Raw genomic sequence first — 254,574 nt, forward strand, 5'->3', positions numbered from 1 at the left:
TCCCTCCCCCCCGTCTCTCCTCTCTCCCTCCCCCGTCTCTCTCTCTCCCTCCCCCCGTCTCTCTCTCTCCTCCCCCGTCTCTCTCTCTCTCCCTCCCCCGTCTCTCTCTCTCTCTCCCTCCCCCCGTCTCTCTCTCTCTCCCTCCCCCCGTCTCTCTCTCTCTCCCTCCCCCGTCTCTCTCTCTCCCTCCCCCCGTCTCTCTCTCTCCCTCCCCCCGTCTCTCTCTCTCCCTCCCCCCGTCTCTCTCTCTCCCTCCCCCCGTCTCTCTCTCTCCCTCCCCCGTCTCTCTCTCTCCCTCCCCCCGTCTCTCTCTCTCCCTCCCCCCGTCTCTCTCTCTCCCTCCCCCCGTCTCTCTCTCTCCCTCCCCCGTCTCTCTCTCTCCCTCCCCCCGTCTCTCTCTCTCCCTCCCCCCGTCTCTCTCTCTCCTCCCCCCGTCTCTCTCTCTCCCTCCCCCCGTCTCTCTCTCTCCCTCCCCCCGTCTCTCTCTCTCTCCCTCCCCCCCGTCTCTCTCTCTCCTCCCCCGTCTCTCTCTCTCCCTCCCCCCGTCTCTCTCTCTCCCTCCCCCCGTCTCTCTCTCTCCCTCCCCCCGTCTCTCTCTCTCCCTCCCCCCGTCTCTCTCTCTCCTCCCCCCGTCTCTCTCTCTCCCTCCCCCCGTCTCTCTCTCTCCCTCCCCCCGTCTCTCTCTCTCCCTCCCCCCGTCTCTCTCTCTCCCTCCCCCCGTCTCTCTCTCTCCCTCCCCCCGTCTCTCTCTCTCCCTCCCCCCGTCTCTCTCTCTCCCTCCCCCCGTCTCTCTCTCTCCTCCCTCCCCCCGTCTCTCTCTCTCCCTCCCCCCGTCTCTCTCTCTCCCTCCCCCCGTCTCTCTCTCTCCCTCCCCCCGTCTCTCTCTCTCTCCCTCCCCCCGTCTCTCTCTCCCTCCCCCCGTCTCTCTCTCTCCCTCCCCCCGTCTCTCTCTCTCCCTCCCCCCGTCTCTCTCTCTCCCTCCCCCGTCTCTCTCTCTCCCTCCCCCCGTCTCTCTCTCTCCCTCCCCCCCGTCTCTCTCTCTCCCTCCCCCCGTCTCTCTCTCTCCCTCCCCCCGTCTCTCTCTCTCCTCCCCCCGTCTCTCTCTCTCCCTCCCCCCGTCTCTCTCTCTCCCTCCCCCCGTCTCTCTCTCTCCCTCCCCCGTCTCTCTCTCTCCCTCCCCCCGTCTCTCTCTCTCCCTCCCCCCGTCTCTCTCTCTCCCTCCCCCCGTCTCTCTCTCTTCCCTCCCCCGTCTCTCTCTCTCCCTCCCCCGTCTCTCTCTCTCCCTCCCCCCGTCTCTCTCTCTCTCCCTCCCCCCGTCTCTCTCTCTCCCTCCCCCCGTCTCTCTCTCTCCCTCCCCCCGTCTCTCTCTCTCCCTCCCCCCGTCTCTCTCTCTCCCTCCCCCCGTCTCTCTCTCTCCCTCCCCCCGTCTCTCTCTCTCTCCCTCCCCCCGTCTCTCTCTCTCCCTCCCCCGTCTCTCTCTCTCCCTCCCCCCGTCTCTCTCTCTCCCTCCCCCCGTCTCTCTCTCTCCCTCCCCCCGTCTCTCTCTCTCTCCCTCCCCCCGTCTCTCTCTCTCCCTCCCCCCGTCTCTCTCTCTCCCTCCCCCGTCTCTCTCTCTCCCTCCCCCCGTCTCTCTCTCTCCCTCCCCCCGTCTCTCTCTCTCCCTCCCCCCGTCTCTCTCTCTCCCTCCCCCGTCTCTCTCTCTCCCTCCCCCCGTCTCTCTCTCTCCCTCCCCCCGTCTCTCTCTCTCCCTCCCCCCGTCTCTCTCTCTCTCCCTCCCCCCGTCTCTCTCTCTCCCTCCCCCCGTCTCTCTCTCTCCCTCCCCCCGTCTCTCTCTCTCCCTCCCCCCGTCTCTCTCTCTCCCTCCCCCCGTCTCTCTCTCTCCCTCCCCCCGTCTCTCTCTCTCCCTCCCCCCGTCTCTCTCTCTCCCTCCCCCCGTCTCTCTCTCTCCCTCCCCCCCGTCTCTCTCTCTCCCTCCCCCCGTCTCTCTCTCTCCCTCCCCCCGTCTCTCTCTCTCCCTCCCCCCGTCTCTCTCTCTCCCTCCCCCCGTCTCTCTCTCTCCCTCCCCCCGTCTCTCTCTCTCTCCCTCCCCCCGTCTCTCTCTCTCCCTCCCCCCGTCTCTCTCTCTCCCTCCCCCGTCTCTCTCTCTCCCTCCCCCCGTCTCTCTCTCTCCCTCCCCCCGTCTCTCTCTCTCCCTCCCCCCGTCTCTCTCTCTCCCTCCCCCCGTCTCTCTCTCTCCCTCCCCCCGTCTCTCTCTCTCCCTCCCCCCGTCTCTCTCTCTCCCTCCCCCGTCTCTCTCTCTCCCTCCCCCCGTCTCTCTCTCTCCCTCCCCCCGTCTCTCTCTCTCCTCCCGTCTCTCTCTCCCTCCCCCCGTCTCTCTCTCTCCCTCCCCCCGTCTCTCTCTCTCCCTCCCCCCGTCTCTCTCTCTCCCTCCCCCCGTCTCTCTCTCTCCCTCCCCCCGTCTCTCTCTCTCCCTCCCCCCGTCTCTCTCTCTCCCTCCCCCCGTCTCTCTCTCTCCCTCCCCCCGTCTCTCTCTCTCCCTCCCCCCGTCTCTCTCTCTCCCTCCCCCCGTCTCTCTCTCTCCCTCCCCCCGTCTCTCTCTCTCCCTCCCCCCGTCTCTCTCTCTCCCTCCCCCCGTCTCTCTCTCTCCCTCCCCCGTCTCTCTCTCTCCCTCCCCCCGTCTCTCTCTCTCCCTCCCCCCGTCTCTCTCTCTCCCTCCCCCCGTCTCTCTCTCTCCCTCCCCCCGTCTCTCTCTCTCCCTCCCCCCGTCTCTCTCTCTCCCTCCCCCCGTCTCTCTCTCTCTCCCTCCCCCGTCTCTCTCTCTCTCCCTCCCCCCGTCTCTCTCTCTCCCTCCCCCCGTCTCTCTCTCTCCCTCCCCCCGTCTCTCTCTCTCCCTCCCCCGTCTCTCTCTCTCCCTCCCCCCGTCTCTCTCTCTCCCTCCCCCCGTCTCTCTCTCTCCCTCCCCCCGTCTCTCTCTCCCCTCTCTCCCTCCCCCCGTCTCTCTCTCTCCCTCCCCCCGTCTCTCTCTCTCCCTCCCCCCGTCTCTCTCTCTCCCTCCCCCCGTCTCTCTCTCTCCCTCCCCCCGTCTCTCTCTCTCCCTCCCCCCGTCTCTCTCTCTCCCTCCCCCCGTCTCTCTCTCTCCCTCCCCCCGTCTCTCTCTCTCCCTCCCCCCGTCTCTCTCTCTCCCTCCCCCCGTCTCTCTCTCTCCCTCCCCCCGTCTCTCTCTCTCCCTCCCCCCGTCTCTCTCTCTCCCTCCCCCCGTCTCTCTCTCTCCCTCCCCCCGTCTCTCTCTCTCCCTCCCCCCGTCTCTCTCTCTCCCTCCCCCCGTCTCTCTCTCTCCCTCCCCCCGTCTCTCTCTCTCCCTCCCCCCGTCTCTCTCTCTCCCTCCCCCCGTCTCTCTCTCTCCCTCCCTCCCTCCCCGTCTCTCTCTCTCTCTCCCTCCCCCCGTCTCTCTCTCTCTCCCTCCCCCCGTCTCTCTCTCTCTCCCTCCCCCCGTCTCTCTCTCTCTCCCTCCCCCCGTCTCTCTCTCTCTCCCTCCCCCCCTCTCTCTCTCTCTCCCTCCCCCCCTCTCTCTCTCTCTCCCTCCCCCCGACCCAAACCGAACCGAACCGACCCAGCGCCACCGCCACCTGCCTGTAAATCTGGTGCTGGGGACGGGCCCTGCCCGAAGTCTTGGGCCGGCCCGTTCAGCCTTCGGTCCCGAAGGCCTGCCTGAAGCACTTTCATACAGGTAGAAAGATGGTTTATTTAATCTTTTCTTTGCTTATTAATGTTTATTCAGGTTGGATTTATTTGTATAATATTTGTATAAGTATAAATAAGGATTTATTATAGAATTTAATGAGTTCCCTTCCCCCCCCCCCCCCCACTTCGTTCTGGACGCCTAATTTGTAACCTGCGCCTTATTTTTTAATGTGTAGAACAGGTTTTTTCAGTTCTACTAAAATCTTCACTTGCTCCATTCTAAGTTAGTTTGGAGTACGTTTTCACTGTGGAAACTTTGAAATCAGGCGTCATTGGCCGGTCATGCCCCCTTTTGAAGAAAAAATTCTGTTCCAAAGTAGAACTGTTCCACCTGACTAGAACTGCAGAAAAAAAAATGTGGAGAATTGCGATTTCTAAGATAGTCCGTTCTCCACCAGTTGCTCCTAAAAATCAGGCGCAAATCATGTGGGAACTTGGGCCCATGAGGAGAGACTGGATCGACTGGGCCTTTATTCACTGGAGTTTAGAAGAATGAGAGGGGATCTCAGAAACACATCAGATTCTGACAGGACTGGACAGGTTAGATGCAGGAAGAATGGTCCCGATGTTGCGGAAGTCCAGAACCAGGGGACACAGTCTAAGGATAAGGGGTAGGCCATTTAGGACTGAGATAAGGAGAAACCTCTTCACTCAGAAAGTTGTTAACCTGTGGAATTCCCTACCGCAGAGAGTTGTTGATGCCAGTTCATTGGATATATTCAAGAGGGAGTTAGATATGGCCCTTACAGCTAAAGGGATCAAGGGGTATGGAGAGAAAGCAGGAAAGGGGTACTGAGGTGAATGATCAGCCATTATCTTATTGAATGGTGTGCAGGCTCGAAGGGCCGAATGGCCTACTCCTGCACCTATTTTCTATGTTTCTATGTATAAGATTCTGAGAGGGCTGGGCAGGGTAGATGCTGAGAGGATGTTTCCCCTCGTGGGGGGAATCTAGAACTCGGGGGCATAGGTTCAAAATAAGGGGTCGCCCATTTATGACGGAAATGAGGAGGAATTTCTTCTCTCAGAGGGTCGTGAATCTTTGGAATTCTCTACCCCAGAGAGCTGTGGAGGCTGGGTCATTGAATATATTTAAGGCGGCGATAGACAGATTTTTGAACAATAAGGGAGATGAGGGGTATGGGGAGCGGGTAGGGAAGTGAAGTTGAGGCCAAGATCAGATCTGCCATAATCTTATTGAATGGCGGAGCAGGCTCGAGGGGCCGAATGGCCGACTCCTGCTCCTATTATGTTCTTGCCTTCAAGAATCTCCTAAAAGTCTGACACTTGCATGCTGTCGTTAATTTCTTCCCTCCCTCCATTTACCTCCTGCCTGGTGACCATCCTCCCCCCTCATAACCCGCCCTGTGTTGTGTGTGATTTTTTTGCTTCCCACAGCCAGCCCCCTGACATTGCCGTGTGTTGATTCTGTCTGTCTTCATCTGTTACAGCCCTTTGATTTGAAAGAGATGGATATTCAGATCTGCTTCCCAGATGATTATCCTTTGGAGGTAAGAGGTAATATTCCTAATAAGAAAGAAAGACTTGCATTTATATGGCGCCTTTCACGACCACCAGACATCTCAAAGCGTTTTACAACCAATTAAGTACTTTTGGAGTGTAGTCACTGTTGTAATGTGGGAAATGCGGCAGCCAATTTGTGCACAGCAAGCTCCCACAAACAGCAATGTGATAATGACCAGATAATCTGTTTTTGTTATGTTGATTGAAGGATAAATATTGGCCGAGACATCGGGGAGAACTCCCGTGCTCCTCTTCGAAATAGTGCCATGGGATCTTTTATGCCTAGCTGAGAGAGAGCAGACGGGACCTCGGTTTAACGTCTCATCCGAAAGACGGCACCTCCGACAGTGCAGCACTCCCTCAGCACTGCACTGGGAGTGTCAGCCTACATTTCATACGGGTGCAGTCGTTTGTGGGTCCCATGTCAGTGCTGAAACTCTTTTGCACTCGTGTTGTGCACACTTCAGTTTCCTCTTGCTGAGCCTGCTAGCTGATGATTTCTTTCTTACTGAGGGATTATAACACCAGGATTGGGAGAGTGACTTGCTTCCACATGAGTTCACAGATGTTTCAATGAAGGACTCGATGTTCCAGTCCTGAACTCCAGTTGAGGGGGTGGAAGATGCCTGTGCGTGGATTTTTTTAACGTGTGGTGACCGTTGCACATCAGCCACCACACGGGCTTGACAGAGCTGGGCCTTTATCCAGTGGCAAGAGTTAACCAGGACGACTGGAGACCAGCTCTGCTGCATGGATCTAGTGCGCACACATATCGCAGTGTGGGCTGGCCCGTGCTGCCCCTGGTTCCTCGCCTCCTCTGGGCCCCATACCCTCATTCGCCGCACCTTCGCCACGATCTCTCGCCGCTCCTCCGTCACGATCTCTTGCCGCTCCTCCACCATGATCTCCCTCCGCACCAAACATTCGCCGGACCTTCGCCAAGATCACCCACTGCATCTCAGTCACGATCCCTCATCGCTCTTCCGCCTCGATCACTCGCCACACCTCTGCCACGTCCTTCCCGCTCCTCTGGTTTACCAGGGCCCCGCCGATGCTCCTGCCCACGCTCCAAACAGCGACCTGGGTTCTGATGACTCACCCAATCGCCCACCTCGAAGCTGTCACATACTTGGAGCAGCTCGCGCTGGAAGTTGTAGTGGTATGCCGCTCTAGCTCATATACTTCCCGACCTGAGGAGGTGTTCTCTCGCAGGGCTCTCGCATGAAAGCCATAGCCCTCTGATGACCACCTGTATCTCATTTCCCTTCCTGTGCTGTCAGTGCGCTCCAGGTTGTTGGGGCATCATGATATCTGTGCAACTAATGAGTGAATAATAGAAATGTACGGCACAGAAGGAAGCCATTCGGCCCATCGTGTCCGCTCCGGCCGAAAAAGAGCTATCCAGCATAATCCCACTTTCCAGCTCTTGGTCCGTAGCCCTGAAGATTACTGCACCTCAAGTGCATATACAAGTACTTTTTAAATGTGATGAGGGTTTCTGCCTCTACCACCCTTTCAGGCAGTGAGTTCTAGACCCCTGTCGCCCTCTGAGTGAAAAAAGTTCTCAACTCCCCACTGAACACAATATTCCAGGTGAGGCCTCACCAAGGCCCTGTAAGACCTCTCTGCTCCTATACTCAAATAGCTTGGAGATTTGAGTATAGGAGCAGGGAGGTCTTACTGCAGTTGTACAAGGCCTTGGTGAGGCCTCACCTGGAATATTGTGTTCAGTTTTGGTCTCCTAACCTGAGGAATGACGTTCTTGCTATTGAGGGAGTACAGCGAAGGTTCACCAGACTGATTCCCGGGATGGCAGGACTGACATATGAGGAGAGACTGGATCGACTGGGCCTGTATTCACTGGAGTTTAGAAGGATGAGAGGGGATCTCATAGAAACATATAAAATTCTGACGGGACTGGACAGGTTAGATGCAGGAAGAATGTTCCCGATGTTGGGGAAGTCCAGAACCAGGGGACACAGTCTAAGGACAAGGGGTAGGCCATTTAGGACTGAGATGAGGAGAAACTTCTTCACTCAGAGAATTGTGAACCTGTGGAATTCCCTGCCGCAGAGAGTTGTTGTGCCAGTTCATTGGATATATTCAAGAGGGAGTTAGATATGGCCCTTACGGCTAAAAGGATCAATGGGTATAGAGAGAAAGCAGGAAAGGGGTACTGAGGTGAATGATCAGCCATGATCTTATTGAATGGTGGTGCAGGCTTGAAGGGCCGAATGGCCTACTCCTGCACCTATTTTCTATGTTTCTATGTAATCCTTCTACCAATTACTTTAAATCTATGTCCCCTGGTTATTGACCCCTCTGCTAAGGGAGATGGGTCCTTCCTATCCACTCTATCTCGGCCCTCAATTAAGTCTCCCCTCAGCCTCCTGTGTTCCAAAGAAAACAACCCAGCCTAGCCAATCTTTCCTCATAACTAAAATTGAGTGCTTGCACAAAAAAAAGTTTCAGGTCACCAAGGCCCTGTAAGACCTCTCTGCTCCTATACTCAAATAGCTTGGAGATTTGAGTATAGGAGCAGGGAGGTCTTACTGCAGTTGTACAAGGCCTTGGTGAGGCCTCACCTGGAATATTGTGTTCAGTTTTGGTCTCCTAACCTGAGGAATGACGTTCTTGCTATTGAGGGAGTACAGCGAAGGTTCACCAGACTGATTCCCGGGATGGCAGGACTGACATATGAGGAGAGACTGGATCGACTGGGCCTGTATTCACTGGAGTTTAGAAGGATGAGAGGGGATCTCATAGAAACATATAAAATTCTGACGGGACTGGACAGGTTAGATGCAGGAAGAATGTTCCCGATGTTGGGGAAGTCCAGAACCAGGGGACACAGTCTAAGGACAAGGGGTAGGCCATTTAGGACTGAGATGAGGAGAAACTTCTTCACTCAGAGAATTGTGAACCTGTGGAATTCCCTGCCGCAGAGAGTTGTTGTGCCAGTTCATTGGATATATTCAAGAGGGAGTTAGATATGGCCCTTACGGCTAAAAGGATCAATGGGTATAGAGAGAAAGCAGGAAAGGGGTACTGAGGTGAATGATCAGCCATGATCTTATTGAATGGTGGTGCAGGCTTGAAGGGCCGAATGGCCTACTCCTGCACCTATTTTCTATGTTTCTATGTAATCCTTCTACCAATTACTTTAAATCTATGTCCCCTGGTTATTGACCCCTCTGCTAAGGGAGATGGGTCCTTCCTATCCACTCTATCTCGGCCCTCAATTAAGTCTCCCCTCAGCCTCCTGTGTTCCAAAGAAAACAACCCAGCCTAGCCAATCTTTCCTCATAACTAAAATTGAGTGCTTGCACAAAAAAAAGTTTCAGGTCATAATTTACAATTGGCAACCGAGAAGCATTCACCCCTGTGCTCGCTGACCGACATTGGCTCTTGGCCCGGCAATGCCTCGATTTCAAAATTTTCATTGTTGACAAATCCCTTCATGGCCTCACCCCTCCCTATCTCTAATTTCCTCCAGCCCCACAACCCTCCGATAAATCTGAGCTCCTGCAGTTCTGGCCTCTTGAGCCTCCCTGATTTTAATCACTCCAAGTTGTTGGGAGCACCATGATGTCTGTGCAACTAATGAGTGAATTGTAGAAATGTACGGCACAGAAGCCATTGGGCCCATTGTGTCCGCTCCGGCCGAAAAAGAGCTATCCAGCGTAATCCCACTTTCCAGCTCTTGGGCCGTAGCCCTGTAGGTTACGGCACTTCAAGTGGCTGTGCCTTCTCTTGCCGAGGCCCGAAGCTCCGGAATTCCCTGCCTAAACCTCTCCGACACTACACCTCGTCCTCCTTTAAGACGCTCCTTGAAACCCATTGACCAAGATGTTGGTCACCTGTCCTTATGTGGCTCGGTGTCAAATTTTGTTCGCTAGCACTCCTGTGACTCGCCTTGGAATTTTATACCAGGTGAAAGGTGCTATATAAATGCAAGTTGTTGTTGTAAGGGGCGAACCACAGGACATGAGGACCCAAACGTATGTCAAATTGCTTTCCAGTGCGTCAAACCCTGTGTTGCTTTCCTCCCCCACAATAAATGCCCTAAGTACATGGGCAAACTGAACACTGAAAGACCAGCCCACTTTGTGAGCGGGAGCCATTTCCAATAGAAAGGGGCCGAAATTTCATTCCCTGTGACCACGGGTTTTGTTCCTATGTTGGCCACCGTGTTTTTGTTTTTTCCCCCTTCGCGGCAGAGGGTGCGGTTAAGGGGTGGACTGATGATGTACAAGATGGCACCGTGTCTGGCTGGGGCAGGTCTGATGGTCTTTTCCCATCCTAATTCCCACATTCGTATCACTCGACCCACCGTTAACTGGCACCGAATCGGCAGCCTCGCTCGGAGAGCCCTCCTGGTATAGGACATGGAGGGCAACCACTGGCAGATTAAGGGTCGCCTTTCTGAAGGGGTTTACGGTACGCTATGAGGGAATGCTTGGCGTCGACACTAATTCAGGTCTGAGTTCTGTCCTCCAAGTACAGTTGGGTAGCTCTGACACATCCCGAATATTGAGGAAAGCGTTCTACCATTCACCACTGACACCTCCCGCCTTGTTGAGAATGAATAGTAATCATTCTAATTTACGTTAATTCCCCCCTTTTCTTCCCCCACACCTCACATTATAGTTTGATTCTTGAACCTCTTCATCTTTCTCTCTAATTCTAAGGTGTTCACTGTGGATATCCCCGAGGATCAGGATCTGCCAGCGTCCATGGGAAGGTAAGGAAGGAAATCGAGGGAAAATGAACTTGTCGGCAATGTCTAGACTTCCTCGGCCTTGAGCCTGGATGGGAAACCTAATGCATGCCTGGTGGAAGCACTGAATGTCATTCAAGCCTGTGCTGCCATCCAAGGATGAAAAGCTCTACTTACGGAAATGAGATTCATTCAGATTTAACAAGATACTAACTGTATCTGTTCCATATAAATCTTCCATTCAAGTCTCTCTCTTTTCTCCTTGGGGCACAGAAGGCTGAGGAGACTTGATAGAGCTGTTTAACATCATAAAGGGTTTGGATAGAGTAAATGAAGAGAAACTGTTCCCAATGGCTGAAGGGTCGACAACCAGAGGGCACAGATTTAAGGTGATTGGCAAAAGAACCAGAGGCGACATGAGGGAAAACGTTTCCATGTAACGAGCGGTTCTATTTGGAATCCCCTGCCTGATAGGATGGTGGATACAGATTCAATAGTAGCCTTCAAAAGGGACTTGGATAAATGCTTGAAGGAGAAAAAAAATTGCTCCCTACTCCTCTCTCAATGGCATGTCCCAGATTGGGACCTTGCTTTCCTCCAACACTGGCCTCTTGCACATCTCCCACTTTCTCCGCCCCACCATTGACGGCCGTGCCTTCAGTCATCTTTTTAAAAAAAAAAATGAAAGACTTGCATTTATATAGCGCTTTTCACATCCACCGAACGTCTCAAAGCGCTTTACAGCCAATAAAGTACTTTTGGAGTGCGGTCACTGTTACAATGTAGGAAACACGGCAACCAATTTGCGCACAGCAAGCTCCCGCAAACAGCAATGTGATGATGACCAGATAATCTGCTTTTTGTTATGTTGATTGAGGGATAAATAATTGACCAGGACACCAGGGATAACTCCCCTGCTCTTCTTCGAAATAGCGCCATAGAATCTTTTACGTCCACTTGAAAGAGCAGATAGGGCCTTGGTTTAACGTCTCATCCCAAAGACGGCACCTGCGACAGTGCAGCGCTAAGCCTAGGCCCTAAGCTCCGGAATATCCTCCCCAAAGTTCTTCGCATCTTCACCTCTACCTCCTTTAAGGCGCAGCTTAAAACCTATCTCTCTGACCACCTAATGTCCCCTGCTTTGACGATGGCAATTTTTTTGTTTGATTACACTCCTGTGAAGGCACCTTGAGACGTTTTACTATGTTGAGGAGCTATATAAATGCAAGTTGTTGTAGTTTCAACTTTCCACTCATGCGCGGTTTTCCCGCTCGACCGTGCAAATTAGCGGGAACGTTGGTCAGGAGCACATTGCCAGAATCTAGGTGCGGGCACCTGCTTGCAGCCTCCTACAGATAAACCGATAGAAAATCACGTGAGCTGTCACTTGGGGTCACCAGCTTCTGTGCCCAGTTCCCGCTGGATGCTCCCGCTGCACAAAACTTGCGAAATCTTAAAATTTACCCCGGGGAGGACACCTGCTGAAGGCCTGTGTGATGTGAGTTATCTCGCCTGGGTCGCCCAACGTGATCGTTCAGGATAGGTAAGGGTTGAGCGTGAACATTTGCCAGTGGGACATGAACCATACTAATAGCTCTTCCTCAAGTGTGTTAACATAGAAACATAGAAAATAGGAGCAGTAGTAGGCCATTAGGCCCTTCGAGTCTGCACCACCATTCAATATGATCATGGCTGAGCCTCTATCTCAATACCATGTTCCCGCTTTTTCCCCATACCCTTTGATGCCTTTTGTGTCTAGAAATCTATCTATCTCCCTCTTAAATATATTCAGTGACTTGGCCTCCACAGCATTCTGTGGTAGAGAATTCCACAGGTTCACCACCCTCTGAGTGAAAAAAATTTATCCTCATCTCAGTCCTAAATTTCCTACCCCGTATCCTGAGACTGTGACCCCTTGTTCTAGACTTCCCAGCCAGGGGAAACATCCTCCCCGCATCCAGTCTATCCAACCCCGACAGAATTTTATACGTTTCAATGAGATCCCCTCTCATTCTTCTAAACTCTCGTGAATACAGGCCTAGACGACCCAATCTCTCCTCATACGACAGTCCTGCCATCCCAGGAATCAGTCTGGTGAACCTTCGCTGCACTCCCTCTATGGCAAGTATACCCTTTCTTAGGTAAGGAGACCAAAACTGCACACAATACTCCAGGTGCAGTCTCACCAAGGCCCTGTATAACTACAGTAAGATATCCTTGCTCCTGTACTCAAATCTTAATGTTATGTACTAATTAAGCCTTTAAAATGAGAGCAAACTCGTTTCAGGTATGATCTCTGCGCCATATGTGCTAGATCTGGCAACAACTTCAAAGTTCCTTCTGTCGTCAAATATGACATCTGCATTAAATAAGAAAGGAGATAAACCCACGTCGAAGAATAGTTAGTCAGTCATCGTTTGCAGCCAGGTTAATAGGGAAAGGAGCGGATAGTCTCTTCATGTAACCCGAGTGTCAAAGCACAGATTGGACTGTTGGGAATAAATAGGGAAGTTAACTTTTTTAAACACCCCCTCCCCCATTTTTAATAGTTTCTGTTTTTCATTTCCTCCTATTTGTGGGAGTCAACGGACATGGAAAATCCAGCTCTAAATCTTTCATTTCTCGTACCCACCCCCATCCTTGTTGTCTCGGCAGAAGAGTGAACTATACGGTGTTTATATTCTTTATGTATCCAGTGACAGTGGTTATCCATCTATCATTGTGTTAATTCCTCTTTCTGAGGTCTGTCCTGTGTTTTCACAAGCGTATCTTCCCCTTCCCCCCCCCCCCTCCCCCCCCCCCCCCCCCCCTTTAATTCAGGCGTGTGTGTAGCGCTTCGGAGGAATGGCTGCAGGCAAAACATGCCACCAACAGGCTGATGGGAAAATTAGAGCTGCTCTTTCGTCCATATCTGCGATGGCTGGACCGCAACATGGAGAAGCTGTTCACAGAGGGAGCTAGACAGGTAAGACCACATCTATCCCATCGGTAGTACCATCGTTCCTTTACACACTGCTCTACGCATTCAGTAACGCTCTTCTACTTCCTCTACTCTTCCTCTGAGTCAGTAGGTTATGGGTACAAGTCCCACCCCAGAGACTTGAGCACAAGAATCTAGGCTGACACCTCAGTACAGTGCTGAGGGAGCGCTGCACTGTCGGAGATGTCGTTTTCGCATGAGACGTTAAACCGAGGCCCCGTCTGCGCTCTCAGGTGGAGGTAAAAGATCCCATGCTGTTTGTGGGGGATTTGCGCAAATTGCCTGCTATGTATCCTACATTACAACATTAAAATAGTTCATTGGCTGTAAAGCACTTCGAGATGTAAACAAAGGCATTATATAGAATTAAAATTCAGACTAGATATGGTTACTACCTTTATAAAGTAGAACTCAAACTGGTTTGTTGTTGGGTCTCAATAAAATGGGACTGCACATGTTCTTCATAGGCAGCTTGTCGGTTCTCTGGAAAGGTCCTTTGGCACACTGGACACTCGTAAACAAAGTGCTTCAGTGCACACTGCTGTTCCTGTTCAAGTATGCTGTGCCTCACTCTGTCAGAATAGACTTCATGCCCCCTCTGATCAAAACACCCACAGACATTCAGAGGAAACTTCATAGAGTATCAAAAAGGAATTTCAAAAGGGCTTATTTCCCATTCATTGTCAGCTGTCATTCAGTGGGTAGCTCTCTTGCCTCTTGAGTCCAAAGGTTGTGGGTTCAACGCCCACTCCAGGGACTTGAGCACAAAAATATCTCAGCTGACACTCCACCCCAGTGCAGTGCTGAGGCAGTGCCGCACTGTCGGAGGTGCCGTTTTTGGATGAGATGTTAAACCGAGGCCCCGTTTGCTCTCTCGGATGTAGGTAAAAGTTCCCAAGGCATTCGTTTGAAGAAGAGCAGGAGAGTTATCCCCGGTGTCCTGACCAATATTTATCCCTCAATCAACAGAACAAAAACAGTTTATCTGGTCATTATCACATTGCGGTTTGTGGGAGCTTGCTGTGCGCAAATTGGCTGCCGCGTTTCCCACATTGCAACAGTGACCTCACTTCAAAAGTGCTTCATTGGCTGTAAAGCACTTCAGGATGTCATGAAAGGCGCTATATAAATGCAAGGTCTTTCTTACACACTCCTTGTTCAATCATGCTGTGCCTCATTCTGTCAAAATAGACTTCATGCCGCACAATTAGGTTGTAACTTAGTGGTTACGAGGAGTCTGCAGAAGTGGACAGTGAAAGTAATTCTGTGGAATAAATTGGACTAATAAAAGCCGCACCTTTGTGCTCACTTGGGCTGTGTGCTGCCATATAATGAATCAAATCAAATCTTCCACACTGCCCCTTGGGGACACCACTGCTGCACCAGCAGCGAGACCTGCGTTGCTGCTGAACTAACGGAGAGGATTGTCAGCTCGTGTGTTGCTCGCGGTCCTTCACAAGGCCTGACACGTGGCGCTCGAGGTTGCTTCGTAGATTGTACTGGCAGAAAGAACACTCGAAATGGCACAGCAGGGTCCACTGCCCCCTCTGATTATAACACCCACAGACATTCAGAGGAAACTTCATAGGGTATCAAAAAGGAATTTCGAAAGGGCCTATTTCCCATTCATTACCATTTCCGTTTTATCGATTCGGGGGGGTGGGGGGGACGATATCTTTAAGTGTCAGCCGTGGCTCAGTGGGTACCACTCTTGCCTCTTGAGTCAGAATCGTGGGTTCAAGTCCCACTCCAGAGACTTGAGCACCAAATCCAGGCTTGACATTCCAGTGCAGTTCTGAGGGAGCGCTGCACTGTTGGAGGTGCCGTCTTTCAGATGAGATGTCAAACCATTCCAGTGGACGGAAAAGATCCCACGGCAGTATTTCAAAGAAGAGCAGGGGAGTTCTCCTGGTTAATATTTATCCCTCAGTCAACAGAACAAAAACAGGTTATCTGGTCATTCTCACATTGCTGTTTGTGGGAGCTTGCTGTGCGCAAATTGGCTGCCGCATTTCCCACATTACAGTAAGTGACTACACTCCAAAAGTGCTTCATTGGCGGATAACACTTTAGGATGCCCTGAGGTTGTGAAAGGCGCTATAGAAATGCAAGTTCTTTTCATCATAGGCAGTCCCTCGAAATCGAGGAAGACTTGCTTCCATTCTAAAAATGAGTTCTCAGGTGACTGAACAGTCCAATACAAGAATTACAGTCCCTGTCACAGATAGTCGTTAAGGGTAAGGGTGAGTGGGACAGGTTTGCCGCACGCTCCTTCCGCTGCCTGTGCTTGGTTTCTGCATGCTCTCGGTGACGAGACTCGAGATGCTCAGCGCCCTCCCGGATGCACTTCCTCCACTTAGGACGGTCTAGGGCCAGGGACTCCCAGGTGTCGGTGGGGATGTTGCAATTTATCAAGGAGGCTTTGAGGGTGTCCTTTTTTTTTTGTTTTTTTTTTGTTTTGAAATTCGTAGCCAATCGTTCCAATTCTTTGTCAAATCACAAACGCCAGAGGTCACCTTGCACACGTCAAGGATCACTCTGCGCCAATGCTCTTAGCCAAAAGGCCTAGAGCCACTGCACCGTTCCTGGAAGTACTGCAATATCAGGTTCGTGCCATGGAGGTGGATGGGTCAGGCCCCCCACACACCTCCGTGGAGGTGGATGGGTCAAGCCACCCCACCCACCTCCTATTTCCAAAAAAGCAAGCATATACCTTCCTGATCCAGGGAGAACCACCTTGGGGTTATGGTGGTTACTCCCGTGTCAGGTCAGTTACGCATGATCTTAGCCAAAAGGCCGAGGGTGTCCTTGTAACGTATCCTCTGCCCACCTGGGGCTCGTTTGCCGTAGCAGAGTTCCGAGTAGAGCGCCTTGGGAGTCTTGTATCAGGCATGCGAACAATGTGGCCCACCCAACGGAGCTAGTCGAGTGTGGTCAGCGCTCTGATGCTGGGGATGTTGGCCTGGTCAAGGACGCTAACATTGGTGCATCTGTGCTCCCAGGGGATTTGCAGGATCTTGGGGAGACATCGTTGGTGGTATTTCTCCAGCGATTTGAGGCATCAAGTGCCTTAGGATATTTTAAAAGTGCTGTATACATGCAAGTTATTGTTGAAGGAAATGCTTAGAATTTAATGCATTTTGTAAACAAATGACCTCACATTTATTTTATTTTCCAGATAAAGAGGGAGTTGGACACAGAGAGAGCAGGGATCCGCTTTGTGCCCTACCAGCACCTTCAAGCCTGTCTGCCAGAGGCTCGAGCACCACAGACGACAGATGCATCTCCCTGCCCTCGGAAGGAGGACCCCCTCGAGGGATTGTCGCAGCACCTGCAGCAAGCCAAGGTCACTGAGTCGGAGAGCCCCGAGTTGAGCGGCACGGGGAGCGACATCAGCTCCAGCGAGGAGGACGACAGCTACGCACGGACTGACCCGCCGCCTGCTCACCGGCACGAACTGCTCTCAGCCGGCAACGCAAGCGAGCGGGTGGCGATCGATCCCGATGGCAAGGCCCCGAGCAAGGGCACCGCAGTGCGGCTTGTTGGCTTCCAGCTGGGAGAAGAGACGGCAACGCTGGCCGCACAGCAGATCACCGTGTCGCTGAAGTGCAGCAGGTATGATGAGCGATCGCTGGTGAGCGCACATTCGAACCAGTCAACCACGTCGTAGAGGCATCGAATCGTACAGAAGCCCAATCAGCCCATCGCGCCTGTGGTTGCCATCCAATTAGTCCCCATCTCTTGCCCCATTTAGCGTGTCGGCTGTGGCTCAGTGGCCACACTCGCCTCTGAGTCAGAAGGTTGTGGGTTCAAATCCCACTCCAGGAACTAAGCACAGAAATCTAGGCTGGCACTCCAGTGCAGTGCTGAGGGAGCGCTGCACTGTCGGAGGTGCCGTCTTTCGGATGAGATGTTAAACCGAGGCCCCATCTGCTCACTCAGGTGGACGTAAGAGATCCCATGACACTATTTCGAAGAAGAGCGGGGGAGTTATCCCCAGTGTCAAGGCCAATATTTATTCCTCAATCAACATAACAAAATCAGTTTATATGGCTATTATCACATTGCTGTTTGTGGGAGCTTGCTGTGTGCAAATTGGCTGCCGCGTTTCACACATTACAGCAGTGACTACACTCCAAAAGTACTTCATTGGCTGTATAGGTGGTCATGAAAGGTGCTATATAAATGTAAGTCTTTTTTGTTTCCTTATTGCCCTGCAAATGCTCCTTTTCAAGTATTTGTCCAATTTATTTGAGAAAGTTATTGTTGAATCTGCTCCTAATGCCCTTTCAGCCAGTGCATTCTCCTCATCGCCCCTCTGGTTCATTTGCCAATTATTGTAAATCTGCGTCCTCTGGTTCCTGACCCTCCTGCCAGTGGAGACAGTTTCTCTCCATCTACTCTATCAAAACCCCTCAGAATTTTAAACCCCTCTATTAAAATCTCCCCTTAACCATCTCTGCTCTAAGGAGAACAATCCCAGCTTCTCAAGTCTCCCCGCATAACCAAAGTCCCTCGTCCCTGATACCATTCTCGTAAATCTCCTCCTTACCCTCTCCAAGACCTTGACATCCTTCCTAAAGTGTGGTGCCCAGAATTGGGCACGATACTGAGGTTTAACCAGTGATTTATAAAGAGTTAGCATAATTTCCTTGCTTTTGTACTTTATTAATAAAGCCAAGGACACTGCGTGCTTTTTTTTAAAACTTGTGTCCTGCCACCTTCATAAATGAGGTGTTTTTATGTAAAACCATAACATGCACGAAACAGTTTTATAAAAGTAAGGTATATAAGGATGGAATCCACCTCTTTGTAAGATGTTCTTGGGATGTGAAAGCAATAGAAAGACTTGCATTTCTATAGTGCCTTTCACATCCACCGGATGTCCCAAAGCGCTTTACAGCCAATTAAGTGTTTTTGAAGTATAGTCCGTGTTGTAATGTGGGAAACGCAGCAGTCAATTTGCGCACAGCAAGCTCCCACAAACAACAATGAGATAATGACCCGATAATCTGCTTTAGTGATGTTGGTTGAGAGACAAATATTGGCCAGGGCACCGGGGAGAACTCCCCTGCTGCTCTTCAAAATAGTGCCATGGGATCTTTTACATCCACCGGTTTAATGTCTCATCCGAAAGACGTCACCTCCGACAGTGCGGTACTCCCTCAACACTGCACTGGAGTGTTGGCCTAGATTTTTGTGTTCAAGTTCCTGGAGTGAGACTTGAACCCACAACCTTCTGACTCAGGCAAGGGTGCTACCCACTGAGCCACAGCTGACAATGAGTCAACAAGGGCAGGAGTCATGTGCTGGCCAGACCAGGTAGGGATGGACGTGTCTCTGACCCAGTTGGGGTTTTTTATACCGACACAGCAGATTTTAGGATAATTTTCCATTTGCCAGATGCAATTAATTTAAATTCACAACTTGCCATGGTGAGATTTGAACTCACGACCTCTGGCTTGCTGGTCCAGGACCGTGACCACAAGGCTACCTGAGTAGTCTCCTGCCGTTCCTACAGGCTATGGGTGCAGAGGAAGCTGTGTACAGTGTAGGCATCAGCTTTACTCTGACCAGTCTCTGCTAACTATTGAGTGTCTAGACCAGTGCTATGCAGTATATTAGCCACTAGCCATGTGGCAAATTTCCTTTCTGATTTAATAAAGAAAAACTGAGTAATAGAGACTGTCGATGGGCGTGTGATCTCAGTACTCATGGCGTAAGCATTTGAACTTTAACCTTTGGTGGTGGTTGTTAGTAAAATAACATTGTGGTCGGAGGATTCCTGCGGGCGGATTTCTCCGACCGCAATCATTTCTAGGAAAGTACCTGGTGGTCCCGGAGGTTCAGTGACTTGCGGTCCTGGGGCTCTACGCGAAGGCCAGCGTAGGGACCCACGTATCCCAGGGATGTTTGGGCTTCGTACGGATCTCTGGGATCATGTGGGCCGGCCCAACCTATCAGAGCAAAGGAATCCCCATTCATACTTTTGCTAATTCTGTATGTACTGAGCTGCCGTAAGTATGAATGAGAATACTACCAAACACACACACACACTGAAAATAAATGTAAAAACCGCATTACATATTTAAAATGAATTAAAATGCAATTTAATTTATTAAAAAAAACAAATTTTATTGTGATTTTAAAAAAAATGTTTTAACGGGGCTAAAACTAAACTTACCTTAATGGACAGGGTTTTTAATGTATAAATGAGTGATAACATTTTATTTTTCTATTTTATAAAACTCTTACACTGGTAAAAGAATTTGTAGAATATTCGCTGGGCAAATAGCCCAACTCTCCGCCCGCGGAGACCCATTTCCTTCACATGCGTGCCATCTGTCAAATGGAATTTTTGACACATCCCAAGTGCCGGGTTTAGGCGCCTGCGCTTCGCATACCTTAACCCGGAACTTGCGGGGACCCCACGGGCGCCTGTGCACCTCGGACACGCCCGCGGGGAGCGGGATTTCAGGCCCCGAGTGTGTGTTTTTTGAATTGTTGCAAGTTCCTTACTTCCTTGGTTACGGAGTGGTGGTAGATATTCAGTAAATATACGCGTGTGTGAAGTACATTTACTTGCATTGTGTGAGTGCGTGTCAGGAGTTTTCGACTAAAGTTAGTGGCTAGTCAGCGATATCTACTGTACAGCACGGGTCTAGACAAGAGTGAATGAAACAGATGCTTGGTGTATAATTATCCAGCCCTCAGGATACTCTCGATGGTATTTTTGTTGCGGGATGTGGCGAACTTTTGACAGCGTTTGGTGGGATTTGGGAGATGGCAACATGGGGGTTTACAGCACAGAGGAAGGCCAGTCGGCTCACTGTATCTGTGCTAGCTCTTAGCTGGGGCATTCCGAAGCCAATCCCACTGTTCCACGCTCTCCCCAACAGCCCCCGTCTTCCTGTGTTTCAAACACTTATCCATTTTTCCTTTCAAAGCTGTAACGGTCTCTGTCTCAACCACGTCCTATAGCAAAACATTCTATGCTCCTGCAACAACCTTCTGTAAAGACATTTCTTCTCATTTACACACAGACTCAGCAACTCATAAGCCATCAGATTTGATGGTTTGCATCCTTCCTGACAGCATTTGAATGTTTTTTGTTGCATAGGCCAATTTGTTATTGCTGTTTTGTATATGATCATTTAAAAAAAAAAATAACCTGTAGTATAACTGCAAACATCTGAGGCACATGTCTGACCTATTCTGCTCGTGTTAGGGGCAGCGTATGGGTTCTGTATTCTGTCGATAGTAAAGAAAGAAAGACATGTATTATATAGCGCCTTTCACGACCACCAGTCGTCGCAAAGTGCTTTACAGCCAATGAAGTACTTTTGAAGTATAATTACTGTCGCAATGTGGGAAATGCGGCAGCCAACTTGCGCACAGAAAGCTCCCACAAACAGCAATGTGATAACCAGATAATCTGTTTTTTTTTGTTCTGTTGATTGAGAGATAAATATTGGCCGGGATACCGGGTATAACTCCCCTGCTCTTCTTCGAAATAGTGCCGTGGGATCTTTTACATCCACCTGAGAGAGCAGACAGGGCCTCAGTTTAACGTCTCATCTGAAAGACGGCATCTCCAACAGTGCAGTGCTCCCTCAGCACTGCACTGGAGTGTCAGCCTAGATTTTTGTGCTCAAGTCCCTGGAGTGGGACTTGAACCCACAACCTTCTGACTCAGAGGCGAGAGAGCTACCCACTGAGCCACAGCTGGCACTGTACCAGAGTAACATGGAGCCAAGCAGTGCGATTCAGGAAACGCAAGGCAATATGCTTTTAGGCTAAACTTTTTATTGCACATCCTTGCTAAACCGGAGTGTGTCGTCATGGCTACCGGGTGATTAGTCCATTCGCACTTCTGCCAGCTTCTTCCGAGTTGCTCTCCTTGTCTTCCCACTGACTCCCATCCTGCTCCGATGTCCTCTTATATTGTTCTTCTGGGTTGGGGTATTAGTTGTTGCAACTCTCACTTTTTAGCCAATCACGCATTGCTGTTGGGCCTTGTGAATCGGCTGATTATTGTCAGTCTTGTAATCGAGTCAAAACCAAACCGCCGGACCAGGCTAGGCATGTCCGTTATTACATAAGAATTAGGAGCAGGAGTAGGCCATTCGGCCCCTCGAGGCTGGTCCACCATTCAATAAGATCATGGCTGATCTTCGTCCTGAACTTCACTTTCCCGCCCGCTCCCCATATCCCTTGCTTCCCCTAGAGTCCAAAAATCTCTCTCAGCCTTGAATTTACTCAACGATTCCGCACCCTCAGCCCTATGGGGCAGAGAATTCCAAAGATTCACAACCCTCTGAGTGAATAAATTTCTCCTCATCTCGGTCTCATCCTCATCAGGGCCTACCCCTTATCCTGAGACTGTGCCCCCTAGTTCTAGACACTCCATCCAGGGGAAACCACCTCTCAGCATCAACCCTGTCAATCCTCTTCAGAATCTCCAGAGCGTATAGGTCCATTCTACACAGTCTCCATCGTAGGACAGCCCTCTCATCCCAGGAATCAACTCTCTGGAATTTAGAAGAATGAGAGGTGATCTTATTGAAACATACAAGATTCTGAAGGGGATTGACAGGGTAGATGCTGAGAGGTTGTTTCCCTCTGGCTGGAGAGTCGAGAACTAGGGGGCACAGTCTCAGGATAAGGGGTAGGCCATTTAAGGACACCCAAATCTCTCTCAACACCAATATTTAAAAGTTTCTCACCATTTAAAAAATATTAACGATCATCTCATTTGTGAATTATTGTAAACGGCGTACCACTAATGAATGGTGGTGCGGGTTCGAGGGGCCGAATGGTCGTCTACTCCTGTTCTTATGTTCAGTCCGCACGCAGGCCATTGTCTGTTGTGATCCCTAGTTGACCCGATCAGTCCATACTCAATAACAGTTTTGCAAAAGCTTTAATCCTTTGAATCCTTCGGTGAGATTTCCCTGCACGTGGATTGATTTCTCATATTGACTTGTGCGCTCGTGTCGCTTCCAAGTGCAAACAGCAGGGGTGTCGCACATAGCGTGCACTCATGGAACTGACCACCTGCTGTTCCCTTTTTCCCCCCCCCCCCCCCCTCAAAGGTGCAAAGTCACTGCCGATCTGACTGTGTCCCAGAAGCACCCTTGTGCTGTAAGCTGCGAGAAGTGTAACGTGGACCTCAGTGTGGCGTTCCAGCCCAGCGTGCTCCACGAGTACTCGGACGTGATGGGATACCTGGACCTGGGTGGGTGTGTCCCCGTCGACTTGGTGCTACAGGACAGTCAGTTTTCTGTGGGCTGCCTAAACTGCTCCAAGGAGGGAGCGCTGCAGGTCAGTAAGTAAAACGCGGGTCGTCTCAACAGAGCCTCTTAACTTGCGGGTGTTTCTCTGGCGTAGAAGGTCCATAGAGGTGCACCTTGAGTATAGTCACTGGAGGTTACGAGAGCAGTGTTGCAATCGGCACCTCAGTGACCAGGGAGGTTTCAGTAGCCCAGGCCACGTTGAAAATGCAGACTGCAACAGTTAGTAGAAAGGTTGCTTACTGCTTCAGATTATAGCCGTAATCAGGACCGGCTGGTTGGAATGAAAGGGTTATATATGCAGAGTTTGGTCTCCAGTCGTCTTGGTTAACCTTTGCCACTGGATCAAGACCGAGCTCTGTCGAGCCCATGCAGTGGCTGGTGTGCAACAGAATCAATGCACAGGCATCTTCCACCCTTTAGTATGTAGTTCGGGACCTAGATTGTCAGGTCCCTCATTGAAACACCTGTGAACTCATCCCTTTTTGGTGTGGAAGTAAGACATCCTCGATACGAGGGACTGCCTAATACTATATCCATAAGCCTATAGTTGACCTCCTGTACATCTCCAGCTTTTTCAATGCTGATTTCATATTTGCTGCTTTTGCTTTGTCCCCAAGATTGTGTTAGACCTGTAACCCCCTAATATTAGACAGCAACGAGAGAGGAAGCTAGTGTGCACCCAAGGCTCAAGAGTCTCGGTGCCGCTTACTGTCTTAACACAAGGAAAAGCTGAATACCAGACATTCTCCATCATCGCCAGTGCATCTCGGAGCTCTGTGATCCGTGAGAAAGTCGATTACAAATTTGTCAATGAAATTTCACACCGTGTCTAAACTGCTCCCTGCAGAGGGAAGCTTTGCAATGTGTCGCACAGACAGGATAGAATTTAAATCGTGTCCTGACTCGCACCAAGTCCCACTCACCCATCACCCCTGTGATTGCTGACCTACTCTGGCTCCACTCGAGGTCTGGCAACGCCTCGATTTCACAATTCTCCCCCTTGTGTTAAAATCCCTCCTTGGGCTCTCCCCTCCCGATCTCTGTCATCTCCTCCAGCCCTACAAGCCTCTGAGATCTCTGCGCTCCTCCAATTCTGGCCTCTTGAGCATCCCCGATTTCCATCGGTGGCCGTTCCTTCCGCTGCCTGAGCCCCAACCTCTTGAATTCCCTCTCCGCCTCTCTTATCATTTTCTCCCCCTTTAAGTCACTCCTTAAAACCTACCTCCTTGACCAAGCTTTTGATCACCTAATATCTCCTTGTGTGGCTCAGTGTCAAATTTTGTTCGTTAACGCTCGTGTGGAGCACCTTGGGACATTTTACTACGTGAAGGGTGCTGTATAAATACAAGTTGTTGTTGTAAATACAGACCCACACTAAGACTGCAATTAAAACTCAGGTCAACATTGAGTTTCACACACCCTGCAGTTGTTTCTTAGCTGACCACTGATTGCAAACGAAGCAGTGGAAATCGAAGGTAGTCACTTCCAGGCACAGTCCCGTCCTGATGGATTAGTGTTGAGCTTAAAGCCAGACTATCGGTGGTAGACTGTGAGCAGAAAGCCTGCCCGTCCAGTCATTGAACCCCAAGCCACCCAAGGATGTTGCGACCATTTATGGTGCCGTCAACAATAAGCAACTTTGACTGTATTTGAGCAGCCATTTTGTTTCTTGTAATTAATGTCCCCACCACCACCCCCCCGTTTGAAGCCCTGCTCACGCACCTAAAGCTGTGTGACTCTGCCTGTAATCTGTTTCTCACTCTGCGCTGCTCCTCACATTGTACGGAATGAGCAGCTCCAAAGCTTGACCATTAAAGAGCATCTTCCGAACTTTGCTGAACTTGAATTGATTTTTTTAATTGTTCCGCGTTTGACTGCCCTTTCATTTAAAAGCCAGCATTCCCACAATTGGCCCAGTTCCCTCCTCTTTAACTGTTCAAATTATGTTAAAGATCTTAAATTGCGCACTGTAAAAATAAGGGCCATTTTTAACCATCAAGTTGAAAGACCCTCATAAAGAAAGACTTGGATTTATTTAGCGCCTTTCATGACCACCGAACGTCTCAAAGCGCTTCACAGCCAATGAAGTACTTTTGGAGTGCAGTCACTGTTGTAATGTAGGAAACAATTTGCGTACAGAAGTGGCTTTGCCTGATTAACCTGCGGCGTGGGGCCTGTGTGGCTGCACTATTCATAACCTTTCTCTCTGGTTACCCAGAGCCTGTCGTACGGCCGGAACACGGAATTAAACTGCTTGCATTGTCACAGCAAACTCGAAGTTTTGGTGGAGGCAGCTCAGTTTTACCAGATCCACGCCCAGTTGCAGGATGAAACAGGTGAGGCCAACTAAATAAACCTGCCTTCATTCGCGACACGACCACGGAATTAGGGGGGGCAAGGAGACGCGATCTGAGGGATCATAGATTCAGTGTCCAGGTCTAGAGAGTTGCATCGGATATACAGCACAGAAACAGGCCATTCGACCCAACCAGTCCATTCCGGCGTTTATGCTCCACTCGAGCCTCCTCCCATCTTCCTCATCTAAATTTATCAGCATAGCCCTCTATTCCTTTCTCCCTCATATGCTTGTCTAGCCTCCCCTTAAATGTATCTACAGGCAACTCTCGATTATCCGTACACAGATCTAATGGAGAACAAGCTGTAACGGCGTTTTTAAAAACTGTCGCACACGTGAATATCTTGATCACCAAGTGTCAATCACACATAAATTGATTCAGGCGTGCACTCCTTTCTCATCGCAACTGACACAGGCATTAAATAACTCATATGTGAAAATCTCGATCACTTTGACTAGCAAACACACACAAATTGAAGCGGGTGAATCCATTGTCATGTATTTTATTACGTTCACGCTATGGTAACACAAAATAAGTCTTCGTGGTTGGTTCTATCACTATCAAATTTCAGCTCTGAGACGTACACTTGCCCGAGTGGCAAAATTGTTTTACCCGAAATAGCCCAATCCCCGAGGGACCCGGATAATCAAGAGTTGCCTGTATATTTTTCACCTCAACCACTCCCAGTGGCAGCGAGTTCCACATTCTCGCCACTCTCTGGGTAAAGAAGTTTCTTTTGAATTCCCTACTGGATTTCTTGGTGACTATCTTATATTGATGGCCTCTAGTTATGCTCTTCCCCACAAGTGGAAACATTCTCTCTATATCCACTCTATCAAAACCTTTTAGAATTTTAGCCTCAAGTGGAAAGAAACCCAACCTGTTCATCCTTTCCTGATGGGTATAACCTCGCAGTACTGGGTATAACCTCGCAGTACTGGGTATAACCTCGCAGTACTGGGTATAACCTCGCAGTACTGGGTATAACCTCGCAGTACTGGTTATAAACCCAGGAAATTTTAAGATATATTTAATTTCGAGAGTAGTTACTCCACACTAACGTTGAATTAAGGAATAGACTATTATCTGATATACTGACTACACACTTGGCTGAATCAATCAATTAAGAAATGGCCAGGATTTGCTGATTACTAGGGACAGGCTTGGCCCCCAGATAGGGAGAGAAATGTTCCCCATCGGTCTCCTTCCCGCTGCTCCTGTAGTTTGTATATCTGTCGGTAGCCGCCTCTTACTTCGACATGATCCAGTAATCAGTTCTTTGCTTTTTCTTGTTGCTGAAGACGACAAGAATTCAGTTCATCGACACCAGAAGAGACCGCCCCTCGGACCCGCGATTCAGCTTGGGAAATCCCTGCCTGACTTTGGTAGCTGCAGCCACTACAGGAGGAGTTGTCGCTGGCTCAGGTAAGAAAAGAAAGACTTGTATTTATATAGCGCCTTTCACAGCGACTGGATGTCTCAAAGCGCTTTACAGCCAATGAAGTACTTTTGGAGTGCAGTCACTATTGTAATGTGGGAAACGCGGCAGCCAATTTGCGCACAGCAAGCTCCCACAAACTGCAATGTGATAATGACCTGACCAACGTTAGTATCCACGACCAGGCCAACATCCTCAGCATTGAAGCACTGACCACACTTGATCAGCTCCGCTGGGCCACATTGTTCGCATGCCAGACATGAGTAGAGCACTTGCAAAGCAAGCGTTCTACTCGGAACTCCTTCACAGCAAACAAGCCAAAATGTATCAACAGGCAACTCTCGATTATCTGTACACAGATCTAACAGAGAACCGGCTGTAACGGCGTTTTTAAAAACTGTCGCACACATGAATATCTTGATCACCAAGTGTCAGAGGTGGGTAGAGGAAACGTTACAAAGATACCCTCGGTGTCTCCCTGATAAAGTGCAACATCCCCACTGACACCTGGGAGTCCCTGGCCAAAGACCGTCCTAAGTGGAGGAAGTGCATCCGGGAGGGCGCTGAGCACCTCGAGTCTCATCACCAAGAGCATGCAGAAATCAAGCGCAGGCAGCGGAAGGAGCATGCAGCAAATCTGTCCCACCCATCCCTTCCCTCAACGACTATCTGTCCCACCTGTGACAGGGACTGTAATTCTTGTATTTGGACTGCTCAGCCACCTAAGGACTCATTTTGAGAGTGGAAGCAAGTCTTCCTCGATTCGGAGGGACTGCCTACGATGATGATTTATATAAACATTTTTTTTTAGAAGCTGCTACTCCACTGACCTGAGCATTTCCCCGGATGTCACAGAAGCAGTGTTCCCTTCAATTTTATTTTCCGTGCTCGGTCCCTTTAAATTCGGCGCGCTGATGCTTTTCAAGCGGCAACAGCCTGCGTGGGGACCTGCTGATCGATGCGCGGGACCTCTCGATCGATGCGTGGCCCTGTGCCTGCACATGTTCGGGGGATGTTGCACAGAGCTGCAGGTGGACTGAGCAGTGCAGTGAGTTGGAGCAAGGTCCTTTCACCTCCAGAATGTGGGCTCAATCCAGCTCCAACTGACAGAATTAAGATCTACTCCAGTGAAGTGTGAGGCAATGCATTTTGGGGAGGGCTAATAAGGCAAAGGAATACACATTAAATGGTAGGTCACTGAGAAGTGTAGAGGAACAAAGGGTCCTTGGAGTGCATGTCCACAAATCCCTGAAGGTAGCATGACAAGTTTAAGGCGGCATACGGAATACTTGCCTTTATTAGCTGAGGCATAGAATACAAGAGTAGGGAGCTTATGCTTGAACTGTATAAAACACTTGTTCGGCTGTAGCTGGAGTACTGCATGCAGTTCTGGTCACCACATTACAGGAAGGGTTCAGAGGAGATTTACGAGGAGATTTACAAGGATGTTACCTGGACTGGAGAATTTTAGCTATGAGGAAAGATTTGGATAGGCTGGGGTTATTTTCTTTGGAACAGAGGAGGCTGAGGGAGACCTTATTGAGGTGTATAAAATTATGAGGGGCCTGGATAGAGTGGATAGGAAGGACCTGTTTCCCTTGGCAGATAGGTCAACAACTAGGGGGCATAGATTTAAATTAATTGGTAGAAGGTTCAGAGGGGATTTGGGGGGAAATATTTCACCCAGAGGGTGGTGGGTGTCTGGAACTCACTGCCTGAAAAGGTGGTAGAGGCAGAAACCCTCACCTCATTTAAAAAGTACTTGGATGTGCACTAGTGCCGTAACCTACAGGGCTACGGACCGAGAGCTGAAAAGTGGGATTAGGCTGGATAGCTCTTTGTCGGCCGGCGCGGACACGATGGGCCGAATGGCCTCCTGCTGTGCCGTAACTTTCTATGATTCCCCCTCTGCCAAAGGGGAACGGATTTGAGGAGCTGAATCTACTTCATGGGGAGGGGGCACAAATCCACTGCATAAAATGGAGGTTTGTCATTTTACACCAAGTTGCACTAAATTTGCCCCCTCGTCTCTGTTGATTACATTGCTCCTTTGTGCCAAATGGTTTCAGGTTTCCATGTTGCGGCAAAGCCTACCCCTGCGACGTGTGTCACGACAGCGATCAGGACCATGTGATGGAGCTGGCCAATCGAATGATCTGTGGTTACTGCGCGAAGGAGCAGGTGAGCCCGGCTGTCTTGACGGCAACCCAGATACCCGACGCAGTTCGTAGGTCAAATGGCTGGCATCCCGTCGTAGACGTGTCAGTCTCCGCAATCACAGGGATCTCCAAGGTTAGCACTGGGGTACCTTTTGGAGAAAATGTAAAGCAAGAGAACATGGAAACAGGAGGAGGCCATTCAGCTCCTCGCGCCTGTTCCGCCATTGGATGAGATCATGGCTGACCTGTGACCTAACTCCATATGATGGTTCACCAGACTGATTCCTGGAATGGAGGGATTGTCCCATGAGGAGAGATTGAGTAGACCAGGCCGATCTTGAGTTTAGAAGAATGAGAGGTGATCTCATTGAAACATACACAATTCTTACAGGGCTTGACAGGGTAGATGAGGGAGGATGTTTGCCCTGGCTGGGGAGTCTAGAACCAGGGGTCACAGTCTCAGAATAAGGGGCTGGCCATTTAGGACTGAGATGAGAAGAAACTTCTTCACTCAGAGGGTGGTGAATCTTTGGAATTCTCTACCCCAGAGGGCTGTGGAAGCTCAGTCTTTAAGTATATTCAAGACCGAGATCGATAGATTTTTGGATTTTTGGATATTAAGGGAATCAAGGGATATAGGGACAGTGCAGGAAAGTGGAGTTGAGGTAGAAGATCAGCCATGATCTTATTGAATGGAAGAGCAGGATCGAGGGGCCGAATGGCCTACTCCTGTTCTAATTCTTATGTTCTTCTATACCTGCCTTTGGCCCGTATCCCTTAATACCTTTGATTAACAAAAAGCTATCAATCTCCGCTTTAAAATGAACAATTGGGCTAACACCAGAGTAAAAAGGAAATGAACATCAAAGTAAAGTGTACTGGGTGACCAGGGAACAAGGACTTGGGGAAAGAGATATAATTGCCGAGAGAGCTTTTTAAAATAGATTGGTGGGTCTGATGTATGAGAACAGAAAGACTTGCATTTATATAGCACCTTTCACAACTACTGAACATCCCAAAGCATTTTACAGCCAATGAAGTACTTGTTTGACGTGTAGTCACTGTTGTAAGTTGTTGAGTCCAGTTCGTTGGATATATTCAAAAGGGAGTTAGATGTGGCCTTTACGGCTAAAGGGATCAGGGGGTATGGAGAGAAAGAAGGAGTGGGGTACTGAAGTTGCATGATCAGCCATGATCATATTGAATGGTGGTGCAGACTCGAAGGGCGGAATGGCCTACTCCTGCACCTATTTTCTATGTTTCTATGTAATGTGGGAAACAATGAGGGGGAGGATCCCGAGTGTGGGAATGACAGTAGCATGGCTCCCCATGCAGGTGAGTGACTTTAATATGCATATAGATTGGGCTAACCAAACTGGAAGCAATACAGGGGAGGAGGATTTCCTGGAGTGCATAAGGGATGGTTTTCTAGACCAATATGTCGAGGAATCAACTAGAGGGGAGGCCATCTTAGATTGGGTGTTGTGTAATGAGAGAGGATTAATTAGCAATCTCGTTATGCGAGGCCCCTTGGGGAAGAGTGACCATAATATGGTGGAATTCTACATTAGGATGGAGAATGAAACAGTTAATTCAGAGACCATGGTCCAGAACTTAAAGAAGAGTAACTTTGAAGGTATGAGGCGTGAATTGGCTAGGATAGATTGACGAATGATACTTCAGGGGTTGACAGTGGATGGGCAATGGCAGACATTTAGAGACTGCATGGATGAACTACAACAATTGTACATCCCTGTCTGGCGTAAAAATAAAAAAGAGAAGGTGGCTCAACCGTCGCTATCAAGGGAAATCAGGGATAGTATTAAAGCCAAGAAAGTGGCATACAAATTGGCCAGAAATAGCAGTGAACCTGGGTGACTGGGAGAAATTTAGAACTCAGCAGAGGAAGACAAAGGGTTTGATTAGGGCAGGGAAAATAGAGTACGAGAGGAAGCTTGCAGGGAACATTAAGACGGACTGCAAAAGTTTCTATAGATATGTAAAGAGAAAAAGGTTAGTAAAGACAAACGTAGGTCCCCTGCAGTCAGAATCAGGGGAAGTCATAATGGGGAACAAAGAAATGGCAGACCAATTGAACAAGTACTTTGGTTCGGTATTCACTAAGGAGGACACAAACAACCTTCCGGATATAAAAGGGGTCAGAGGGACTAGTAAGAAGGAGGAACTGAGGGAAATCCTTATTAGTCGGGAAATTGTGTTGGGGAAATTGATGGGATTGAAGGCCGATAAATCCCCAGGGCCTGATGGACTGCATCCCAGAGTACTTAAGGAGGTGGCCTTGGACATAACGGATGCATTGACAGTCATTTTCCAACATTCCATCGACTCTGGATCAGTTCCTATCGAGTGGAGGGTAGCCAATGTAACTCCACTTTTTAAAAAAAAAAAGGAGGGAGAGAGAAAACAGGGAATTATAGACCGGTCAGCCTGACATTGGTAGTGGGTAAAATGATGGAATCAATTATTAAGGATGTCATAGCAGCGCATTTGGAAAGAGGTGACATGATAGGTCCAAGTCAGCATGGATTTGTGAAAGGGAAATCATGCTTGACAAATCTTCTGGAATTTTTTGAGGATGTTTCCAGTAGAGTGGACAAGGGAGAACCAGTTGATGTGGTATATTTGGACTTTCAGAAGGCTTTCGACAAGGTCCCACACACGATTAATGTGCAAAGTTAAAGCACATGGGATTGGGGGTAGTGTACTGACATGGATTGAGAACTGGTTGTCAGACAGGAAGCAAAGAGTAGGAGTAAATGGGTACTTTTCAGAATGGCAGGCAGTGACTAGTGGGGTACCGCAAGGTTCTGTGCTGGGGCCCCAGCTGTTTACATTGTACATTAATGATTTGGACGAGGAGATTAAATGTAGTATCTCCAAATTTGCGGATGACACTAAGTTGGGTGGCAGTGTGAGCTGCGAGGAGGATGCTATGAGGCTGCAGAGTGACTTGGATAGGTTAGGTGAGTGGGCAAATGCATGGCAGATGAAGTATAATGTGGATAAATGTGAGGTTATCCACTTTGGTGGTAAAAACAGAGAGACAGACTATTACCTGAATGGTGACAGATTAGGAAAAGGGGATTGCAAAGAGACCTGGGTGTCATGGTACATCAGTCATTGAAGGTTGGCATGCAGGTACAGCAGGCGGTTAAGAAAGCAAATGTCATGTTAGCCTTCATACCGAGGGGATTTGAGTACAGGGGCAGGGAGGTGTTACTACAGTTGTACAGGGCATTGGTGAGGCCACACCTGGAGTATTGTGTACAGTTTTGGTCTCCTAACTTGAGGAAGGACATTCTTGCTATTGAGGGAGTGCAGCGAAGGTTCACCAGACTGATTCCCGGGATGGCAGGACTGACCTATCAAGAAAGACTGGATCAACTGGGCTTGTATTCACTGGAGTTCAGAAGAATGAGAGGGGATCTCATAGAAACGTTTAAAATTCTGACGGGTTTAGACAGGTTAGATGCAGGAAGAATGTTCCCGATGTTGGGGAAGTCCAGAACCAGGGGTCACAGTCTAAGGATAAGGGGTAAGCTATTTAGGACCGAGATGAGGAGAAACTTCTTCACCCAGAGAGTGGTGAAACTGTGGAATTCTCTACCACAGAAAGTTGTTGAGGCCAATTCACTAAATATATTCAAAAAGGGAGTTAGATGTAGTCCTTACTACTAGGGGGATCAAGGGGTATGGCTAGAAAGCAGGAATGGGGTACTGAGGTTGCATGTTCAGCCATGAACTCATTGAATGGTGGTGCAGGCTCGAAGGGCCGAATGGCCTGCACCTATTTTCTATGTTTCTATGTGAGTGAAAATGCCCCTCGGCACTCGGTAACAGGGAGTTCTGCTTTTTGGATGAAGCTGAAATGTTCACAACCGTGAATGAGGGTCGCTACAGTGGGCATGTGATCCCTATATATTACACCTTGTGCAGCCTGTCGCTTTCGTGGCACAACCTTTGACCCTGCCAACTGGCTTTGGAGAGCGCTGTTGACCAATGCAAAGAAAGAAAGACTTGCATTTATATAACGCGTTTCACGACCACCGGACGTCTCAAAAGCATTTTACGGCCAATAAAGTACTTTTTTTTTTTAAAGTGTATTCACTGTTGTGTTTTAGGAAACGCGGCAGCCAATTTGCGCACAGCTAGCTCCCACAAACAGCACTGTGATAAATGACCAGATAATCTGTTTTTGTGATGTTGATTGAGGGATAAATATTGGCCAGGACACCGGGAGGAACTCCCCTGCTCTTCTTCGAAATAGTGCCATGGGATCTTTTACGTCCGCTTGATGGAGCCCGGACTTCGGTTTGATGTCTCATCCGAAAGACGGCACCTCTGACAGTGCAGCACTCCCTCGGCACTGCACTGGAGTGTCAGCCTCGATTTTTCGTGCTCAAGTCCCTGGAGTGGGACTTGAACCCACAACCTTCTGACTCAGAGGCGAGTGTGCTACCCACTGAGCCACGGCTGACACTGCAGGATTTATTTTAAAGTTTTTGCTTGCTCTGTCAGTGCTATTCCTGTCTCTGTAATACTAAACTGTACAGTGCAGGGGCTGCGGTTGTGTTGCAGAGTGCATTCACTCATTAAGATGCTTGTTATAAAGTGGATTGATGTCCCAGCCCATGATTCACCCCGTGTACAAATTCATAGGAGGGAACTAAGTGGAGAGGGTGACCTTTCCTGGAGGCAGGGAGGGGATGGCTGTGCTGTGTCAGTACCTTGTGCAAACAGGTTGCTTTCCTCCTGCTCCCAGTGAGTGATGCAGGGCGGTGAAGTGGGATTCTGAAGGGCATTGACAGGGTAGATACCAAGAGGTTGTTTCCCCTGACTGAAGTGTCTAGAACTAGGGGCCACAGTCTCCAGATAAGGGGTCGGCCATTAAGACAGAGATGGGAGAGGAATTTCTTCACTCGGAGGGTTGTGAATCTTTGGAATTCTCTCGGAGGGCTGTGGAGGCTGAGTCTCTAAATATATTCAAGGCTGTGATCGATAGATTTTTGGAGTCTCGGGGATTCAAGGGATTGGATGGGAAAGTGGAGTTGAGGTCGAAGATCAGCCATGATCTTATTGAATGGCGCAGCAGGCTCGAGGGGCCGAATGGCCTACTCCTCCTATTTCTTATGTTCTTAAGTGTCAGCAGTGGCTCAGTGGGTAGCACTCTCGCCTCTGAGTCAGAAGGTTGTGGGTTCGAGTCCCACTCCAGGAATTTGAGCACATAAATCTAGGCTGACACTCCAGTGCAGTGCTGAGGGAGTGCTGCACTGTCGGAGGTGCCGTCTTTCGGATGAGATGATAAACCGGGGTCCCGTCTGCTCTCCCAGGTGGATGTAAAAGATCCAGTGGCTCTCTTTCGAAGAAGAACAGAGGGAGTTCTCCTGGCCAATATTTATCCCTCAACCAGCATCAATAAAACAGATTATCTGGTCACTTATCCCATTGCTGGTTATGGGACATTGCTGTGCACAAATTGGCTGCTGTGTTTCTGTGACACTTGGTCATTACAACAGTGACTACACTTCAAAATTAGCTGTAAAGTGCTTTGCGACACACTGAAGTTGTGAAAGGCACTATATAAATTCAAGTCTTTCTTTGGAATCAGAGAGGCCAGTAGAAATATATAACAACTGATATATTTTTTAGATCATGAAGTCAGTTTATCACTGAGTAGTTTGGCCAGTGGTAATATCCCACCACGGCTATGTGCCAATATGGCTAAGTGCCTACAGTGCCATTGTGCTCTTGGGTTCCATGTGTTTGTCTAGCTTGTGAAAGGTGGCAGTCCGGTCCTGCCTCAGACTCAATCAGTCTCTCTGTTTGCAGCCATACAACAACGGAAAGCCCTGTGTTGCCTGCGGAGCTATGATGACAAAAGGATCCCACTCCAGCCACTGGGAGGGAGGCCAAGGCTGTCGCAGCAGAGTGCAAATGAGTCAGTAAGTACCCTCCGCCACCTTCCCCTACGCGCTCCTAGCCGATTCCAGCACCTCTCCGGCTCCTCAGTCACAGTGGGAATGTCAGAAGCAACTTTCTCCAGGAATGATCCCCAACATGCACCACAATCCCTGATTACTTCATAGTGTGAACAGAATTATAGCACAGACTCGAATCTCCCGATCAATTATTTTCTCCTCAGCATCGAGTATTTCTATTGAAGTCTTAGAAAACAATCAGTAATGTTTTCGAAAATAACCCAAACTGCATCAGGCATATTTTCTACAAATCCCAGTGCTTCGTGGTTCTAAGGTTAACACCTGGAAATAAGCTCCCTCGTGTGCTCTCTCTCTCTCCCCCCCTCTCCCTCTCCCTCGTGCTCACACTCTCGCTCTCTCTTTCTCGCCCTCCCGCCCGCTCCCTCGCCCTCCCGCCCGCTCCCTCGCCCTCCCGCCCGCTCCCTCGCCCTCCCGCCCGCTCCCTCCGTGCTCCCTCCCTCGTGCCCCCTCTAACTCTCCTTCTCCCTCGCCCGCCCCCCGTACACTCTGTCTGTCTCTCCCTCCCACTGTCTGCTCAGCTTGACACACATGTAATTTGTACACAGCCAATAACCGCAATCCTCTCTTTCCCCAAAACAAGGAGCTCCCTCCACCTGTTGTGCATCAATTGATGTGTGAGCCCAACCCCTGTGATTTACCTGCTGTACGTTCCCTCTCTCCCTCGGGGGGAAAGTCTGCTTTCCTCGGTGCCATGTTCCAGTAGAACAGCCGTGATGCGGAACTGTCCAGGTGGAGCGTGGTGGCTTTCTCCTCCTTGACCCAGTGTCCAGGGCCAATACACTGGCACATCCGGCACTGGGAGCGTCACCGTGGCTGGATCGGAATCGGCTATGTTTGAGAAGGCAGGTACGGGCAGTGTCGGCCGTGTGCTTGAAGACCAGCCCTCAGAGTGTTGGGCTTGGCTTCAATTGGCCAAATGTTTAAAAGTGGATCACTTCCAACAGATTGTTGAACCTCCGAGCGGCAGGACCCGGTTTAAATTGAACCGAAGTTATACCCGATGACGAAGGTGACAGCGCATGGGCTGCTGGGATGTGAATGTGCTGCACTGCAGAGTGACGGGAGGAGGCTGTTGTTCACAGGACTACAAGCGCTCAGTCTTGGTCTGTGTGGTACATCTCTAGAGAGGGAAGCAGGGAGGGGGAGCCAAATACTCCTGCTCTTACACCCATCCTCACCGATCAGAAGAGGCAGTGATTATTATATTTGTTAATCATTCTCGGCGTGGGTAGGGCCGTATTTAACGGCCACCCCCAGTTGTCCTGTGATGGTGATAGTGCCGCCCCTTCTGCATGATAGTTTGCTCATCCACTGCAGAGGGTAGTTAAGAGTCGGCCACATTGGCCTAGGGCTGGAGTCACTTACAGGCCAGACCGGGTGAGGGCAGAAGGTTTGCTTCCCCATGTGAATCATTAGCGTCTTATTTCCTTGGTTAAGGAAGGAGATTTGCCACGGGGAGAAAGGCGGAAGGGAGCAGAGCAACAACTTGTATTTATATAGTGCCTTTAACGTAGTGAAACGTCCCGAGGCGCTTCACAGGAGTATTATGCGATAAAAATTTGACACCGAGCCGTATAAGTAGAAATTAGCGCAGGTGACCAAAAGCTTGGACAAAGAGATAGTTTTTAAGGAGTGTCTTGAATGAGGAAAGAGAGGTAGAGAGGTTTAGGCAGGGAGTTCGAGTTTGGGGTCCAGGCAACAGAAGGCACGGCCACCGATGGTTGAGTGATTATAATCAGGGTCGCTCAAGAGGGCAGAATTAGAGGAGCGCAGTCACCTTGTGGGGGTTCTGGGACTGGAGGAGATTACAGAGATAGGGAGGGGCAAGGCCATGGAAGGATTTGTAAACAAGGATGAGAATTTTGAAATCGAGGCATTGCTTAACCGGTCGCCAATGTAGGTCAATGAGCACAGGGGGTGATGGGTGAGCGGGACTTGGTGCGAGTTAGGACACGGGCAGTCGAGTTTTGGATCACCTCTAGTTTACGAACGTTTAGAAAGTGCTATTTGAACGCACCATCAGGGAACAGAAAATCTTGCGTTTATTTAGGGCCTTGAGCTTACCATGCCCCTCGGTTTCTGATTCACAGCCACAGGGTGAAAGATGCCCATACCCTCTTAAAGAACGACTGTGCGCGCGGCCCATCAAACACCGACATTGTGCTGAGCTGATCGTGATTGATTTGGCCTGTTTTCAATTCTACTTTTCATTCCGGGCATTCTTCCTTTGACAGCAAAGACAAACAGAAATATTCAAACTCTGCAAAGACCGTCTCTCGCCGATCCCAGCGTCAGCAGCAGAAGTGAGCGGCGTGGCCCTGATTGGGATCTCTGAGCTGGACAGTGGCCTTAGTAATGACTCTGTGAGTGGGTTTGGCGTGCGTGCGCGTGTGTGTTTATTTTCTGTTGTTCCTTTTTCCCTCCAACGAGGCGATGAAAGGATAAATGTTCTTCAAATTTTAAAGGAAGGGAAAGGATCTCGGGAGGGGAAGAGGTGGTTGGGGAAGGAGAGGAAGCAGCATGGGAGCGGGACATCTTTTAGTTTGATCGATGTAGGACACCGTAGAATGCCGTCCTTGCCCTGTGAACAGGCTGAAGAGAGAGTAACGATGGCTGCATCCCATCGCTAACCGTGACTGAGAGGCACACTCCAGCAGAAATCCCGGGCGCTAACCCGCTCCACCTCCTCCACGAGCCGGGGATCCAGCACCATTCAGCCCGTCAGAGATCGGAGGCGAGACCTGGAGGTGTTGATGATGCTCACGGATGTAGCACTTGTGCAGGCCTGACTCTGCACAACACACCAAAAGGGCAAGCTGCTTCACACGTCGCACAAGTAGACCTAACCCCAACGTTAGTGTCAGCCTGGGGCCTCCTCCCCCCTCCCCCCGTCCCCTTCCCATCTTTACTGGGACAGGCGTCACATAGCAGATCGTCGCTCCAATTCTATACAGACTCAAGTCGGGTGTAGCAGTTGAAATGCGATATTGAGGCAAAGCCCAGGACTGACTCCTGCACAGACTCTCCCAGAGCGAGCAAACGGTGCTCTTTAACTCCGCTCCAGCCTCGTCTTAACGCGAGAAGACACGCGCCTACACATGAGTGCAATTGGAAGTTGTGTTGTTATCTGGTTTTGAATGTTACAGGTTATCACTGGTGATTTACATTTCATTTGGCAATTTTATAAAATGCAGTCAAATCTTGTTCTATGCAACACATTGCTGTACCAACAGTAAGCAAGGGAAAACCTTGCAGCCCTGGAAAGGAGATGGGGGGTATGGGGGAAACCCTCTGTTGGCTAGTCACAGACAGCTAGGTCGGTAGTAGTAATTATAATGCTCCCTGTGTGGGACTGCGTGAACAATACTGATTCTGATATTGTCCTTCACTGTCCCCCACTGACTGCCGGAGTGCAAGAAGTGAGTAAATGTTATATGCTGAGCGAGTGTCGGTGGGTGGGATTCCCGGAGTCCTGGGACTCATTCTACAGTCCTGGTCCACGGGGGGGGGGGGGGGGGGGGGGGATGCCAAAAGCCCACCTGCGCAACATAGGAACAGGAGGGAGCCATTCAGCCCCTCGGGACTGCTCCTCCACGCACTTAGATCATGGCTGATCTGCACCTCACATCCCTTAGCTGACAAAAATCTGTCGATCTCGTCCTTGAAAGTTCCAAGAGCTTTCTCAATGAAAGAGCCCCAGCTCTGAGCTCAGACAGCGAAGGCACGCAGGGTAGGTATGTGACTTATCACGGCAGCCCAACCCTGCCTCCAGCCTCCATGTACACGTGCATGCCTCCCAGCAGGTGGCAGTGTTTCCTCCTCTCCAAGTCCAGGGACACCTATCCCCATCATGCTAATTCAGTACGTTCGGCATAAGCTCACACCTTCCCCTGGTCTGTTGGGCCGCAGTCACCCAGTGGGGGAAAAGCCAACTGCCGATTGTTTGTGAAGGGGAGAGTAGCCGCACCCAGTTTCACTTCGTGGCTGAATCACTTTACAGAGTTCGCAAAACAAAATGAGAAAATTAACCTTAATTCAGCAGCATAATAAAATGCGTTCACCGCTTTGACTGCAGGGGTTCGTAGTTGGACTGCAACAGACTACTTTTACCCACGGTCAGTTGCAAATCCATCCCTCATTAGACAATCGCTGCAGTCTGGGGTTCCATTGTAGTTCAACAAGGTGGTGATCAGCTTATACTTTGAAAGTCTTATAATCCCGATTTAAAAAAAAAAAAATAATAAAGTTGCCCTTAATGAGAGTTTCGGGTGGTTAAAATGCAAAAGTTACCATTCCTGTCTGGGGCTGTAGGCCGTTTATCGCCCTTCCCCACTGCTATCCTGTCTGTGCAGATAGTCACGCCCCCTTCCCTCTGGCCTTGCACCTCACTCCGGCATGAGCCCAGAGAAATAATCGGCTGGCTGCTCCACCATTGCCAGCAAATCCAACCTGGATCTCAACCCACGTCTGCGCACGAGTGGGTCACTGGGAGTGAGGAGCTTAACCACCTCTCTTCCTACAGCCTAGAGAGCCTGGGGCTGAGTTTGCAATGTTCTTGCAACCACCCAGAGTGAGCGCCCTTCTTGCATTGGTTCATACCGGTATAATTACTGGCACTAATGCATTATCACACATTAACTGCATCCTGTTTCCCAGTCTGTGTCCGTATCTCTGAGTTTATCTCCCTGTGCCCATGTTTATATGAAATAAAAACAGAATATGCTGAAAACAGCTTGTGTGGAAAGAGAAACAGTTAACGTTGCAGGAGATGGTTCTGACGAAAGGACATTGACCTGAAACGTTAACACTCGCCACAGAAGCTGCCTGGTCCGCTGAGTATTTCCAGCATTTTGTTTCTATTCAGTATTTTGCTTTTGTTCCCATGTTTGTGTGTCCCCTCTCCTGTCCCTCTACTATTTAAAAAAAAATACTCCGAGTTGCTCTGCACTTGCAATTTATTTCCCTCCGCCTCTCGCTCTGCTCAGCATTTCCCCTGTGCCCCCCACCCTCGATTCCCACCAGTCAGTAACCTTCGCGGAGGGAGGGGGCAGAATGATCAAAGAGGCAACTTTCTAAAAAAAATCAAACCTGGTATAAATGAAACGCCGCCGGGGTCCTAGTGCCAGTCTGGACATGAACCGTGCGGATCTAAACCTGTGACACCTCCGTGATGTGTTCACCGCCAGTTTTTCGACGTGTGCTGAGTAACTTGAACTAGTGCTCCATTTTGGGGTTTAACCCTGCGCGCGCACTCATTGTGATGAGATTCCCTCCCCCCCCCGTGTCATGAAATGACTTTGCGTCCAACGTTCCTTTTCCAACAGGAGTGCCTTTGTTTATTGATTCTCTTCCCATTACCTCCATCAGCTGTTCACTCCCCCCATCCCGTTGCTCCCTGAAGTGCGAGTGACCCTGGAGCCACCCAACCCACCGTGACCCGACTGCTCTAAGCGCTGAGCCATTCACGGTAACGCGCACTCCTCTAGTCAGGTCCCTCACACAGTCGCAGCAGCCCGTCATCGCTCGACGGCACTTTTACGCGCGAGAAAGTTTGTCCCCGCGCCAACGTACCCGGATGGTTTGGCCGGTCCAGCGGCGGGCAGAGTCTCGAACACCAGCAGCACCGGTCAGGAGTGCCGGCATTGCCGGGCCTTTCTGACCACCGTCTGGTGCCGTATCTGTGCCACCGGTTGTGCACTCCCAGTTGGCGAGACAGCCCCACCTTCGGCTGGGCCCGCCCCATTCAGTCTCCACGTGCAAACATATTTCCAGAGAGGCCGAGGGGGTGGGGTGCAGTGACCCATGTTGCTGTGGCGAACTCATTGTATCTTTTTGGGAAAGAATAATAAACTTTCGTCTGGTCTTATTTTGGTGCAAAATTGCGACTCTGAAAGAGTTAAAATGGTGAACACTGGCAAAATATTTTAAAAAAAGGAAAAAAAATTATACTCATTTGCATGTATGTAGAGTTGACGGTATTTTAAAATAAAGTTTAGTTTTGTCAGTTTCGAGGTGTTTGGTGTTTTGATGAAGCTGTCACTGGACAGAGTCTGTGTCTTTGGTTAGAATCCCAGTGCAAGTTACAGTTCTGTGAGCTTATTAAAAACACAATCCGTTCATGGTGCGACTGATATCAGCATGATGCTGTCGCTGTCCCACCAACCCTGCAGCTGTAGTGTGAAGGGCAGCAACGCCAGTGGTGCAGGAGAATTTGCTGATCAGTCGCTGGGTGACCACAGTGACACTGTTTTAGCCAAGTGCACTGATTGCAGTCGAGAACACCTTACACACACACACACTCAGAATGCAGGTAAATGTACTTCACACGTGTGTATTTACTTAACACCCACCCCCATTCAGTAACCAATCATCGTCATAGGCAGTCCCTCGAAATCGAGGAAGACTTGCTTCCACTCTAACAGTGAGTTCTCAGATGACTGAACAGTCCAATACGGGGATTACAGTCTCTGTCACAGGTGGGACAGACAGTTGTTGAAGGAAAGGGTGGGTGGGACTGGTTTGCCGCACGCTCCTTCCGCTGCCTGCACTTGGTTTCTGCATGCTCTCGGCGACGAGACTCGAGGTGCTCAGCACCCTCCCAGCTGCTCTTCCTCCACTGAGAGCGGTCTTTGGCCAGGATCTCCCAGGAGACTTTAAGAGTGTCCTTGAAACCTTTCCTCTGCCCACCTTGGGCTCGCTTGCCGTGTAGGAGTTCCAAGTAGAGCGCTTGCTTTGGGAGTCTTGTGTCGGCATGAGAACAATGTGGAGCTGATCAAGTGTGGTCAGTGCTTCGATGCTGGAGGTGTTGGCCTAGTCGGGGGCACTAACGTTGGTGCGTCTGTCCTCCCAGGGGATTTTCAGTATCTTGCGGAGACATCGTTGGTGGTATTACTCCAGCAATTTGAGGTGTCTACTGTATAAGGTCCACGTCTCTGGGTCATCCAGGAGGGCGGGTAACCAATATGCAGCACTTGCAACAATCCAAAAACGCACACACTCCTTTTCATCTTCCCATTTCACCAACAAACACACCAAAGGGTTAAAGTTCACAAGCATACAACATGTGTACTGAGATCACATGCCCACCGATTGTTACTCTTTTTAATTGATAATGCAATGAATTCCCAATTAGCCACATGTGGCTATTGGCAGAAGTATTGGCCTAAGGCTCATGGATCAATGTAAGTCGGTTATTGGAGAGTCTGGGCAGTGCTGGGATCTTGCTCTGTACCAACCTCTGTCTCCTTGGATTGCTCGGATAGCATTTCACACACCCGTGGTTCCCCGTTGCTGTGAGCTCACGATCGCCGTGGGGTTGGTCTCAGTCACAGAGCGGGGACAAGGCGGGTGAAACAGGAAGGCAAATCAACTCTTGCATCACCGGGCGCACGGACACTACTCCGAGCGCCTGCCTCCCTGGCTTTGGTGGGGTGGGGAGTTGGGCCACAAAGATAAATAATCTTCATTTAGCGGTTGAACGCAGAATCTGATGAATTTGAACTGGGACGGAAGATTTCCAGCTTTGCTGCCTGGGAGCACTGGGAAAGTCCACTCCCTCCCTGTGACTTTCTGCCCATTGAAAAGTCACAGCATACACCAAGCGTTACAAAGCAGAAAGAAAGGCTTGGATTTATATAGCGCCTTTCACGACCACCGGACGTCTCGGCGCTTTACAGCCAATGAAGTACTTTTGGAGTGTAATCATTGTTGTAATGTAGGTAATGCAGCAGCCAGTTTGCGCACAGCAAGCTCCCACAAACAGCAATGTGATAATGACCAGATAATCTGTTTTAGTGGCCTAGAGACCAGGACACTTCAGCTTTGAAATAGTGCCGTGGGATCTTTAACCTCCACCTGAGAGAGCAGTAAAGGTCTTGGTGTAAAGTCTCATCTAAAAGCTGGCCCCCCCACTGGAGTGTCAGCCTAGATTTATGTGCTCAAGTCTCTGGAGTGGGACTTAAACCCACAACCTTCTGACTCCAAGGCAAGAGTGCTGCCCACTGAGCCACGGCTGACACACAGGTTTTCGCTATGAGGAAAGACGAGAGAAAAGGGAGCTCTTTTCCTGAGTACAGGCAAGAGAAAATCTGATTAAGCTCAACATCAAAAGGACAGATTCGGGGATTTTTTTTAATGGCGAGTGATGTTCGGACACTGGAGCAGCATCCATAGCAGCTTTTAAAAAGGAAAATGGATAAATATTTTTCAAAAATATAAAAGGGCAGGAAATGGTGCTGGATGGCTAGTTCTAGAAAGCCAGCACAGGCACGATGATGGCTTGAATCGCCTTCTGTGGGGTAAAATTCTGTGATCGCAGTGTCTTTCACAATCTCAGGACCTCCCAAAGTGATTCACAGCCAATGAATAATTAAGTAAAATTTGGATGGCGCTGCCTGATAAGGTGCTGGTTATAGATTCAATAGTCGGCTTCAAAAAGGAATTGAATACATACTTGAAGGAGGAAACATTGCAGGGCTATAGGGAAAGAGTGGGGGAGTGAGACTAACTGGATTGCTTGTCAAAAGAGCCGGTGCAGACTCGATGGGCCGAATGGCCTCCTGTGTTCTATTCTATGAAGAACTTTTGAAGTGTAGTCAGTTACTGTTGTAATGTTGGAAATGCCAAGTTGTGCACAGCAAGGTCACATTAACAGCAATGAAATAAATCAACCAGGTCATGTGTTTTAATGATGTTGGTCAAGGGATAAATATTGGCACAGAACTCCCCTGCTCTTCTTTGAATAGTGCCATGAGATCTTTTATTTCCACCTGAGTGGGAAGATGGTACTTCAGTTTAACATCCCATCCGAGAGATAGCATCGAACAGTGCAGCACCCCCTCGCTGCTTCACTGGATGGTCAGCCTAGTTTTATGTGCTCAAGTCTCTGGAGTGGGACTTGAACTTGCAACCTTCTAATCTCAGGTGAGAGTGCTGCCCACTTTTTTAAAAATATAATTTATTCAACCTTAAAAGCATTTGCAGTATTCTGATCATTCCATTGTATCAAACAAATCCTTTCTGCCATTCCTCCAACACATTAACATCAAAACCTGAAGTTTAATTTGTCTCCCATAACATATTAATCTTTTGTACTTTAATAATTGGTCATAACCAAACCTTCCGAACTCTTTCTAGGATATCCTCATCCCCAAAGGTCAGTGCCTTTTGAACACTGCTGCAATTTCTACTCCCCGCTCAGTCCGTTAACATTAGTTGAGACCAATGTAATCATGGCTTCTATTAAAGAAGTGTGCCTGATAATCCCCCCATCATTTAATCTGCGGCTCTTCCCTCCTCTCATGCTCCTTCCTAACTTTTCAGGCAGCCGTTGCTTTCTTCTGCAGCCTCCGGCTCTTTTTCACCTCCTGCCGTTTCAGCCTCTTCCTTACATTAGGTTTAAGCCGAGGAGCTTCACCCTCCTGCCCATCTTTCCCTTTCCACATGATGTCACTCCACTTCCATGTCTCCATCCCCCTCTGACTCCTCATTCTCGAGCACTTCTGTAATCTCCCGTCCCTGTTCCCCGTCAGTTACATAATGTCCCTTAGAGTCTTCCTGCTGTCATGGTTCCTCCAACAGTGTCACTCCCTTCGGCCTCACCTCCACCGCTGACCCTTGCTCCCCGTTTCTTCTCTCTCTGGGACAATGGTGCATCTCCACCCAGCTTACTCCCTTTTGGCTTCTGTGTTTCCCTGCTCCCGTCCTGCTGTCCTTTAACACTCCTGCCTTTTGCACCCTCCTGCTCTCCAACTCCCCATCTTTCGTTGGAGTACTTCGACTTACCCCGCTCCCCACACGGACACCCGACTCTTTAGGGAGAGGTGAGCTGTATTATGGCTCGACTCTGCCCTTGACCCGTGCTGCCCTCCGTCTTGTCCTTTTCCACCGTACTTGGTGTGTTTTGCACCATTTCCAACCTGTTCTCTGCTCCACAGTTTTCTGCCTCTTGAGCTCTTTTCTCATTCCGTTCGCCGGCTGTGTCCTCCACCTGTTCCACTCTTCTGGCCACTCCACTCACACCTCCTGCTCCTTCTCCCATCTCATCACTCAAGGGACTTGTGCCTCATGCTCACAGCGGGTGGGGCCTTTGCGACAAACCGCACAGCTCTCATAACTGTGGAGGTCTGGACAGCTTCTTACTAAATGGTCGTGTCCAAGACAGTAATAGCAAACCTTCACCTGGTTATCATGCAGAACCCGGAAGTACTGCACTCCTTCCATTGTCTCGAATTTCATGCTGTAGGGTAATGACTTCACCCCCTCTGGGAACCACACCTTTACATAACAGATTCCATCGACTACCCACATTCCAGGATAGTATCTTCTCTTTATTATTAATGTCCCATGACTCCAACTTTATCAGCACATCATCCCCAACATAAACTGGCAGGTTTAAGAATGAGACCACCACCTCTTCAGAATACAGCAGAGATATATCCAAGTACTTCTCACCAACCTTCAAGCTCAGTAAAAGTCTTTCCACCTCCTCCCGGCCACTGACCGTCACTTCGAACCCAACATTCAGCTTTGGTTGGCAGGCAAAGCAACTTCCCTCACCGCAGTCCTCATGTACTGCCTGGATAATATCCCAAGCTTGTATCTCCTCAGCCTGGCAATGAACCATCATGTTTTCTTTTCCAAACCTCCCGGGATCCCGGCCAAAATCTTTGGGACTTTTATTCTCCCTTCTCGCGACATTTTCTCCGCTGATTGATTAAATTCATCCTGGGAGCATTGTCCTCTGAGGGGCCTGCTGCTCCAGACCCCTCAGCAGCCATCTAGCTGATGTTTATGGGCCAAAAAAGGCCCTAAAATTTGAAAAAAAAAAATCCCACCACCAACTTTTACAACTCACTCCAACTCTTGCAGTAATCGAAGAACCAACAGCATAGCTCAATCCCATGTAGAGACTGCTGTGCACTGAGCCACAGCTGACACCTGTATAGCGGCCATTGGAGGGAGCAGCGTGTGGCGGCATGCCACTGCAGGGAGCAGCGCGTGCTGGTGGAGGAGGGCGACGGCTGCGAAGCCAGGTCGCTGATCGCAGTGCGGGCAGGAGGGGCGAAGGAGCAGTAAGAGTTTGTAGATGGAAGTGACATTGCCCAGGAGAGGCGCGAGTTCAGGGCTCAGAAGAGGCGAGAGCCCTAGGGCAGCACGGGCCAGGCCACACTGCGATATGTGTGCGCACTAGGTCCGTGCATCAGAGCTGGTCTCCAGTTGTCTTGGGTAACCCTTGCCACTGGACCAAGACCTAGCTCTGTCAAGCCCGTGTGGTGGCTGGTGTGCAATGGCCACCACACGTTAAAAATTCCACGCACAGGCATCTTCCACCCTTCAAGATGTAGTTTAGAACCTGGAATATTAGGTCCTTCATTGAAACACCTGTGAACTCATCCCTTTTTATGGCTTGGAAGCAAATCATCCTCGTTTCGAGGGACTGCCTATGATGACGAGTGTCATCAAGACAACATGGACACTGAACAAAAGGATCTATCCGGAGTGGTTACTAAAAGCTTAGTCAAAATAAAGTGGGTTTTAAGGAGCATCTTGAGGGAGGGAGGAGGCAGAGAACTTTCAGGAAAGAATCCTAGAATGTGTGGCCGAGACAGCTGGAGGCACAGCTGCCAACAGTTGGTCAAAGGGATTGGGGAATGCATGAGTGTGCAGAGATGGAGGAATGCAACATTCTTAGAGGATGGCAGGGCTGAAGGAGGTTCGAGAGAGAGGGAGGGGCGAGGCCATGTCGGGATTTAAACAAGGATGAGAATTTTAAAATTGAGGTGTGTGGGTACTCAGAGTCAATGTATTGGCCAGCCCACACTGCGATATGTGAGCGCACTAGGTCCGTGCAGCAGAGCAGGTCTCCAGTCGTCCTGGTTAACCCTTGCCACTGGATAAAGACCTAGCTCTGTCAAGCCCGTGTGGTGGCTGATGTGCAACGGTCACCGCACGTTAAAAAAATCCACGCACAGGCATCTTCCACCCCCTCAATTGGAGTTCAGGACTGGAACATCGGGTCCTTCATTGAAACATCTATGCACTCACGTGGAAGCAAGTCACCCTCGTTTGAGGGACTGCCTATGATGAGGTCAGTGAGGAGGTGAACAGTACTTGGTATGGGATAATATACGGGCAGCAGAGTTTTGGATGAGCTAAAGCTGAGGATGGGGTTGGATGGGAGGCCAGTCAAGAGAGCATTGGAATAGTCAAATGTGGAAGTCACAAAGGCATGGATGAGGGTTTCAACGGCAGGTGGAAACAGGTAATGTTACTGAGCTGCCGGTCTTTGTGGTGGAGAGGATCATGGGGTCAGTATCTCAGCTCAGGATCAAATAGGACACCGAGGTTATGAACAATCTTGTTCAACCTGAGACACAGGCAGGACAGCTGCTGAAAATGATGGCATTGATATTCTCAATGCTTAACACAAGGAAATTCCAGCTCACCCAGGAGAGGATGCTGGAAAAGCAGTCCATCAATGAAGAGGCAGTGGAGAGTAGAGCTGGGTGTCGGTGCGGAAGCTGACCCATGTGTTTGGATAATGTCACCAAGGGACAGCATGTAGATGAGGAAGAGTAGAGGACCAAAGATAGATCCTTGGGGAACACCAGAGGTTAACTGTATGGGGACAGACAAAGAAGCCATTGCTGGAGGTGTTGTGGCTATGGTGGGACAGGTCAGAGTGGACCTGAGCAAGGATAGTTGCATAGAACTGGACAATGGCCGCGAGGCATTGAATGAGGATCATGTGATCGACCATATCAAAGGCTGGAGATAAGGAGGGATACATAGAACACAGATGCAGGAGTAGGCCCTTCGGCCCTTCGAGTCTGCACCGCCATTCAATAAGATCATGGCTGATCATTCCTTCAGTACCCCATAGAAAATACGTCACCGTGGTAGTGGATGTGATATGTAACTTTGATTAAACCCGTTTGGGTGCATTGGGAGGGATGGAAACCGGATTGGAGATATTCAAATATGGTCATAGATTTAGGAGGTGTCAACATGTTCAACGGCATTAGAGAGGAAAACAAAGTTGGAGATAGGGTGGGTAAGTTTGCAAGGACAAAGGAGTCAAGGGTATTTTTTTTTAGGATGTGGGTGGTTTTGAAAGGGAGGAGGACAGTAACAGAGAGAACCATTTAAATTTTTCACCAGAAGATGGTGTTGTGCATGGAGGGGATTTTTTCCCATTTAAAAAGATCGATTTTGTTAGCAGTTTAAAATGGAGCTGGAAGAACTCTTCAATAAAGTGCAACTTTGGACAGGCCCTCACCAATCAGCAATAGTAATACTTCTGTTTTTATTCCATGAATTCATTGTTCCAGGAGAAATAGGATCCTGAACAGAATCGCGATCTATACCCGCTGAATCTTGCATCACATGAGAAGCCCAAGACCTAAAGTTGCAAAGGTTTTATTATAAGTAGCTTTTCTTCCCCAGCTGTATTAAAGAAACTGACAATAATATCCACTGTATGAGCTAAACCAAGAGGAAAATCTCAGAATTATCCACTCTGCAAATGCATAAATCAACTTGCTGGCAAAGTTATTGAAAAGCTTACTTCACATTGTGTTAACAGTGTACTGGCACTTAACGCTGGCACTGGAACTCAAGGGGTCCCTGGGTCAGGTTACCAACTCTGGTTGGATGTACTCCTGGAGGTTTAACCAATGACCTCTCACCCCCCACGCCATTGGTCGCCCAACACGTCCATCCTTGCAGTGGACCAACTTCCCACACCAATTGGGAATCGAACACTCGAATTACCCAATTGGATGCTTCTTGACTACTAGCCTTTCCCCCCCACCACACCCACCACCAATCTCCAACAACAATTACGATTTGTAGTTAATGTAGTAAAACATCCCAAGGCACTTCACAGGAGGCGTTATCAAACAAAATTTGACACCGAGCCACATAAGGAGATATTAGTGCAGCTTGGTCAACGAGGCAGGTTTTATGGAGCATCTTATAGGTGGAGAGAGAAGCGGAGACGTTTAGGGAGTGAATTCCAGAGCTTAGAACCTTGGCAGCTGAAGGCACGGCCACCAATATTATGGAGGATTGTAGGGCTGGGAGGAGATTGCAGAGAAAGGGAGGGGCGAGGTCATGGGGGGATTTGAACACAAGGATGAGAATTTTAAAATCGATGTGTTGCTTAACCAGGAGCCAATGTAAGTCAGCGAGCACAGGGGTGATGGGTGAGCGGGACTCAGTGTGAGTTAGGTGATGGGTACAAATGGGGAAAAAAACTTTTTAATACCTCTGATTTTTATCCCGGGTGCTCACAGCTGTGTCCTAGAGATTAATCTTTAATTTGTGGAGACACCAGGTCAGTTCTATCCATGGGGTAACCCCTATCCATGGGGCATTGCACCTTCCTGGATATGGAGGGTATAAAATAACTCGGCCTTCAACTGGAGAAGTTGCTGCAAAGTTATCCATTTATAAAAGTTTCTTGTTCTTCACAGTGTTTCGGCCAGTGTGTGATTGTCAGTGAAATGTTTTAAATTGGCCTTTATAGGTCTACAATGGAGGCCAACTATTCCCAGGAATATCTTTCATGATCTGTATTTGCCAACCTCATATCAATGCTTCATTAAGAGTAAATAATCCTGTATATAATTCAAAAGTCTAATAACTGAGAGCAGAAGGCAGAGAGGAAATGAAGTTGGAATTATAAAATCAAAGGCTATTCAATTAAATCCTACATTATAACAGTGACTACACTTCAAAATTACTTCATTGATTGCAAAAGCTTTGGGGCGTCTTGAGGTCGTGGAAGATACTACATAAATGCAAGTCTTCTAAAGTCTTTGACTTGTTAATTACAAAGTTTATTACATTTGAATTAAGTTTTATTTTACTGAATTACACCACAATAAAGATTAGAAAGTTAAATGCTCAACATTAAATATGGGCTCAGTATCCAATTCACGGAGGCAACAATTGGGTGGAATTATTGCTCGTCATCACTGTCCAATCATGCCTACTGAAGGTTAGCTGTCAGGTCAGGTGACGATCGGCTTGATTCCACAGGAGTAGAGTGAAACTCCCTACTGTCACTGCCACACACAACTTGTCCACTGTGATGGAAATCCCCACCACTCCAGGCTGAAGGGAAAATTCAAACTCTGGGACTGAAGCAAAACTGAATGCCTAGAAGGGAAAGATGGGCGGGGGACAATGGGCTGCCGGCATCCAAGAACATAAGAAATAGGAGCAGGAGTAGATCATTCGGCCCCTCAAGTCTGCCCCGCCATTCAATAAGATCATGGCTGATCTGATCTTGGCCTCAACTCCACTTCCCTGCCCGCTCCCCATAACCCTTGACTCCCTTATCGTTCAAAAATCTGTCTATCTCCACCTTAAATATATTCAATGACCCAGCCTCCACAGCTCTCTGGAGCAGAAAATTCCACACATTTACGACCGTAAGAGAGAAGAAATTCCTCCTCATTTCCATTTTAAATGGGCGACCCCTTATTCTGAAACTATGCCCCCTAGTTCTAGATTCCCCCACGAGGTGAAACATCCTCTCTGCATCCTTTCAAGCCTCCTCAGAATCTTATATGTTTCAGTAAGATAACCTCTCATTCTTCTAAACTTCAATGACTTTAGAACCAATTTGCTCAACCTTTCTTCATAAGACAATCCCTTCATCTCAGGAATCAACCTCATAAAGTAGCCTGAACATTTAGTTATTCTTTTCATACCCAGCCACCACAAACCAATGACTGATTTGATGGGATAGCTTTCGCAATGCTTTGCCCTCCTGGCTCGTGAATGGAAATGAAAAACCCGCGATGTAAAGAATGGGTGGAGAAAGCACAGGAGATTCAGCAGTTGGCCGACAGCCATGATGTGCGAGGATTCTTCACCACAGTCAAGGCCACCTATGGCCCAAACACCCAAGGCCCCACCCCACTGCTGGCCAAGAACGGGGAAACACTCATCAAGGACACCGAGGCAGTCAGGGCCCGCTGGAAGGAGCACTTCGAAGATCTCCTCAATCGAGATTATGCCTTTGACTCGAGTGTTCTCGACTCCATCCCGCAGCATGCTACTCGCCACCATCTCAGCAAAACCCCAGCCCTGCATGATGGAGAAAAGGCCATCCGCCAGCTCAAGAACAACAAGGCAACGAGAGCGGATGGAATCCCCGCTGAGACACTAAAGTATGGCGGAGAGGCACTGTTGGCGCGAATACATGACCTCATCTCTCTGATCTGGAAGGAGGAGAGCATGCCGGGAGATATCAGAGATGCAGTAATCGTGACCATCTTTAAAAAAGGGGACAAGTCCAACTGCGGCAACTACAGAGGAATCTCCCTGCTGTCGGCCACTGGGAAAGTCATTGCTAGAGTCCTCCTCAACCGTCTTCTCCCTGTGGCTGAGGAGCTCCTCCCGGAGTCACAGTGCAGATTTTGTCCTCTACAGGGTACAATGGACATGATTTTTACAGCACGACAGCTGCAAGAAAAATGCAGGGAACAGCACCAACCCTTGTACATGGCCTTCTTTGACCTTACAAAGGCCTTTTACATTGTCAACTGTGAGGGACTATGGAGCGTACTCCGCCTGGTCTACGACGACATTCAAACTGTGATCCTTACAAACGGATCCATTACAGGCCCAATCCACGTCCGAACCGGGGTCAAGCAGGGCTGCGTCATCGCGCCAACCCTCTTCTCAATCTTCCATGTTGCAATGCTTAACCTCACACTCAACAAGCTCCTCGCTGGAGTGGAACTAAACTACAGAACCAGTGGGAATCTGTTCAACCTTTGTCGTCTCCAGGCCAGATCTAAGATCATCCCAACCTCTGTCGTCGAACTACAGACTTGCATCTGTGCACGTTCAAAGACTGAACTCCAAGTCATAGTCAACTTCATCACTGAGGCGTACGAAAGCATGGACCTTACACTAAACATCCGTAAGACAAAGGTCCTCCACCAACCTGCCCCCGCCACACAGCACTGCCCCCCAGTCATCAAGATCCACTGCATGGCCCTGGACAATGTGGACCATTTTCCATACCTCGGGAGCTTATTATCAGCACGGGCAGACATCGACGCCGAGATTCAACACCACCTCCAGTACGCCAGCGCAGCCTTCGGCTGCCTGAGGAAAAGAGTGTTCGAAGATCAGGCCCTCAAATCTGCCATCAAGCTCATGATCTACAGGGCTGTAGTGATACCCGCCCTCCTGTATGGCTCAGAGACGTGGACCATATACAGTAAACACTCAAATCGCTGGAGGAATACCACCAACGATGTCTCCGCAAGATCCTGCAAATTCCCTTGGAGGACAGACGCACCAACATTAGCGTCTTTGATCAGGCCAACATCCCCAGCATCGAAGCACTGACCACACTTGACCAGCTCCGCTGGGCGGGCCACGATGTTTGCGTGCCTGACACAAGACTCCCAAAACAAGCGCTCTACTCGGAATTCCTACTCGGCAAGTGACCACAAGGTCGGAAGAGGAAACATTTCAAGGATACCCTCAAAGCCTCGTTGATAAAATGCAACAACCCAATGACACATGGGACTTCCTGGCCAAAGATCACCCTAAGTAGAGAATGTGCATCCGGGAGGGCGCTGAGCACATCGAGTCTCATCACCGAGAGCATGCAGAAACCAAGCGCAGGCAGCGGAAGGAGTGTGCGGCAAACCTGTCCCACCCACCCTTTCTTTCAACGACTGTCTGTCCCACCTGTGACAGAGACTGTAATTCCTGTATTGGACTGTTCAGTCACCTAAGAACTCACTTTTCGAGTGGAAGCAAGTCTTCCTCGATGTCGAGGGACTGCCTATGATGATGAGTGAATGGAAGTGATTTCCGATTGGCTCAACTATTTCTGACTAACCTCTCAACCTGTTATTAACCATGTGTGTTTCTGCCATCACCAATTGTTGCTTTGGCCATTGCCAATGCACTCAGGGTAGTGGCAATGGACGAACTAGACTCAAGGTCAGCAAAGGGTGGTTCAACGTCCACATAGCCTGCCGCATTATTGAGGAGGCCTGAGAACCAAGACAAGCACTGCCCTTCATAAAGTGGTCAGGTGGCAGGGATAAAAGAGGACTTTAAGCATTAGACCCTGAGATCAGCTCTGTGCCACATTCCAAATAAAGAATGTCCTAGCTCTGCCTTGGGAGATTGTTGATCCATTGCTACCAAATCAAGGGGGCCTTGCATTTAGAACAAAGGCTCTGCGTGTGTGGATTAAAGTGTGCAAGGTCAATAATGGGTCACCTCAGATTATATAAACCATGGTGCGGAATATGCTTCAGGCAATGTAATGAAGGTGGAGGAGCTGGACTGAATGCCTGGAGAGCGCTGGGCGAGACAGTGCAAAGTACTTGGCTCCATCAACACTCTGGGGTCCCAGGAGAGGGAGATGATGAAGAATTTTACTGGCCATCACTCCAACGCCATCCTTCAGGTGCTCTGGGATTATGTTCGACTTCACCACGAATCCACGGTGACGGCTCCAGTCTTCCCCGTTCTTCTGGCTTTCTCCGGCTACCTTGCCTTCTGCATCCCCTTCACTCTCGTGGATCTCGTCGGCCACAGGCTGCCGCTCGTCAACCAATACAAGATCCGGAAGAGCCGGCCGAGTGTGCAGATGATGGGCCAGTGCCTCTGGCAGGCAGTCTTCAACCACCTGGTGTATGTCCTTCCCGCGGTCGGCATCAATTGGCTCTGGAGGCCGCCAGCCCCTCTCCCAGCCACGGCACCCACATCTGCCCAGTTCCTATCCGGCGTGGTCAGCTGCCTGCTGGTGTTTGATTTCCAGTATTACGTCTGGCACCGGCTCCACCACGGAAACCGCTGGTTGTACAAGGCCGTCCATTCCATCCACCATGACTACATGCTTCCTTTTTCTTGGGCAAGCCAGTATCTGGGGGGATGGGAACTCCTGACTCTGGGGTTTTGGAGCAACACCACACCACTCTTGTTGAAGTGCCACCCGTTGACCACCTGGGCCTTCATGCTGCTCAGTGTCTGGATGTCAGTGGAGGACCACATTGGATACAACCTGCCTTGCAGCCTCCACAACATCGTCCCTTGGGGTCTGTGCGGAGGGGCCCTGGCCCACGACCTCCACCACCAGCAGCCCAACACCAACTTTGCCCCTTTCTTTACTCACTTGGACAGAGTGTTTGGGACTGCCTGCACTGTTCCTGCCAACTGCAAATAGAGGCCAGTGTAGACTAGAGAGGGCAGCGATGTGGATAGAGGAGCTATTACAGCCTGTGAACACTGGGCTGGACCAGGTGCTCAAGTTTGTTCAATGCCATCTAGTCACATCTGCAGAGCTGTGGAGGCTGAGTCATTGAATATATTTAAGGTGGAGATAGACAGATTTTTGAGTGATAGGGGAGTCGAGGGTTATGGGGAGCAGGAAGGGAAGTGGAGCTGAGTCCAGGATCAGATCAGCCATGATCTTATTGAATGGTGGAGCAGGCTCAAGGGGCTGTATGGCCTACTCCTGCTCCTATTTCTTATGTTCCTATTACCGTCCTCAACTGTCATTGTACTTTGATCAGTCATGCATGGGGCTGTTGGGACAACTTGTTGGACTTTGCCATATGAGGAGATACTGGATCAACTGGGCCTTTATACATTGGAGTTTAGAAGCATACAAGATTCTGACAGGCCAGGACAGGTTAGATGTGGGTAGATTGTTCCCGATGTTGGGGGAAGTCCAGAACCAGGGGACATAGTCTTAGGATAAGGGGTAGGCCATTTAGGACTGAGATGAGGAGAAACTTCTTCACTCAGAGTTGTTAACATGTGGAATTCCCTACCACAGAGAGTTGTTGATGCCAGTTCATTGGATATATTCAAGAGGGAGTTAGATTTGGCCCTTACAGCTAAAGGGATCAAGGGGTATGGAGAGAAAGCAGGAAAGGGGTACTGAGGGAATGATCAGCCATGATCTTATTGAATGGTGGTGCAGGCTCGAAGGGCCGAATGGCCTACTCCTGCACCTATTTTCTATGTTTCTATGAAAGAGCAGAACACAATTACGCAAGTCTTTCCATCAGTGTCTCAATGTTACAGGGAACGAGCTGATGCAGGCAAGGGAAAGTAAGCCAGTGGGTGAAGGTGTGGGCATTAAATCAACATTTGTCCACATGTCTTCTGTGCACACAATACTCGACAGCCTATGCCCAGTACAGCAGTAGGAACAGACGAGGGAGGCACTTTACTTTGCTGTAATTGCTACTCTTCCAGTGTGAGAATGTTTTAAAAGTTGTTGCTAAATATAGAGCAACCTCCTCCCATTGCCCGAGGGGGATGGGGAAGGGGTGAGAGTCCGATCCATTTCCCCCCCTCCGCCCCTCCGGTCCAGAGAACCACTTTCCCCACCCCGAAGGGTAGAATCATAGAACAGTTACAGCATGGAAGGCCATTCGGCCCGTCGAGCCCGTGCCGACTCTTAGCCAGTCCCACTCACCCTGCCCTTTCCCCGCAGCCCTGCAATTCTTTTTCCTTCAGATACTTATCCAACTCCCTTTTGAAAGATAAGACTGAGTCTGCCTCCAGCATCCTTTCAGGCAGCGAGTTCCAGAACCCAACCACTCGCTGTGTAAAAAAGTTTTTTCTTTTGTCTCCTTTGGTTCTTTTGCCAATCACCTTAAATCTGGTTCTCGACCCTTCTGCCAAGGGGAACAGTTTCTCTCTATCTACTCTGTCCAGACCCCTCATGATTTTGAACACCTCGATCAAATCTCCTCTCAACCTTCTCTGCTCCAAGAACAACCCCAGCTTCTCCAGTCTATCCATGTAACTGAAGTCCCTCATTCCTGGAATCACTCGTAAATATTTTCTGCACCTTCTATAAGGCATTCACATCCTTCCTAAAATGTGGTGCCCAGAATTGGACACAATGGTCCAGTTAGGACATCCCAAAGTACTTTTCAGCCAATGAAGTGTTTAAATAGTCACTGTTGCAATGTAGGGAAACGCGGCGCACAATTTGCACACAGCAAGCTCCCATACACAGCAGTGTGATATATAGCAGATAATTTGTTTTAGTGGTGTTGGTTGAGGGATGACACCGGAGAGAACTCCCCTGCTCTTGTTCTAAATAGTGCCATGGGATCTTTTATGTCCAGCTGAGAGGACAGACAGGACAAGGTTTAACATCTCATCTGAAAGACTCCCTCAGCACTGTACTGGAGTGGGTCTTGAACCCATAACCTTTGAACTCAAGGTGAGGTCGCTACCCACTTGAGCCACGGGTGACAGCTCCAAGGCTGAAGATGGGAGAAGAACGTTTTTCTAATACATTGGATTGAAATGCTGACAAAAATGGCAATTACTTCAACTACCAATGTTTAGCTCTAAATCCAACGGCAAGGTTATTTCCATACTTACTGGATTGCAGGCACGGATGGGGATCTGAGAGTTCCTGAAGAGTCCTGACTTCAGTAAAGAGGGCATTCAGGCACCAGACTGAGGAAATCACTGCAAGGTCAGAAGGTTCACCAGACTGATTCCCGGGATGGCGGGACTGACCTATCAAGAAAGACTAGATCAACTGGGCTTGTATTCACTGGAGTTCAGAAGAATGAGAGGGGACCTCATAGAAACGTTTAAAATTCTGACGGGGTTAGACAGGTTAGATTCAGGAAGAATGTTCCCAATGTTGGGGAAGTCCAGAACCAGAGGTCACAGTCTAAGGATAAGGGGTAAGCCATTTAGGACCGAGATGCGGAGGAACTTCTTCACCCAGAGAGTGGTGAACCTGTGGAATTCTCTACCACAGAAAGTTGTTGAGGCCAATTCACTAAATATATTTAAAAAGGAGTTAGATGAGGTCCTTACTACTAGGGGGATCAAGGGGTATGGCGAGAAAGCAGGAATGGGGTACTGAAGTTGAATGTGCAGCCATGAACTCATTGAATGGCGGTGCAGGCTATGTTTCTAAGCCCTATACAGAAGTAGGTACAGATTGAAGGGCAGCAAGCAACATGCAAAGGGTACAAAGAACTGGAGGTCAATGTAAAGAAATCAATCAGGGCAAATACAAAATAAGGCAGGTAAGAAAAAAAAAAACTGGAAAATGCAGTGCAGACTGAAAAAGGTACAATTACAGAGAGAAGCACACATAAATAGAAAGTATAAAATGTGACCAGTGAAACAAAGACAGAACAGAGGGTTAAAGAAAGCCAGAGGAAGAAATCAGTCCTCAGGCAAAGAGGGGAAAAAGAAATAAATATCAAAAAACAGAAGTTTAAAAAGATAGTGCTAGAAATCCGATTGGTTGCTCCACCCTAACAAAGCGTTAAACACCTGCTGCCCAAGCACCGCGCTGTCAGCGCCTGCCGCGAACTTCAGTGAAGGTTTCGCGCTGCGCTCGCTAGCCCCGCCCACTTGGTGACATCACCAAGTGCGCAATGTCCCATAACGCCACTTTTGCAAACTTCACTCTTTTGCCTATGGTAGCGCCCGGCACGGAGACCGCCCAGGGAAAGCAGTTGGTCCAGCGCCACAGTGCAGGGCATGGGCTGAAATTTCACTTTTTCAACTTCTATTTATTTATCGCAGTAGTGGGGAAGTATAGGTGAAGCTTATTGACATTTTCAGTAGGATTTTAATTCATCTTTAGGCTGTGGCGCTGATTGCTAGAGGGAAAAGGAATGGGAAATTGAGTAGGCCTCCTGCACTATCGTTCTGTTAGCGCCCTAAGAATGTGGAATGCTTCCCTTCGTGCTCCACTCTCCTCTTGGGGCAATGCAACTGATATTTCGCACTTTGAGGCGGTAGACATTGCCCGGCGCTAAAGGTAGTGCCCCGGACCATCACCGCCTCAAAGCGGGTAATGCCAAATTTCTAGCCTAGTGAAGCCGGTTCTATTGGCTGCAGGAAACATCACTTGTATTTGACATCAGGCCCACAAAAATGATGCCCAGTTAAATTCATTGTGATGTATGAAGCTCACGAATTGGAAAGAAAGACGAGCAGATAATGAAGAAAACGGAAGGGGGAAACCAATTCTCCTTGTTCAGGAACAGTGAATCCAAAGAAAGGTTACACTGGACCCCAAATGTATGGCCAACATATATTCAAGAAATAAAATGCAAGCAAAAATATCTCAGCCTGAAATAATATAATGGGAGGATAAATCTGAAAATATATTTCAATATAGAACCAGGTCTGAGAGAGAGAGAGAAAAGCAGGTATCGGGGGACCATTAACTGTACCAGGACTTCCAATTCTACCTTATTGAAGTTATTCAATCTCAAAGCTGCTCGTTACAAAATTCAATTTTATAAAGTGTATACCCAACTTTCCTTGAAGTGGCTGATTATTTTAAGACAGTACTTTATCCAGAGCTGTTTTATTTGGTCATTCAAACTAGAGGGGAACATAATCCAGTTAAATCATTTCGATAATGTGCAGCGAGCGGGCACCAGTGATCGCATCCCTGTCTCAGGAGTGAGACGGTGCAGGTTTGAGTCCTGCTCCACGCAGTCCCGGGGAGACTGGCACTCCGGCTCTGAAGTCTGGGTTGATATCCAGTTGACTACTCGGGTCTGGTAGGTGCCATCACATTATACAAGTTGTAGGAGCCCAGAAAAGCCTCCCTCTGCTCTATAGGACTAATCACCCTATCGGCTGATGTCAAGATGGTTTCGGACGTCGAAGGGGAGTTCACACCTGTCAGACTGTTGATCAGTGAATCCTTCAACCGAGGGGGCAAACGGGGCCTCGGTTTAACATCTCATCCGAAAGACAGCACCTCCGACAGTGCGGCATTCCCTCAGCACTGCTCTGGGAGTGTCAGCCTAGATTTTTGTGCTCAAGTCCCTGGAGTGGGACTTGAACCCACAACCTTCTGACTCAGAGGCCACCGACTGAACCATGGCTGATATCACCATTTCCAGTAACTCTGATAAGCATGATCGGAGTGCTACAAACTATGGTGAAGCCATCACAAGAACAAGACTTCATTTATTTGACATGTCAGCCAGCAGACACACTGCTGACCAACATGTCAATCTGAACAATCTTCAGAGGAGCCCAATAAACACACAAAGGGTAGCTAAAGGAGTTTGGTTTAAGACTATGAAGGAGATTGGCAAATGCAAAATAGTGGAGATATCACAGTTTAAGGAACTATCATGATTATCCTGGCACAAAGTGAATCTCTTCCGCTTTATCATATGCTTGAAGAAATGCAAGATTGTCTGGGTGCCAAAAGAGTGTTCACCACTGAAAGGAAAACTCCCAGTCTGCTCTTCTCAAGGGTCCAACCCATCAGTGGGGGCTCTGCAAGAAATTGTCCCGAGTCTTAGCTTAGGAGAAAGGGCAAGAGGCTAATTGATGGTTAGCTGAGGGAGGCTCAAGAGCCAATCCTTCTTCCAGCATGGGGTTATCAATCGACAGTGATCTCTCACCAAAAGCTTCGGTTGGGTTCTTCAGATGTAGTTGACTGGAAGAAATGCATAAACATTTCTGTTATGTTCAAAATAAAGTGGTATAACTGAGTACTGTAGATGTGAGTGACCTTAGTTCCTTTATTCTACTCCAGAGTGCCGGTACAGCATGGGAGGCCCGCTTATATATAGTGCTCCCAAGGGATGCTGGGATCCCTTGGGACTCCAACAGGTACGCCCTCAGGTGGCAGTACAATACTGGTTACATAGGGTTGCATACATAATATTTTTTTTTTACACCTCTCCAAAAGAAATGTAGGACAATTGAGACTGCCCAGTCCAGATTCTCAAAGGGGTGTTCTCAAAAACACTGGATGCTATTTGGATCTTGAAACTATTGAGTAGTATCTAGAATGTGTTGAGATGTGACAGCTTGGCTCTCTTCTGGCTCCTCCACTTCAATTCATCAAAGGATTGAGAGATTCAGAGAAGAAGACCTGTAGCCCTCAGAATAGTTTGGCCAAAGCAGAGAATGTAGGCTCAACAAATGAACCCCAGCCAACCTAAAACACTACACTAGTCGGCTCTCACAGCCATAAAGATAAGATCAGGTCCATCAAGGTCAATACTTCCATAATGAAAGGTTTTTGTTTTGGGAGGTCCGAGTTATTTTCATCTGAGGAAGTTTCAGAGCAGACTGTAGTTTTTCATGATCCCCAACATTTGTGTTAAAATGTCCATGGAGTAAGGTGATTGGAGACCACATTGTTGGCCTCTCCTGACGAGATACATAAAAGGCAAAGATGAGAAAGGGCCATTTGGGCCACTGACACGCACCATGGTATACCACACTCTCCACCGTAGGGTCACTGCATGACCTGTGCAGGTGAATCCTGGCACTGTTCTGCTTCCATAACCGCACCCCCCCCTCCGACTCCAGCCCACAGAGAGGTTTCATGGTTGCTATGGATGATGGGATAGCAAGCTAGCCATTGGGTGAGGAAGGGAATGTGAAAGGATAAAGAATGAAGGCTGAAAGAGAAGAAAAGGAGACAAAACGAAAAACAAAAACGCAAGAAAGAGAAAAGCCATTCAGTCTGTTGAAGGGCCATCACTCCAACTCACCCAATACACAACTGCATTTTGAAAGCGCTGATTGTTTTACCTGGATGTTTACCATCCTGCAAGTAAATATATTAAACATTTGTTTTAAATGCATCTTTTGTCATTTAAATTGAGATAGTGTATTCCTATTGGTCTGACTTATTTTGAAGTAATATTCGGGTTCACATCACTGAATGGGTTACATACCTTAATTCACCATACAATTTAATACACAAATGCAGCGTGTATTTGCCAGTTGTCTGCCCAAAGGCATAATTGATCCAATCCCTTCTCCAATTGAACAGCATCCTTTGTCCCTACTGCTCTTGCTCTTTTAGTGATATTTCCAAATTTAAGATGCTTACAATCGTGTATCGCTCACAAGACTCATTGGCTCCTGAAGAACATCTGTGCTTCCAGGAAGCACACTGACGCCCTCAAGTCAGGCACGAGAGCCACTTCTAACCCAGGTGTGAGTTGAAGCAACCTCTGGAATGGCTGAGGTTTTGATACCATCAGTACCAGAGTGATCTTTAACGTCGCTGATATTATTGTCTCAAAGAGCTGGAAAAAGCCCGGCAGGCTCATAAAAACAAATCTTACTGATCTATACCTACCAATCAGACCTTCCTTCACTAGTATTCCTCCAATAATCACAGCATCTATTGGAACATGCTGTGCTAGTCAAATCCCTCTCTGAACGGTAACTCCTGTGTTTTTATATTTGCACTGCAGATCCAACGATATACTCTCGCCCGAGTCAGAAGGTCATGGGTTCATGTCCCAGAGATTTGAGCACAAAATCCAGGCTGACACTCCCAGTACAGTGCTGAGGGAGCGCCGCACTGTCGAAGGTGCCGTCTTTCAGATGAGACATTAAACCAAGGCCCCGTCTGCTCTCTCAGGTGGACGTAAAAGATCCCATGACCAATATTCCCTTTAAGCTGCTGTGCAGCGGCCTGGAGGTCCCGTGCAGGCTGTTCACCGGCTTATGAATGGACGGAAATTTGAATGAGCCACGTACCCCAAATAGTGTAAATATAAAAAAACACGAGTTACAGTTCAGAGAGGGGTTTGATTAGCACAGCACGTACCCCAATACAAGTTAGAGGGGACATTGCCCATGACACTATTCGAAGAGGCGCAAGGGGCGACCAGGCCAATATTTATCCTTCCACAAACATCACTAACAGATTATCTGGTCATTGTGTCATTGCTGTTTGTGGGAGCTTGCTGTGCACAAACCTCTGGGCCCTTGGAAGTTATGTTTCAATTGAAACAAAACCAAATCACTGGTGGAGATCAGTGCTAGAAACAGCCAATAACAGAAGGTGAAGAGTTTTAACCCCAGAATTGGCACTAACCCATTTGCCAAGGAATGCGTTAATGCAACCGATAAAACAAGAGAATACTTGAGTGTTGGAGAAATCGTCAGGTGAAAAACCACACAGAAACACAAGGGCAGCAAATAGAATGGAGAAAACCCACTCAATCATCATTTATAAAAATAACTTTCCCAACTAGATTAACTTCAAGTGTGTGCAACCGATGGGTGTAAAGTGAACCGGAGGCTGATTGCAGGTTTGACAGACGAAGGGGAGAGTGTAGAGATTTCTGGGGGCGACAGAAAGCAAAGTTCTTACAGGGACACCCTCTGAATTCCACCCAACCTATTGGGCGACAAACACACAAGAATCATGGTTTAGCAGCAGGAACATGAAATGCTCAATGTGAGGACTAAGATGATTTCTGTACAGACTCTGTACAGCCTGCAGGTTGAATTTAATAGGGATACAAACCTTAGATTTAGAAAGCTGCTGAGAGCTCACTAATGACTACATTATTTTCACTTGTGGCACTGATAGCTAGAGGGGAAAGAGTAGAAAATAACAGGGGAAAAGAAACGGACTTTACTCTGCAATTTCCTGAAAAGATTTCAGAGTATTGCTTCAGAGTAACGTAGGAACAGGAGACCATTCAGTCCCTCGATCCTGTTCCGCAGGTATCTTGGCAGATCCTGACAGCAGGTCACAGATGGCATTAGCAAAGTGTTGGGACCAGGCAGCTCCGAGTAAAAGGAGTGGTATCCAGCCAGTCTTCCAGAAATAAGGGACTACTTACAACTTGGATTTATATGACGCCTTGAACGTAGCAAAACGTCCCAAGGTGCTTCACAGGAATATTAACATTTGACACCGAGCTACTTAAGGCCAGGTGACCAAAAGCTTGGTCAAAGAGGTAGGTTTTAAGGAGCATCTTAAAAGGAGGAAAGGAGGCAGAGAGAAGGGAGGTTTAGGGAGGGAGTTCCAGAGTCTGGGGCTTAGGCCACAGTGGAACGATTAAAATTGAGGATGGGCAAGAGGCCAGAATTAGAGGAGTGCAGATATGTAATAAAAACATAAGAAATAGGAGCAGGAGTCAGCCATTTGGCCCCTCGAGCCTGTTCCACCATTCAATAAGATCACAGCTGATCTGATCATGGACTCAGCTCCACTTCCCTACCCGCCCCCCATAACGCTCAACTCACTTATCGCTCAATTTTTGAGACATTTAACCACCTTAAAGAGCTATATAAATGTAAATTCTTGTACAAAAAAAAGCATATTTAGGAGGGCTGTGGGGCTGGAGGAGGTTAGAGATAGGGAGGGGTGAAGCCATGGAGGGATTTGAAAACAAGGATGAGAATTTTGAAATATTTACTGGAACTGAGTACAACATGCCAACAGTGATTTGTTTGCTGATCAGCGTTAATTGCAAACCCTGTACATCACAAAATAAAAAGTGCTGTAGAAATAATGTCAGTTTTAATTGGAATTTTACAATGGAACATTTCTACAGTACAATGATAAGACTGTGCAACCCTGCAGTTTCTACTTCCGAACACGCAGAAGGTCCGATCCAAACTGAATGAAAGGGGGGGAATAAAAACAAAGGTAAGGACATTGGGCCGGAAAAGCTGGGCCTGGGAGAGTATGGCCTCCACTTTGCATCACAGTACCAAACAAAGACAGTGTCAATTGACTGTTACAACTTAAGATCAAAGAAAACGATTTTCTATCCATTGTGGAATAATACAAACTCCTGCACGTGAATCCCAGGAAAACGAACATCTCCATCCAAAGTACAAGTAGTCCCACTTCTTCACGGACATCCAGAACTGGATGCAAAGCAGATTGATCAATGAAGGCGTTCTTCTGAAAAGGTGCGTTCCGAGAGACACTCTTCAAAAACAGGACTGTAAATCCCCAGAGCTGGCAATACTAGTTACACACACAGGATGCAATGTAGTGTCAAAGGTATTTGGGTAGAATTATCACACAAGTAAAAGACTGCGGATGCTGGAAATCTGAAAGAGGAACAGAACATGCTGGAAATACTCAGGCCAGGTAGCATCGGTGAAGAGAGAAACCTCAGGTCTGCGACCTTCATCACCTAAAACATCAACTCGGTTTCTCTCTCCGGAGATGCTGCCTGACCTGTTGAGTATTTCCAGCATTTTCTGTTATTTCAGGTAGAATGATCATTTTGGAGTCACAAAGATGAGCTTTAAATTTTAACTGCAGAGCATTAATATCGATAAAACATTACAAAGTGCACCCCCCCAACTTTTAGCAATAAAACAGTCTCGGTAATCAAGTATTTCATGCAGTAACAATGTTGATCTAAATATATTTTTAGCTGCCACTTTACTCAGCACTCCAGATTTAGTTTTTGGAGGCAGACCATTTTTTTTGGGGGGGAGGGGTCTAAAAGGCTGCACTCTTCTCGATTTCCCCTTCACAAAAGGGCAAAACCTCAGGTTTGTAAACACTAATCCTCGGAGCTCCCTCTGCTGGCTTTAGACGGGACATGCCGTGACCACAACAGCCACAATCCCACGTCCAGGAGCAGGGGACCTGGGGAGCCATGCCGGAAACAGGTGGTGCTATCCGCAATGCTGCAGAGAAGTCACCAGCTCTTGCCCCAATCCTACAGCGGATAGGCCAAGACCAGGGCTCCAAGTAAAGCGAGCAAAGTGAGCTTCCCCTCAATCAGCTCAACAAATGTGTTTAATGCCAGTGACTTGACCTTGGATTGCTTACAGGAGCGCCTTAGAATTGAAGAGTGCAAGCATATCTTGAATGCATAGAGAAATAACTACACAGGGTCAGCTCGATTGCCACGATATAAAAGCTGGAGAATCTTAGGCAACCAGAGAACCTCTGGAGCTGCCCTGACATACCACTAGGAGACCTATGGGGTTGTTGGATTGGAATATTAGGGAGGGGCATCAGATGGAGCGCTCCTCAAAGTGTCTGCTCCAACAGGGACCATTATATTCACAAAGCAAAAGGTGACAAGAGGTGCAGACATGTAACAATTTGAATTATGCTGCAATTCATACCCCTTCAGTTACGTGCGATTCCTGAGGGTGGGCGAAAGGGATCACAAGATTCTTCAAAATCTCCAGCGTGAAGAGTGACTGAAAGGGCTCGCTACTCCCGTCTCCCTGTCCACCAACCAAATCTTGCACATTTCTAGTTGCTATGGTTACATATTGCAGGTTGGAGTAGGCCCACCATTGGCCAGTGACTATTGGCAGTTAATATTCCATTGAAACCTGGTGTTTGGGGAGGAGAGGATGCTTTCACTTTAAGCATTGTACATTATATTCTTAACCCATTCCGTGGAGCATGTGCCCCGATACCAGCAACCTGTATGTGCCAGAGATAGGCTCCTATCCTGCAGGGGTGAAAAGCCTGTTGCCTATTCCAGACCCCCTCCCCTAATGCCCACTTCCATACAAACAAAAAACACTCAAACCAATGCCGCATACCTTACAAACACAAAAAAAAACAAGAATAAATATATTTACACAGCAGTGCTCATTGACCTCACCATGAGACCTCAGATTAATAACCGTGTCTCTGGCTGCAGCATTGGGACAATAATTGGCTGTCTGGGAACACTGAACAGGCAACTCTTCCCTGCAAAGCATCACAGTCAGAGGCAAATCACAAAGCATCACATCCCCGCAGACTAGCCCGACTGCGGATTTTGCACCTCAGCAAACACTGGGTGACGCAGCAGAACCTCACAAGTCAATCAATCCTGCTTCAAGACATCAAGTCATAGCAATTTTGACCCGCCAAGCAGACCAGCCGCTATTCAAGAAGCGGGCAACTTATTTTGGTCCTGACCTGGGTTTTTAAAGCTCTCCAATTAACAGCCTGCCAGCTAAACATGTACAGTATTTCACATTGAACCTCAACAGAAATGTTAGACCAGCTGTAACCAGGCTATGGCTGCAACAGCCAATGAAGTACTTTGGGAGTGTAGTCACTGTTGTAATGTGGGAAACGCGGCAGCCAATGTGTGCTCAGCAAGCTCCCACAAACAGCAATGTGATAATGACAAGATTTTTTTTTTTGTTATGTTGATTGAGGGATAAATATTGGCCAGGACAACGGGGATAACTCCCCTGCTCCTCTTCAAAATAGTGTTATGGGATCTTTTACATCCACCTGAGGGAAGACGGGGCTTCGGTTTAACGTCTCATCCAAAAGACGGCACCCGACAGTGCTGCACTCCCTCAGCACTGCACTGGAGTGTCAGCCTAGATTTGTGCTCAAGTCCCTGGAGTGAGACTTGAACCCACAACCTTCTGACTGTGCTACCCACTGAGCCACAACTGACACAGCAACATCACAGCTCATCGCAAAGACTGAACCCTCAGTTGAGATCTTTCCAATTTCTGAAATAAATAAATCCCTCTTCTTCCAGTTGCACAACAAGGTCAGTTGTAGCACGGTGTGTGTGTGTGTATGAGTGTGTGTGTGTGGTGGGGGAGGGGGTGGGAGAGCTGTGGCAGGGCCCGGGAGGGCACAGGCAGTTCACAATTGTAGTTTATCAATCATGGGATCAACCGGATTGTGCCAAGGGCCAGATGTTGAGGGCATGATCCTGAGATTATTACACTGCAAATACTGTAGCAGCTAACCACATTCAGTATACTACTTTTAATCAGTACCTTAAGGTGGTCGACTTAGTGAGGTTTTACTGCAGTTTGGTGGATGGGTGGCATGGGCTGCAGGGACTGTATATAGACTTTTGGATGTAGAATTGCTAACATTTCAACCAACCATTTTGGCGATTTGAGGGAAAGAATTGTAGGTTAAGCACTGAAGGAATTGCAAGCCGGGCATGACCTTGAGTGCAGGGGGACCCATGGAAGTCCAGCTGTGGGGTTTTGCCAAATGCCCTCTCCTCGGGCAGAAACTCCTGCATGGGGCACTCTGGCTGGCTCACTGGAGACGGGACTATGAGGGTTTGAGAGTTCAGCCCAGACCGATGGCTTGAGACACCTTGGTCAAGCTTGAACCGTCACTTCAGCTGCTGGTGGGCACCCACTCTAAGCTAAACTCGAGCTTCGCACAAACTGGCATCCCCATTCAGAATGGTCACTGGGGGGGGGGGGGGGCGAAAGAGAATAGCTGCTGTCGGAAATCAAAATGTCACACCTGAACAGTGGGCGAGGATTTTGAGGTTTGGGGTTAAGGCACATGGCTGTTTTTTTTTGGGGGGGGGGAAGCTTTATTCAACTGGCCCATGCTGTACCCAACTGAGGAGGATACTAGGTACAGGAAGTGTGGGGGAACAGAGAGGGTGGGGGGGGGGAAAAAAAGAGTCCCATTCCCCAGCGCTGACATCCTGCAACTTAATGAGCACAAAGATCTATTTAAAGAAACAGTCCCCTCGAAGAGATGAGGGTAAAGTATACTCCTGTTAAAATGTTAAAGCAACGCAATTCTGCACTCGTTCCCTGAAACACATTAGGAGTATTATTAGATCTTAATTGGCTCACTAAATAGGACACCCTGCGGAACCAGATTCCTCAGGGATAGGGGGAGTGGGACATATTGAGCACACGGCTTTGCGCCGTGTGCTGGGAGTGGGTGTATTGCTGATCTAAGAACCCTCCAGGAGGAAAGGGTGTTCCGGCACAGACTATTGCCAATTGGTTCATGTTGCCAGACACTGGACAAACCCATGTGTCTGACTCCCTGGCAAGAGAGAATATTCTGATCAAGCACAGCGAGGCCGGTTTCAGCTCGGAGGTAAACCCTGCTTGTATTCTGCACATTTCTAAGTAAACTTATCTGCATTTCACCAGAGACACATTTAGACCAGTGATTCACACAGCAGTGGAGTGGAGAATATACCGTTAAGAGATGGGAGGAAGTAATGGTAGAATTCAAAACATCAAATCGCCTTCATGAGGCCTTTCAAAAACGGAATGCAAGAATGATAGAAGTTGCCACGAGTTTGAACACAATTTCTCAGAGTGCGGTAGATGGGACTGACGACAGCAAAGGTTCAATCAGACGCTTTCACACACAATTCAGGAAAAAGAAACCGTTCTAGCTTTCACAGCAGGGTTTTCAGGCTAGCGCCAGGACTGCACATATAAACTATTTTTAATTTTCAAATTTAGAAAAAAAATTAAATCCTGAGAAAAATCAGAAAAAGGTCATTTCAGCAAGAGAAGGAGACACACGTTCAAGCATTCATTTAAAAAAAAGAGAGATTTCCACAGCTGCATTTTATACAGTTTACAAAATCAAAACTGTGGCCGAACTCCTGACATTCCCTCTCCACGGATACACAACAAGCAGCACGAGGGGCAACTGTTATAAAATGATCACGAACCAAAAATAGATAGGGGTTTTTTGTGTTATTATAGGCTGGAATTTTGCGAATTTTATTTAGAAACTCATGCTCAAGTAGCGTTGGAGTGCTATATTTACAACAGCACAGAGTAAAAACACAGCTTTTACTCACACACACTCTATCGGACGTCACAAGATAAAAAGGAAGTCCCATTGATAGTGAAACCGGATCCTTCAGTCACTTGGATTAAATAAAAGCTTCCTGGTCTAAGCAGACCCCCTGGTTTGGGTTGCTTTAGGAAAAGTTCAGATAATACTTAAATGGAACCTAGTCCTGACTAATCAGCCATTGGGGGGGGGAGAGAGAGAGAGAGAGAGAAACATATAATGCTGTCTAGTCTACATATTCACTTCAAAGTGTAAGCAGATTCAGGGCATGGTTTTGGGGTTGGTGACCAGGTATTATAGGTTCCACTCTATCGATAAACGTTTAAGGTTGCACGATCATGTTCAAGCATGAGTTCTTACAGCACTGATCAAAGCCCCAAAGAACTACAATTTAAGAAATTTCCAGTGGCTCTGTACTGGACAGTTACCAAACCCCTAAAATTAAAACTATTACCTCAGATAGTTCTAAGCCTCTCCAACAGTGCAACTCAGGAACGATTAGTATAAATGGAGAGACAAAAAACACTTAACAAGGCGGAGAGAATCATGAGACAGGCCAATAGAAAGTTGATCTGGCCTGCCTCTTTAAGAGGTAACTGCCAGTGCTTTTTTTGGGCCTCCCATTTTCCACTACTGGAATGTCACAAAGTGTTCAAAAGAAATCTGTACTTTGTAAAAGATCGTTTACAACTTGCTCTACCTGGCGGAAATCTTCAGCACTATTCACCTTCAGCAATGCGGGGGTCGTCCCATCGGGAAACATTAAACTCTGGCGAGTGGACAGACCCTCCCAAATGGGGGCAAAGCTATTTTCAAATCTTGGTAGACACTGTGTACCTTTTCAAACAGGACCCCACAGAGGAGCTTCTAGGAAAAGCTGGAGTGTCTTAAAGGGACATGTGAAGGTGTTTTGAGTTTTTGTTTTATAAAAAAGAAAAAATAAACATTTTTGACGAAACTTGAAAAATAAAATTTGCACGGAATTCATACAAATTAAATTACAAATAAAACCACGTTGTAAGATTACCTTGCAGCTAATGTCCTGTGCAATCATTTTGTTCTTTTGCATTCTTAACAGCTGCCTCCTGGAATGCAGAACCAGTTCCGTCTGCCCGGGTTGCAGGGGAGGTGACTAGGCCGTTGGCGCTTTAACTGCGCTACCAGTGCTGCAGTAAGAAGCCAGCGGTATCACAGCACTCTCATCTCTGGGGGGGGGGGGGGGGTGGGGGGGCGGAGGAGACAAGAACACGGAGCTCCCTCCCCCTCAGGGCATCGTGGGCCAGAGACGCACAAGAGACAAACATCTCCAGTCCGGGCAGTCGGGAGCGCTATCTCCCTCCAACGCCGAGAGCGTTCTGTGAATGCATTATTGTACTTGTCCAACACTGAGTGCTTTTGGGTTTTTTTTTTGCTGAGGGCGGTGTCTTTTTCAGTTTCCTGATTTAGTTTTCTGTCTCCCTGCTGTTACTTTCACACACAAAATAAACTTTAGTCCTTTCGAAGTTACAGCACGGAATGGTTACATACAAGTAGAATCGATACAGGTGTGAGGTGCCAGATCTCACAAATTAAAGTACGGTCTACTCCTGTATTCAAGTTATGAAGAGTGGATTGTATTATCGAATAAATAGATAGGGCAGAGTTGTCCACACTATCAAGTTAACCTGGCAGGATAGCTGGATCAAGGGGCGGAGAATTTGGGTTGGAGTTGGGATTCTGAATCACCCTGCTCATACACAGTGCAAACTACTACCTGCAGCCAGTCATAGTTTCACAACTCCCTGGCTCTTGGGAGCTTTCTAGTTTTGCGTGGGAACGAACGTCTGTAAGTGTGGAAGTTGCTGGCCAGAGAAGTTAACCGCTTTACGGAATAGTTCAGAAAATCGGGACCCCCGGCCTTTTTAAAAAGCTGTATTTCGTTTTCCGCAGAAAAATGTGTCAATTAAAATAATTGGTTCTTTTCTGACAATCCATTAAAACAGTGTCGCTGCACAAGCTGGTAATTAAAACTAGCACTTTGTTTTCCCAGTGTTAAAAAGAGCAGAATATTAAACAGATAACAGTGTTAACATTTTTTTTTTGCATGATGAGACCGCAAAAGGACATTCAAATCATTTGCGCATCTCTTAAGGAGAAGGTGACTTCAGACTGTTTCCTCCAAGCCCTGAGCATGGCCCTGTGCTTCCATCTACCGAATCTAAACTCCGGGACAGAGTAAGGAGTGCGTGTGGCCTTTTCTTCCTATACACACGGAATGTGGGCTTCCTGCCGTGTTCTACTTATGCCAGGACAACAGGCAGGTAAAGTGATGAGCAGCCTTAGAACTGGCAGCCAGAGTCTTTTGGATAGAGAGGGGCGTTCTTGGTCACTCCAGCTACTGACTGCCCTCGCTAAAGATTCTTTTCACTTCCTACTTCAACTCTGGGTTAACGCAGGTATTTATCCTGACAATGATGCATAGAGTTGTAACAAAGGGCTGACGGGTCTCCCAGCTACAGATACCTCTTTAGGGTCATTACATGTCTTGTTACACGCATTTGCATTTCAGAAGTGAGCTGGCCCTTGTGATGTCCAAGGTGACATCGCCATCGCTTCAGTCCAAGGGCTGAATGATATTACAGCCAATAATCACATGGTCCAATCCAATGAGTCACATACTAATGGCCACAACTACCCAAACTCTCTTTCGATGAGCTCACTGCCATTTTGGAAGTACTCTGGTTGCGTTCACGTTGCTGTGGAAGCATAAATGAATTGTACCCAGGTTGGGACATTAGTTAATATCTCTGAAACCGTGTCAAGGACTGGTGATGTCACGCCTAGACATTATAAGTTCAGGCAGTTGTCAAGTGTTCTGCATCAACCGTGCTTTCTAAACCCTTGTAAAACGAGGGGACCGTTTCTGGCGAATGGTCAGTTGCGGTAGACTTTGATGCTCAATGCTTGGCCAACCTTGCAGGAGGGTGGTGAGTGAAGCCACAGGCACTTTGCGGCGTCCTGAGGATACAGCAGCCTTAAGCAAGAGTCTCCGCGATCACTGGCCAGCAGGCACGGAGTATGCTTAAGGGTCAAATTTCTGAATACATCAGAGGGGGTAAATCCCTCTGCTCTCTCAACCCCCTGCCCCACTCACCCACACTTCCCGTCAAAAGACCGGAATAGTCTGATCCTATAATGCCAGTGAACTCAATCCTTTCAAGTTGGTGTTTGCATGTTATGAAAAGAACGCTACTCTTTGGGACCCTAGAAAGATTTAAGAACATTCGTACATTAACCACAATGAGAGAGATGGATACGGAAAAGCTTTGAATCTACCTGGTCGGAGTCAGAAGAGTGCGTCCCATAAGAATAAACCACCCCTGCAGTGCTAATACCTACTTTTTTTTGTCCAGTGAAACTACCTAAAACATAAAAAGCTGTTCATTCATTTTGGCAACCGATTCGCAGTAGTTCTTAAATCAGATGCTCTTGTCAAAGGCTCGTGACATTTGTAGGCATCCCACTTAAGAATGAAAAAAAAATCAAATATCGGGGGAATTAATGCTGTTTTCTGTTCTTTGGAAATAACCGTCAAGATTTCAACTAAAAACACATTTAAAAGTGGCAGTACTGGCTTGAAAATTACTGCAGCAGCCAGTGTGTGTTCACAATCCACATTGCGTTTGCTCTTTGATCGATTCTGGATACCAGCGGCAAAACACGCACACACACACACACGCATACACCCCTACATTAAGTGCACCTTAAAGCGGAAGAGGCCACCTCTTTTTCTTTAAAAAATTACTCCAGACGGCATACACAAAACACATCAGCCGAAAGTTAGCAAACGAGGTCAAGAAAAGGCTGACTAGTGGGGGAAAGGAAGGGAATAAAACAATAGATTGTAAATTTCTCACAGCTTGTATGCTACATCACAAAATAGAACAACCATTTTTTTTTGTGACAAAAATGCACCTAATTCCACCCTATGCCGCCATTGTCAGTTTGGCCGACTTCCCGGTAGTCTGGGTGGGTCTCTGTACACAGAGTCTGTTTGTACCCACGGGCAGTCTCTCGCCCCGACCGTCCGTCCGTCCGTCGCGATTTGCGGTGGTGCGGGGAGCAGAGGGAGTTGAAATGGCCTGGGTTCTCCCCTGGGGGTTCCCCCCCACCTTCCCCTCCGTAGCCAGGAAAATCCGGAAAGCCCCAGGACGAGCGTCCGTCTCTTGTGTGTGTGTGTGTGTGTGTGTGTGTGTGTGTGTCGTGGGAACCGGTTGTTTACGAAGTGCAATTGAGCCTGAGTGTTGAAGGAAAAAAAAAAAGACCCTTTTCCCCAGCGGAGTACACACAGGCACAGGCAAAACAAAAAAAAAATAGAAGAACAAAACAGAGATCATCAGTCTGAAGCTTCTCAACCAGTCAGGTGGCATTTTCATCCAAAATGAAGGGAGTTGAACATGCAAGCAAAGCCTCGCAGTCCCTGGAGAGCTGCAGTCATTTGTGTCTATTTGTGGCCTTCTTCCTTTTCCTCTTGAAGAAACAGCAACACCTGAAGGAGGCGGGAGAGAAAAAAAAAGAGCCGTTATTAAAACTCCCCAAAGTTTCGCTGGTGAATGAGTCATTGGTCAAAGGCCAATTGATCATCATCTTCTGACAAGGGCTCGGGGGAGCATGCACCTTAACGCTGCGTGCCCTCTCTTCCCTATTCACCCCCAGAACAAAAATGTCCAATTAGTACAGCTGATCTACTCATTCGTTGGCAAATAAACCTGCTCAAAAAACAGAAATTGATATTTTATACCCAAATCAAGGGGAAGCTACATAAGTGCATGAGGGGGAGAAAGGAATAGAAGGATATGCTGACAGGGTTAGATGAAGTAAGATGGAGCATAAATACCAGCTTAGACCAGTTGGGCCAAATGGCCTGTTTTTGTGTGGTAAATCCTAAGTACTGCAGCTCCACAGGTAATTGAACACTGATCTACAAACCCATGCGAGACCCATAAAGGTCAGCACTGGATTACAGGCCAAAGAGGTTTGGACTGGGCTAAAATCCATGCATTGGCACCCGTTCCACCCTCCCAGGATACCAACAGTCACCATGGAAAATAGTTAACCTCTGGTAGACTTTTTGACTGCACTTAACAAATAAATGGCCCTTGAGAAATCTGGTGGCAAAATACACAGCCAGGGTGCTGTAATGGTTATGTTACTGAACTACTAATCCAGAGGCCTGGACTAAATCAAAAGACAATGAGTTAAAATCCCACCACGGCAGACTTGAGGATATACATTAAGTTTAGAAGAGCTGAACATAAAAAGGTCGAGTCAGTAAAAGTGACCATGAAGCCATTGGGTTGTTGAAAAAAAACACCAACTGGTTCACTAATGCACTTTAGGGAAGGAAATCTGCCGTCCTTACCCAGTCTGGCCGATATGCGACTCCAGACCCACACTAAATGTGGCTGACTCTTAACTGGCAGTAGTATTAGGGCAATTAGTGATGGCCAATAAATGCCGGCCTTGCCAGCGACACCCACATTCCGAGAACGAACGTTAAAAAAAATTCAGACAGCTAACGAGGCAGTTGAGGCGATAATGAATGGTCATAGTCCCTGGCGGGGTGGGGTGAAGAGCGGTCAGTCAGGCTACATGCCCTCGATCGCCATTCATTGACTTCTGATGGAAGGTGGCAGACGAGGTCAGGAAAAAGCTCGTCCAGGATTTCTCTCAGTTGAACAGTTCACTTGCACTCACTATTTGAGCCACTCATGAAGAATGGGCGACTGGGCGAAGTGCTGGAGGCTGGTTGGTATTGGTGGAACCACCTCCAGGACAACTCGGGGTGTTCGAGAGAGGTGAAGAAGAATTTGGAAGGACACACACTTTTCTTTTATGAGAGGACGACAATAATTCACCGCATTGGAAATTCAGAGAGCCAACAAAAAGGACTAAAAATATCAGACACAACATACTTTGTATAAATTCAATGGTCAAGACATGTTAAAAATGTAAATTTTCTGGGTGGGGGAAGGGGGAAATAATAGCATCTCTATAGAAGAAAGATGATGCACAGGGTAACTGGTTTCACGTGAGAAATTAAAGCTTGCTTATCTTGACAGTTGGGGAAATAAAATCTTCTGCCAATTGCTTACTACTGGCATAAGTTGAGCATAAAGCATAGGCGCAAACCAAACAGCGATTGAAAGAGTGTCAATGCACAAAATAGTTAGAAAGACGCAAGCTGTAATTTCTATTCAAGTTAAGAACTCTGTTGGCCAGCAGATGAAGTTATTTAGGAAGCAGCAGGATTGATCACAATGGCCTCTACAAGAGGGGGGCAGCTGATCAGTTAGCCAACCGCCTCTCAGTCATGTGCTTTGGGATGGGGCGAGGATACGACAATTGGGCTACATCGCTTCGCTGCACGTCCTCGCTACATTCTAAAACCAGAGGGCGTACCAATCTCAGCTGACTTCACGCGGGGCTTCTCCACATATTATCCCAAGTTGTTGGACTCCGTTCTGTCAGCCAGACAAGTACTTGATCAACCAGAATGGGTGCCTAATCTACAGGGAGTTTAGAGCGGGGGTGGAAGAGTGGCCGGGAGGTGAGGGGAAGCGGATAGGGTGGGGAGGAGGATCTCAACATCTCCCACCACCCCATCAGCCGACAACACAGCATCAGCAGGCCATTATATCTGCAGCCACCCATCAGCGTTTTCAACTGGAGCCCGGGGAACGTAGCTTAGGAAGTAGTAGGAAAAAAAAATTATGCTTGCACAGTTGTTCCGAGCTATTCCACAGGCGGATTACCTTGAACATCTCGGGGAAAATCTATTCATTCCTGGATTGGTATGGATGCAAGAAACATCTGACCTCACTGTGTTTCCAAATAGTAATTTGAATACTGGTACATTAACACAATACTCAGACTACGATGAGTCTATTACTGCACTCCTAGTTCACAATACATAGACAATAATTGCTTTCATCGTTTGTCAAGTAGTTCAATGTTTGAAGGGCGTGTAGCCAGTAAAGTGTCACGGTTGTGATCAGAATCCTGGGCAGTCTTGGCATCATTATTGGCCCGGTCAAGTCAGCATGAAAATTACCATCATTTCCGAGCAAGCTTCCCCATTCTGTCTCTATTTGCTGCAGTGATTTTGTTTTATTCATTACCAGTTCTTCCTCTCCGCTGTGGCCTCATTCCCCCATACACTGTGCCTATTGCAGCAGTGCAGTTGCTGCCTTTGTGAAGTTGTAGCACCCAAGGGCACTTTTTGTCTATGGCCCAAACTACTGCACACAAAGGGATTCTAGCATTTAGCTAAATTGAACATGACAAAATGCCACTACACTGAGGCACTGAAATAAAACGATAGCAGTCCTTTACACTGCGTGCAACTAAATATTCTTGTAATACAACTAGGACTTCTGTGGCATGCCATATAGTGACAGCTAAAGTGTGCCATTTACCAGTGTACATTATGGATTGTAAATTTCTTTCACATTATAGGTTGTTTGTTCCAGTGACCAGTTACAATGCAGCTATCTGCTTTGTCAGTACCTGTGAAGCCCAGTGGCTAAAGTTTCCGAAAGGTGCCAGCTGTGGCTCATTGGGTAGCACTCTCACCTTGGAGTCAGAAGGTTGTGGGGGTTCCAGGGTCTTGAGCACATAAATCCAGGCTGACACTCCCAGTGCAGTGCTGAGGGAGCGCTGCACTGTCAGAGGTGCCGCCTTTTGGATGAATCATTAAACCGAGGCCCCTCTGCTCTCTCAGGTGCACGTAAAAGATCCCATGGCACTATTTTGAAGAAGTGCAGGGGAGTTATCCCCGGTGCCCTGGCCAATATTTATCCCTCAATCAACATAACAAAAAAAAGATTGTGTGGTCATTATCACATTGCTGTTTGTGGGAGCTTGCTGTGCGCAAATTGGCTGCCACGTTTCCCACATTGCAACAGTGACTACACTCCAAAAGTATTCATTGGCTGTAAAGCACTTTGAGACGTCCGGTGGTTTTGAAAGGCGCTATATAAATGCAAGTCTTTGCTCTGTGTACAGTACCGCACAGTGCTGCATATTCTGAATCCTGAGCATCGTCGCCTTCCCTTCCGTGCCTAAGTCCACGTGAGACAGCCCATTTCTTCCACTGCTTTACACCAAGCAGATCACGATCTGTGTTTCCATAACAACGTCTCTATTTACGTGTAAGGTTGTTAGCCTGACTCATCCCCCCACCAGCAGAACTGGCTCGATATGATGGTTGTGGGTGAGGGTGTGTGTGGGGGGGGGGGGAGGGGGAAATCACCATCCTATTCCCAGTGGATGTGGGTACCCATCCAGATATCAGCCCAGTATTCTCGGCAGGACTCTGGACATAGTACCCAACTATCATTTTTTTTAAATATCAGCAAACAACAAGATAGATTTTCTTCAAATTTTAAACAAAAAGCGAACAACTGCAGATGCTGTAAATCTGAAACAAGACACGAAGTGCTGGAAATACTCAGTGGGCCAGGCAGTACCTGCAGAAAGAACAAGTGTCGAGGTTTCGGTTATGAACCCCTTCCTCTGAACTGGGAAAGGGTCTACACCAGAATCATTGACTTTTGCGCTCTCTCTACATATGCTACTTGGCCTGCTGAGTGTTTCCTGCATTTTCCGTTTTTAGCTTCTCGCAAATTCAACCCCTGTGGGAAACAAAGACTTGGCACTTGGATTGTCAACGGGCCAGGGGCAGGGTCAGAGACTGGTAATGCACGCTCCAACAACCCTGACCGGCAAGTGACAGGTGATGACACTCTTGAATTTCTGCCACACAGAATGTTTGCGGAGCTGCAGCAGTGGTACTTGGTGCAGGCTTTCTGCTGAATGCTGAAGTATATATGCAGTAGGTTCTCAGTTTCCCGCATCAACCCAACTAACAATTTTTGGTGGTGCAGTCATAACCCTACAGAGGGCAGACAACACAGCCACAGCTTCCCAACTCTGTGGCAGGACCACATGATGGGTCATTTCACTACATGATCCCGAGCCTAGGGATTACTCTGCACTTGGTAAATAGGGTGATAATACCCCGAGCACATTGGCACTTGGGGCAAAGACTCTTGCTCAGAACACCAAGGCTGACATTGTGGCCTTTGTGGGCCTGCTATTTTATTTCTCTTCAGCCTGTTAGGCCCCACCTTGTGTTAGCTTCTCCTATTTCACTTTCAGATCTATTTACTGCCCACAGCCTCAGCTACTCACATGGTCCCTTGCTTCTCTTATTTCAGCCATGCTTCTTCCCATCCATCGGATGCAAAGATTGTCTCCACCATCGCCGCTTATTCTCTGAAGCAGTTCACCAATAATCATTTTCCTTTTTCTCCCCAGTACTTTGTTCCGATTATTTAAATGCTTGTTCATTTTTCCGGTTCTGATGAAGCATTACACTTGAAACGGCACCTTATTTGTTCTTTCCACAGATGAGGAGGAATTTCTTCTCTCAGAGGGTCGTGAATCTTTGGAATTCTCTGCCCCCGAGAGCTGTGGAGGTTGGGTCATTGAATATATTTATGGCGGAGATAAACAGATTTTTGAACGAAAAGGGAGTGAAGGGTTATGGGGAGTGGGCAGGGAAGTGGAGTTGAGTCCAGGATCAGATCAGCCATGATCTTATTGAATGGCGGAGCAGGCTCGAGGGGCCAAATAGCCTATTCCCGCTCCTATTTCTTATGTTCTTATACTAACCTCGTTTCTCTCGCATTTTCTGGTTTGGTTTCTTTTTTTGGGGGGGGAGCGGGGGGAGGAATGGGTTCTGCACTATTCTATCGCTGGGCAGATTTCAGCTTTGCACAGCACCCTTCTTTTCTTCCATATGTAGTAGCAAAGCAAATCAAACGTCAATATCCAAGTTGGATATCCAGGCCAAAGCTTCCGGTGTAACAGCGTGGATAGGCTGCCTTAATTCCCTCTGAGGGCAATACTCGATGATGTGCTCCAGGGTCTGATTAGGAGCTCCACATTCACATGAGGGGGAGGCTTTAATCTTCCGCCTATGGTGAAGGTGGCAGTATCGACCGTGACCAGTTCTGAGGTGGTTGATGGTTGTCCACTGTTTGCGAGGAAGGTTTGATCCTACAGGTTGTAGTGCGGGGCCCTCTGTAAGGAATCCATTCTGTATGTCGCAGTTTTTCCAAGCATTTGCACAACACTGAAGTGACTTACTGGATAGAGGCCCTTAAGCTTCCTCGAGGATTCACAAATCTACCAGGTTTCCAGTTTCCTTTGCTACTCCTTCCCTCCCACATAGATTGGATGTGATTACCAAGTCTGAACACAAGTTCACATCCAATATAGTGGGGAGGGTGCTGGCCAATCTTTCTTGACATCAATAACATGGTCCTCTCAGCACTAAACACAACACATGATCTATCTATAAATTATACAAATGTTATACCCGTTGTGATTTTGTTTTATTCAGTACCTAGTGACCCTGTTATTCTGTATATTCTCTCATTCACTATTTCTCACCCTTATTTTCAAATCCCTCCATGGCCTCGCCCCTCCCTATCTATGTAATCTACTCCAGCCATCTCCTCCTCCCCCACCGCCCCCCCCTCCAGAGATAGCTGCGCTCCTCTAATTCTGCCCTCCTGTGCATCCCTGATTATAATCGCTCAACCATTGGTGGCAGTGCCTTCTGTTGCCTAGGCCCCAAGCTCTGGAACTCCCTGCCTAAACCTCTCCGCCTCTCTTTCCTCCTTCAAGACGCTCCTTAAAACCTCTCTCTTTGACCAAGCTTTTGGTCACCTGCGCTAATTTCTACTTACGCGGCTCGGTGTCAAATTTTTATTGCATAATACTCCTGTGAAGTGCCTTGGGATGATTCATTACATTAAAGGTGCTATATAAATACAAGTTGTTGTTGTATCTAACAGGGTGGTGCACTTTCTGCTGTTTCAGTATTTGTAAAGTTAAGAGATATAGACTACTTGTTTGTCTCTGACCCAATTAGCTGCATATAAACGGAGTGCAGCCGACAGCGAAATCCATTTTAAAATTTGGGAGATGCTGCACTGTGTCAGTTGGGAGTATTCCCGAGACTTCAAAAGTCAATATTTCCCAGACCCGCTGTTTTCTGATGCTATTCTTTCACAAAGCATTGAAAGCTCCATAATTACGATGCACGTTAAAGGTGGTGACCTTTCTCCCAAGTGCCGGGGTGGGGAAGAGGGGGAAACATCTGGAAAGTATTTCATTACCAACGGAACAAACATCTGGAAGCTATCTCATTACCTGCAGAATCGGCTTTACTGAGCGCTTGTGTCCTTTAGGGACTCTCAGATGTCTTAGTTTTCTTGGGTTATGAGCATCAGGCAAGCATTCTGTGCCCATTCACAATTAGATGCCTGGTTTTAGCTTTCATTTAAGAGATTTGCTTGTCAGCCATTCACTAGAAAAACTGATGTTAACTCAAAGTAAGCCTTGATGCATAACTAATGTATCGGGAAAGGCATTATTAACGCCACATTCTAAATGGCACCAGAATAGCAACGGTAATTTCCTGGAAATTCAATATTCTCTTTCTACTCTTGGTGTTCTACAAGAGACGGCACTGTACACATTTCATTTACAGTGGTGACAAGTTAAAAATAAATCAGTGATTAGTTTATACAGGCTTTGGTAATAATCAACAAGCAAAGTTGTTAGTGATTACGTGAAGTGATGAGTTGATCCTGGAGACTCAAAGGACAAGTCCCATTTAGGGTTTTTTTTTTTTAAAAAGATTAAAAATTGTCAATGTACCAGAGTGATAATACTGTAGGTTTCAAATGTTCTGTGTACAATAGAAATATAGATCTGGCTGGTTTGATGCTTTGTATTGGATTTCTACACTCTACTGAAATTCCACATTTGAGTTTTGCATCTGCTGCTGTTCAAACCCGGCGATTCACTGCGTTACACAATCCACTGAACTCTTACAATTCTTTGAGCCACATAAGGAGATATTAGGGCAGATGGCCTAAAGCTTGGCAGGTTTTAAAGAGGGTCTTTACTCCAGGGACTTGAGGACGTAAATCTAGACTGACACTCCAGTGCAGTGCTGAGGGAGGGCTGCACTGTCGGAGGTGCCGTCTTTCGAATGAGACTTTTATTCTCTCTGAGGTGGGCGTAAAAGATCCCATGGCACTATTTCAAAGAAGAGCAAGGGAGTTATCCCCGGTGTCCTGACCAATATTTATCCCTCAATCAACATAACAAAAACAGATTATCTGGGCATTATCACATTGCTGTTTGTGGGAGCTTACTGTGTGCAAATTGGCTGCCGCGTTTCCCACATTACAACACTGACTACACTCCAAAAGGACTTAATTGACTGTAAAGCGCTTTGAGATGTCCAGTGGTTGTGAAAGGCACGATATAAATGTACGTTTTTCTTAAGTCTTTCTTAAAGGAACAAAAAGGGGTAGAGAGACGGAGAGGTTTAGGGAGGGAGTTCCAGAACTTGTGGCCCAGGCAGCTGAAGGCCCAGTCACCAATGGTGGACTGATTAAAATCAGGGATGTGTTGCTTAATCGAGAACCATTGTAGGTCAGTGATCACAGGGGTGATGGGTAAACGGGATTTGGTGTGAGTTAGGACACAGGCGGCCGAGCTTTGGATGAGCTTAAGTTTATGGAGGTTGGAAGATGGGAGGCCAGCCAGGAGTGCGTTGAAATAGTCAAATCAAGGAGATAACAATGGCATGGATGAGGGTTTCAGCAGCAGATGAGCTGAGACAGGGTGGCGTCCTTTTGCCAGGGCCCTCGAGTGTCACACGATCAACACGAAAACATCTGATTCCCTTTAATCCAAACTAATTTTTAAACAGCGGCAGTGAGCAGAACATAGCATGGGTTACCTTAGACCAGCTAATGCCTGATTAAATGGCGAGGATCAGAAACATTAGCACAGCATAAAGTGCTTAATTTCAAGCTAAAAATCATTTGATCAGGACTAGCTACGTGTGCAAATATCGCAAAAAGAATCAGTTCCATACTGTCTTACTGAATTGGGAACCATCCTAGTGATAGAATGGCACCAGATGAAATGGTTGGGGGCAGTAATTAGTGAAACTCCACAGGAAATTGTTCAGGATCTATACTGTTTTAACTATTAATGCACAACATGGAGAAGGAACCTTCTATGAAATCTGATGACAAGTTATATGGCCTGGCTATAAAGGGGAGTAATAGAATTCTCGTGTATCAATGACTAATTAAATGCATGGGGATAGGACACAGTCACATTTTAATCTGGATAAATGCAACAATCTGTATAATGGAAAGCAAATGCAAAATATGGGTATATACATCAATAAAGAATATCCATTAGCAAAGATCACAAAGTACAATGAGGGAAGCCATTTGACTCGTCTAGCTAATCTTTCCATAGAAAGATATGATCCTCCAGAGATTAAGGAAAAGGATATTCTGCATGCGAGAGCTATTCCCTCAGGTAATGTAACGTGAATGATATAGAACAAGGTTGATATCAAAGTTAGGATAAGTCAAAATAAATAATTCTAAACGTGTGCAGTAGTTATGGTCCTGGAATAGCAACCCAGATGTTGAATTCAAAATCCCATGGCATAAGCGAAAGCGAATCCAATTAAATCTGGCACCAGAACAAATTAACATAAAAAGCTACTGGATTGTCCTAAAAACCCAACTGGTTCTCTCATGTCCTTCAGGGAAGGGAACCTTCCACCTCGACTCAGGCTAGCCTACATGTGACTCCAGTCCTATATGACACGGTTGACCACCGAAGTAACCAGTCAGTCGTTAAAAACTAGAAGGGCCGCCACCATCTTCTCAGGGTAACTAAGGCTGGGAAACGAGCACAGCTTTGTCAGTGCCATGCACATTCTAGGAACGGGTGAGGCCACATCTGGACTGTTGAGAGAAACTTTGGGTGCACAGTGATAGACTGGTGTTGGGGGTGTTCAGGGAGGAACAAGAATGGTTCTGGGATTTGGAGCTGTATGTTAGCAATCAAGACTCCCAGAACTAGATGTGCTTTCAGTTGTGAAAAAAGTCAAGAGGAGAAATGACACAAATGTTTTAAATGCCAAGAGGAGCGGAGAATATAGAATACATTGGGCGAGTGACCTACAAGTGTAGGTCAGCAAGGATGGGAGTAGTGGCCAAGCAGAACTGGACGTCAGGATATGTGTGGGGCACAGTTTGTGCAAGTTGAAGTTCATAGAGGGTGGAGGATGAGAGGTCAGCAAGGAGAATAGTGGATTCGTTATGTATGCCGTTGTTAGTTCCAGACTTAAGAGTTTCATTAGGGGAGGGGCTGAGGTCAGGGCAGAGACAGGCTGCACCGGTGGACAGAAGCGGTTATGTGGTGGTTAGAAGGTAAGGTTTCAAGCTTATATTTGACATCACATCAAATCCCATATTCACGGCCACCCCCTTGACCTTACAATCTCTCGTGGCCTCGTTATTCTAACCATATCAATTAAAGATAAAGCCATCTCTGACCAATTCCTTGTATCGCTCTCGTCCCAAATCCCCTTCCACAATCCAAAGCCACTTCCTTCTGCGTCCTCCACTGGAAAAAACACTCTCCAAACTCTCACTACTGCACTAATCAACTCAAAACTGTCCAACCGTTGGTCCTCATTTAATAATGACATTTCTGCTCAACCACACCCTCGCTCTAAGTCCTATTAAAAAGATTACTCTCTCCCACGCTGGCCGATGCCCCTGGTACAACCCTCATCTTCGCTCCCTCAAGTCAAAAGGGCGCAGACTTGAATGGATGTGGCGGACAACTGGTTTAGCCATTCATCTCCAGATCTGGCTCGAACACATAAAACATTACAAAGACTGCTCACTATTCCAGGATCATTCTAGATTGCAAATAAATACCCCCCGGCTACTATTCTCTACTGCTAACCGTCACCTTAAACCCCTCTCCCCGGTCTCCACCACACCAACAAGTGTGAGGAGTTCATGGACTGCTTTGTCTCAAAGATTGAGACCATCTGATCAGCTGCCTCTGCGAGTTCCCTTCCTTCATCTAGCCCACAGAGCCAAACCTTATCTGACGCTCCCACCTGCCCTAGCCCTAAACTCACATCTTTCTCTAGTTCCTCTCTGATCTCCCCTCTTGATCTCTCCAAGCTCATCTTGTCCATGAGCCCCACTTCCTACTCCCTTGACCCTATTCCCACTAAACTGCCGACCACCCAACTTCTGGCTCCCATGCTGGCCGACATTGTTAATGGTTCTCTCCTCAGGTACTGTTCCCCTCTCCTCGAAAAAAACACAACCCTTGACCCCGCTTTGTTTGCTAGCTATCACCCCATTTCCCTTTCCTGTCCAAAGTACTTGAACGTGTTGTCACCTCCAAATCAGTGACCATCTTTCCATGAATTCAATGTTTGAATCCCTTCAATCTGGTTTTCGCCCCTGCCACAGTACCAAAACAGCTCTCAAAGTCACAAATTACATCCTTTGAGAGTGTGACCAAGGTAAACTATCCTTGCTTGTCTTTCTGGACCCGTCTTCAGCCTTTGACACAGTTGATCACTCCATCCTCCTCCAACGCCAACATCCAGATAGGTAGGACTGCACTCGCCTGGTTCCATTCTTATCTATCTAATCATAGCCAGAAAATCTCCTGCAATGGCTTCTCTTCTCACTCCTGCATCGTTACCTCTGGTGTCCCCCAAGGATCTCTCCTTGGCCTCCTCTTATTTCTCATATATGCTGCCCCTTGGCGACATCATCCGAAAACACGGAGTCAGTTTCCTGATGTACGCTGACGGCACCCAGCTCTACCTCTCCACCACTTTCTCGACCGCTGCTTGATATCTAAATTGTCAGATTGCTTGTCCGACATCCAGTACTGGATGAGCAGAAATTTTCTCCAATATTGGGAAGACCAAAGCCATTATCTTTGGTCCCTGCCACAAACTGCGTTCTCTAACCACTGACTCCATCCCTCTCCCTAGCATCAATCTGAGGGTGAACAAGACTGTTCGCAACCTAGGTGTCATATTTGACCGCAAATTGAGTTTCCGGCCACATATCCACGGCATAACTAAAACTGCCTTATTCCACCTCTATCATTTCCTGCCTCCCCCGCTGCCTCAGCTCTTCTGCTGCTGAAACCCTCATCCATGCCTTTGTTACCTCTAGACATGACTACTCCAACTCACTCCTGACTGGCCTTCCACATTCTACACTACATAAACTTAAGGTCATCCCAAACTCAGTGTACTAACTCGCACCAAGTCACGATCACACATCACTCCTGTGCTCGCTGATCTACACTGGCTCCCCGGTTAAACAACGCCTTGATGTCAAAATTCTCATCCTTGTTTACAAATCCCTCCGTGGCCTCGCTCCTCCCCATCTCTAATCTTTTTCAGCCTCACCACCCCACAAGATGTCTGCACTCCTCAAATTCTGGCCTCCTGAACATCCCTCATTATAACTGCTTAACCATTGATGGCCACGCCTTCAACAACTGTTTGGGCCCTAAGCTCTGGAACCCCCTCTCTAGACCTCTCCGTCACTCTTTCCTTCTTTAAGACGCTCTTTAAAAAAGGAGGCAGACAAAAAGTAGGAAACTATAGACCAGTTAGCCTAACATCTGTGGTTGGAAAAATGTTGGAGTCCATTATTAAAGAAGCAGTAGCAGGACATTTGGAAAAGCATAATTCGGTCAGGCAGAGCCAGCATGGATTTATGATGGGGAAGTCATGTTTGACAAATTTGCTGGAATTCTTTGAGGATGTAAGGAACAGGGTGGATAAAGGGGAACCAGTGGATGTGGTGTATTTAGACTTCCAGAAGGCATTTGACAAGGTGCCACATAAAAGGTTACTGCACAAGATAAAAGTTCATGGGATTGGGGATAATATATTAGCATGGATAGAGGATTGGCTAACGAACAGAACACAGAGACTCGGGATAAATGGCTCATTCTTGGGTTGGCATCAGTAATTAGTGGGGTGCCGCAGGGATCAGTGCTGGGACCCCAACTATTTACAATCTATATTAACGACTTGGACAGAGTGTAACATAGCCAAGTTTTATGACGATACAAAGTTGGGAGGAAAAGCAATGTGTGAGGAGGACACAAAAAATCTGCAAAAGGACATAAGACAGCCTAAGTGAGTGGGCAAAAATTTGGCAGATGTAGTATAATGTTGGAAAGTGTGACGTCATGCACTTTGGCAGAAAAAAAAATCAAAGAGCAAGTTATTATTTAAATGGAGAAAGATTGCAAAATGCTGCAGTACAGTGGGACCTGGGGGTATTTGTGCATGAAACACAAAAGGTTAGTATGCAGGTACAGCAAGTGATCAGGAAGGCCAATGATATCTTGGCCTTTATTGCAAAGGGGATGGAGTATAAAAGTAGGGGAGTCTTGCTACAGTTATACAGGATATTGGTGAGGCCACACCTGGAATACTGTATGCAGTTTTGGTTTCCATATTTACGAAAGGATATACTTGCTTTGGAGGCAGTTCAGAGAAGGTTCACAAGGTTGATTCCAGAGATGAGGGGGTTGACCTATGAGGAAAGGTTGAATAGGTTGGGCCTCTACTCATTGGAATTCAGAAGATTGAGAGGTAATCTTATCAAAATGTATAAGATTATGAAGGGGCTTGACAAGATGGATGCAGAGAGAATGTTTTCATTGATGGGAGAGACTAGAACTAGAGGGCCCATTTAAAACTGAGATGAGGAGAAATTTATTTTCTCAGAGGGTTGTAAATGTGTGGAATTCGCTGCCTCAGAGAGCTGTCGAAGCTGGGACATTGAATAAATTTAAGACATAGACAGACAGTTTCTTAACCGATAAGGGGAGCTGACAGGGAAGTGGACCCGAGTCCATGATTGGATCAGCCAAGATCATATAAAATGGCGCAGCAGGCTCAAGGGGCCGTATAGCCTACTCCTGCTCCTATTGCTTATGTTCTTATTTAAAACCTACCTCTTTAAACAAGTTTTTGGTCACCTGCTGCAATTTCTTCTTTTGTGGCTCGATGTCAAATTTATCTGTTTTGTCTTGTAACACTTATGAAGCGCTTTGGGATGTTTCACTACGTTAAAGGCACTATATAAATAAAAGTTATTATTATTAATACTAAGATTGCTAAATGTCTGCTTCAGCCTTAGTTTGTGATGGAGACGGTAGACAATAGTTTCGGTCTTCCCGTGTTAAGCTGGAGGAAGTTTTGACTCATCCACGACTTGCTGTCAGATAAGGAGAGTCAAGGGATCCAGACATATAGAATCATAAAGATTTACAGCACGGAAGGAGGCCATTTCGGCCCATCGGGTCCGCGCCGGCCGACAAAGCCATCCAGCCAACTTTCAGCTCTTGGTCCGTTGCCCTGGAGCTTACGGCACTTCAGTGCACATCCAAGTACTTTTTAAATGTGATGAGGGTTTCTGCCTCTATCACTCTTTCAGGCAATGAGTTCCAGACCCCCACCACCTTCTGGGTGAAGAAATTTCCCCTTAAATTCCCTCTAAACCTCCTACCAATTACTCTAAATCTATGCCCCCTGGTTGTTGACCCCTCTGCAATGGAAATAGGTCCTTCCTATCCACTATCTAGGCCCCTCATAATTTTATACACCTTAATAAGGTCTCCCCTCAGTCTCCTCTGTTCCAAAGAAACCAAACCCAGCCTATCCAATTTTTCCTCACAGCTAAAATTCTCCAGTCCAGGCAACATCTTCGTAAATCTCTTCTGTACCCTCTCCAGTGCAGTCACATCTTTCCTGTAATGTGGTGGCGATAGACAGCTGGGTATCATCAGTTCACATGTGAAAGTTGACCCATGTCGGTGAATGATGTCACTGTTGCCCAGCAGAAGATAGACAGATAGATGCAGAACCTTGAAGGTAATGGTGTGAGGAAGAGATAAGAAACCATTGCTGGGGATGTGTTGGCTGCTTTTGCATTGGTTGGACCAGAACCATTGAGAATAGTCCCTTGGAGCTGGTACAGGTCCAGAGGATCAACTATTCAAGGTTCTTGAGCTGAGCAGCCGCGAAAATGTTATACCAAGGAAAGCAACCAGAGAAGTTAATTTGGGCAGAAATTCAAGAATTTCACTCTGTTCCCTTTGCAAAATATTTCCCAGGCGATTAAACATATTCCGTGATAACCCAGAAGGCACATGGCTTTTGGAAGGAATGAAGTGGCTGGGCTCAAAGCCCTTTTCGATTTGAATAATTTATGTTTCATATTCTAAATCAGTAGTATCAGCACTTTGATTTGTTTTTGTTCCTGTCTATGTATGCAATTTTTCTTTCCTTTCCAAATTATATCTCATCTTCAATCCCACGGACATACTCGGTCTGCTGCTGAGGAGTAAGATGGCATGCTCCCAGATCATTGCTAATGATCTCTCTGGCCAGCAACCAGGAGGCACTATGGATTAGTCAAGACTCATTCTATCCGCTTGGATTTCCTTCCATCCAGCAGACTGTATCTTGGCATGGCTCGGGTCAGGACCATCGTGAACAGGATTGACATTACGGCTCCATGACACTGAGCACATCAGTACTTGAAACACTTGGTGCCACCCGATTTGCAGCTTTTAAAGAACATGACACTTGTCTTGTATTATATGCTGCTCTTTATCACAAGTTTAGAAATGGATGAGACAGCCCATAAGTGCACGTATATTGCTTGCGCACATACACAAAGCATAGCTGCACACACAGGTCCTGTGCGCAGAAGTGGAGGGAATATTTGTTTCGAGGAAGGTGTTTCACAAATTTCGCACATTAACCCATTTCACAGTTGTAGGGCTAGGAACATATGACCTAAAAATTGCCACAGTGTCAAGGAACAAAAACATAAAATCTATATCCTGACAAGATAGCAGATGAAAACTTTCTATTCCAACACAATGAATTATCAAATTGATATATTATTAAACTTTTATGCTCCATGTGTCAAAGTCAAGCATGATTTCTTTATAAAATATAGAGTCATAGTTCAAAAGCTTCTCTGCTTAGTGATTTGAAACGTCATCCTTATTTTGGCCTCGCCCCTCCCTATCTCTAATCTCCTCCAGCCTCACAACCTCCCCAGAGATGTCTGCGCTCCTCTAATTCTGCCTTCCTGAGCATCCCTGATTATAATCGCTTAACCATTGGTGGCCGTGCCTTCTGTTGACTGGGCCCCAAGCTCTGGAATTCCGTCTAAACCTCTCCGCCTTTCTACCTCCCTCAAGACGCTCCTTAAAGCATATCTCTTTGACTAAGCTTTTGGTCAACTACGCTAATTTCTACTTATGTGGCCCGGTGTCACATTTTTATCATCTAACACTCCTGCGAAGTGCTTTGGGAGGTTTCACTACATTAAAGGCGCTACATAAATACAAGTTGTTGTTCATGCCCAAGTTCGTAGGAACAGCTGGAAAAAGAATTGTTTGTGGCTACAACATACAAAGCAATATGATGTTAATATTGGAAAGGGGAGATGTGGGGCAGAATCCCCATATTTAGTAAAAGCAGACTAACTGAAGGCTATGGACCATTGCTACAATCTCTCCTGATTCTTAGCCCTGAATTATCATGACTGCTACATTGACTAAAAAACACTAAAGGGCAGCTTTGTGGCCACGAGATTCAACAGGACAAATGTGTGCCTTTTGCAGGAGAAATGGGCCGTCAAGGCTATGTCCTCGCTTAAGAGACAATTTACTAACAAGAAGCTGGGCAGGAAGCAAAATCAATACTCGACCATCTTGAATGACCATTTGTAGTTTGTTAAACTCCATTTACTTCAAATATCATATTAATCTGGTAGGTAAATGCAGGGGTTTTGCTATTTGTTGGAGAACCCATTATTTTTTGCAGACTGGCCCAGCATTAGGACTGCTGGGGCAACTGTGGAGAACACGAGTCAGGAGATTCTCGGCATCGTCTCCGATCAAGAGACAAGTTTGAAGTGGTGGCCACAGGAACGTCAATGGTATTGGGCACTGAATGGATCAACCTTCACCAGTGCCTGTATTGTATTGGGAGCTGAGCTGGGGGCAGTTTCTGGGGGACGTGAGATACAAGCTCCATACAAGTGCCTGCACTCAGAGCATAATTTGGAGCAGTCTCCAACTGCAAGATCAGAAGCTGAATCGGGGCCATGGGCAAAGGTTTTAATGGCAGACGCACATCTGGCTGGAAGAAAACTGCTTTGTCTCAAAAGGTCAAGTCTCGAAGCTACTTAAATTTTAAAATATTTTATTAAAAGCCCAAAAAGGATAGACTTGCCTTCTGTTGCTAATGCAATCTGTACCGCAAATTTAAAGATAGGTTAATGAACCGGTTCACATTTTCATGGTAGTTTGGCCTAAAAACTGCTTCGCACAACAGCTATCCAAGTGGATAGATGTGTCATTTTTTTTTTTTGGTTTCAATTATTCTAGCCTGGTCCGCTCCCTCTTTCCCTGACCAAAGAGAGAGACTCACCACATGTTGAGCACTTTGACGCAGCTACAAAGAGTTTAAAGAGAAAAGACAACAGATTAATCCAAGGAGAAAGCCCCATTAGGCTCATCATGCACACGACTCAAATGGTTGGGGTGGGGAGGGAGGGAGATATAGCTGTAGTGCAAGAGGGCTGCCGAGGAGAGCGAGGATTGAGTTGCCGGGATGGAATGAGGGAAGCAAAGAGCGAGTCAAGGAAAGGACGCACAGGAGAAGCAAAAACAGATTTAACTGAACAAAATCCCTGGACATGGAAAGTCAGCCAATTAAAATACAGAAGCTGGACAAGTGACAAGCCGTTTGTAAACTAGCAGATGTAAAATGTCCTGCAAACTCAGAAAATGAATGGAACCAGTCACGTGACCAGATCACATGGACATTCATGGCAGAGGCCATTTTGATTAAACAGTTGCACTCTGAATTGGCCTGTCCCACCCTTCAGGTGTTTGTCTCAAATGCTTTAACCACTGCAGCTAACTTAATGAGAATCTAAGCTAAACATTCTTCATTGTCCTACATTGATTATTCCCCACAGGATGATGAAACGTTCCCTATTAACTGGTAGTTATATTTTTTTGCACAGACTAACAAGGGGGGGGGATTCAAAAAAAGCTTTTAGCATCAAATTTTATACAGCCTTCAAAGATGCTTTATTCCATCAAATCATTTGATGTTCAAGACGGCCCTGTATCTGAATTGTGCTCATCGACTTCCTCTTCCCTCAGCATTGCCACGGCTGCTGTTCCAAAGGAGTACGTCAAGCAACTTGGCTATGCATTTAGTTCGGCACACAGCAACCTGCATCAAAGTCATACTCACAAAAATGGTCCTCCCCACTGGACACTGTTGCCGGGAAACACCCAGCTACATCGATATTTATAAGAATCATTTTAATGGCTTCGAGTTCCTTTTACCAGAGATCACCAAGCACTGGTCGGACATCCCTTCTACACCCACAGAGCTTGGACTGAGTTCACTCTTTCAGTTGGATGTTTTACAACCGTAACTCCTTGCTCCAAAGCATGAAGTGGCATTGCCATGGTAACCCTCTCCTGCACTTTGCTATTGTCTCTCTCCCTTTTTACCTAACTGCAGCATTTGATTGGTGCCATTAAGTACACACTGCTCGTAAGAACATAAATAGGAGCAGGAATAGGCCATTCGGCCCCTCGAGCCTGCTCCGCCATTTAATATCATGGCTGATCTTCAACCTCAACTCCACTTTCCCGCACTATCCCCATATCCCTCGATTCCCTTAGTGTCCAAAATTCTATCGATCTGTGTCTTGAATATACTCAGAGACTGAGCCACCACAGCCCTCTGGGGCAGAGAACTCTAAAGATTCATCACCCTCTGAGTGAAGAAGTTTCTCTTCATCTCAGTCCTAAATGGCCGACCCCTTATTCTGAGACTGTGACCCCTGGTTCTGGACTCCACGGCCAGGGGGAAACCTCCTCCCTGCATCTACTCTGTCAAGCCCTGTAAGAATTTTGAATGTTTCAATGAGATCACCTCTCATTCTTCTAAACTCGAGAGAATATAGGCCTAGTCTACTCAATCTCTCCTCATAGGACAATCCCCCCATCCCAGCAATCAGTCTGGTGCTCATGGACCAATGCAATCTTCATTGATCAAATTTCTAACCTATGTTCTGAGAGCAGGGTGGGGGAGGGAAATGGGAAAGAGGGTATTGGGAAGGTCTAGAACAAACCAGTTTAAAATGCAGATAGTAAAGGGCAAACATGATCTGACCGGGTTAGCGGTTAAGAGTCAACTACAGCAAAAAGGTCAACTGCAGTGTAGACAATGTAATCTCCTTCAAGGCAGAGGCACGTCGAGATTGTTACGCCTTCATGCCAGTGTAAGCGGATCAGGAGAAAATGATGGAAATGCAGGAATCATTAACCCTTTCACTGGCACATACTAATACGTACATGTTGTTAACAGGTTGCCTCCTCCGTGCCTATACACAATGATTGGCAATAACAGGTGAAAATGACACTTTTTAACCATGTACATGGGACACCAACAAACTTAATCTGAGTTAACTTAACACTTCAGAGATCAACTTGATTTAATCACTTTTTTTTTGTTTGAACGCACATTGTTTATGTTGGTAAAATGCATGGTTTTCAAAAGCTCATTTCCCATCTGCCCCCACCCCCCAACCACCACAATAGCTGAATTCAGTCAACTCTAGAATAAGGGCCCCAAATTAGCATGGAGCCATTTTGCCATCCAGAACCCCATTTTGTCAGACGTTCTTCGATGCTAATCATTCAGCTGCCTTGATTCCTTGAATTACTAGAGTTAGCATTTACAAGAAATTCTTGATGAAAATTAGCCATTAGAAACAAAAGCCTAAGATGACAGCCTCTTTTCTGATTCCTGATGAACAATACTGCAGCTTCCGTGTTGAAGGTGGCAGCATCTTTAGTCATCGTAATCTCTGCTCAGTCTGAGTTATTCAGAATCTTTTCCACCAATGATGCTCCAATCAGAACAAGCACCCAATACTAGATTAAAATCATTAAAAGAAGAACCAATAGGGTAGAGCTCCATTAACCAATTGAGACAGTGAAAGGGTTAAAAGGATCAAGGGAAACTGCTGTTCCATCCACGTAAATTATAGTCTGCATGCAGTAATCAGCCAGATACATTTCAATGAAGGTTAATGCTCCACACTTTCAGAATCCATCCCAAAAAGATAGATCACCCGCAAATGACTATGGTTGCCAGCTAGCTTATAGAAGTGGCCAGTGTTGGCAATGCTGAGATTCAGGGTGTTTTCCCCATTCCTTTGCTGAATTGTGAAGAGGAAATTTTCAGCAATGGTTCGCCGATCAAGAAGTCCTATTGATGCACTTCTTCTACCAGGAAGCAAGTTCAAATTTGGCCTTTTAGTCAACTGAAGTGGGGCTTCATTAGTCTCTTTCGTAACCAAGTGTTGCTGGGGGCAGGTGGGAAATAGGTGGGGCTGGGGGGGGGGGGGGGAAGGGGAGAAGAGTGGGGGGGAAAAAGAGAAATGGAAAATTAGCGTTTAGAAAAATGACCAATTAAAATTTTCTCTCAATTTTCAAATATGATAACATGAACTGAAGAGAAAACTTCAAGCTGCTTAAAACTCCACTCACAGTTGAGTCTCTGAATTCTGGGACCTTTTGTAGAATATTCTAAAGTTGAGTGCGCGCACACTCAGACTGCAACAACCAACGAAAGGTAATGGATGGTGCAAGGTGGAGCACTCACCAAGCATGAGGTTGCACAATGCGTCATAAGGGCACATACTTGGTATCCTCGGTAACGTCCACCTCTGGCAGGGCTGCGATTGGTGCACTGGAGTGTGCCGCTGTTGGGTCGTCGGCGTTGAGCTCGCCATTGGTTGAGCTGACCACCTGTCAAGATGGATGGGGATAAAAACTTTACACGGGTACAGATCACACTGCCCACAGCAAGAGTGCCAACACTACTGCGATTTATTCTACGGACATTGTTAAGTCAGCTCTTCTCTCCCTCTTCACCCCCCCCGTGGCCCCAACCCAATCATTCCCTCCTTCCCAAGATAATGCACACAATCAGAGTTTCATATGTCCCGGACAATATTTATCCCTCAACTAACATCACTAAAAAAAAAAAAGAGTAACTGGTCATTATCACATTGCTGTTTGTGGGAGCTTGCTGTGTGCAACATTACAACAGTGACTATGGCCCCAAGTTTCGTGCCGCGGCGAAAACGGCGCACCTCCGAGCTGGGCGCCTGTTTTTCATGCCGAAAACTGCGCCTAAAAAAAAATCCGATATTCTCGAGCTCCTTGGAGCTCGATGTCGGCGTGCTCTTCGCAGCAGGGGGCGGAGCCCAACACTCGCGTCGATTTTCTAAGCATCAGGGGGTGGGTACAATTTAAATTAGCCTTCGTGGTGCCGGCAACCCTGCGCGTGCGCGTTGGAGCGTGCGCGCAGTCTCACACAAACATTGGCACTCGGCCATTTTTTAAAATACTGCAGAAAAAGTGACGATTTGTTTCTTGGACCCCTGCAAAGGCTTGTAATTTAATTTTTTTTGATATTTCTGTGTGTGAGGGAGTGCTTTTAGCAGCACTGCTGAATAAATCACCTGCTGAAATCAGTGAGTTCAGCTTTTCACTGCTAAACTTGCAGAACCGGTGCTGCATTGGTGCATGCAAATTAAGGACTGTGTGTTTGGAGAAATAAGAGTGCCAATTCAACTTTGCAATAATACGTGGTGTGGACAATGCAGCACCCATTCTGCAAATTTAAATATAAAACTGTCGATGTGGCTGCCTCTCCCTGTCCAAATGGCCTCAGTCCCCCTCACAGCTCGAAGGCTGCTGCTGTATCTTCAGCTGCCGGCCAGCCACTGACACCGTCCCTAAAGCGTGGCCGAATGGCCTCAAGCACCATAAAGAGCTGCGTGTGTCAGGTGTTGATTCTTCAGCTGCCAGCCAGCCACCGACACCGCTGATATCCTATGGCCGAATGGCCTCACGTCCGTCCGCTGCTGATTCTTTGGCTGCCGGCCAGCCACTGACGCCGCCCCTAAAGCGGGGCCGAAAGGCCTCAAGAACCTTAATGAGCTGCGTGTGTCCTGCGTTGATTCTTCGGCTGCCGGCCAGCCACTGACACCGCTGCTATCTCATGGCCGAATGGCCTCACATCGGTCCGCTGATTCTTCGGCTGCCGGCCAGCCACTGACGCCGCTATCTCATGGCTGAATGGCCTCGGGTCCGTCCGGTGCTGCTTCTTCGCGGCCAGCCACGAAGAGAATGAAGGCCTACCTCAAGCACTGCAGCTCAGCTCGAAGCTTGCTGCCGCTGCCGTCGAGACACTGACGCTACACCGCTGCCTGTCTCCAACATGAAAGGCCTGCCCTGAAGCACTTTCACACAGGTAGGAACATGGTTTTTTAAATCTTTTCTTTGCTTATAAATTTTTATTCAGGTTAGATTTATTTGTATAATATTTATAAGTATAACTAAGGATTGATTGTAGAATTTAATGACTTCCCTTCCCCCCCCACCTCGTTCCCTACGCCTAATTTGTAACCTACGCCTGATTTTCTAAAGTGTAGACAAGGTTTTTTCGAGCATACAAAAATCTTCACTTACTCCATTCTAAGTTAGTTTGGAGTAAGTTTTCACTCACGAAACTTTGAAATCAGGCATAAGTGGCCAGACACGCCCCCTTTTGAAAAAAAAAATTCTGTTCCAAAGTGAAACTGTTCTATCTGACTAGAACTGGAGCAAACTAAATGTGGAGAATTCCGATTTCTAAGATACTCCGTTCTACACCAGTTGCTCCTAAAAATCAGGAGCAAATCATGTGGAAACTTGGGGCCTAGATCTCAAAAGTATTTAATTGGCAATGACGCACTTTGGGATGTTCTGAGCACATGAAAGTCACTGTATAAATACAAGTTATTTCTTTCTTATAAATACATACGATACTGAAAGGACTTGCTGAGGGAATTCTTCTCAACTTTCTTATTGTTACATTAAGTTAATGCGGGTCCCCAGTCACAGTGGGATTGCCAATATTCAGACCTAGGAACGGCAGAAAATTAATGTCAGCTTGAAGAGACCGTGTCTAAAACTGAGCCGAATGCTTGCAGGACTCCAGTTGCGGGATGGAGCTGCTTCTGAAAGCAGATCTCACATCTGGAGTCTTGTCACGGTGGCAACGATGTCCTCCTTCGCACTGTGGGCGTTTCACCAGTGGAAGGAAGGACGAAATCGGGAGCGAAAACAAATGGGCTGCCGGTTTCGTCAACCCAAGTGTCTCAATCTCTTGCACCCCTCTCCCATCTGGATAGAAAACTGGGGAAATTATTTAAAAAACAATCTTATAGAAACTGCATATATGCTGGCTACTGTGTACACACAGTTGTTGAAAAGAATATTTGAATCCTAATTTAGTGGAGTCATGCTGCCGATACATACTCCAAAAGCTGCTTCAATTTCTTTGTGGGCACAAAGGGTAGGGTTTGAGGCATTCTTTATTTCCGGTCATCACTGAGTTCGCTTTCATCACAACAGTCTTAGTGGCAGGAAAGCAATGGCAGCATTGGGTCTACTATTGACTTTTGGAAAGCCTTGACCTGCTTGACTTATAGCGGCAAATAGAACGCCAATATCCTGCCGATTTGGTGCTTGACTGCCAGTACTTGCTCATTTAGGCACAGGGACAATCTTCATTGTGCCAAGCTGGCGTTATATCCTAATATGATGCTATATACATCCTTCAGGTGCCAGCCGTGGCTCAATGATCACATTCCCGCCAAGGATCTAAGCAGATAATGCACGCTGACGCTCCAAGGTAGCACTGAGGGAGCGTTGTACTGTCGGAGGTGCCGTCTGCTCTCTCAGGTGTGCTTAAGATCGCACGCCACTATTTCGAAGAGTATCTCTCTGTGTCCTGGACAATATTTATCCCTCAACTAACATCACAAAAAAAACAGATTAACTGGTCATTATCACATTGCTGTTTGTGGGAGTTTGCAGAGCACAATATTACAACAGTGACTATACCTCAAAAGTATTTAATTGGCAATGACGTACTTTGGGACGTTCTGAGCACATGAAAGGCACTGTATGAATACAAGTTCTTTCTTTCTTATAAATACATACGATACTGAAAGGGCTTCCTGAGGGAATTCTACTCAACTTTCCTATTGTTACATTAAGACGGAGCTAATCAAAAAAAAAATTCTCCTAAAGCTGATGAAGTAAGTCTCAAAAGGATATCTGCTGTCGGAAAAAAGTATGAAACATTTGGCATTATGGAGAATGCTTAACTGTTGAACTTGGCTTAATTCCCAATCCCATTTTCAGATAGCCACCAGTATATGCAGGGCATCCTTCTCAGTTTTATAGGGAATGTTGACCCATTTACAGACATCTTTATGGACTTTCAATGCTGCTCCATGGGCGGTAGTTTTGCTAATTGTTTATTAGGTCCTCCATCCTCTCAAAAGATAAAGAAGTTGACCCAGTGAACTCGCACTGGCACACACTTGTGGTCGACATGCCGTTCAGGGACAGCCAGCATGAAATTCCACGGTTACTGCCAATCCTGCTCTGTTCAGTCAACAATAGGGACACCTGTAAAGTGCTGGAAGGGAAAACCCACGACCTCTAGCACCTAGAAGGACAAGGGCAGCAGGCGCATGGGAGCACCATCACCTCCAAGTTACAGACCACCCTGACTTAGAAATATATCGACCGTTCCTTCATCGTCGCTGGGTCACAATCCTGGAACTCCTTCCCCTAACAGCATTGTGGGAGCACCTTCACCACACGGACTGCAGCGGTTCAAGGCGGCAGCTCACCACCACCTTCTCAAGGGCAATTAGGGATGGGCAATAAATGCTGGCTTTGCCAGCGATGCCCACATCCCAGGAATTAATTTTTAATAAAGAGTGCAGCCTGAAAAATAGAATGCAGCAAGATCAGAAACGCCCATTTCCCCATCGGACCATGGTAGAAATGATTTGCAAATACATCAAACATTCTTCCTTATGGGATCTAAATGCTCACCACATGTATTTATTGGGCACACCTCTGAAGAAAGGCAGGCACTATTGCCCAAATACACAAAGGGATTCCCAAAGCACACAGCACACTTGCCCCGTGCACTACATTGGCAACTCCTCTGTTTCACACAATTGTTGGCTGTTGCTGATTCTTCCAATAACGGCGTCTTGAAAAACAATAGGCTCACGGATCTGTACCTTATTCTTAAACTGAATGCCTTGTCCGAGGTGATTTAAAGGTACCTGTGCTTTATTTAGCATTCACTTTATTAAGAGGGCAGAGTAGTGGTTTGGAGCACCAACAGAAAGCAATAGATTGGCACGAGGAGGATTTGTGCCAAGTGATCAGTAAAGCGTTAGGTTCTTGTTAGTACGTTAGAAAATCTAATGGAAGGTGCGCTCCAGGATAATCGTACCTTCATGCAGTTACACAAATAGTGCTTTCTCATACTATTCATTCTTTTTAGGACACATGCCCTTATTAGCATGTCTTACCAGCTCCCTGTCCTCTTTTTCTCGCCTGTAGTTACCTCTGCATCCGAGAGAGGACTGCTGACAGTCATACTGTTTGGCTATTGACGCAGAGTCAGAAGGTTGTGGGTTCAAGTCCCATTTCATAGACTCGAGCACATAAATCTAGGCTGACACTCCAGTGCAGTGCTGAGGGAGAGCTGCACTGTCTGAGATGCCGTCTTTCAGATGGGACATTAAACCGAGGCCCCTTCTGCTCTCTCAGGTGGATATAAAAGATCCCACGGCACTATTTGGAAGAGCAGCAGGAGAGTTCTCCCCGGTGTCCTGGCCAATATTTATCCCTCAATCAACAACACCAAAAGCAAATTATCTGGTCATCATCACACTACTGTGGGATCTTGCTGTGCTCAAACTGGCTGCCGTGTTTCCTCAATTACAACAGTGACTGCACTCCAAAAGTATATCACTGGCCACAGAGCCCTTTGGGATGTCCTGTGGTCATGAAAGACCACAGGACATTCAAAAATGCATCTGTCTCACTTTCCTTTTTTCCCTTGGTACTCCCATAAGACACGGAGAATAATTCAAGGTTTAGTGGAATCAACTTGCCTGCCCTGGAACTGCAATTTACAATTTTCTGGAAGGTTAGTCTCCACCCCCCAGTATAGACAACCCTTAGAAACCTGACGCAAATCTGCCCCACAAATGCAGCAGCGTGGGACAACCCCGTTCTGGGCTATTGAGAGACACACAGCTACGTGGACGGGTTTTGACTCTGAACGGCAAATCTCCCTCCGGCAACCAATCAGACAAGAAGATTTTATACCTGGACTGAGCCCCCGTGTCTGTCAGACGCCAGCTGGGAGGTCAGGTAGGAAGGATTTTGCTGCCGGTTTGGCTGAATTTCCCATGCTCCTCTGCGATCAGCTCCTCCTGTCTACTCATTGGTTACAACACAGGGTGGGGGGGAAGGGTGGCAAAAGGTGGGCTCCATGCAGCACAGCAGGCCCAAACAAAGCAGTGAAACAAAAAGTTAGTTATTAGGGATTAATAAACTGGTTAGCAAAGCACAAATGGTGTCGTTCTTAGGTATGCCATGAGACATAGGTTTGCCGCTATATATTTTGAAGAAAATGAAAAGGAATATATATATATATATATATTTTTTAATATAAAGTGTGGCACATTAAGGATAGCACAGCACAATCCCGCAGTGGATTGCAAGAGGGTTTTGTCACCGCAGCAGGGACCCAGGGGTGAACTCCCTTGGGGCTCCAGTGGCATAAACCCAGGCTGCACACATTGATGGGGATTCCGAAGTTATGGCGGAGAGAATTTACCCACCACCACCTCATAACACGAGGCAGACAAGAGGACATAAGTCACACGTCTTCCATCAATAGGTGTGCAGATAGTGTCACTAATGTCAGAAGCATGTGGAGGAATCTTTTCACTTCCCAGAACAAACTGCACCGCAGGGAAAAGACGAGACAGCGAAAGGGGATGAAGAAAGCAAAGTGCGGCACAAGTGTGGGCTGATGGATCCCAAACTAATGGGCGTTTATGGAAAGGTCAGTTTTGGACGTGTGTTCTTGAAATTTTGAGCCAAATAGATAAAATTGTAATACATGTCAACTTGGGACCAAAATCCTTTTTGAAAACAGCCGTGATTACCAACATACCTAATAGCGCACCAGAGTAACAAGTGATTAATCAGTTCATACATCGCAGCGTTCAACCGTGAAACGGTGCGGCAGGTTCAAAGTTCCATTCAGGAGAAGACGGCAAAATAAAAAAGCATTTTTGCTTATTGTGGATTTCACCTGTGCCAGAATGACACGGAGATCTGCCATTCCGACTCTCTGGAGGAGCTTCTCTGCTCACGACAAGTTACGGGGGGTGGGGGTGGGTCAATAAATGGCTCGATAAGGAAAGCGGTGAGTTAGTGTAGGGTCTGGCTCTAAATGGTGAGGGTGGGAATCAGTGCCAGTCGTGAAGTGAACCATGACCGACTTCAACTGTTCAGTGCTACCCGACTGACGTCGAGGGCCTGAAGTTATGCTGACCCATCGCATTTCCCCATCTCTGTAACTGTCATTGGCTGAGAGACACACCATAGGAAGGGAAGATCAGAAATGGCAGATCCCCATTAAATTGGGGGGGGGGGGGGGGGTGGGGGGGGGGAGGAAACGGCGATATGTCCCAAGAGGTGGAAGGGTTGTGTGGGGAATACTTAATAAAAGCACATTTCCCCCTCCCTTTAATAAAAGTGGGTTCCAGCACTATTTTATTCATAAAGACAGGTTAATGTTTTAAACCTTTTACACCATTTTGAGTAAATTCAGTAAATCTAGCTTCTGAATGGTCACTGTGCCCCGACAGGCAGGGGCCAAAGAGCCAAAAGACAGAAACAAACCGGACTGGACTGCCGGCAATCCTTGCACCCACCTGGTTTCGGAGTGGCTGTTGCTGTGTGGCTTTTTCTCGGAGCACCTGGCTCTCTCTGTTGACTCCCTGATCCGTGTGACTGGAACCAACCGGCGTGGGCTGTGGAACAGAAAGCAAAGGCCCATTAGGGCCAGACCAAAATAATCCACACCACACACACAATCCTTCTTTAAGCCGCGAATGTGAGCCGACAGACACCTCGTTCAATCGAATGTATATTTTGAAACTGCGTGGGCTCATATCTGCCATCTCCTGCTCGATCTCCCCTCCCTGTGGCTTGCTACATCACTGCTCAAGGACCCGGCAGCAGTGAGCTCTAGAACTCCCTGCCTAAACTTCTCCGCCTCTTTCCTCCTTCAAGACGCTCCTTAAAACCTACCTCTGTGACCTACACCTGCGCTAACTTCTACTTATGTGGCTCGGTGTCAAATTTTATATCTCATAATACTCCTGTGAAGCGCCTTGGGACGTTTCACTACGTTAAAGGCGCTATATAAATACAAGTTGTTATTCTCAAGAGCTTCCTAGTTTAGCGTCGCTGTGTGTTCTAGAGACAGGAGATGCATCAACCGCAAAGTAAATCTCTTCAACCCCCTCGCCCCACTCAGTTTCTGAGAGAACATAGGTTCCTGCGAGATGTTCCACCTAATGGTTCAATGCAAAATAGATTCAACTGGTTAAAAAGTCTGGGGCATCGACACATTCAAATCTGCAGCATCAAATTCTCCAAATCCTCATTAAACTCAACGAAGAATATATTTAGGTCACTGTCAGCCAATCCAATTGCAAGAGTAGGACTGGTTCATTTTTGGGTCTTCTGTACTCTCTTCACTCTGGATTGCTAACACTGTTGTATCTTCGATCCCTAGTCCCTCGTGTACTGTGTTACTACTTGGGTAAATGTAACCCGAGGATAATGAACAGAAAACCTTGGTCTCTCTCAATTTATTTTCCTCCACAAGATCTATCTCCGATCTTCAAGACGGCATGTCCGACCTCATTCCAGTTTGAAACGGTTATGCAAATTTATTAAGTTAGCAATGAACAAGCGAATACATAACATTTATTTATGGTAAATAAAGATTTGCAGTAGAAATTCTATCTGCTGCCCCAAAGGGAAAAACAAAAGGTCACAAATCTGAATACTAATCTGTATCTCTGTATACTGCTTCCTCCTCCATGTCTCCTTGCGAGTTGGGGAGCCAGCTAAAAGCTTCCCATCACGGTTAGTGCTTGTTCAATTCACATACACCCGGGAGGACTGTGCTCTATTTCAAAACTTGTCCTGGTGCCAAGGCTCGTTACAAATTCCTAACAGCCAGGCTCAATTTAAAATACAACAGGTTGGCATATTCAGAACATCCATATGTATTTGAAAACATTGGGGTTAGACTCTCTCCCAAGCTTGTCATGATAGAAAAAAACCCCCACTAATGTACGTACCTGTGAGCATGCTCAGGTTTATAGAGCTGTTGCAATGTGAGTGGCTTTGATGTTCACAAAACTCAATAAAACCCCAGCCAGTTGGGTTGAGGTCATCCACGATGAGGTATGCAGTTGTGAGCCTAGTGGATGAACTGGCAATGTGTAGTGTGATTGTTAAACCTTTGTTAATAAACCAACTAGTTCTTAATAGCAATGTGTTGCTATGAATTCTTGAGCAAGAACCCATAAAGCAAGTACATTGCAGCCATAAACTATGCAACAGCATAGTTGGAGACTGCACAGGCGATCTTTTGCAATCTCCAGTACTGCGTCTGATTTAAGGGGATAGTCACCAGACCCACACAAGTGAGAACTGCTTCATACTTGTCACAAGGACTTCTTGCCAAAGCCCCATTTAAAACTGGTGGCATTGAGTCAAAAGTTATTGCCCTAGCCAACATTTATCCTTCAACCAACACTAAGCACATGGCAAATTATCTTGGCAACCAGGGAGCAAAGCACACAAGCAAAACAATTTATCTTGTTCGCAGTGCTGCAAGAATTAAGGCACTTAAAATAATTAAAAATGTGTGGCATCTTAGAAAAAGGTTACATAACATTAAACATTTGGGCTAGTGCTGCAGTACAACTTGAGTGCTTCCAAAATAAATGTTACACATTTTGGGGCCATAAATATAAAGATAGTCACCAATAAATCCAATAAAGAAATCACTTGATCCAGTGTGATCAGAAGTGGAAGTTGCTATCACATGGGAGTGGTTGAGGCGAATAGCATAAATGTTGCTACGGGGAAGCTAAATAAGTACATGAGGGAGAATGGAATAGAAGGATATGCAGGTAGCTTGAGGTGAGCATAGATTTAAAGTAATTGGTAGAAGGATTAGAGGGGAAGATGAGGAAAAATGTCTTCACCCAGAGGGTGGTGGGGGTCTGGAACTCACTGCCTGAAAGGGTGGTCGAGGCAGAAACCCTCACCCCATTTAAAAAGTACTTGGATGTGCACTTAAAGACCCGTAATCGACCTAGTGCTGGAAGGTGGGATTAGGCTGGGTAGCTCTTTGTCGGCTGGCCGAATGGCCTCCTTCTGTGTTGTAATTTTTCTATGATAAACACCGGCATAGACCAGTTGGGCCAAATGGCCTATTTCTGTGCTGTAAATGCTATGTGAATGTGTGTGAATAAAAACGCTATTTTCTCCCTTCACGCTACGGACCACCTGATCCAAGGCTCCTATTAACCACCCACCTAAGGCAGCTGCTACGAGATGGGAAAGTACAGCACAATGACTCGACCTCCAGTATTCACCCACCAATCCCTCTCTATTTTAAAGAGTCCTTGACGCCTCTCTGCCCAATTAGTGTATTAAGATTGGGAACTTACTGCATTCAGAATCACGGAGGCCTAAAATGCATTTGCGACCATTCTGCAGCATATGAATTGCAGCATCAATCCACTTCATCGCATGCCCGACTGTTTTTACTTAAGTATCTATTTACAGATCCGACACAGGTTGCAGGATCCGAATTAATCAAATACAAAAAGGATTGCGGCTTCAGCAACTGGGCACTTATGAATTGAATCCATGAATTAAACCGGGACCCCTGGAACATGTTTACAAAATGTAAGGTCCCAACATCCCCCAAAACAATCACCTTCTCACCCTTTCTGAAGCAGCAAATAGGTTAAATACCCTGAGCCGCTTATTTTTCTGATGTTTGCAAAAGATTAATATCAAAGGCACAACATCAAACACTGCCAATTTCAAACATCCGGTTACACAGTCAGGTTTCACTCATTAAACAACATTTATGCCGTTTGCAACCCGACCTTAATGTGTCATCTGTTGCTGCTGATTCTAAACCCTTTCAGATTTTGTTTAATTAAATTAAAATACAAGTTGTTTATGCTACTGATTTCAGCATCGATACAAACTTTACTGGAAAGGCTTTTGTACCCAATACTAAATTTAAACAATGCTCCGGAGCCTGAATCTGGATTAACAGCAAACCCAAAATGTCAGCTCGAGCAGCGAGTCTGAACAGGGAAGCACTGTGGGAGTAGTCTTTTAGCACACCTCAAGAGCTGCACGAGGGAGGGAGAGGGGGAGAGCGAGCAAGAGATTTTCAACACAAGGATGCAGCACCCAACTCCGTGCCTTCAACAGACACTTACAATTGCTTTGGTAGAATGAAGCCATTATGGCAACAGAGCTGATGACATGTGATACTGCACTCGCTCTAAATGAAGTGGTCCTAGCATGGAATGCACACACAGTCAGTGTGTACCATTACCAGCCCAAAGTTGGAATGCAGAAGACAGCAGCAGTTTGGACGCTGGATTTGGCCAGACATCGAAGCAATACAGCGACCTTCTCACAACTCATTGATCTCAGCTCTGACAGGGTGCAAGATTCTTTCTAACCAGCTTCAAATGTAGCAAGTGTGCCACATTGACATCAAATACCAGTTAGATAAGAAGGAAAATTACAAACCAATGCCACGACACACCTTGGTCTCTCTCCCACTACTCTGGCACCTACTTTTCCTTTCAAATCATCATTCTTCACCAACACCGCCCCTCGCAACCTCACCCAGAGTTTCTCCCTCAGCCTCTGCTTTTCACTATTTTTATTAATGATCTGGATTTTGGGTTTGGAGGCACAATTTGCAGATGATGCCAAGACCTGTGCGAGTGTTAGAACTGTAGAAAATGCTCGCCTGCTTCAGGCAGATCTTAATGTGTTGGGAGATTGGGCTCCAGACTGGAAAATGATGTATAACTTCGATAAGTGCAGAGTTATGCATGTGGGCAGGGTAAATGCTCAACATTCATACACCCTCCGGGTTAAGGCATTAAAGATGGCGGAGAGAGATTTGGACATTCCAGTGCATACATCCTTTAAAAGGTACACGAGCAATGCCGTGCAGCGATAGCTAGAGCAACTAAGGGTGTATCCATTGGACAATTGAGTATAAGACGAGGCGTACTGTTTTGTCCTTGTACAAGATCTTAGTCAGGCAGCACTTGGGATACTGTGGCCAGTTTTGGTCTCCTCACAGAGCAGGCGATCGAGGGTCTGGAATGGGTGCAGAATAGGACCACTGGACTAATTCTGTCTAAAGCATCAAGCTAGGCTAAATGGTTGGGACTCTATACCTTAGAGCAGTGTAGACTTAGGGGAGATATGATTGAGATTTACAAGATAATGAAGGGAATAGACGGTGTTCCAGCTGACAGTTTATTTCAATTAAATAGGTTAGGCAGGACCAGGGGGCACAAATTTAAGTTGTATCGGGCTAGATCTAGGTTAGATGTCAGGAGGTGGGTCTTTTCCCCAGAGAATAGTAGACCCTTGGAACAAGCCGTCGCTTCATGTGGTGGATGCAGGCTCCCTGAACTCCTTCAAGCAAAAATTGGATTTGTTTCTGCCTGCGGTGATCTCCTCTTACAGAAGGTCGGTACTGTGGGGAATTCAAGCCCAGTGATCTCCTGGACTTGTTTTGATCGTCTAGATGGGTTGGAGAGGAATTTACCAGATTATTTCCCCCCCCCCCCAAATTGGCCTGGGCTTATGTGGTTTCTTGCCTCTCCCAGGAGATCACATGGTTTTGGGAGGGGTGGAGTGTGTATGTTGTGATACACAAGGTATCGCAGTTGTGTGGGGACAGACTCGATGGACCAGATGGTCCTTACCTATCCAGTCATTGTTCCCATCCTTATTGCACAGGGCAACATAGAAACATAGAAAATAAGTGCAGGAGCAGGTCATTCAGCCCTTCTAGCCTGCACCGCCATTCAATGAGTTCATGGCTGAACATGAAACTTCAGTACCCCCTTCCTGCTTTCTCGCCATAACAACTCCTTAGCCTTTGATGCCTTGCTCCCAGAAAAACCTTCACTCTCATCTGTTGCTTCCCCCGGTATGCCCCCACCCCTCCCATCCTCACTCCCTCAAGTACAAGAGGTACAGACATGTGCATCTCTGGTGCACAACTAGCTTGGCCATCCATCATCAAATCCTATCCACGATAGGGTCCTTTGTTCAAGGTTTACAGAATGGTGATAGCTATGGCGTTACTTACTATTTGCCTGCCAACCCAGTCGTATGCATAATCAAAAGCGTAGCCCTTGCTTTCAAACAGATCAGTGAACAGTGTGCGTAAATACTGGTAGTCTGGTTTCTCAAAGAAGTCTAACCTCCTCACGTAGCGGAGGTATGTCGCCATCTCCTCTGCAAAGAAAAAGACAGGGCAGTCAAAAATGAAACCACAACATGCTGGAAAACACTCAGCCGGTCAGGCAGCATCTGTGGCGAGAGAAACTGAGTTAACATGTCAGGTGGATGCCCTTTTGTCAGAACTGGAAAAAGTTAGAGATTTAGCAGTTTATAAGCAAGTGCAGAGCCACCGGAAAATTGGGAGGGGTCAGAGGAGGAAAGACAGACAGAAAGAGACAGAGACAGAAAGACTTGCATTTATATAGCACCTTTCACGACCACCGGATGCTTTACAGCCAATGAAGTAGTGTAGTCAATGTTGTAATGTGGGAAACCCAGCAGCCAACTTGCGTACAGCAAAGTGATAATGACCAGATAATCCGTTTTTTGTTATGTTGATTGAGGGATAAATATTGGCCAGGACACCGGGGATAACTCCCCTGCTCTTCTTCAAAAGAGTGCCATTGGATCTTTTACGTCCACCTGAGATGGGGCCTTGGTTTAACGTCTCATCCGAAAGACAGCACCTCCGACAGTGCAGTCCTCCCTCAGCACTGCACTTCAGTTTTCTGATGAGCAAAACTAGAGACCTTCAATATAAGATAGTCATTAAGAAATCAAATAGGGAATTGAGAAGAAACATCTTTACCCATAGATTAGGGAGTGCTAGCATAATCGTAATGTTACTGGACCAGTAATCCAGAGGCCTGGGCTAATAGTGCGGAGACAAGAGTTCAAATCCCACCACGGGCAGCTGGGGAATTTAAATTCAGTTAATTAAATAAATCTGGATTAAAAAAACTAGCATCAGTAATGATGACCCTGAAACTACTGGATTCTCGTAAAAACCCATCTGGTTCACTGATGGCCAAAGGGAAGGAAATCTGCCGTCTTTACCCGGTCTTACACATGACTCCAGACCCACAGCAATGTGACTGACTCTTAACTGCCCTCTGAAATGGCCTAGCAAGCCACTCAAGGGAAATTAGGGATGGGCAATAAATACCAGCCTTGCCAGCGACGCCCACATACCGTGAACAAATTAAAAATATTGAGGGCCATCTCATCACCACGAGAACTATTAGTGCTTAATGGTACCAAGGAGAAATTCTACAAACATCTGAAGCACATGTCCAAACTCATCGTCCTCGAAAGACTTCCACGCTGATGTAAACCATGAAATTGATGGCCATCTTTGAGATCATGTAACACCAATGGCTTGCTTCTACTGAAAAGTGATCAGCTGGCTATTTCACCAAGTAGCTACAAACAAAACCTCCTGCATACATCCTCACTCAAATCACCGACATCTACTTGACTGTATGATTGCAAGACAACACACATCTAATGTATACTGCACTCGCATCATTTAGCTGAATGCTGGTCCTGTTTCTGTTTTGGGGCTCTAGACCAATAAATGATCTTAAAATGACCATAAGCAGCACTTTATGAACTGATTATTATTATATACGGATTGCAGACTCCCAAGGTCAGTAATCACTCTAGTTGTGGCCTCGAGTACAACTGACCCCAAGTTAAAAAACTTGCCAAATGGATCCAGAGAACTGTGTAATCATAGTCTCCCAGATTAGATTTAATGTATTGAATTAATCAATACATTGTCCATCTTTCAATTGCTGAGGTAGTGTAAAACTGGAAGGACTGTGTTGGTCAAGTGTCATTTTTAGAAATTGCATCCATTTCCAACCACCTAACCAGGTCGAAATTGCCTCAACCTCAAAGGGCTCCCAAGGCTGTGAAAAAGACTGGACTGAAGTCACTCGAAATTCCCTTGCTTCATGTCAGGAATTCACTGAGGCAGTGTCACGGGCACCAAGCAATGGAAAATAAGTGAAGAAAGTTGAAGGAAGCCATCTGCAAAAGCCAAGCCAAACCATAGCGACATCATTCATTCAACAGCACAGGTTTGAAGAAAACAATGGAGATCCACCTCTAAATCAGAATGGTCGCGCTGTGGTTAGTTGTACGAATGACAAATTTCTTCACAAATAAATAATGGTAAAGAAGCATCAAAAACAGAGTGCAGGCTAAACCAACCAAGAATTCTTGGTGGGAGAAGAAAGTGGAGAAGATCTAGTCATACGCAGAACAGCAATATTCAAACAATTTCCACGGTGCGCTGAAGGAACAAACCTCAAAGGTCCAAGGTGTCCCCCGATCAAGGCGTCAGTCATTCCAATGGACAACCATCAGTAAAATGCACTTCACATTTATTGCACTGTGACTGCCTCAGTGAATTCCTGACATGAAGCAGGGGATTTTGGGTGACTTACATCCAGTCTTTTTCCAGAGTCTTGGGAGCCCTTTGATGCTGAGACAACTTAGACCTGGTTAGGTGGTTCACTAGGTTGATTCCAGAAATGAAGGGGTTGCCTTATGAAGAAAGGTTGAGCCTATACTCATCGGAGTTTAGAAGAATGAGGTGATCATATTGAAACATACTGAGGGTGCTCGACAAGGTAGATGCAAAGAGGATGTTTCCACTCCCGGGGAATCTAGAACTAAGGAGCATAGTTTAAGAATAAGGGGCCGCCCATTTAGAACTGGGATGAGGAGGAATTTCTTTTCTGAGGGTTGTAAATCTGTGGAATTCTCTGCCCCAGAGAGCTGTGGAGGCTGGGTCATTGAATATATTTAAGGTGGAGACAGACAGATAAAGGAGTCGAGGGTTATGGGGAGCGGGCAGGGAAGTGGAGTTGAGTCCAAGATCAGATAGCCATGATCTTATTGAATGGCGGAGCAGGATCGAGGAGCCAAATGGCCGACTCCTGCTCCTAGTTCTTATGTAAAGGGTAAATATGTAAACAGTCATCAGCGATGGGTCTTAATGGCTGAATTACTTTCCCCTGTATTTGATCCATTGACAAATAAAAATAATCTAATTTATGATAGAGTGTACATTGTGCAACTTCATTGCTTGGTGTTTCGGATTGATCTCAATCCAGTTTAAGATCGACACGATTCTCTGGTACAAAAGATGCAGGTTTAAAACTGGTGTAAAAACTGCCAGCCCCCTAGTAGAGTGATGTTCGTTCCTCAGCAATAAACATAGCTTCATGTGTGAAGGGCTCCATAATTACTCAGTGGGATGCCCCGAGAGAAGACGACTGAAAAAGGTTAACTCAGTAAGTAACATCAAGGACACAACACGACAAGCTTTTGAGAGGGTTGACAGGTGGAGTGGGGGTGGCATCAAAAGAAGCGATATACCAAACTGCACCCTCTTTCTCCACTATAATACCTTGCAGTTTGCTCTAAAGCTCATATTAGGAATCCCAAGGCACACAGCAATTAGTGGCAGACAGCAAACAAAGCTTGTGCTACGCTGCACCAGCCCAGCGATGAATCGATAAGTCAGGCCGAATGTGACCCTTGCAAAGCATACCTGGAAAGTTCTCACAGAGAATTTCAATAGGAGTGTTTCGTTTCGTATCCCCAATTTTCTGGTAGCGTTCTTTCAACGTGTCTGCCTGCAACCAAAGAGAGTCGATTTAACCACGTATAATGTGCATGCAATTTGCTGGCAACAGGACTGATAAACTTGGACAAACTACATTTAGTCAAATCAGAGGGGAAATTAGCCACGTAATTTTAGTCGATCTTAGGCAAAATCCATCAGGGCAAAGATTGCAGGTGTAAATAAGTACTGATCAGGACAATTAATGTGCGGCAAAATATCAATAACGCGAGTATATGTACTACAGGTTGAACCTCCCTTATCCAGAACTCCCTTATCCAGAAGCACCCCTCGTCCAGAACCATTCCCGGCCACCGGGTGGCGCATGCGCAGAACTCAGACATGAACAAATTGAAGTCCTCCCTTGCTGCTGACTCCCGCAATCGCTGGCCTGACCCCGCGGATCCACCCCCCTCCCCATCCCCGCCAATGATCTTTCGGTCACACTCCCAGCCCCGATATCCCCTTGCTCAGTACCTGTACCATCCAATTTAATGTGACCACCCCTCATCCAGAAAAATCCCTTATCCAGAACAGGCCAGGTCCCGAGGATTCCGGATAAGGACGATTCAACCTGTACACATGTCCTGCTTAGATTTTGGGGAGTGCTTTGGAGGGAGAAGACGCATACCCATGTTCCCCATCACACTTAAAGTCATAGCTACTTCCTGGAAGATGAAGTTCTACATCAAAGCTGGACAGAAATGTAGTGTGTTTTAAAGCTTGGGGACAAGAGGAGCACAAGTGCTGTGCTTATACCCCTCTCAACAATTAAACTATATTAGAAGAGTAATGAACTGTGTTTTGACAAGCAAAGCTTACAACCTGCATATTCGAGCTGTGACAGCCCCAACAGCCAGCAAAACAACCGCACCAATAGTGATCTTGAGGAATGGAAATAGAGTGAAATCATGGACAGAGTCCATCACCAATCCACTGAATTCAACATTTTTGACTTGGAGAAAACTGATCAAACCTTCCAAGTGCCTCTAACATGGGGGCAATAGGACAAGCTGAATTCTGGACCATTATATTGGACCGTGATTGTATTAACCTTCAGGTCAAACTTTAAACCATCTCTAGCCCTTTCTCCCATGCTGCAACAGCCAGGTAACCCTGCCCAACAGAGTCAGGTAATCAGCAGTACATATCAGTATGAGCTTCTGCACCACACACACACACATACATACATACTCTTCTCTTTCCTCAAATCTTATATAAACAACGTTCTCAATAACATCCCCTCTCATTTCATTTTTATAGGGTTTCCCAGTGTGGAAACTTGCATCCCGTCTCCTGAAGTAAAATAGAGGGATAAGCAAGAAGGATACGCACATCAGTGGAGCAGTCTGGCCCTCAGATTTCCGACCAGCCTTTCTGATTTGGGATACTCAGATCAAATTGATTCACAGCACAAGCAAACCCCATTTGCTGTTGCCGTACTCTGGTACAACACTGCAGCGGAGCTCAATCATTGAACAGTACAGCACAGAAGGAGGCCATTCAGCCCATCAAGTCAGCGCCTGCTCTTTTGAAGAACAATCCAATTAGTCCCAATCCCCCGCTCTTTCTCCATATCCCTGCAATGCATTCCCTTTCAAGTATGTAATGTTTCTACAGCAACAGAATTCATAAGATAAATTGCTTTCTGCCACAAGAACAAAGCTGAAGGCAGAAGGAACCTAAATGCATATACACTTCAAACACGGAGCATCTTTCTGACACCCGAAACCAAGAAATGTCTTTACCCTCAGACTAATGAGCAACCGTGCTTTTTTTACTCTTTTACACCAAACCAGCGAATAAATGGGAAGGCATCACAGGCTGTAGTACGGTTGACTCCAATGGTCTAACAATAATAGGAGCAGGAGTAGGCCATTTGGCCCCTCGAGCCTGCTCCGCCATTCAATAAGATCATGGCTGGTGGTTCTTTCCTAGTTACCTTGCCATGTGGAAGCCAAAGGAATTTTGTACAAAATACTAGAAAATAAATATTGTGCATGCACACGCATCATACTAACACGTGTATTCTTAAAGTATATACGTGTTTTTGTTTCAGCAGATCTTCACATAGCAACCAAGACAAGTATTGAAAATGTCTGTATAGTCATGTGTCCCAGCTAAGGCAGGTGAAATGTAGATGTGCAATTAGCATTGTAAATCAGATGACAATTTGAAATAATTCATCAAAGTGTTACACGCCCACACTCAAGACTCTCAGCAGGTGGTGTCTACTGGTCTTGTGTAACCCTCACAAGAGGTTGGTAAGCAAGCTTGTGTGTGTGTGTCTAGAAGGCGTCCCTTTGATAAATAGCAACTACTCCAGGGAGCGATTTCTATTGTTCCTTCAGACAGGCTCTGATAGACTGTCAGAACAGACAGGGGTGGCTCAATATCTAAAGGTTTATATTAAAACTGTAACTGGTGATCACGGAACCAGTTAAGTAAGAAATAATAATTCCATAAAGTGATATAATGCCTCGTGAATGCAAATATCAAGATCAGAAAGTAAAAATAAGTTTCAAAATTAAGATTTCGGTCAGATGTGAGCAGGAACACAGACCGCTAGTGTAGTGGCAAAGGTTAAGACAAAGTTCAAGTATAAAAAGAGCTCTCATAACATGCAACAATTTGTATTTATATAACATCTTTAAAGTAATGAAACATCCCAAGGTGCATCACAGGAGTGTTAGGAGATAAAAAGTGAGAGGTAGGTTTTAAGGAGCGTGTTGAAGGAGGAAAGAGAGGTGGAGAGGTTTAGACAGGGAGTTGCAGAGCTTAGGGCCAAGGCAATAGAAGGCACACTTGCCAATGGTTGAGTGATTATAATCAGGGATGCTCAAGAGGGCAGAATTAGAGGAGTGCAGACATCTCCGGGCCGGGGAGGGGGGGTTGTGGGGCTGGAGAAGATTAGAGAGAGATAGGGAGGGGCGAGGCCACGTAAGGGATTTGAAAATAAGGATGAGAATTTTGAAATTAAGGCGTTGTATAATCGGAAGCAAAAGTAGGTCAGCGAGCACAGCGGTGATGGGTGAGCGGGACTTGGTGCGAGTTAGGACACGGGCAGCCGAGTTTTGGATCACCTCAAGTTTACGCAGCGTAGAATGTGGGAGGACAGCCTAGAGTGCGTTGGAATAGTCAAGTCGAGGTAACAAAGGCATGGATGAGATGAGACAAGGGCAGATCTGAACAAATTCCCTCGTTTTGCAAAAATAAAATCACTTGAATCTCAACCATCAGGTACTAACCTAAATATGACCCGCTCCCCTCCCTGTTAAAAATTAAACAGAGACCAAGCTAATAAGATCCTTTTGCTTTACTCCATCCACTTCTTTATAATATTTTTCTTAAACAGTGAGCAGTAACAAGTTATCGAGGGGGGCTGTTTGGGAGCTGGGTTGCCACTAGTGCAGAGAGAGTCAGAAACCCAGGGATGATTCAACCCATTAACTCACCACTCCATGCCGGTCTCCTGCTTGGAAGCCCTTCCTGCTCCTTCTCACAGCACAACTGAAGTCAAACTCCAAATGATCGACTTAATAAGTATCGTCTTGAGGAGGGGGGTGGGGGGGGGGGGGGAGGGGAGGAGGAGAAGACGGGACGACAGGGAGTAAATAAGCAGGGTCTCCTACGTTGGGATGTCTCCATGCTGAAACGCCAGATGATGGAAGATTGGTACGGAGTCAGCCCTTCGTGTCAGTACTCAGTAACCCAATAAGTCAGCCACGCAGATCCACAGTGCTCAAGGGCACTGCTGATAATTGACCAACCCAACTCTGCTATGGGAGCTGAAGGGATACAACTGTCACTAAGGTTCGGATTCGTCATACTTGGTTCCAAATAACTGGCAAACAGCCACAAACTGTGTTCCCCAGCCACTGACTCCAGCCCCTTCCCTATCATCTGTCTGAAGCTGAACCAGACCGTTCACAACCTAGGTGTCAGATTTGATCCTGAAATGAATTCCGGTCACATAACCGCAGTATAACTAAAACCGCCTATTTCCACCTCCGTAACATTGCCCGTCTCCACCCTTGCCTCAGCTCATCTGCTGCTGAAACTCTCATCCATGCCTTTGTTACCTCTAGACTTGACTATTCCAAATACTCCTGGCTGGCCTCCCACATTCTACCGTGTATAAATTTGAGGTCATCCAAAACTCGACAGCCCGTGTCCTAACTCTCACCAAGTCCTGCTCACCCATCACCCCTGTTCTCAATGACCTACATTGGCTCCCAGTTAAACAATGCCTCGATTTCAAAATTCTCATCCTTTGTTTACAAATGCCTCCATGGCCTCGCCCCTCCCTATCTCTAATCTCCTTCAGCCCCACAACCCCACGAGAAGTCTGCGCTCCTCAAATTCTGCCCTCAAGCATCCCTGATTAGAACTGCTCGACCATTGGTGGCCGTGCCTTCAGCTGCCGAGGCCCCAAGCTCTGGAACTCCCTCCCTAAACCTCTCTACCTCTATTTCCTCCTTCAAGACGCTCCTTAAAACCTACCTCTTTGACCAAGCTTCTGGTATCTGCCTTAATTCTGTGGCTCGGTGTCAAATTTGTTTGTTTTGTCTTATAACATCCTGTGAAGTGCCATGGGATATTTTATTACATTAAAGACACTATATAAATACAAGTTTAACTTCTTGTTGGCCGGCGCAGATATATTGATGAGTACTGCAGGGAATTGAATATGGCCAGGGACTAGTTTCGATCACCTGGTTGGGTTGGAGAGGAATTTTCCCAGATTTTTTTTTCCCCAATTGGCCTGGGTTTTTAATCTGGCTTTTGCCTCTCCCAGGAGATCACATGGCTCCAGTTGGGGTGGAGTGTAGAATGTTTCAATGTAAGGGGTGTCGCAGTTGTCGGAGGCGGATTGGTTGGGCTGGTTGCTCTTTCCCTTTCCGCCATTGTTCATAGGTTTATATGTAACCTTCAGAGCTGCTGACTGAGGGCCGTGCGGCTCTTTGTCGGCCGGCGCGGACACGAAATGGCCTCCTTCTGCACTGTAAATTTCTATGTTTCCAAGTTGTTGTTGTTGTAATAGATAGGTGGCCCTGTCTGTACATGCAATGGGAGGCTTGTCAGTGCTACAGAAACATAGCACATAGGTGCAGGAATAGGCCATTCGAGCCTGCACCACCATTCAATATCATGGCTGATCATTCCCTCAGTACCCCTTTCCTGCTTTCTCTCCACACCCCTTGATCCCTTTAGCCGTAAGGGCCATATCTAACTCCCTCTTGAATATATCCAATGAACTGGCATCAACAACTCTCTGCGGTAGGTAATTCCACAGGTTCATAACTTTGAGTGGAGAAGTTTCTCCTCATCTCAGTCCTAAATGGCTTACCCCTTATCCTTAAGACTGTGTCCCCTCGTTCTGGACATGCACAACATCGGGAACATTCTTCCTGCATCTAACCTGTCCAGTCCCGTCAGAATGTTAAGTTTCTATGAGATCCCCTCTCATCCTTCGAAACTCCAGTGAATACAGGCCTAGTCGATCCAGTCTCTCCTTATACATTAGTCTAGACATCCCGGGAATCAGTCTGGTGAACCTTCGCTGCGCTCACTCAATAAGCAAGAACATCCTTCCTCAGATTAGGAGACCAAAACTGAACACAATATTCCAGGTGAGGCCTCACCAAGGCCCTGTACAACTGCAGTAAGACCTCCCTGCTCCTATACTCAAATCCCCTAGCTATGAAGGCCAACATACCATTTGTCTTCTTCATCACCTGCTGTACCCACATGTCAACTTTCAATGACTGACGAACCATGACACCCAGGTCGTTGCACCTCCCCTTTTCCTAATCTGCCGCCATTCAGATAATATTCTGCCTTCGTGTTTTTACCCCCAAAATGGATATCCACATTATACTGCATCTGCCATGCATTTGCCCATTCACCTAACCTGTCCAAGTCACCCTGCAGCCTCTTAGCGTCCCCCTCACAGCTCACACCGCCACCCAGTTTAGTGTCATCCGCAAACTTGGAGATATTACACTCAATTCCTTCATCTAAATCATTAATGTATATTGTAAATGTCCTTACAGTGCCCAAGTCGTCTCCCAACCTTCATCTCTTTGGACTTTAATTACCGCGGGGTTCGGCCGCTAGAGGGAGAGAATGCGTGCTCCACATCGAGCAAAGAGAAATTCCATCTGGGTGAACTTCTCGGTAACTTGGTTTCCAGATGCAGTACGGTGATGGATTCCGTGTGTTCAGGCATCCAGTTGTTTAAAATACAACTTAAGTTGGCTCCAAGAACACTTATTACCTTGCCTCTGCACTAAAGAGGTTAAAACTGGGAGAAATTTTTTTTTTTTTTTTAAAGTAAAAATTGCACAAATGCCAGGGCCTGCTTACACAATTTCAAATGCTGTTTTCTTGACCTAGTTTGAATCAGAAGTCCCAGTGCCAGCACTGCTCCTGAAACTGGTTCAAGTGTACTAATTGATCTCCCGTGCTGTTCCACGCTGGGAGTCAAGTCGTCGTGGAGTCTTCAGATGAAGCAGAGTTAAAGGGCAGGGGATAATTGGACCAGTTAAGCAGCAATTATGGCTATTTGAGAGGCAGAGTTCATTTACACAGAGGAAGTTCGGAAGTTCTCTCTAGTACAGGCGGAGGAGCTGGGACAAGCAAAACGAAGGCGCTGCAGTACGACCTCCAATGGGAGGGCATCACTACAATGTGACGAGCTTAGAGGCAGTTCCTATTATAAATGTGGACACAGGAACTTTAAAAAAAATTGTTCATGGCAGGGCCCATCCCTAAATGCCCTTGAGAAGGTGGCAGTGAGCTGCCAACTTGAACCGCTGCAGTCCGCGTGGTGAATGTGCTCCCACACAATGCTGTTGGAGAGGGAGTTCCACGATTTTGACCCAGCAACTATGAAGGAAGGGCCGATATATTTCCAAGTCAGAATGGTGTATGACTTGGAGGGGGAAGTTGCAGGGTGGTAGTGTTTTCATGCGCTGGCTGCCCTTGTCCTTATCACAGAAAAAGCTGGCAAAAGTATGATTAAAAACGTGACAACATTAAAGTCTTGTAGACAGGAAGCTTATTCAGACACAAGATTTATCATACATATTCTGGGAAGTAGAAGAGTTGGAAGCAGCTGTGTTACTTAGCCTCAACTTCCTTCCTCCCTTTGATAATAACACTCCATCCTACAAACAAGGCAGTTCGACCAGTCGGGAGGATACAACTGCAAACATAAAGAACCACTTTCAACGCTATAAATGCAACATCAATATTCTGGACCAGCCAGCAGCATTTATTATCAAATTTTTGCCGCAACTTAAGACTCAAATTGCAGGCAAATCTCAAAAGTCTTTTGTCGCCAGAAATATCAAACGCCTTCTCACTGGGACCCCTGTGAAGAGCTAATACAGGCACTGGCACATTCTCATTATCCCTCTCACTCTATTCAAATCACTTGCAACAACTGAGGACAATACAAGGAAAACTATTCAAAACTGTACGAAACATCAAGTCGGAACATCTTTTCTAAGCAGATATTTTCTATAATGAACAAACTCTGGTTACACACTCCACTAGAAGTATAAAGCCAGCGTTCTCGCTTTAAGATATAATGCATGAACAAATGGAGATGAATAAGTTTTACAAGCGCCAGCAAGACTGGACACAAGGGCAACATATGGTCCAATGTCTTGGTAAGCAGGACCAATGCTGGTAGGGCTGGACACAGATGCAACAGCATATGGTCAGACGCCCCAGTAAGTTCTATTATTACCAATATGGCTGGGTACTGTTGCATTAGCATCCAGTTTATTTGTGCGCTGTACCATCAGTGACTACACTCCAAAAATAATTCATTGGCTATAAAGCAGCGCTTTGAGACATCCGGTGGTTGTGAAAGGCACTACATAAATGCAAGTCTTTCTTTTATCAGCAATAATGTAGATAACGCAATGGAATCCAGATAAACCGATTATTGCTTCCACTTCCCATTGTCAATACATTTAACAACTTGTAATATTGCCCATTCTCACTAATGGAAAAAATAATGGGACTTAAGATAGATAAATCTCCAGGACCGGATGATTTCCATGCCATGATATTAAAAGAAATGTGAGGAAATGCAAATACATTGTCATAATTTTCCAAACCTCCTGAGATTCAAGAATTGTGTCAATGGATTGGAAAATTGCAAATGTCACTCCATTATTACAAATATGTCAGTTCATCAGTTTTGGGAAAGTTACTGGAATCTGTCGGGGGCAGAGTGACTGAGCACTTGGACAAGTATGAGGTGATCAAAAAGTCAGCTTGGATTTGTGAAGGATAGATCATGTCTGACTAATCTAGTTGAATTTTGAGGAGTCACCAGAATGATAAGGGTGTGCTTATGGATGTCATCTACATGGACTTCCAGAAGGAATTTAATAAGATTATACACACACACACAATCAGAATTAGAGGTAACCTTGTGATATGGGTTGGTAATCAGGCGACAGAGAATAGGGATCAAAGGAACCTTCTCTGATTAGTGAGAGGTCACAGTGGTGTTCCCTGGTGATCTGTTCTGGCGTCTCAGCTTTTCACCATATATATTAATGACTTCCATTAAGATAGATGACAATAAGTTAGAAAGCATAATAAGTTGTGTAGATAAAGCAGGAAGTTACAAAGGAACATGAAGTGAACGGGTAAAACTATGGTGTTCAATGTGTGGAAGGGCGAGGTCATCCATTTTCAGAGAAAGACAAAATCAGAATATATTCTTAATGGTGAAACGCTAGGAGCTGTGTCGGATTAAAGCGATTTAGGTGCCCAGGTACACGAATCACTAAAAGCTCCAAGTCACACAACATCCTGACCTGGAAATATATCGGCCGTTCCTTCATCGTCGCTGGGTCACAATCCTGGAACTCCCTCCCTAACACCACACGGACTGCAGCGGTTCAAGAAGGTGCCTCACCGCCACCTTCTCGAGGGCAATTAGGGATGGGTAACAAATGCTGGCCTTGCCAGCGATGCCCACATCCCAGGAACAAATAAAAAAATGCGAATGCATAGGTACAAAAAGCCATCAAAGGCTAATGAAATGTTGGCTTTTATCTCAAGAGATTTGGAATACAAAAGTGATGAAATGATGCTTCGATTGTATTAGCATCTCATTTTTGCCCATCATCCCATTTGTCTCTTGAATCTCTTCTGCCTTCCACTCCATCACAGACCTTCCCTTTTGTTCTTTCCTCCCCTTCCACTGTCCCTGCACTTCCTTAAAATATCCGTTACATCTCGAACTTTTCCACGAAGGGTCACAGACCCAAAACGTTAACTCTGTTTCTCTCTCCACATATGCTGCCTGACCTGCTGAGATTTCCAACATTTCGTGTTTTAATTTCAGATTCCAGCATCCGCAGTATTTTGCTTTTTGTTCAATTGTCGAGCCTTGGTCAGATCCAATCTGGAGTACTGCGTTCTGTGTTGGGCACCACACCTCAGGAAGGATATATTGGCCTTGGAGGGAGTATTGCGCAGATTCAACAAAATGATACAAGGGCTTGAAGGATTAAATTATGGGGACATGTTGCATAAACTTGGTTTGTATTCCTTTGAGTTTTAGAAGTTTGAGGGATGATCTTATTGCCGTGTTTGATAGGTTGCAATGGGGCAGTGGAAATCTTTCCTCCAAAAGGCGTGGATCCTGGGTTAATGGAAATATTTAAGATTGAGATCAATAGATTTGTGTTAGTTAAGGGTATCAAGGGATATGGCGAAAAGGTGGGTAAATGGAGTTGAGGTGCAGATCGGCCACGATCTTAGAGAATGGCAGAACATAGGAAAAGGAGGAGGCCATTCAGCCTCTCGAGCCTGCTCCGCCAATCTGTATCCCAACTCCATTACCTGCCTTGGCTCCATACCCTTTTATAGCCTTTCCTGGCACAAATCTATCGCTTTCAGATTTAAAACGGTTAATTGAGCGAGCATCCACTGGTTTTTGAGAGAGAAAGTTCCACACTTCGACCACAAGAAGAAGTGCTTCCTAACTACTCTCCTGAATGGTTTAGATCGAGTTTTAAGGTTTTGTCCCCTTGTACTAGAGCCTTCCGCCCCAGTGAAAAAAAGTTTAACTCGATCTACCTGATTGATTCCTTTCAAAAGCCGAAAAAAAAACTAATCATCCTTTAACTGTCTATATTCCAGGGAAAACTCTCTATATTTATGTACTCTCTGCTCATAATCCAGCTCTTGGAGCCCTGGTAACATCCTGGTGCATCTGCACTGCACTCCTTCCAAGGCCAATGTATCCTTTCTACGGTGCGGTGCCCAGAACTATACAGCGCTCCAGATGTGGTCTCACCAGGGCTTTATACATCTGTAGCAAAACTTTCTACTCTATATTCTAGTCCTCTAGTTAGAAGGGTGACTTGGACAGGTTAGGTGAGTGGGCAAATGCATGGCAGATGCAGTATAATGTAGCTAAATGTGAGGTTATCCACTTTGGTGGCAAAAACAGGAAGACAGATTATCTGAATGGTGACAGATTAGGAAAAGGGGAAGTGCAACGAGAACTGGGTGTCATGGTACATCAGTCATTGAAGTTTGGCATGCAGGTACAGCAGGCGGTGAAGGCAGCAAATGGCATGTTGGCCTTCATAGCAAGAGGAATTGAGTATAGGAGCAGTTGTATAGGGCCTTGGTGAGGCCACACCTTGAATATTGTGTACAGTTTTGGTCTCCTAATCTGAGGAAGGACATTCTTGCTAGTGAGGGAGTACAATGAAGGTTCAACAGACTGGTTCCCGGGATGGCAGGACTGATATATAAAGAAAGACTGGATCGACTAGGCTTATAGTCATTGGAATTTAGAAGAATGAGAGGGGATCTCATAGAAACATATAAAATTCTGACGGGATTGAACAGATTAGATGCAGGAAGAATGTTCCCGATGTTGGGGAAGTCCAGAACGAGGGGTCACAGTCTAAGGATAATGGGCAAGCCATTTAGGACCGAGATGAGGAGTAACTTCTTCACTCAGAATTGTGAACCTGTGGAATTCTCTACCACAGAAAGTTGTTGAGGCCAGTTCGTTGGATATATTCAAAAGGGAGTTAGATGCAGCCCTTATGGCTAAAGGGACCAAGAGGTATGGAGAGAAAGCAGGAATGGGGTACTGAAGTTGCATGATCAGCCATGGATTAATGGATTAGTGCGCTGATATCCATCTGCCACAGTTTTGCCCACTCATTTAACCTATCAATGTCTATTAGTAATTTTATGCTGCCTTCTAAACTAACTTTACCACAAATCTTTATGTCAGCAGCAAGCTTGGTCATATGGCTCTCTATTGTGTTATCCAAGTGATTAACATAGCTGAATAGTTGAGGCCCCAGCACAGATCCTTGTGGGACACAAGTCACCAAGTACATCCCTACTCTCGGTCTTCTACCACCTAATCAATCTCCTCAATACTGAGGGGGCTTGACAGGGTAGATGCAGAGAGAGGATGTGTCCCTTCGTGGGGTAATTTAGAACCAGGGGGCATAGTTTCAGACCATTTAAAATGGAAATGAGGAGGAATTTCTTCTCTGAGGGTTGTGAATCTTTGGAATTCTCTACTCCAGAGAGCTGTGGAGGCTGGGTCATTGAATATATTTAAAAGTGGAGATAGACAGATTTTTGAATGATAAGGGAGTCAAGGGTTATGGGGAGCGGGCGGGGAAGTGGAGTTGAGGCAAGGATCAGATCAGCCATGATCGTATTGAATGGCGGAGCAGGCTCAAGGGGCCAAATGGCCTTCTCCTATTTCTTATGTTCTTATGTTCCAACAGGCTCAACTGGCTGAATGGCCTACACCTGCTCCTCGGTCATTTTAATTAGCAAATTTATTTGCATGCAGAGTATAAATCATTATTCCTTGGACTATTCCACTGGAGCAGAGAAGGCTGCAAGGATATTTAACAGAGGTTTTTAAAATGAGGGAGAGCTTTGATAGAGAGAATGCGGAAAGACTATTTTTTCTAGTTGGAGAGTCAGTGATGAATGTGGTCATCAATTTAATATCGTCAGCTAGGAGTGAGGAGTGGGATCAAGAGAAATGTTTTAACGCAGAGAGTTACTGAGCATGAACTTCTCTGCCACATGCACCATTGCCCCAGAGACCATTGCATCGTTGAAGAAAAATTGAGCTTGCCTTTGAAGCAAAGAAAGGTACAAAATTATGGGGCGAGCAGGGCAGTGGGATTCGTTTTGACTCGTCATAGCAAAGAGCCGACACAGACACAATGGGCCAAATGGCCTCTTTCTGTGCTGCTTCGATTTCATCACAAGATGGTGAGCAGGGCTTGTTAGTTTGAATCCAGCTCCAAGCCAAAACTGCAATCATAATATCCTGTAATCGGAAATTTACAACACACGAGTCAGGAAGCACTGTGAAATCAAAAATCTCCTCTAATTTTCCAGTAATTAACAGCAGACTATTTTCGATATCCTTCAGAGACGGTATCACATCATTAATCTATTTGCATGAAGTTTTTCCACACGTCAGGGATATGTTCTCAGTCACTGTTGTTAATTTGTCCAAACACGGAATAAAATGGTAATCATATGGAGGACTGGCAGCGATGTGAAGATAAATTCATCTCAGGGTTCAACGGACGATGATAAAATGCGTGAGCTTCAGTTTTGTGGGTTAGGATACAGTTGAAATGCCTCGATCAAAGTACTTTCTTGTGCTTATTCCCAGATACCATCACGATCCATAGAATTCTGGGATACCTGGAGGCGATTTTCACCAGATGTATTTTGCTGTATACACACACACACACAAATCTCAAATCTGCTGAGGTACCCATCAAGCATTTATTCATTATAGACTATCATGTGTCCTACATGGTTCCTGCTTGTACTATTACAAAGTGTGCCACCAGAGGGCACCATAGTGGGAGACTTGTAGGTTACCTGTACAGGTGTGCTAGGCCTAGTATAAAAGGCAGGCCACCAGGTGTGATCCTCACTCTGGAGTTATCAATAAAGGACTAAGGTCATTACAGTTCAAGTACAACACATTGCCTCGTGGAGTCATTGTCAGAGCATCTAAAGACATAACAATTGGCGACGAGATTACGGACCTTCAAGCGAAAATGGCTACCCTTGGTACGTTGCAGCAGTTCACCGATGGTGATGATTGGGATGCCTTTGTGGAGAGGCTCTACCATTGCTTCACAGCAAACGATCTGGCAGGCGACAATCCGGCCACACTGACTGATGAGCGCAGAGCTATCCTGCTAACCAGTTGTGGGCCCACTGTCTATGGCCTCGTCAGGGACTTGCTGGCACCAGCGAAGACAACGACTAAGACGTATGAGGAGCTTATAACGCTGATCCAAGAACTCAAGCCCAAAGAGAGCATCCTCACAGCCAGACACCGGTTTTACACCCACCGACGGCCCGAAGGCCAGGAGATCGCGAAATATGCTGCAGACCTCAGGAGGCTAGCGGCACCGTGTGATTTCAGCGACCACCTCACCAAAGCGCTGCGGGACATCTTTGTCATTGGATTCTTCATAAGCTACTGTCTGCGGATACCACAGTCACAATGCAGAAGGCCATCTCCGTGAGCCAGGCATTCATGACCTCGACCTGAGGCTCTAGGCAGATGACTCACCCTCAGGACTCAAACCCGGCAGGTACTGTGCACAGAGTGGCGCCTTTTAGAGGCTGGAGTGTAGAGCGTGAACCTTCTCAGGGAAGAGAGAGAACAGGTCTCCCGAGTCCTTTAACTCAGAGTCCGCCGAGGGGGGCTAACCGAGTAACTCCATGCTGGCGTTGCAGAGGAAATCACAGGGCTCACCAGTGCCACTTTAAAGACTATGTGTGTAAAGGCTGCAGCACAAAGGGCCACCTCCATTGAATGTGTAAAAGAAATACGACTCACTGTGTTGACGAAGAGTCTTCAGATGGCCATGAATCCGCGGATTATGAAACTATAGTCAGAGAGGCAGCTCAGCCCCACGACGAGGTAAATAGCATGTTTACCTGCACCACCAAGTGTTCCCCGTTGAGGATGGAAGTCGCGATAAATGGTGTTCCAGCCTTCATGGAAGCAGACATGGGGGCAAGCCAGTCAGTAATGAATCAAGAAGCCTTTGAGAGGCTATGGGACAATCAAACTGAACAACCCAAGTTGGTCCCGGTTCAGGCAAAGCTACACACCTACACCAATGACATTATCCCAGTCGTTGGTAGTGTAGATGTAAAGGTATTCCATGATGGCACAGTGCACAAGTTACCTCTGTATTATTGCAGGAGATGGACCAACACGACTCGGAAGAAGGTGGATGGAGAAGATCCATTGGAGTTGGGAAGATTTAATTCCTCCAACGATCGAAGTCCTCTGTGCTCAGAGGCAAAGCAAGCCCTCACCTGAGGGTGGACCCGGCACCAGAGAGCAGACCAGCACAGCACCAGAGGCACAGACCACCCAGCACGACTGTGTGGAGATGATCCAGCTGAGACGACCCGAACGCACCTTCCAGGCTCCAGTGGCAAGGCTCCGGAGGAAGAAAATCGGATCCAAAGGCGACCTCCCAGCTTCGGGGAGAAGAGGATCACCGCAGTCGACATCATGGATGGAGGAAAGATGGCGCCCAAACCACGAGGTGATGTGCTAATGGAGCAACACATGGCATCAAACGGTGAAGAGGATTGGGGTAAAGATAGCAAGGCTCTCTTAAAGGAGGCCTGCAACTCACCACACTTAAAGGGACAGTTCCATATTTTCAATCAATGCAAGAGCAACTGTGAATAGATGTAAAATGTGTAGTTGATGATCAGAGTTGTGTACATGCAAATAAGCAAAGAAAAGTCGTGCGAACATGATCGGAGCTACAGGTTATTCACAATGAATAATGAAACATTGTGCAATGTAGGATTTGAACTGCATTCAGTCAATGCAGTGGGCAGACACCCATCGGGAGCACAGGTCCAGCGGGCTATCCAATGTAGTAGCCTGCGTCCCTGGGACCAGAGTTATGCACCATGGAGTGTGGCCACAAGCAGCCAATACATACAAGCTGCAGAGCAAGCGATCTCAGGAGGGCAACGGCACCTGTATCGATACCCTGTCCCTGATCGGCTCCACCTCTTAGGCACCAACCATCTCGAGCCTGAAAGAGCAAACTGTGCTAAGGCGCAGCCCCCAGACCCTATCGTCACCAAGGCCATACCCAGGAACGAAGGGTCACCCGCAACAGTTCTCCCAAATGGGACCGGGATCAGCCAGGATCCCAAACCAAATAACGCCCAGGCAAGCGAGTCAACAGTTCCCTGTGCACTGCTAGATGACTGCTGCTCCCTGCAGCGACCCGAGACGTAAGGAGAGGACAGGGAGGTCACAGGCACCTGCGAACCTGCCAGACACTCGGAGCAACGGCAAAAGCCTCGAGAGCAGGCAACTTGAGCCAACAGGTTCCCACTGCCAGCACTGGACACCGCGCCGCCACAAGACTACCTGGATATCATCCAGCAGTCCTGGAACTAGCTTGTCCTCACACGCTGATTCCAAATACGTATCAAGAATCTATCTTACAGTCGAATATACTTGCCTCACAACTGTACCACAAATGTAATGATGTAAATGCAATTTTTTTTTCTGGACTTGAATGTATATGAATGTAATCAGCCACAGGCATAATCTATATATGTGTGCGTGTGTGTGGGGGGGGGGGGGGGGGGTGTAGAGATTGGAGTGGTCATGGACTCACAAAAGAAACCACCAGCACTCTACTGCCAACGTAACACCACCCCCTCACCCAAGATGGAAATGACCCACCAAGGGTCAACCAGATAGAGCTAAGCCCAGAGCGCAGTCAATGCAGAGGCGATTTGCACTAAAGGCTTGCGGGAGAGTGATGTCATGTATCCTATATGGTTATTGCTTGTACTATGTGCCACCAGAGGGCACTACGGTGGGAGACTTGTAGGTTACCTGTACAGGTGTGCCAGGCCTAGTATAAAAGGCAGGCCACCAGGTGTGATCCTCACTCTGGAGTTATCGAAAAGGACTAAGGTCACTACAGTTCAAGTACAACACATTGCCTCATGGAGTCATTGTCAGAGCATCTAAAGACATAACAGACTGCAAGGTATTTCTTTGCCGGAAATTAACGTTTTACAAAAAAGTCCTTCTATTAATTGCAGCAGTTCAATAGTTCTTTACACGTATGGTTATTAATGATTAAGTGGATTGTGAAATATAGTGTTAATACAATCCTGAAATGAGGGAAGTACACATTACCCTCACCTTTAATCCCTGCCAGGGGAGACTGCCACGTAGAAAGTACATAAACATGTGTCCTAAAGCCTCCAAGTCATCCCTGCGGCTTTGCTCTAGGGGAAAAACAAGAGGACATTTAACTGATGAGCTGGCACATTCTGGTGAGGGAGAATTACTGTGGAAATGCACACAGCGTCATACATATCTCAAGCCATTTAACATCCGCCTCGTAAAATTTAATACACAGCTAGGAAAGAGATGGGTCTTATCCATACGTGCAGCATCCAAAAGCCTGAAAATAACAGGTCACCAGATCTCTGCATTCATCGAGTTACTAGCACAGTATTTACCTCACTGAACGTTAACAAAATGCACGCCATAATTACACCATTGTTTCACTATGCTGACAGTTAATAGGCAAATTAAAACAGGAACCTCTGGGAATACATCAATCATTTTAGGGGGTTCCTCCCCCAGAATTCATCAATAATCGTATGATATCCCCCTAGAATGCATCAATAATTTCAGGGACCCCCCCCCCCCAGAATGTATAAATGATTACATGGATTACCCCCCCACCCAAAATCTAATTACAACAATTCATTAGTTCTTCACACGTATGGTTATTAATTAATTGCAAGCTATCCACCCCCACCCATCCAGAATGCATCAATAATTGCAAGTGATTTCCCATTCCCCATATATCAATAATTGCAGGGGATCCCCAGAATGTATCAATAATTGCAGGGGATCCCCAGAATGCATCAATAATTGCTTGGGATTCCCAAAATACATCAATACTTGCAGGTGATTCCCCCCCACCCCCCCCCCCCAGAACGTATTAATATTTGCAGAGTATACATCAATAACTGCATGGAGTGCCCCCAACACAAACATTTGAATTCCACTGAATTAGCTGACAGTGCTTAAAAGATCAGTCGCAAAGGAATGGGCTGACTGGAGAGGGGGGTGGGGGGAGAATTTTCTGAGAAGGAATTTCTTGAGCAGCCTGGATACTAGACTATCACTAGCAAGGCCAGGATAGTGACCAGACAAGTCAAGTACTATTTTAAATACATGGGATTCGAGAATGTTTATCAGTGTCATGGGAGATTGCATTCTGTGACTTTGCTTGTTTGTAAGTATGACCACACTATTTTAGTGTCAGTTGGCGTAACTTAAAAACACTGTAGCACTTCCTCAACTTGTTTCCTCAAAGAGCCATCCTTCCATTAACATCTCTGAGGTTCCAGATTACCACCAACTTTTAAATCCAAAATAGATGATCATGGAAGAAAAAGTCATTCCAATTGAGTACGAGGTTGAGCTAAATATAGTCTACCAAAGATCTGCATCCGGATCAGAGCAAAGGTCTCGAGAGGTTGGTGTCAGCTGTGGCTTAGTTGAGTCAGAAGGTTGTGGAATCAAGCCCTACTCCAGAGACTTGAGCACAAAACCCAGGCCAACAGTAGAGGGAGTGCTGCACTCGGAGGTGCTGCCTTTCAGATGAGACATTAAACAGAGGCCCCATCTGCCCTCCCCAATGGATGTCAAAGATCTATTTCTAAGAGGAGCATGGGAGCTCTGCCCTGTGATCTGGCCAATATTTATCCCTTAACCAACGTTACTAAAACAGATTATATTGTCGCCATCATACTGCTGTATGTGGGCCCTTGCTGAGCGCTAATTGGCTGCCGTGCTTCCTACATTACAACAAAAAGTACTTAATTGGTCGTAATTAAGGGACATCCCGCGGTTGTGAAAAGCACTGTAAAAATGCCGGTTGATTCTTTCTTTGCTGAATTAGCATCATCCAGGCCTCAAATTAAGTCAGCTGGAGCAGATTGGGTCAGGACATGCGAAGTAGAGGGGGCTGGTTCCAATGATAGAGGCTCCATTAGCGTATCCGTGACCCTTCCAAAGCAGCAAACTTGAACTGGGCACAGGAACAATTTATGGAACATCAAATCATTCAAAGTCACCAACATCAAGGGAAACCCTGAAGGAGGATTTCATTAGCCAGAATCTGGATGCAGGGCGAGATTGCTACACTTATATAACCACCTTGGTCAAGTTGGTATATTAGCTGAGCTACTGTGAGAGAGAGAGCATTCAAGACCATTCCGACAACCACTAGCTGCTTGGACCTCATGCATGGTAGCACAGGTATCTGCTGAGAACCCATCAACTATTCGGTCAGTTGGGGCAGCTCTGGAACGGACACCTGTGCCCCCGCCGAGGGTGAACATCCTGCACTACATGGGGCCATGGTCAAAGTTGCACGGTACAAAGTAGGAAACAGTTTACCTGACTGCCTAATACTTTCTGCCTGGCCAAGTTGCAGAGCCTGTTAACCAGTGCTTTTGAAAGGCTCAGACTTGAATAGTGGGAAAATCTAAAAGAATCACTCTTAAAACTCTACTTACCCATAACAAAATCCCCAAATGGGTCAGGCAGATACAACGGCGTTCTTTCACCTTTATTTAAACTACACCAGTTATTCAACCTGTTTATGGCATCATTGCATTTTACTTCCAGATCCTGGCTCTTTTCCTCAATCCCCTCCCCACCCACAAAACAGAAGTGCTTTAGGTCTCAAGTGTTCGAGATGAATACAATCTTCCCCAACACAGTACACCGGAAACCCCACCCAAAACATATTCCAGCTAAGGCTATACAACAGACCTTTGCCCAGGTGAGTGTTGATAGACATGTATCTCGCAGTGCCAGTTAAGCTCTTGTGCTCCCTGTATGGGATGTGCTTTTTGGTATCAGGATCAATATATTCCTTGGCTAAACCAAAGTCTATTATATGGATTATGTGATCCTTTTTATTGCCTTGCCTTCCAATTAGAAAGTTTTCCGGCTTGACGTCTCTGTAGATTAAGCTCTTTGAGTGGACATACTCCATTCGGTTTAGCTGTAGAAACAGATCAGACATGTTAAAAAGAAGAAATTGTCCCAGTTCACTTTTTGTTCCCCCCCACCCCGCCCCCCCCACTTCCTCCGTCCGTACTCAAAACAGGAAGTCTGCTGGTATGAGACAACTGTTTGACAACTCCTGCCCAAGAGGCATTTTCCCTTTACCCTGTATCATGCTAACTAGGATTAGAGAAATCTACATTGTGGAACTGAAACGGCTGAATTCTGCGCTTTAACCATATTAGAAATATAGAAACATAGAAAATAGGTGCAGGAGTAGGCCATTCGGCCCTTCGAGCCTGCACCACCATTCAATAAAATCATGGCTGATCATGCAACTTCAGTACCCCATTCCTGCTTTCTCTCCATACCCCTTGATCCCTTTAGCCGCAAGGGCTATATCTAACTCCCTTTTGAATATATCCAACGAACTGGCCTCAACAACTTTCTGTGGTAGAGAATTCCACAGGTTCACAATTCTCCGAGTGAAGAAGTTTCTCCTCATCTCAGTCCTAAATGGCTTACCCCTTATCCTTAGACTGTGACCCCTGGTTCTGGACTTCTCCAACATTGGGAACATTCTTCCTGCATCTAACCTGTCCAATCCAGTCAGAATTTTATATGTTTCTATGAGATCCCCTCTCATTCTTCTAAATTCCAGTGAATATGAGCCTGGTTAATCCAGTCTTTCTTCATAAGTCAGTCCTGCCATCCCGGGAATCAGTCTGGTGAACCTGCGTTGCACTCCCTCAATAGCAAGAATGTCCTTCCTCAGATTAGGAGACCAAAACTGAACACCATATTCAAGGTGTGGCCTCACCAAGGCCCTGTACAACTGCAGTAAGATCTCCCTGCTCCTATACTCAAATCCTCTCGCCAACATGCCATTTGCCTTCTTCACTGCCTGCTGTACCTGCATGCCAACTTTCAATGACTGATATACCATGACACCCAGGTCTCGTTGCACCTCCTCTTTTCCTAATCTATCACCAGATAATATTCTGCCTTCCTGTTTTTGCCACCAAAGTAGATAACCTCACATTTATCTACATTATACTGCATCTGCCATGCATTTGCCCATTCACCTAACCTATCCAAGTCACCCTGCAGCCTCTTGGCATCCTCCTCACAGCTCACACTACCATCCAGCTTAGTGTCATCTGCAAACTTGGAGATATTACATTCGATTCCTTTGTCTAAATCATTAATGTATATTGTAAATAGCTGGGGTCCCAGCACTGAATCTTGCGGTACCCCACTAGTCACTGGCTGCCATTCTGAAAAGGACCCATTTATTCCTACTCTTTGCTTTCTGTCTGCCAACCAGTTCTCTATCCACGTCAATACATTACCCCCAATACCATAATTTTGAACACCAATCTCTTGTGCGGTACCTTGTCAGAAGCTTTTTGAAAGTCCAAATACACCACATCCACTGGTTCTCCCTTGTCCACTCGACTAGTTACATCCTCAAAAAATTCCAGAAGATTTGTCAAGCATGATTTCCCTTTCATAAATCCATGGTGACTTGGACCAATCCAGTCACTGCTTTCCAAATGCGCTGCTGTTACATCTATAAGTATTCAAATCTATACTATACGATTAGTTAGCCCATACTGGTGTCAGCTGTGGCTCAGTGGGTAGCACACTCGCCTCCGAGTCAAAAGGTTGTGGGTTCAAGTCACACTCCAGGAACTGGAGCACATAAATCTAGGCTGACACTCCAGTGCAATGCTGAGGGAGTGCTACACTGTCGGAGGTGCCATCTTTCGGATGAGACGTTAAACCGAGGCCCCGTCTGCTCTCTCAGGTGGACGTAAAAGATCCCGTGGCATTATTTTGAAGAGCAGGGGAGTTATCCCCGGTGCCCTGGCCAATATTTATCCCTCAATCAGCATCACAAAAAAACAGATTATCTGGTCATTATCACATTGCTGTTTGTGGGAGCTTGCTGTGCACAAGTCGGCTGCCACGTTTTCCAAATTACAACAGCAACTACACTCCAAAGGTACTTCATTGGCTCTAAAGCACTTTGAGACATCCGGTGGTCGTGAAAGGCGCTATATAAATCCAAGTCTTTCTTTCTTTCAAGATATTACAGAATACTATAATCCCCGGGTGGTAAAATTGGCATATCCATATACCAGAGTGTTTGAACTTTACTCATCAACCAGGGGAAGACACAGGGAACACCTTAAATGCCACAGCGGCTAGTTATTACAAACTTAAATAATCATCTACATACAGGCATTTAAACATAAATTGTTCCTTTGTTTTGCATACACCAAGTTACAATTCAGCACGAGAAGGCAACAGATAGGAGTAGTGGGATTCCTAGAATCAAGCGAATTAATCAATCCAATAATAGACTTTTACAGCACAAAAGGAGGCCATTTGGCCCTTCGTGTCTGTGCCAGCTCTCTGAAGGCAGGGAATGGGACGAATTGGATAGCTCTTTCAAAGTTTTCTCTCTCAAATATTTGTCCAGTTTCCTTTTCAAAGGGTATTATGCATTCTGCTTCCATCGCTGCTTCTGGTAGGGCAGAATTTCATACTGGATCCTGTCTTGTATCCTACATGGTTACTGCTTGTACTATTACAAGGTGTGCTACCAGAGGGCACTGAAGTAGGTTACCTGTACAGGTGTGCCTGGCCTAGTATAAAAGGCAGGCCACCAGGTGTGATCCTCACTCTGGAGTTACATTAAATGGACTAAGGTCACTACAGTTCAAGTACAATACATTGCCTCGTGGGAGTCATTATCAGAGCATCAAACGACATAACAGATCCAATATATCAAATGTTCCCAGAGCCAAGTGAAAATCACCAACATCCACAAGCTCACCTTGATCCATTAACTCTGTTGAGCTCAGTCACATGCAATAAACCTACTTATTGACTTAAGTGTTAGCTATGGCTCAGTGGGTAGCACTCCCACTACTCCCAACCCCAGCAACTAGGCCGACACTCCAGTGCAGTGATGAGGGAGTGCTGTACTGTCGGAGCTGCTGTTTCTTTGGATGAGACGTTAAAGCGAGACTCTGTCAGCTCTCTCAGGTGGATGCCATGGCGCTATTTCAAAGAAGAATAGGGGAATTTTCCAAGGTGTCCTGGCCAATATTTATTCCTCAACCAACATCACTAAAACAATTTATCTGGTCATTTATTTCACTGCTCTTTGCGGGAGTTTGCTGTGCACAATTTGGCTACCAAGTTTCCAACATTACAACATTGACTATGCTTCAAAAATACTACATTGGCTGTAAAGCGCTTTGGGATGTCCTGAGGCTGTGAAAGATGCTATATAAACGCAAGCTCTTCCTTCCTTTCAGGAGGAGAAAGGGGTCAGTAACTATCCCGAGCAGTTTCAATGCATGGTGCATTGTCACAACATGACAGACAATGGGCCGAAACTTGCGGCCTCGCTGGGTACATATGGTGTCCACACCCACCTGGAGAGGCCTCGCAAATGCCGGTTCTTGGAGCGAGATGCATATGCGCTGAGAACCAGCTTTTCCGATCTGTCAGAATTTCTTCATAGACAGATTCTACGCATCCCCGCAGGACGGACATCCACGGGGCAAAGATTAGGCTATTTGCCCAACTCCTTCCCAACGAATGTCCTTCAAATGCTTACGCCTGGTAAAAGCAGGCATATCGCTTACTTTTACCAGCCTGACACTTTTAAAACATAGAAAAATTGAATGTAATCGTTCATTTTTATATTAAAAAACCTGTTCATTAAAGAAAGTTTATTTTTAACCCTATTAAAACATTTTTAAAAATTGCAAAAAATATTATTTTCTAAAACATTTTACAAACAATTTCAGTTAATTTTAAATATGTGAGGTGTGTTTTTTTTTTATTTATTGTGCTGTGCTTGTTTTAGGGGAGTATTCTCATTGATCGTAATGGGAGCACATACAAGCAGAACTCACCATTATCAATGAGAATACTAGATAGTGATTGGTGGTCCAGGCACATGTGATTCCAACATAGATGTCCGTGCGTGGAAAACAGATCCCCAGCGAATGAAGGCCTCAGACCGGAATCCTACGCTCCTCTGGGGCCAACAGGTAGTTTTGTAGATGTTTTTCAGGTTGGAGGCGTTCGTACAAAAGGAAGCCTCCGACCGCAATTTTCGGCCAATAGTTTCTGGGCATGACACCTGCTCCAACGGTTGTGCTGGAACAGAAGCAGTGTTGTCCAACAGCAAGGCACCTACTCCCTGGTGGTGGAAGGATACCCAAATCAGACTGCAATTCAATTGCTCTGTAAGCAGGATGTTTGTGTTGAATTTGCATTGCAACTGACAGAAATTTAGTGCCTTGTCTAATAAAAAGGAATGACTGTGCAGTAATGAACAGTAACGGAGCACTGGTCATGCTCTCAGCTTTTGCGGACTGCCTCCTTGTGATTCAGTGTGCCTTCTGGTAACATCTGATAGAAAGTAAGCAGCAGTGATCGTTGCCAAATTGGTTAACAGCACTAAGTAGACACTTGAGCCATTTGCAATAGCCTAGGCCATCTGGTTACTCTACGACACTGTGCGCCAATGGAGGGAAAAAAAAGGGCCATTTTGACAACTAAGTGCCGAGAAAGATAAAGCGAAAGAGAGAGAGAAAGGAAGGCAATCTGTGGGCTGCTTGGCCAACCTTTGCAGCCTAGGTCAACAGTCATGGAAGAAAATAGTGCAAGGTCACCCACTTTGAATCTGGAAAAGACAAATGGGAATGTGTTCTTAATGGCGAGAGACTAGGGGCTGTGGAGGACCAATTATGGATCTGCCTGCAATCTAACTGATAGATTTTGGGAGTGTAGGGCAATTAAGGGATATGGAGAGCGGGTGGGAAAGTGGAGTTGAGGTCGATGATCAGCCATGATCTTATTGAATGACGGAGCAGGCTCGAGATGCCGTAGGGCCTACTCCTACTTCTATTTCTTATGTTATGATCCCTTCAAAACCTTGACACCGTCTTTTAAACTCTCAACATTTGTAATAGCCCTGAATTTCCACAGGGGTTGTTCCGATCTCCCACCATAATTTTGACGGGTTCTCAAAGAGAAAAGTATAAACGGCTGAAAAAAAGGCATTTGTTTGGGATCCCACCGATCTCCAGACGAAATTACGGTTATGGATCGGGACAACCACTGTGGTCATGCAGGACTATTCCTTATACTGAGAGTCTGAAAGAGGGCATCATATAGAAACATAGAAAATAGGTGCAGGAGTAGGCCATTCGGCCCTTCGAGCCTGCACCTGCACCTATTTTCATGGCTGATTATTCCCTCAGTACCCCTTTCCTGCTTTCTCGCCACACCCCTTGATCCCTTTAGCCGTAAGGGCCATATCTAACTCCCTCTTGAATATTATCCAATGAACTGGCCTCAACAACTCTCTGCGGTAGGGAATTCCACAGGTTCACAACTCAGTGAAGAAGTTTCTCCTCATCTCAGTCATAAATGGCCTACCCCTTATCCTAAGACTGTGTCCCCTGGTTCTGGACTTCCCCAACATTGGGAACATTCTTCCTGCATCTAACCTGTCCAGTCCAGTCAGAATTTTATATGTTTCTATGAGATCCCCTCTCATCCTTCTAAACTCCAGTGAATAGCACGGCACTGAAGGAGCTCTGATGAAAAAGTGTTCGACCCGAAACGTTATCTCTATTTCTCTCTCCACAGATGCTGTCCGACTTGCTGAGTATCTCCAGCATTTTCTATTATTTTAGATTTACAGCCTTGGCTCTATTTTGCCTTTGTATGATTGAAGGGAACAGTTAGGTTTCCGGGCAGGGCTGTAACACAAACAAATCCCACTACAGCTCACGGCATTGAGAATTTGAAAGTACATCCATCCATTCATCTGTACTTGAAATGGATGCAAAGGAAGGATTTGCGCAAACGCTTAATTAAATGGTTCTGAGCTGGAACAAACTAATCATTGTGCTGTCAGGGACATCAGATTATGCCACTGTATTTCAATTTGTGAAAATTTCATTACCATCTAAATGAGAAGCAGAAATTCATCCTCTGCTTGCTACAGAGTTTATTCCTTGAAATAAATTCAGACATCGCGTTCAAACACAAGCTGCAAAGAAAAGAAACATCAGAGCGAACAGATCAATATTCAACGGCTGCACGATGCAAGTTAATAAGGGTCATAATTGAATCGCTCATCTGAGAATCTTGGTTGTGCATTCTGATTTGGCGTTTTATACAGTAAGTGTCCGTACATCCATCAAAAGATAAAAGCAACTTCGGCCCCAGCTGGAGTATTGTGTCCAATTCCACGCGCCACACTTTAGGAAGGAATGTGAAGGCTTTGGAGAGGGTGCAGAACAGATTCACGAGAATGGATGAGGGATTGCAGTTACGTGGATAGACTAGACAAGCTGGGGCTGATCTCCCTGGAGCAGAGAAGGCTAAGAGGAGATTATATAGAGTGTTTAAAATGATGAAGGATTTAGATACAGTAAATAAAGAGGAATTGGTTCCAATGGCTGAAGGGTCGATAACCACAGAGCACAGGTTTCAAGCTGATTGGCAAAAGAACCAGAGGCGACACTAGAAAATACTTGTTTTACGCAACGAGTAGCTAGGATGTGAATGCACTGCCCAATAGGGTGGTGGATACAGATTCAATCATAGCCTTCAAAAGGGAACTGGATAAATACTTGGAGAAAAAATTGCAGGGCTATGGGGAAAGATCGAGGGCATGGGACTAACTGGAATGCTCTTCGAAAGAGCCAGCAGCCCCGATAGGCCGAATGGCCACCTCCTTCTAGGTTGTACTATTCTATGATTCTTCTTGACAATGGTAAAAATAAAATGTTTTTCTGAGTATTTAATACAGAAGTAAATGGCAAGTAGTTGTAGCTTGCTCCCTCCTTTAGGAGCATAGGAGTAGGCCCTTTAGCCCCTCGAGCCTGTTCCACCATTCAATGAGATCATGACTGATCTGTGACCCATCTCCATTTTTCTCACCTTGTAGGACAAAAAGTCAAACTGCAACAACACGCCAAACCAACTCATTGTGGATTTTACTTTTATGGAGTGCTTATCCCTAGTACTGATTTCAACTAATTTAATTTGGGCATCTAAGAACGTTCCTACAAATACCAATTGAGATGTTGTACAGTCTGTGCCAAGTCTAACTTGGGGCTCGGGATTTTCTTCAAACCATAAAATTAGCCCAACAAGGGCAGAGCTCGGTTAAATTGTTAGATTCTACTTTTCCCAGAGAATAGTGGGCCTGTGGAGCAGGCTGCCAGCTGGGGTGGTGAATGCAGGTTTGCTGAACATGGTTGTTAGGAGTTTAAAATCATAAAGGAGTTAGATGAGAGTAAATAGAGAAATTGTTTCCAATGGCTGAAGGATCAATAACCAGAGGGCACAGATTTAAGGTTATTGGCAAAAGAACCAGAGGCAACATGAGGGATAACTTTAAAAAAAAATGCAATGAGTGGTTAGGATTTGGAATGCATTGTCCAATAGGATGGTGGATATAGATCCATATCCCTGCACTTTTTTCTCCTCCAAGCATTTATCCAATTCTCTTTTGAAGGCTACATGGTTTTGGGTGGGGTAGAGTGTATATGTTGTGATACACAAGGTATCGCAATTGTGTGGGACAGGCTTGATGGACCAGATGCTCTTTACCTGACCGTCATTCTTCGTACGTTCGTATGTAATTCCTTCAAGTGAGAGCTGGACCCGTTTCTGGCTGGGGCGGGGATTACAAGAGGCAGCTTTCAACGCTAATCACGACCAGGGTAGTTTCTTGGAATAGTTTTGCTCACCCAAGGGAACCGGAGAGAAATTTCAGATATCTTTCCTCTTAATTGTCCTGGGTTATTAATCTGGTTTTTAGCCCCACCCCGCACAAGGAGATTACATGGCTCTGGATGGGATGGAAAGTCTATGCATTGACATCACAACTTTATAGGACAGGCTAGCCATACCAGTAGGTCTTTTTCTGTTAGTTTTCGTTTGTTCGTGTTCAATGGATGAAATCACACTGCCCTAAGAAGGCTAACTCAAAAGTAAATTAACATTTCCTACTGATTTCAAAGCCAGCTTTAGGGTGAGTCAGATAAGTTTGACAGCTACTTTTGAGCAAATAATCACTGCTCCATGTAGTGAAAAAGGGCAAAAAAAAATTCAAACAGATTCTCATAACTTCACATCAATGGCTAGAAAGAAAAGTTGTGGAAACAATGTAAAAATCAAAATAATTCAAAGAATGAGGAAGAAAAAATCCTTGCATTTACATACCGTCATCTCTCGCTGACAGCCCAAATGCTTCACATACAAGTTAGTTTGAAGTGCAGCTACCTTCATGTAGGAAGCCAATTTGCACATAGCAAGATCCCAGAAACAGCAATTAGCTGACCTGTTTGGCTGGTTTAGGGAGGGATGTTGGTCAGGAGCTCCCTGTTCTTCTGCGAATCATGCCATGGAATCTCTCAACTGGAAATATTTGGGCCTTGGATTGTCAGTCATCTGAAGGAATTTTCAAGTAATAAAAGCAAGGTTTGCCAGATAGCAGGGACAAGGAGGATTTATCAATGCAGTCCTCCTGGAATTTTTCTTGATTGACAAGAGTCAAGAAAGAATTTCCCCTTAGTTTTGCTAAACTTGCTTTCGTTTTTCGCCTCTCCCAGACAATTGTTATTATGGGGCTCAGTCAATGACATACTTGTCTGCAACTTGTGGACAGGGCAGGCTTGATGACCCTCATTGGCTTTTGCCCATCCTTTTTTGCAGGCTTGTATCGAAGCAACTCCAAAGATACAGCACTCGGAGTAACATAGAAACATAGAAAATAGGTGCAGGAGCAGGCCATTCAGCCCTTCTAGCCTGCACTGCCATTCAATGAGTTCATGGCTGAACATGAAACTTCAGTACCCCCTTCCTGCTTTCTCACCATACCCCTTGATCCCCCGAGTAGTAAGGACTTCATCTAACTCCCTTTTGAATATATTTAGTGAATTGGCCCCAACCACTTTCTGTGGCAGAAAATTCCACAGGTTCACCACTCTCTGGGTGAAGAAGTCTCTCCTCATCTCGGTCCTAAATGGCTTACCCCTTATCCTTAGACTGTGACCCCTGGTTCTGGACTTCCCCAACATTGGGAACATTCTTCCTGCATCTAACCTGTCTAAACCCGTCAGAATTTTAAACGTTTCTATGAGGTCCCCTCTCATTCTTCTGAACTCCAGTGAATACAAGCCCAGTTGATCCAGTCTTTCTTGATAGGTCAGTCCCACCATCCCGGGAATCAGTCTGGTGAATCTTCGCTGCACTCCCTCAATAGCAAGAATGTCCTTCCTCAAGTTAGGAGACCAAAATTGTACACAATACTCCAGGTGTGGCCTCACCAAGGCCCTGTACAACTGTAGCAACACCTCCCTGCCCCTGTATTCAAATCCCCTCGTTATGAAGGCCAACATGCCATTTGCTTTCTTGACCGCCTGCTGTACCTGCATGCCAACCTTCAATGACTGATGTACCATGACACCCAGGTCTCGTTGCACCTTCCCTTTTCTTAATCTGTCACCATTCAGATAATAGTCTGTCTCTCTGTTTTTACCACCAAAGTGGATAACCTCACATTTATCCACATTATACTTCATCTGCCATGCATTTGCCCACTCACCTATCCAAGTCACTCTGCAGCCTCATAGCATCCTCCTCGCAGCTCACACTGCCACCCAACTTAGTGTCATCCGCAAATTTGGAGATACTACATTTAATCCCCTCGTCTAAATCATTAATGTACAATGTAAACAGCTGGGGCCCCACTAGTCACTGCCTGCCATTCTGAAAAGTACCCATTTACTCCTACTCTTTGCTTCCTGTCTGACAACCAGTTCTCAATCCACGTCAGCACACTACCCCCAATCCCATGTGCTTTAACTTTGCACATTAATCTCGTGTGTGGGACCTTGTCGAAAGCCTTCTGAAAGTCCAAATATACCACATCAACTGGTTCTCCTTTGTCCACTTTACTGGAAACATCCTCAAAAAATTCCAGAAGATTTGTCAAGCATGATTTCCCCTTCACAAATCCATGCTGACTTGGACCTATCATATCACCATTTTCCAAATGCGCTGCTATGACATCCTTAATAATTGATTCCATCATTTTACCCACTACTGGAGGTCAGGCTGACCGGTCTATAATTCCCTGTTTTCTCTCTCCCTCCTTTTTTTAAAAAAAGTGGGGTTACATTGGCTACCCTCCACTCGATAGGAACTGATCCAGAGTCAATGGAATGTTGGAAAATGACTGTCAATGCATCCACTATTTCCAAGGCCACCTCCTTAAGTACTCTGGGATGCAGTGCATCAGGCCCTGGGGATTTATCGGCCTTCAATCCCATCAATTTCCCCAACACAATTTCCCGACTAATAAAGATTTCCCTCAGTTCTTCCTCCCTCTGACCCCTTTTATATCCGGAAGGTTGATTGTGTCCTCCTTAGTGAATACTGAACCAAAGTACTTGTTCAATTGGTCTGCCATTTCTTTGTTCCCCGTTATGACTTCCCCTGATTCTGACTGCAGGGGACCTACGTTTGTCTTTACTAACCTTTTTCTCTTTACATACCTATAGAAACTTTTGCAATCCGCCTTAATGTTCCCTGCAAGCTTCTTCTCGTACTCCATTTTCCCTGCCCTAATCAAACCCTTTGCCCTCCTCTGCTGAGCTCTAAATTTCTCCCAGTCCCCAGGTTCGCTGCTATTTCTGGCCAATTTGTATGCCACTTTCTTGGCTTTAATACTATCCCTGATTTCCCTAGATAGCCACGGTTGAGCCATCTTCCCTTTTTTATTTTTACGCCAGACAGGAATGTACAATTGTTGTAATTCATCCATGCGGTCTCTAAATGTCTGCCATTGCCCATCCACAGTCAACCCCTTAAGTATCATTCGCCAATCTATCCTAGCCAATTCACGCCTCATACCTTCAAAGTTACCCTTCTTTAAGTTCTGGACCATGGTCTCTGAATTAACTGTATCATTCTCCATCCTAATGCAGAATTCCATCATATTATGGTCACTCTTCCCCAAGGGGCCTCGCACAATGAAATTGCTAATTAGTCCTCTCTCATTACACAACACCCAGTCTAAGATGGCCTCCCTCCTAGTTGGTTCCTCGACATATTGGTCTAGAAAACCATCCCTTATGCACTCCAATAAATCCTCCTCCACCGTATTGCTTCCAGTTTGGCTAGCCCAATCTATGTGCATATTAAAGTCACCCATTATAACTGCTGCACCTTTATTGCATGCACCCCTAATTTCCTGTTTGATGCCCTCCTCAACATCACTACTACTGTTTGGAGGTCTGTGCACAACTCCCACTAACGTTTTTTGCCCTTTGGTGTTCTGCAGCTCTACCCATATAGATTCCACATCATCCAAGCTAATGTCTTTCCTAACTATTGCATTAATCTCCTCTTTAACCAGCAATGCTACCCCACCTCCTTTTCCTTTTATTCTATCCTTCCTGAAGGTTGAATACCCCTGGATTTTGAGTTCCCAGCCCTGATCATCCTGGAGCCACGTCTCCGTAATCCCAATCACATCATATTTGTTAACATCTATTTGCACAGTTAATTCATCCACCTTATTGCGGATACTCCTTGCATTAAGACACAAAGCCTTCAGGCTTGTTTTTTTTAACACCCTTTGTCCTTTTAGAATTCTGCCGCACAGTGGCCCTTCCTGTTCCCCGCCCCGGGCCTCTCCGCCCCCCACCCCCCCCCCCCCCCATCTCCCCTCCGTCTCCTGCCTCTGTCTCCCTGCATTGGTTCCCATCCCCCTGCCATATTAGTTTAACTCCTCCCCAACAGCACTAGCAAACACTCCCCCTAGGACATTGGTTCCGGTCCTGCCCAGGTGCAGACCGTCCGGTTTGTACTGGTCCCACCTCCCCCAGAACCGGTTCCAATGCCTCAGGAATTTGAATCCCTCCCTGCTGCACCACTGCTCAAGCCACGTATTCATCTGCGCTATCCTGCGATTCCTACTCTGACTAGCACGCGGCACTGGTAGCAATCCCGAGATTACTACTTTTGAGGTCCTACTTTTTAATTTAGCTCCTAGCTCCTTAAATTCGTTTCGTAGGACCTCATCCCTTTTTTTACCTATGTCGTTGAGTAATGCCGTGTCCTCGAGTGGGTCTTGATCCTTTGAGTCATGACAACAGTGCCATCAACAGAGCCAAACTGACACACAGAGAGTAGTAGACCCCTGGAACAATCTGCCGTTTCATGTGGGGGATGCAGACTCACTGAATTCCTTCAAGCAAAAGCTGGATTTGTTTCTGGCTGCAGTGGAGATCATCCCTTACAGAAGATATGTAACTGCAGGGAATTTAATGGCTAGAGTGATCTCCCAGACTAGTTTTGTTGCCTAGATGGGTCGGAGAGGAATTTCCCAGATTTCTTTTTCCAAATTGGCCTGGGTTTTTTTTTAAATCTGTTTTTTTGCCTCTCCCAGGAGATCACATGGTTTTGGGTGGGGTGGAGTGTATCTGTTGTGATACACTATATCGCAATTGTGTGGGACAGACTCAATGGGCCAGATGGTCTTTTCCTATCTGTCATTTTTCGGTGTTCGTGTGACCCTCTGCAGGTGAGTACTTTTGGTTCTTGCTTATTCGGGGTTAGAAATCATTGGGTATTATTTTAAATGACTGTGCTAATGTAATCGTACATTTTCTGAGTTATTTTTGACAAATTTGACCTGCTTAAAATAAGAGCATCTAGGAATTGTACCTTTTGTTATTAAAAGTAGCACTTAAAGTAACATACCCCTAGATATTGTTCTGTACATAAAATAGCTATCTACCCAAGTAGTAAGGTGTGCTAAAGAGGGTGGTAGACTTGCAAGTTTGCACCAAGAACCTAGATCTGATATAGGCTTGCCCAAAAGTATAACATCCTTGGAAACAAGGTCTGAACAAGTTTTTGAAAAATTGAGTTGGACATGAGGTGGGCATCAACTGTGTGAGACCCATCTGCACTGGCATCAACCGCCTGGGGGCATCTGTACTGGGACCAACCGTCTGGGGGCATCAGTGCTGGTATCAACTACGTGGGAGACAACAGCACTGCAAGAAGTTGGAGAAGTAAAGGCTTTACTACATTTGTGTTTATTTTATTAAGGCTGGTCTAAGAAATGCCCTTATAGTACTGGTTGAGGGCTCAATACCCTGCCCGGCAGTGACAATAGCAGAAGAAAATTCCACGGGACATCCAACTTCACTTGGCTTTGTCGCAGATGTTCCCAAGTTGAAATTTCACAGAAGTAACGCAACGGCGGCTAGGCAAGCCAATTAAACTCGGCTGAAACTCCCACGTCCAGCAAGTACCAACGGTATTGCAGAATAATAATAATTGTTATTGCTTTTCACATACAAGGCAATATCTCCCCGTGGCATTGTACAACCTTCTGGCAGATTGTTCGTATAAACTATAAACCATTTCTAATTACTGCGCGAATTAAGTCTGGTGCTCATAATGTGTCCTGTTCAGTAGGAGATGTAACTGGAAGGCTTGTTGGAAAGGAATGTCACATTTTATCTTTCAATAGTACATTTTCTCTGTCCAGTAAATGATGAGACTTCACTTGGATCCAAGAACCAAATCATCTGTAACTAATTTCCTCTGCCTAGTTGTTCTGGACAAATGTTGCTGTAAGATAGCAGGGCTGGAAACCAAAAAAAACCTTCTGGAAAGGCAGCGGGCCAGGCCACAGACAACAGTTTGCTTGCGGTTCTAATCTCCTGCAACAAGGCTGTTGCGCAAAACGGCATAAAATGAGTTTCTGAAAATCAGGCTTCTTCAACTCTGAATGGGCCGATCTGTATTGGTGTAATGTTATTCAGAAAAAGTCTGCTGCAACATGGCCCTCCCAAAGTATTCGGGAGATCATCTCGTGTGTATGCCAGTGACTAGCTCAGTCCACTGTGGTGGTTCCCGACCTGCCCCTCAAACCTCATCACTTCGCTTGACAGGGACCATTTTATGTAGGTCGTATCCCACCTCCCCAAAACCGCACCTTCATTTTCTACTCCCTCCCCTCCGGCCTGCCTCCTCGCCATTCCCGCTACCTTCAGGCGGAAGTGAAATGCTAACGAGGTTCAGGCATGTCAATCTCCCAGGCACCATGCTCCAGGGAAAGCGGATGCTATGCCCCCCCCCCCCTACCACAACCCTGATTCCCGACCCGGAGAAAATAGACCACGTGGTCTTTAGAAGGGAAGGGAACAATTCACTCAGCTTTCAAACAATTTTAAAGAGGTTTGAAAGCATATGAAGACACAAAATAACACCGGGCAAAAGGAAGTGTCGACAACGCTTTGTCTTTAAGAACTTTGGGGTTGGGGGCGGGGGCGGTGTCACACATGAAATCGTTCATTTAAATCAATGCTGGCACTGGAAGCGTTAAATTCTTTAGTATGGGAGCAAAGATTTCTCTCAATTACTTCAGTCACATCACTCACCAACTGAATGGCGATCATTAGCACAGTCTTCAGTGTGAATGTCCGGTCACACAGGTCAAAGAGGTCCTCCAGGCTTGGTCCCAGCAGCTCCAGCACCATGGCATTATATTTACTACATGGTCCAAAGTAATAAACCTGAGGAACTCCTTCAGCTGAAAGAGAAAAAAGATGGCATTTACCAAAAACCAAATGGAATTTTGAAGGGATTGTACCTCCAAATGGTCTAAATAATGCTACATTAAGGAGATAGGAGGAGTAGGCCATTTGGCCCCTCGAGCATGCTCCGCCATTTAATAAGATCATGGCTGATCGGATCATGGCCTCAACTCCACTTTCCTGCACTATCCCCATAACCCCATGCGGTGTATTTGGATTTCCAGAAGGCATTTGACAAGGTGCCACATAAAAAGGTTACTGCACAAGATAACAGTTCACAGGTTTGGGGGTAATATATTAGCATGGATAGAGGATTGGCTAACTAACAGAAAACAGAGAGTTGGGATAAATGGTTCATTCTCTGGTTGGCAAACAGTAAATAGTGGGGTGCTGCCAGGATCAGTGCTGGGACCCCAACTATTTACAATCTATATTAACGACTTGGAAGAAGGGACCGAGTGTAACGTAGCCAAGTTTGTTGACAATACAAAGATGGGAGGAAAAGCAATGTGTGAGGAGGACACAAAAAATCTGCAAAAGACAGACAGGCTAAGTGAGTGGGCAAAAATTTGGCAGATGGTGTATAATGTTGGAAAGTGTGAGGTCATGCACTTTGGCAGAAAAAAAAATCAAAGAGCAACTTATTATTTAAATAGAGAAAGATTGCAAAGTGCTGCAGTACAGCAGGATCTGGGGGTACTTGTGCATGAAACGGAAAAGGATAGTATGCAGGTACAGCAAGTGATCAGGAAGGCCAATGGTATCTTGGCCTTTATTGCAAAGGGGATGGAGTATAAAAGTAGGGAAGTCTTGCTACAACTATATAAGGTATTGGTGAGGCCACACCTGGAATACTGCGTGCAGTTTTGGTTTTCATATTTACAAAAGGATATGCTTGCTTTGGAGGCAGTTTCGAGAAGGTTCACCCATTTAAAACTGAGATGAGAAGAAATGTCTTGAGGGTTGTAAATCTGTGGAATTCACTGCCTCAGAGAGCTGTGGAAGCTGGGACATTGAATAAATTTAAGACAGAAATAGACAGTTTCTAAACGATAAGGGGATATGGGGAGAGAAGGGAAGTGGAGCCGAGTCCATGATCGGATCAGCCATGATCTTTATTGAATGGCAGAGCAGGCTCGAAGGGCCGTATGGCCTACTCCTGCTCCTATTTATGTTCTTATGTAACCCTTAACTCCCTTATCATTCAAAAATCTGTTTATCTCTACCCTTAAATATATTCAATGACCCAGCCTCCACAGCTCTCTGGGGTAGAGAATTCCAAAGATTCACGACCCTCAGTGAAAAAATTCCAAATCTCCGTCTTAAATGGGCGGCCCATTATTCTGAAATTATGCCCCCTAGTTCTAGATTCCCCCACGAGGGGAAACATCCTCTCTGCATCTACCCTGTCAAGCCCTCTTAGAATCTTATACGTTTCAAAAGATCACCTCTCATTCTTCTAAACTCCAATGAGTACAGGCCCAACCTGCTCATCCATTCTTCACAAGTCAACCCCCTCATCTTCAGAAGCAACCAAGTGAACCTTCTCTGAACTGCCTCCAATGCAAGTATATCCTTCTGTAAATAAAGAAACCAAAACTGCACACAGTATTCCAGGTGTGGCCTCACCAATACCCTGTACAGTTGTAGCAGGACTTCTCTGCTTTTATACTGTATCCCCCTTGCAATAAAGGCTAACATTCCATTTGCCTTCCTGATTACTTGCTGTATCTGCATACTAACTTTGTGTGTTTCATGCATAAGGACCCCCAGGTCCCTCTGTACTGCAGCATTTTGTAGTTTCTCTGTGTTTAAATAATAATTTTTTTTTTTCTCACCAAAATGGAAACCTCACACTTTCCCACATCATACTCCATCTGCCAAATATTTTCCCATTCACTTAGCCTCTATATCCCTTTGCAGATTTTGTGTCCCCTGCTCACAATTTGCTCTCCCACCCATCTTTGTATCAGCAAACTTGGCTACATTACACTCGGTCCCTTTATCCAAGTCATTAATATAGATTGCAAATAGTTGAGGCCCCAACACCGATCCCAGTGGCACCCACTAGTTACCGTTTGCCAACCAGAAAATTACCCATTTATCCCCACTCCGTTTTCTGTTAGTTAGCCAGTTATCCATGCTATTATCGACAAACCCGTGAGCTCTTATCTTGTGCAGTAACCTTTTATGTGGCACCTTATCGAATGCCTTCTGGAAATAAATACACCACATCCACTGATTCCCCCTTACCCACCCTACTCGTTACATCCTCAAAAGAACTCCAGCAAATTTGTCAAACATGATTTCCCTTTCATAAAACCATGCTGACTCTGCTTGTCTGTATTATGCTTTTCCAAATGTCCTGTTACTGCTTCCTTAATAATGGATTCCAGCATAACTCCCCTGCTCTTCTTCAAAATAGTGCCATGGGATCTTTTACGTCCACCTGAGAGCGCAGAGGGGGCCTTGATTTAGCGTCTCAGCCAAAAGAGGCACCTCCGACAGTGCAGCACTCCCTCAGCACTGCACTGGGAGTGTCAGCCTAGATTTTTGCGCTCAAGTTCCTGGAGTGGTACTTGAACCCACAACCTTCTGACCCAAAGGTGAGTGTGCTACCCACTGTTGACAGAGGTCAAGGAGGGAAAAAGGCACCATGATTACAAGGAGCACAGAATTTGATGGATTAACACTGGACATTGAATCTAAACAGACAGTGGATCCAGCTCGCCTTGAATTGTCAGTGTGAACAAAGTAATACATCCAAGTAAGCACGTGTCGTAGACAGCACAACAATTTGCATTTATATAGCGCCTATGAAAATGTCTCAAGGGGTCTTTTTTTTAAAAAAAAACAAGTGTTTGATCCACAATTGCTGTTGGAATGACTGCCCCTTCCTGTAGCTTGTAGCGAGAGACGTTAGGATTTATGCTGCATGGAGAAGGGTCTTGATTCTCCAGAGATTCAGCCCATCAGACACTGTTGGGTCTGCGGGGCGTACAAGATCCGTTTGGTCTTTGTGGCCACTTGGTGCACTGGGAATCAATGATCACGCAAAGGCTCGCGAGTTATCCTTTACAGAATGTCATCATCATCATCATAGGCAGTCCCTCGAAATCGAGGAAGACTTGCTTCCACTCTTTAAAAAAAAAAAGTGAGTTGTCAGATGATACAGGAATTACAATATCGGAATTACAGTCTCGGTCACAGGTGGGACAGACAGTCATTGGAGGAATGGGTGGGTGAGGGAGTCTGGTTTGCCGCACGCTCCTTCCGCTGCCTGCACTTGATTTCTGCATGCTCTCGGCGACGAGACGCGAGGTGCTCAGCGCCCTCCAGGATGCTCTTCCTCCATTTAGGGCGGTCTTTGGCCAGGGACTCCCAGGTGTCAGTGGGGATGTTGCATTTTATCAAGGAGGCTTTGAGGGTGTCCTTGAAACGTTTCCTCTGCCCACCTGGGGCTCGTTTGCCGTGTAGGAATTCAGAGTTGAGCGCTTGCTTTGGGAGTCTCGTGTCGGGCATGCGAATGCTGTGGCCCGCCCAACGGAGCTGGTCGAGTGTGGTCAATGCTTCGATGCTGGAGATGTTGGCCTGATCGAGAACACAGACGTTCGTGCGTCTGTCCTCCCAGGGGATTTGCAGGATCTTGCGGAGACATCGTTGGTGGTATTTCAGAATGTAAGCATCATCCATCATACGTGAGCATTACGAGGAAATAGAGGGGGTAACCTTTACTGATGGTTTGGTAACTCTATAGCAACGGCCAGCCTAAGCAACTGGCATTCAGCCAGAATGACAGATGCAATCATGAGCATTCCACATCTGTCATTATCTGGTGACTGGGGTCAAACTACACTAAGTGTCTAATAGGCTGCTCGGTACACTCGCGTTGAAAATTGGAACCTTGCCGAGTGAAAGGAGTGATTAATTTCAAGTGGACCACATTTTCAAATTAGTATCTGCTGAACTGTTGGAAGTGCGCATAGTCCTGGTGGTAGCACTCCACGATGCTAAACAGGGATTTCCAGATCAGCTTTCTTTCAGCAGCCGTGTACATTCAGGATTCGGGAAGGCCGTCCACAATGCCAGCTGCTTGTGCAGGCTCTTGCATGGGTAGCAGGGTTTGACTGGTGCCTCCAGTGATAAATAGCCATGGTTCGATCGCATTTAAAAATATCCTACAGAACCCATTACATTGCTGCCTCTAATGTTCACATTTAACCAAGAGTGCTCACTGTCCATCTCAATTACGGTTCGAACTAGAGTGGTGTCCATTAGACCGTCGTGATCAATAGCAATTGGCAACTGACTAATTCTGCACCAACAGACTTTGCGCAATGTATAGGGAACTCCCGGGAAGGACGAAAGTCTGAAGATGTGGAAGGCTTTACAGTGAGAGTTGAGGCGAGGGATGGCACCAGGTAGCTGAGAGATAAGAAAAACATGCACGGCAAGCACGGAACCAGGCTTGCAAAGTGCCTTGAAGGAACCAGACAACGTTCCCAAGGAGGGAATGAAACAACTCAGCTGTGGCTCAGTGGGCAACACTCTCGCCTCCGAGTCTGAAGGTTGTGGGTTCAAGTCCCACTCCAGGGACTTGAGCACAAAAATCTAAGCCGAAACTCTGTACAGTGCTGAGGGGGCGCTGCACTGTCGGAGGTGCTGCCGTTCAGATGAGATGTTAAGTCGAGTTGCTCTCTGCTCTCTCAGGCGGACATAAAATATCCCATGGCACTATTTCGAAGAGCAGGGGAGTTATCCACAGGGTCCTGGCCAATATTTATCCCTCAATCAACATAACAAACACAGATTATCTGGTCATTATCACATTGCTGTTTGTGGGAGCTTGCTGTGCTCAATGTTGTAGCCACATTACAACAGTGACTACGCTTCAAAAAGTACTTCATTGGCTGTAAAGCACTTTGGAGACGTCTGGTGGTCGTGAAAGGCGCTATATAAATCCAAGTATTTATTTCTTCTTTCAGACCCCCACAAGAAGGCACAGTGGGGTCGGAGGGAGGGATGCAAAGCTTTGCAGACAATGCAGAGAAGGCAGAACGCAAATGACCGGGGAGGCAGCAGAAAGTGGCCACCAGGCGGGTTTGCCAACATGTCCTGAACGGGAACAAGACTTGTCCAAGTGCGCTATAGCAATGACTTAACTTTAGGTTAACCAAAGAGATGAGGTCTTACTGATTGAATGCAAAGCAAAGCAGAGCAGCAGCTGCAGCCAAGATCCCTGACATACATTCAGACGGTGAAGTGATTAATAACGGCTCATCCGCTGTACTGCACATTTGCTTATGATATGTAACCCAAGTACAGCTGTATTCAGTGTCAATAATTTGTACTGCTCGTCTCACTGGTACGCATAACCCTCCTAAAACCCCGGGGCCATAAGATAAAGTAAGTAAGCTTAAAGAATAATTATCTTTAATTAAGTAAAGATATCACTCGTGCTGTAATTTTATCTCCTTCTAACCATTAAAGCGACTTTCATTTCATAAAGGCTATTACATGGATTTACATAATTTTTTTAACAGGAGAAAACTGCAACTTAATCCTGAAGCTTCATAGACACCATCAAATTTCACTCAAGACTTGCATGATCACCTGAGCCTCTTGATAAAATTAGACTTAAAATCAGCAAATATTCAGAATTCTTTCCAATAATTATAGAGGCTTTAAAAATGCACCAAAATGATCCGCTCTTCACAGCTTTGTGATACACCATCACGATGCTAAATCCCACACCAACCTGCGGCCTGGGATTATAACCTGTGTGCGGTAGGCTTTGGAATGGAGCAGTGACAATTTAACCTGTAACCTCCTCCAGCCCTACAACCCTCAGAGATCTCGGCCCTCATCCTTGTTTTCAAATCCCTCCCAGTCTCTGTAATTTTAACCCTGTAACCTCCTACAACTCTTATCTCTGCACTCCTCCAATTCTGGCCTCTTGCTCATCCCTAATTTAAAAAAAATAAATCGCTCCATCATTGGCGGCCACGTTGAGGCCCTAATCTCTGGAATTCCCTCCCTGAACCTCTCTGCCTCTTTCTTCCCTCCTGTAAAACGCTCTTTAAAACCTACCTTTTTGACCAAGCTTTTGGTCATCTGTCCAATTATCTCACATGGCCCGCTGTCAAATGCTGTTGGTTAATGCTCCTGTGAAGCACCTTGGGACATTTTACTACGTTAAAGGCGCTATATAAATGCAAACCAGTAATGGTTAAGTATGTGTGAAACCTAAATAATCTTTCACATTTCAGATTCACGATTAATGCTGCAGGTTTGCTTCCTTTGGAGAAACAGGAGAGGGAATGTTGGCTGTAGACAGGCGTCTGCCCCGCCCTCCCTCCAGGCCCAGGAGAGGTTAGAGCAAGATGCCAACATGCAAAGGGCAGGATGGAACAAACCAAGTGAAACAGGGCTTGATTTATGAACTGGTGAGAATGGGCACATAGTAAAATACTGTAAGTAAGCAGTCACACACTGAAATACTGATGCCCCTATCCTAGAACTTGGACTTGCAAGTGTCAGCCGTGGCTCAGTGGGTAGCACCCTCGCCTCAGTCAGAAGGTTGTGGGTTCAGGTCACACTCGAGACTGGAGCACAAAAATCTAGGCTGACACTCCAGTGGTGTTGAGGGAGTCTGCACTGTTGGAGGTGTCATCTTTCGGATGAGACGTTAAACTGAGGCCCCGTCTGCTCTCTCAGGTGGATGTAATAGATCCCCAGTACTATTTTGAAGAGCAGGGGAGTTCTCCCCGGTGTCCCGGCCACTATTTATCCCTCAATCACCATCACTAAAACAGATTATCTGGTCATCATCACATTGCTGTTTGTGGGAAGCTTGTTGTGCGCAAGTTGGCTGCCGTGTTTCGCACATTACAACAGTGACTACACTTCAAAAAATTACTTCATTGGCTGTAAAGCACTTTGAGACATCCACTGGTTGAGAAAGGCGCTACAGAAATGCAAGACTTTCTTTTTGGGATGAAATATTCAGTGTGGAAAAGCAAAAACACCATCTGACACCAGTATCATTCAATGTGGTAGATGATGGAATACAATAATTAAATTAAGACTGCCTACATCCCACCTTCACTATCCCTCATTCAGGCCGGAACTATATGTTAGCTCTCGGCGACGAGACTCGAGTGCTCAGCGCCCTCCCGGATGCACTTCCTCCACTTAGGGCGGTCTTTGGCCAGGGATTCCCAGGGTGCTGAGCACCTCGAGTCTCATTGCCGAGAGCATGCAGCGGAAGAGCGTGCGGCAAACCAGTCCCACCCACCCTTTCCCTCAACCACCGTCTGTCCCACCTGTGACAGACGGTAATTCCCGTATTTAGACTGTCAGTCACCCAAGAACTTACTTTTGGAGTGGAAGCAAGTCTTCCTTGATTTCGAGGGATTGCCGACAATGATGATGGTTAGCCAACTTGTAATAACATTTATTTGCTGAAGCGCTCTTTCTCCTTTTTTGCGAGACTATCAAAAGTTACTTTAAAAATATTTATGAGCACTGACTTCCTGACGCACTCCTAACACTCCACCAAAACTAGTTCGTCACAGTGCTTCCCAATGCCTCAGAATAACCCTACGGGCAAGCAAAACAAACAGCCCGGTACTAGAGGTTGAGCCAGGCAGCTAGAGAAAGAATGAAGAACTTCAGCATGGCTTAATGGGTAGCACGCTTGCCTCAATCAGAAGTGGGTTCAACCCTGCTCCATTACTAGGCTGACACTCGAGAGGGACTGCTGCATTGAGATGTCATTTAACCGAGGCCCTGTCTGCCTGCTTAAGTGGCGCAATAGCTACCTTGGTGCTACATAAAGAGTAGGGGGAGCTCTCTGGGTGTCCTGGCCAACTCTTCTCTCTCAACAAACACCGCCAGAAGAGATCATCAGATCACTTATTTCATTGTTGTTGATGGGACCTTGCTGTGAACAAACTGGTTGCCAAGACTGCTGATGTAATAGCAGTGACTACAATTCAGAAATAATTCCTTTGCTGGGAAATTATGTCCAGAAGACACGGAAGGAGCAATATATATTGCAAATACACTTCTGAGACATTTAACTTTCTGTGAGGAACGAGGGCCCCATGCTATGGGGAGGAGGAAAGGGAGTTCCCCTTAACGCTTCATAAATCATAACAAAATATAACCTTCAACATGACACACCCAATTCACTTGGTTGGAATAGGAGTATATTCCAGGAGTTGGCTACTCTCAATGTCGGACATACATACGCAAAGGTTTTGCAAGATGCTGGGCTGGTCCTCAGACAGGGCGGTTTAACTTTCCTTGGATACGAGCAACGTTCTCGCCCAAGGAGCTCAGCGCAAAGGGATCCTGCGCTGGTCGCTCACCAGCTGTTGCTGCTGGAAGAGATATTGCGCATGTTGGGCTGGGCAGCAAATTTAAGGGGAATGCGCATGAAAAAGTTTTTTTTTTTTTTTTAAAGAGGGAACATTGGATACGAGTTATACTTTTGCATCAAAACCAGTCTCATTCATCAGGGTGCCCCATAGGATGACAAGGAGTGAACTCTGATTAGTGATTGGGTAAATTTGGGTTATATTCACTGGAGGTGAAGAGGTTAAGTGAGGCCACCAGTAAAGGGGGGAAAATAGGGAAAGGCCGGTAGCAAATGGGGAACGTACCAAAATCACACCTTGGTCCCTCCCTCTACACCAATACCTTCTCCTTAAGCACCGTACTTTGATCCACTCGAGTCACCTCTGCTTTAAAATCTTTGTCCACTGCTTCACTGAAGCGCTCTCTCTCCTCACAATTCAGTCCTTCTGTCCCAACTAAACATCACCTTCCATATAAACCCTGCTGCCAACAGACCGTGGCAACTTGTGGCCACTATACTCACATGGTCTGAATCAATGGCAGGGCCATCTCCGACCACTTCCTTGTATTCTTCACCACTTGCATCCCTTCCAACTCCTTTCTACATTTTACAACTGTCACTTACAACTGTACTTTAATCTCCAAACTGCCAAGCGCTTGGTCCACCATTTGCCCCGACACTTCTGCAACTGTCTATTTACTCAACCACTCCCCCGCCTTCACTATTGATGCCTTGGTCCCCAGTAAGACCTTTACATCAGCAAAACTGCCCATTGCTCCAGGATCTTCATGGCGATAGAAGACAGTTCTTGGCTTCTTTCTGCACCATTGTCTCCTTAAACCCATCTCTTGTCCCCTCCACCCTCACTGCCAACTATTGCAGAAGGCCTCATGGACTGCCCACTAGTTGAAACCATCCATGCAGCTGCCATTGCTGCTTACCTCCCTTGCCCACCAAGCCAAACCGCCACCCAAGCTCCCTCATTTAGCCCCGCACACACACACACATTTCTCTCTCGTATCTCTCCCATCTCCCCTCACGTCCTCTGCGTGCACATCTTATCCATGAGATCCACCCTTTACTCACTTAATCTTGTTAACCACCCACCTGATATTGCAAATGATTCCTTCGACTAGTTTTCAAAACCATGTTATCCCTCCTCTCTAAGAACCACTCTTGACCCCCTGCCCGTGAAAATTACCACCCACATCCCCAACTTCCCTTCCTTCTCCAAAGTCCTTGAACATGTAGTCACCTCCCAAACATATGATCTTCCCTGCAGCGCCATTTTTGAATCTCTTCAATCAGGTTTTTGACCCTGCTCAGTACCAGCTTCAATCAGAGACACCAATGATATCCTCTATGACTATGACGGCCGTGCATTATCCCTCCTGGACCTGTTGTCCAGATCAGTGGGACTGAGCACAGTTGGTGTCAATCGTCCTTTTGACTGTAGCCCAAGCATCTCCAACAACAGCTTCTCTTTCCACCTCCGCACCATTATCTCTGTGGTCCCCAAGGAACTATCCTTAGCTCCCTCATCTACATGCTGCCCCTTGGCAACATCATCTGAAGTCATGGGGTTAGGTCCCATGTTTTCTACATTAAAAGTGACTATATTTCAAGTAGTAATTCCTTGGCTGGAAAGCGATTTGGGACATTCTGAAGTCATAAAAGGTGCAAGTCTTTCCTTCTTTCTTTGCTGACAACCTACCTCTCCCACCACCCTTCTCTGCCCCTCCAGACTGCTTGCCATCCAGTCTTTGATGAGCTGCAATTTCCTCCAGTTGAAAATTGGCAGGATCAAAACCATCATCTTCCACCCACCCTAGTGGCTCAGTGGGTAGCACATTTCCGAGTGAGAAGGTTGTGGGTTCAAGTCCCACTCCAGAGACTTAACATAAAATCTAGGCTGACACTCCAGTGCAATGCTGAGGGAATGCTGCACAGTCAGAGGTGCCATCTTTCAGATGACATGTTAAACCGAGGTCCCATCTGCTCTCTCAGGTGGACGTAAAAGATCCCATAGCACTAATTCGAAGAAGAGTGGGGGAGTTATCCCTGAAGTCCTGGCCAATATTTATCACTCAATCAACATAACAAAAACAGTTTATCTGGTCATTATCACATTGCTGTGCATGGGAGCTTGCTGTGCGTAAATTGGCTGCCGCATTTCCCACATTACAACAGTGACTGCACTCCAAAAGTACTTCATTGGCTGTAAAGCGCTTCGAGACAACTGGTGGTCGTGAAAGGCATTATATACTTTCTTTCTCATCACAAACTACATACCCTCGCCAGTGATTCCATCCTCCCTCCCCACCCACTGTCTCAGCACGAATCAGACTGTTTGCAACTTCAGTGTCCAATTTGATCTAGTTAAGTTTCCAACCTCATAACCTTCCCATCACAGATGACCTCCGAAATATTACCCACCTTCATCCTTACCTCAGTCCATTAGCTGATGAAACCCTCATCCATGCATGTGTTACCAGAAGACCCAGCTATTCTAATGCTCTCCAGGCCAGCCTTCCATCCTTCACCCTCCAGAGATATCATCGTGCCCTTGCCCTGGCTGCTGTATCCCATCACACATCGAGCCGCACTCACCCGTTACTCGCTAACCTATATTGGCTGTTGGTCTTCAACTCCCAAAATGTTATACAATGAGAATTTTCCTTAAATCCCCTCATGACCTCACCCATCTCTATCTCTGGTGCCTTGGCCTTCCCGTCACCGTCAACACCCCTCTGCCCTCCGAGCCCCCTCACGCCTCCAGCTGCCTAAGGCCCAGCTCAGGAAATCCCTCTGCCTCTCCACCTGCTGTTCTGTTTAAAGCACACCTCTTTGACCAAGCTTCTGGTCACCACATCTAATACATTCTTTGGTTTGGCATCCATTTTGTTTTAAATAATGCATTAATGCTCCTGTGAAGCTCCTTGGGACGATTTTCTACATTAAAGGCGCTATATAAATGCAAGTTGTTGTTGATCAAGTTTGATCAGCACAGAGAAAGAACAAACCTGGCTTTGAGGGGAAAAAAGCATTTTCAACTTGTCGGCTCCATATAGTCACCTGCCCCTGCTGCGTGCAGCAGCACAGCAGGCTGTTGGCGATGTTCTGAATTGGGCTATCGGGACACAATACAAAGTGACTGCTCTGTATGTTCGTGGATAGGTACCATCATCATCATAGGCAGTCCCTTGGAATCGAGGAAGACTTGCTTCAGCTCTTAACAGGAGTTCTTAGGTGACTGAACAGTCCAATACGAGAACCACAGACTCTGTCACAGGTGGGACAGACAGTGGTTGAAGGAAGGGGTGGGTGGGGACAGGTTTGCTGCACGTTCTTTCCGCTGCCTGCGCTTGGTTTCTGCATGCGCTCGGCGACGAAACTCGAGGAGCTAAGCGCCCTCCCGGATGCACTTCCTCCACTTAGGGCGGTCTTTGGCCAGGGACTCCCAGGTGTCAGTGGGGATGCTGCACTTTATCAGGGAGGCTTCGAGGATGTCCTTGTAACGTTTCCGCTGACCACCTTTGGCTCGTTTGCCGTGAAGGAATTCCGAGTAGAGCGCTTGCTTTGGACCATGACAGGATAGGTACCATACCTCAGCAGTATCAGCTGGGGATGACCCTTGGTCTGAGGGGTGGTACCAGGCAGTGAGCCATCTACCAGGCAGCTAAAGCACTGCTCAGATCAGCAGCAGGCCGTACCAGTGACAAGCAGCAAAGGACAGGAGTCTGCATGCATTTAACAAGCAGCAGTTAGTAACAAAATGCCATCTGTGAGTTCTGAAATAGCTTTTTGTACAGTGCTCGCTTTATTAGCCAAATACCGATATATTCAGAGTCCCTTTCTCTCTTTTAAAAAGAGTACCATTTATAATTACCAACAATCCATTCAACTGCTAGTTATTTTAGAAATTCCATTAACGCCTTCTCACGTAATCTGCGCGCTTCTTTCTGCCAGTACAGATCAAATTGAAGGAGTTGTCACATTGTAAGGGTGTCGTGCAGGAGACTGGAAGAGATTGACTTGGGGTGGGGAATCTGTCTTGCAGATTAAATCTCGGGCAAGGAAAACAAAAGGAACTCTGTCTAGTTTGAAAAGTCGCTGTAAAAGCTGGTAACACCCAGTGCTCTCGATATGTTTCTGTGTAAGTGACTGCCTTTGTTCCTGATGACTTGTAGAACAGTTCATTTATTCAGAACTAAGGGAGCACGAAGAATAATATAGAGCTTTGTATCGCAAGTATTGGCAAATACAGTTGCACAGATGCACCTTTTTATTCAGCAAGTACCAGTATCGTATTATTTCGAACTCAACTGGGTACCAGAATAAGCAGTAAGTCAGCTTTTGCACTGTACACTGATGAGTGTCAGCTGAGGGTCAGTGGGCAGCACTCTCGCCTCTGAGTCAGAAGTTTGTGGGTTCGAGTCCCATTCCAAGTACTTGAGCACATAAATCTAGGCTGACACTCCAGTACAGTGCTGAGGGAGTGCCGCACTGTCGGAGGTGCTGTCTGTCAGATGAGACGTTAAACCGAGGCCCTGTCTGCCCTCTCAGGTGGACGTAAAAGATCCCATGGCACTATATCGAAGAGGAGCAGGCAAGTTATCTCCGGTGTCCTGGTCAATATTTATCCCTCAATCAACATCACAAAAAAGAGAGCGATTATCTTGTCATTATCATATTGCTGTTTGTGGGAGCTTGCTGTGCGCAAGTTGGCTGTCGTGTTTCCTACATTACAACAGTGACTATACTTCAAAAGTACTTAATTAGCTGTAAAGCACTTTGATACATCCATTGGTTGCGAAAGGCGCTATATAAATGCAAGTTGTTCTTTCTTACATTCTTAAGCAGGGCCCACAGCGGCAATTTAAGTTGGCCAAACTGATCTCAGTCATGACATTAATTTTATTCTAGAGATGCGGCATTATGAGTTGTAATTCAGCATTAGAAATAAGCTTTCAATTTGGCTCCTTCCGAGGGTATTGCAGATATCTTGCATGTTAGAAGGATCGTGCGGTAAAACTGTAGTGTACTGCGCACAGTGACACACAATCACATTTAAGATTCTTCACAGATCCTCACCAGTCTCACCTGTGTAGTCACAATGCTGAGTGGAAACAAGGCTTTTTCAGAGACCCGATCTTGCTCTCCTTTCTGTGTTGGACTCTCGGGGGCCAAAATTGCCCCCCTCCTTAAGGGCCATTACCGCCTCGAAGAGCGATAAGGCCTTTCCGACCAAGGGCAGGCGGATGGGCCAACCCATCAGAAATTGCCCTCAGGCCAGGAGTGGCGGAAACCGGTTTTCGTGCCGGCCTCGTTTCCGCGCTGTTGGGCACGCGCTGTCCCCTTTCCACCCGGCTGCAACCCCTTTCCGCCCTGCGAGGGAAATTGCTCCGCGGGGGCTGGGCGGCAGGTCCGCCCTAAAAAAGGGGAAGGCGCTCCGCGGTGGCCGCCATTTTATTTTAATCGTCAGCCGACTCTGTCGTGGCAAGATGTCGAACAGTTACCACGAGAAGGGAAGCCCAAGTAAAGAGAGCAGGACAGCAGTGCTGGAAGGGGTCCAGGGCAGAGAAGGGAGTGGGACTGGACCAGGAGTAGGTGGTCTGTTCAGATTGTTGTAACTAGTCATTGTCTCCTGCCGAGATTCACCACGCTCTGTGCCTCATGGTAGTGCATATTCACCTTGCTCCTGGAGAATTGCATTATAAACAAGGCTAGACCGCAAATGTAAAAACACTGGTCCGAGGGAGAGCATCATGTGCTGATAACAGGTGTCCGTCACTTCAGTCCGAGGAACTCCCTGTGGCTTTCCCTGATGGTTTTCAGAATAGAAGCATCTGTCGCTATCCACAGCACACATTCAACCCCTCAGGCACACTGCTTGGATGATGTGGAGCGGAACGACCTTCTGAAATTTTCCCTTCAATTAACTTATTCACATTTAGTCATGACACATTTTTAAGCACAGAAAAAAGGCCATGCCTATCTCAGATAATACCCCTAAATTTTGACGTCCAACTGAGTGGAGAAACATTATCTTGGTCTTGCACATCACCAATTTTCATCGTTCTACTATTGGCGGCTGTACTTTCAGCTGCCTAGGTCCTAAGTTCTGGAATACCCTCCCGAAACCACTTCCTCTCTGAAAATAACTTATATAGCACATTAACATAATAAAATATCCCAAAGTGCTTCACAGGAGCATCAATCAAAGGTTTACACCAAGCCACATAAGAGAGGATATTACGGCAAATGTCCTAAAGCTTGGTCAAAGAGGTAGGTTTCAAGGAGCGTCTTAAAGGAGGAAAGAGCGATAGTGGGGGAATTTCAGAGCTTAAGGCCTCGGCAGCTGAAGGCACAGCCACCAATGGTGGGACGATTAATAGCGGGGATACGCAAGAGGCCAGAATTGGCGAGCATAGATATTTCGGAGAGTTGTAGGGCTGGAGGACATTACAGAGATAGGGAGGAGTGAGGCCAAGGAGGGATTTGAAAATAATGATATTTTTAAAATCAAGGGGTTGTTTAATTGGGAGCCAATGTAGGTCAGCGAGCACAGGGGTGATGGGTGAACGGAACTTGGAGAGAGTTAGGACACTGGCAGAAGTTTTGGATGAGTTTAAGTTTATTGGAGGGTGGAAGATGCGAGGCCGGCCAGGAGCACATTGGAATAGGCAAGTCTAGAGGTATTTATAGGCATGGATGAGGGTTTCAGCAGATGAGCTGAGGCAAGGGTGGAGACGGATGATGCTACGGAGGTGGAAATAGACGGTCTAAGTGATGGTGCCGATGTGTGGTCGGATCTTAAAATCTACCTCCACCTTAAATATCTCCTTACGTGGCTCAAAGTCAAACTTTGTTTTTAATCACACTCCTGTGAAGCGCCGGGAGACTTTTTTTTTTTGACATTACGATGCTATATAAATGCAAATTGATGATTTTGCTACTCTGGGTCTCGTGAACTGTCTGCTCCTAATAAACGATAAATCACTGATGGGGCGACTGACAACCTGGGAGGGTACCTTTGCACTTAAAAATCTAGGCTGACACTCCAGTGCTGAGGGAGTGCTGCACTGTCGGAGGTGCCGTCTTTCGGATGAGACATTAAATCGAGATCCCACCTGCTCTCTCAGGTGGACATAAAAGATCCCATGGCACTATTTTGAAGATGAGCAGGGGAGTTATCCCCAGTGTCCTGGCCAATATTTATCCCTCAATCAACATTAAAAAAAAACAGATTATCTGATCATTATCACATTTCTGTTTGTGGGAGCTTGCTGTGCGCAAATTGGCTGCAGCGTTTCCCACATTACAACAGTGACTACTCCAAATGTACTTCAGTAGCCATAGCGAGCTTTTCAGACGTCCGGTGGTCGTGAAAGGCGCTATATTATTCCAAGTCTGCTTCACTGCCAAAACACCAACAGGTTTGGCTTGATGGGCCCTCCAGTGGAGGAGATACAGACACTCAGTGATGTCATTGGAAAATGGTAATGAGGACAAGGGCATCTCTAGGCTCGAGATTTTCCTCACCCGCTTGCTGCTTTCCATTGGAGCAGCAGTATTTCTTCACACAAACAAACTGTGCTTTTGATTCTATAGCCCTTTCTCCATGATCATTACATCTGAAAGGGTCATCAAGCCAATAGCACTCGGGGGCTTACGCTGGGCTTTGTTATACTTGCTCATCTATCAAACATTTCACATGAATGTACGGCCAATGATAGACAGGAAAAAACTTGCTGGTCCATCCAGCCCGTCCCACACTAATGGGATGCCTTGTACATCACAATATATAGATTCCACACCCCACCTGAAACCATACAATAGAAACATAGAAATCTACAGTGCAGAAGGAGGCCATTTCGGCCCATCGTGTCTGTGCCGGCCGACAAAGAGCCACACAGCCCTCGGTCAGCAGCCCAACCTCTCCTGGGAAAGATTAAGAAACGATAAAAACCCAGACCAATTTGGGAGAAAAACTATGGAAAATTACTCTCCAAGCACCTTAGACAAGCAAAACTAGTCCAGGAGATCACTTGAGCCCTGATGCTGTGCAGTACTCACCTTTTGTACAAGAGGATTCCCCACCCCAGCCAGAAATGGTCCCAAAGGATCTTCGTTTTTCCGAACATACTCAAAAAAGCAAGGACATCTTTAACCAGTTAACAAGGCATGAACAACTATCTATCTAATCCCAAATCGATCTAATCGTGGGATGTCGTGGAGTTGCGCTTATTTTTTAAATTGCCCATCGAAGGGTTGGAAAAGACATTTATTACACAAGGCTCAGCATGCTCTGCAACATTTGACAAGTACCTGGGTCATCAGGGCCACAGTGATCTCCTGGAATCGTTTTGCTTCCCAAATGGGCTAGGTGAGAAATTTCCCATATTTCCCCCCTGCACTCCCTTAATTTTTCTGGAGTGTTCCCAGACCTATGTGGCGTAGGAAGAGTTACTTAGAAATTTACAGTACAGGAACAGGCCCTTTGGCCCAATTGGTCTATGTCGGTGTTTATGCTCCACCCGAGCCTCATACCACCTTACTTCATCTCACCCCATCAGCACTGCTTTCATTCCTTTCCCCCTCAACTACCTATCTAGCTTCCTCTTAATTGTATCAGCGCCATTGGCCTCAACCACTCCATATGCTTACAAGTTCCACATTTTCACTGCTGAATTTCTCAAATTTCTTATTATAATTATCATGCGAAATGTGGTTGTCTACTACGAATGATCAAGAAGTGGTAAGGAACTTTAGCCTACAGCTCCAGTTAACGATGCTGCTGTGCGGTGGAGTTCTTGAAGCTGAAGAGCGCATGTCGGATATTGAATCAGGGATGAAGAAAACTAGAGGGAGTTTGACATCACGAGAAGAGCAAGAAAACATTAAGTGTTCACTCAGAGAATTGTGAACCTGTGGAATTCTCTACCACAGGAAGTTGTTGAGGCCAGTTTGTTAGATATATTCAAAGGGGAGTTAGATGTGGCCCTTATGGCTAAAGGGATCAAGGGGTATGGAGAGAAAGCAGGAATGGGGTACTGAAGTTGCATGATCAGCCATGATCATATTGAATGGCGGTGCAGGCTCGAAGGGCCGAATGGCCTACTCCTACACCTATTTTCTATGTTTCTATGAAAGAGCCATGGAACCTGACATCTGGCAAGGTGACTAAAATCTGTCGCAATACTTCATTCTCGCCTCCTCCTACCGAAGAGATGCTGTAAATCCGAAATACACACTGAAGCATGCTGGAAACTCTCAGCGGGTCAGACAGCATTGGCAATTAGAGAACGATCGACCGCAATTTGCGGACCGGAGGCTTCCTGCGGGCGGATTTTAAAGAAAACGAAAATAGCTGGTGGTCCCGGAGGAACTTGCGCTCCGAGGCCTGAATGCGCAGTTCAGCGTATGGGAACATGCCTTCCAAGGGCGTATGTGTATCCTGGAACCACGTGGGCCTGGACCACCAATCACAATGTGGTATTCTCATTCATAGTAACGGGAGCTCCGCGCTCACATCACCATCAATGAGAATACCCCTAAAATCAAATAAAACAAACAAGTTTAAAAAAAACACTTCATTTTTTTTTAATTAATAGAAACTGCATTAAATTAAATGTTTGAGAAAAATGTATTTTGTGAATTTTTTGTTTAAATGTTTTAACTGTTCAAAATAAACTTACCTTCATAGACAGGATTTTTAATATAAAAATAAGTAACTTTTATTTTTTCTATGTTTTAAAACTCTTAACGCTGGTAAAAGTAGGCTAGACGCCTGCTTTTACCAGGTGCAAGAGTTTGAAGGACATTTGCTGGGCAATAGTTGGGCAAATAGCCCAAATCTCCACCCGCGAAGGCCCTTCTCCCGGGAATGCAGCGATCGGTCAGAAGACATTTTGACAGATCGCAAAAGACGGCTCGTGGTGCTTGCGGATCGCGCGCCGAGACCCGGCATTTGCAGGACCTCTTCGGGGGAGTGCGCCGGAGAGGCCGCAATTTTCGGGCCATAATGTTAACGTTTCAGGTGGTTGACCCATCGACAGAACTTCGGTGTGAATGAACAGGCCAACAGAGTTCTGACGACACAATGTCATCAACCTGAAACGTTAACTGTTTCTCTCTCCACAGATGCCGCCTGACCTGCTGAGTGAGCCCAGCATTTTCTGTTGCGATTCTATTTACATTTGGTTGTTGTATCAGTGTTATGCCCAACACAGTCCAGCAGCTGCTGCAGACTGACTGATCCCAAGCATTTCCTGCCCCACCTCTCCGTCCATGCACAGTGGCTGTCCCTGAATCACAAGTACATAAGAAAAAGGAGGAGGAGTTGGCCATACGGCCCCTCGAGCCTGCTTCGCCATTTAATGCGATCATGGACTCATCCACTTCCCTGCCCGCTCCTCAAAACCCCTTATCGATTAAGAAACTGTCTATTTCTGTCTTAAATTTATTCAATGTCCCAGCTTCCACAGCTCTCTGAGGCAGCAAATTCCACAGATTTACAACCCTCCGAAGAAATTTCTCCTCATCTCAGGCGGCTCCTGTCATGTCCCCTAATTCTAGTCTCCCCCATCAGTGGAAACATCCTCTCTGCATTCACCTTATCAAGCCCCCTCAATCTTATACATTTCGATAAGATCACCTCTCATTCTTCTGAATTCCAATGAGTAGAGGTCCAACCTACTCAACCTTTCCTCATAAGTCAACTCCCTCATCCCCAGAATCAACCTAGTGAATCTTCTCTGAACTGCCTCCAAAGTATATCCTTTCATCAATATGAATCATAAACATCAGCCGAAGGAGGAAGCTACTATTTGCCCAGAAGCAGAATCTTACGTACAATTACTGTAAGCCTTCCCCAACAGGAAGCTGCAAATTACACGGAGCAATAAGTGCTACCTGATACAAAATTGAGAGATACTGCAACAAACCATTTAAACTTTAATTACAGGAAGTAACAGCTTGTTAAGAGTATGTCTCAACTACGTACATATAACTTGTATTTATATAGCGCCTTTAACAGTGAAACGTCTCAAGGCACTTCACAGGAGTATTATGAGATAAAAATTTAACACAGCCGCATAAGTAGAAATTAACACAGGTGACCAAAAGCTTGGTGAAAAAGGTAGGTTTTAAGAAGTGTCTTCGAGGATGAAAGAGAGTTAGAGAGACGGCGAGGTTTAGGCAGGGAGTTCCAAAGCTTGGGCCTAGCAGGCACAGCCACCAACGACTGTGTGATTATAATCAGGAATGCTCAAGAGGACAGAATCAGAGGAGCGCAAACATCTCGGGGGGGGGGGGGGTTGTGGGGCTGGAGGAGATTACAGAAATAGGGAGGGGCGAGGCCATGGAGGGATTTGAAAATAAGGATGAGGATTTTGAAATCGAGGCGTTGCTTAACCGGGAGCCAATGTAGATCAGCGAGCACAGAGGGTGATGGTGAGTGAAGGTTTACTCTAAGTTACTACAACAAACTGGTTACCAGATTCGGTGAATGGTGGACCAAGAGATGGTACGAATAATGCACTAAGAGTTCCCCCAGGACCAAGTACGGTGGGTAGCACTCTGGCCTTTGAGTCAGAAGGTTGTGGGTTCAAGTCCCACTCAAGAGACTAAGCACAAAAATCCAGGGGGTCACTTCAGCGCAGTACTGAGTGAGCGCTGCACTGTCGGAGGTGCCGTCTTTCAGATGAGACGTTAAACCGAGGCCCCATCTGCTCAGTTGGACATAAAGGATCCCATGGCACTCTTTTGAAGAGCATTAGGGGAGTTATTCCCGGTGTTCTGGCCGATATTTATCCCTCAATCAACATAAAAAAATTATCTGGTCATTATTACATTGCTGTTTGTGGGAGCTTGCTGTGTGCAATTGGCTGCCGCGTTTCCCACATTACAACAGTGACTGCACTCCAAAAGAAAGTACTTCATTGGCTGTAAAGTGCTTTGGGAAGTCCTGAGGGCATGAAAGGAGCTGTATAAATAAACAAAGTTCTCTCTTTCTCACCTCGTGGTTTTTAAATTGGGAAACTCCCGTGGTCACATGAACTCTGAAATTGCGCCATTCTGGCAGATCAACATTACACGTTTAGACCACCTAATCCTGGATGCGAACCAGGAGGAGCTATGATATGACCGCATAAATGTGACCACTTGCTCATCACTAAAACAGTTCACCAGTGAGTGCCAGATCACCAACTCTGCTGCCTCACGGTGCTCTGTCGGGCAGGTGGTGTTGACATGCACTGCAGCTTAATCCATGTTCATGATGTTGACATACAAGAGGAACAGCAAACTATGGCCCCAAGTTTCGTTCCGCGGCGAAAACGGCGCACCTCCGAGCTGGGCGCCTGTTTTTCGCGCCGAAAACCGCGCCTAAAAAAAAGTCCGATATTCTCGAGCTCCTTGGAGCTCGATGTCTGCTTGGTGCGGCGCGCTCTTCGCAGCAGGGGGCGGAGCCTAACACTCGCGCCGATACAATTTAAATTAGCCTTCGTGGTGCCGGCAACCCTGCGCGTGCGCGTTGGAGCGTGCGCGCATGCGCAGTCTCACACAAACATTGGCACTCGGCCATTTTTAAAAGGACTGCAGAAAAAGTGAAGATTTGTTTCTTGGACCCTTGCAAAGGCTTGTAATTTATTTTTTTTTTGATATTTCTGTGTGTGAGGGAGTGCTTTTAGCAGCACTGCTGAATAAATCACCTGCTGAAATCAGTGAGTTCAGCTTTTCACTGCTAAACTTGCAGAACCGGTGCTGCATTGGTGCATGCAAATCAAGGACTGTGTGTTTGGAGAAATAAGAGTGCCAATTCAACTTTGCAATAATACGTGGTGTTGACAATGCAGCACCCGTTCTGCAAATTTAAATATAAAACTGTCGATGTGGCTGCCTCTCCCTGTCCAAATGGCCTCAGTCCCCCTCACAGCTCGAAGGCTGCTGCTGTATCTTCAGCTGCCGGCCAGCCACTGACACCGTCCCTAAAGCGTGGCCGAATGGCCTCAAGCACCATAAAGAGCTGCGTGTGTCAGGTGTTGATTCTTCAGCTGCCAGCCAGCCACTGACACCGCTGATATCCTATGGCCGAATGGCCTCACGTCCGTCTGCTGCTGATTCTTTGGCTGCCGGCCAGCCACTGACGCCGCCCCTAAAGCGTGGCCGAATGGCCTCAAGAACCTTAATGAGCTGCGTGTGTCCTGCGTTGATTCTTCGGCTGCCGGCCAGCCACTGACACCGCTGCTATCTCATGGCCGAATGGCCTCACATCGGTCCACTGCTGATTCTTCGGCTGCCGGCCAGCCACTGACGCCGCTGATATCTCATGGCTGAATGGCCTCGGGTCGGTCCGGTGCTGCTTCTTCGCGGCCAGAGAATGAAGGCCTGCCTCAAGCACCGCAGCTCAGCTCGAAGCTTGCTGCCGCTGCCGTCGAGACACTGACGCCACACCCCTGCCTGTCTCCAACATGAAAGGCCTGCCTGAAGCACAGCAGCTCGAAGGCTGATGCTATTTCACACAGGTAGGAACATGGTTTATTTAATCTTTTCTTTGCTTATAAATTTTTATTCAGGTTGGATTTATTTGTATAATATTTGTATAAGTATAACGAAGGATTGATTGTAGAATTTAATGACTTCCCTTCCCCCTCCCCCCCCCCACCTCATTCCCTATGCCTAATTTGTAACCTACGCCGGATTTTCTAAAGTGTAGACAAGGTTTTTTCGAGCATACAAAAATCTTCACTTACTCCATTCTAAGTTAGTTTGGAGTAAGTTTTCACTGCCGAAACTTTGAAAACAGGCGTAAGTGGTCGGACACACCCCCTTTTGAAAAATAAATTCTGTTCCAAAGTGATACTGTTCTTCCTGACTAGAACTGGAGCAAACTAAATGTGGAGAATTCCAATTTCTAAGATACTCCGTTCTACACCAGTTGCTCCTAAAAATCAGGAGCAAATCATGTGGAAACTTGGGCCATTATCTCCACCACTTCCACTCTGACCTCGGCCTCCTGCACTGTTCCAATGAAGCTCAACGCAAGCTCGAGGAACAGTACCTCATCTTTCGTTTAGGCACTTTACAGCCTTCTGGACTCAACATTGAGTTCAACAATTTCAGACCGTAACCTCTGCTCCCATTTTTTTAATAAAAAGGACGGTAGCTGATTGATATTCCCATTTACACCTCCTCTAGACCCATCTTCTGTTTCTTTACTTATCCCATTACCATCTTCTTTTGCCTTGCACAGTTATCCCTTTTGCCATTTCATCTCTCTGGCCTTCCACCCCATCAGACCTTCCCTTTGCTCTTACCTTTTCTTACCTCGGTACTTGCTTAAAACATAGTACATCTTGAACCTTTTCCAGCTCTGGCCAAAGGTCTGTGTCCTGAAACATTAACTCTATCTCTCTTCACAGATCCTGCCTGACCTGCTGAGATTTCCAGCATTTTCTGTTCTTTTAAACTCCACCAAAATTGTTCAACCATCCACTATCTGCAGTGTGTTTACCTACACTATCAGCAAGCAGCGTTTATCTTGTGATACTAAATTAAAGGCAGTTCTTACAATAAATGCAATCTCTACTTTTGGCTTATTGACATGGTCTTTTGGGAATTTTAGTGCAAGGGGTCTGCAGTCTTGCATCGATATTTTCAGGTAAATTTGAAAACCTGTGCTCGAGTATCCGTCACCGATCGGGACTCTGCAATGAAAGTACTAATGGGGACTGGCAACACAGATGGTGTTCTTGCTTATGCACATTTTCATCAGGATTTTGCATAAATACATTTTTTTTTGATCGTAGGCAAAAGGACAAAAAGCTCAAAGAAATCCACACCCACAATGGGCATAGAAGCAGCTCCCAGAATTTCTTTATACAGTTCAAATGCACAATTAGTGCCAAAAATACAAGGCTAAGAACTGCAGAGACATCACACAATGGGCTCTTATGTAAGGCACGGAAAGAGGGGGAAGAGCATGATGAGATGCGATAGCGTCTTAAAGGGACAAACACCTTTAAAAATAAAGTGCCAATTACTCATGTTACCTTCCGTTTCCAGCATGACTACTGTAAAGCGGTCAACAAACAAATGGAGCAGACGAAGAGTCAGCGACCTGAAACGTTAACTCGGTTTCTCTCTCCACAGATGCTGCCGGACCTGCTGAGCATTTCCAGCATTTTCTGTGTTTATATATTATAAATGAATGGAGCGGCTCTTTGAATATACCGAAAGTTAATTTAGTTATACGGCATCATTCATGCCCCGTAGTGGACGAAATGGACCATGTACGGTAGACACCGCAAGTCGCTGGAAAAATACCACCAACGATGTCTCCGCAAGATCCTACAAATCCCCTGGGAGGACAGACGCACCAATGTTAGCATCCTTGACCAGGCCAACATCCCCAGCATTGACCACACTTGATCAGCTCTGCTGGGCAGGCCACATTGTCTGTATGCCAAACATGAGACTCCCAAAGCAAACGCTCTACTCGAAACTCCTTCACAGCAAACGAGCCAAAGGTGGGCAGCGGAAACACTACAAGGACACCCTCAAGCCTCCCTGATAAAGTGCAACATCCCCATCGACACCTGGGAGTTCCTGGCCAAAGAGGAAGTGCATCCGGGAGGGCACTGAGCACCTCGAGTCTCATCGCCGAGAGCATGCAGAAATCAAGCTCAAGCAGCGGAAAGAGCGTGTGGCAAACCTGTCCCAGCCACACTTTCCCTCAACGACTATCTGTCCCACCTGCGACGGAGACTGTGGTTCTCGTATTGGACTGTTCAGCCACCTAAGAATTCATTTTAAGAGTGTAAGCAAGTATTCCTCGATCCCGATGATGATCATTCATAACAGGGGATAGATACGGAGTAACATACTGCTTTGCATAATTGAATCTGTTAACTAATACGCTATGGATGACTTCAAAATCTGCACATTGAAGTCTCCACTGCGGCACTGCAAAGACATCCATTTGCTTCAATGGGAAGTTTAAGGATTGCACCAAGGGGCCTGGCAGGGCAAGACATTCTGTATTTAACACTGGTGCTTTTGGTTTCCTTCCGAAAGTGTTCAGGAACAATTTAAATGCAAATGTAAGAAACAAATTCTGAATCATTTGTTAGCACTGCAAGAATGGAAAAAGCCAATACCCAATTAATGTAAAAATAAATCAAGCTGGAATTACATCAGGTAGTGCATCCACCCTGAAAGATCCCTTCGCTGACAGACATGACTTAGTCTGGTGGTTGTAAACTTTCAATGAAGCAGATTGGCATCTTCAGGCTCTGTGGAGAAGCCTTCAGTGACTTTAGTTTTTGTAACACATTTTATATTGCAGACCAAGTGCCAATATTTCCCTATAGTGCAGGCTATTTGTGGTGAACCAGTGTGGTGTACCAGCTGGATTAAAAGGCGATTTCGTTTCACTCTGGTACCAAGTTCATCCATTTACAAACCCAAAACCAAGCAAGAGCTAGGATAGAAATTGTAGAAATTTACAGCACAGGAGAAGGCCATTTGACCCATCGTGTCCGTGCCGGCTGAAAAAGAGCTATCCAGCCTATTCCCACTTTCCAGCTCTAGGTCCGAAGTCTTACAGGTTGCAGCACTTCAAATGCGATGAGGGTTTCTGCCTCGACCGTCCTTTCAGGCAGCGAGTTCCAGACCCTCCACCACCCTCTGGGTGAAGAAAAGTTTCCTCATCTCTCCTCTAAACTTTCTACCAAATAGTTTAAATCTATGCCCCCTGGTTATCGACACCTCTGCTAAGAGAGATAGGTCCTTCCTATCCATTCTATCTAAGCCCCATATAATTTTATACACCTCAATTAAGTCTCCCCTCAGCCTCCTCTGTTCCAAAGGAAACAATTCTAGCTTATCCAATCTTTCCTCAGCTAAAATTCTTCAGTCCTGGCAACATCCTCGTAGATCTCTTCGTACCCTGTCTAGTGCAATAACATCTTGGGCAGCATTTCCTCCTTCGCTGCAATGCAACATTTTAATTTGGGCTTTTCCTGATGAGTAGCAGGCCCCACAACACAGCTGTCACCGTGTCACATTTTAATTCCATCAATAAAGTAATTTAGCATACTAAAGCCTCTTAGCTCATTCATTACAGCCATTGTCCTATAATACAAGGATAAATTTGTGATAAAGCTGCATTAACGGCCCTCCTGTGTGAATGTCATTGGGGATCAAGTACATCGCTTGCAATAGCAGCTGCATTCACACTAGCAGTTGCTGCCAGCACAAACCAGGGCGGTTAACAAGAGAACTTGCATTTTATAGCATAATAGTAAAACATCCCAAGGCGCCTCTCATAGGAGCGTTATCGAACATAATTTGACACTGAGCCACATAAGATGATATCAGAACATGTGACAGAGGTAGGTTTTAAGGAGTGTCCTAAAGGACGAGAGAGATATAGAGGCAGTGAGGTTTAAGGAGACAACTGCAGAGCTTAGGGCCTTGGCAGCTGAAGGCACGGCCGCCAATGATAGGGCCAAAAGAAATTGGGGATGCGCAAGAGGCCATAATTGGAGGAGCACAGAGATTTCGGAGGGTTGCAGTGGGGTACAGAGATAGGGAGGGGCGAGGCCATGGAGGGATCTGAAAACAAGGTTGAGAATTTTAAAATCGAGGCGTTGCATAACCGGGAGCCAATGTAGGTCAGTGAGCACAGGGGTGATGGGTGAGCAAGACTTGGAGAGAGTCAGGATATGTGCAGTACTTGTTAGCAGTGTCAGCCTTGGCTCAGTTGACAGTAATTGTCAGTAGTGTCAGTGGAAGAAAGCACTTTATAATCTTCCCCCAACAGAATAATCAATCTCACCCACTACTGGATCATTCCAACATTTCACCGTTAATGCAGTGTTAAAATAAATGCCCAAATGTACACGTACGAACACACGCACGTCAGCAGTATCAGTGGTTCATGGCAGCACACGTCAGTAGTATTAGCCTTGGCTCAGTGGTAGCACCAGTATTGGAGACAGAAGACTGTGGGTTGAAGCCCTCATCTAGTACTCAAACATATAATCTAGGTTGATACTGCAGTGCAGTACTGAGGGAGAGCTGTACTGCCGGAGGTGCCGTCTTTCGGATGAGGCGTTAAACCGAGGCCCCATTTGCCTGTTCAAGTGGACGCAAAAGACCCCATGGCACCATTCAAAGGGGAGCCGTCCAAGTGTCCCAGCCAAAGCTTAACCCTTAACCAACTGCCACAAACGGAATAATTGTTCATTCGTGTCGCTGCTGTTTGTAGACAGTGCTGTGCACAAATTCTCAGTCAAAGATAGAGGCAAGTGGACAGGAGCTTTTTTTTTGTTGCAAGCAATCTCTATTTTCCACGGTTTGTTCCCTGTGTACCTTAATACAGCTTGCGATCACAGTGAATGCAGAGTATTATTGGCTTGCTATTATGATGGTTATTTATCACTATTATTCAAGGTAGTTTTACCAGAAGCACCCAAAATCAAATCTGGTTCACTAAACAGTATCCTTATAACAATCTTATTTACTAGTTCAAGGTATTCTGTACACCTGTAACAATAAACACCATGGCTACATGAGGTCAGAGGCTGGGTATTCTTGGGCAAGAGACTCCCCTCCTAAAGCCTTTCCACCATCTACAAGCATAAGTCAGGAGTGTGCTGGAATACTCTCCACTTGCCTGGATGAGTGCAGCTCCAACAACACTGTAGAAGCTCGACACCATCCAGGACAAAGCAGCCCGCTTGATTGGCGCCCCATCCTCCACCTTCAACATTCATTCCCTCCATCACCGACACACCGTGGCTGCACTGTGTACCATCTGCAAGGTGCACTGCAGCAATTCATCAAGGCTTCTTCGACAGCACCTCCCAAACCCGTGGCCTCTACCACCTCGAAGGACAAGGGCAGCAGTCTCATGGGAACAGTCACCTTATTTGGAAATATATCACCATTCCTTCCTTGTCGTTGGCTCAAATCCTGAAATTCCCTGTGGGAGCACCTTCTGCAGTGGTTCAAGAAGGTGGCTCACCACCTTCTCAATGGCAATTAGGGATGGGCAATAAATGCTAGCCTTGCCAGCGACGCCTACATCCCAGGAATGAACTTTTTAAAAAGTGTTGCCTGCACTCTCTCAAGTCTTGGGGCAACCAGGAGTACCATCTTACACCAAAACCAAAGATCACATGCAAATTCTATTTGACCAAAAATTCACCAACCTGGACACCATGCCACAGATTGCAAAGCTCACTTCATGAAACATAAAAATTTCTTAAGCAGTACTTTTAACAAATTTTAATCTGAATAATTTTATTTTTATGGGTATAATCTTCCTCTTTAATTAACACATGGTTTTACATTACTCGAAGCAAAAGAACTAATTCGGACAGGTTTTAACACGTTAGCTTCTCGAAGGTAGAAGACTGCACCACTTCTGAAACCAAAGCATTAAAATGAGGATACTAATTAAATATTCATTTCCAGTCATATGGAGGGGTGCTTAACTTGCTTGTTTTTGAATTTAATGCAAAAAACTTTTTTTTGTTGGACTGGAACAAAAATTAGCATTTTTAAAAATATTCATTCAAAGTGCAGAGCCCCCTTCAGCTATTTTTGAGCCGTTCATGAGGCAGGACCATTAGACCATTCCCCGACGCTATCCCAGCTCACTGTTACAGTGCACGAAGTACAGGTTCCAAGGGTGACTTGATGGTTTGGGACCTTCACGTTGCACCCATAAATGCTGATCAAACGACATGGGTGTTGATTAAGAATGCACTGCATCCTGCCAAAACCCTTAAACACTTTAGGTGTGGTTCAGTGGGTAGCACACTCGCCTCGGAGTCAGAAGGTTGTGGGTTCAAGCACAAAACAAATCTAGGCTGACACTCCAGTGCAGTGCTGAGGGAGTGCTGTACTGTTGGAGGTGCCGTCTTTCGGACAAGATGTTAAACTGAGGACCCGTCTGCTCTCTAAGGTGGACGTAACAGATCCCATGGCACTATTTCGAAGAAGAGCAGGGGAGTTATCCCCGGTCTCCTGGCCAATATTCATCCCTCAATCAACATAACAAAAACAGTTTCTGGTCATCATCACATTGCTGTTTGTGAGAGCTTGCTGTGCGCATGTTGGCTGCTGCATTTCCCACATTACAACAGTGACTACACTCCAAAAAGTACTTCACTGGCTATAAAGCGCTTTGCGACGTCCTGGGGTCGTGAAAGGCGCTATATAAATGCAAGTCTTTCTTCTTTTACATACAATGAGGTTGTGAAGGAGAGCAAAGGACTGCCCCATCTTCATGCCAAGCAAGGCACAGAGAACCTCATCCACAAAGCATGAGGCTCACCAATTCTCAAAAGGGAGATTACAGGCACTGATTTCCATTCAGTAGCAGACTGCAAAGGCTAAATAAAAGGTTGGATGAGCTTGTGGTACACCTGCTTTGAAAGTCAGGGATGGATTAAAGGTTTAACAAGGGCATCAATATGTTAAATCCCCTTCATAAAAGAACATTTGGAAGTCCCAAGGATACACGCGAGGATGAAAAGCAGATATCGAAGCTAAATACAAACCCAGCGAGATCTCAGGTTTTCCCAGCTAGATGCATCTGCAATCACTCCACAGAACAAGGGCACAAACCCCTTCATCGAGGCACTCACTTGTAAAATTTGTATGGTTTGCTCGTAGAGGTTACAGATCGGCAGTAGAGATTCCATGAATCAAGGTCAGTCGAAATGTCCCAATCAATAGGGAGAGCGAATCCACTCAGTCTATACTATTAAAATGCATTGTTTCTACGGTTTGTATGGTACAACTAGAATCTATCTGATTTCGCCACTGTTGACCTTTATGGTCAACAACTTGCATTTATATAGCGCCTTTTATGTAGTAAAACATCCAAGGTGCTTCACAGGAGCGTTATTAAACAAAATTTGATACCGAGCCATGTATGGAGATATTAGGGTAAGTGAGCTTGGTCAAAGTGGTAGGGTTTTAAGGAGCTTCTTGGAGGAGAGAGAAGTAGCGAGGTGGACAGGTTCAAGCAGGGAGTTCCAGAGCTTAGAGCCTTGGCAGCTGAAGGCAAGGCCACCAATAGTGGAGCGATTCAAATTGGGGATGCTCAAGAGGACAGAATTAGAGGAGCGCAGACATCTCGGGGGATCGCCTTGAAGGTATATGATTGTCTAGTTAGTGAAGATCCCCCCCCATTCGCTAGCAGAACACTGGGCTTCTGAATCTCCAGCAGGACAGACCAACTATTGCTTGCATCCAGGCAAACATCTCTCTCTGTAGAATCTCCCAATTCTAGCACAAGTAAGTAGTCTAAAGTCATGTGTACAATCATTCAGCTGGACTATGCTACTGTTCAAGAGGTCTCAACTTTATTCTCCATCCCCATCATTAATTGATCAGATTGATCCATATCCCTTCAACACAAATGGCTTTTTAAAAGAAAAACCACACACAATCGATCATGTGTTTTAATTTCTTTGTTTTTGCCCATAATAGTGGTGTCCACCCATATCGAGAGGATGCAATTATCAGGAAAGACTGTACAGAATGGAGCTCTTTTTTCTAGAAGAGAGAAAACTCAGAGGCGACCCAATAGAGCTCTTTAAAATTATGAAGTGTAGGCGTAGAGAAATTGTCCCCAATTGAGAGAGGGGCCATGAATATAAGATGGTCACTCATAACAACTTGTATTTATATAGCGCCTTTAACGTGGTGAAACGTCCCAAGGCGCTTCACAGGAGTATTATGAGATATAAAATTTGACACCAAGCCGCATAAGTAGAAATTAGCGCAGGTGACCAAAAGCTTGCTCAAAGAGGTAGGTTTTAAGGAGCGTCTTGAAGGAGGAAAGAGAGGTAGAGAGGTGGAGGGGTTTAGGCAGGAAGAGAAGATTGTGGGGCCGGAGGAGATTACAGAGATAGGGAGGGGCGAGGCCATGGAGGGATTTGAAAATAAGGATGAGAATTTTGAAAGAGAGATGTTGCTTAACTGGAAGCACTCAAATCCAAACACTGGCATAGACCTGCTGAGCTGAATGGCCTCTTTCTATGTTGTAAAATGTTACGTAATTCTTTGCAACAATGATCCCAAGCAGGTGCTGAAAAAGTACTGCATTGCCAGCTTTGGAATTCACAACTGAAACCTGATGGGCCAGGCGGATTAATTCAATGATTTGGATAGTCTGGGCTCACCTACTGCCCCAGGATAGCATCTCAATTATAGCAAGAGATGGGAGCCACAGCTTTATCCCCAGCTGGCTCGTACCTCAGATACTACACGGTCAGATTTCAGCAAAGTCAAGTTTGCCTGCACCAACATCGACCAAACATATTCAGTTGTAAAGGCCACAGGAAAAGTCTTCCATTAGAAAGGATTCAAACATGACTGCGGGAAATTTAAGTTTATCTCCTAGGCCTTGAAAAGCAACACAATACTGTGGAATCAATATCACGTGAATATTCTATGAAATAGAGAGACATAAATATGTTAGAAAGGTTCTAGTTGTATGATTCCTGCACATTCTCCAGGAACCGCAGAGTCTAACATTCAAGATACCTCCTCAAAAGCTCCAAAATAAGTGACTCAGCATTGGAAGAACAAATTTAGAAACAGAAAATAGGAGCAGTAGTAGGCCATTCGCCCCTTCGAGTCTGCACCGCCATTCAATATGATCATTTATTTATAAGCAAGTTATCAAGGTATGGGTATTTCATTTGTACCGCGTACTAGTGACACCCAATTGAATCTCGGGACACCTAGATGATACACACACACACACACTTTAAAAAAAAAACTCGTGCAGTGGGTTCTAGATTTTTGCTGTGGATATTTTTCTCTCCTATTAAAGCCCACGCATTTAGGTCTAATAGTGTCAGAGTCAACAAGCCTCTCCACAAAATGTTACGACCAGCTCACTACTCCCCCAGACAACAGCTGGAGTTACAGGCTTGAAATGTAGCCTAAAAGCTTTAACTGGCTCAAAGGGCAGCTTGCTATTAGCATTTTCTAGCAGCTATTTAATAAATAAAGTGTTTGTTTTATAAATAAGTAGAAAGCAGTGTTGTCGTAATGCTCTGCCAGGCAGTAATATAATTGTGAGGCGATGGCCTATCAGCTTGTAGACCCAATTCTAAAATGGCAGCAATGCTAGGCAAACACCAGACTGCCAACAAGCATTTATAAAATGTTCTAACGTGCTTCAGAAGCGAATGGAAACCAAAAGTGCTTTTTTTTTTGTAAATGTGCATGGGCTACACTTTAAATCGCTGAAGCTTTAGCGATTTATTTTATACTTTTAACGTTTGTGGCGGAGGCAGTATTTTCCCTCCAACAGTAACCTCGGAGATTCAGTCTCATTACCTGTGCTCCCCAGTTGTTTGTAAAACCTGTATTCTAAATGAAGTTGTGGCGCTCGCGACTTGATGGGTTCCTGAAACAAAACAAATAGGACAGACATTATTGCAGGACCGCAAAAATTCACTCGTACGTCACGCACTTGGTCCAGTGACGTATACACTATAGAATCACTTTCTCAATCATTAAGGATTCAGTTAAACATGCAGCGACCAACCAATCTCAGCGGTGGTCAGTGAGGGAGTTACAGGACATCCAGTAAAGGAACGACCAGAACAGCTAGTAGCTACTCATCAATCAACTGCTGCATGTGTCAGAATGGAGAACTTCTTCCTAGTATCACTGCAAAAACGTCAAAGGAGGAAGATTTACATTTACATAGCGCCTTTCACGACCACAGGATGTGTCGAAGCGCTTTACAGCCAATGAAGTACTTTTGGAGTGTAGTCATTGTTGTAATGTGGGAAATGTGGCAGCCAATTTGCGCACAGCAAGCTCCCACAAACAGCAATGTGATAATGACCAGATAATCTGTTTTAGTGATGTTGATTGTGCGATAACTATTGGCCAGGACACTGGGGATAACTCCGCTGCTCTTCTTCGAAATAGTGCCATGGGATCTTTTACGTCCACCTGTGAGCATCCGTCTCATCTGAAAAAGGGCACCTCCGACAGTGCAGCACTCCCTCAGCGCTGCATGGGAGTGTCAGCCTGGATTTGTGCGTTCAAGTCCCTGTACTCAGAGGCGAGTGTACTACCCACTGAGCCACAGCTGACACTGTTAAGCACAGAACAGGTAAAGAGGCTCAGTAGCCACAATCTACTCTATTGCAGACTCTACCCAATCTATTCGATCACCCAAGAAAAGGTTCTGGAAAGCTTCCCCCGACTCAGTCTGTGGAACATCGTGAAATAGCAGATTGGCTGCTGTATCTTATTACAAACTTTGGGTCGAGATAGTCCCTCAGGTTCAGTGTTGTTGGTTTCTCCGGTTATTGGATCCCAGACCCATTATGAACAGGAGTTCACCTTTATTACCAAATATAGGGCCCAAGTTTCCACACGATAAAAAACGGGCGCCCCTCCGAGCGGGGCGCCCGTTTTTCGCGCCTAAAAAAAAAATCGCGATTCTGGAGCGTTCTGCAGCTCCTTGTCTGCCTGGCGCGGCACCCAGGGGGGTGGAGCCGACACTCGCGCCGATTTTGTAACTGGGAGGAGGCGGGTACTATTTAAATTAGTTTTTTTCCTGCTGGCAACGCTGCGCGTGCGCGTTGGAACGTTCGCGCATGCTCAGTGTGAAAAAAACATTGGCACTCGGCCATTTTTGTAGTTCTTTGTAGCTGTTTAATTTTTGAAATTTTTTTTAGCCATCAGCACTTGCAGCCTTCTCACTGTCTCCCCCACCGCGGGAAGAACGGGCGCCTCTTCTCCCCCCCCCCGCGGGAAGAACAGGCGCCTTCCCCCCCCCCCCCACCCCGCGGGAAGAACGGGCGCCTCCTCCTCCCCCCCCCCCCCCCGCGGGAAAGAACGGGCGCCTCCTCTCCCCGCGGGAAGAACGGGCGCCTCCTCTCCCCTCCCCCTGCGGGAAGAACGGGCGCCTCTCTTTTCCCCCCCCCCAGGAAAGAACGGGCGCTTCCTATCCCCCCCCCCCGCGGGAAGAACGGGCGCCTCCTACCCCCACCCGCGGGAAAGAACGGGCACCTCCTCTCCCCTCTCCCCCTCCCGCGGGAAGAACGGGCACACCCCCCTCCCCCTCGAAAGAACGGGCACCTCCCTCTCTCGCCTCGCCCCCCCCCCCCCCCCACCCCCGGCGGGAAAGAACGGGCGTCTCCTACCTACTCCCCCCCCCCCCCCCCCGCGGGAAGAACGGGCGCCTCCTACTACCCCCCCCCCCCCCCGCGGGAAAGAACGGGCGCCTCCTCCCCCCCCGCGGGAAAGAACGGGCGCCTCCTTCTCCCTGCGGGAAGAACGGGCGCCTCAGGCTGACTGCAGCATTCTCCGTGCCTGAAGCACTTTCACACAGGGAGGAAGATGGTTTATTTAATCTTTTCTTTGCTTAGAAATGTTTATTCAGGTTGGATTTATTTGTATAATATTTGTAGAAGTATAAATAAGGATTTATTGTAGAATTTAATGACTTCCCTTCGCCCCCCCCCCTCCCCCACCTCGTTCTGGACGCCTAATTTGTAACCTGTGCCTGATTTTTTAATGTGTCGAACAGGTTTTTTCAGTTCTACAAAAATCTTCACTTGCTCCATTCTAAGTTAGTTTGGAGTACGTTTTCACTGTGGAAACTTTGAAATCAGGCGTCAGTGGCCAGACACGCTCCATTTTGAAGAAACAATTCTGTTGCAAAGTAGAACTGTTCTACCTGACTAGAACTGCAGAAAAAAAAATGTGGAGAATTGCGATTTCTAAGATATTCCTTCTCCATCAGTTGCTCCTAAAAATCAGGCGCAAATCATGTGGAAACTTGGGCCCATAAAGTCATATGATAGCACAACCCAGGGGGATAAGACAAGGAAACTTACTATTCAAATAAAATGGATATCATGACCTAGCACGTGGATCAACTTTGATACCCACAAGGTTACCTCGAAGTCTCCTCTTTTCCAATATTAAGTCGAATCTTTTCCTTTTAACTAGCATCCCCAACTCCTGGTATCATCCTGCTTGCCTGGTGCTCCCAAGGGCTAGAATATTTTTTTTATGCATTCACGGGATGTGGGCATCGCTGGCAAGGCCAGCGTTTATTGCCCATCCCCAATTGCCCTCGAGAAGGTGGTGGTGAGCCGCTTCCTTGAACCGCTGCAGTCCATGTGGTGAAGGTGCTCCCACAGGGCTGTTAGGGAGGGAGTGCCAGGATTGTGACCCAGCGACGATGAAGGAACGGCCGATATATTCCCAAGTCAGGATGGTGTGTGACCTGGAGGGAAACTTGGAGGTGGTGGTGTTCCCATGCACCTGCTGCCCTTGTCCTTCTAGATGGTAGAGGTCACGGGTTTGGGAGGTGCTGCCGAAGAAGCCTTGGCGAGTTGCTGCAGTGCGTACCATCTACAAAGTGCGGCGGTGGTGGAGGGAGTGAATGTTTAAGATGGTGGATGGGGTGCCGATCAAGGGGGCTGCTGTGTCCTGGATAGTGTCGAGCTAGTTTGAAGAAATTTACCATCTTGAAATTTATAATCCTCCACTTCCTCCCTGGGTGGACTATTCTACCTATTCACCACTCTCAGCAGGCCCCTGCCACACAGTCATAAGGGTGTAGGTTGACGCCCCTACTTCAGGACTTGAGCATGCAATCTGGGCTGACACTTCAGTGCAATATTAATGGAGCGCTTCTTTATTGGGAGGATGTGGCCTTTTACAGAAGACATTAAACTGAGGCGCCACCTGCCTTTGCAGCTGGATGTAAATTATTCTACGGCACTTTTCATTTAGAACAGTAGGGAGTTAACTTGTCATTCATCTCATTTGCAGTTTCTGGGACCTTACTGTGCAAACATTGGCTGCTGCATTTGTCTGCACAACAGTGGTGACTGCACTTCAAAAAGTAATGCATTGGCAATGAAGCAATTCAGAATATCCTGAGGATGTGAAAGGTGTGACATGTTCTCTCTGTATAAAGATGTTCTCTCTGTATAAAGATGTTCTCTCTGAACTGCGTGTCACCCATCAGTTTATTTTGCCTATTTTTTCTCATCCTCGTTTACAAATCCCTCCATGGTCTCGCCCCTCCCCATCTCTAATCTCTTTCAGCCCCACAACACCGTGGCTTCCCCCCACCCCCGAGGTGTCTGCGCTCCTCAAATTCTGCCCGCTTGAGCATCCCTGATTATAATCGCTCGACCATTTGCTTGGGGAGCACTTGATGTCTATTCTAACTAATGCCGTGCCTTCAGCTACCTGTGCCCCAAGCTCTGGAACTCCCTCCCGAAACTTCTCCGCCTCTCTTTCCTGCTTAAAACCTACCTCTTTGACCAAGCTTTTGGTCACCTGCCGTAATTTCTTCGTGTCTCTCGGTGTCAAATTTATTTGTTCCCTCGACGAATGTCTGTCCCACCTGTAACATGGTCTGTGGCTCTCGTATCGGACTGTTCAGCCATCAAAGAACTCACTTTGGGAGTGGAAGCAAGTCCTCCTCGATTCCGCGGGACTGTCTATGAGGATGATGCTATTTGTTTTGTCTTTTAACAATCCTGTAAGGCGCCTTGGGACATTTTACGACGTCAATTATCTTATTGAATGGTGGTGCAGGCTTGAAGGACCGAATGGCCTACTCCTGCACCTATTTTCCATGTTTCTATGTTAAAGGCACTATATAAATAAAAGTTGTTGTTGTTGTCCTCATCTAAGTTTCACCCCATATCCACTCATCAGAGAGCTCATTAATATTGAACATCTAAGATACAGTTTACATGTAAACATCTCCAGTACTCAGTCTTTCCTTATCACGGAGGTGCCAATCTCATTTATTAATGTAGTAGTCTTTCTTGCACTCCCTTCCTCGAGCAAGATGTCCCCATTTGATACGGTGCCCAAACTGCTCGCTATACATTAAGGATGAAGCACATCATCTTGATTTACATCACAAAACAGGGAAGCAGATTACCCTCATGAACAAAATAGGAAAAGCACAGACAGCTCATCTTCCCTTTAATATAACAACTCTTCTTTTACGAGAGTTTGGGGTGCACTCGATGTCTATTCGAACAAATACTCAAGCAGTCCGATTCGATGCTGGCGCCACATACAACACACATGGTCGTACTGCTGGCCATCGCTCACAAACGGCAGCTGTGCGGTGACCATCTGCTAAGAGACCAACTCTGGCAGTCCCCGCTTACTGCTTTAGCATCCCCCGTCGACCATCATACAAAATGGCCGCCTCGCCATGCTGGGTAGCAATGGTCAGGAGGAGGGACACGAAAACTGGAACTTATTCAGTACACGATGCACGTCGTGCTTCTTGGCAGTCAGGCTGTGCACATAAAAGCAGAGCAAAAGCAAATGCAGTTGAGTAAGCCCTGTCACCAGGCTGTTAGTTCCATTATGGTTATTTTATGTTCTCAAAGCAAAATGGTGCAGATTTTCAGAAAGGCGGCCAAACACAAACAGCGGGTAAGCTAAAATACACGGATTTTAACCTTAGTTTACTGTTGGAAAATGTATTTAGGGCATTCTATTGCACAGAGAACACCTCAATATGCACAAAATTGCATTTTGACAAGATGCATTAGTAAGATTACAAAACAGAACCCCCCCCCCCCCCCCCAGAGGGTTTCTGCTAATTTGAATTAATTTGTCTAACAGCCACATACAAATTAATTCAAATTCGCCTGCCTGCGACAGTAAAATGCATCCCAAACTGTTTTTAGAAAATTAAATGTACTCACCAGTTTGATTGCTACATACTCGTTTGTGTAGAGATTTTTACCTGAAAGAAAAGAAAATGAAATTTTATTTTAGATACACCGCAAACCACACACTGAACTATACAAAAAGGCGCATCATGTAGGGAAAATAAAAAATAAAAAAAATCAGGGAGAGAGAAAAAACACCTGAAAGTACAGAGTAAAACCATTTGCATAACTCCAGGGTTAGCCTATTTCTCATCAAGACTCCACGGATGTTAACGTGGATCAGTTGGTAGCACGGAGCCAGAGGGTTGTGGGTTCCAGCCCCAATTGGATCACATAACCTACACTCCAGTGTAGTACCGAGGGAATGCTGCATTGCCAAGATGTTAAATCGAGACACGCGCGCACACACACTACTTCCCCTGGCTCTGGTTTTGTTTCAGGTAGATTTAGAAGAGCCCATGCCATTGTTAGAAAAAGCAGGGAGTTCTTGCGGTGAATGCAGTCAACACTACTAAAAATAGATGAACCCGTCATTGTTCTGTGAAAAAATAGTTGCTGCATTTCCTCACACAAGTCACTGCGCTGCCAGCTTATCGGGTGCAACTGCTTTGACATATTTGAGGGACACAACACAGAAAGACTGGGCGACGTAAGGCGAGTGTCCTTTTGTTTCTGGGACCTTACCAGGGTTCTAGCCAGAGTGCTGACTCCTGACATCTAGAAACAGATCCAAGATTAGGCAAGACCGAGTCATCTCACCTCAGCTCCTAGTGGATGCAAATTGACAATTCAAAATAGTTGAGAATTGGGAATGGAATGTTCACCAGTTTTTCTCAGACACACGGAGATCGGTGTGCGAGGGGGAAATATCCCACTGGCGGCCTATTAGGGTCTTTAAGTCTGGGTGAGGTGCACTGTTGAGACAATGTAGAAGCAGCTAAAGTCTGTATCTGATCTGTACGTGCTTAACATAACACAAGAAATAGCAGGAGTAGGCCATACGGCCCCTCGAGCCTGCTCCGCCATTTAATACAATCTTGGCTGATCCAAGCATAGACTCAGCTCCACTTCCCTGCCCACTCCCCATAACCCCTTATTGGCTGAGAAACTGTCTATCTGTCTTAAATTGATTCAAAGTCCCAGCTTTCACAGCTATCTGAGGCAGCGAATCCCAGAGATTTACAACCCTCAGAGAAGAAATTCCTCCTCATCTCAGTTTTAAATGGACAGCCCCTTATTCTAAGATCATGCCCCCTAGTTCTAGTCTCCCCTATCAGTGGAAACATCCTCTCTGCATCCACCTTGTCAAGCCCCCTCATAATCTTATATGCTTCGATAAGATCGCGCCTCAATCTTCTGAATTCCAATGAGTAGAGGCCCAACCTACTCAACCTTTCCTCATAGGTCAACCCCCTCATCTCTGGAATCAACCCAGTGAACCTTCTCTGAACAGTCTCCAAAGCAAGTAGATCCTTTCGTTAATATGGAAACCAAAACTGCACACAGTATTCCAGGTGTGGCCTCACCAATACCCTGTATAACTGTAACAAGACTTCCCTGCTTTTATACTCCATCCCCTTTGCAATAAAGACCAAGATCCCATTGGCCTTTCTGATCACTTGCTGTACCTGCATACTAACATTTTGTGTTTCATGCACAATAGGTTTTCTTTTATTACAAGAAGAATGGGGTCATTAAGTGGCCCACTAATGCGGTGCACGAACGTGCTATAAACTGTAAGATGCAAATCAGCTCCCATAATTCACAAACGACAAGTTCATAACATAAACCTCAGCAATCGATGGCCGTGCAGCACTGAGAACGGAGAAAAGAACATTCAAAATTAAGGCCATGGCCAGGAATGGAGGGCTGCACAGAAAGGTTCTCAATGCCATTGAAGCATTGATCATGTGGGATTTTAAGCAGAACCGATCAATCACGAACATTTAGATAAAAATTTCCTGTAGCAATCTATATAGCATCTTTTACGACCACCGGACGTCTCAAAGCGCTTTACAGCCAATGAAGTGCTTTTGGACTGTAGTCACTGTTGTAATGTGGGAAACGCGGCAGCCAACTTGAACACAGCAAGCTCCCACAAACAGCAATGTGATAAATATTGGCCGGGACACAGGGGATAACTCCCCTGCTCTCCTTCGAAATAATGCCATGGGATCTTTTACATCCACCTGAGCATGCGGATGGGACCTCAGTTTAACGTCTCACCCGAAATCCGGCACCTCCAACAGTGCAGCACTCTCTCAGCACTGCACTGGAGTGTTGAGCGCACAAATCTAGGCTAAGTTCCTGGGGTGGGACTTGAACCCACAACCTTCCAATTCGGGCGAGGATGCTACCCACTGAGCCACAGCTGACACTACTTATTGAAACAACTTAAAACAAAATGTGTGCTGTATAATGATGTAACAAATATCTGTTTTAATAAAAGTTGTTGGTGTGTTGATTCCAAAATGGCAGCACAGCCAACATTCTGGAGGGGCTGTGCAGAATTAATTAAAAATAACAAAAAACTCTACTGTTATGTCTTTAATACTCTTATGAATGACTCCACGAGGTCCACTATTGTACTTGAGCTGTTGTGACCTTAGTCCCATTTATTGTAACTCCAGAGTGAGGCACAAGCATGGTGGGCAGCCTTTTATACTGGGCCCTGTATACCTATGCAGGTGACCCTCAGGTCTCCCACTGCAGCGCCTTCTGGTGTCACACGCTATGTGACTATACAGTTAGTATACATGGTCTACATACATGACATCCACCAGAGCCAATTGTAAAATGAATGAAGTCTCAGTGATTGGAACTCCTCGAAGTCAAGGCGTTTGGAGGCAGCTCAATTCTTTTCAGAAGTAGAGGTTTGTTAAATATGCATCGTGACTTTCGGCAGGTTGTTTCCCATTTACACTATATCTGAATCCCAACAGGGTGGTTAACCCTACCCCTCCACTCTCCTGCCTTATTCACTTATCAATGTACAAGAAGAGAAATGCAGAAGGTATCGCTGAGGCAATGTTAAGCAGCGTGCAGCCCAACCCGTCATTCGGCGCGGCAGCCCCGATCTGCAAGGACCATCAGCAGGTTGGCTCCACCACTTCAAGGTACAACGCGTGCTGGGGAGCGATGGCTGTGGAGAAGACGACTGGACTGGACGTCACCAAGATCCAGGTCGCTGATTGCAGCGAGGGCAGGTACAGCAGGAGCGGCGAGGTTGGGCGCAGGAGCGGCACGTGATCGTGGAGCGACTTGATCGGGGTCCAGAAGAGGCACGAGTTCAGGGCCCAGAAGAGCCGAGGGCCCAGGGGCAGCATGGGCCCAGCCCACACCGCGATGTGTGCGCATTAGGTCCGTGCAGCAGAGCTGGTCTCCAGTCGTCTTGGTTAATCCTTGCCACTGGATCAAGACCTAGCTCTGTCAAGCCCGTGTGGTGGCTGATGTGCCACAGCCAACACACGTTAAAAAAATCCACGCACAGGCATTTTCCACCCTTCAACATGTAGTTCAGGACCTGGAATATTGCGACGTTTTACTACACGAGATGCTCTATATAAATACAAATTGCTGTTATATTGTGCACTATGAACTGAAAATTAATTTGCTGGGTTTAGAGAGAGAATTTGGGGAATTTTTTTTTTGCTACAGACAACTATCACAACAGCCTCCCACCAGTGCAGCAGGAGGGATTTGTGCACATGGCCCAATTCCTGGTGGATCAGCTCTCGTTACATCACACAAATGGTTCTGTATGTCGGGCTAATGGTCTGTAACTCTGCCAAGCCCTGGATCGCAAGCATCCTGCCAAGGATTTTGCAGCATTCAGGACATGGCACTATTGTGCTCTTGCAACGCTGACGTTACCACAGCGTCCAACTTCCTGACCCCCAGACACGCGGGGGCAAACGAGAGGGGAAACTAGACGCTGGAAAACAAACATCTCCTGTGTACTTAGCATCAGAAAATGGGAAATAGGCTGCACCAGTGTAGAAGTGACGAGTGCGACTTTTAAACAGGCTAACAAACGTTCCACCTTACACAGTTTAGACTTGTTGAAGACAATACGGTCAATCATTCATGAACAAAGAAACTAACATGAATATCCTAGTGACTGCTAACGAGCGGTTAAACACACATTATCTTGGTTCCCAACATCCAAGTATACAAATTAATTCACACGTAGACTAAAGCACCTTTATCTTGACTAACTTCCTGATCAACAACCTTGCCTGATTCACACCGTGTCGCCTGCAATTTAGTACAGGAGCCTCGTGCCTGAACCCTAGCTATTTTAAACTGTACAAAGCAAAGGAAGCAATTCCTATTGTTGTCAGTGGCATTTGCACGGATTTGATTGCCAGTCAGATGAGAGCTGCCTTGTAACCTAGCAACAAAGTTATTTAGATTTCACAGTATTTTTTGGAACGATGAATCAAGACAAGGTATCCTGTTGCACCTTAATCGGAAGGTAGCATTTTGCCAGGAGCAGATTGAACAAAATAAACTGGGATCTCATTGGTGGAGCCAGGTTCGGCTGACTGGGGGTTTAAACTCAAGATCTGGCAGGATGACTGCAAATGGGGCAATGCCGACTTACCCAGTCTGAACATTGAGGCAGGACTGGAAAAGTCTTTGGGGGGGGGGGGGGGGTCGTCGCAGGGGATGATACCAAACATGCCTCTGTGACCTCACCATTCCCTATCATCTCCTCCAAACCCCACCACCCCAAGAACAAAAGAAATAGGAGCAGGAGTCGGCCATTTGAGCCTGCTCCGCCGATCAATGAAATCATGGCTGATCTTCTACCTCATCCTGCACTATCCCTATATCCCTGGATTCCCTTAGTATCCAAAAATCTAGCGATCTTTATAAGAACATAAGACATAGGATAAGAACAGAAATAGGCTAAGAACATAAGCACTTTTTCCACAAAAGGCTATCAAGGAATATGGATCAACGGCAGGTACAGTTCAGCCTTGATCTGATTACCCTGTTCCACAATTCAGAGGCTGAATGACCTACTCCCAATTCCTGTTTCTCTCAACACAATGTGTGCATGATTACTGAGTAGTTTCTTAACACATCCCAAACTCTGAGCTGTCCCTAGATGACAAACATTGTCCGAGAGAGAGAACAAAGATGCAGAGCGAGGGGCCCGGTACTGAGCAAGTGAGTGGCCCCCATGGATGAGGGGAGGGTGGAAAGATCAGTGAGCAGGGCACAAGCCTGGCCAAGAAGTCTGGTTTTGACCAGGGAGGGGGGCAAATACTCAGACTGGCTGCAGAGTGGAAATGCAAGGTTTGGTTCATGGCAATCATGCGACCAATGCTTTGCCGGGACCAATGGCCAGATGAGTCATGTGGAATAATCAAATCACCTGGGGTAAGGGTCATATATTTCCTACTGAAGCAGATCACTAAAAGGTGCCATGGATTGCACAGCTCAATCAGATTATCAGCAGGAGACCCGAACTCGAAATACTTCTCAAATATGAGAATGGCACAGTGATACTATGCAGTGAAGTGACAGATTTAGAGGAAGCTGGAACAAAGTCATCCTGCTGCTCTTGTCCTTCCCTAGCAACAGTACTGGTCGAAAAGTATCAGTAGAAGATGGCTTGTCCAGCTCGGCTGCAGTATGCTGTAGGTCATAGGAAGATTCAGAAGTTAAGTTGGGAATGCTAGGAGGCATGATACAAAAAGGATTAATTTGCCAGCCACTGTGTTATTTAGAGCAATTTATTTAGTTTAACAAAGTTGAGAAACAAAGCAAATGTAATAGGACAAGGAAAGAGCATTTATATAGTGCCTTCCATACATCTCAAAACATGCTACAGACAATAAGTGTAGTCACTTAGGAAAACGAGACAGCCAATGTGCACACAGTAAGGCTCCACAAACAGCAACGAGAGAAGTGACCATATGATGGATTAGTGACATTGGTTAAGCGACGAATGTTGGCCAGGACAGCGGGGGACGAAACCTTCGGTCTTTTTTCCAGTAGTGCCACGGGATCATTCACGTCCAAATGAGCGGGCGGACAGGGCCTCCACTTAATATCTAATCTTAATGATGGCACCTCCAATACTCCTTTAGTACTGCAGAGTGTCAGTCGAGATTGTGTGCGCTAATGAAGTATCCAACAGCTCAAGTGGCAGAGACTGACGGGAGCCATCTTTGAAAATGCAGCCTCGTTCCCACAAGTGTAATTGCCCTAACTATAGATGTAGAGTTTTATTTTCTCCAACACCTGTTCAAAAGTATGTCATATTTTTAATATTTGCGATAAGGTAAGATGCTAATGGTATTTAAGTACAAGAATATTGTGGTAAAGGACTACAAGAGAAAACAAACCTGCTGCCCGGCTTTTATTCCCGACAGGCGAGAGTTGCGTAATATGCATCACTTTCCTTTCATGTGATGCTATCCCACTGTGAGTGGCAAACATGATGATTGCAATAAATGGCAAAAGGAGTTTTAAGCAAGATAAACGAACTCACATGCAAAACAGAATTGTGTACGTATACCTCTATGTATTGGGATATTGTAAGGAAGAAGGAGGACAGTGTGTGTGTGTGTGTACACTAGACGCATGCAGCAGAGCAGGTCTCCAGTCGTCTTGGATCCCCCTGCCACTGGACCAAGACCTTGCTCTGTCAAGCCCGTGTGGTGACTGGTGTGCTGTGACAGAGACTGTAGGTACCGCATCGGATTCATCAGTCACCTGAGAACTCATTTTTCATGTGGAAGCAAGTCATCCTCGACTCCGAGGAATTGCCTAAGAAGAAGAGAAGAATGTCCTCAATATTGATTTTCTCCTGGATGTTTAGGCTTTCAACTTAATGGAGCCAGCCTTTTTAAGGCAGGTATTAGTACAGGCACAATTCAATCATCATCATTCCCTCAGGGAAAAATCAGAGACAGTCTACACAGGTTTCTTCACAAGCAGCTCGGGAAAACTTGACTGGTTATTTTCATTACCTATGAGGAAGCACTAGAGCCTCAACGATGTCCTCCTCTCCTCTTCTGCCCTCCATGACACGCGATTAGGAACGCACCACATTAAAAATCCACAGTCTGCCACTTCAGGAGATGCACACAAGTGCACCCAAATTACATACCCTTATGCAATTACAGTGTCAGCTGTGGCTCAGTGGGTTGCACCCTAACCTCGGAGTCAGAAGGTTGTGGGTTCAAGTCCCACTCCAGGAACTTGAGCACATAAATCTAGGCCGACACTCCAGTGCAATGCTGAGGGAGTACTGCACTGTCGGAGGTGCCTTCTTTCGGATGAGACGCTAAACCGAGGCCCCATCTGCTCCTCTCAGGATCCCATGGCAGTATTTTGAAGAGCAGGGGAGTTCTCCCGGATGACCTGGCCAATATTTATCCCTCAAATCAACAGAACAAAACCAGATTATCTGGTCATCGTCACATTGCTGTTTGTGGGAACTTGCTGGCAGCACAAGTTGAAGCTCCATGCACTTCCATGCAACATGCTTGTGATGCACCCACCCGCGTGATATACCCACCCCCACCCACGTGATATACCCACCCCCACCCACCCGTGTGATATGCCCCCCCCCCCCCCCACCAGCACAGATACAAAATGCTTTTGATGTGGGCTCAAGCTTGCATTGAGAAGGTGCGCTTATAAATGATAATACAGCCCATGAGCAGGCTGACAGCTACAATACAATTAAATATTTGTCGAGCTGTCAGAGTTAGTCTATTAAAATTCATGTCTTGTATTCATAGAAACAATCGCTGAGATTTTACATAGACAGCGACATTTAAACTCTGCTACACTCAGAGGTTTAAGCTAACTGTACACTGCAGACTTTTAATACATCCTCGGCACCAGTGGATGTCATAGAATCATAGGAATTTACCGCACGGAAGGTGGTCATTTGGCCCGTGTCTGTGCCGGTCGAAAGTGAGCTATCCAGCCTAATCCCACCTTCCAGCTCTTGGTCCATAGCCCTCTAGGTTACAGCACTTCAAGTGCACGTCCAATTACTTTTTAAATGTGGTGAGGGTTTCTGCCTCTACCACCTTTACAGGCAGTGAGTTCCAGACCCCCACCACCCTCTGGGTGAAAAAAGTTCTCAACTCCTCTCTAATCCTCTGACGAATTACTTTAAATCTATGCCCTTTGGTTATTGACCCTTCTGCTAAGGGAAATAGGTCCCTCCTCTGTAGCCTCTCCAGTGCAATCACATCTTTCCTGTAATGTGGTGACCAGAACTGCACGCAGTATTCTAGCTGTGGCCCAACTAGTGTTTTGTACAGTTCAAGCATAACCTCCCTGCTCTTGTATTCTTTGCGATGGTTAATAAAGGGAAGTATTCCGTATGCCTTCTTAACCACCTTATTTACCTGGCTTGCCACCTTCAGGGATCTGTGGACATGCACTCCAAGGTCCCTCTACACTTCAGTGCCCTACCATTTAATGTGTATTCCCTTGCCTTGTTAGCCTTCCCCAAATACATTACATGGTACCTCACACGTCTCCAGATTGAATTCTATTTGCCACTGTTCAGCCCACCTGACTAATCCATTGATATCTTCCTGCAGTCTACAGCTTTCTTCCTCACCATCAACCACACGGCCAATTTTTGTATCATCTACAAACTTCTTAATCATTGAAGTCTAAATCATTGATATATACCACAAAAAGCAGGGGACCTGTAGAAACCTACTGGAAACAGCCTTCCAGTCACAAAAACATCTGTTGGCCATTATCCTTTGCTTCCTGCCACTGAGCCAATTTTGGATCCAACTTGTCACTTTCCCTTGGATCCCAAGGGCTTTTACTTTTTTGACCAACCTGCCAAGCCACTTGGGGCCAAGCTCCTAATGGTCATCAAATCAGATCCTGCAAACCCTTTTAAGGATGCATTTTTACAACCACAAGGATATAAGTTTACTACTGATGCAAGGTATTTTTGGCTTCTCATCAACACTAAACTTTTACTGGGCAATAAACGTAATGCTTTTACTGACTGTAAAGCAAAGTGGAGCGAGATGCTCTACTCCAATGAATCACATTCTGGTGACAGGTTAGGTCCTGATCAATGTTTCCCACCAATTTAAAATTTGAGTCCCTTTAACGGGCTGCGTGGCTCAAAGTTTCACACATGCACGGAATTTCACATTGGAAAATCCAGTCCCGGGCTGCACAGTTTAGCGGGAACGTTGGTCGTGACTCTGGCTTCAAGCTGCATTTATCATCATCATCATCATCATAGGCAGTCCCTCGGAATCGAGGAAGACTTGCTTCCACTCTCAGCATGAGTCCTTAGGTGGCTGTACAGTCCAATATGAGAATCACAGTCCCCGTCACAGGTGGGACAGACAGTCGTTGAGGGAAGGGCTGGGTAGGACTGGTTTGCCGCACGCTCCTTCTGCTGCCTGCGCTTGATTTCTGCATGCTCTCGGTGACGAGACTTTAGGAGCTCAGAGTCCTCCCGGATGCTCTTCCGCCACTTAGGGTGGTCTTTGGCCAGAGACTCCCAGGTGTCAGTGGGGATGTTGCACTTTTTCAGGGAGGCTTTGAGGGTGTCCTTATAACGTTTCATCTGCCCACCTTTGGTTTGATTGCCGTGGATGAGTTCCAAGTAGAGCATTTGCTTTGGGAGTCTCGTGTCTGGCATGCGAACTATGTGGCCCGCCCAGCGGAGTTCATCAAGCGTTGTAAGTGCTTCAATGCTGGGGATGTTGGCCTGGTTGAGGACGTTAATGTTGATACGTCTGTCCTCCCAGAGGATTTGTAGGCTCTTGGAGACATTGTTGGTGGCATTTCTCCAGCAACTTGGTGTCTACTGTACATGGTCCACGTCTGAGCCATACAGGAGGGCGGGTATTACTACAGCCCTGTAGACCATGAGCTTGGTGACAGTTTTGAGGGCCTGGTCTTCAAACACTCTTTTCCTCAGGCGGCCGAAGGCTGCACTGGCGCGGGGTTGGATCTCGTAGTCAATGCCTGCTCTTGTTGATAGGATGCTCCCGAGAGAAGGGAAGTGGTCCACGTTGTCCATAGCCACGCCGTGAATCTTGATGTCTTGGGGGCCGGGGGGGGGGGGGGGGGGGGCAGTGCTGTGCGGCGAGGATAGGCTGGTGGAGGACCTGTGTCTTACTGATGTTTAGCGTAAGGCCCATGCTATTATACGCCTCAGTAAATACGTCGACTACCTGTGTGCACAGATGCAGGCGTAGTCCGGGCTCTGTAGCTCGACGACAGAGGGATGGCTTGGAGACGGCGAAGGTTGAACAGCTTCCCACTAGTTCTGTAGTTTAGCTCCACTCCAGCGGGGAGCTTGTCAACTGTGAGGTGGAGCATGGCCGCGATGAAGATTGAGAAGAGGGTTGGGGCAATGACGCAGCCCTGTTTGACCAGGGTCCGGATGTGGATTGGGTCTGTGATGGATCCGTTGGTAAGGATCACGGCCTGCATGTTGTGGAGCAGGCAGAGGATGGTGACGTACTTTTGAGGGCATCCGAAACGGAGGACGACGCTCCATTAGACTCTTGCAGTTGACAGCGTCAAAGGCCTTTGTACGGTTGAAGGTCTTATATAAGGGCTGGCGCTGTTCCCTGCATTTTTCCTGCAGCTGTCGCGCTGCAAAAATCATGTCCGTTGTGCCCCAGAGCGGATGAAGTCCGCACTACGACTCCAGAAGAAGCTCCTCGGCCATGAGGAGAAGACGGTCGAGGACTCTAGCGACGACTTTCCCAGTGGCTGAAAGCAGGGAGATTCCTCTGTAGTTGCCGCAGTCGGACTTGTCCCTTTTCTTAAAGATGGTCACGATCACTGCATCTCTAAGATCTCCCGGCATGCTCTCCTCCCTCCAGATGAGAGAGAGATGAGGTCATGTACTCGCGCCAGCAGTGCCTCTCCGCCATACTTCAGTGCCTCAGCATGGATTCCATCCGCTCCCGTAGCCTTGTCTTACGGCTTTATCTACCTCGTGCAGTGTTGGGGTCTCACTGAGGTGGTGGCAGATAGCACAGAAACATAGAAAATAGTTGCAGGAGCAGGCCATTCGGCCCTTTAAGCCTGCACCAGCATTCAATAAGATCATGGCTGATCATTCACCTCAGTACCCCTTTTCCTGCTTTCTCTCCATAACCCTTGATTCCTTTAGCCGGAAGGGCCATATCTAACTCCCTCTTGAATATATCCAATAAACTGGCATCAACGACTCTCTGCGGTAGGGAATTCCACAGGTTAACAACTCTCTGAGTGAAGAAGTTTCTTCTCATCTCAGTCCTAAATGGCTTACCCCTTATCCTTAGACTGTCCTCTGGTTCTGGACTTTCCCAACATCGGGAACATTCTTCCTGCATCTAACCTGTCCAATCCCGTCAGAATTATATATGTTTCTATGAGATCCCCTCTCATCCTTCTAAACTCCAGTGAATACAGGCCCAGTCGATCCAGTCTCTCTTCATATGTCAGTCCTGCCATCCCGGGAATCAGTCTGGTGAACCTTCGCTGCACTCCCTCAATAGCAAGAATGTCCTTACTCAGATTAGGAGACCAAAACTGAACACAATATTCCAGGTGAGGCCTCACCAAGGCCCGATACAACTGCAGTAAGACCTCCCTGCTCCTATATTCAAATCCCCTAGCTATGAAGGCCAACATACCATTTGCCTTCTTCACCGCCTGCTGTACCTGCATGCCAACTTTCAATGACTGATGTACCATGACACCCAAGTCTCATTGCATCTCCCCTTTTCCTAATCTGCCGCCATTCGGATAATATTCTGCCTTCGTGTTTTTGCCCCCAAAGTAGATAACCTCACATTTATCCACATTATACTGCATCTGCCATGCATTTGCCCACTCATCTAACTTGTCCAAGTCACCCTGCAGCCTCTTAGCGTCCTCCTCACAGCTCACACCGCCATCCAACTTAGTCTCATCTGCAAACTTGGAGATATTGCACTCAATTCCTTCATCTAAATCATTAATGTATATTGTAAATAGCTGGGGTCCCAGCACTGAGCCCTGCGGCACCCCACTAGTCACTGCCTGCCATTCTGAAAAGGACCCTTTTATCCCGACTCTCTGCTTCCTGTCTGCCAACCAGTTCTCTATCCACGTCAGTATATTACCCCCTTTAATTTTGCACACCAATCTCTTGTGTGGGACCTTGTCAAAAGCCTTTTGGAAGTCCAAATACACCATATCCACTGGTTCTCCCTTGTCCACTCTACTAGTTACATCTTCAAAAATGTCAGAAGATTTGTCAAGCATGATTTCCCTTTCATAAATCCATGCTGACTTGGACCGATCCTGTCACTGCTTTCCAAATGCGCTGCTATTTCATCCTTAATAATTGATTCCAACATTTTCCTCACTACTGATGTCAGGCTAACCGGTCTATAATTCCCCGTTTTCTCTCTCCCTCCTTTTTTAAAAAGTGGTGTTACATTAGCTACCCTCCAGTCCATAGGAACTGATCCAGAGTCGATAGACTGTTGGAAAATGATCAGCAATACATCCACTATTTCTCGGGCCACTTCCTTAAGTACTCAGGGATGCAGACTATCTGGCCCCGGGGATTTATCGGCATTCAGTCCCATCAATTTCCCACCTAATAAGGATTTCCTTCAGTTCCTCCTTCTCATTAGACCCTCGGTCCTCTAGTATTTCCGGAAGGTTATTTGTGTCTTCCTTCGTGAAGACAGAACCCAAAGTATTTTTTTTTTTAAACTGGTCTGCCATTTCTTTGTTCCCCATTATAAATTCTGCGCATGCTGCGGAATGGAGTCGAGAACACTCGAGTCAAAGGCAAAGTCTCAGTTGAGGAGATCTTCAAAGTGCTCCTTCCAGTGAGCCCTGACTGCCTCGGTATCCTTGAGCCAATTTATACATTATCAGCAGTGACGGTGCAAAGTGAAACTGCTTCACGGTGACCCTACTTCTGTGGTGTTTTTGCACCCAAACAGACCAGACCATATCCACATAATCCAGTGCCCGAACCTGGAATGTTACAAGATCTACTGGGTACTTGCTGACGAGGAATCCCAACACCTTTGGTTTAACGGAAGCCTATGGTAGAAATGTAAGCGTCTTCCACGAACGGTGTTTCTGGGTGTATTTTTAACTGTATAAACGGCAGAACAGTGTTAAAGATGGGGAAGGTTAAAAGTTACCAGCTTGGCTATTGACATCACTGTGACAGCCAATGAGAGAGAGAGAGACAAGGCAGGACATATGGCAGAACTCAGCAAACAGTATTTTACAGCAAAGTCTATTTACTCAGGAAACAGCCTATTGAAAAAGCGCACTATAACAGTCTACAGAGTCTATTTAAAAAGTCCCTACAAACTACAGCAAACAGAACATGACCGAAGCAGGGGAAATTACAGCTCCCGATAAAAGCAGGGCAATTTCTCCATTAAAATGCAGTGAGTGAAGGATAGCTACGTACAGATTACGTGCATAAAATCAATCCCAGTCACTTACAGCAGTGATTGACAGGGGAATGGACCCAATCATCTCTATTCTGGCCAGCAATAGTGGTGCCACTATAAGCAACTTGTATTTATATAGCGCCTTTAATGTTGTAAAACGTCCCAAGACACTTCACAGGAGGGTTAAGACAAAAATAAATTTAACACAGCCACATAGAAGAAATTACAGCAGATGACCAAAAGCTTGGTCAAGGAGTTATGTTTTAAGGAGCGCCATAAAAAGGATAGAGAGGCGGAGAGGTTTAGGCAGGGAGTTCCAGAGCTTGGGGTCCAGGCAACAGAAGGCACGGCCACCAATGGTTGAGCGATTATAATCAGGGATGCTCAAGAGTGTAGAATTAGAGGAGTGCAGACATCTCAGGGGGGGTTGTGGAACTAGGAGATTACAGAGATAGGGAGGGGCGAAGCCATGGAGGGATTTGTAACCAAGGATAAGAATTTTGAAAATCGAGGCATTGCTTAACCGGGAGCCAATGTAGGGCAACGAGCACAGGGGTGATGGGGGAGCTGGACTTGGTGCAAGTTAGGACACGGGCAGCCGAGTCTTGGATGAGCTCAAGTTTACGTAGGGTAGAATGTGGGAGGCCGGCCAGGAGTGCATTGGAATAGTCGAGTCTAGAGATAACAAAGGCATTGATGAGGGTTACAGCCAAGAGTTAGGTGAGTAACCCACAAGTAGATGTATTATACATTGAGAGGGGTCACATATTAGCAAACGGCATAAAGAAACAATGCCCTGTGTGAAATAAATATTGAAGATCAAAGGCATTGTCTTCAGTCCTTGCCACAAACTCTGTTCTGTAGCCACCGACTCCAGCCCCTCCCTGGACAGTGTTTGAATGTGGACCAGAGTGTGGGGAAATTTAGCATACGATTTCCTTATGTGGTTCAGCGTCAAAGTCTATTTGATAACACTCTTGTGAAACGCCTTGGGGCTTTTAAAGTTAAAAGCTCTATATAAATGCAAGTTGTTGGAAATATAGCATTGTGCAAAGGTCAATTCATTAAACTGGCAGAATTTGTGAATATATACACACACACGATATTGATGCCATGCAATAGCATTCTGGCTCCAGTTAGAGACTGTGGGTTCATGTCCCACTCCAGAGAAGTGGCTGAATCATTAATACAATACAACTCTACATTGTCCAAAGTGTTAACTTGAACTGTGCTGAGATCCATATGTTCAGGTGGACACTAAAGATCCCAGTATCATGGCCAATATTGATCCCTCAACCCAATTAGCTGGTCATTCATTCATTTGCTATTTGTGGGACCTTGCTGTGCACAAACTGCCTGCTGCATTTGCCAACATAACAGCAAATGTAGTTCAAAACTACTTCACTAGATATGAAGCGCTTTGCAATGTCCGGAGACGCTATAAAAAAATCTTGGTTTCTTTCACATCAAGAGGTTAGGATTACGTCAGATTACATTGTGAGCGCACGAATCTCAAACAGTTTATCAAAGTCATCGGAACCCTGAAATGCACTGGAGCTGCCTTGAAAATACAAAAATTACTAAATATTTGTTGCTTTATGTCTTACAAAGACAGAAGTGACAACAAATATGGAGCCATGTTAAGAAAGGTGTCAGGTAGCACCACGCAACTCAAACTCAAGCACATGAAATTAGGTTAATGCTGGAAGAGAACATGCTATTCTTTCACATTGAACCAGCAAAATAATAACCTACCAGAAAGATGGCGCAACATATAGCTAATGATTGATACTTAGTGCCCACTCAATGCCTTTGACAAACTGTACCTTTTAACAGCAGACTGTAATGGTGCCATCGTGAGAATGAGCGTACCACAATTACACCTACCAAGCACATCATTCAAAGGTACAAGAGGCTTCTTACCAACAGCCTAGACGACCTTTTATACATGGTACTCCAATCTCCTCCCCCTCCTTCTCAACTCCTGCCATACACTCATCTTCACAAATCCAGTCAACAGCAACACCTGCCCATAAACCCACTGCATGGTAACTCCCTCAAATATAACATGGCAAGAAATAGGAGCAGGAGTCAGCCATTTGGCCCCTCGAGCCTGCTCCGCCATTCAATATCATGGCTGATCTGATCTTGCCCTCAAGTCTGCTTCCCTGCCCGCTCCCCATAACCCTCGACTCCCATACCATAAACCCACCATTAAGCCATCCTAGCCCACAAATTCACCACACGGTAAACCCATCAACCACTGTCCTTTGCCTGTAACGCGAGGGATTGATTCTCGGGATACCAATGCAACGGAGTAAGCATTGCTCATCTTGAGCTTCATAATAAGCACCATACGGGGTCAGTAAAATTATATTCTTCAACGGCAGTCATTGGCACCCTGAGCAGAGACATCAAGCTGTGGCTCAATGACAGCACTCGAGACTGGAGTACAATATCTAGGCTGACACTCCTGTGCAGTACTGAGGGAGTGCTGCACTGTCAGTGGTGCCATCTTTCAGATGAAAGGCCGCATCTGCCCTCTCGGGGGGGACAGACTGACGTAAAATTTACCATGTCACTTCTTTAGAGATGGGAGTTCTGCCCGGTGTCCTGGACAATATTTATCCCTTCACTATCACAAACAGATTATCTGATCATTACCACAGTGCTATTTGTGGGCACATTGGCTGCCATGTTTCCCTACATTACGACACTGACAACATTTCAAAAGTACTTTATTGGCTGTAAAGCGTTTGAGACGTCCCGATGCCATGAAAGTCGCAATATAAATGCAAGTCCTTTCTCTTTATTCGTCGTTGGCTCCCTACCCAAAGCTTGCGAGTTCCAGCTTTGGGGATGCCCCTAACTAGCTCCTTCACCGCCAGCCTCACGGAGCGGTGTATGGAAATCAAGTGTCACTCTACAAGTGGGACAGGCAAGAAAAGCAAAAGGGAACCACTTGCCGAGTGATTATTAAACAGCATCAGTGAACGGTTCTGGTCTCCATATTATAAAAAGGATAGAGAGGCACTGGAGAAGGTGCAAAGTGGATTTACTAGAATGCTACCAGATTTTACTCATCTGGAAATAATGAACATGCTGGAGCTCTTTTCTCTAGAAAAGAAACTGAGTGATGACCAGATTATGAAAGGGTTGGATAGGGTAGATGTAGAGAAAATGTTTCCACTTGTGGGCAAGACCAGAATGAAGGCTCATAATTATAAGATGGTCACCAATAAATCCAATAGGGAATTTAGGAGAAACTTCTTTACCCAGAGAGTGGTTAGAATGTGGAGCTCATTACCACAAGGCGTAGTTGAGGTGAATAGCACAGATGCAATCACAGGAAAGCTAGCTAAGTACATGAAGAAAATACAAGGATATGTTGATAGGGTGAGATGAAGTAAGGTGGGAGGAGGCTCGTGTGGAGCATAAACACCAGCCCGGACCTGTTGGGCCGAATGGCCTGTTTGTGCTGTACATCCTCCGTAATCAAAAGGTCAAAGACGGTACGTGTCCAATCCAGTGAGGTGCAGATGTGTATCAGTAAGTAGGGGAAAGAAATATAAATGATACACAACGTCCTTTTGGATTGTACCAGTTGCAAAATATGACAGTTTTGACTATTAGCGAAACGGATTAAGAGACAATTTACTCAGTTTATTTTTCAAAAAACAGGAATAGGTTTACAGCATTACACCTGAAACCTTCCAAAATCAAAGAAGAAAATATCATCTGATTTAGGCCATTTGCAGCTACAGTTTAGCAACATGCAAACTTTTATATGGGCCATTCCTTCCATCCTTTGGTCGTTTTACATCTATTCTTCTTACATACTTGTGTCACACTCACTTCAATTCGCAGTTGAAATCAATCCCAAACAGCAGGCAACCCTGAACATTGCCAGGAAGCTGCAGAGGAACAGCAGGAAAGGTTCAGGCTCTATTCTGGGCCTACCAGAAGATGCCTCTTTGACCAAGGTGCGTTTCCACAGGGTCCTAGTGCCCCAAAAGAAACCACAAACATACAGTAAACACTTAAATTCCACACCTCAGTTGAGAGTAGGGGAATAAGATTTCAAGAACATAGTGGTAACTTTGCCAGTGGGGGCTAATATGAAACATAACGGCCTCAAATTATATTTGGTTCTAGAGCCCATTATTGAACAATCAAGAAATAATTGTCACTTATATCCTAACAGTGCTCACTGCCATCACTGGTGTGCCAGTTCATAACACTGTTGTAATGGACCCAAGTTTCGAGCCGCGCCTAGAACGGCGCAGTCCCGACCTGGACGCCCGTTTTTCTCGCCACAAAATGCGCCTAAAAAAACCCTCCGTATTCTCCACCTCCCTGCAGGTCCTCTGGCCCTCGGCGGAGCTAGGACCCTGCGCTGAAAACAGTGCCAGGTCCTCTGCACATGCGCACTACAGTGGGCGCACAAGTGCAGTAGCTCCAGGCGCCCGAAACTGTGTGGGAGGGGCCCCGAAGCATGCAGCCCCTAGCCCCGCCGAATGGCCTCACTGGGGCTGCGTGAATAAGGCTCCTCCCACGGCCAGCTCCTGCTTCCTCCCGACCCGACTCGAGCTTCCCACCTCCGGACCGGACCAGACACCCGCTCCCCCCCCCCCCGGGCCGGACTAGACACCCGCCCCCAGACCGGACCCAACATCCGCCTCCGGACTGGATCCGACCTGACCTCCCTCTCCCCGACCCGAACCGAACCGACCTCCCTCCCACCACCCCCCCGACCCGACGCCACCTACCTGTAAATCTGGGGACGGGGACGGGGACGGCCCGAAGTCACGGGCCCGGTCCGTTCAGCCTCCCTCCCCCTTCTCCTTCTCCCCCCACCCCTCGCAATCTCCTTCCCCCCACCGCAATTTCCTTCCCCCCCCCCCAATCTCCCTTCTCTCCCCCCTCCCCCAATCTCCCTTCTCCCCCCCTCGCTGTCAGAAACACAGACACTGACAGACAGAGAATGAGACAGACAGACAGACAGACAGAGAGATAGAGACACTGACAGACACACTGAGGGGGGCATCCCAGCACGCTGTTGGAGGGCTCCCGGTGCTGCAGTCAGTAAGTAGAAAATGTTTTATTTATTGATTTTTTTAAAAAATTCTCTCTTATTAATTTTTTTTGATTGATTTATTGGTTGATTTATTGATGTATTTATCATTTATTATTGATGATGGCTCTTTATTTGTAAAACTGAAGTGTTTAATGTTTGTAAACTTCCCTTTAAACACCCCCCCCACCATTCCCTACGCCTGATTTGTAACCTATGCCTGATTTTCTAAAGTGTAGACAAGGTTTTTTCGAGCGTACAAAAATCTTCACTTACTCCATTCTAAGTTAGTTTGGAGTAAGTTTTCACTGACGAAACTTTGAAATCAGGCGTAAGTGGCCGGACACGCCCCCTTTTGAAAAAAAAATTCTGTTCCAAAGTGAAACTGTTCTAACTGACTAGAACTGGAGCAAACTAAATGTGGAGAATTCCGATTTCTAAGATACTCCGTTCTACACCAGTTGCTCCTAAAAATCAGGAGCAAATCATGTGGAAACTTGGGGCCAATGTGGGTAGGACAAATGAAGGACAGAGACACGGTGAATTACTGGTCCATGTGCTGGCTTTATTAGGCCAGAGCGAACTGAGCATGTTCATACCCAACCATATGACAATACACTGCTTTCCCCTTCAAAAATATGCATGTATTCCCCTCTCAAATACAACGGCGGAGGAGATCGTGGCGGAGAAGCGGCGAATGAGGTTACGGGGCCCAGAAGAGCTGGGGGCCCAGAAGAGCTGAGAGTCCAGGGGCAGCACGGGCCAGCCCACACTGCAATATGTGCACGCACTAGTTCCGTGCAGCAGAGCTGGTCTCCAGTCATCTTGGTTAACCCTTGCCACTGGATAAAGGCCTAGCTCTGACAAGCCCGTCTGGTGGCTGATGTGCAACGGTCAACACACATTAAAAAAATCCACACACAGGCATCTTCCACTCCCTCAAATGGAGTTCAGGGCTGGAACATTGGGTCCTTCAGTAAAACATCTGTGAACTCGTGTGGAAGCAAGTCATCCTCGTTCAAGGGAACGCCTATGATGATGACAACAAAACTATGGTCCCACCTTTCCCAGCATTACACGTACCACACAACAAAAACTCCTGCCTCATTATTTTAAATGAACTGCAAATCCAATTTAATAACAGGTTTGCAGAGCCTTCCTTATCTCCTTAAAGGTAGTTCTGTAGTTGAACCAATTGTGTGTTGTTTTGGTTACGAACTCAAAGATGATCCTGTTTTTATCTAATTCTTGTCGCCAAAATGTAATACACGTGGTAGAACAAATGGAGGACAGACACATAGGGCCCAAGTTTCGAGCCGCGCCTAGAACAGCGCAGTCCCGACCTGGACGCCCGTTTTTCGCGCCACAAAGTACGGCTAAAAAAAACTTCCAGATTCTCCGGCTCCCTGCAGGTCGTTTGCAGCTCGGCGCAGCGTAGCAGGAGCTGTAGGGGGCGGAGCCAGGTCCCTGCGCTGAAAACAGTGCCGGGACCTCTGCACATGCACGCTACAGTGGGCGCACATGTGCAGTAGCTCCAGGCGCCCAAAACTGTGTGGGAGGGGCCGAAGCACGCAGCCCCTAGCCCTGGCCGAATGGCCTCACTGGGGCTGCGTGAATAAGGCTCCTCCCACGGCCAGCTCCTGCTTCCTCCCGACCCGACTCCCGCTTCACACCCCCGGACTGGACCAGACACCGACCCGACTCCCGCTCCCTCCCCGCCCCCAGACCGGACCCGACCCCCCACTCCCGACCCAACTCCCGCTTTTCCCCCCGCCCCCGGACCCGACTCCCGCTTCGCCCCCGCCCCCGGACTGGACCCGACCTCCGCTTCGCCCCCGCCCCCGCCCCCAGACTGGACCCGACCTGACCTCCCTCCCCCCGACCGAACCGACCTCCCTCCCATCACCCCCCCGACCCACGCTCCCCCCGACCCAACCCAACGCCACCTACCTGTAAATCTGATGCTGGGGACGGGCCCTGCCCGAAGTCTCGGGCCGGGCCCATTCAGCCTCCTCCCCCCCATCTCCTTCTCCCGCCCCCCACCCCCCCATCTCCTTCTCCCCTTCTCCTCCCTCCCTCTGCTCCCTCCCTCCTCGCTGTCAGAAACACAGACACTGACAGACAGAGAACGAGAGACACACACAGAGACAGAGAGATAGAGACACTGACAGAGACACACTGGGGGGGGGGGCATCCCAGCACGCTGTTGGAGGGCTCCCGGTGCTGCAGCCGGTAAGTAGAAAATGTTTTATTTATTGATTTTTTTTTTAATTATTTCTTAATTTTTTTTGATTGATTTATTGGTGTTTTTATCATTTATTATTGATGGCTCTTTATTTGTAAAATTGAAGTGTTTAATGTTTGTAAACTTCCCTTTAAACCGCCCCCCCCCCCACCATTCCCTACGCCTGATTTGTAACCTACGCCTGATTTTCTAAAGTGTAGACAAGGTTTTTTCGAGTGTACAAAAATCTTCACTTACTCCATTCTAAGTTAGTTTGGAGTAAGTTTTCACTGACGAAACTTTGAAAACAGGGGTAAGTGGCCGGACACGCCCCCTTTTGAAAAAAAAATTCTGTTCCAAAGTGAAACTGTTCTAACTGACTAGAACTGGAGCAAACTAAATGTGGAGAATTCCGATTTCTAAGATACTCCGTTCTACACCAGTTGCTCCTAAAAATCAGGAGCAAATCATGTCGAAACTTGGGGGCCATAGTGAGTTGCTAATCCATGTGGTGGTATTTAGGCCAGAGCAAAAGCGAGAATACATTACAACTGTGGAACTGCTGTGTCCCTGTATCACTGCCCAGAATATCTGATATAGGTGCAACGTCCCGAATCCAGAACCCTTGGGACCGAGTCCATTGCAGATTTTGCATTTTGCCGGACTTTAGAAAGTCTTTCTGGCGTCACGAATCCAGAAACACCCGAGTCCAGGTTCGGGTATTTCCAGATTTCTGAACCTCAAAAGGTGGGGGGGGCGGGGGGAGTTTTGCCAAAGAGGAGCTGGTTGGACGGGCCAGTGAGGAGGCCAGAGGTCGGGTAGCGGTGGCACCTCGAGGTCGGCAGGGTTCGGATTCCAGAACATTCCTGAACAGCGGATTTTGGACCTGTATGGTCAATTGATAACATTGTACCTTAAGGTGCCATTTTGCTTCTGTCCTCATTTTAAAAGCACATTTCTCCCCTTCCCTCCATTTCCCACGTGAATAATCAACCCGGAGTACAAAGAACAACGGCTGCTACAACTGCACACGACCAAAGTTCATAATATTCCACTGGTTGCAAAGTGTGTTGGGATGTTCGGAGGACATAAACTGCTTTACAAAGGCAAGTTTGTTCTTCCTTTCAGTGCAGAAGCTCATGTCCCACCCACTCACAACTCCGCTACAAAGTGGGCCAGGGTGTGAATGTTGAGTCTTCACATGACAACAATGGAACATCTTACAGCATCGAAGCCCTCGTGATTCTGTTACAAGATTCACAAGGACGGAGAAATTCACAAAGATAAGCGGATGGGAGGCTATTGATTCATCGAGCATTTCCACTATAACCCATGGATTCCCCACCCCTGCCCCGTCCCCAATCTCCCTCCCCCACAGCATCTGTCTTCCTCCACTACCTTAGCTTGTAAACCATTCTAAGCATCAGTCACTGTGAGAAGAGCTTTCCGACAGCGGTGCAGAACTTGCCCCTCACCAGTTTCTATTTTGCTCCTTGTTCTACAGCCATGGTTTATCTTCGGACAGCGCTCAAGGTCAACCCGACTAGGTGGCGACATCGTTGGTGGTATTTCTCCAGTGACTTGAGGTGTCTACTGTACATGGCCCATGTCTCGGAGCTATACAGGAGGGAGGGTATTACTACAACCCTGTAGACCATGAGCTTGGTGGCAGATTTGAGGGCCTGGTCTTCGAGCACTCTTTTCCTCAGGCGGCCGAAGGCTGCGCTGGCGCACTGGAGGCGGTGTTGAATCTTATCGTCAACATCTGCCCTTATTGATGAGGCTCCCGAGGTATGAGAAATGGTTCACGTTTTCCAGAGCTGCGCCGTGGATCTTGATGACTGGGGGGCAGTGCAGTGCGGCGAGGACAGGTTGGTGGAGGACCTTTGTCTTACGGATGATTAGTGTAAGGCCCATACTTTCGTACGCTTCAGTGAATATGTTGACTATGACTTGGAGTTCAGCCTCTATGTGCGCAGTCCGCGTTTGCAAGATTCTCCGCACGATCCTGCAAATCCCCTTGGATGTCAGACGCACCAACATTAGCGACCTCGTCCAGGCCAACATCCCCAGCATTGAAGCACTGACCACACTTGATCAGTTCCGCTGGGCAGGCCACATTGTTCACATGTCTGACACAAGACTCCCAAAGCAAGCGCGCTACTCGGAATTCCTTCACGACAAACGAGCCAAAGCAAGTCAAGGGCACCCTCAAAGCCTCCCTGATAAAAATGCAACATTCCCACCAACATCTGGGAGTCCCTAGCCAAAGACCACGCTAAGTGGAGGAAGTGCATCCGGGAGGGCGCTGAGCACCTCGAGCCTCATCGCCGAGAGCATGCAGAAATCAAGCGCAGGCAGCGGAAAGAGCGTGTGGCAAACCTGTCCCACCCACCCCTTCCTTCAACGACTATCTGCCCGACCCGTGACAGGGACTGTGGTTCTCATATTGGACTGTTCAGCCACGTAAGGACTCATTTTTAAAGAGTGGACGCAAGTCTTCCTCGATTCCGAGGGACTGCCGATGACGACGACTAGGTGAAAGAGTCCAATTTTTTCTAAACTTTCCTCAAAACCCAGCCCTCTGACTCGAGGAATAAGCCTCATGGCCATTCGCTGCGTAGTGACCAGATCTAAACACAGTATTCTGACCAAAGTGTCGGCGATGGCTCAGTGGGTAGCAAGTTCTCCCCCGAGTCAGAGGGTTGTGGGCCCAAGCCCCACTCCACTTGAGTTCAAAAAAATCTAGTACTGAGGAAGCACTACACTGTCAGAGGTGCCGTCTTTCGAATGAGACAGTAAACAGAGACCCCATCTGCTCTCTGATGGGCATAAAAGATCCCATGGCACTCTTTTGAAGAGCATTAGGGGAATACCCCCCCCCCCCCCCCCCATCCATGTGTCCTGGACAATATTTATCCCTACATCACTTTTTTTTTTAAAAAAGATCTTGGCATCACATTGCTGTTTGTGGGAGCTTGCTGTGCCCAAATTGGCTGCCACGTTTCCCACATTACAACAGTGACTACATTGGCTGTAAAGCGTTTGACATCTGGAGGTCGAGAAAGGCACTATATAAATGGAAGTCTTTCTTTCTGGTTCAAGGGGTGACCTGACTATACTGCCACCTAAACAGAGTTGACAATGTAGCTCAGCATTGCACGTGCTGGCTCAGTGGTGACTGGGCTTAGTCAGTGATGATGCCATTACTCCTGGAGCTGTCAGTCTGACTCCTCCTGTATTGGACATCATTCTCCCATTTTTTTTTTTCCAGCCTTGAAAGGCCTTGAACATATCTGCACCGATTTCGATTTGCCGCAATCCGGCCTACTTACAAATATTGTCCAGGTCCTTCGGTAATTTATTGTTTGCTTTCCAGATTCTATTCCCGCCCTCTAAGTTTATCATCTGCAAAACGGACCAACTCACTTCAAGTTTGAGTCAGATTATTTAGTACATCTGCTCAAACTGGCACACACACCATTAGCATTTGCCGTTTCCTCTCTCTCATCCAAATCCTTATCGAACTCCCAAGTCTTACCCAACGACCCTTGGATCTGAAACCCACAATAAAACTGAATGTGCCTCAACCAAGGCTCAAAACAGCCATGTCAATATTAACTACGCTCATAGTAATATATCAACCACTCCCACTTCCTGATCAATGGCTAAAAGGAAATAGCTTCCCTTTCTACAGCGCCTTTCACAAGCTCAGGACGTCCCAAAGCACTTTAAAGACAATTAAGTACTTTTGAAGTGTAGTCACTGTTGTCATGTAGGAAACGCGGCAGCCAATTTGCACAAAGCAAGCTCCCACATACAGCAATGAGATAGTGACCAGATAATCAGTTTTAGGTGTTGGTCGAGGGGTAAATATTGTCCAGGACACCGGGGATAACGCCCCTGTTGTTTGAAATAGTGCCATGGGATCTTTTACGTCCCTTTGAGGGGGCAGACACAACCTCGGTTTAAGGTCTCATCCAAAAGACAGCACCACCGACAGTACAGCACTGAAGTGTCAGCCTAGATTTTGAGCTCTTATGGAGTCCCAAATATATTGAAGAATGAGTTAACCTCATTATCGGAATAGAAACAAAATGCTGGAAATACAAAAAGTCCATAAAAAGGAAAGAATGTTTCGGCTGCGGAACCTTGGTTCGAGAATAGATGGTTAGGTTGAAGAGCAAGTAAAATGCATTATAGCGTTAACCACTGATTGGGTGAAATTCCAGTGGCTGCTGCAGAGCACTTGCCAGTGATCCCTGTTGGAAGTGGGTACGTGAACAACTGACCCAACTGTGATGCCCCCCCCCCCCCCCACCCAGGTCCATCAACACTCACTGTGAAGGCTTATACACAGACTGTCAATTTGCGTACAGTACTCGACCATCGAACATGGAACTTGTAGCAACGAATCAATGCCACGAGGGAGAAAAGAAAAACGTTTACAAAAAGAAAAAAAACGGTTCAATTGATCAGCTTTTGCAAGGCAACACACTGGAATTTCCTCAGTTTTTCCATCCAACCACACGGTCCTTGTGCTGCTCTGCTTTGCATGCGAGACATCAGGGTACAAGCACGCTCTCGGGCACGATGTCACTGAATATTTTTCATTCAATGCGTTGCGCAGAGAATAGGACCGCTGGATCATGGGTTTAGAGTTAAGCTTGGGCTGGCGGCATGACTATTTCTGCAGGCTGCAGAGATCATAACCACAATGTGTGGGGAATAATCTCAATCTGGGTAATGAGCTTTGGTTCAGTGGTAAGTCAGTCAGTGGTAGTCCCTCAAAATCGAGGAAGACTTGCTTCCATCCAAAAGTGAGTTCGCAGGTGACTGAACAGTCCAATACAGGAATTACAGTCTCTGCCACAGATGGGACAGACAGTGGTTGGAGGAAAGGGTGGGCGGGGAGTCTGGTTTGTCGCACACTCCTTCCGCTGTCTGCGCTTGATTTCTGCATGCTCTCGGCGACGAGGTTCAAGGTGCACAGCAGCCTCCCGGATGCTCTTCCTCCACTTAGGACGGTCTTTGGCCAGGGACTCCCAGGTGTCGGTGGGGATGTTGCACTTTATCAAGGAGGCTTTGAGGATGTCCTTGAAACATTTCCTCGGTCCACCTGGGGCTCGTTTGCCGTGTAGGAGTACCGAGTAGAGCACTTGCTTTGGGAGTCTCGTGTCGGACATGCAGACAATGTGGCCCGTCCAACGGAGCTGGTCGAGTGTGGTCAGTGCTTCGATGCTGGGGATGTTGGCCTGATCGAGAACATGGACATTGGCGAGTCTGTCCTCCCAGGGGATGTGCAGGATCTTGGCGGCATTGCTGGTGGTATTTCTCCAGCGATTTGAGGTGTCTACTGTACATGGTCTCAGCCATACAGGCGGGAGGGTATCACCACAGTCTAGCCTCGGTGTCAGACATCCACAGGTTCAAGCCCCACACCGGGTATAACTCTTCAAAATAGTGCCGTGGGACTTTTTAGGTCCACCTCAAAGGGCAGACGGGGCCTCAGCTGAACGTCTCGTCCGAAAGACAACGCAGCATTCTCTCAGCATTGCACTGGAGCGTCAACCGAGATTTGTTCTCAAGTCGCTGGAGTGGGGCTTGAACCCACAATCTTCTGACTCAAAAAGGTAGTGCTACCCATTGAGTCACAGCTGACAGTCTTGCACTGTATACAGGTTCACAATTCCATTCAAATGATTACTTAGTTTCAAGGCCAACACCTCCATCAGGGATAGCAGCGTTTCATTTTGTAGCATCTATATCCTCAACAATCAAAAAACAATTAAAAATAATGCATTCAATCTTTTAAAGATTTGGTGGCCTTTTCCATGAAATCTAAGCAAAGCAAGCTAGTTTTATATATTTTTAATGCCAACCTGTGTCAAATAACCAAAATTAAGAAGAAAAATGCTGCGGATGCTGGTAACCCGAAACTCAAACAGAAAATGCTGGAAATACTCAGCAGGTCAGGCAGCATCTGTGGCGAGAGAATCAGAGTTAACGTTTCAGCTCACTTACTTTTCATCAGAGCTCTGACGAACGGTCACAGACCTGAAAGGTTGGCTCAGTTTCTCTCTCCGCAGATGCTTGCTGGCCTGTTGAGTGTTTCCATCATTGTGTGTTTGTGAGCCAAAATGTTCATCTATTTTGTATTCTCTCAACGTGTATTTATATAGCGCACTTAACGTAGTGAAACGTCCCAAGGCGCTTCACAGGAGTATTATGCGATAAAAATTTGCCACTGAGCCACATAAGTAGAAATTAACGTTGGTGGCCAAAAGCTTAGTCACAGGGGTAGGTTTTAAGGAGCGTCTTGAAGGAGGAAAGAGAGGTAGAGGGGGCAGAGAGGCTCTCCTACACAGATTTTCAAATTTTAAAAAGAAATGTATAGAAATAGCAGAGCTGAAACAAATTCATGTTTCCCTAGATGCATCGAGGAATGCAACAAATAGAAACAACACAGTAATTAATTTTTTTTCTCTCACTGGCTCGAGTGTTGTGAGCAGAATGTCATGATTAATACTGTGGTACAGTGAACAGCAGCACTCTGCAGGTATTCCGTTTCACTGCTCACCCCCAATTTCAGTTGGCAACACGAGAAAATGGAGGAGTCTCCTCACTTCAACAAATTCCAATTGCCTTTCAGGTCATTCAAGACTAAATATTTTTTTTTTAACTCTTATGTATTTGGACACCACATTCCTCATCGCTCTATCCCCCTGACCGGGCAAACATTTCGTAACATAATAGGAGCAGTAGGCGGCCCTACGGCCCCGCAAGCCTGCTCCGCCATTTAATAAGAAAATGGCTGATCATCGACCTCAACTCCACTTTCCTGCCCGATCTCCATATCCTTTGATGCCCCCTAGACCCCAAAAATCTATCGCAGTCTTGAATATATTCAGAGACTCAGCATCCACAGCCCTCTGGAGTGTCTAGAACTCTGAGCACAGTCTCCAAATTCCAAAAAGATTCCTCAACAACCAACTGAGTGAAGAAATTTCTCCTCATCTCAGTCCTAAATGGCCAACCCCTTATCCCGAGACTGTGCCCAGAGTTCTAGACACTCCAGCCAGGAGAAACAACCTCTCAGCATCTACCTTGTCAATCCCTTTTATGTTTCAATTAAATCACACCTCATTCTTCTAAACTCAAGAGTATCGGCCCATTCTATACAATCTCTCGTCACAAGACATTCCTGTCAATCCCTGCCTTTCTCTTTACCCGCGCCACTTTCTCTCCATGCATGGCCTGCTTCAATCGCATTCACTTCCAGTCTTCGTCAACCACCTGAACAGACATCTATGATAGACACATTCCTGTGCAACAGTCCTCTGCTCCATCTGCTCCATCAGTCTCCAGTGCCCTCAACAAGAGTACCCGACATATTAACTGCACAACCTGGCTTGCAAGTCATTTCTTACAAAACAGGTTTCACACATCCTCAAACACAGCAACATTGTCATTTAGAAGTCTTTGCTGAAAAGATTTACATACACGCGTCTATGCCTCATATTTATTATATATTATAGAATCAACAAACAGTACAGCGCAGTGGAAGGCCATTTCGGCCCATCGAGTCAGTGCTGGCTCTTTCGGAGAGCAATCCAGTTCATGCCACTCCCAACAGATTTTATTTTGATATTGTATAGCCAGCAGCCAGTTTTTATTTCACAGTCACTGACTTTGGAGCTTCAGGATTCATTTTTATCTGGATATCGGTGGGGGTTTGTTTTTTGGGACAACCTTAACTGTAGGATGTCACGGAATCAGCAGTCATGGGACGTGAACGAAGCGATAGAGCAGGTTCCGCTACTGGAAGCTGCATCGAAGAGTTTCTTTCCAGGCTCCTGGGTCATTAACCAAAGGTATGAGAGGGGAGAGAATCTATACGCAACCTTCAGCGGCCAAGATCATCGCAATATAGGGTTTTAATGGAACTGTAAAATAAATTGGAGGTGTGCTATAAAGATAGACTGGCATTTTTATACTGCCTTTCACGACCACCGGACGTCCCAAAGCGCTCCACAGCCAACGAAGCACTGAGTGTAGTCACTGTTGCAATGTAGAAAATACGACCAATCTGTGCACAGCAAGCTCCCACAAACAGCAACGTGACAATGACCAGACAAATCTGCCTTAGTGATGTTGATTGAGGGGTAAACATTAGCCAGGACACGGGGGAGAACCCGCCTGCTCTTCCTCGAATAGTAGCATGGGATCTTACTAGTCCACCCGAGAGAGCAGACGGGGCCTCGGTTTAACGTCGCATCTGAAAGGCGGCACCTCCGACAGTGCAGCACCTCCTCAGCACTGCACTGGGAGTGTCAGCCTAGACCTATGCGCGTCAGTCTCCGGAATGGCACTATATTGGGGTGGGGCGGGGGGGGGGGGGGGTCAATTGACAATTTCAATGCCGAGATTGATATATGTAAAGGCAAGGGTATTAAGGGTTACGGAAGCACGGCGGGTAAATGGAGATAAGATACATTTCAACCATGATCGAATTGAATGGAGGAACAGGCCCGAGGGGCTGAATGGCCTCCGCCTGGAGTTTAGAAGAATGAGAGGTGATCTTATTGAAACGTATAAGATTATGAGGGGGCTTGACAAGGTAGATGCAGAGAGGATGTTTCCCCTTGAGGGGGAATAGTTTCAGAATAAGAGGTCGCCCATTTAAAACAGATGACGAGGAATTGCTTCTCTGAGTGTCATGAATCTATGGAATTCTCTGCTCCAGAGCTGTGGAAGCTGGGGCATTGAATATATTCAAGGTGGATATAGGCAGATTTTTGAGCAATAAGGAAGTCAAGGATTATGGGGAGTGGGCAGGGAAGTGGAGTTGAGTCCATGATCAGATCAGCCATGATCTTATTGAATGGCGGAGCAGGCTCGAGGGGCCAACTGGCCTACTCCTGCTCCTAATAGTTATGTTCTCCTGTTCCTATGATCCTACAATCTAACTGAAAAGGAACAGACAGGGTAGTGGAAATATGGAACTCTCTCCCCCCCCAACTGGAACACTGCCCTTTTTGCTTTACAGATGTGTGGAAATATCAGAAACGATTAAGTTAGTTAGTCCAGACCTAGGGTCTAAAAAAACTAACAAGCTCTCTTGCACAAAAAACAAGCAGGCATTAACTTCAGGGTCAATGAAATAAGGGATGAGGTAGAGTCGTAAAACCATCAAGGAAAGTCACAGGATAATAAAGCCAAACAATGAATGCCAATTAACAAAGTTGCAGCAATTGCTAATGACCAAACAAAAGGTCAGGCTAGGAATAACAGATTGAAGACCAACGGACTGGAGGGAGTTACCCATCATCACAGGACCAGCTGTGGCCACAGCAGGAGGATGATAAGAAAGAATTCAATGGATCAAGATAATGGTCACACACGGGAAGCGAGACTCCCAACTTGGTAATAACTTTTGGAGGCGAGACACAAGTTGAGATAACAGCAGAATGTTTCTACAAGATACAGAGACAATCAGGCAATTAATAGCAGCATATATGGTTAACAAAAGGGGCAAAAAAGGTGTAAAGAGACACACAAATTTGGGCAGTCCGTAGCAAGAACCCGGGACCACCACACGACAGAAGCAGGGACCAGGGGAGCGACCCTTGAAGGAACAGTGTCAGGACCGGATTGATCACCCGGGACGTATTGGGTAACTGAGATTATGTTGAGTATTTTGAGCGGAGAGGAACACCTTTTGGAATGCCTTTCTGCAGAGTTAAAGAGTATAAGTAGTGAGTCTTACATTCTATAATTCTTCGATACAGAAGTATAACAAGTAGTGAGTCTTGTATTTTTCCTGTATTAAACGAACATTAACGATACTGTCATTTGTCTAGTGTGTAATTTGGTATTTAACTCCGGAACCGTCGCAGGCAACGACCAGCGAAATTGTCGCTTGCGCAACAAGATGAGACACAGATGTTTTGCATTTTCAACATGGTGTGTTTTTATCTCAGATTTCTCACATTGGTATTTTTTGTCCTTCTGAAAGGGGAAATGGTTTGTGTTACACCATTTAGACACGCAGTGGTTTATAATGCTTTTCCTCTCTTCACTGTCTGAAGGAGGTTGGGTTTTCGGTCATATTGATCGTTGTTGCTATGGACAGTCGGTGCCTCAGTGACTGGAGTATTGCAGTGTGGCAGTACCTACAGTACACAGTGTCAGGTACTACTTTTTTGGGAAGAGGCTTTAGTGTTGAGGATGAGTCTTTTCAACTGTCAGGGCCTAGTTGTGCACCTAAATAAGAGGGGCAATAAGACAGACTCAGCAAGAGCCCAGCAGACAGCTATAGACAGACATAACAGCCCCGGGACACAATGAGAGTGGGGAAAGACCTTAATGTTGGAGAAAAGTTGTCACAATTGGTCAGGTTTCAACTAATGCATGGCACTTTCAGCAATCTTCACAGTGTCAGCTGTGGCTCAGTGGGCAGCACCCTCGCCTCTCCAGGGACTTGAACAAATAAATCTAAGCTGACACTCCAGTGCAGTGCTGAGCGAGTGCTGCACTGTGGAAGGTGCCGTCTTTCGGATGAGACGTTAAACCGAGGCACCGTCTGCTCTCTCAGATTCCATGGAACTATTTCAAGGAAGAGCAGGGGAGTTATCCCTGGTGTCCTGGTCAATATTTATCCCTCAATCAACTTCACAAAAATAGATTATCTGGTCATTACAACATTGCGGTTTGTGGGAGCTTGCTGTGCGCAAATTGGCTGCCGCACTTCCCACATTACAACAGTGACTACACTCCAAAAGTACATCAGTGGCTGTAAAGCGCTTTGAGACGTCTGGTGGTCGTGGAAGGCACTATATAAATGCAAATCTTTATTGTTTCATCTCAAATGACAGAAGAAATTTTCTTTACTCAGAGCATGGCGAGAATGTGTAACTCGCTACCACATGTAGTTGAGGCAAATAGCACAGATGCATTTAAAGAGGAAGCTCGATAAGCACGAGAGAAAGGAATAGAAGGATATGGTGATGGGGTGTGAACACTGCCAACCGTCTAAACACAGGTCATAAGAACACAATTCGGAGCAGCAGGCCATTCAGCCCTTCGAGCCAGCTCCGCCATTCAATATCATGGCTGATCTTCCATCTCAACTCCACCTTCCCGCATTATCCCCATGTCCCTTGGTATCCAAAAAACAAAATCTCGGTCTTGAATATTCTCATCGCTGAGCATCCACAGCCCTTTGGGGAAGAGAATTCCAAAAGACAATGCTTCGAGTGAAGAAATTTCACCTCATCTCGGCTCTAAATGGTCGATCCCTTATTCTGAGAATGTGACCCCTGGTTCTAGACACCCCAGCCAGGGGAAAACATTCTCCCTGCATCTACCCAGTCAAGTCCTGTAGGAATTTTATACATTCCATTGAGATTACCTTTCATTCTTCTAAAATCTTGGGAATATAAAGACTTGCAATTATATAGCGTCTTTCACCGGACGTCTCAAAGCGCTTTACAGCCAATTAAGTATTTTTGGAGTACAGTCACTGTTGTAATGTGGGAAATGCAGCAGCCAACTTGCGCACAGCAAGCTCCCACAAACAGCAATGTGATAATGACCAGATAATCTGTTTGTTTTGATATGTTGATATGTTGATTGAGGGATAAATATTGGCCAGGACTATATAGGTCAGGATAAATGTAGGCCAATACTACTCAATCTCTCATTAGGATAACCCCCCTCCCCCAACCTCTAAACACTATTGGAATGCCGTTGAAGCACGTAAACTGTGTGCGTCAGATATGGAACACACAGCAGATTCTGAAAGCAATGTGTGAAACAAAGAACCTGTCACCATACACACTTGGCTTTGTTCCTGCTCTTCCTCCCAGTCCTTGGTCATAAGGCATGATGAGCAAGTCAAAACATCAGAGTCTACTTACGCCATTATTGTCTTGGGTTCATTTTGTGCTCTTAGGTGACATTAACTGTGGAACAAACATTTTCTAATTTCTCACACTTGCATACATCAAGCGTTCCATAATCGGTTTTAGCACAGGCTGGACCGTGAATAAACCCTCGTATTGCCCAAATCCAGTGCAGCATACCCTACTGCAATCAGTGCAAATCAACATGTACAGATAAAGCTGCAACACTGGGGAAGGCTTCCATTTAAACGGAGGTGGGTGGGGTGGCTTGACCCATCCACCTCCACGGAGGTGTGTGGAAAGATTGGCAACCACAGCTAGTTCTCTCTCTCTCTCAACACCTGACTGTCAGCTGTGGCTCAGTGGGAAGCACACTCGCATCGGAGTCAGAAGGTTGTGGGTTCAAGTCTCACTCCAGGAACTAGAGCACAAAAATCTCAGCCGACACTCCAGTGCAGTACTGAGGGAGTGCTGCGCTGTCGGGGGTGACGTCTTGCGGATGAGACGTTAAACCGAGGCCCCATCTGCTCTCGGAGGTAGACGTAAAGGATCGCACAGTACTATATGAAGAAGAGCAGGGGAGTTATCCCCGGTGTCCTGGCCAATATTGATCCCTCAATCCACATCACAAAAACAGATTATCTGGTCATCATCACATTGCAGTTTGTGGGAGCTTGCTGTGCGCAAATTGGCTGCTGCATTTTCTACATTGCAACAGTGACTACACTTGAAAGTACTTCATCGGCTATAAAGCACTTTGGTGGTCATGAAAGGCGCTATATAAATACAAGTCTGTCGGTCTTTCTTTGATGTTAGACGCTGTATAATTGCAGGCTATTGCACTGTGATACGCAGACACACCTAGACGTCAGACAAGGTACAGGGTCATGGTTTTGATAGTGGATATCCAGTCCATTAAGAGATCAGATAGTACATATTTATTGACTTTTAACTCTTCAACCAGGAGAGCGGGAGAGCGGGAGAGTGGGAGTGTTTGTGTGTTTGGCTCTGCTGTGTCCAAAGGGCTTCCCACAGACCTTTGTAAAACACCAGTGCAGACTTTACTGCCTCTACGTGTAGGGAGAGTTTTCATGCTGCAGCTGGAAAGCTATCTTAAAATTAAAGGCTACAATGGCTTAACAAAGACGCCCTGCTGCTGGTGTCAGATGTTGCCCTCTATAAATGCAGCCTGTGTGAAGCTTGTGGTACTTCAAAGATGCCAAACATTCTCAGCTGGGAGGATTCTGCATTGTAATTTACTGTGCCGACACTGTTCCTGTCAGTTAGCCAGCCCCCTGCCCAGTGGAGAGGTGGTAGCCAGGTTTAACGGTGTCAGTAGCCAATTTGTTACTCGCGTGAATGAACTGGGGCGGAGGGGGGGCAGCAATAAAGTAGAACTACAGAAGATATAAATAAATATAACGCACTGCATGCCAGTCTGTAAAATCAACATACACCCCATGAAGTGAATGGCACACCACTTAACTGCAATTCAACTACGTATGTGAGAACATTTACAGCTCATCACACCCCCACAGCCCACGTAACACTACATCTGCGACCACATGACAATTAGTCGGCCACAACTGTGGAAAGAGTAGAGAACTGGGGGAAGCAGCAGATTTGAGGCTTCATTCATTTCTGTAGCTAAGTGGAAGATTCGGTTTCAGCCTCTCCCCGTGCCTGTGCCTGCCCCTCCCCCCTCCTCGGGTTTTCAATTCGCTGTCTTTGCTTTCTCAAGCTAGAAGCGATTTGCCGAACCGGACCAGAATCTCTCTCAAACTTAATCTCCTCCATCAGCCGCCAACTTCGCAAACTCCCGAGACTTCACTGCCAGACATCACAATCTTCATATTCCTCGCTTTCTCCGTTTCTTCCTCCGATTCCAATTATACCATGGCTTTTGGTAGGACATACATCCTTTCTGCCACATCTTCTCAGTCGCCGCCATCATCTTTTTGTTCCTTTCAATTCCCAGGATGTTTATTAAATGGTACAACACTGAAGCGTAGAGGAACAAAGGGACCTTGGAGAGCATGTCCACAGATCCCTGAAGGTAGCAGGACAGGTCGCTAAGGTGGTTAAACTGTGGAATACTTGTATTTTGAGACTCGGCTAATAAAGGCAAGAGCAGGGAGGTTATGCTTGAACTGTATAAAACACTAGTTAGGCCACAGCTGGAGTACTGCGTGCAGTTCTGGTCACCACATTCCAGGAAAGATGTGATTGCACTAAAGAGGGTACAGGAGAGATTTACGAAGATGTTGCCTGGACTGGAGAATTTTAGCTATGAGGAAAGATTGGATAGGCTGGGTTTGTTTTCTTTGGAACAAAGGAGGCTGAGGGGAGACCTTATTGATGTGTATAAAATTGAGGGGCCCAGATAGAATGGATCGGACGGACCAATGTCCCTTAGCAGAGGGGTCAACAACCAGGGGGCATAGATTTAAATTAATTAGGAGGTTTAGGAGGGGCGTTAAGGGGAAATCTTTTCACCTAGAGGGTAGTGGGGGTCTGGAACTCACTGCCTGAAAGGGTGGTAGAGGCAGAAACCCTCACCATACTTTAAAAAGTACTTGGATGTGCACTTGACACGCCGTACTCTACAGGGCTACGGACCGAGAGCTGGAAAATGGGATTAGGCTGGATAGCTGTGTGTCGGCCAGCACGGACACGATGGGCCAAAATGGCCTCCTGCCGTGCTGTAAATTTCTATAATTCCAAGATTCTTTCCCCTCCCTCAAGTACTGGCCATCTTTGGATCATCACCAAATCCATGACCTTGGGCTCCCACCACAAACTCGGTACCATTTTATCCACCAAGTTCAGCCTCCTCCTCAGCCACTGCCTGACTCAACTCTTAGCAGTTTTGCCATCCTATTCGACCTACGCCGTACGCTCTCCACCTCCACAATATCAACCATCTGCTGCCAAGACACTCATCCACTAGCATCAGAACTCTGGCCATGGGGGGGGGTGGGGATGAAGAGTGCAGGGTGTTAAAGACAATTAACCACAAACACACAAAATGAATACCTACCATCAAGGCTCGTATTATGAATAATGGCCACTTGGGTAATCAGTACCCGAGGAAAGAGTCTCTGTCTTCAGGGGAGCAGAGAATATTAGCGAGTACGAAAAAGTCGTATGCACCACATTTGCGCAGAAGTCAAAGTATCACCAGAGCACTATGGCTACTAGAATTACTTAGTACTTACAGCACAGACACAGGCCACTCGGCTCAATTGGTCCATGCCAGCATTTATGCTCCACACAAGCCTCCTCCCACCCCATCTGCATATCCTTCTATTCCCTCCCCCCCCCTCCACCACCATGTGCTTATCCAGCTTTCCCTTAAAAACATCTCTGCTATTTGCCTCAACTACCCCGTGGTCGCAAGTTCCACATTCTAACCACTCTCTTGGTAAAGAAGTTTCTCCTGAATTCCTTATTGGATTTATTGACCATCTTATGTTCACTCCAGGGACTGGAGTCCAAAATAAATTAGGCTGACACTCCAGTGCAGTGCTGAGGGAGTGCTGCACTGTCTGAGGTGCTGTCATTTCGGATGAGATGTTAAATCGAGGTCCCATCTGCTCTCAGGTGGATGCAAAAGATCCCAAAGCACTATTTCGAAGAAGAGCAGGGGAGTTATCCCCGGTGTCCTAGCCAATATTTATTCCTCAATCAACGTAACAAAAACAGATTATCGGGTCATCATCACATTGCTGTTTGTGGGAGCTTGCTGTGTGCAAATTGGCTGCCGTGTCTCCCACATTACATCAGTGACTATACTCCAAAAGTATCTCATTGGCTGTAAAGCGCTTTGGGATGTCCGGTGGTCATGAAAGGCGCTATATAAATGCAAGTTTTTCTTTCTTTCTTGTGTGTCCTCTAGATTTCGACTACCCAAAAGTGGAAACATCTCTGTCTACTCTATCAAACCCCTTCATAATTTTAAAGACACCTATTAGGTTCCCCTCAGCCTTCTCTTTTCTAGTATATTTCTACTGTCTACAAGTCTGCAGCAACTCGCCACGCACAATTCAACAGCTCTCAAACCCATGGATTATGAAGCACAAGATTGTAGCAACACTATTAGTTCCAGGTTCCCCCTCCAAATACACTGCATCCTGACTTTGTTCCTACATCACTGCAGGACCAAATTCCTAAAATTCCCTACTTAACACCTTCCACCACAAAGACTACAGCGGTTCAGGAAGACAACATCCCATCTCCTTCGCAGGGCAATCAGGGATGGGTAATAGCAGCCTTGCCAACATTCTGCATATCCCAAGAACAGGCAATGACAATTCTCCAACAAGCGAGAGTCTAACCACCGCCCCTTGACATTCAACGGCATTACCATCGCCGAATCCCCCGCCATCAACATCCTGGGGGTCACCATTTACCAGAAACTTAACGGGACCAGCCACATATATACTGTGGCTACAAGAGCAGGTCAGAGGCTGGGTAATCTGGCGAGTGGCTCACCTCCTGACTCCCAAAGCCTTTCCACCATCTACAAGGCACAAGTCAGGAGTGTGATGGAATACTCTCCACTTGCCTGGATGAGTGCAGCTCCAACAACAGTGAAGTATCTCGACACCATCCAGGACAAAGCAGCCAGCTTGATTGGCAACCCATCCCCCACCTTCAACATTCACTCCCTCCACCACCGGCGCACCGTGGCTGCAGTGTGCACCATCTACAAGATGCACTGCAGCAACTCGCCAAGGCTTCTTCGGCAGCTCCTCCCAAACTCGCGACCTCTACCACCTAGGTGGTCAAGGGCAGCAGGCGCATGGGAACACCATCACCTCCACGTTCCCCTCCAAGTCACACACTGTCCTGACTTGGAAGTATATTGCCATTCCTTTGTCGGGGTCAAAATCCTGGAACTCCCTCCCTAACAGCACTGTGGGAGCACCTTCACCACACAGACTGTCGTGGTTCAAGAGGCAGCTTACCACCATTTGCTCAAGGGCAATTAGGGATGGGCAATAAATGCCGGCCTTGCCAGCGACGCCCACATCCCAGGAACAATTTTTTTTTTAATTCCAAGAACATTGAAGAGAAGCAAGACTGTGCTGCATACTTCAAATTAATTGCACTTCACATACAAAGAATGTCCCAGTGTATTATACTTGATTTGTACAATAGACAACACTTTCTGCTTCGCAAACAATTTTTGGTCCTTCTTACTCCTACAAACATTTATGCCTGGAAATCCTGTATGGAGTGTCTACGGACCCGGGAAGGCATCGGAAAAGCCGGTTTTCAGCACACAATGCGCATGCGCTGAAATGCGGCTTTTCCGATGTCAAGCTGGAGCTCGACAGATCCAATGCATCTCGGGAGCAAGGACATTTGCAAGGGCAAGATTGCGGGATTTACCCATCTCTTGCCCAGCAAATGTCCTCAAAACTCTTGCGCCTCATAAAAGCAGGCGCATAGCCTACTGTTACAGGCATAAGAGTTTTAAAACATTCAAAAATATAATTTAATTAAATTTAAAAATCCACTTTATTAAAAACACTGCCCACTAAGGTAAGTTTATTTTTAACCCTAATTACAAAACTTTTATTTTTTTAAATCAGAAAAATATATTTTCCTAAGATATTTATTAACTTTAATTTCAATTAATTTTAATTATGTGAGGTGTGTTTTTTATTTTTTTATTATGGTGTTTAGTGGGTTTGTTTTTTTTCTCATTAATAGCAATGAGAACTGGTAGATAGAGTTCCCGTTGCTATTAATGAGAATGCTGTGGAATACTGTACCTGATTGGCTGAGCGGTCACACGTGACTGCACCTTCTGCGTGGGAGCCTGGAGGACGGGAGCACGCTCTGCAGCGCGGGAAGAGAAGGTCTCCCCACCGCAATCCCACGCTCCTCCGGGACCACCAGGTACTTGTGTAGAAATGTTTCCGGTCGGAGGCATCCACCTGCTGGAAGCCTCTGACCGCAATTTCTGGGCCAGTATTTCTCTACTTTTTGTAGACATAAAAATATTCTCAATTGCCCTGGAGATTGGGCTGGCTCACACCGACAGATCCTTAAGCTGCCCGTTCACTGAAATGCTTTGCCTCGCTGCCCCTCCATTGCTCTCTCCACAGCAGTGCAAAGGCCACACAGAGTCAGCAACAAATTAAATGCAATCCAACCCAGATTTCCATACCAGTAAATAATTCATTGAATAATATTCGGGATTGTGATGAAACACAAGTGAACATTGCTTCATCTCTACATTACACAGGCTGGTCCTCAATATTAGTGCTTTTAGTGCAGTAAAATGTCCGAAGGCGTTTCATAGGAGCAGCATCAGACATCATTTGACACTGAGCCACACGAGACATTGGGATTGCTGACCAAAAGCTTGGTCAAAGAGGTAAGTTAGTGAGAAACACTGCATGTCTGTTGCTTTCCCTTTCCAGTAACAGACACAAATGGCAGCCACTGTACAGTACCCAACAGGATGGTTTTGACAGGTGCCAAGTCGGGTGCAATAAAGTGAAGCTGAAACTGGGAATGTCACCTGCGTGTCCTCTACTTCAACATTGAGGAAGCCTGTAAAATATGAACCTTTACAGCACTGAATTCCTCCAGCTCTAATTCATGTGTCACACATCGGAGATAAAAATGCTTCCCTAGCTAACACTGTAAACTCACTGATGCTTACAGTATCCTGCTGCATAATCGCTGCGATGGAAAGGTTCTGCACGGCTTGAATTTATTTGAGGTGGGGCCAAAAAGAGCCCGAGAAGGGGGGAGGGAGTGGGGGGGGGGGAAGAGAGAGAGACAGAGCCCGAGAAAGTGGGGGGGAGACAGAGAGAGAGAGAGAGAGAGACAGAGACTTGGATTTATATAGCGCCTTTCACGACTACCGGATGTCTCAATGCACTTCACAGGCAATTAAATACTTTTGGAGTGTAGTCGCTGTTGTAATGTGGGAAACGTGGCAACCAATTTGCGCACAGCAAGCTCCCACAATTAGCAATGTGATAACGACCAGATAATCTGTTTTTATTATGTTGATTGAGGGATAAATATTGGCCTGGACACTGGGGAGAACACCACTGCTCTTCGAAATAGTGCCATGGGGCCTCAGTTTAACATCTCATCCGAAAAACTTGCTAAAAGCTATTGGGAGCGGGATTATGAAAGGAGGGCAGAGGTTAAGGCCAGTGAAAGGAAGGAAGTAAATGTTTTTAAGCTGACCTCTTCACTTTTGTTGCACTGGTCCTGCAGAAATATCTGTTGGTGGGTTCCCAATACCCACATCTCTTCAGCTTGGAGGCAATTTTTGTCTGATTACAGTCTTGCAAAGTACCTGGGAATGTTTTCCGATGTGAAAGACGCAATATAAATGCAAGTTGGTTTTTTTTCCATTGCCTATAAAGACGACTTATATTTGTATAACGTCTTTCAAGATCTCAGGGCCTCCCAAAGCGCTCTACAGCCAATGAAGTACTTTTGAAATGTAGTCACTGTTGTAATGTAGGAAATGCACAGCCAATTTGCACACAGCAAGCTCCCGCAAACAGCCATGTGATAATGTTGAGATCATGTGTTTTTTTTTAGTAATGTTGGCTGAGGGATAAATATTGGCCAGAACACCACCGTCTATTCTTCTTCGAACTTGTGCCATGGAATCTTTTACGATCACCCGAGGGGGCAGACAGTGACTCAGCACTCCCTCAGCACTATACTGAAGTGTCGGCCTAGATTTGTGCTCAAGTTTCTGGAGTGGGACTTGAACCCGCAACCTTCTGACTCAGAGGTGAGGGTGCTACCCACTGTTATATGTTGCACACTTTGATTTGCCATTGTTCTGTATTGTCAAAATGCTAAAAATATAGTGTCTTTTGCAGAGCTGGATACAAAAATTGCACAAATTCCCAAAATGATGCAAATACTTCAAAAATCGAGTCTTGGGATTCTACAATACATTTGTGTAACAAGATATACATATATGAATTATATGGAAGCACAAGACAGCCGTTTTAAAAACAGGTTTAATTTAAAATAGTACACGTTTCCTTGGTGCGTCAGTCGTGGCTCAGTGGGCAGCACTCTCGCCTGCGAGTCAGAAGGTTGTGGGTTCCAGACCCACTCCAGAGACTTACACAGATATACGGCACAGAAATAGGCCATGCCAGCGTTTATGCTGCACTTGAGCCTCCTCCCGTCTTTCCTCTATCAGCATAACCCTCTATTCCCTTCATTAATGCTATTCACCTCAACCACTCCCTGTGGCAGCGAGTTCCACATTTTCACCACTCTCTGGGTAGAGGTTTCTTCTGAATCCCTATTGGATTTCTTGGTGACAATTTTATATTGATTGTCTTTAGTTATGCTCTTCCCCACAAGTAGAAATATTCTCTCTGTATCCACTCTTTCAAAGCCATTCATAACTTTAAATATCTCTATTAGGTCACACCTCAGCCTTCTTTTCCCCCTCCCCCCCTCGAGAAAAGAGACGAGCACAAAAATCTAGGCTGACACTCCCAGTACAGTGCTGAGGGAGTGTCTTTTGGATAAGACGTTAAACCAAGGCTCTTTCTACTCTCAGGTGGATGTAAAAAATCCCATGGCACTATATCGAAGAGGAGAGTTATGCCCGGTATCCTGGCCAATATTTACCCTCAATCACCACCACAAAAAAACAATCTAGTTATTATCACATTGCTGTTTGTGGAAGTTTGCTGTGCGTAAATTGGCTGCTGCGTTTCCTACATTACAAAAGTGACAACATTTCAAAAGTACTTCATTGGCTGTAAAGCGCTTTGGTCCTGAGATAGTGAAAGGTGCTATATATATGCATATCTTATGTAAGAAACAAAAACAAAGTCCAGAAAAACTTACTCTAAAAAGGGAGCTGGCATTTAACAGCAAGGTAACACAACACAGCTGCTGGTTCCAGTCTTGATCTAAACAAATACCCAATTATTTATGGCTATAAAAGCTAGCTAGGTGTGCCACCTAATTACAGGGCCCAAACCTCCTCCCTCCAAAAGATACTCTGATCCACCAATAGAAACAAGAGTCAATAAAGCTGGTGGTTGCACACATTTTACTGAAGCAAAAAGGTGAGGTAACACATGTTTGAATTGAATTAAAGGTTGGATCTCTGTGGTCCGGCACCCTCAGGACCTGACCGGTGCCGAAACAGAATTTTCCGAACCATGGGAGGTCAGTATATGACTAGCATAAGCCTAGCCTAACAGGTTCCCATAGGATGCTGCTCACCGCTCTCCTGAACCAAAAGAGCTAAATAATAGCTCAGAACACCGAGAGCCAGGACTGCCGGCCGGACGAAAACAAACTCTGCGTTAGCGTGGGAAACCGGGCGCCACCCACGCAATGCGGCAGTTCTACAAACTAATGCCGGATCAGAGAGTCCCAGACCAGAGAGGTTCAACCTGTACTTAGAATGTACAACACAGAGGAGGCCATTTGGCCCAACAGGTCCATGCAGGTGTTTATGCTCCACACGAGCCTTCTCCCACCCCTCTTCGTCTTATCCCATCAGCATTACCTTCTATTCCTTTCTCCCTCATGTATTGGTTTAGCTTCCTCATTTAGTGGGCTGCCTTCTCGAAGTGTTGATGGTAAAAGCACCATAATGGAGGGCAAAGCAGCAGTGCCACACACTGGAGCTGCCCCACAGACTGGAGGCACACGGTCGCGCCTGAAATTACCTGTACACAAGGTTCCTTTGCTTTCATGTTATTCCCTCCCACGATCAGTTACTTTCTTTGTAACTTCCACCCGTTTGCCTATTACTCCCGATGTAGCTCCCGATGTGCCAGCTGTGGCTCAGTGGGCAGCACTCTCGCCTGCGAGTCAGAAGGTTGTGGGTTCAAGTCCCACTCCAGGAACTTGAGCACACAAAATCTAGGCTGACACTCCGGGGTGTAGTGCTGAGGGAGACATTTTGGATGAGACATTAAACCGAGGACCCGTCTGCCCTCTCAGGTGGACGTAAAAGATCCCATGGCCACGATTTCGAAGAAATCCCTCAATCAACAGAACAAAAACAGATGATCTGGTCATTATCACATGGCTGTTTGCAGGAGCTTGCTGTGTGCAAGTTGGCTGCCGCGTTTCCCACATTACAACAGCGACCACACTTCAAAAGTACTTCATTGGCGGTAAAGTGAGATGTCCAGTGGTTATGAAAGACGTTATATAAATGCAAGTCTTTCTTTCATACCGTTCCCAATGGGTATCAGTCGGAAGCAGAGGTAGAGATCTGGTCACCAGCCTAGCCTCACAGCCAGGAGGTAGTTGAGAGGTCAAGAACGAGGGGCCACAGCGACAAGATTAAATGCGAGAGATTTAGGAGAGGGTAGGAGAGTTGTGAGGCTGTGGAATTCACTTCCAGGGTTAGAGGTTGAGGCAGAAACCACGTCAATATACATGATTAGATTAGATTGGATTGGTGGATGAAGGAGACGGAAGGGTAATTCTGGAGGGGGGACTTGAACCCACAAGGCTAGAGATCTACCACTGAGTCACTGTAAACAGAACGCTAACGATGGGCGTGAACAACTTTCATTTGAACAGTTCCTTTAGACATAAAGGGATGCCCCCAATCGCTTCATAGAAGGATGCGGGGAACTCGACAGCAAGCTAGGAACCTATTAGGAAAGGGTAACTAAAAGCTCCAATGGAGCATAAACGCCAGCATGGGCTGGTTGGGCCGTATATCCGATGTAAAAGCGTCGCTGCAAAAAGGTTTTCAAATGTTTTAGGGAGGGAGCTCCGGAGATTGGGCCTAGGTGCTAAAGGTTCTGTCCCCTTAGTGTGTTAAAGGTGAGACGTCTAGCAGGTCAGAAGAATGACGCATGTAAAATGTGCTATGGGGCTGCAGGAGCTTACAGAGGAACACTTTGAAAGGAGTCGCCCATGCCAGTCCCACAAACCCCCTGGCGGGGGGGGGGGTCACTGGCAGAGGTCCACGTCGCCAACCTCACCCCTTCCCTCAGTAGCAGAAGTTGTGCATCATAGAATAATTCCAGGAAAGTGGCAAAAAAAATCAAAGCGGAAAGGCTCAAAAAATAAATCATAATGGGGCACAAAAGTAAATCCCTGAGTAAATCTTCCCATTCACCAAGTTCCTATGAAGAGGGCTGTGCTGCACAGTCAAGCTAGCCAACAGCTCAAGGTCATGGATGGCAGCCTATTTGGATTCTGGTCAGTATTTTGCTAATTAGCTGGTTGTGGAACTGCAAGGAGCCAAGAAAATATCGAAAGGAGCAATGACGGAGCTGCCCTTACCTAATCGAAGTTCGCCAAAGTTCCCGCAGCCAATCTTCTTGCCAACCCTGAAGTTGGGCCCCACCATGAGGACCCCAGACTGGTTGGAGCTGGGGCGAGTGCCATGCGGACTCCGGTTCGTCGGCTTGCTAGACCGTCGAGCATCGTCCACTTTCTCCTTCTCTCGCTCTCTGCTTGTGCGACTAGAATCCATAGCGGGCAGACGCTCGCTGCCGATCGGAGGAAGTCCAGAGCACTTGCGCTGAAGGCGCCGACCTGGTGGGCAACGCTGAGTCCGTAAGTACAGTCAGAGGTGGTCATTGAAAAGCATGGCTGCCTTCAGATCCGATAGCCGGCCATCCCCTTATCGCCAGGAAAACAAATTAATTGCTTCCGTCCTCATGGGTGCTTCTCATTCACATTGGCGGTGTAAAAGTGAACTCTGAAAAACAAATTATATTCATTCATAATTCCTCATTCAACTGAAGTATTAAATTGAATCCACATTCTGTTTAGGTGATCCATTTTATAGAACATTCACACACATTCTTACAAAAGCAAACTGCAGATGCTGGAATCTGACAAAAACAGAAAATGCTGACCTGCTGAGATTTCCAGCCAGTTGTGTTTTTATTTCGCACATTTTTTATACATCCAGACCAATTATTCTTACTTAGTCAAGTGTCGGTTCTCATTAGACAACCGTGCAGTGATTACATCAGAATCTCAATGCCGACTAGTAGATCTGCTGTGGCATTGCTCAGGGTGAGCAAGAGGATAGGTTAAAGTTGTATCATCTAAAGTGTGCCGTCTGAAATGTGACGGGAAGTAATCGTGACGTACACAGGAAGTAAAACTGATCAGAAAAGACTGAGCAGTCTGGGGCTCTGTTCGCTACAACAACAACTTGTATTTATATAGCACCTTTAACAAGTCCCATAAGGTGAAATTAGCACAGGTGACCAAAAGCTTTGTCAAAGAGGTAGGCTTTGAGGAGCGTCGTGAAGGAGGAGGGGTAGGGAGGCGGAGAGGTGTAGGCAGGGAGTTCCAGAGCTTGGGGCCCAGGCAACAGAAGGCACGGCCACCAATGGTTGAGCAATTATAATCAGGGGTGCTCAGAGAATTAGAGGAGCGCAGACATCTCGGGGGGGGGGGGGGGGGGTTGTGAGGCTGGAGGAGATTACAGAGATAGGGAGGGGTGAGGTCATGGAGGGATTTGAAGACAAGGATGAGACTTTTGAAAGAGAAAGAGAGAGAAGGCTGAGTGATGACCTGATCGAGGTTTTTAATATTATGAAAGAGTTTGATAGGGTAAATGTAGAGAAGAGATATTTCCACTTGTGGGAGAAGACCAAAACTAGGGGCCATAAATATAAGATAGTCAGTAATAAATCCAATCGGGAATTCAGGAGAAACCCCTTTACCCAGAGAGTGGTGAGAATGTGGAACTTGCCACCACATGGAGTGGTTGAGGCAAGTAGCATAGATGCATTTCAGGGGAAGCTCGGTAAATACCCGAGTGAGAAAGGAATAGGATATGTTGCTAAGGCGAGATAAAGTAAAGCGAGAAGAGACTCGTGTGGAGAATAAATACTGGCATGAACTCAGGAAATGCAAGCTTTAAGCAATAATTGGTCACAACATTGGAGGCACGCCTGTCATTTACATTCCCCACAAGATCCACTACCAGGAAGGGATGGGTTTCAAACTAGAATAATAATTCAGGGACTTCAGAAGGTACTTTTATTCGTAATAAATGTTTCGTGCTATAATCGGAACAAGCCTTTGGCTTAGGTGATAATATTCAGAGTCAGAAAGTGCAGTGTTCGCTCAGAAGGTGCAGACCCCTCAGGCCATCTCGCTTCAGTCATGGCAAAATCTGGGTTGAGATCCAATGGGAATCGGTGGGTGTGGGTAGCCACTCCATCATCTTGTGAGTTGCGGGAGCCCACAACAACCCTTCCACAGTAAAGAATTAACCACTCTATGGGCTGGTATAAAGATGGTTACGGCTATAGAAGGAGCGTTCATGTCTTAGCCGAATAATCAGCCAGCAAATCCTTGCACCACTTCTCACTATTCTCCAAGATATGAAAACATGATCCCATCAGATAGTTTAGATGATGCTCGAATCTCGTAAATTTTCTCCCAGGCATTCATTACTCTCACTATATCTTACAAAATGACTCAATGTTGCTGTGGGACTATGAGTGGTAGGGTTGACTTGTCACGAGATACATTTTGCCACTCCCAACCAGACAATCCTGCCCATGGTGACACCATCCAAATTAACATCAGCCATCGCAACTGTAGAGCAATCATGTACCCCTTTATCCAGAAGAGTGTCTGTGACCACCCCATCCACGACTTTAAATATTCACTCCCTCCACCACCGGCGCACCGTGGCTGCAGTGTGCACCATCTACAAAATGCACTGCAGCAACTTGCCAAGGCTTCTTCAACAGCAACTCCCAAACCCGCAACCTCCAACACCAAGGACAACAAGGGCAGCAGGCGTATGGAACACCATCACCTCCACGTTCCCGTCCAAGTCACACACCATCCTGACTTGGAAATATATCGGCCGTTCCTTCATCATCGCTGAGTCACAATCCTGGAACTCCCTCCCTAACAGCCCTGTGGGAGCACCTTCACCACACAGACTGCAGCGGTTCAAGAAGGCCACCTTCTCAAGGGCAATTAGTGATGGGCAATAAATGCTGGTCTTGCCAGCGACGCCTACATCCCACAAATAAAAAAAGTCAAGATCATAACTGAACTCAGTAAAAGGGGATTTTCTTTCCGCGAGAAGTATTGGGTACAAGCAGTATCTGCAACGCTGTAATTACTGACAGAATGGCTTCTGTTTTCAATGTTCTCCATATAAATCAAGATGAACTGCAGCCAGCTAATTGTCACTGAAAAATAATGGGGCATTCTTCACAGCAGAAACGTTAAATACCGCCACAAATCAGCCAGCGACAGCCCCCGGACCATCTGGAAGGAAAATGCACCAAAGTAACATGGAACTACGCTGACCACACTCTGCCAAGCCATCAGTAAAGCTCAGGCTGCTACTGTGGTAATGTAGTGTCCCACCTCGGGTGGTTGGGCTTGGCAAGGGAAGTATTCGTCAGTTCATAAATAAGAGGCTGCCTCGCAAGTTCCAGAGTACGGGAAAGGAAGCTTCTGAAAGCTCAGCTCCCGGTGACACTTCCGAAACAACACCAGACTCGTTTTACGCAGCAACCTATCCACGTCTAACATTTAGTTGAGAAATGAGAGGGCTCTTCATTGAACAATAAAACGGGCAAGACAGTCTCCCGCTGCCCCCACCTGACTTATTTCAAAAGAGTTGCATTTCTATAGCGCCGTTCACAACCCAAGGATACCCATAGAGCTTTTAAAAAGACTTGCATTTATATAGCGCCTTTCAAGACCACTGGATGTCTCAAAGCGCTTTACAGCCAATAAACACTTTTGAAGTGTAGTCACTGTTGTAGGAAACACAGCAGCCAACTTGCGCACAGCAAGCTCCCACAAACTGAGATAATGACCAGATAATCTGTTTTTGTTATGCTGATTGAGGCATAAATATTAGCCAGGTCACCGGGGAGAACTCCCCTGCTCTTCTTCGAAATAATGCCACGGGATCTTTTCCATCCACCCGAGAGCACGGACAGGGCCTCAGTTTAGCGTCTCATCCGAAAGACGGCACCTTCGACAGTGCAGCACTCGCTCAGCGCCACACTGGAGTGTCAGCCTAGATTTATATGCTCAAGTCCCTGGAGTAGGACCTGAACTCACAACCTTGTGACCGAGAGTGCTGCCCACTGAGCTACAGCTGACACGGCTAATGGAGTATTTTTGAAGTGCAGTCGCTGTTATAAAGTAAAAAATGCAGCAGCCAATTTGCGCAGATCAAGGTCCCACAAAAAGCAATGTGATTCGGACCAGATTATGTGTTTTAGCGATGTTGATTGAGGGATAAATATTGGCCACAACAAGGGGATAACTCCCTTGCTCTTTGAAATAAAGCAGGTCGTCTCAGCCTTGCCGCTGCTTCAACCTTTTCAGTGACTTGTTAATTGCACTCTCAAATCATTAAAACCAAACCATATGGAATACGAACCATATGCAAGTCAGAAGATTGTGGGTTCAAGTCCCACTCCAAGGACTTCAGCACATAAATCTAGGCTGACACTCCAGTGCAGTGCTGAGGGAGTGCTGCACTGTTGGAGGTGCCGTCTTTCGGATGAGACATTAAACCGAGGCCCTGTTTGCTCTCAAACAGTTTATCTGGTCATTATCACATCGCTTTTTATGGGACCTTGTTGTGCACAAGTTGGCTGCCACGTTTCCCACATTCATCACCACCATAGAGGGTCCCTCTTATCGAGGATGACTGGTTTCCACACCAAAAAAGGATGAGTTCACAGGTGTTTCAATGAAGGACCCAATATTCCAGGTCCCGAACTGCATATTGAAGGGTGGAAGATGTGTGTGGATTTTTTTTTTTAAAAACGTGCGGTGGCTGTTGCACACCAGCCACCACACGGGCTTGACAGAGCTAGGTCTTGGTCCAGTGGCAAGGATTAACCAAGACGACTGGAGACCAGCTCTGCTGCACGGACCTAGTGCGCGCACATATCGCAGTGTGGGCTGGTCCGTGCTGCCCCTGGGCCCTAAACTCACGCTGTTCCATGATCACTTTACAACAGTGACTACACTCCAAAAGTACTTCATTGACTATAAAGCGCTGAGACATCCGGTGGTTGTGAAATGAACTATATCAATGCAAGTCGTTCTTTTACTGTAGCCCAGCTCCATTTAAGAGGTGTGCTTTACTCCCAGACAGCAGCTGGAGATGCTGCAGCAAAATACAGAGCCAAGTTTTAAGATAATGAAATGTAGCAAGCAGTCAGAACACACAAGAATTTTCTACGTTCCAATGTTCACCGTCATCCAAAGGCTCGGACTCAAACTGGGTGCTGGTGTCAACTGCTCTCTTGCAACAAACCCAAATGGTCAATTTTCAATGTGGGAACCTATTCAGAGCGTCAAGTCAACTATTCAACCTAGGCAGGAGTCTGCTTTTGACCCACATTCACTTTATAGCAGTGGTCATGGGGCAATGCTCTGGAGTGGGGAATACTGGTCTTTCGCCCCTCCTTCGCCCAAATTAAATGGAAACATCCCATTGCCATCCCAGGCACCTCATGTATGGATGATTCCCATATTGATCTTGTTACAACTTGTATTTATTTAGCGCCTTTAACGTAGTGAAACGTCCCAAGGCGCTTCACAGGAGTATTAGGAGATAAAAAAAATTTGACACTGTGCCGCATAAGTAGAAATTAGCGCAGGTGACCAAAAGCTTGGAATGTTAAAAGGAGCATCTTGAAGGAAGAGAGAGATGTAGAGGCGGCGAAGTTTAGGCAGGGAGTTCCAGAGCTTGGGGCCCAGGCAACAGAAGGCACGGCCACCAATGGTGGAGCGATTACAATCAGGGATGCTCAAGAGGGCAGAATTAGAGGAGCGCAGATATCTCGGGAAGGTTGTGGGGCTGGAGGAGATTAGAGATAGGGAGGGGTGATGCCATGGAGGGCTTCGTAAACAAGAATGATCATTTTAAAATCAAGCCCTTGCTTAACCGGTAGCCAATGCAGCGAGCACAGGGGTGATGGGTGAGCAGGACTTGGTGCAAGTTAGGTCAAAGGCAGCCAACGATGAGGATGAACTCTAGTTTAGCTATGGCAGAACGTGGGAGGCCAGCCAGGAGTGCATTGGAAAAGTCTAGAGGTAACAAAGGCATGAATGAGGGTTTCAGCAGATGATGAGCTGAGGCAGGGATGGAGATGGGATACAAGGTGGAAATAGGCAGTCTATGGCGTGGATATGTGGACAGAATCTCACTGCAGAGTCAAATATGACACCACGGTTGCAAACAGTATAATTTAGCTTCAGACAGATGCTAGGCAGAGGGTTGGAGTTGGTGGCTAAGGAACGCAGTTTGTGGCGGAGACCTAAAACAATAGCTTCGGTCTTCCCAATATTTAATTGGAGAAAGTTACTGCTCATCCAGAACTGGGTAGCAGACAGGCAGCCTGACAACTTAGAGACTACTAGCGGGCTTCTAAATTCTGTCGGGTATGTGCAGCTTAACTGCAATTCAACTGTTGAGTTCAGAAGACATCATAAGCTCAGTAGAGCAAAGAAAGGATGGTTTGGGGACTCAATGTGAACCAGAAATGGAATTACCTTATTAGAAAGAAGAAGAGGTATACACAAGGATATATAAAACATAAAGCAAGACTAACGAAGGGTAAAATTAGTCCTGAAATTACATGGAGACCACAGGAAGATCGGTGAGTCAGACGATCACCATCACAGGATACATTTGAGGTGTAACACTAGAGCTGCGGAGGCTGCGAGCTACAGTGATTACACCAGTTTGTGGTTTCACAGCTTCAAAAAAGGACAGAGGCAGCCAAGCATTCTTTTCATTGCCACGACACTTTCACACGTTCAATGACATCAAAGGGCAGGGGCTGCTTTACAGGTGAGGTCCGCAAAGTAGCAATAAAGAACGAGAGAGAAAGGACTGGCGTTCATGCAGCACATTTCCTGACCTCCGGACACCTCAAAGCGCCTCAGCCACTGAAAAACATCTCGGCGCAGTCACTGTTCTAATGTAGGAAGCGCGGAAGTGGTTCGTGCACAGCAAGCTCCCACAAACAGCAATGACATAATTGATGAGATAATCTGTTTTAGTGATGTTGGTGGAGGGATAAATCTTGGCCAGGACACCAGGAAGAACTCCTCTGCTCTTTGAATAGTGCCGTGGGATCATTTACATCCATCTGAGGGGGCAGACGGGGCCTCGGTTTAACATCTCAGCCGAAAGGCAGCACCTCCAACAGTGCAGCACTCCCTCAGCACTGCAATGGAGTGTCAGCCTAGAGAATATGCTCAAATCTTTGGAGTGGGACTTGAATCTACGACCTTCTGACTCTAGAGGCGATAGCGCCAAGGCGGACATCTGAAACACACATTACTCCCACCACAGCTGCAATATGCATTTATATCTCACCTTTAACACGCAACAACGTCCCACACAACTTCGCAGAGGTGTTGGGAAAAATAGATGCCAAGCCAAAAGGTTGATTTAGGAGAGATGACCAAATGTTTGGTCAAAGAGGTTGGCTTTAAGTGGAGGAGGACGGAGGTGGGGGGGGGAGTGAGAATGCAATTCCAGAGAGAGCAAGAGCCAGGTAACTGAGGGCACCTCCAGAATCATGCTCAGCATTATATGCAACAGCCTGATATCAGGTAGATACAGCTGCCATCTTGGTACTTTGGGGAGGCCAATGGTTAGTTTAAGGCTCCCATTAGCCACTAAACTGCTTCCTTACTGCAGCTCAGTTACTTTAACAGCATCAATAACATACTTGGCCACGACCCACAAAATTAGCAAGTGTCTTCACAATTAATTCACGATGATCACATGCCCTCTCAGTCTGGGGTAGGGGGAAATCTGCACGGGCCATGCCACAGAAACGACTGCAAGTTAGCTCAAATACCATAACTGTGATTTAAAGCGGTTCTCTGGGGTTTGCATATTGTACGACGATCTGCGGATTATACTGATGAGCTGGCGGATTAGTTCACAATAAATATTTAACACGGCATTATCAGGGAGGAATTTGAGGGCAGAACAGTTTGCTTGAGCAAAAGAGCGCTGGGACCTGAAGCAGATGGTCGGATTCCGGACTTGGTTGTCGGTGAAACGCCACTTCCCTTACAAACTGGCAAGCTTCACATCGCGGCTGGGTAGAGGACAGAAGGAACGCTGCAGAGACCCTGTAGGCTACCTGCCAATCAACGCCATGGGTTGCGACCTTGGTAGAAAGTCACAGGTCAGAGCAACCCACCAGGAAATGAAGAGAAGATGAAGTCAGGGTGGTAATGGGCAACAGAGGAGGATCACAGGAGGAAGAATCCAAGTGATTCAAAAAAGTACTCAAGGTGCAACACGCTTAAACATTATTATCCAGAAACCAAAGCAGCTACACTCCATCACGGTAAGATTCAAAATGGCGATCCACGATGGCCTTTTGAGAGAAAGTCCATATTGTCCTATTTTGACTGCCAGGACAACAAGGTTAAATAAAACAAACATTAAATGGATTTCAACTTTCGCTCTATTATTTTTTTTTTGGAGGGGGGGGGGCGGATAATGGAATGCATAGATAGTAGTCTGGTATTGACATACCCCTCAAGGCCATTTATAGTGACATTAAAAATGAGTATGCTAAAAGAAAAAATATACAATCAGAACCCAAAGTGAAGCCCTGTATGAGCACCTCCTCCCCTCTACCCTCAATAGCAGAAGCACCAATATTCACAAGACATCACATAATAATTACAGATGAGGAAGGGCATTCTGCCCAACTTATTTCACCCTTCCAGAATGATGCTAGAGTCCCCCACTGCAGAACCCAATTAGTTCTTAAATGATTTATGTCTCCACCACTCAGAGTTCATTACCTCCTGTAACGTATCTGCTTCATGGGCTCTTTGCTTAATTCATAGCAACGCATTGCTATTAAGAACTAGTTGGTTTATTAACAAAAGGTTTATCACACTACACATTACCAGTTCATCCTTAGGCTCGTAACTGCATACCTCATCGTGAATGACCTAGATCCAACTGGCTGGGGTTTTATTGAGTCTTGTAAACATCACATGACTGGCTAAGCCATTCAATGCAACAGCTCTACAACTATTTTAACTAAACTATAAAGTCTATATTATTAAAGGGGCACTAGAACCGACAAGCAAAACTTTGGGAACCTTAAACGGCGCAACAGCTCTGCAAGCTTGGGGGCATACTCACTGGTGCATACATTATACTTCCCTTGTACCAATCTGTTGTACAAATCAGAATTCAGTACAGTAATTATGACTTAGTGCTGTAAAACATGCAAGCAGACAGATGATTGTTAAATATCCTTTCATTGCACCAGACTGTGTAACTAAATAAACAGATGCAGCTAACCAATCTTCTGTGTCCTGATTAAAATGAGGAAAATAGTTGCTAACTAAATTTATTCTATTTCATCAACTAGCAAAATCAGAATTAAAATTTCTTACGAAAAGCTAAAAACAACTATAATTCGAGACAAGACTGCACTAAAATTATCACTTGTGGGACCAACTCACAAGTCAGTAGCATAACTTTAGGACTAGATGGTACAAGTTAACACAGATCACTGATCTCATTCAGGCCCAGCCCTCTTGTGCAAGTAAAACAGTTTAAAAAAAAATTTTAAATGGAGCTGAATTATAAAAAAACTCCTCCAAAGGCTAGAATTATGGAACATAGAATGCCATTTTTATACTAAAAATTTCTCCAAGATGAAACTTAAAGTGCGAGTAAAATTTAGGAACAGAATCATAGAATCTTACACCACAGGAGGCTGCCATTCAGTCCATCGTGCCTGTGCCAGCTCCTAAAGAGCTATCCCATTGGTCCCACTGCCCTGCTCTTTTCTCAAAGCCCCGCAATTTTTTCCTATTCAAGCATTTATCCAATTCCCTTTCGAAAGTTACCATTGAATCTACTTCCGCCGCCTTTGCAGGGAGTGCATTCCAGATCATGACTCAATGTGTAAAACACTCACCTCCTCCGCCCCCCTGGTTCTTTTGCCAATTATTTTAAATCTAGTTGCCGACCCGCCTGCAAGTGGAAACAGTTTCTCCCTATCTACTCTGCCAAAACTCTTCACAACTTCAAACACCTCTATTAAATCTCCCCTCAACTTTCTCTGCTCTAACAATAACAATCCCAGCTTCTCGAATCTCTCCACATAACTGAAGACCCTCATCCCTAAGTACACCCCCAGCTCTCCCTGCTCCTGCAACCCCTTTAAAAGGCCAAGATAGGGACTCAATTTCTTCTGAAGACTACCTAAAAGCAAGACTAAAAAGACCTGCATTTATATAGCACCTTTCACGACCACCAGACGTCTCAAAGAAGTACAATGAAGTACTTTTGAAGTGTAGCCACTGTTATAATGTGGGAAACCAATTTGCACACAGCAAGCTTCCACAAACTGCAATGTTTTATTGATTGAGAAATATTGGCCCGGGTACTGGGATAACTCCCCTGCTCTTCTTCGAAATAGTGCCATAGAATTTTTTATGTCCACTTCAGAGTGCAGACGGGGCCTCGGTTTAACGGCTCACCCGAAAGACGGCACCCTCCGACAGTGCAGCGTTCCAGATGAGCCAAAGGTGGCAGAGGAAACATTACAAGGACACACTCAAAGCTTCCCTGATAAAAGTGTAGCATCCCCATCAACACCCGGGAGTCCCTGGCCAAAGACCGCCCTAAGTGGAGGAAGTGCATCCGGGAGGGCGCTGAGCACCTCGAGTCTCGTTGCCGAGAGCATGCAGAAACCGAGAGCATGCAGAAACCAAGCGCAGGCAGCGGAAAGAGCGTGTGGCAAACCTGTCCCACCCACCCCTTCCCTCAACAACTATCTGTCCCACCTGTGACAGGGACTGTAGTCCAATAAGAGAACCAGCCACCTAAGTCTTCCTCGATTCCGAGGGGCTGCCTATGATGATGACGACGACGACGACGACGACGACGACGACGGAGTGTCAGCCTAGATTTATGTGCTCAAACCCCTGGAGTGGGACTCGAACCCACAACCTTCTGACTCAGAGGAGAGTGTGCTACCCACTGAGCCACAGCTGATACCGAGCTCCACAGACAAGACAAACTAAAATTACATTCCCCAGGCTAAAATACTGTAGCTCAATTACTGTGCACACATTGGCCCTAAGTTTCCACATGATTTGCTCCTGATTTTTAGGAGCAACTGGTGTAGAATGGAGTATCTTAGAAATCGGAATTCTCGTCATTTAGTTTGTTCCAGTTCTAGTCAGTTAGAACAGTTTCACTTTGGAACAGAATTTTTTTTCAAAAGGGGGCGTGTCCGGCCACTTACGCCTGTTTTCAAAGTTTCGTCAGTGAAAACTTACTCCAAATTAACTTAGAATGGAGTAAGTGAAGATTTTTGTACGCTCGAAAAAGCCTTGTCTACACTTTAGAAAATCAGGCATAGGTTACAAATCAGGCGTAGGGAATGGTGGGGGGCGGGGGGTTTACAGGGAAGTTTACAAACATTAAACACTTCAGTTTTACAAATAAAGAGCCATCATCAATAATAAATGATAAATACATCAATAAATCAACCAATAAATCAATTAAAAAAAAATATATAATTTTTTTTTTAAATCAATAAAACATTTTCTACTTACCGACTGCAGCACCGGGAGCCCTCCAACAGCGTGCTGGGATGCCCCCCCCCACTGAGTCTCTGTCTGTCTGTGTGTGTCTCTCATTGTCTGTGTTTCTGACGGGGGGAGGGGGAGGGGAGGAAAAGGAGGCTGAACGGGCCGGGCCCGAGACTTCGGGCAGGGCCCGTCCCCAGCACCAGATTTATAGCTAGGTGGCGTTGGGTCGGGTCGGGGGGAGCGTGGGAGGGAGGTCGGTTCGGGTCAGGGGGAGGGAGGTCGGTTCGGGTCAGGGGGAGGGAGGGAGAGGGAGGTCAGGTCGGATCCAGTCCGGGGGCAGAGGGGGGGGGGGGGGGGGGGGAAAGAGAGAGTTGGGTCGGGGTCGGGGTCAGTGTCGGGTCCGGAGGCGGAGCGGGAGTCGGGTCGGGTCCAGTCCGGGGGGGGTCGGGTCCAGTCCTGGGGCGGGGAGGGGGAAGCGGGAGTCAGGTCGGTGTCGGGTCCAGTCCGGAGGCCTGGGGTGGTTGGGGGGGGGGGGCGGGAGAGCGGGAGTCGGGTCGGTGTCGGGTCCGGTCTAGAGGCGGGAAGCGGGAGTCAAGTCGGGTCGGGAGGAAGCAGGAGCTGGCCGTGGGAGGAGCCTTATTCACGCAGCCCCAGTGAGGCCATTCGGCCAGGGCTAGGGGCTGCGTGCTTCGGCCCCTCCCACACATTTTTGGGCGCCTGGAGCTACTGCACATGTGCGCCCACTGTAGCGTGCATGTGCAGAGGTCCCTGCACTGTTTTCAGCACAGGGACCTGGCTCCGCCCCCTACAGCTCGTGCTGCACTGCGCCGAGGGCCAGACGACCTGCAGGGAGGTGGAGAATCTGGAGTTTTTTTTTTTTAGGCGCACTTTGTGGCGCGAAAAACGGGCATCCAGGTCGGGACTGCGCCGTTCTAGGCGCGGCTCAAAACTTGGGCCCATTGTACCCAGTGCTTCAATCAAGTGCCACAATAAATTCTGAACTTTGATGTATACAGAATATAAATTTTCACAAGTTGTATTGAAGAACAATTTTTTTTTATTAAACTTCTTAACCAATTAGAATATACCCGAGGCTGATACTACACAAGAGCACTCAAATCCTTGCCAGCAAACTGAGCAGTCAACCCCAAAAAGTGTATGAAATGTGGCAGTATTCAACACTTCAGAAGCTAAATATTGAATTCCTGCCTTGGAGTCACTCGCTAACTTTCTTTTAAATTTTGTGATAGTTTTTTTTGGAAGGGGGGTGGTGTAGAAGAGGTTGGCAAGTTTCTCTCCTGCTGGAGTAGTTTCACAGATCCTCAATTCCCGCCCCACACCCGGGCCTAGGTTTAACGTCTCATCCGAAAGACGGCACCTCCTTCAGTACTGCATTAGAGTGTCAGTCTAGTGTCCAGAGTGGGACTGAAGCCCACAACCTTCTGACTCCTTCACAGCCAATTAAATATTTGGCATGGGAAAAGTGGCAGCCATTTTGCGCACAGCAAGCTCCCACAAACAATACTGTGATAATCATTCGATAATCTGCTTTAGTGATGTTGGTCGAGAGGTAATATTATCCAGATAGTAAAACAGTTGCATTTTTAAACCACAATCCAGCATGTTATTTTATTTTCTGACACAACCTGCAAATTACTCGATTTGTTAGATTCAGTCTCTCAACTTGCCGCAGCGGAAATTAAACCTTCAACATCTGGCTGCTGGTCCAGTATCATAACCAGTATGCCAGAGAGTCATTTTTAGCTCTCATTGAATGAAATAGTCAAAAAAATTGTAAAACAACTGCAAATCCTTAAAGGATCAGTGAGCAAAATAATACATACATAATGCAAACTGGCAGAGAGGTCATCAACTAGCAATTACCTGAGGTTGCGGCTCGTATTACAGGTGGCAGACACACCTCTTGTCGGGACAATCAGCCCCAGGATTTGCGATCGTCATTCACAGGAAGGACACAATCCTCAACCTCCAGTGTTTACTGAAAACAGAAAAATGGAAGAAAGGTTGTGCTGGGAGGGACCGGAGATTTGGAAGCACTTCAGAGTTCTCCCGTGCGCAAATGGAGTTTTGGATACAGCAGCTGCCTGCCTTGTACACCACACAGCTCGGCTCACGCCATCTCACTGTACATTCCCCAACCACCTGCACTGTGCTGCCTGCAGATCCAAACCCCGCAGGCTAGACTGGGATCTGATCGTTAAGTAACTGCTGCTGCACCATTTAGTAGGACAGTATGCACTAAAAAGCCACATGGACTATTACTGGACCCCTCAGTTGTGTAGAGAGAGAGAGAGAGAGAGAGAGGGGGGGGGGGAGGAAGAGAGAGAGAGAGGGGGGGGGGGGGAGGAAGAGAGAGACAGAGAGACGAGAGAGGAGGGGGGGGGGAAGACAAGAGAGGAGGGGGGGGGAAGACAAGAGAGGGGGGGGGGGAAAGACAAGAGAGGAGGGGGGGGGAAAGACAAGAGAGGAGGGGGGGGGGGGAAGACAAGAGAGGAGGGGGGGGGGGGGAAGACAAGAGAGGAGGGGGGGGGGAAGACAAGAGAGGAGGGGGGGGGGAAGACAAGAGAGGAGGGGGGGGGAAGACAAGAGAGGAGGGGGGGGGGAAGACAAGAGAGGAGGGGGGGGGAAGACAAGAGAGGAGGGGGGGGGGAAGACAAGAGAGGAGGGGGGGGGAGACAAGAGAGGAGGGGGGGGAGACAAGAGAGGAGGGGGGGGAGACAAGAGAGGGGGGGGGGGAGACAAGAGAGATGGGGGGGGAGACAAGAGAGATGGGGGGGGAGACAAGAGAGATGGGGGGGGGAGACAAGAGAGGAGGGGGGGGGAGAGAGAGAGAGGAGGGGGGGGGAGAGAAGAGAGGAGGGGGGGGGAAGAGAAGAGAGGAGGGGGGGGAGAGAAGAGAGGAGGGGGGGGAGAGAAGAGAGGAGGGGGGGGAGAGAAGAGAGGAGGGGGGGGAGAGAAGAGAGGAGGGGGGGGAGAGAAGAGAGGAGGGGGGGGAGAGAAGAGAGGAGGGGGGGGAGAGAAGAGAGGAGGGGGGGAGAGAAGAGAGGAGGGGGGGAGAGAAGAGAGGAGGGGGGGAGAGAAGAGAGGGGGGGGGAGAGAAGAGAGGAGGGGGGGAGAGAGAAGAGACTGGGAAGAGAGGGGGAAGTGAGGGGGGAGGGGGAGAAGAGAGGGGGAAGTGAGTGGGGGAAGAGAGAGAGAGAGAGAGAGAGAGAAAGGAGAGAGAGAGAGAGAGAGAGAGAGAGAGCGAGAGAAAAGGAGAGAGAGAGAAAAAAAAAGAGGAGAGAGAGAAGAAAGGAGGGGAGAGGTGAAGAGAGGGAAGAATGATTGCAGACTGTTCCCGGGCACCTCCCAGCAGCTGAGCAGAGCATAGCAACAGCCAACACGCATCTATTTGGGCAGGGACCGTGCATGGCACAGGAGCAGAAGCAGCTTAAATAATCAAGGAAAAAACTGCTCGAGTTGTGCTGCTGTCAGCAGAGCTGCTTGCCTGCAGTTTGTCCCCAGAGTGCAGACTTGTGCCATTCTCGATGCTGAAGCCGGTGACGGGCTTCTCCCCAGACAAAGCAGGCTCTGATTTCAGGCTGGCCCGAAATCTGCTTACAGGGGAAACCACCGGACACCCTGGTCTGTCACGGCTCGGGCCGGACGGATGTCCGATTGCAGCTCGGATATGCAGGGGCTGCAATCTCTGTCGCTTTCCCAACACCTCAGACTAAATTAAAGACAGATTTCAAACTGAACGCTTTAAAGAATCAGTGCAGGTTTAGAGAAGCCACTGCATGGCCAGGATGTGTTTTTATGCCAATATTTATCACACATGCAGATTTACGCAACCGTTTACAAGTCCTACAAGGAGACCCTGCAACACTCTTCTTTTGGAATGACGCACACACACGACATGCAGACATCAATCATTTCACAAACGGTACGATGCCAAGTTTGACCTCACCACATACGTTTCTCCGCATCTCAATAGTGTGGAAGGAAACAAGGTTTTTTTTTAAAAAACTCAAGGCTTAAAACCTTTTTAAATTTACTATTTTGCTAAATATTCATTGATAATTGCACCTCCTTCACACACTAGTTCACAGGGACAGTCAGTATCATCAGTGTGATGAAGGATTTCAGTAGAGCAGATTGGCGAGCGAGAGTGGGAGTGGGCGGTGCTGGCAAGTGGTATTTATTGCCTTTCCCTCGGCAATGGTTCGTACAACTGAGCGGCTTCGGAAGGCATTCAGAGCCAGCTCCGTGCTAAGTGTGAGTCAGTTGTGGCTCAGTGAGTAGCACTCTCGCCTCAGAGCCAGAAGGTTGTGGGTTCAAGTCCCACTCTAGACACTAGAAATGATACTCCAATGCAGTACTGAGGGAGATGCTGTCTTTCGGATGACATGTTAAAACAGATGGATGTAAACGATCCTATTTTGAAGCATGAATGGGGGAGTTCGCCCTGGTGTCCCGAGCAATATTTGTCCCTCAACCAGTATCACAAACATATCATCTGGTCATTATCACATTGCTGTTTGTGGGAGCTTGCTGTGCGCAAATTGGCTGCTGCGTTTCCTACATTACAACAGTGACTACACTCCAAAAATACTAAATTGGCTGTGAAGCACTTTGGGACGTCTTGAGGTCCTGAATTGCCCTATATAAATGCACGTCATCCTATCTTTTCTGCGTTAAGAGGCAAGACTGTTGGAGAAACTAGGAATTTTCCAGCCTGGAAAGATGATGCCAGAAAAGGTAGAGAGATACAAAAAAAGTAGACCCAGAATATTGCTTTAAATTAAACAGTGGGAGTAGTACTTGGCGATACAGGCTTAAAATTACGAGTAACAGGTAATTTTCGGTCGGATATCAGGTAATTCTTCTTGTTCACACACACATGCAGTCGTCCAAGTATTTAGGATATATTTAAGAAGCAATTTTAGGATGAGTTGGGACAGATGAATTAAGATGGACCGCATGGCCTTCCTCATCTGTAATGATCGTGTGACGAGGACGACAGGTCGGGTCGGGTTTGCAGGTTCCATCTCCTGAAGACCACTGCGGAGATTCCCAGCATCCGCAGTACTTTGCTCCAGTGGACAAATTGGATTTTTACAACCCAGCAGATTTATTGAACTTAATTAAATGGTGGGATTTGCACTCTCAACCTCCGCATTGCTAGCCCAGTATTATGACCACTACACTACTTTATCCAAAGCAACTGCACTATCGGTACTTTCTCCAGAGGCTCCAGCAAAACATGATAGGTGTGCAAGATCTTCGTGCTATGTAACCATAGGCGTTTACAGCACAGAAGTTGACCATTTGGCACTTCCGTATCTGTGCCAGCTCTTTTCTGGAGCAGCCTGTAACTATTCCCACTGCCCTGCTTTTGCCAGTGTCAGCTGTGGCTCAGTGGGTAGCACACTCACCTCCGAGTCAGAAGGTTGTGGGTTCAAGTCCCACTCCAGGGACTTGAGCACATAAATCTAGGCCGACAGTGCAGTGCTGAGGGAGTGCTGCACTGTCGGAGATGTTAAACCGAGGCCCCGTTTGCTCTCTCGGCTGGTTGTAAAAGATCCCACGGCACTATTTTGAAGAGGAGCAGGGGAGCTATCCCTGGTGTCCTAGCCAACATTTATCCCTCAATCAACATAACAAAAACAGATTATCTGGTCATTATCACATTGCTGTTTGTGGAAGCTTGCTTGTGCGCAAATTGACTGCCGTGTTTCCTCTTCGTCATCATCATAGACAGTCCCTCGGAATCGAGGAAGACATGCTTCCACTTAAAAATGAGTCCTTAGGTGGCTGAACAGTCCAATAAGAGAGCCACAGTCCCTGTCACAGGTGGGACATATAGTCGTTGAGGGGTGGGTGGGTGGGACTGGTTTGCCGCACGCTCCTTCTTCCGCTGCCTGCGCTTGGTTTCTGCATGCTCTCGGCGATGAGACTCGAGGTGCTCAGCGCCCTCCCGGATGCACTTCCTCCACTTAGGGCGGTCTTTGGCCAGGGACTCCCAGGTGTCGGTGGGGATGTTGCACTTTATCAGGGAGGCTTTGAGGGTGTCCTTGAAACATTTCCACCTTTGGCTCATTTGCCATGAAGGAGTTCCGAGTAGAGCGCTTGCTTTGGAAGTCTCTCATTACAACAGTGACTACACTCCAAAAGTACTTCATTGGCTGTAAAGTGCTTTGAGACGTCCGGTGGTTGTGAAAGGCACCATATGTGCCAACAGCCCCGATGAGCCTGCTCACATGCGAATAATGGAAGCTCACGACCAACTCTTGTGAAACTAAACGTCAACAAGGCGCCAACACCTGTAGAAAACTACCAGGGAAAAATAGGGGCAATTTTTTTTTATATAACTTATCTAAATCTTACCAAAACGGACTAGAGGAAAGAAAGCATCCTCCAATTCTAGCCTCTAGCACGTCCCCAATTTTCATCGACCCAGCATTTGTGGCTGTGCCTTCAGCTACCTCGGCCCAAAGTTCTGGAATTTTCTCCGCGCGCGCCTCTCTCTCCTCTTTTACGACATTTAAAACCTAACTCTTTGACAAAGCTTTTCCTCACCTGTCCCAATAAGTGGCTCGGTGTCAAATTTGGTTTGGTAACATTTGTGAATTGCCATGGGGCACTTTACCACGTTAAAGGCACTATATAAATGCAAGTCATTGTTGCTGTGAAGCAGAGGGGCTGGTCAGACAGCAGGGAACATGTCACAAAGCAAGAAAGCAGTTATGGACACAGAGGCACACACAAGCTCAGGTGTTACTTACAACAAAGCGGGCTGCATCTCCATTAAAACATGCTATTTGCCGGGATAATATTCAAGTATGTTTTCAACACAGCTCCAGAAAGAGCCATGATCTTACTGAATGACAGAGCAGGCTCGAGGGGCCAAATGGCCTACTGCTATTTCTTATGTTCTTAAATCTCGAGGTCTGGAGAAGAACATCACGATGCTGGAGTGAGCTGCACAATTCGTCTTTTAATCAGACGAGCCGTCATAATCAAGGTCACTTGATCTCCCGGCCCCTACAAAGATCTGAGGGACATGCAAGAGAATCTGCAGCCTTTTAATTTCAGTAATATCACAGTTATGCACTCCACCTCCATCGTTTCAACCCGCGCAGTGTGAAACAGCAGCAGGTTCACAGCACCCTCTTGGGTCTCCGAATCTCAGAGCGTTGTTGAAGCCCAATCTCGAATGTACAAGTGTTTCTTGCACTAAATGTACGGTAGTTCAGAGAGGCTCCCTGCTAGTCCCTCGTCCACCGCCATCCTTCTTTTACCACAAAAGGATCTCGGTCTGTCCCACAAGATCAAGACTGGGCTGGAGACGGAGATACGAGTGAGCGTCGCAGCATTCAGATTCAAAACATCTCTCTCTCACCGAGCACATCAAAGGGAGTGTTGCGCTTTGTTGCTAGATTAAACAAGCTCGACTCTCAGGTATACGGATATGGAGATGGAGGCACAACAAAGCCAAATACCAACAACATCCTGTGCTGGAGGGGATGGAAAGAGAGCGACGTGTGCAGAGCACCCTTGACAAACACAGCATCTCCAATCTCAATCAATTTCTTACTGCAAGACTTAAGAACATAAGAAAAAAGGAGCAGGCCATTGGCCCCTCGAGCCTGTTCCGCCATTCAATAAGATCATGGCTGATCTGATCTTGGCCTCAGCGCCACTTCCCCGCCAGTTCCCAATCATCCTTCACTCCCTTATCATTCAAAAATCTGTCTATCTCCACCATAAATATATTCAATGACCCAGCCTCCACTGCTCTCTCGGGTGGAGAATCCCACAGATTTACAACCCCCAGAAGAAATTCCTCCTCATCTCAGTTCTAAATGGGCGACCCCTTATTCTGAAACGTCCCCGAGTTCTAGATTCCCCCACAAGTGGAAACGTCCTCTGTATCTAGCTTGTTGAGCGCCCTCAGTATCTTACATGTTTCAATAAGATCACCTCCCATTCTTCCAAACTCCAATGTATATAGGCCCAACCTGCTCAAACTGTCTTCATAAGTCAATCCCCTCATCTCAAGAATCAACCTCGTGAACCTTCTCTGAACTGCCTCCAATATATCTGTCCTTATATACGGAGACCAAAACTGTACGCAGTACTCCAGGTGTGGTCTCATAGCTGTAGCAGGACTTCTCTGCTTTTATACTCTATCCCCCTTGCAATAAAGGCCAACATTCCATTTGCCTTCCTAATTACTTGCTGTACCTGCAGACTAACATTGTGTTTCATGCACAAAGACCCCCAGGTCCCTCTGTACTGCAGCACTTTGCAATTTTTCTCCTTTTAATTATAATTTGCTTTTCTATTTTTTCTGCCAAAGTGGATAACCTCACACTTCCCCACATTATACTCCATCTGTCAATGTTTGCCCACTCACTTAGCCTCTCTATATCCCTTTGCAGATTTGTTTCTGTCCTCTTCACAATTTGCTCTCCCACCCTTTTGTATCAGCAAACTTGGCTACATTACAATCGGTCCCTTCATCCAAGTCATTAATATCGATTGTAAATAGTTGTGTCCCCAGCACTGATCCCTGCAGCACCCCATTAGTTACTGTTTGCAAACTGGAAAATTATCCATTTATCGCAACACTCTGTTTTGTGTTAGTTAGCCAATCCTCTATCCATGCTAATATATTACCCCTAACCCAGTGAACTTTTATCTTGTGCAGTAACCTTTTATGTGGCACCTTATCGAAGGCCTTCTGGAAGTCCAAATACATCACATCCCCTTATCCACCCTGATCCTTACATCCTCAAAGAACTACAGCAAATTTGTCAAACATGATTTCCCTTTCATAAAAACCATGCTGACTACTTGATTTGGAAAAGCATAATTCAATGTCCCACTGCTGCTTCCTTAATAATGAAGCATTTTCTTGACAGATGTTAGGCTAACTGGTCTATAATTTCCTGCTTTCTGTTTGACTCCTTTTTTAAAAAAGGTGTTACATTTACGATTTTCCAATCCGCAGGGACCCAATGTGGGAAACGTGGCAGTTAATTTGCAAGCAAGCTCCCACAAACAGCAATGTGATAATGACCAGATCATGTGTTTTATGTTTTGTTGATTGAGGGATGAATATCAGCCAAGACCACGGGGACCCTGCTTTTCTTCGAAATAGTGCCACGGGATCTTTTATGTCCACTTGAGAGAGCAGACGGGAGCTCGGTTTAACGTCTCATCCAAAAGATGGCACCTCCAACAGTGCAGCACTTCCTTAGCACTGCACTGGAGTGTCAGCCTAGATTTTTGTGCTCAAGTCTCTGAAGTGGGACTTGAACCCACAACATTCTGACTCCGAGGCGAGTGTGCTGCCCACTGAGCCACAGCTGACACTATGCTGCAGTACAGCTGCCAAATCAACATGACAACACAGACTGGTTAGGCCAAATGGCCTGTTAGTGCGTTGTAACTTCTATGTACTTACCACAATCTATGTACTTACCACAACGACTATTTTAAAGCTGCAAGTTATGACTATTTGTGGCCACCGTACATCCGACCCCACAGTAACTGGGGACAGTTTGTACAGGACATCGTGTAAAACTGTTTTCCTGTCTCGCATGGGTGTCGGCCAGAAAATATGGGACGGGGTGGGAGGGGAAAGGGAAAGGGGGATGGGGAGGCTAGGTCTTAATCTATTAAGACATCTGGTCCCCTAAACTGACAACTTGTATTTCTATCGCACCTTTAATGTAGTAAAACGTCCAAAGGCGCTTCACGGGAGCATTAACAAAATTTGACACCGAGCCACATATTAGCCAAAAGCTTGGTCAAAGAGGTAGGTTTTAAGAAGAGTCTTAAAGGAAGAGAGAAAGGTAGAGAGGCAGAGAGGTTTAGGGAGGGAGTTCCAGAGCTTAGGGCCAAAGAAACAATGATGGACTGATTAAAATTGGGGATGTGGAAAAGGGAAGAATTGGAGGAGTGCAGAGACCTCGGAGGGTTGTAGGGCTGGAGGATTTTATAAAGAACGGGAGGGACAAAACTATGGAGATTTGCAAACACGGATGTGAATTTTAAAATTGAGGCATTACCGGATCGGGAGCCAATGTAGGTCAGCGAGCATTGGGGTGATGGGTGAGCGGGACTTGGTGCGAGTCAGAACACAGACAGCCGAGTTTTGGATGAGCTCAAGTTTATGGAGGGTGAAAGTTGTGAGACCAGCCAGGAAAACACTGGAAGTGTCAAGTCTGGAGGCATGGGTTTCAGCAACAACTGAAGAGCGGAAAATCTCCTGCTAGCTGTTAGGAGTTCTCGCAACCCAGGGCAGTCTAGCCCAGGGTGCACGACCCCTCACAACCAACATGACCTGCCAATCTCGCTCAGAAAAGGGCAGACAAACGGCTAGCGTGGGAAGATTCACACTCACTCCTGAAATTGAGACTGACAGATGTTGCCGTGTGGGGGGGGAGGGGGCAGAGCAGCGAGCATTAGTCTCAATCCTAACACACCGTGATCAAAGTGAGGGGAAAAAAACATTCTGTGCACCAACATTCCTCAGCTCAATAAGCACAAAGATTGAGGCAAAACAAACTACAAAGTTGAAGGAGGTGCTCCTGAATCTGCAACTTTCATCTGATGCCATTTTCTTCATTGCCTTGTAATGAATGAACTCCCAGCGGCATGAGCCGAATGTTAACGGAAGCAGTTTCTAGTTATAAAAGTAGACATCAACCTCCGAAGTATTATTTTAGCACAATTTTTTTTTTAATGCATCATTTTCCCTTGGTCTTTGCAGCTTCAGTGGCTCAAACTGACCGAGGGAAAGTGCCCGTCACATCTTGGCTGCCCGTTTATAGATTAAAACGACAGTGGAAATTACAGGGAAACCACACCCAATGCATTATAACAGGGGAGAAGGGCAATGCACAAGACGCGGTGAGCTGAGATAAGTGTATACCTGCAATAGGCACCCGTTAGCGCAGACATCAAAAATACCCGAGCCAGATGTGGGCTTGAAGCGGGACGGCCAACGCATACAACAGCCACTACCCACCCCACCAATACCAGAGACATGGCCATACTCGGATTTCAATGCTTCTAAAGATATTAAAGCGATGGTTTTAGATGTGAAAGCACCTCATCAAGGCTTCTTCACCCAAAAGGGCAGGGAGACCAACACTAAGCCTCCTACAGCCACTCCTGAGTCACCACGCAAAGGAGGGCACGATACTGATGTCAGATATTCCAGGATTACACAAGAAATAGGAGCCTTTGGGCCCTTCAAGCCTGCTCCGCAATTCAATATGACTGATCTTCTAGAACTTCACCAATCCTGCACTATCCCCATATCCCCGATTATCCAAAAATCTATCGATCTCTGTCCTTAATATACTCAAAGACTGAGCCTCCACAGTTCTCTGGGGTGGAGAATTTCAAAGATTCACCACCCTCTGAAGGAATTTCCTCATCTCAGTTCTAAATGGCTGACCCCTTATTCAGAGACTGTTACCCCTGGTTCTAGACTCTCCAGCCAGGTGGTGGTTGGGGGGGGGGGGGGGGGGGGGGGGGGGGGGGGGGAACATCCTCCCTGCATCTACCTTGTTAAGCCCCTTACGAACCGGATAGGATCACCTCTCAATTCTTCTAAACTCTAGGGATTATAGGCCTGGTCTACTCAATCACTCCTCAAAAAGGGCAAACCCCACATCCCAGGACTCAGATTCCTGATTTACAATCAAGATAATTACGAAGGCCAAAATGACCCAAAAGTCCCATCCTCCCATCTAATTGCTTATTAAACAATTCCAAGATTTCCGCCTTCAGTACCCTATCTGAAGTCCATCACATACATTGACCATTCTTTACACAGAAGAATTACTTGGCATTCGCCCTAAATTTGCCTTTCACTGGCAAGAGCCCGTGATCCCTTGGCCTCCTCTAGCAATCTAGTTTCAAGTATTTTTCTGCATTTACTTTTCCAACCCGTTTACAATCTTGTACAGCTCAATAAATCAGCTCTCCAACACCTCCTTTCAAGCGAGAAACGCCCAAGTCTCTCCAGTCATTTTCTCATCACTCAAACCTCTCAATCTGGTGATCAGTCTTGTAGTTCTTCTCTGCACTGGCTCCTTGTGTGAAAAGACAGACTTGCATTTATATAGTGCCTTTCACGACCACCAGACGTCTCAAAGCGCTTTACAGCCAATGAAGTACTTTTGGAGTGTAGTCACTGTTGTAATGTGGGAAACGCGGCAGCTAATTTGCGCACAGCAAGCTCCCACAAACAGCAATGTGATAATGACCAGATGATATGTTTTTTTTTAGTAATGTTGATTGAGGGATAAATATTGCCCAGGACACCAGGGATAACTTCGAAATAGCGCCATGGGATCTTTTACATTCACCCGAGAGAGTAGACGAGGCCTCGGTTTAACATCTCATCCGAAAGACGGCACCTCCGACAGTGTAGTGCTCCCTCGGTACTGCACTGGGAGTGTCAGCCTTGATTTTTTTTTTGTGTACAACATTCTGACTCAGAGGCAAGCATGCTACCCATTGAGCCACAGCTGACACATGTGGCGGTGAACAGAACTGGACACAGTACTCAAGGTCCTCGGGTAGATTGCAAGCAAATTACATGGGCTGAGTGGACGTGTCTCATTCTATGCTTGGGGGCATCAGTGAGGCTCACTAGGCTACCTTTACAGCTCCATTCCTCAACCTCAGAGGAATGTCCTCCGCATACCTCCCTTGTACCACCACCAGGAGCATCACGCGCTAGGTTTGCAGTTTTTAAAATGGTAGAATGGACAGATACGTGGGGTGTGATTCCCAACATATCAGTACAGATCCCAGAGTCCCACGCAAATAACAGAAATGGGTGTATTCAGTCACCCAGTACTAATGGTCTCAAAATGGGTAGCATCCGCGCCTCGGAATCAAAAGGTTGTGGATTGAAGTCCCACTCCAGAGACTCGAGCACATAAATCTAGGCTGGCACTCCGGTGCAGTACTGAGGGAGTGCTGCACTGTCGGAGGTGCTGTCTTCCGGATGGGTCGTTACACCGAGGCTGTCTGCTCTCACAGGTGGACGTAAAAGATTTCACGGCACTATTTCGAAGAAGAGCAGGGGAGTTATCTCCGGTGTCCTGGCCAATACTTATCCCTCAATTAACATTACTAAAAAAACAGATTATGCGGGAATTATCACATTGCTGTTTGTGGGAGCTTGCTGTGCGCAAATTAGCTGCCACGTTTCCCACATTCCAAAAGTACTTCATTGGCTGTAAAGCGTTTTGTGACGTCTTGAACGGTGCTATATAACTGCAAGTCTTTCTTTATCTATGCTTATCCTAACCGTCGTAGCAAGCTCCCACAAACAGCAATGTGATAACGGCCAGATAATCTGTTTTTAAGTGATGTCGGATGAGAGAGATAAACACTGGCCAGAACACTGGGGATAACCAAGGGAGAATAGTGCAGCACGCCCTCAGTACTGCACCGGAGTGTCAGCCGAGATTGTGTGAAGACTCTGGAGTGGGACTTGAACCCAGGACCTTCCAACTCGGAGGTGAGAGTGCTGCCTACTGAGTCACTAATAAAAGGTGGGAATGATTACTGAGCAAATCCATCGCTTTGCTTAGTGCTCGGAACGTTGTGCAGCATTCCCGTAGCAGTTTGTTTTACTAATTGACCGGTTACATTTTCCAGTTTTCAAAGTGTGCCAATAGGGAACGCGGAGCTTGCATTATACTGATCACAATAAAGGTTTCTGATGTCGTTGAACGGTTATGTTATCAGCACTTTCTCCGTACACTTGCCTGCTGATCAAATAAAATAGAAAGCAATAAAACACTGGCATTTCTAAATTGATTCAGGTACCTCCCCTCGCTCCCATCAGGACTCTGCAAACTGCCTCTTACAATCTTGGAAGCGCTAAAGACATGAGACAGTAACGTTGGATTCGGGAGAGATGCTAAAGGCTGTCACAAAAATCAAGCTGATCTTCCAGTGAGGACATCTCAGAAACACAACGACACAGAATTCTTATCCCAGAAATGTCCTCTTATTTCCCTCCGTGCCCAAACGTTCCCAGGGGCTGTGCCGTTAAGAGTCGCTCACTGCAGTTGTGCAGGAATAACCGAGTGAACTACCCTTTACTTTCATCTCTCCCACATCACCACAGTGACCACACTCCAAAAGTACTTCATTGGTTGCAAAGCACTTTGACACGTTCAGTGGTCGTCAAAAGGCACTATATAAATATAAATCAATCTTTCTTTCTTAACGAAGTTCGTGTCTTTCAGATGAGATGTTAAACCGAGGCCCTGTCTGCTCTCTCAGGTGGATGTAAAAGATCCCACGGCACTATTTAAGAAGAGGGGCAGGGGAGTTATCCCCAGTGTCCTGGCCAATATTTATCCCTCAATCAACATAACAAACACAGATTATCTGGTCATTATCACACTGCTGTTTGTGGGAGCTTGCTGTGCGCAACTTGGCTGCCGTATTTCTTATATTACAACAGTGACTACACTCCAAAAGTACTTCTTTGGCTGTAAAGCGCTTTGGAACGCCCTGAGGCTGGGAAAGGCGCTATATCAATGCAAGTTTGTCTTTCTTTTACAGTTACTGGCACGGCATAAATTGTAAACCCCTCATGTGATCAGCACCCTGGGAGCTACCTTCAGAGGACGACTCCTTTCCCCACCTGCAGTATGGCTGACTTATGCAACCACTGATAATTTTCGAGTAACTGTTGTAACACAGCTTAAACCTCCTTCATCGGGCACCCTCGGGACCTGGCCTTTTCTGGATAAGGAATTTTTCTGGACGAGGGATGGGCATGTTAAATTGGATGGAACAGGTACTGAGCAAGGGGATATCGGGGCTGGCTGGCTTGGGGCTGGGAGTGCGGCAGAGTGATCATTGGTCGGGGGGGTGTGGATTGCGGGAGTCGGCAGTGAGGAAGGACTTCAATTTGCTCATGTCAGAGTTCTGCGCATGCGCCACCCGGTGGCCGGGAATGGTTCCGGACGAGTTGTGGTTCTGGATAAGGAAGTTCTGGTTAAGGGAGGTTCAACTTGTAGTTCAGAGGTGGCCACTCCCAGGTATCCATGGTGATGAGCTTATTTAAAATTCCGATTGGATACAGGTCAATGCTGAGTTGTAGTGAGAAACCTTAGACTCTCATCGAGCACACAAATGGATCCCGGCTACATGATGAATCGATGGCGGAGGTCGTGGTCCGTTAGAGGAGGAGGAAATACTCAGACCAGCATGCAGAACTTGCCCACTATGTAGACTGAAGTGATGCCCAGGGTCACAATGTTAAAGATAAGAGTCATGACTTCACTTGACTGCAGTTAATTCTGCTTTGCCTCCTGTTTTAGTATAAACTGTGAACTTGGGAGATTTTGTTTCCAATTCCAGAGTTCCTGTCATGGCCTATATTAAATCCTGAATCTGATCTCTGGGAGGCCCTACTTATGCTCTCTGATTCCCGTGTTTAAATTAAAGTGTCAGCTGCGGCTCAGTGGGTAGCACCCCCGCCTGAGTCAGAAGGTTGTGGGTTCAAGTCGCACTCCAGAGACTCGGGCACATAATCCAGGCCGACATTCTAGTGCAGCGCTGAGGGAGCGCTGCATTGCGGCAGGTGCCGTCTTTCCGATCAGACGTTAAACCGAGTCACCGTCTGCCCTCCCAGGTGGACGTAAAAGATCCCATGGCACTATTTTGAAGAAGACCAAGTCTCTTCGCCGGGAGCACGTGGAAACCAAGCGGAAGAAGCCCACGACGACCCAAGCACCCCATCCACCCGTTCCTTCAACCACCGTCTGCCCCACCTGAGAGAGAGACTGGAGGTCTCGCATTGGTCTCAGTCACCCGAGAACTCATTTTAGTGTACCCCAGCGAGAGTCAGTGCCAAGTGACATATATCCCAGCGAGAGTCAGTGCCAGGTGACATGTACCCCAGCGAGAGTCAGTACCAGGTGACATGTACCCCCCCCCCACCCCCGGGAGATGACTGCGCTAATTCTGCCCTCGAGCGTCCCTGATTATAATCACTCCGTGCCTTCAGCTGCCTGGGCCCCAAGCTCTGGAACTCCCTCCATAAATTACTCCGCCTCTCTACCTCTCTTTCCTCCTTCAAGGCACTCCTTAAAACCTACCTCTTTGACCAAGCTTTTGGTCACCTGCGCTAATTTCTACTTATGCAACTCGGTGTCAAATATTTCTCATAACATTCCTGTGAAGCGCCTTGGGACATTTCACTATGTTAAAGACGCTAAATACAAAAAAAAAGCCACACCATTGTGCACCACACCAAAAAAAACTCCAGGAATGTCTTCAATCAGTTTTGGCAACCCTACTATAAGCCCATAAAAAGCACCAGTCTTGACACTGATACAACCACTCACAGAGGATCAGTCCTCAAGTACACCCTGACAGAAATGCTGTGTACATAAAACCCCTTCACATACAAAATAAAGCCGCATCACTGACACACTTATGGGACATTCAGAGAAAAATTGAAATTGTGGCTGGTTTAATATTGCGGCCGTGGTATATTTTAAAGACATCGCTATTTAAGGTACAACACTTTGCAGGGACGTCTCTCTGTTCCCTAGAACACAGAGGCACATTGTGCTTTGGCTTTCGCCCTGCTCCAAAAAGCAAGACTGGATTCTACACCCCAGCTGCTGTAGAAGAGGTGGTTAGACACATAGAAACATAGAAAATAGGTGCAGGAGTAGGGCATTCGGCCCTTCTAGCCTGCACAGCCATTCAATGAGTTCATGGCTGAACATGCAACTTCAGTACCCCATTCCTGCTTTCTCGCCATACCCCTTGATCCCCCTAGTAGTAAGGACTACATCTAACTCCTTTTTGAATATATTTAGTGAATTGGCCTCAACAACTTTCTGTGGTAGAGAATTCCACAGGTTCACTACTCTCTGGGTGAAGAAGTTTCTCCTCATCTCGGTCCGAAATGGCTTACCCCTTATCCTTAGACTGTGACCCCTGGTTCTGGACTTCCCCAATATTGGGAACATTCTTCCTGCATCTAACCTGTCTGAACCCATCAGAATTTTAAACGTTTCTATGAGGTCCCCTCTCATTCTTCTGAACCCCAGTGAATACAAGCCCAGTTGATCCAGTCTTTCTTGAAATGTCAGTCCCGCCATCCCGGGAATCAGTCTGGTGAACCTTCGCTGCACTCCCTCAATAGCAAGAATGTCCTTCCTCAAGTTAGGAGACCAAAACTCTACACAATACTCCAGGTGTGGCCTCACCAAGGCCCTGTACAACTGTAGCAACACCTCCCTGCCCCTGTACTCAAATCCCCTCGCTATGAAGGCCAACATGCCATTTGCTTTCTTAACCGCCTGCTGTACCTGCATGCCAACCTTCAATAACTGATGTACCATGACACCCAGGTCTCGTTGCACCTCCCCTTTTCCTAATCTGTCACCATTCCTAATCTGTCACACGATTATTGCAGAGATCAAAGGTCTCGCGATTGTAGCAAAGCAAACAAGCTAGCTTCAGAACTACTTAAAGCAAAACACTGACCAACAACTTGTACTTAGAGCACCTTTGTTGCCCAATTCTCTCCATAATTCTCTCCATCTGAACCTCTCCTGCTTTAGTTCAGCAGCCATTTGCCTCGAACCTCTGAAATACCTCAGGACATTTTTCTACCGCTATATAAATGCAAGCTTTTGGTATGCCCAAGTTCCTCTCTGGAGGAACAGGAGGGGGCGATTTAGCCCCACGATACTGTTCCACCATTCAATTAGATTGTGGCTGATCTGTATCTTAACTCCATCTACCTGCCTTGGTTGCGTGGATGCTGCTAATGTCTTATATTCCATCGCCAACTCGACATTCTAACCTGAAGCTACAATCGGTATTAAAAAGGAGCTCTCTCTCTCGCTTAGGCAGTCCCTCGAAGTCGAGGATGAATTGCTTCCACATTATGAGTTCTTAGGTGACTGATGAGATCAATGTGGGACCTAGAGTCTCGGTCACAGTCGGGGCAGACGGTGGTTGAAGGGACATGAGGGTGGGGGTGCTTGGCTTGCCGTGCGCTCCTCCCACTTGGCTTCCGCGTTGCCCCGACGAAGCGACTCGAGGTGTTCGGCGCCTTCCCGGATGCTTCTCCTCCACTTTGAGCGGTCTTGGGCCAGGGATTCCCAGGTGTCAGTGGGGATGTTGCACTTTTGTGGGTGTCCTTGAAGCGCTTCCTCTGCCCACCTGGGACTCGCTTGCCCCAGTTAAGGCAGGCAAGTGGCGTGACAGACAGCTCTAAGACTCCAAGCTACAACAAAGTGCTCGGGAAATAGGTGCCGTAACCGCCAGATTACCAGGTCAATGTTGCAGCCGCTAATACTGCGAGTCGATCCTGGCTAATCCCCACACAATTAGCAAGGGAAATGTCCGGGAGGGGCGCTTGGGTCCAAAAGTTGAGAGAGAACTGGATGATCAGTAATTAGTCATGACTCAAGTTATGATTCCAGCAGTCGGCATTAACTGCCTCCCACGTCACACTCAGTAAACCCTCATCCAGACTCACCGCAAAAGAGCAGAATTAATAAATTGGATGAGAATAATTATTGGTCCCTCCTTTAATCTCCATTCTCACCTAGAGTGTCGGTCACTTTCCATTTAGTTGCTGAAACCCCTGACACTTTTACACATACTATATGGCACAGAAACGCCATTCTACCCAACGGGTCCGTGCCGGTGTTAATGCTCCACACGCACCTCCTCCCATCCCTCTATCTCACCCCATCACAATAACCATCTATTTCTTTCCCCCTCATGTATTTATCTAGCTTTTCCTTAAATGCATCCACTCTAGTTTATTAATGCTATACAATCTCCCTTGAAAAAGATTTATTTTTCATTTTTCAATCAGGCACCGTTAAGAGAAAAAAATGACGTTTCTTCCAACCCACTACCGCCCACTCCACACAACACTGGCAGAGAGCTAGAGGTAGGGCCATAATGTGGGAAAACCTACCCGCAGTGCTGCCAGTTAAGAAATACCATTCCTACTGGTGCCACACACACGCACACCACACAGGAACAGCAGCACTCCTGCTACAAGGTGGTTTCTCACCGTCAATAAATAAAATATTAAAAACACAGACATCAATTGATGCTTTTCATATTCTTCTAGTTGGCATCAAATCGATATGGTGCTCCATTTCTAAACATGCTGCTGCAGTTTTAAGCAAGGGCTTTTAAAAAAAGCATATGGAACTTCCAATGAAGCCTTTTTGACAAGAGACCGCATAGGAAGATTTCCAGACCCAAGCTACACCACCACCTCGCCCAAACCAGATTCCAATCCATTCGCTCTCTGCCCCTACCCCCACAGCACCATTTCCCACACCATGTTGCAGCCCCATTTTGCTCTCAACCCCAGTGTCCCAGACCCCAACCTCACATCCCCCCCCCCCCAATTTTACCTCAACTTTGCCCATTCTCACCTCTCCCCACTTTCTCCCTGGTCCCATTCTCAACCGCATTCCTCTCTCCCCCCATATACCCACTCCTCTTCTCTCTCTCTCTCTCTCTCTCTCTCTCTCTCTCTCTCTCTCACACACTCACACCCCCCCCCCCCCCACTCTCGTACCCCCATACCACCTCCTTTCTCTCCCTCCTCTCTCTTTCTCCTACCCCCTCCTTTCTCTCTCTCGTACCCCCCATTACCCCCTCCTTTCTCTCTCTCGCACCCCCCTTACTCC

General features: G+C 46.7%; 3 protein-coding genes across 6 annotated transcripts in view; 2 read left to right on the forward strand and 1 right to left on the reverse strand.

Moving 5' to 3' along the window:
• The window catches only part of LOC139234140 (uncharacterized), a 49,085-nt gene extending 11,351 nt beyond the window's left edge, over positions 1-37,734 (forward strand). For 2 of the 3 annotated variants that reach the window (XM_070865113.1, XM_070865115.1), the window contains 10 exons: positions 5,193-5,252; positions 9,957-10,009; positions 12,806-12,950; positions 16,144-16,580; positions 22,061-22,289; positions 24,480-24,597; positions 25,920-26,043; positions 28,126-28,237; positions 34,066-34,178; positions 36,470-37,732. In XM_070865113.1, the coding sequence (XP_070721214.1) occupies positions 5,193-5,252; positions 9,957-10,009; positions 12,806-12,950; positions 16,144-16,580; positions 22,061-22,289; positions 24,480-24,597; positions 25,920-26,043; positions 28,126-28,237; positions 34,066-34,178; positions 36,470-36,542 (1,464 nt within the window). In that variant the 3' untranslated portion in view covers positions 36,543-37,732. Of the gene's footprint in view, positions 1-5,192; positions 5,253-9,956; positions 10,010-12,805; positions 12,951-16,143; positions 16,581-22,060; positions 22,290-24,479; positions 24,598-25,919; positions 26,044-28,125; positions 28,238-34,065; positions 34,179-36,469 lie in introns of all 3 variants that reach the window. The other variant, XM_070865114.1, reaches the window with a different exon arrangement.
• Positions 37,735-52,647: 14,913 nt separating this feature from the next.
• On the forward strand, positions 52,648-53,451 carry ch25hl1.1 (cholesterol 25-hydroxylase like 1, tandem duplicate 1). The gene has a single exon (XM_070863961.1). It carries the CDS (start codon positions 52,648-52,650, stop codon positions 53,449-53,451), a length of 804 nt encoding a protein of 267 aa, XP_070720062.1.
• Positions 53,452-62,533: 9,082 nt separating this feature from the next.
• On the reverse strand, positions 62,534-236,816 carry LOC139234141 (casein kinase I). 2 transcript variants are annotated; one of them, XM_070865116.1, is made up of 12 exons: positions 236,708-236,816; positions 223,535-223,955; positions 179,642-179,682; positions 174,255-174,324; positions 142,355-142,506; positions 127,599-127,833; positions 124,941-125,026; positions 108,590-108,674; positions 105,050-105,198; positions 99,522-99,620; positions 92,339-92,445; positions 62,534-72,091 (listed from the first exon to the last, which is right to left on the reverse strand). In XM_070865116.1, exons 2-12 carry the CDS (start codon positions 223,725-223,727, stop codon positions 72,037-72,039), a joined length of 1,272 nt encoding a protein of 423 aa, XP_070721217.1. In that variant the 5' UTR covers positions 223,728-223,955; positions 236,708-236,816; the 3' UTR covers positions 62,534-72,036. The 2 variants fall into 2 exon arrangements, with proteins under 2 accessions (XP_070721217.1, XP_070721218.1); XM_070865117.1 differs by lacking the exon at positions 223,535-223,955 and having other exon boundaries at positions 236,708-236,716.
• Between the last annotated feature and the right edge of the window lie 17,758 nt (positions 236,817-254,574).

This window comes from Pristiophorus japonicus, chromosome 21 (assembly GCF_044704955.1).
Source record: "Pristiophorus japonicus isolate sPriJap1 chromosome 21, sPriJap1.hap1, whole genome shotgun sequence".
NCBI lineage: Eukaryota > Metazoa > Chordata > Chondrichthyes > Pristiophoridae > Pristiophorus > Pristiophorus japonicus.

What these genes read in the sequence shown, in the direction of transcription:
- ch25hl1.1 (XM_070863961.1), top strand. Translation starts at nt 52,648, where the DNA reads ATGATGAAGAATTTTACTGGCCATCACTCCAACGCCATCCTTCAGGTG.
- LOC139234141 (XM_070865116.1), bottom strand. Translation starts at nt 223,727, where the DNA reads ATGGATTCTAGTCGCACAAGCAGAGAGCGAGAGAAGGAGAAAGTGGAC. An exon ending in CAACACTCACCTGGGCAAAG is followed by an intron (nt 125,027 to 127,598) that starts GTCTGTTGTATA and finishes TTTTTCCCCTAG; the next exon opens with AGCAAAGCCGCAGGGATGAC. An exon ending in TCCCCTGGCAGGGATTAAAG is followed by an intron (nt 108,675 to 124,940) that starts GTGAGGGTAATG and finishes CTTTGGTTGCAG; the next exon opens with GCAGACACGTTGAAAGAACG.